Genomic DNA, 288,358 nt, shown 5'->3' on the forward strand with positions numbered 1-288,358 from the left:
TTTTAAGGATTTTTGCGTGGGAGGTTGAGTCCGCGGTGAAGTAATTATTGCCATATTTTTCTGCTCCGTGTACCTTTTTCATATCGCACGGTCGTTGTGAAATCGTGTTACCGGACGGCAACGGCCAACAAATGTGAAATTAATCCCATTTTGGACCACACAAAAGACCCATTTAACACCGGTCAGTACATTTATTAACATATATTTAAAATTACGTCTCCGCTTCTCTTCGCGGAGATCCGTTATTCTGGCGACTGAAGTCATTACACGAGGCTTTTGTGCTCCTAGATATTTTTCATTTATCTTCTCCGAGGTTTAATCTATGACTCTACGCGCTCTCGACTCTAACCCAGCCATCGACGCCATCGTTTCACCCTTTTACCGGCACCCGGCGCCTTTTGGGCAAATCCGCCAAATTGATTTTGAGCCAAAGGCCGCTGCGCTGGCGGCCGCGCTGTCTGCAGTGCAGCGTTGGTTGATCACGCGCAGTTCCCGGCTTGCCAGGGTACAGTGGCAGAACAGCCAGTGGGTTATTTTCCATCGGTACGGGGAATGAGTGTTCTCCACCCCCCACCACCCCACCTACCCCCCACCACCCCCCACCATCCCCCACCCCTTTGTGTGCGTGGGTTTTCTCCGAGCACTCCGGTTTTCTCCAACGTGTGTAGACATTCATTAATGAAGTTGGCCAAACATACCAATATAGGACCACAGAGCTCGGGCGATTGTTGGTGCCGGTTCTGGCTGCCCACCCGCTCGTTGTCTGTGGCTTCCCGCGCCGTCGTGCGCGCGAAAACTATGAATTTTGCTAATTTTGCAATGCTTACAGATGAAATTTGAGATGAAATTCGAGATGAAATCTGCACGAATGACGCCATGTAAAGCAACATTTTACAAATTATGAATACTGACGCCACAAGTGTAGAGAATATTGGTGACGTGTGGCCCCGCTATGCCACAGATGCACATTGCAGAGACTGCACGCGAGTAAACAGCTGTAACGGGCACCTGGGAAATCCCAGTTCCACAATATGCGTTTCGAGGATTTATTTGAGAAAGGGTTAAAGGTACGTTCCCTTCTTGGGGCCCATGCAATCATTTCGCAAGACATCCTGCTGGATTGCTTCGAAAAGTAACTTGTGTTATTTCCTAAGAAATGGAGTCAATCAAGAATGCACTGGTCAAGTTTTACAATTGCACGGTAAATTGAAGACTACAAATGATAAAACATATATATTGTCATATGCACACAAACTACACCTCTGAACAAACATGTATGGTGAACAAGAGACAATTACAATTACGGTCAATCCACTGCTGGATGAAGGCCTGCCCATGCTATGGTAGGACTGGGAGTTGTTAGGCTCTACTTCACCACGCTGGTTGGTGCGAATTGATGAATTGGAGGGGACCCAAGTCCGGTTCAGATATCGTTCACTGTATGCATGCTGAACTTCTTTCGCACCGTACGTAGCCACCTGTGCTAATCGGAGGTGCGGGGGGGGGGACAACAAGTCGCGGCTGATGTTAGCTGTGGCTGAAAAAACTAATTCAGGCTGCTGGATTAACAGTGCAGTGCGCTAACGACTGCACCACCGTTCCACCGACAGGGCAAACGCCGTAGCTGTAATCACGGATTTATAGTTTTCAAATTCACGAACAATTATCATCGCAACTACTGATCAACTATTTTCCAACCGAAAAACGAGAGTGGGCATACTTATCACTCTCGCGCGAATCTCTTCCCCCGAAACTCTTCCCGAAAGCGTCGGGAGTCAATGTCACGAACGCGCCGCTCGTTCACGAAAGCGTGCCCGCGTCTTCACCTTCAAGTCCGTGGGTCAAGGTCTACCTACGTGACTTTACCGAAAAAACCTAAGAGTATGAATGCTTGCAGTCACGAAAGCTTCAAATCTAGAATTAATACCCTCTACGGGAAGGAATTTCACCTATCTGTTAGAGTTGTTAGCAGACAACGAGACAAGAAGTCACAGCTTCTCGAGACGCTGGCACTTAATACAGTCAATTCAGCTGTGACGGTCCCACCTGATGACGGAGACTTGTGTTGCCTCCGAAACGTCGTGATTTATTATTTTATTTCTATTATTATTTCTATCTTTTTTTTACCTACGTGACTTTACCGACAAAACCTAAGAGTATAAGGTATAAAGTGTATCGTCGCCGTGCATTTCTCTAAACACGCCCACCATCCCCCTCTCTCTTGGAACATTTAATCAATCTGTGAATAGAAAAATAAGAATAAACCCAGGGCTGGCTCAGCACCGCACAAACTTTGCCCGGGGATTGCTTTTCTGGACGGCAATGTCAGGCGCCCAATGTCACGCGACTCGGGGAAATGGCAGAGGGCGATGGGGGTCAGTGGACCAGAGGGGGATCTCGGCAACCTCTCGCTCCGTGTTAAGTGGACTAACAAAGGGGTTAGAGCAGCGGCTCGCAACCTTTTCTGGCATGGGGGACACTCCCCTCGATCAAGACCACTGGTGCACACGCCCTTCCCCCCCCCGGTCACGAAGGCCACAATGCAGACAGAGATCACAAGTCGACGTCTCGAGTCAATGCTGTGTTTAGTAAGGAACTTGTTTCATGTCGCGTACGACTGTGTTTTGTCGCTGCAACGTGGCTGTGAAGTTTCCCCCCCCCCCACCCCCACACAATACAAATTTTACCTGCACGGTATCCATGCCGCAACCTGCACTTCCCCGCACCCCCCTCTCGCGGTTGACAACTACTTGGTTGAAGTTTATTTATTGCATGCTCTTGTACAGTTTCGTCACACGGCTACGATAATAACCTGGACGCTGCCACGGCAGTTGAAACGACGGTGCGAGTTTCTAAAATCCTCCCCTCCATCACCTGTGTGCACCCAGCAGCAGGAGCAGTTCGTCGATCGGTAGGTCGAGTGTGGTGGGGTAGAGTGTGGCTCTGCAACGTGCATCTGTGTCGTAGCGGGGCCGCACGTCTCCGATATTCCCTCCACTCGTGGCGCCAGTATTCATAACTCGGAATATTGAGCTTTTTACATGGCGTCGTTCGTGCAAATTTCATCGAAAATGTCATCTCTACCACACTCTATCCCCAAACTCCAAATATACACCTGTATATTTGGAGTTTTCACGCTCTTCCCGTGGTCGCATGGACTTTTCTCTGGGTCATCCAGTTTTCCCCTCCACATTGATGTATAATGCGTTTAGAGAATTTGGCTGTTATTAATTTCACGGTGATAAGCCACTTCGTTGAGCATTCATTTGTGGCCAGGTGGCTTCTGAAAAAGAGCTACATAGCTCAGTGGGCCTCACCTGCTAAAGTAACACAAAATTGTTCATACTTCGTACCAAGATTGCAACCCTTCCGGCCGGCTGGGGCTCAAGCAGCAGAGCGGGTGGCTCTGAACCAAAGGGCGGTGAGTTCAAATCCTGGCTGGGGGTTACTCGGCTCATCAACCCTTCTGCGGGTCGATAAAATAAGTATCGCTTTGTGTGCGGGGTAATCAACAGCAGTTGTCCTATGGGCAGACCTTGCCCCTCACCATAGAAACGTGGAATTTCCACAACTGGCTGGGGTCGATAAAATAGACACCACTTTGTGTGGGGGGTAGTCAACAGCGGTTGTCTTATGGATAGACCTTGCCCCCCCACCCCGCCATAGGAATGTGGAATGTCCACCACTGGCACAGGGCTGTTAACGGGAGATGATCAGTTGATCAAACTGGTTTTGACTGGGAGCCCTGCAATGGTTCGTCTTGATTTGACTCCGGCGCCTGCCGTATCATTAACTCTGTGTGCTGATTTGCCCTGCTCCCCCGCAATACAATTATAATCAATATCTTCATTAAGGGAGCCCTTTGGCTTGCTTTGAACCTTTATTGTTCGATGTATTTTAATTTTATTCGCGTAATACGATTTGCGTGCACATTTGCGGCACAAAACAACTCTGGCCGCGTGATTTACACCTCATAAAACATTGTAGATACCCCTCAAATATGCCTATTCATGTAGTTAGCATATTTTTTTTAATATTTTTGCATTTGTTTGACGATTTCTGGGATTATCCATTTCCTTTGTTCAAAATTGCTTGTCCGGAAAGCACATTTTGTTTGAAACCACGATCGCTGAGCTCAGTCCAAAATGACCAAAGCGCAAAGCGACCAGCAACCAGCAGCGCTATTAAACGGTTGTAACAAATCATCGCTTAGCATGGCCATTGCGTAGCTGGGCCCATTGCATTATTCTGCCGCAGCGAACGGAATTATATCGCCGTACAGTAAGGGACCGGGGGCATTTAAAATTCCATTAAAACAAAATATGCGACTAACAGCCTCCAATCGCAGCACAAAAAACGCGAGAACATTCACACGATGCCAGCCGGCCTCCCGTGAGAGCTTGCGTGCTACCTCTCCGCGTAGCGCGCTGAAACCGTGGCAGGCGTTTCAGGTGCGTGCGTGTGTGTATGTGTGTATGTGTATGTGCGTGTGTGTATGTATGTATGTGTGTACAGTAGGGGGCACAGGTGGTGCATCAGCCAGTCATCTCGGTCATCTCGGTCAGTCGACCCGTGGCACCTGCTGGGTCTGCCCCGTGACCTCCTGCCAGCGGGCGTTTGACACTTCACGTGGCCTCAAGGTGCACTTGGCCTGGCACAAGCGTCGTGGTGACGTCACCGCCACTTAGTGGCGAATGGCGGTTGTTGTTGTTATGTGTGTATGTGCGTGTGTGTATGTATGGGGAGCGGTAGAATAGCGGTTAGCACGCTGCGCACCGAACCTGGCTACCCGGGTTCGATTCCCGCTCACGGCCAACACCAGTGACGCATTTTCTGAACCGGTCCTGGGCCTCCCCTAGGTCGACCCAGCCTCAAATGAGTACCTGGTGCGAGACAAAGGCGGCCGGGAGTGGTGTTGGCCACCCACCCACTCGTGTGCCGTGCCGGCCTTCATAAGTGCTCACTAACAGCACTTGCCCCTACAGTCTGTCAAGGCTATACGGGGGATTTTTTATCTTTGTGTGCGTGTGCGGCTCAGTGACTTCCCGCATCGTGCTTGCACAGCACTCATTGGCAGACGTGTCTTTTAACTGAAAACAAACAAGTCGGGGTTGTTCGTGTACTTATTATTACCTGCAAACCGCGGTGGAGATTTTGCAGTTTAACGAGCGCAGGTGCGGATTTGGGCACGAGTGAAGATCTGGGAGCAGGGGACGGATTCACCGCGCGGTGCCACCGAGGATCCTCTGCGTGAGGTCAGGCCTGCAACCTGACCTCACGCAGAGGGGAGGGGGAGGGGGGGACAGGGGGGCCCTCTATCATGGCGAGGGGGCCACCTCCAGTACCGGTCCCGCGCGAATTAAAACGACACTGCCTCCCCCCCACCCAGATCAACCTGGTGCCCCACCCCACCCCCCCCGAGCCTCACGGATTAATTTACCGCCAACAAGAATTTGCACGCAAAGACGTGGAGAGTCAGACGCAACCACCCGATGTTTCGTTTAATAGCATCGAAACAAATCTAGTCGCATAGATGCACACGCACGCATCGGCCGCATTATAAGATGCGCACCAAACTTTTGCTTTAAATTAGAGAGAGGAAAAAGTGTCTGTAATCTGGAGAATACAGTTAAAAGCCGGGGGAAAAGAGGCCTTCAAGTGGCGGTGGACTGACGAAGGGCTGTAAATGAAGATTATGCGTGCGCGCAATGACGATGACGGGCGCGCCGCTCCGATGAGACGCGCGTGACAGCGTAACTGCCAACACGGGTGCCTCGGGCGCTCCGCCACTCCCCAAACCCTGTAATTCCCGCACAATAACCGAGGCTCAATTCCGCTCGCTGACATCTCCGCCAATTTCGATTGGCCTCCGTAGGCGACCCGGCACGCGGGTCGGCTCGGCCCCGAAAATGAGCACCTGGCGCTGTGGCGGCGATGCCGGGCAATAAGAAGACGGGAGGCGGCCGGGCACGGCGCTGGCAACCGGCCCGCTTCGTGCGCCGGGTCGGCGAGCAGGGCGCTGGCTCAGCACTTTGGCGGGGCGATGTTTTTGAAGGGAACGCCTTCGATGATGGCCCCGCGTGGCCTTGTTGGCGGCGGCGGAGCGTGCGGACAATCAGGTGGCTTCGGCGCTCCGGGCGTTCCCGTTCGCGGGCGTGGGGGCGCACAGATCGACGTCCTGGGGGTGGGAAAAATGTGTCCACTCTGGGACAAAGTCGTTCCGTTCGGGGAACAAAATGCATTGCGCGTGAATAATAAATAAAAATTCCAGCCACGCTCAATCCACCAGTGGATGAAGGCCTCCCACGCGCCCTGTCGATCATCGGGGAGTTTGAACCGTGCCGCACTACGCCGCTGGTGAGTGTGAGCTCGTGAAGGGGGCAGGAAAGCAGAACCGGTTTTGATATCATCACTCGCCACTGATGTTAGCGGTGGCTTGAAATATGTGAACCGGGTTAAAAAGCACCGTTCTGCCGTTTGTGTAACATTAAACGTACCTAAAATGAAATGTACATCAATAGGTATTTATTCACTTCCAATATATACAACTAGAAAAACATCAAATATTTCGGGGGGGGGGTGGGGTGGGTGGGGGTTAACTGTCTTATCCCCCCCCCCACCTCCAGTCCACCTCTGGCTGTACATGTACCGGTACGAGGCCGTGCGTCCGGACTTGACGTGTCGCACAGACGGCAAAATTCGCCTCTCCCTTTCACGTCGCCCGTGCGGGCAGAGAGAGGAGTCGGGCGGCGACGCGACGGGACATCGAGAAATCCTCGCGAGCGAAAGCGGCGGTAATTGTTCTCTCGCAACCAGCGTGAGATGCAGCGCCACTATTTTCATTTGCCGAGCAAAGTAACACCACACAGGGTGCCGCCAAAGGAGAGATCGAAATTGCCTCCAAACGCGATGGACGAGTGATGTTTCGCTCGTGCCTACAAAGCCTCGCGTTTGTTTTGTTGTCATTTGCGCTCCGTTAACGAGCTGCGTCTGTGGATCTCGACGGGAATGGGGCCACCGTGGCCGCTTCTCGACAATCAGGGGCGCTCATTTGTTTCCATTCCTGCTCAGAGACCGCTTCAATAGGGACTCCCCTGCTCGCGAGCGTCTTCGCGCGAGAGCCGAAGCGACGTTCGCCTCGAGTTCGCGATTTGCGGTCTCGCGGCGGGATGGGATGTGGGGGCGCCGGCTCTCGCCGGTGCTGCCGAAGAGCCGTCGTCGTCGTTGACGAATGAGGCCACCCGTTTCCCACCCGGCGCTGACGCTCTGGAATTGTAGCGCGCTTCCATCGGCCGCAAATCACACAAAGCGACGGAAGTCGTTTGGGGCACAAATCCTGCCGCGGCCGACGGTAGGATTGGTTGCTCCGTGATGTAGCGAGCAAATCTCCAACGAATGTTGCTGAGTAGCTAAAACATAACTCCCGCTGGCTACACTCGTGTGTCAGAGACCAAGACAAACTAATCTCAGTCGATTCCCCTCGACCGCTCTGTCTGTCATGACGAAGGTTGCCACCTCTGAGGCACAAAAAACGAACACATCATGGGAAGGAGAGAGAACTTTCACCGGATGAGGGGGGGAACTCCACGCAAATGCATTGCCTATAGAGTGGCATGTGATTGCGCAACTGACAAAGAACACAACTATTCAGGGAGCAGGAAGACTCACATGTTTTCCAGGATAGCAGCCGCCTCAAAAAGAGGACAGGAGAGGTGGCAACGCCACATTCTCGACGACGTCGAGTTGCGCCGTAACCCCGCGTGGGTGCCGTGAGTCCGAGGCGTGCCGACACTCGCGGCAAATTTGCCACTAATTTACGCAAAATCGTGCCACTGCAGGGGTGCCAACCGATGCCACGGTTGGTCAGCAGGGCGCGCAGACTCGTGTTTGACATTCCAGCACAAGGCCATGATTTTCCCTCTCCGTTTCTAATCCACCCAAAATGGGCACCGTGATAGAGACATTTCCCAAATGTCATGATTGTGCAGCAAATGGCACTTTAGGATATTGCATTTCCTTGCAGTGCTCTGGACAACCTTTACTTATCTGGAATTCTGTCATGTACACAAAGAAATGTCAAGACTGGAGTAATTGACTTCCTGCTGTAGCTTTTTGAATTATAGAAGCACCAGTTTGAGATAAACAAGGCAGCAGAGTGCTGCCTTGTTGGGATATCTTGGTGTGATGTTTAAGACGATTCTGTATTCATCAGAAGCAAGTGAGCAAAATAACACGTTTTACCATTGTTTTCTCTTAATCAAATTAAATGTTATTAATGACCTATAAATTCAGCCACGCGAGTTTGTTTCCTGGCTAAAATGAATAACAGACGAGAGTGACATTTGCACGGGTCCCTCTTTCAACAGCCTGGACTGACCAGCTTGGTGAAGTATGGTCAAACGACTGTCAGAACTAACATGGCATGGTGAGGTCTTTATCCAACGGTGGATTTCAAAGGGTTGTAAATGTATACTTATAATTTTTATTGACTTTTGGGGTTAGGTCACGCAATGATCTGGCCAAATATGTGTCGTAACACCCTCCGCCACCCAACACCGCCAAACAAATTAAATTGTCGCCGGTAAAAGTGTTTAACACACCAAATATTATTGGTCCAGGAAAAGCCAGAATAACGTCCAGGAAGTTGTATCTGATTTAGGTCGTTGTGACTTTGTAATGACATTGCAATCATAATATCGGCTGTGGAAACCTACGTGTTAGGTATATATATATTATTGCATATTTTTACAAAAAGGGCATGTCATTTTTTTAAAATTATTAAACAGATTTTATGGTAAAAGCTCAACAACAATGTGCACGTTAAACACCTTCACTTTGCCATTCCAGATACGTTTTTATGTAAACGTGAATATACCTTTAAAAATATATATATATATCGTTTCCAGGACAAACTCTTGAGTTTTTGTTTGATCGGGTGACAATCGACATGCGGCAGTTGATTAGTCTCTCGTCAGAGACAATTGGCGATGAATAGAATAGCAGACGGCGGTTTGTGAAAAAGATTGTAATTGTGACATCGGCTCGTGTGGACGTCACTCAAGTCTTACAAGCAGAGCTCTTCACAAGCGCCCAGCGAATGGATTACTGTCCGCTGATGCATGCATCGTAATTGCAAACAAATCCACATATCTCCCTGTAAATGCTTGCAAGCACGCTATAATTATGCAGTTGCAACTTGCCATTACACATGTGTTGTGATAGCCTTCCAAGGTTGCACTTACGCTATTAAGACGTCAAATTTGACGCTTGAGTTGTTTGGCTGCGCGAATGGTTACCAATGTTATGACATTCAGAATTCAAGCAATTACGTGTTGACAACATAAAATGCTCCGCATTATCTGTGCCACAATCTAAACACGTCATTACACTTAGCTTTGTGAGCAAATGCAACGGGCATCCTGTATCAGCAACACAGCATACGTGCACACACGGCGATTAAACGCCTCCCGTACAGCCTTTTTTACTGTTGGGGCAAGTGCTGTTGGCGAGCATCTGTGAAGGCCGGCACATCACACGAGGGTGTGGCCAGGGCCATGCCCAGCCGCCTTTGTCTCCCTTGTGGTAATGTTTACACACCGCACCAGGGTACTACATTTCAGGCCGAATCAACCTAACAGAGGCTCAAGACCACTTCAGATATTCGCTACAGTTATTGGTCGTGAGCGGGAATCGAGCTTGGATCGCTGGGTTTTCGTAGCAAATTGCGCTAAGGGGCCGTTCATAAATGACGTCACGCGATTTTGGACGATTTTGACCCCCCCCCTCTCGTCACACGGCGTCACAAAAAGTCAGACCCCCCCTCAAATATGACGTCACGAAGCTCTGCCCCCCCCCCCCAAAATAAAACATGCTTCAAATCGCTTTAAACTATTGTCATTGTAGTGCGTATTTAATGTGCCGCTGCACTCTGATATTGTAGGAGAAAACATTTAGTAAAAAGTATATTTAATTAAGTAGAACGTGTTGTCTATATTTATTTAAAGTTGCGCATTTTGATTTGACGTCATATTTCTCAACCCCCCCCCCCCTTGTCAGACATCGTCACAAATGTCGGACCCCCCCCGCCCTAGGTGCGTGACGTCAGTTATGGACGGCCCCTAACCACTACATTACCGCCCTGCACACGTGTACACAAACACGTACGTACACGCATTGCGAAACATTGACAATGTACCCTCATCAGGCCCTATGCATTGTTGGAGGTCAAGCGCTGTTGGCGAGCGCCTTTTTAAGACCGCGTTGGTGCACGGGGAGTGGTGATGCCAAGTCCGCCGCACCCAATCGCCTTAGCCTCTTCTGGAACTAATTTAAGGCTGAGTAAACCTAGGGAAAGGCTCAGCACTCGGTTGCCACCTCTGAGGTACTTAAAATGAGGACATACCCGAGGAAGGAGGGTACAACAACAACATCAGCAGGGCAACCAAGGGGTGCCTTTCAAGACAAGGGGCTCTCAAAGCCCTCATGTAATATTCAACAATTGTATAACATACGGTGCAAGTCTTCATCTACATAATTGATATCCGTTTCGATTGCAGCATTGACCTACTGCGTAGAAACTATACCACAATTTTAAACGTAGACGCGGTGTATTCGATTACCGTATTACAACAAACCATTTAACAAAAAGATAATCTCATCCACCAGGGATATATCTGTATTCAATAATGCCGAGGTCTCGTTTCCACGACAGTCATCGTGGGCAGAAATATTCATAGAAAATCTCCTGCGGTTCTGCGCCGGAGTGGCATTGCTTGCTCTGAAGTGAAAGCTGTGAAGCTTGGTCCAACACCAATGGAGACTAGGCTCTAAGAAAAGCTGTCTCGGGTGTGGACCAATCAACTTCAAGGACAGTGCATATCATTATCATCATCAGAGTTGTTTCTTTTTGTTTGCATTTTGACTGCTTGTGTTGTGGTTATCGCAAACATGATGCCTTGTAAAAAGGTGTCAGTTTTTGTACCAGTTGAAAGGGTAAAAAGCTATTACTAGCTGTGAAGCTGTAACGCTGAAAAGCTGTAAAGGTATTGCGACATCCTGGCGGGGCACGAGGCAATGGGCACATCAGAGCAACATCTCGGGGCCCGAAGCAGCTAAAGGTTGCCCCGGAAAAAAAAGCGAAATCGACAAACAAAAGTCCAATGAGATGTTTGCCGAGTAGATGTACAGGGTGGCCCAAAATCCAGGACACAGTGATTATTTATTTATTAACGATTTACATCGGTCATGGGACCTCCTTTGCCAGTACCAAAATATGAGAATACGTTTTCCTCTTTTTTCTGGCAAGAAAACAGGTGTTAAGATGTTAAAACACCAAACTGAAACCGTTTTACAAGGAATCATGTCTGCATTAACCACAATACTTGTGGTCAGAATGCAAACAAAAACATACTCTGATAATATATGCATTGTCTTTGAAACTGATTGATGCTGGCATGAAATCTCTCTTGAAATGTATTTAGGACTTTTTTTTTACAGATTACAAGCTGCTTTCTTGAGCATACATACAAAGTTTTTCTTTCCAATTTTAAATGTCATCTGACAAGTAAGAAAAATATATATTAATAATGATAAAAAAAGAATTCACTTAAATAGTAAACTATTTAAACTTTGTAATGCCAGTCATAAAATAAATGACATAACCCTCATGTGTCCTGCTGTATATTCATGTTAGCTCACTCTTGTCTACTACTAACGCTCTTACACCTCTCATCTCACGACATCTCTATGCTGTCAGCATCGCTCTTCCCTCATCCACGCATCCAGGTTTTTTTGCCCACAACTCCCACACCTCTATATTTCCACCACAGATGTCTTCTCTGCATCTCTTTATTTCTCATCGACATCTCTTCTCAAAGCTCGGTACTATGACTCTGTTGTCCACATCTCTTCTGTCGAATCGTTATCTCTCTCTACGCACTTTCCGTCAACTCACTATGTGAGTCGTACCCATGGTGAACTTCTTTCGCACCATACGTAGCCAACCATGATAATCGCAGGTGCGATACACAACCAGTGTATTCACGTGAAGGAGGGACCTCAAACAAAATAGTTGTTTAGGGCACCCGATGGGCTAACACCTATGCTATAATCACAATAACAACAAGAAAATTTACGTTTTGCTTGCAGGAAAGCCGAGCACGAAGAATATATTTTTTCAGCAGGGTCCCATTACATTGGGAGGGTTGGCCAGAGCCAATCGCATTGGGTGTCCTTAGCACTGCTGCGCTGCACTTGCGAAACCTGCGCATTTTCATCCCAACTTATATCAACACAGCGCTTGAATTCCTGACCACATTTTCATCGGAGCTTTGTCATGCGGAAGGGGGATGGGTGGGACGGGCTGCGGAGGTGGGGGCTAATGGGGGGCTTGGTAGTTGAGGGGGGGGGGAGGTATCCGCACGGGGCTGATCGTGATGTCCTACGAGAAAGGGCAAGAGGGCAGCCGCCTTCACTTCGTGACACACATTCACGGGGGGGGGGGGGGGACTGCACACGCGCCAGGGAGCCCACGTGGGCCTGCCAGGCCTAAATTTGTGCGCGTGGGCACAGAGGGGGGACATCCCATTGTTGTGATTCACCGTTTCTGACGGGAATATTTTATATGGAACGAGAATTCCCACAGGAAGATGACTGATTTATGGCCAAACTGCTGGGATTCTGGTGCGAAATTCCTAGCAGCAGTGTTCAATTTCCCCCCCTCCCCCCCATTCATTTATTCCCTTTATTGAGGACCAGCTCAGAGCCGGTTGTTTAGACCATATGTCTCTTGTTCAAGGGAGACCTGGATAAAACTAAACGCATCACAACCGCCGAGGTTCCAGTGCAGGCAAAGCTCAGAAATAATACAGCTAAGTCCAACACGGGAGCTCACATCCAGATCAGCCAAAGGTTGTGAGTGCACGCGCACGTCCAGCCCGTTTGTCAATCCAGTGCCGGGCGGGGGCCTATCACGCCGCGCGGGTCACGGTGGTTAACATGACCATGCTTCACCAAGCTGGTCCGCGTGAACTGGCGAGCACAGGGAGAGAAAAGCCATGCGAGCATTGAAGCACAAAACAGCAACGCATTGTGCTGCGCTTGGATCGGCTGACGACGTTGCCCCGCAGTCGGCTACGAGACCCATGTGATGCACTTGAAGATCAGGGAAACGACTAGCTTGAGCCTCCCCCCCCCCCATGCTCCAATTCCATCCCCCCTCCCCCACGTTAATGGATAGTGGTTATCCATCTAAGAATTGTCCAGACTCAACTCTACTTAGGTTCGGATGAGATCGGGAGCATTCAGGGTGATTTTGGCAGAGGAAAGGCTCTCAAGTGCAACAAAAATGAAACACAGCATTAGACATCATAACAGCAAACGGTTGTGGAGAGCTATAATTTAAATCCTTCTTGCCGAGGCATAATGATGCTTGAGCATCTCGCACGGCACACATGTTTAACAATTTGCATGCTTTACCAAGAAACAACCGACAATCATTTGTCCTCGACTCACCCGACTCATCTCGCTGCCTTACACACTGCTCGTCTTTAAAACAGAAACATTGAGTGCGTATTCTACAAACATGAAAACAAGTGTTCAACGTGGGGATCAGCTCATCCCTGAAATAGCGCTGGAAGTTCCACTTGACTATGTCAGGGGATGAAACGATCCACCCTTCAACCGCTGTGGAAGCGAGAGTCACACAAAGGTTGTGACAGTCCCTTCCCACGGGCATCGAGGTGCCACACGCTGCCTGGCTCTCCAGGAGAAGGCAGTCGACGCAATGTGGACTCTACCCAACCGCAGGAGGGATGATGGGCCAAGCTGACCTCTGGCCAGGATTTCTGATTGCGAGCCGCACGCTCGAACGGCTGCGCCACCCAGCTGGAATTACGTATGGGGCCATTCCATAATAGATGGTAGAAGACTAAATCACCTACCGATTCTTTAACATCCCGTTACTCGGAATATTTCGTCCGCCGCTGGTATTCAGCTCCGGTGGCCAAGTCCAGCCCACAATTGCCGAGGGTTGCCTCTCGGCATTTTGGAAAAGCGGTGGCCGCACGGCAAAAATTATTGAGAACCATGAGCCCAACGTTACACTGATGAATCGCTTGCCAGGGAAAATGATGCATAATGCGACAATAAACCGTCACGGGCTAACGCAACCACTGAGACGCGGAGCGTGGCATTGATCCCCCCCCCCACTCGGTGTTGTGTGTGTTGGCGTGTGTGTGTTGGCGTGTGTGTGTTGGCGTGTGTGTGTGTTGGCTTGTGTGTGTTGGCGTGTGTGTGTTGGGGTGTGTGTGTGTTGGGGTGTGTGTGTGTGTTGGGGTGTGTGTGTGTTGGGGTGTGTGTGTGTGTTGGGGTGTGTGTGTGTTGGGGTGTGTGTGTGTTGGCGTGTGTGTGTGTTGGGGTGTGTGTGTTGGCGTGTGTTGGCGTGTGTGTGTGTTGGGGTGTGTGTGTGTTGGGGTATGTGTGTGTTGGCGTGTGTGTGTGTTGGGGTGTTCGTGTCGGGGTGTGTGTGTTGGGGAGCGGTGGTGTAGCGGTTAGCTTGTTGCGCTACGAACCTGGCCAACCGGGTTCGATTCCCGCTCACGGCCAACACCAGTGGTCTCCCCTAGGTCGACTCAGTCTCAAATGAGTACCTGGTGCCATGTGTAAACATCGCCACTAGGGAGACAAAGGCGGCCAGGCGTGGTGTTGGCCACCCACCCCCTCGTGTTTCGTGCCTCGTTCAAAGGTACTCGCTAACAGCACTTTCCCCAACAGTCTGTTTAGGCTATATAGGGGATATTTGTCTTTGTTTTGATTGTGTTGGGGTGTGTGTGTGTTGGTTTGTGAGTGTTGAGGTTTGTGTGTTGGGGTACGAGTCTTGGGATGTAAGTGTTCGGCAGTGTGTGTTGGGCAATTGGTGTGTTGTGTTGGGGTGTGTGTGTGTTGGCGTGTGTTGGCAATGTGCTCATGACCGGCTCCGGTTTAACACCAGAGGTCTCACTGCGAATCAGTCGAGCGGCATTATCTTTTCATCGGTTGTGTAACGCTGTGTGGAAGCTACCTGGTCTGTCGCTCCGCATGAAGCTTCGGGTCTTCTCGGCAACGGTCATTCCCTCCCTTCTCTACGCTTGCGAAACGTGGACCCCCCTAATGGAACATTTCCGCCGGTTAGAAACATTTAGGCAAGCCTGCCTACGATCAATCCTAGGTTTAACCAGGCTGGATTGTGTGAGCTCACAAATCCTTGAAAGATCTGGACAAAGTTCCATCGGTGACTGGGTCATGTAGCCCGCATGCCCAGCCACCGCATGCCTAAACAGCTTTTGTTCGGCCGGATCTAGGGGGCTAAACGGGCGCGGCACGGGCTAGAGAAGAGATGGAGTGATGTGGTACAGGAGGATGTGGAGCTGAGTGGACTTGCCGATGACTGGTACCAGCGGTGTCAAGATCGGCCTCTGTGGAGGAATCTCGTGAAGGACACTACTGGGCAGTTGGAGGCAGTCGCCTTCCAACAACAACGGAGGGCGGAGGAGTGACACTCGCAACAACGAGCGGAGCGCCGGGTGGCTAAAGCACAGCAAGTTGACACAGTAGGGGGCACAGGTGGTGCATCAGCCAGTCATCTCGGTCATCTCAGTCAGTCGACCCGTGACACCTGGGTCTGCCCCGTGACCTCCTGCCAGCGGGCATTCGACACTTCAAGTGGCCTCAAGGTGCACATGGCCTGGCACAAGCGTCGTGGTGACGTCACCGCCACTTAGTGGCGAATGGCGGTTGTTGTTGGTGTGTGAGTGTTGGGCAGTGTGTGTGTTGGGCTGTGAGTGTCGGCAACGCTGTGGTGAGCAGTGCCGTGGGGGGAGGGCCAATTTAGATTGGCCCTTCCCTTCATGGCGTTTGTAACCACCACTGCGGCCAAATGGGGACTCTGGACGGGTGCGAGGGGCTGGTAACCCCTCCACCTGCAATTAACTACCACAAAACTACGATGTAAAAAACGCAGTGGCGGCTCCTGCAAAATCTCTCAGGGGGGGCAAATGTCTGGATGATTGATAAGGATAAGGTCCACCCATGCAATGGATAAATTAACAGCTTAAGCATGTAAAGGCAACTTCACTTCTTTAATATTAATGAAAAATAAAGTGACTCTTACAATACATCTTGTTTGTTTCTATACTCACTATTAATATACAATCCACTCAAGTTTCTTTTATTAAAGATTCCACTAGGTGTGACAAATTATATTGTTGGATGAAACGTGCTTACGTATGATGACGTAAGCACGTTAGGGCGAGCCCTCCCGGAAGCCATAAAGAATGCATTGCAGCGCCCCCGTTCGAAAAAAAACATCTTTGAATGTGAGTCTATGGGGCCACTCGGGGCGATTCTCAGCCGGAGTGAAATCGCCCAAAAAGAGGCGGTACTCCACAGAACGTGACATGATGCTGATTGGACTATATCCAGAGGCTGACAGTGACGGCTAGCGTGACTCTGTGGTTGAATGACATTGGTGGTGCGTCGCCCAATCGCCCTAATGAAGAAACCGCCCCTGAAAAAACGTATTAAGCTTGTGCCGGAGGCCCCGGGGGGACAGGCGTCTATGATGTCTCCTGGCCAAACCCCATTTAGTGGAGCCAGGAGACTGAATCCTTACCCTCGGGGCTCCTCCAGAAACAACAAAAAGCCACTTCGGAAGGCCACGTGGAATGTTAGAACACTCACTGCGGAGGAGAGGCAGCTCCTCCTCTGTCGGAAGCTGGACCGGTACCACCTAGATCTCTGTGGTATTCAGGAGGTCTGGTGGACCGGCTCTGGCTCCTGCCACATTGAGGGGTGGACAGTCCTCTACTCGGGGCAGGAGACTGCCAAACAGGGAGTGGCTCTTCTTCTGAACAAAAGAATGAAGGGGGCATGGGAGCGTGTTGGGGTGTGTGTTGGGGTGTGAGTGTTGGGGCGTGTGTGTTGGGTGTGAGTTTTGAGGTGTGTATGTTGGGGTGTGTGTGTTGGGGTGTATGTGTTGGGGTGTGTGTGTTGGGGTGTATGTGTTGGGGTGTGTGTGTTGGGGTGTGTATTGGGGTGTGAGTCTTGGGGTGTGTGTGTTGGGGTGTGTGTGTGTAGTGGGGAGCGATAGTGTAGCGGTTAGTGCGCAGTGCTCTGAACCCAGCGACACGGGTTCGATTCCCACTCACGGCCAACACCAGTGACGATTATCTGAACCGGTCCTGGGCCTCCCATAGGTCGACTCAGCCTCAAATTAGTACCTGGTGCGGTGTGTAAACATCGCCACTGGGGAGACAAAGGAGGTCGGGCGTGGTGTTGGCCACTCACCCCCTCGTGTACCGTTCCGGCTAACAGCACTTGTCCCTACAGTCTGTTAAGGCTATATGGGGGTCTTTTTTGTGTATTGGGGTGTGAGTATTGAGGGTGTGTGGGGAGCGGTAGTGTAGTGCTTAGCGCACTTCGCCAGGCACCTGAGTTCAATGACAGTGGCGAATATTTGAATCTGTCTTGAGTATTCCCTAGGTTGGCTCAGCCTTAAATGGGTACCTACGGTGTTGTGGAAATATCATCACTGTCAGACAAAGGCGGCCGGGCTTGGTGCGAGCCACCCACCCCCTCGTGTGCCATGCCGGCCTTCATAAGTGCTACTTGCTCACAGCATTTCCCCCAACAGTCTGCTAAAATGCTATTACGGGGGGGGTTTGTCTTTGTGCGTTGGTGTGTGTGTGTTGAGGGGGGGGGGGCAGGGAACTGGGGTGATTGCAATTCAGGCTGGGAGCCCCGGTTTAATCAGCTGCCGGTTGAGTCCTTGGCTTGGTCACTGCCCGACAGTTGCTGCTGCAGTGGGTAATCATTTAAATTGCTCGTTAGGGCAACGTAAAGTCAGCAAGAATATTTTATGGCAGTTTGTTAAACAATCACAAGTTGAATTAAACGCGCACCCTGGGAGGCCGGTGCACATGCCGTCCCCGGGATGGGCATCACTCACGAACCCAGCGCACAACGCGCGCGTGCCCGTGTGGTCACGTGTGGGAACGCGCGTGCGCGTGTGGTCACGTGTGGGAACGCGCGTGCCCGTGTGGTCACGTGTGGGAACGCGCGTGCGGACAAAGCCACGAATCGACGCGCGCGCGCTGCAGACCGTGGATGTGCGACGCCAACCATCGCCAAACGTCCGTCGCGTGGGCCCATGACAACATCTCCGCGTCGAAGTGGGTGAGGGGGTCTCCACACCAACCTGGCCCACGGTCACACTCTGCACGCCAAACCGAGCCGAGGTCACGTTTTTGGCATTTAAAATAGGTATGAAAAATACAGCAACAACAACAACAACAACAAATAACCCAAGCCTGAAATCATTTGCTTACACATTTTGTTTGCTTGTCAGAAATATATAGCAACGCTGTGTGGGATATATCACCAGCCTGTACTGACCAGCTTGGTGAAGCATGGTCAAACAAAAAAATATCTGGATGATGTGGGGGAGGCCCTCACTCAGCACCGGAGGCATAAAGAGCTGGAATGCGATGGGACAACTGTAATTATGTTCGTCTTCTAAAAATAACTTGCTGTGAATACTTAAACCAATCATCTGGTGCTGCTGCTGAGTTGGCAGTGGTGCACAAGCACAATTAACAACAACAATTCAACACGCTCGTCAACAACACCGCGTGGCCGCACAGGACAAAAAAATATAATCGGCAACACTTTGGGCGGTTGGCCCTTCATTGGTGCATGAAGAAGTCCCATTGCACGAAACGTCACCGGTTATAGATTTGAAAACAATATTTTTCATCCAGATATTTTTTGAAAGCAGTGTTGTTGACGGGTGAGCTGTGTTTGTGTTGCTGTACACAGGTTTGAGAGCAATTCTATGTTGATGTATTATTCTCCCATGAGAATAATGGAATGAGGGTGCATATGATTGCTTTGGCTTTATGTTGCTATACATAATTGAGGATACATTGGTGACGATTGCCCTTCATGTCTGAACTTTCAATGAGAAAAAACTGTACCAAAATTCCATGCGTTGTGCATGTGTAAACCTACAAAGATAAAGATAACCTCCCCCCGTATAGCCTTTCACAGACTGTTGGGGCAAGTGCTGCTAGTGAGAGCATTTAAAGGCTGAGACGGCACACGAGGGGGTGAGCGGCCAACACCACACCCGACCGCCTTTGTCTCCCCAGTGTCGATGTTTACACACCGCAACAGGTACTCACTTCAGGTTGAGTTCACCTATGGGAGGGCCAGGACCTGGTTCAGATAATCGTCACAGATGTGGGGTCATGGACAGGAATCATATAGATGTGCATACAGACACACACGTACATGAAGGCAATGGAGACCGCCTGCTTGCCGGCCTTGAAGCTTTTTTCCGGCTGATTGCTCCGTTGATCCAGCAAGTGCCGTTAGCGAGCAATTGATTGAGGGGTCTGTTTGGCACGATGGGGGGAATGGTTTACCAACAGCTCACCGGGGAACAAGCAAACACCACAGAGCACCACTCCACCCAGAGGTCCACTGGGACCGGCCACACGCCACCCTCGGGTTGCTCACGTGTGCGGGGCATGAATGGAACAAAATCACCCCCCCACCCCCACTGATTTTCATTTATAGAAAATGCCACTCGTTCATTTTGCTAATTTTCGCCGCCGCCTTCGCAAGGCAGACGCAGCGTCCTTGCAAAAGTGGGTGGCCACGTGGTGAGGGCCCCGGGTACGCAATCCGCGAGCTATGAACTCCGGACATGGCGTGGATGACACACGCAGCAGTTGTCTAAAATTATACAAATGCACTGCAGCCATTCTCTATCCACCGATGGATGAAGCCCTCCTCGTGCTGATTAAAACACCCCCCTCCCCGCCGCGTCTGTCCACCGCGCTGCACCAATGAATGGTTCACGCCTCGGACAAGTCGATCGGAAATGTGGTTAGGGGCCGTCCATAAATGACTTCACGCACCTAGGGGGGGTGGGGGGTGGAGTCAGACATTTGTGACGATGTGTGACGAGGGGGGGGGGGGGTGTTGAGAAATGTGACGTCACATCAAAATGCGCAACTTTAAATAAATATAGACAACACGTTCTACTTAATTAAATAGACTTTTCAATAAATGTTTTCTCCTACAACATCAGAGTGCAGCGCCACATTAAATACGCACTACGATGACAATAGTTTAAAGCGATTTGAAGCATGTATTATTTTCAAAATGGAAATATGGTTTTGGGGGGGGGGGGGGGTAAGGGCAGAGCTTTGTGACGTCATATTTTAGGGGGGGTCTGACTTTTTGTGACGCCGTGTGACGAGGGGGGGGGGGATAAAAAAAATCGTCCATAATCTCTTGACGTCATTTTTGGACGGCCCCTTGGGTGTTCATATGCGAGTACTCCCACCACCTTCAACATTTCTATCCCGGCGAGGAGGAGTAGGCCAAGACACCACGTGGAGGGGTTCTCCGAGCCCTGGCTCTCGTGGTGCGCCGTCCGCTCAGCGGTGGAGCGAGCGAGCGAGCGAGGGATCCGCACGGCTGCGCCGCTGTCAACTCGGCGGCGCTCACGGAGCGGCTCCTCGTCCGCTCGGAGCCAGCAGCAGCGCCCGGCCCTCGCGCCCCGGCTGGGACTGCCCGTGGGGACGTCGACACGTCGCCTACAATCGCCTTCGCGTCCAACCGTCCCACTCAAATAATAATAATAATAATAATCTTCTTGGTTCTTTCGGTAAAGTCACGTAGAATGGAAATAATACATATAAAACATAATAATAATAAAACATAATAAAATAATAATTATTTTATTACGTTTTAATTGTATTATTTTATTATTTCCATTCTACGTGACTTTACCGAAAGAACCAAGAAGATGAATCCCTGCAGTCACGAAAGCTTTAAATCGGAATAATAATAATGATCATGAGAAAGAAATATAAAAAAAATGTAAAATACCCAACGTAAAATGCCCGTTCATTTTATTTTAGAAAATGACCGTTTTCAATGTTTCATTTGCGACGGACACGGCCACTGTGGCCTGGCTGCAGATCGAACAGGTGAGGCGCGGGGCAGCGAGTGTGGTGTTGGGCGTGGGGGGAATGGGGGGCACCCGGGCATGCGGGTTGGGATCCTCCATGGGGAGGGGGAGGAGAGGGGGGGGGGCGCTCGGTTACTAAAGCAAAGATTTAAGGTAATTTTTCAGCAAAGCCCCTTTTGACAAGAAAATCAATCCCCAATCTCCCCAGGCTGTTTGCTCTTGGTCCTGATAAAAGGAATGAATTTGCAACCTCTTACCAAATAAGCCTGTCAAGATCCCCGGCTCCACCGTCTCACTGGAGAACCGCCATGCAGAATGACATCTCCCTCCTCCTCCTCCTGCTGCTGCTGCTGCTCTCATTCGGGAAGAACTTTCCCAGCTCGTGGTGTTAAAGCGGTTCCTAGAACTGTTCCACACTTGCTCGGCGGTGGGGGCATTTTGCTTAAACAATAAAATACAATTCTAACAATATAAATCTTGTTACGAAAGAACCGAGAGTATCGCTTTAAACTTAAAAATGGATAATGGCGAGTCTTGTCGAGTGCATTTCAAGTTCAGTTTTGAATATTCCGTTTATTATTACAAAGGATCCTCGATCTGACAGTCCAATCTAATGGCACGTTTGAAACTGAAGAATATAAGAGGGAGTGTATAATCGCTGCCACAATCTCGGTGACGACTGCCGACTCCAGATTCGAGGTTATTATCTGGACAGGTTGGAGTCAATTTATGGGAAGTGTAAGGTTGATGAATGTAATTACGAGAGCCCACTCCGTCACGTGCCAAACGCATCCGTGCCGTTCTAACATCGCTCGCTCTCTCGTCACCAATTCTTTATCTGCGACTTTGCATCTCTAGGTGGTCAACACCGCACATCGCATAGCGGCCTGTCCTCTTGCTCCCGTAATATGCTCGTTAGAAGTCTAATTAAAAGTAATAGTTTACGTGCATAAAGAAAAAACTGTCTTGCTTTTCTGGTGAGCTGTCCGGTAAAATGATGCAGAACATGCACACATGCACGCACACACGCACGCGCACGCATGCGCGCACACACACGCGTGTTAATCATAATTATGTTCCAATGCCAACAGCAATCACTACTGGAGCTTTATCTGAAATAGAACTCAATGTTAAATGACCTCAACTACGTATATACTCTACTTTCTAATGGTAATAATGAATTCCATTGAAACATACCCCCAACAAAATAGCCCTCTTCAAAAAAACAATTACTGGCCAATGGATTTGTTCGGTTTGCATTTTACCGAGCGTCCTAACGCCGACCCATTGCAAACTTTGGAGAATCGAGGCGGCCCTTCTAGGACGGTGTCGTCATTATTCCAGCGACGTTCGCGAGCTCTGGTTGCGATCTCAACTCGGCACACCGATGCGTCTCGTGTGCCAGGAGGTCACCGCCAAACCCTCGGGCTGGCACGCCGAGCCCGGTCAGGGTCGCCAGATCCGACAGATGACGGTTCCGCGCACCATCGTCACAGATTTATTGACGCGGTTCGGGATCGTCACGCGCACCGTTTGATGGAATTCTCCCGGGGGCCCAGGGCGCGATATGCGCTTGAGTTTGTGGCCACACGGAAACACACACCTTGCTCCTGTGTTGTGTGTCATTTAACGGAGTAAAAAAAACAACAACTCGGCACATTCGTCAATGAGACTTTGGCCTTAAAAGGAACAATGTTTCATAGGTGACGTTTGGGGCAATGGTCCGTCGACATGGCACATACAAGTGTTACGTGTTCTTGTGCACCACCACCAACCACCACTGCTGGCATAAAAACACATCCATGACTCAAAGAAAAGCACCGTTTTCAAACCCACGCCTCCGACGGGATGCTGCAGCAACGGAAACATTCCTTCCGCGCGCGTGTATGTGCCCAATTTAATGCGCATACAGCGAATGGCAAACAATTCCACAATTGACCTCTCTTTCCAGGGAAAGAGGGGGGTTGTTGCAATTCATCGTTCGGAGGGGGTGGTGTCCTTGGGCCCACAGAGGAGTGACCACGCTCCCATTGTTCGTGCGATCAATGCCAGGGTCACGTGCGCGCGCGCGCGTGCACGGCGAGCGCGCGACAACGGACTTGGCGAGACTTTTTTTGCCGAAGTTGCCTGCCCATCAATCAGGGCCACTTTTGAGATTTTGACAGTCGCTTGACATGGTAATACTCAAATTACAGCCATTTCAAATAAATTGATTTGCCCCAAAAGGACACTGAATCTATTTCAAAGGCAAAACAAAAAAAAGGGCTTCATTTGTTTTGGAGAGATGATTTATGGGGCATTTAGTGCCTGTTGATCTTTCAAGGCAGCCCCGGCGCTCTGCACCCAGCTCTGCTCGTCATTTCATCCGAGGCTGCATTTCAGCGTCTCCCCCCTGGGGGAACCACCACCCCCCCCCCTTCCTTTTATCAGACCTAATGTGTAAATGAACTTTGTGAGGCTGTGTTCCGGCTGGTGTGCAATGTGGTCCCATCAGTCATGTGAAAACGGCATTGGTTTGTGCCGCAAGGTGCTAATGAACCTCTCTGGGGGCTACACACAGCGGCAGGCAGGCGGCAGGCAGCGGGGGGCGCGGGGGAGGAGCGCAGCTCCGAACAAAATTGAATTCAATTTATTTACAGAGAGCGCCTTTGGTGTAACTATTAGAGATCCGATTCTGAAGGATTACACCTAATGCCGCGTGAGGGATAATTTCTCGGCACCGTGTGTAAACACGCACGGGGCGCGGCGATGTTTTACGCTCGCAATAAAAGAGCGAGATACTAAAATAATATCCTAAAATTGGAAATCATGGCATTACTCTAAAAAAAAAATACAACAGAGCAAGAAACTCGAATTTGTCATAGAGACGGTGGCGCAGCTGCAAAGGTCGAGCGACTGGTAAATATTTGAGTGATAATATTCGTAGCCGTAATCATAATAACAATAATTAATGAGGGTGGCACGGTGCAGGATTAACAATGCACAAAGATGCCCGTTGTATGCACCAAAGCTTTGCTGTATTAATCTTTCTGTCGTGATGGGTTCTCTCTCATGATTTACAGATTTGAATGACAGTGGTAAGTGCTATGAACCCGGCGAACAAAGTTCGATTCCGGTACGTGGCTCACATCAATGGCGAGTGAATTCTGAATCGGACCTGGCCATCTTCCCTCGCCAACCCTCGCTTGTCCAGAGTGGTGAAGTATGGTTAAACAACCCCCTCTGACCGAAACCGTGAGGAGGAGTCCTTCGCTTCACTCCGCACTGGATTTAATAACGGACTGCTTAGTTATTCTTGCTATTTAGGTTGTCGAACATGAATTCACAGCGATGCAGTTGAGAAGAACGCGGGACGCTACACGCGGCGCTGACGCGTACTTCAATCTCTGGCCTTGAGACGCAACTTTTTTGAACTCACAGCTCGGGCGAAGGAGGTGCTAGATAATTACCCCGGCCACCTGGGCGGGTGAAAATTCCGTTAGAAAAAAAAACCCAGCCGAGTGACACCGTCGCTAAATCACGTTTGCACGATGTACGACCACGATCGCACTTTTGCGCGCGCCGAGGCAGACGGCCAACGGCTCCGCTTTTTTCGGCCGCGCGGGTTCCGGCCCCGCGTGCCCGCCCCAACACCTATTACGTCTCCCAGTGGGGCCTCGCCACATCAAGGGGCAGGCCGCTCCTTCCCGGCGTCGCAATCTGCCGCGGACGCTGCGCCCCGCATTTGCAATCCCGCCTTCGCGAGGAGTGGGAAATGGGGTTTAGAAGATCGCCGTGGGGCCTGGCGGTGTGGTTTTGCTTCGATGGGGTACCCACTTTAAAACGAACGTGTTTACTTCTTCGCCGTATTTACCCAAACGAACGTATTTACACGGGGAGAGTCGTTTGCGACGCCGGTCACGGGGGTTTCGCAGCTGGAATATCGCGCCCCTTAGCCGTGGGTAGGAGGCAACAGCGCGCGGGGGACGCGACGCCACTCGCCCTCCTTGGCGAAGACACACGGGGGCCCTGAGCACGAGGGAGTGAGCGTATGGGGAGGCCGCCGTCACCACGAAGGCCTCAGCCACCCACTAGAGACACCACGGCCAGTGACCCGGCTCCAAACTGGCGGTTCGTTGGCACGGAGCAGGGAATGCTCCACCAACGGGCCGTCGAGTTTGCGTTGCCAAAATGTTTTCGTAAAATACATTTCCCCTTTAATCGCCGCTGTTTTTGTTGTTGTTGTTGCTGTTGTTGCTGTTGTAGTGGTTTCACCATTTTTTGTCGCAATTGTGTGACAGATGTCATTGGGTGCGGAAATATCCGTTCAGAACTTTACGAGAGCAGTGCATCACCCCACGATGCGGCAGACGAAAGGCTTCCGGAAGGAGATATTACAGAGCTGCTTCTGAGATCTCTTGACCTCGTCTCATCCGCACTCGGGCCACGGAACTTTCCCACGTGGAGATTTCCGTTGCATTGCGTTAAAACTGAACCGTTTTAATGCTCACGCGTCCAAGTGAAAAACTCAATGTAATTAAATTTTATTTTTTATTTTATGTCTTATTTTATTATGTTTTATTTTTATGATTTTATTATTTCCCTTCTACGTGACTTTACCGAAAGAACCAAGATTATAATTTGATGTTGTTCGTGCAGTCATTGGCGGCTGGGCTGAGGCCATCAACTCACGCTGCTTGAGAACGATGGAAACTCTGACTCGAACCCAGGATTCTCAGTGGTGCGGATGCAGCGCTCTGGCACCGGAGCCACACGAGCGACGTGCTCTTTGACAACTCTTGATGTTCTTCAGATAGGAAAAGGACCCTGCTCTATTCCAAACCACTCAGCCTCTATCCACCGATTCCCAGGCAGTTGCTGAATATGAATGAAGTCCGTTTCCATCTTCTGCACTGTGGAGTCCGTGTTGTTGCAGGGTTAAGAGGCTGCTGTGAGTACAATGCCACCAAAGGCTGCGATCCCCTTGCACGCGAGAACACGGGAAAAGGCACAGAGGCTACCGCGCGATTTATTAAAAACCGCCACCTCGTAAATAACTTAGCAGATCGACAGCTCGGAGTGCGGCAGAGCGCGGCGCTAAACCGCAGAGAAGGCGTGGGGCATCGGCACTTCGCTTTAAACGGACGCACGGCAACGTCTATGAAGGAGGCAAGGGCGAGCCAGCGATATCTGCGCAGAGATAATCTTTGCTGGGGGTCAGCGGGCCGCCCGTTCAATGCCCCCCAGAATCAGGGGCGCAGGGCGGATTCGCGGCGCTTGGCAACGCTCACGCCGCCAGCACCGGGGGCGCCGTCGCGCGAGTCACGGCGATTATCGTTCGATGGTCTCCCCCCCCCCAACCGGCCCGCCATCCTCGCTGCGATTATTTAATTTGTTAGCGTATTTATTATATATACAAGAGCGAGCGCATTGTTCTGTTTCCTGCTCCTAGCGGCTGCTGTCGTGCGAAGCCGGGAGTCTGTGGGAGGGGAACTGATCCAGCGTCGTAACAACAACATACACAAGGGTGCGTTGCTCACACGCATCAGGACGGCACCACCGTGCCCATGTGACCCACCACAACGCAAATTGTCCTCAGCCTTGTCCAGACCACCGGCTCAAGAGAGCTGAACATGCGCTCGTATTATTGTTCCGACCGCCACCGCGGGGCTGAGAGCGGAGCGCGTTCGCTGTGGCGGCCGCACGCCATGCGCACGAGGCGGGCGGATGGGAGCCGTGACCTCCTGCCCTTTCCCCGTGAACAGCGAACGGTGGCCCGACTTTGGTCCAACTTTTCCAACCAGATGTCAACATTGGCCCAACGCTGCGTGTTGACTGGGTTGTGAGCGGCACACCTTTGCGTGTTGTTCTATCTCGAAGTGTCCAGCCCGCAGATTTCCCCTATTGTGATGATGGTGGTGGGTTTTTTCGTCACTTACAGTGCCGGGTTTGACGCCGAGCGTCATGTGCTGAGGGGTGGGGGGCACTTCCCTGGGCGCCACGGAGAACGTCGTCCTCTCTGTTGCGACTCGTTGCTTACCGATAAAACCCAAAACAATAAACGTATGCAATTTTAAGCAGCGTCTCCCCACTATGAGGACAGGTCTTCTTCGAATGGTGTGTGGTGTGTTTACTGCAGCTCATTTACAAAGTCAAGTGAAAAAGTTCAAGTTCCATATTTGCAGCGAGCTGTGCAGATTTCCCTGAAATTCGGGACGCCACAGATGAGTGGGAAGCCTGCCAGAACCGGCGCTACCAATAATTGCCCAAGCTCTTTTGCCCTACATTTGGGATGCCTGACCAACTCCGTGAATGAGTGGCTATACATGTGGGAGAAAGCTGGATCACCCGGAAAGAGACCTCACATCTAGTAACCACTGCCGGATTATCCTAGTAGCTACGTGCCCCGCACTTTCAAGGGCTCCACGCTAAATGCTTCCAAGCTATAAATTCCGGTTCAGTGATTCTGCACTCGCTCTATTACTATAGTACTATACCGCCTTCAACTTTTATGAACTGGGTGTTTAAGGTTATCGATTTATCGTATTATCTGGCTGTATACTAAATGAAAAAATATAATTACTCTACTATGCAAGTAAAACATTTGTGTTTTAATATTTACTTTTTTTTTCAATTTAAGGCCCCTTTATAACAACATATGATACAGGCCCCGCCACTAGCTTCATCCGGCAATGCTAGTAAGCAGAAGAGATTAGGCAGGACAGGCCCTGCATGTTTTCGATTTCATTTCCACTCTCTTTCTGAGTATTTGACTGACAACCGCACTATACTCCTACTGCACATACCGAGCGGGCGGCACAGATGCTGATCTACGCGCCGCTGTGCGCCCGGTGAGTGATGGCGATCTGCCACACGAGACGCCAGATGTTAGCCAATGGGTGAAGCCGTGAGCGGGCCCCTTTCGCGACCGGCACTCGCTCCACGGTATCACCATCATCGCTGCCACCACCACCACCGCCACAACTGTGACCGCCACTCCTCAATCACCACCACTACTTATCGCTATGACCACCACCTCCTCCACCACTGTCACCGCCACTGCACTTCCGATTAGCACGGTTGGCAACGTACGGCGCGAAAGAAGTTCAACACATCGCCGCCGCCACCATCATCATCACCATCATTGCCCACCACCGTTGCGATCACCACCGCATCCGCCACCACCGCTCAACTGCTACCCCTAGCGCATTGTCGCCCACGACCTCGGCTAGTCGTTCACCGTGCTGTGTGGCGTCGTGACGTGCAGCCGTCGCGGGTGAGATGCTCGCAACGAGGCTTCTGTTCCTCTACTTGGGCTTCGTACAAACCGAGCCATGTGGCCACCGCAGGTTCATCGCCCGCAGCCGCCACCCCCCCCCCCCCCCCGTGGCTCCTGAGTTGGGGACGTCACGGAGAGAGTGAAGCCGAGGGACGACGCCACTCCGTTTCACTCCGTGCTGGCAGCAGCCACACACACCAAAAAAAACCAACCCCCACAAGTCTATTAAGGTACTAACATAAATATGGAATGTTAAAGAAAAGTTATAGCAGCAAATAGCATGTCAGACTTGAAAAGCTGTTGTAATTGCTCTCAATTAAACCGACCCTCCCCCATAACCTGTGATGTACGGCAGAGTGCTCAATATCACCTTTCGCAATGCACAGTTGTTATTACAGAGCTCCCTTACCGCTACACGGGAGCAGATGACATAAAAGCCAGTAAAGCCCACGATACCATATATATGATGAGGTATAAACCATTGCAAAAGTGTTATCAGGATCATTTGCAGGTAATGAGCCTTTCAGCCGTGATTTAATAGCCAGGCTCTGTAATGTCTCCGCGGGAGTTCTAAAAGTGTGAAGGAGATTTAGCTGTGCTGTCAAGCGACGTAAAACCATCACGGTTCTCATTAATGTGGGCCCTACAGTCGGTGCAATATCGCGCGCGTCCCACACGCGTGGACGCAATCCACTCGCGCGAAGGACCGAGGTTCTTCCAGCGCAGGATTACAACATTGTGTGGCGCAAACCCCCCCCCCCCCAAAAAAAAAAAATACAACAGTTGAAAATGTTCGTATAGCGAGGGTGCGAATAAATGAAAATAGAATTAGAATTCTTCATTGTCGTCATCATCATCATCAGCCACGATCAATACACTCATGGATTGGAGGCTTCTGAGAACCACATTCTCTCCACAGTCGTGCGTTGAATCAATCCGTCTCGCGCCTGCACACAAGCCAATTTCATTGCTCCATCTCCACGGCGGGACGCACTCTTGGGAGTGTTTCCTACTTCAGGTGTTATTCTGCCAAAAGTCTTTTACCACCGGCCATCATCCATCTTAGCGATGTGTCCTGACCAAGCGTGCTTACTTTTTAGAAACGGTCAATATGATGCGTCTAACTCGTGTATGTCCTCTAATCCACGTGCCCTCTTCCTCTCTCGGTCTATATGTGTTCCATTTTTTGTGTTCCATGTCTGTGTGCGTGTGATTCATGTCCGTGTGTGTGTGATCCATGTATGTGCTGTGTGTGATCCATGTATGTGCTGTGTGTGTGGTGTGATCCATGTCTGGGTGTGTGTGTGATTCACTGATTGAAATTGCTCTTCTTTGGGCACAAGAGCAAATTCTGTTTCTCATTACTGAGCTCTGCACCAAGAGGGGTGATGACAGTGCGGAAAGGCCTTCATCCAGAAGTGGATTAACCATGGCTACTGCTGATGATGATTATTATTATTCAGAATAGTAGTAGCAGTGGTGGGGGATTTTTTTTTGTTCCGTTAAAATATTTAGAAAATGTACATTATTTCGGCATAATTAGACTACATCTCGGACAGGTCCCATCACGGGCAACAGCACATCCACTCTCGCCTATTTTCAGCTAATGGGTCCCACGCGACTCTACAAAAAAAAAAAAACCCCCACCCCAAAAAAATGATTGCGTTTGGGCTCCATCGTCGGCATTGATGGCCCAGCGATTGGTGGGGGGGGGGGGGGGGCAACTGTGACCCCTAAAGCACAGCCCTGGGTCCACCAAGGTTTACCGCAGGGACAGCGGGGCGAACGATCGAGAGGAGGGCCCTAGCGGCCCCGGGGCCGATGGGGCCGCGCGGTAACGATGCGCGCGAGAGTCGGGGGTCGAGCGCCTGCATCTGCATAAACATGACTGCCGAATGCCGAAAATGAGCAACGGTGAATTAAAAGATAATTAATTACAATTTGAGCGGGGGAATGAGCACCACAGTTCACTACCCCGATCCGTGCATATATGGAAATTGATTTCACACTTACATATTCCTCATACAGTTTTAATATTTGCTAATTTCTATGCAGTGCATTTTTAGTTCAATGACCTGTATCAATAGTGCATGCCCATCGAGGGCCCGGGCCTTCTATTCAACTGCCCGTATAATAAAATAATAATAAAAATGTTACGACGGGGCTCGCTCAGCGCCGGGTACACTCTCCACTTATTTCTGGTTTAATTATCTGCAGATTCAGGTAGGCGTTAGGTGTGCTTTCAGAAGGTCACAGCGATTTCATTTTTTTGCAATTCCATTCTTTCTGAATATTACCCGCCTGGCAGACAGTGCCCCGTGGCTCACGCTGATCTATCCATCAGGTTTGTCAATAGCTGCCAAAAAACACATGGGTATTTAATGCACAGTCTTTCTGCAGGCGGTATCATAAATAAATAACTGCTGACCACCCCCCTCCCTCGCAAAGTTATATATAAATCTCTGCTCTAGTGCTACATAAAAATAGTGTGTTTTTGTCCTGCCTAAAATACATTCACATGAGGATCTGCGTCAAGATGTTGCATGCTCAGAAACATTTAATTGGAAATGTTTAACAATGAATGCCTGCTGTACAAACTGCAAAACAGTATTTAGTATATTATATACAACACCAGGATCCCCACTACTGTGTACACCATTATCATTATTACCATGACGTAATAATCATCAAAACTATTACGACATCATCATCATTACGAAGTGATCACGATCATTACCACTAACACAACCACCATCATCATCATTATCATCATCAACATGGATAACATCATCACAATCATTATACATATCAGGGGATTATCACCATCACCACAACCACCACCACATAACACTCATTATGACATCACCATCATAATAACCACCACATAATTATCACGACCTCCTCCATCAGCACCACTATCATCACCACCACCCCAACATCATTACGACCACCACCACAGTCACCCTGAGCCCATCATGGCTGCCTCTCTCGCGCGTGGGGAATCAGCGCGACCCCAGGGTCCGTGCGTACACAGAGGGCTCTGGCAGTGAGGCCTCCAGTGGCAGACTGCCTCCTCACCAGGTATTTAAATGAGAAGATGGATCGGGGTGGCCGACCTGCCACAATTATGGCTCACGTGAGATCCTACTTGTTGTTCCAGGCATGCTGGGCGGAGCAGTGGGGGGGGGGGCTGGGTGGGTGGGAGGGGGGCGAGACATGGGGGAGCCACTCACCGGGTGTGATTAATGGGGCCTAATTAATGGGGCCAGATGGTGCGGAGGTGATTACATTAATTCGCTTTGCTGTAATGGGCGGCATCAGACAGGCGCCGGCATTAGCTGTGCACGCGAGGGTGCAAATATCGTCACCGTAGATGATAACCCTGTCAAATGCTGATTAGATGGATGTTACCGGAGTCAAAACATTTTTCCATGTAAGCCATCTGTTCACCGTGTGCTAAACGGATAATTGTCGCCTCACTCGCGCACCGCCACACATAATGAAATCACGGTGGCCGCTAACTGTGACATCACTTTTCTTTCACAGGCAGAGAAAAAAAATTGGGAGTCTGCTGACAGGTTCAAGTTTTGGTGAGATTTATGAAACAGATGTTGTAATTTTGAGATGTACGTTTACCGTTTGCGTGGATTGAAACTGTTTAATACGCACGTGGATACAAAAACATATCGCACGCAATGCAATTACGACCGCTTACGAGCCATTACGTAAAAGCAAATAAGTGCTGGTGATGTTCTCACCTCATGATACGGCCCCGTAGTCACCTGTAACCTATGAACTCCCTGCTGACAGGTATCTAATGATCTGATGATGAAGTAATATGTTTCTTAAATTTTTTTTTTCCAAAACCGCACAGGAGATTGCTTTTCATTTGAAACGCCGAGTCCATGAAAAAAAAAGGAATAACCCTGACCTATCGCAAAAAAATCAAAGGGCCTTAAATGGCATCCAATTTTCACCCCTCCATAATCCCTCTGTAGTCAGCAGTCTTTCGAACCGGGGCGAAATTTAAATTCGCCCGGCCGAGCGCCCATTACCACGAATATCTGAAAGCTGTCGGGTGCGTTTTGGAGGCTGATGTGTGAGTGACAGGCCTTTTTGGCGCGCGCAGCCTCGTTCACCTGTTGTGCGAGGGTGTCTCTGACCTCGCCAGCCGACGCAGGAGAAATAATACGTTTCGGCGAGACACTTTTTTTTTTAAAGAAAAATTCATCTAATGATGAAAAGGAAAAATAAATTCCATGTTTGGAATTTTGCTGTCCGTTCCACTTTTTTGACTAGTAAGTCTCTCCGATAGTTTTTGTTTTTAGCTTCATCACCTTTGGGTTTTTTTTTTTAATCAGAAAGCACAGGCACTGTAGCACGCCAAGCCTGTGCTACCACGGCAGGTGACACGCCACAAATGCGTCGAGATCGTATAAAAAACAACACTTGTTTGCTGACATTTAGCATTTTTGGCAGTTTAAATAAAATCACTCGTCCAATAAAATAGAAAAATATTATATTGACAGTTTATAATGTAATATAAACCCACATTCAGTGCACATTAGAAGATTGATTGTGATATGTTTTTGTAATAGCCCTTTGTCAACGCACTGCTTGAAGAAGGCTTCTGAATGCTGTGTCGGTTGTCGGGGTTTGTTTGACCATACCTCACCATGCTAGTCAGTGAGCGTTGGTGGGGGGGGGGGTAGTGAACCCAGGACCAGTTCAGGTATCACTTACCACTGACTTTAGCCGTGGCCTGGCTATCGTTTGAAAACGGTATCACATGACCACGGCAGAGTTCAGCGCTGTTCATTACATAACGCGGTACGGCAGATACATTAACTTCAGTGCGCAACATATCCCATGCTAAACATTTACAGTGAACAACTATCACTCAACTTCTTGGTTCTTTCGGTAAAGTCACGTAGAAGGGAAATAATAAAATAATAACAATAAAACATAATAAAATACAATTCTCACGACGTTTCGGCCACAACGCAAGCAGCCGTTGTGTTGTGGCCGAATCGTCGTGAGAATTGTATTTTATTATGTTTTATTTTTATTATTTTATTACTTCCCTTCTACGTGACTTCACCGAAAGAACCAAGAAGATGAATCCCTGCAGTCACGAAAGCTTTAAATCGAAAAAACTATCACTCAAGACGCGGTGTGTTACGAGTACAAATAGTACATTTGAGAGAGCGTCGCCTTCCACCGCCTCTCGGGCAGTCGTGCTCAGAAGTGCTTCCTTGATGGCCGAGGCAAAAAGAACGGGTTTATTTGTCACTGCTGCACAATAACCTTTAGGGCGGAGCAAAAAAATACATAGATTTGACGAACCAAAGCAGAAGAGCGGCCCAGCGCAGAGTCTTTTATCTGCCAGGAGGGCAATGGTCCCCAAAACCCGCTTCGCTCCCTCGTCTCGCTAATAGCTAAAGCTTCATTAATTTTAATTACGGCGAGGGTAATAACATCATCTCCAAACACGCGCACTTTCGCAATTAGAGAAGGAGAGAGAAAAAAAACCCAAGGTGTGCCAAGCTTACGCTACACACTTTTGGTTTTAATAACTCCGCCAAAGTATGCTTCATTAGGAGCAATCAATTAACGATCATTTATTTTTTAAACTACTCCCCCCCTTCCTCCCATCTAGAAAAGTATTTTTTTTATTATTAATCGTAACAGAAATGCTACGCATTTTTTTTTATCCTCCAATGAACATCCCAATTCATCTGTTTGCAAATATTGCATTGCAACATCACAACACTGATTTTTAAAATACATCAGGTATGCTTAATAGTTTTGAGCCCAATACCATCTCAATGTGGGATGAAGTCATCCCCACATCATGTCAGACATGAGGCTTCTTTTGTCCATACTTCACTACGCTGGTCCAAGTGGGTTGGTGAAGTCAGGGCCCAGAAAATATAAAACTCGCAACGGATGTTAACCGTGGCCTGTCTATCGACTTTGGTTTTCGTAGCGCGATGCGCTAACCACAATGCCGCCTCTCCCGTTATAAGGGCATTGCAATGTGGTTTGTATTAATGAGTGTTCATGTTTCTAAGATCCTCATTATAGATGTGTCCATGTAAGTGGAACCACTGGGAGGGACGCAGAGACGATATGCCGCCATATTTCTTATTAAGCGAGTACTTTTATATGCGGTGTAAAAAAAACATCAATTAACGGATTCATGCCGCACAAGAACAAAGTTAATGTTGTCTAATGTGAGAAACGAGCTCTGACGATGGAAAAAAATCCCCCTTTTTTATTTTTCGCGTAGAGCAGGAGGAGAGGGCCCCCAACCTTTCTGGCCCTGCAGATCACGATCGTCCCTCACCGCTTTGTTGCAAACCATCGTGAACTTAATAACGGTTTTCAAAATGTGCGAGGCCAGTGCCCACCGATGCCAACAAACCAGCAGATTGAGTCGACGAGCCAGCCGTGTTGATGACTCATGAATAGCAGCGAAATAATTCGCGTAATGCGCGTTCAAAATATTGGCTCCGCAATAGATTCCGCGAGCCACTTCCCAACAAAGCCTCAGGGCTATCAGAGAACCACTGGCGTAGAGAATATTCATAGAAGCGAAAAAAAATCCACTGTTTATTAAACGTTACTTTTTTTTTTTCAATTAAACGCGTTTTGAGATTTAATGCTAAACTGAAAACAACTTCAACGAACCGCAGAGCGTGTTGCAAGGAAATTGGAAAAACTTCCAACGCCTACCACACCAGCATGCATCCACTGCAATCAATAACCATTGATATTATTACGGAAGTAATGTAAATAAATACAACTGCATTGTGTCGGTCGAGTGTGCATGGTGGGCACGGTTGCCAAAACACCATTAGTCTCTATAATGCGCTCACTTTCTTGGATTGTTCGATCTAAAACCGCGGCACAGAAAGCATTTGAGTCAGGTCCGTTGAGCAGGCGCATGCGCAGGCAGATGAGCGTTTCATTGGAGTGCTGCTGAGCAAACGCTATCGCACTGCACATGTCTAGAATTTTATACCGCCACACTACAAAAACATAAAAATAAACTCAAACACACGCGACTTATGAATTACAGAAAGTGCGCAAACATTGAAGCTGGGCGGATCCTGGCCCCGTTTGGACCATGGGACCGTGAGCTCGCTCACCCTTTCCAAGGTTCTTGATCTTCATGGAGCCAAGGTCCCAATGATTCTGGCAGCTCACGGCCCCACGCCGTGGTCCCAGGCTCACGGGGTAGAGAGAGAGAAATAACTCTACGAGCTCGGAGCCCTGGGGACCGTGGCCCAGACCGTCGGGTAGAGCTTTGCGCGAGTGACTCTGAGAGCCCTCGTTCGATTTCAAGAAGGCAAGGTCCATCCACCTACTGACCCTGTTACGCGTTTGGAGTTAGGCGTTTAGTCAGGGGGGCATGAGAGCGTATTTTGATGAGTGTTTCAAGCAGTTATCACTTCTTAATTTTAGAGTTTATTTGGACGCCATCTTCTATTGTCGACTTTGTGGGGTAGGAAGTCTAGAGGTTGTGGGCTTAGACGTTTATAGGGGACAGCTCGGGGAACACACAATGGTAGTGGGGGGGACGCAGACTACGTGGGGTGTCTCGGGGTGTCTCCAGTGACTTTTTTATTGTTGGGCCTAGCGGTCCCCAATGGCGAGCGGTCCTCGGTTAGCTAGATCACCAAAGTCACGTAGGTAAAAAATAAAATTAAAAGTTAATAAAAGTAATAATGGAAATAATTAATTATTTTATTTTATTTTATTTCCATTATTACTTTTATTAACTTTTAATTTTATTTTTTACCCACGTGACTTTACCGAAATAACCTAAGAGTATGAATCCTTGCAGTCACGAAAGCTTCAAATCTAGAGCTAGATCACCAATCTGGCCAATTCCCGGCTACGTACGACGAACTCCTTTCGCACCGTACGTAGCCAACCGTGCTACTTGGGGGGTGCGATTAGCACCGTTGGTGAGTTTAGTCAAGTACTTTGTAAGCCACCTCGTTAAGTTCCTCGGGCGCTACCTCATCAGGTATCGTGGACCTTACTTTGAATACCTGGTGACCTCTGCCTCGTCAGTGACTGGCGACACATGGAGTGGCCTGCAGAGTGTCACCACTTCCGAGTCACGTGATGGTCGGAGAATCACAAAGCGTGCCAAATGGTCAGTGTCCCCGTGATGCCTGCAACTTACCTGTGAGCGCTGCAGTGGACAGTGCCTGATGGCACCTGGAGCTTACCTGGACAATGTTATCGTGTCGGGCCGTGGAGATACCTGCTGTAACCTGGGACAGAGATCGCTTTGTCAGTATCCGAACAAACCTGCAACCTCATCGACCACGCTTTGATCACCGAGATCAAAATTACGGAAATGATACTCGTTGGTTTTTTCGGTAAAGTCACGTCGGTAAAAAATAAAACAAAATAAATGAAAACAACTTAATTAAATCACGACGTTTCGGAAGCAACACACTACAGTGGTTTTGCTGTGGCGTGTTCCACCTGAAGACGGAGGCTTGTGTTGCTTCCGAAACGTCGTGATTTAATTTAGTTGGTTTAATTTATTTAATTAAAAAATTTACCTACGTGACTTTAACGAAAAAACCAAAGATTATGAATCCTTGCAGTCACGAAAGCTTCAAATCTACGGAAATGATTTGATTATGTATGTATGTTGAACTTCTTTCACACCGTACGTAGCCAACCGTGCTAATCGGCGGTGCGACATCACAATCACTGCTCCACTTTGTTTAATTGGATTCTCCCTTACCATGCTCTATTAGTACACAATGATGGACCTCCAAATTAATGCTAACAACGTCTGTATGGATTATTTTCATCGCCTAATTCTCAAAGAACATTGACCCTTTCACTTATTTTATTATTTAATCTGCTTTGATTTCCATAATGCCCTAATTTGACATTGTCACAATTCTGGTTTAATGATCATTTGGTTAAATGGCTTGACCAGTTAGCAATACCCATTAGTGTACTTCTGTTAGTCGTGGCAATGCACATAAAAGAGACACTTTTTATGCAGCAGAGGAGCTGAAAGACATCAAGGGAAGTGGTAGTTTTGCATCATCTTGTTAAATGCGGGATTCTAAACAAACAATGTTAATCTAATCCATATGTATCATCACCATCAGCAATGATCTATTGACTGGCAATGAAGGCTTCCCCAAAGCCATCACCTATCTCCCGCCGTTGGTCCTGCAACGTTCACAATCCATCGAGCGCCTCCAACACGAACCGTGGCGGACGTGCGTCCTCTCGTGCGCGTGTCCCTCCTTTGGCTTCCACTCCATCTTCAGCCTCGACCACCGTCCGTCACCCTGCCCAGCACCACCGGGCTCTCCACATTCCCTGCAGTGTGTGTGGGCTGCGTATTGCCACGACAAGGCCCTGTGGTGATGTCAGCAGAGCCACATTTAATAAGTAATAATAATGAAAAAGACTTTTTTTAAATCACGCTTTAATTATATGTACCGTACTAGTAATGTAAGAACTCCAGGAAGTGGCCCCGAAGCTTTCCATAACGTAAGGGACCGTGGTCAATTACAGCCAACGTCAGTTGACCGTGGACAATAACACCCGAGCCAAAACATATCATATAAAAAACAATTTTTCAAAATATATGCTTTTTGTTTTTATGATAGAATATAGTATTGCCATCAGTGTGACATAAGTATACCACGTTTTCAGCTGATACCACATTGGGAAGTGGGTATAAACTGAGTTACAAGATTTGAGGATACAACAGACACAGTGAGTTAAATAAAAAGCGTGTAACAATAATAATGAGGCTCGTTTCTTGGTCGTGCTGTGCGCTCTGAACTCTTGGTACCTTACACAAAGTCAAATGTTTGGGCTCTTCTCATTCACTTACTCAAACCATTCATATTCCATAAAACATGAATATTCCATGAACTAAATCGTTACGTTGCCTCTGCGCATGTATAGAGTGTACACGTGGTGGTGGTGGTGGTGGTGCCGGTGGTGTGTATACGTTGTATATGTGTTTCTCAATGCAGGGCTTCTGCATCGGTTGCTGGTAGCGACGTGATCCTCCTCCTCCTCCGTCACGCTCCTCGGCTCGATGAGAAATTGCCAAAGCGGTGGAACCGCCGACTTTGGTAATTAGCCATTTCTCTCACGTACGGGAGTCAATAAGGGAGCAGTGGGAGGAACATATATTAATCTCCATGAAAAATAATTTTACATATTCCTTTTTTCCCCCACCCACCCCTTTCCTTTGAACACTGAGTGTTTTCAATTTACTGGTTTTTTTTTTGTTCTACCCTGGGCTCGGACGGAGCCCGCGAGGCCCACAGAGCAAGGAGAGAGCAGCCACATTAATCTGAGGCCTAAAATATCGTCAGGGGCTGTAGGGGGTGGGGAGAGATGGAGGGGGGGGGGGAAGGTTTACGGAAATCTCTAAAAAGTCTTGCACAATGTCACACGGGTCAATGTCGACTAGAGATTCCCAACATACCTGATGTCCCCGTTATTTCCGAGGGACGAATGAAAAAAAACCCCGCAAGAGCAGAGAACGAGAGAAGGAAGAAGCGGAGGAAGAGGTGGCGGTGAGAGGGAGAGTTTGGAAGAGGTGGTGGTGGTGAGAGTTGGGAAGAGGTGCCGGTGAGAGGGAGACTTTGGATGCCACACTGGCCATGACCAACGAGGGGAGGGAAAGAATGGAAGACAACAAATGCCTTTGCCTTGGGTGGGAAGTTACAGACTAACAACAACAACAACAACAAACAACAACAACGTTCTATTTAGAAAAAAAATCTCCTAATGGGTGGCCTCCAAAATGTGGCAGGTGTGGTGAAGAGATGCCACTGCTCAAGGTGGAGTGGCCACCATTATTGATCTTCAGCACCCGGTGTTCTGCTAACAAAAGGGGCTTTGTGTTTCTTGTGGAAACAAACTTTAAAAATGTTTTTTAAAGGCTAAGTGCAATGAAACATTTTTTTTCACATCTGTTTTGTGTGCACTGTGTCCTGACATAATAACTATTTATGCGTACCTTCATACGATAAATTCACTTTTAATTGTACTTTTCTTTGCCTTAATGATTTCCTTCGATTAATATTTTGACTGTTTGCTTCAGTCAAGGTTTTAATGTGTGGACGCAAGCTCGTGAATTATACCTCACGTGTCCGCTGTGGGGTTTCCTCCCACAAGTAAACACGCAATTGGCCGAAAACGCCTTAATACACAGAGGACTGCAGAGCTTGGGCAACTGCTGGCACCGGCTCGCGAACTGGCTGCCTGTCCCGCTTGTCTCTGGTTGGTCGCGCCTCTGAATCACTGTTTCTCTGAAATCGCGTGAGCTAAGACGGCGCATGCCACAAGTTGAGATAATAATTCTCTATTTAACCAGGAGATTAAATAAACCCATTCAGACACATAAAACACAATTTTCTCTTTTTCAAGGGCGACCTGGATATCCTCAAGACATTATAAGTACACGGAATATTTAACAACAACAAAAAACTATTTAAGATGAAAACCCATTCTTAGGCAACTCAATTCAAATGTGAGTTATGTCTCGTGTTGCGTTTCAGGGTTAGGGTTAAGGTTACAGGCAGGCTGACGCATCGATTGGTCAAGAGCGTGGACCTCCCACCGGTGATTAGTTGATGGTCAAGACCACCCGCTCGTTAGAGAAGATGATCCAGGGAAGCGTCACCTGCGGTGGGATGCATGGCAGCCTCGCGACCTTGCCCAGGGGGTGAAAGCGAGGACTTTTAGGGCTTGCCAAAACGTTCCATTCCAGCAGCCGCCAGACACGTGTAAATTATAAAGATATATTCGCCGTAACTATTGCTGAAATAGCAGCCATCGAAATGAAAACACGATTTTCTGTTTGCACTTTCGGCACTGGAGGGATGGTTTTGGCAGGAAACCTTTAATTTAGGGACAATAACACTGTACACACATCCACAATCTCGCCTCGAGAATAACATTTTACATCTCAAAGTGGTAGGGTGGGCGGTGGGTTGCAATTTCTCCCTCCCCCCCCCCCCAGCAATTTAACTTTGTTTGCACTCTGCCCAGAGAACTCGTGGCACTTTTGAGTTTTCTCCTCTGTCAGGTAAAGTGCCAACGGGACAAAGCACACACTCCTTTAATACACTGAAAAATGCTTCAAAACTTCCATACACAGACGCGTAAAGCCAACAATTCCTCTCGTGTAGTCTACATAGGCTGCCGGCGTAAGCGCTGTTAGCGAGCACCTATGTTGGCTGGTAAGGCGCTCATGGGGGGTGATGTGGCCAGAACCACTCCCAGCCACCTTTGTCTCCCCAGTGCTGATATTTACAAACCAGCTCCAATAATACCCCGATTTACGTCTCCCCCTTATACGTCGTTTCGCCAATACGTCGGCACTTTATTGATACCACTCCACGATTTTCGTCGCTTCAACCCACACTGACGTCGCTGACGGCACCGTACGTCCTTTCTCGTATCCGTCGCCTCTCAGCCTTCGCCGCCACCTTCCCTGGACATCGCTTTGATTTTACGTCGTTTCGATATTCGTCGTCGCGCCTATCAGGAGCGAATCCCCGACGTAAGCTGGACTATTGCTGTACAGTACTTGTTTACGGCTGAGTAAACCTAGGGGAGACCCAGGACCAGTGCAGATATTCGTCACCGATGTTGGCCATGAGTGGGGATTGAACTCGAGTCGCCGGGGTTGTAGTGCAGTGCACTGACCACTGCACTACCGCTCTCCTCACACGCACAAAGACAAAGATCCCCCGTGTAGCCTTTAACAGACAACCGGGGCAAGTGCTGTTAGCGAGCGCCTATGAAGGCCGGCACGGCACACGAGGGGATGGGTGGTCAGCACCACGTGTGCACACACGCAGACACAAGTGAAATCGATCAGCCGTTGCAGTCTTAAGGAAAATAATTACCGGTTCATGTGGGATAAAAGGGTTTCCTTAAAAGGGTCATTAATTTGCAAAAAGTCTAAATGAAAGTCTCCGGGCTGATATTTGCGGCGGCGATGTTCTGCGTTGCAAGCACGCGGACATCGCTCGAGGAGATTGGAAATTATTCTGTCATGGGACCTTCATTGAGACCAAACCTGCCTCACACCCGCAGCCCCACTTTGCCTTGCCCTTAAACTACTATTATTAACTGGCTTGGAGTAAAACACACTTTAATGAAATGCATTTTTCACTGAAGTAAGCTGTGAAATTGCTATGTTGGGTATCAAATAGATTTTCCCGTCAACACTACACGGCGCTTAAGAAAAGATATAAACCCGGGGCTATTTTTAATAAATAGCGAACCCCCCACCCCCACCCCTCCACACCGCTCCACCCTTTTCAGCAGAGAGCAATGCAACAGAACAGTGCACTGGCCCTTACGCTGAAACGGCCTTCATTGAAACTCTCCGGTAAATAACGGCGCAGCAGCGAGCACCGCTGCCATGCAATGCGCGGCCACGAGAAACGCTCATTCGCACGTAATGGAACGGATTGAATATTTACGGGCGAATGCTCACACCCGTCCGCCTACATTTAACCGACACCCTTACAACCCGCAGTGTCGCACACTCGCCAGCATTTAGCAAAACGTTTTGCAATTTCCACGCAGTCGACAAGAACCGGCAGCGACAAAGCGCCGAGCGCGTTTTTCGCGAAATCTCAAAACAAACGAAAAAGCCGGCCGTGTCCGCGATCCCCCCCCCCCCCTCGCCAAGATGAGACGCGGCAATGCCGGCTGCCAGAGATGCGACGCTGCAACGCGTCCCCGAGTGCGTCCACGCAACGCCGCAGCCGCAGCAGCCGCAGCAGCAGCGCGTTTGCGCTCGAGCTCTGCAATCGCCAAGTGTAGTGAAAACCCCCCCCCCCACATCTCTCTCTCCCAGACGGACTCGGCTAAGCCAGGAGTAGTCCGGTTAATCCGGAAAAGGCCACTTTATTAAATATATATATTACATACGAAATAAACCAAACCACACCCACTCGCACGCTTCTTAGCCGGAGCGTGGTAGGGCGTGGCGTGCGTTTGTGCACCAGCAACTCTGGGACTATTATACACGTGTAATGTAGTAACTCCACGGGAGACGACTTCACGGGTAACACACTCTTTATTTTATCAAACTTGGTTACAGGTGACTAACACCTACTTTGTATCTCGGGTGACAAACACCCACTTCGCTACTTGGCGACTAACGCCCACTGAGTTACTCGGATGACCAACATCCACTTAGTACTCGGGTGACAAACACCCACTTAGCTACTTGGCGACTAACGCCCACTGAGTTACTCGGATGACCAACATCCACTTAGTACTCGGGTGACAAACACCCACTTAGCTACTTGGCGACTAACGCCCACTGAGCTACTCGGATGACCAACATCCTCTTAGCTACTTGGCGACTAACGCCACTGAGCTACTCGGATGACCAACATCCACTTAGTACTCGGGTGACAAACACCCACTTAGCTACTTGGCGACTAACGCCCACTGAGCTACTCGGATGACCAACATCCACTTAGCTACTCGGCGACTAACGCCACTGAGCTACTCGGATGACCAACATCCACTTAGCTACTCGGCGACTAACGCCACTGAGCTACTCGGCTTCACTAGGTCTTCAGCTCCGTCTTCGGGTCTTCCACTGGGTAACTCTCCCCGAGTGCTCTCGCGCGTCCCCCTTTATACCCCACCTGCGGACGTCGCTGCGAGCACCCACTTATTCGACCAATCGCCGGGTGCTGGCTACGATCCTCTTTTCCCACATCTCATCGTGCCTCACCACTCACTCCGCGCCGCCTCGTCATCTGTCACTCCCGGCGCGCGCGTCCACACCACGCCCATAACGCGTGCCCAACCCCGCACCCCGCGCCGCCCCGTGATCCATCACTGTCACAGTCGGCGCACGTCAATACCACCACTACATCACCCCCTACCACATAGCTCGCAGCCGCCCCGGCTGCTACAAAAATTACAAACCCTCCCTGTGTGCCCCGTAACACAACACAACAACAAGAACAACAACTAAGCTAACCACACAACACGACGCGAACACCACCATCCGCAACCCTCAACCAATGCCACCGCGACAACAGAACAATATATACAAACCGGCGAGTGACAATAGCAATGTGTATACAAAAAAAATAAATGGAAATTTTTTTTTTTTTCTTTCGACTCGTGCAGTGTCCCCTTTTCTTCCGAGCGTCCCTACAACGGGACATTATCCCGGCAGAGGGGAACACCGGGCGAGCTCGGTGTAGAGCACAAAAAAAAAAACCCGTCCTCATGAAAATTGTTGAGACCTAGCCCGAGTCCGCCTTGCCGGTCCGTCGTACGGCACCAGACGCTGTTGAACGTCCGGTGGTGCCGGCGGTTCAGGAAGACATCGGCCAGGCATCGAGGACTCGTGCGTGCCCCGGGGTTCAGGCTCTCGATGGTCAGCAGCCGTCAAGCCCGAGGCACCTGGGGGTGGGTCAGGTGGAGACACGTGAGGATCAGCCTGCGACACCTCCCTCCCCGAGTCGACGGTCACATCACACGCCCGGTCGTCACGGCACAGAACGGGGTCACACGGTGCCGCATAGGGCTTCAGTCGGGAGGGGTGCACGTACCAACGGCGTTTCCCCCATTTAATCTGTATACTCTGGGGCCGTGCAACCCGCACAATTTCCACCGGTCCCCTCCAAGGTCTCAACAACTTGGGGGACGTAGCCAACGGTGCATGTGGACAATGCAGCCAGGCCTTATCGCCTGGTTTCCAATCATGCGTATGCACCCTCCGCTCATGCAATTTCTCGTTTGCAATTTGCCGCGACCGCGAATTCAACCTTGCCCCCTCCCGCGCTTCAGTCAATTTGGCGATATTAAATTTGATGTGGTCTGCCAATTTAGATTTTGCACGTGGCTGGGAAATCCCCAGTTGGACGTCCATGGCCGGATCGGCCTCCCGCCCATACATAAGAAAAAATGGGGAAAACCCTGTCGCCGCATGAGGGGCCATTCGATAGGCCGCGAGTACCCCCGGCACCTGTAAGTCCCAATCAACCTGATCGTCGCAGACCTGTTGGCACAACATAGACGTAATCGTTCTGTTCAGACGCTCAACCATCCCGTCAGTCTGCGGGTGGTAGGGGGAAGTACGCACTTTCTTTGTACCCAACAGGTCGCACACCTCGCGCAACAAAACGCTCGAAAAATTCTTCCCTTGATCCGTCAGCAAGCGTTCGGGGGCGCCCTTGTCCAACACATAACCCTGGACAAAGGCGTCCGCCACCGCCGCAGCCGACTGGTTGGCGAGCGGCCATGCCATAGGCCATCGGGTGAAGTATTCCACGCCAACCAGCAGGAACCTATTTCCCCTTGGTGTAACCGGAAAGGGCCCCAAGATGTCCAACGCTACCAATTCGTTTATACGCGAAACCTGAATGGATTGCAGCGGTGGATTAGCCGCCAATGGTGGCGGTTTCCTTTTGGCGCACTCTACGCATCCCTTAAGAATATTCGCCACGTCGTTACCCATCCCCGGCCAATAATAGTCTCGCTGGATTAGGGCGAGCGTTTTGTGAAAACCCAGATGCATGAGCCGTTCATGAGCTGCCAGAACAATCCTACCCCGCATAGCAACAGGCACCACGAGCACGTGACGCCGGGACATGTTGTCCCACCTCATCAACAGGCCCTGTCTGCACACCCAGGAACCGACCCGCGCCTCCCCTTGTTCGGGAGCGCCAACTTTCCGACGCAGCGTAAGTAGGGAGCTGTCGGACATCTGGAGGCGGCCCCACTCAATGAGGGGCAACGACAACAGCGAATCCCTCCCCGTGGGGGCGTCCTCTCCCGGGGTGTCAGTGGCGGCGAGCGCAACTCCCGGGGCGCCGGCGACCGGGGGTTTGCACCGCGCTGATCCCAACAAACATGTGCAGTCCGTGCACGGCGGCAACCGCGACAAGGCGTCCGCGTTTGAGTGCCGCAACCCTTTTCGGTAAATCGTCGTGAATTGGTAGTCTTGAAGGACCTCCAACCATCGGGACAATTGGCCCGATGGCTGCGCCACGCGCATAGCGTATTGTAGAGCCGCATGGTCCGTCCGGACCGTAAAATGACGGCCGTAAAGATACGGCCTGAATTGCTGTGTAAAAAACACAATGGCTAACAATTCACGACGAGTTACGCAATAGCGTTGTTCTGCGGGGGAAAGAACCCTACTACCGTAGGCGACCACCCGTTCAACCCCCCCGACCAACTGTGAGAGCACCTCCCCGATACCCGTATTGCTGGCGTCCGTGTCAAGCAAAAACGGTTGTGTGAAATCGGGGTAACACAAGGGGGGAGCCTGCACCAAAGCGTCACGGAGGGAGCAGAACGCATCCTCCTCCTCTGCCCCCCAGTGAAACCTCACACCCTTAGCCGTCAAAGCGTGCAGGGGCTTGGCTATGGTGGCAAATTGCTTGACAAAACGACGGTAATAGGAGGCAAAACCAATGAAACTACGAACCTCCGTGACCGAGGTTGGCGTTGGCCATGAGCTGACGCAATGCGTCTTAGCAGGGTCCGTCGAGATCCCTGAACGACTCACGATATGGCCCAAATACCTGACAGATTCCCGAAGCAGAAAACATTTAGCCGGTTTAAATTTTAGCTTAGCGGAACGCATCCTGAGGAACACCGCTCTCAGTCGCTGGAGGTGTTCCTCGAAAGTCCGACTAAAGACGATAATATCGTCAAGATAAATCAAACAGGTATCCCATTGGAGGCCTGACAAAACCAATTCCATGAGTCTCTGGAACGTGGCGGGGGCGGAATGTAAGCCCATGGGCAAACGGTTGAATTCAAAAAGGCCCCCAGGTGTGCGGAAAGCAGTTTTAGGTTTAGACTCGTTATCGAGTGGCAATTGCCAAAATCCAGAAAGCAGATCGAGTGTGGAAAAAAACTGCGCTCCCGCCAAGGCATCCAGCGACTCATCCATCCTGGGGAGCGGATACGCATCCGCCATCGAGATTTTGTTTAAGCGGCGGAAATCGACACAAAACCGCAAGGACCCGTCCTGTTTCTTTACTAGGACAATAGGAGCACCCCACGGACTAGAAGAGGGCGAAATGATATCGGCCGCCAACATATCATTAACCGCCGATTGCACATGTTCCTTCTCGACCGGGCTGAGCCGGAAAGGATTCTGACGAATAGGGGCCGCGTCCCCTGTAGCTATGTGGTGGCGCAACAGGTCAGTGCAGCCGATATCGTACTTATGTTTGCTGAACACGTCAGCAAACTCGATGAGCAAACCCCTCAATGCTCCCAATTGCACCCCGGACAAGTTAGCAGAACCCGCACACAGCGAGTCCAACCACTCAGTCCCCTCATCACTTTGAGGATGCGACTCGACAGTAAAATCTGCTTGAGCCACGAGCCGTTCCTCAACGGGCAGCGGCGCGGCGTGAGCCAGCACCGTTCCCTGCGCAATTACGGCCGGCCGCGACCCCGTATTCAGGACCATTACGAACGGCTCACTGTCCCCTCTCACCATGGTTTGAGCAACCGCTAAGTCGAGGCCCTTACTGGCTCTGTTTGACGGCCCCAACAGCACCCCCTGTGCCTCCGCACCCACCTCGAGTGGCTTCCTGAACCGAAGGGGTACTAACATTTGCGATCCCGGGGGTACCCGTACAGTGTGAGTCGCCAGCGCCTGCACCGTCGCACAAACCGTGCGCACTTTGATAGGGCTCGACAAGAAGGCAACCCGCCGACCTGACGGAAGCTCTATGCAGGCCTGATCAATAAGAATTTTGATGGGCATTTTTGACAAAAAGTCCGTACCTAGCAAACAGGGAACGGCCAGCGATGATGATACAAAAATAGGGCCCGCTAATTTAATGTCCCCAATGCAAATAGTCGCCCGAATCTGGCCGATGATCCCCAGGGATCCCCCATTCGCCGCATAAAATGGCACGTCTACCGGCAGAAGGGGTCTACTTTGTACGGGAAGGATGTTATAAATAAGGTCCGAGATGATGGTGGCCGACGCACCCGTGTCAACAAGCACCCGGACCTCAACCCCGTCAATGAACCCCGTTACCACGGACGACCCGGCTGACGCAGCCACGATCCTGTGGGCCAATTCGGACCACTCGACTGCTTGCGGGCCGCGTACGGACCCCCCCCGCCGAATTGAACCCCCGGCACCCAGCCGCGAACCCCCCACCGCGAAGCGGCGACCCGAATGTGCCGTGTTTGTGGACCGAACGTGTGAGGTGCCGCGACTTGCCGGGTTTTGTTGGGATGACTTGTGGCCCTGGTCGTCGTCCCGACGTGGTCCTGCGGTGCGCGGACGCGGGGCCCGGCACCCGGCTGCGACGTGACCCCGAAGGCTGCAGTTGTAGCAGACGACGGACGTCGTAGGTTTCGGTTGCTCCAGCTTGCGGGGCGAACGTGTGGGCGAACGACCTCCCGTTCTCCACTCCCCCGGACACGGTGCAGCGAAGGCCCGCTCCTGCACCGCAGCTGGCTGAGGTTCGGCGATCGTGGCGGCCAGTGCCGCATTCCCCGGCCATTTGCAGACGACCCCCGGCTTGCGTTTGAGGACCTCGTACGCGTGAATGCTCGTGGCGATCGCCAGGGAGCAGATCTCCATCTCGTCTGCCACGTTGATGGGGACCCCCAACTCGTGGGCCAACACCAGCAGCTGCTCCGTCACCATGGCGTCCTTCCCCTCCTTATCCATGCGGGGAAAAGCCGCGTCCGCCAAGGCGAGCAGTGCCGTGCGGTAGGCTAGCGTCGTTTCCCCAGCCACCTTCCGCCGATCGTAGAACTGGTGGCGGCACGTGGAGGGCGGCCCGAACACCTTCGCCATCAGGTGTAGTGCGGCCTGGAGCGTAGAGCGGGACGACCTTGCAGCAGATGTGAAGGCTGCAAGCGCGTCGTCGTCAAGCATCGCTGGCAACGCACGCAGGGCAGTGGTGTCGGACCACCCCGACATCTCCTGATGAGCGAGGAACCTTCGTTGGAAGGCTCCCCAGTCGCCCCCATCCGCCTTGAACGCCGACAGCGCGGGCAATCTTTGCTGGAGGACCCGATCGTCGTCGACGTCGGAGAGATTTTCCCGCGCTCCGCTGGAGTTGTGTAAAATGTCGGCTCGGTTGTCAGGCGCAAAATGGAGGGCTCCGGCGCGCGCCGATGACGTGGGCTGCGCTGCGCGGAGGTGTCCGGCCACGTGGGGTCCGTCTTTCCCGCCAATCGGTGGCGGCCCCCCAAAAACGGCGGCAACTTCCAGGCTTTTGGCGCGAAGCGCCCTTTGGCGGGAATCCTCCACCGTCGCTTCCTCCACGACCCCCGCAGCCGTTTTTCCGCTCGCCGGAACGGAGATGTCGGCCAAGACAGCGGCGGCGGCGAGTAGCAACTCCGCCAAGCGGGCGTGCGCGTCCTGGAGGCCGGTGTCGGAGGCAAGCGGAGCGTCGGCCATCACCGCGAAGTGCTGCATCGGCGGCAACTCCTCGTCCTCTACTCCCGAGGTCGGTGTCCCCGGTACGCCGTCGTCATCCCGACCTCGCTCGTGGGTACGGGTAGTCTTCCTTGTGTCCATACTTCTTGAAGACAGGTTTACTTCTGACGCCAGTTGTAATGTAGTAACTCCACGGGAGACGACTTCACGGGTAACACACTCTTTATTTTATCAAACTTGGTTACAGGTGACTAACACCTACTTTGTATCTCGGGTGACAAACACCCACTTCGCTACTTGGCGACTAACGCCCACTGAGTTACTCGGATGACCAACATCCACTTAGTACTCGGGTGACAAACACCCACTTAGCTACTTGGCGACTAACGCCCACTGAGTTACTCGGATGACCAACATCCACTTAGTACTCGGGTGACAAACACCCACTTAGCTACTTGGCGACTAACGCCCACTGAGCTACTCGGATGACCAACATCCTCTTAGCTACTTGGCGACTAACGCCACTGAGCTACTCGGATGACCAACATCCACTTAGTACTCGGGTGACAAACACCCACTTAGCTACTTGGCGACTAACGCCCACTGAGCTACTCGGATGACCAACATCCACTTAGCTACTCGGCGACTAACGCCACTGAGCTACTCGGATGACCAACATCCACTTAGCTACTCGGCGACTAACGCCACTGAGCTACTCGGCTTCACTAGGTCTTCAGCTCCGTCTTCGGGTCTTCCACTGGGTAACTCTCCCCGAGTGCTCTCGCGCGTCCCCCTTTATACCCCACCTGCGGACGTCGCTGCGAGCACCCACTTATTCGACCAATCGCCGGGTGCTGGCTACGATCCTCTTTTCCCACATCTCATCGTGCCTCACCACTCACTCCGCGCCGCCTCGTCATCTGTCACTCCCGGCGCGCGCGTCCACACCACGCCCATAACGCGTGCCCAACCCCGCACCCCGCGCCGCCCCGTGATCCATCACTGTCACAGTCGGCGCACGTCAATACCACCACTACACACGTACGCCACGTCCTCGCCTAACGCGCGTTTCACACAACGCGTTTTCCCTACAACGCGGTTCTCCCGTAAGGAGACACTTTTCGCGCAAAGCGCAACGCGCTCCGCTATAAGGCGGTTTCTGAGCGGTCGACGGCAAACTACTTTATTGATGCTGCGTGGCTGAGCGGTACATCGATACAGTAACGCGTGTTCGTACATTGTGTGCGTCCAAAGTATCTCCCCATAATTATATCGTTAACATCATCTATGGGGGGGGGGATTGTTTTTGCGCTTAACGTGTTTATTTGCTTGACGCAGCACCTTTTCAGGAACGTATCTGCCGCGTAAAACGAGGGCTTGCTTCTTGTACTGTGCCCTTGGTCGCTAGCGCCCATCCCCGCGCTTTGCCGGGGGCTCAGTAAGCGTGTCGGAGTGGCGTAGCTGTTGAGAGTACAGGCGGTGCAACTGCACTGGGGCCCACGGAGCGGAGGGGCCCCAGGCTCCGGGCGACAGAGAGGTGGGGGAGTTGACAGAGAAAGGGCTCCATTTCATTTTTCGTGCCAGGACCCACCACCAACAATGCAACGTCACTTGCTGGTGCTCGTGAAAAATGATCAACCCATGTTATCGGTGTCTCACCTTGGCCTTTACCGCCCTTTAGGTCAATATATCAATGTGAACTGGACACAGTGCAACCTCTCCCATTCATCATGTGACATCGGTCACATTGGTGTTCGAAGCATCATAGTTTTAACTATTTTATTTTAGTCTCCTCCGCCCCCCCCCCCCAATTGTATTCCAGCTGCGCTATCAGCATCGAGTAAATGATGATGATGATGCCGTCTCCATTCCGAACTCGCGAAGAGCAGCACATCACGCCGCGCTGGGTCGCGAGGCTCCGTGAGACTTCTCTGGGTAAACGAGCGTAACGATAGGAGTCACGATTAAATGATGAAATGATGAAATGGAAAGGCCCACAGAAGTATAGAGCGCAGAACTGATTTGCAGATTGCTTCAAGTTACCTCATCCACACAGTAGGCGTATTGCACTTTCCCACTCGCCGTATGGCAGTCAAACCAATATATATATTTGTTTTATTCTCAAAGCGGAATTGAGGCAATTAAGTGAAAAAACAAACAAATTTGTGTTCCCAATAGTAATATCGCACGTGACATCGCTGCTGGCAGGAAGAGCGTGGAAGTGACGCCGTGAGAGGGATGTCCCTGCCCGTGCCACGTCGTCGGATCAATCCGAAACAAAACATGTTCTGGTTCATCCTACATTCCCATCTCGGGGCCAGTTTTCGGATTTTTTCACATTAGGAAAATCAGGAGCACAACTCTCTACTGTATATATATACTATGTATAGTTGAAATGGACAAAGCCGTTATTCGTTCAGCAGTCACAAATCATCTTAAGTGGTCAGTGTCACGGAACACGCATCGCCATCCATCAGGAGTGCCGAAAGCGTCCAAGGTCCTTGTTAATTACCGGTAATTTGTCAGAAAAAAAAAATACTTCTCAACTAAACAACAAAGTTTTTATATATATATTTTATAACAGCTGCCTCGAAGATGTTATTATTATTATTTGCGTTCGTAGGAAATGGCCCAACGCGTGCGGTTATGTTGCCCGCACGCGCGGCATCCAAGCGCATCTATGTTGTCATTTCCGAGATGAAGTTGTCGAAGTTGACTAAATTAATGCCGTGCAGGGAGGTGGCGGGGGGGGGTCATACGATGAGAAGGGGCATTCGACACCAAGACCCCGGGATGCCGCATCAGGTCAAAGCCTCGGTATTTCGACTACAACCCACGAGACCGTCCCTTTAAATTCATCCTTAGTGCCGCAAACATTCCGCGTTCGTTCGTAAAAAAATATTACGGCACCGATTTTTTGTGTGTGTGTGTGTGCAATATAACATCTCCAGCGCACTTCTGATGAAAGTTCTGCATGACTTCTTCTCCGCGTCTGCACCCCGGCGTAATGGATGTCTCCCATTTGCCGATAATGATTTCCCAAATGAATCATATTAATCAGCAATGCGTGCGCGTGTTTTGAAGTGTTATGAAAATTAATGCTGCACCCATTGCGCTCACTGAAGGACGCTGCTCACCGCTGATGGATGTGGCCCAACTCTCGTCAGAATTTGCCGAACTCCATTAGCAACCATCAGGAAACGGTTTCCCTTCGCCATTAGCGGCGAATGATTTGTGGATCTGCAGGCCTTCGTGCACGGGCCACCGATAAACCAGCCGTGCGGCGTAATTCTCGCGTAGGGACTGCTTGCACTGCAACTGTAACAGCGCCGGGCAATGAGACCCTACGAGCGACCGGGCGGAGAAGAGGAGGTGCTCTCGCTGCTTGGTGGACGCGTTTTTCAATGCGCGGAGCCGTACGTCGTTTTAGAAGAGTGGGGACAATTCTCATGTGTCATTGTCATTAGCCACGATCGATCCACTGCTGGATGCAAGGTTTTACTCCCAACATGCCGTCATCTCCCGCAAATCCAGCGACGTCGTAATGATCCACCTAAGGCCAAGCCCAGTTCGTTTTCTCCATCGTTTGGATGACGTCATTTGGATGATGTCTCCAATTCCGGACCGGTCTCACAATAAACCGGCCCTGGGAGTCAGCGGCTGGCAGACACAGAGGCCGCGTCAGCCCAAGTGGAAACTTTTTAAAATTGCATATTTGAGTAATCTGCAGATAATGCGAACAGATTTTAATTCGTGCACGGCGCATTAATCGCCATCTTCACTGATCTGGCTTTCCATCAGCTTGCTCGGCTGTGAAAAAAAAAACCCACTTCTATTGTATTTTAAAATCATTCCGGGCGCATGTGATATAACAGCGTCGGTTAACCTTGGACGCGAACTGCAAATACCGCCGTGACCAATGCATCGCCCGAAATACGTCTGCAGCCACGGAAAGTCAGTTTGTGTTGGCAACGCAACCAAAACGAGAATCGTCGATCGCGCCGGGCTGGACCGTGCTTCCAGGCCTCCGAACGGCCCTGAGGCAGAAGCCGCGCGCTCGGAATGACGCCGCCGCGCGTCCGGAAGAGCATCGCGCGGATGAGAGAACGCGCTCAAGGTCGACCTATCGACTGCGAAGACCAGCACGGGCTCGGGACAGGACGCGCCACGTCTGGGAGGGACGAGGGCCCGATGGTCGAGACTAATGACGGAGCGGCGGGCCAACGGTGGTGAAACGCGCCAGAGAGGAAGTGGAACAGTGGAGATGGAGCGATGAAATGAATTCTTGTGCTGGAGCGAGATAGATTTTCGGAATTGCAGGACTGTGACAGATGGTGACCGGTTTGAGGAGGCTTTCATCCAGCAGTGGATAGATCATAGTTGGTGGAGATGACGATGGGACATCTGTGCAATGAAGAGCTGACATGTGCTGGCTTTGCGGAGCTGGCGGCTGAGTTTAAAACATCTTACTTGCGGGAAATTAGTTTGAGTTGAAAAACCTCTTGCGACTGCAATTTATTGATGCCGTTATTCATCACAAGTACGCAAAATATATAAGTTAGAGCTTTAACTGCACCGCAAGTTAAAGGTCAACACACTCGCAATCAATCTTATGAAAAGTTAAGCAAAAACCACATCACCTGATTTGAGCCGCAACATCACCCCTCCGCCCCAGAGATATGACGAGGACGAAGGTGCAGCACTGCAATTTCTCACGCCACTGCTGGCGGAAGCGACTCCACGAGAGGGAGCTTCTAGAGGGTAATTCGGCCTACTCTTCCATACTTCTTCTTGGTTCTTTCGGTAAAGTCACGTAGAAGGGAAATAATAAAATAATAAAAATAAAACATTATAAAATAATTCTCTCTGGCCGAAACGTCGTGAGAATTGTATTTTATTATGTTTTATTTTTATTATTTTATTATTTCCTTTCTACGTGACTTTACCGAAAGAACCAAGAAGATGAATCCCTGCAGTCACGAAAGCTTTAAATCGAAATATTCCATACTTATCAGCCGTGTTAAAAATGTATGCATCATCGGGCCAGATCAAGGCGTGGGGGCTTTAGAGGCTGCAGCCCAGAGGTCTCCGCCAGCTGGAGAGGGGCCTCCAGAGATGAAGTGAAACGTTATTTAATTTGTGAATGCCGAATTTTATTTGTCGTTAGCCTTGTAAAAAATTATTATGTTTTTTTTTACTTTGTTTTCCTTTTGAAAATATCACTGGGGGCCTCACAGTTCCTGTAGCCCAGGGGACCTACAAAATGTTAATCCGGCCCTGTGCATACCCACACTTTACCCCACTGCACGCGACATGCCTTAGATCTACCGTGGCATGCCCATTTGTACTGCCGCTCCGGGAGATGGAATCGCACTGCAGCCATCTGCGATTCAAAGTCTCGTGATCGGCTCACCATTATTAACAGTGGAAAGCAGCCCTCTTCATCGCAAAATTGCACCGGCTATCACCATCCTTGTCCAAAGGTGAGAAATCAGTGGATCCCGCGCGTTTCTTGCAAAAAATAACAACTACCACCACCCCATCCCCCCCTCGCCTCCCCGCCTCCCGCCCCAGCAGCCGGCAACGTGGCCGTGTGTGATTAATGGGAGGTTTGTAACCCTGCTCAAAAGCACCTTGTCCGAGTCAATTCTTGGCCCAAGTCTTGACAGCCTTCTGGGAGTACGATCTGCTGTTTCTCATCCTTCCGATATGGCTTATTATCCCAAACCGAGCGCATGAAACCCTGTTAATTGTAATCCGGCCGATACCAGCTTTTTCAAAATCCCTACTGGGGATAATAATACAGACGTGCCCCTCGTGGCTACGCTGTGCTAACGTTTAGCACCGGTGCCTCATGCAGGACTGATCCGAGCAACTGCGGATGTTGTTTTGCCATACCTTGCATTGGCTCGGTACCAATACAAAGACAACGCCACGCATCCCCAATGGGGGTCAACATTGGTTGGCTACTTACCAGCAAGTTTATTGGGGTAGGGGGTGAAAATTGATATCTGATTGTCAGAAGAAGCGGGAGTTTTATTCGACCTGATTCGCGTTATCGGCAGAGCTCACTGTAGCGTTTGAAACTATTTTATATATATATACAAAACGCAGAACTAGCAAGAAAAAAGTGACAAATATAAATAAATGCCATCTGGGCCGCAAAACTGACTTTGTGTATCCAGAAACAAAAGATGTCGCGTCGAACTCATCACGCATTCGATCCGTCCAGTGGCAATCCAGCGCAACACACTCGTGGCTCTCGCTCCCTCTTCTCCACTGGCTCCACATTGTCGCACGGTTCACGATTCCGATGGAACCTCGTTGCCGCGGTCGACTTGAAGCGATGTTGTTGTTCCATTGGAACCTCATTTGCCAGTAAAAATATGATAATTGTTTTTTTACCCTTCTATCTGGCAACAAAACGGGCACCTTTTTTACAAGGAGTCATGTTTGCATAGACCACAATACCTGCAGTCATAATGCAAACAAAAAACATAACTCTGATAATGTGCACTGTCCTTGAAGTTGATTGGTCCACACCCGAGACAGCTTTCCTTAGAGCCTAGTCTCACATGGGTTGGACCAGATGACGCCAAAAGGCGCACATTATCAGAGTTATGTTTTTTGTTTGCATTACGACCGCAGGTATTGTGGTCTATGCAAACATGACTCCTTGTAAAAAAAGGTGTCAGTTTTGTTGCCAGATAGAAGGGTAAAAAAACAATTATCGTTGTTGTTGTTGTCGCGTTACTCATCACGTGGCACCCTGATGGGGACGCGGGGGTTGGGGGGTTCACCCCAAGAGAACGGCTCCACTCCAGAGGCTCCCAGGCCAGAGGCCACCTCAAGCCGACGGTAAAATCCGTGGCCGTAGGGCGTCTGCCAGATGGTGGCACAGGGCCACATTGTCGCAGCTGAAAGGTGCCAAGAGAGGTCCCATCACTTGGCTTGTGCTAAATGAAATGCCACCAATACCCCAGGGTGATGTCTGCTCATTCACCACACCCGGTGTAGATGAGGACTAAAAGCACATCGGATCACGAATACCCCTTACAAGCTTGCACAGGCGGATACTACTGTAGTGGTGATACGCGCTGGGGTAAGGATCGTGTGCCAGCGCGTAGTGATTGGCTGTGTGTGTTGGTGACGCGCGCTGACGGTGAAGGATCATGGGTCAGCGCGGGGTCATGGGTTATGAGGCGGTGATTGGCTGGGTATCGGTGACGCGCGCTGACAGCGAGGGGATCGCGTGGCAGCGCGTGGGGATTGGTCAACTAAGGGGGTGCTCACGTCGCGGTCCGCATACGCTCCGTCTCCTGGGAGCGGAGGCTATATAAGGCGGTGCGCACAGGCGCACGGGGAGTTGGTGACCAGTGAAGACAGAAGACGGAGGAGGAAGAGATAGGGCCCTGAGGCACCTAGTCCCGCTGTCCTTGTGAGGACTGGGGCCCTGTGTGGCTCAGAGGCGGGACCTTGGGACCCGGGGCCGAACGTCCGTGTGAGGGCCGGCCCGCGGGACCCAGAGGTCGTGACCCACGCCCAAGCTGGGGTGGGTCTGTAGGCTCCACGGACGCTACGGGGCTGGAGTGCCCGTGAGCGTGCACCGTGAGCGTGTAGCGTGAGCGAGTAGCGTGAGCCGTAGTGACCACACGTGTCAAGTGGAATGTGCAGCGTGAGTTGTAGCGACCACACATGTCAAGTGGAGTGTGTAGTGTGAGAAATAGTGACCACACGTGTTATTGTTGAAAGACAAGATTTAATAAAGTGTGCTACCTGTCAAGTGGTTTCCTGCCGTCATTCCGAATACTTCACTACTATTGCCGGTCAGGTGTAGCCCTGCTTGTGATGGGGTTTCCGGATCAGGACCGGCTAGATTATGAAGCTGAATGTCTGGTTTTGGAACTCTTTGTGTTACGTTCACCCCACACAATCGTTCTGTACAATTTTCCCCGAAATTACGTGTAGCTGATATTTGCTTCAATTAGGTGTGCCCTCTTCCGCTTAAAAAAAGGCGCACAAAGCGAAACCGCACGAGACATATCAGTGAATTCAAACCGCATACAGCGAATTTTGTGTAAAAATAGCTTCGCCGCATATACGTTGAAACGCACGAACGGAACCTGCATAAAGCGAGGCAAACATTTTGCTGGCTGCATTCATACATACGTGTTATACACAAGAAACAACGTTATTCGCCAATAATTCAATATTATATTCCCATAAACAGACAGACATATGTTCGTTTATCTGCAAAAAATAGTTTTAGTTCATCATCTTCTTGGCTTCCCGGACCAATATTTCCCTGCAGAATTCGTTCAAACAAGCAAACTCTACACCGGCCATGACCGATTGGGTCTCATCAGCGGAGTGAGGTGTGTGGAGAAATGAAGTGATGCTTATTTATTTATTTACCTATACGGTTCTAACAACAACAACAAGAACAACACAATGCATTTTTAATGTTCCCAGATTTCCAGTTTTATGTTTGTCCTTTGCCTCAAGATAAACCGCTCATGCTTCCACGTGTCCAAAACAAACACAACGCCATGTTCTCTGCATTGTAAGTAAGACTCGGCCCCAACATTCGCTTTGTAACACAGGGGAAAAGTTGCACGCATTATAATCCAGAGAATACGGTCCAGTGTATATATGTAATGGGTGCAGTGAGTTTGCACGTTCTCTCCCTGTTCTGCGGGCATTTTCCTCCAAGGTTCTATGGTTACCTTACGTAGAAATTTTTTTTAAACGGTGTTGGTCAAACATCCCAAATGCTGAAAATTACCTGTAAGTACCCAATTGGGATATCGCACAGCAGCTACGTGGGTCTGGCTGCAAACACTTGGCAGGACCCTCCTGATAAAGTGTCTTGAGGCTCAATGATGCTTTTCTGCGGAAACAACCATAAATAAATAAAAATATGTCTGATTCAGTCAGAGGAAATTGTGAGTGGCGGTGGATGGTGGATGAGAGAAAATTGCAAACACAGGTGCTTGCTACTGGCTGCTCTGGCCTTGGTACCAACAAATGGTGAATTTGTTTGAACAGCAAAGGGCCTCTTGAGGCTGAAAGTGGCTGCAGCAGCGCTCGTTGAAGGCCGATCCTTCCCGCGTGTGCTGCTTCGATGTGAGCGCTCTTGAATTGCACGAGTAGATTGTGTGCGTTGGGCCGCTGTATGCACGGCAATAATAGGGCTGCACTGCCTGGTATTTCACGCCTGTGTATTTTATCTAAGCTGCCCTTAGGCACTTGGGTTAATGTCCCCACTAGCAGTAGCATTTGCAAGGCCATCAATGGGCCGTTTGGAATGTTCCTCCAGATGTCGCCAAGATCCGTAGTCCCCTAACCGCGTCATTGTCGAACACGACGATCCGTGAGCTCCAGGTCAGCCCACGTAGGATCGGGTTTCGATCCGGGATCTGATCTTGGAGCCTCACCGGGCAGGGCGAGGTTGAGCCACATCGCCTGCTTACAGACGAGCCGCGTGGCCCGAATAAGCCCAGACGGCAGTGTCGGATGAGGAGGCTCTCCTCCATGTGGGCGAGACCAGCGCGGGACGTCACGGTGACATTTGTGATGAAGTCAGACCACGTGATCCCAAGGATGTGCCATTGACAGTGCACATTAGACGCTTTGCCCACCGTGCCCCAGGTCTCTTGAGCAATGAAGCGCAAACTAGTAGGAGCCGAGAGCTGAGTCTGCCCTTTTGGATCCTTGTGTCGCGTCGACGTGGGGCAGCCGCACCGCCGCTGCCGAGGTGAGCGTGTCGACTCCGTTCACGGCCGGCTCCTCCTCGTGTCTGCGCGTGGTGGCTGTCGCACCCACTGACACGTTCTGCAACTTCGTCTTGGCCCTACTCATGCTTGCCGCTCAATGATAGCGTCACGACAAAGTTCAGTGGGGGGGGGGGGGGTGGGGGGACTTACTTATCGGTGACCGTGCTTTGATCGCAGGCTCTTAGAACAGACGCATACCCAGCCACAAGCCTTTGGAGCCATTGTGACGAATGCGTCTTCTTTGCGAGGCGCGGCATATGGCAGCGTTTTCCAGCGCTAACTGTTATTTATCTGAAAGTTAGCAAAAAAACAACGCGACATTGCCCATAAACGGACAACTTTTTAATGTGCACGGCGCATTATAAATGACCGCGCTGTGTCTTGAGGCGTACGGTTTGAGAGGCGGCGCGGAGATGGAGAGATGGCGGAGTGCGTCGCTCAAACGCCAAGGTTCGCTGAGAGCAGCCCCAGCCAGCCGATGACAATTACCAATCGCGCTGATGAACCCATTAAATTAAAATTAGTATAAATAGAGGAAATATGCTCATTTTGCCTCCGCTTTCTCAGCAAATACGCATTATGTATTGCACAATTAAAATGAGATTCGAATTTTACCTGCAGCGTCGGGGAAATTACTCTGAAAAAAAGTTTCCCAGTCTGTTGTATCATTAAATTGACATTTCGGAAACCTTAAAATTCATTTCAACATCAAGGCAGCTCATTTTTGAAGCTAATTAAAAGTTTTTTTTTTTGGGGGGGGGGGGGGGGGGGGGAGGTTGCACATGTGGTCGGGAAGGGATCAAGCACACAGCGCGGATGCTCCCTGGCTTTCCCCAGCTAACCTACGCCTAATTCATCCACACACGGCTCATTAGACAGCTTAATTAAGGCACATTCAGGTGTGCCCAATTGCAGGCGAGAAAATAATTAGCATAATTACATGTAATAAACAAAAGCTGCGAGGGTAATTACCCAAAATTTATATATTAAACCGCTGTTTACTTAAAAGTCAAAACACACGAGCGGCAAATAATCGGGAGTAAAATCGGTTTCTGAAAATCACCGTTCAGCATTTCAGACACGGTTCCAAGGTGCGCGTGATTGGAGCCTAAAGCAGCAGCAGCAGCAGCAGCTCGGCATCTGATGCACGAAATCGTGCCAAGTGGCTTTGAGGTCATTCACTCTCGCGGCTCTAACAAATTTGACCCTCTTACAGCGGTGATTGTAATCACCTGCTAGCCAGTCCATCACAAACCGTAGGCGCGGTTAAATTACCCGAATTAAAGGCGATCGTGTGCAGCAGCTGTGATGTGGAAATAACGGGCGGCATTAAAGCGGAATAATACTCCGTTTTGTTATCGCAGCGGCAGGGGATGAATTCGTGAAGCAAACTATGAAGTCGTGAGCGTCACTATTTGCTACTCACCTGCAAAGTTGTTCTTGATTTTTTTTTACAATCCGTTGCACGTAATTTTTTCTTTTTAAATAAATCATCGTGGATGTATCGCGTATGTGAAACGGAAATGAAAATGTAAAAGTATTTTTTTTGGGGCGTTTGTGCAAATGTGCCACGTGATTGAAGGGTTTCAAGTACAAAGTCATGCTTGACTTACACTCACCTTGGTAATGTGAAAGTTTGGCTAAGGAGCTTTGGCAAGGATTGGGGTTACGGTCAGATTTGTCTCCACGTCATCGTGAATGATTGTGTAAATCAGTCACTGGCAGGAGGAGGATGGGGAGGAGGCATGCAACGTACAGAAGGCATCGTCAGGCAGTGGAATGGATACGCGGCCAGCCTGTTGCCCGTGATCATCGCCAAACAAAATACCCGTGGGTTGAACCGTACTTCGGGAACGCTTTGGTCAGATACCCCGTGGCCTTTTGGGTTTGGCTCACTTTCAATCGACGTCCACCTCCTGGTCACCATGCAGTGGTTTTGTCCTCGCGCGCTAATGATCTCAAGCCCTGGCAATAATTGGGCAATTCTTCTCACGGTTTAACCTCTCGTCTTTCGTCCGACGCGCCACGGCCCTGAAAGTACAGCACGCGCAAGCCAAGAGTGGACACGGTTTGCAGTCTGTACAATATTTTATTTCTCATTTTTTGCTGACATGCGGAACACAGACTCCATACATGCACTTAAAAATAACTTCACATTTTTTTTAGTTTTTCGTCGTTGTTTTTTAAAATACTGATCGCCAGCAGACAGACCCATACAAAGACAATTACGAAAATGTTACCTCAATTAGTTAAATTTAAGTGTGCTTACAAAAACCAGAAACATGTATAAATGTACATCTTTTGTTCCCCCTCTAACAAGCTGAATGAATATTAGCCTCAGTTTGACTGAGTAAGATTTGTACATTGTGTGTAGACGTGGCACCTTCTTAAAACAAAGCAGTGCGACTGGACCAACCACTTATGTACAATTGTAACACCACAACGAGGTCATTTATAAATTAATAAACGTTACCAGCTACCACATCTTTCAAACAATAAACAATTACGGTACATCAAGTCATCACCCTTTAAAAGCAAATGAAAAACTCAAATCACCCCTTGTTCAAACGCCTTCGTATCTGTAAAATTAAGTATGCTTGCGGAAAACTTAACGGATCGTAAAGTGTGAACAAAGAGGCGTGAAGAGCTTTTTGTCCTCTTCAGATCGAGACTAGACCCATCAGCGGAACGAAGCAGCCACTCGCTGTTCGGCGCGATGGTCGTTCGCGGTGGCCTGCAATGATGAATCTTTCAGCACTCTACAAAGGAGACCTCCAGCGTTGATTTGACACGAATGAGATCACATTTCCCGTTGCGGCGAAAGGCCCTTCTTTAGCGCGTTGAAAATGTACAAGTGTGAAATGTTGGGCCTTGTTTGAAATTGGCCTTGTGTGCGTGCGCGACTTTCCCAATACGAGTAGCATTTAATTTTCACAAGTAGAAATGTGTTTGCTTGTTGCGAAAGGAAAATACGTGAACACCATCTGGCAAGCTGATTGTCAAACCCTTCTCTGTCACCAACGGGACGGTTCCTTCTGCAGATGAAGAAAACTAACGCTCTCATTATAATCGTGGACGCCTTCACGTGTAACATCCCCCCTCTGATATACTTTTTTTATTGTCTCACCACCCCTTCATTCTCCCCGTGCCCACTCTGGGTTTTTATTTCCACAACTTTCTGGAGGAACCCTTAAAGATAATGCTTTGCCGTGTGCGTCGCGTGCGCATTGCCCCGCCACCTTGGTCGTCTGCACAATCTTACTTCTGAAGGAACGGTGGTCGTCAACAAAGTACACGGTACTCTTTAACAACACCAGAAACTCGACCTCGGGAAGGACAAAACCAGACACAGATCTCTACCGCAAGATTCAAATCTCTACCGCGAGATTTCGTGTACACGCACACAGACTCGACGCAGCAACGGCTCTCGTAACAAAACCACCGGCAATTAACTAAAGGATGAGATGACGGCTATAAGCGGACAGCACGGACATGGTAAACACCGTAAGGGTACGCAGGTGACACGAGACACGGGCACACGTCGGCGGTGCGCGACGCGACGTTCAATAAAAAGAGTGGGCACACACAAATATTCAAACGGCAATAAGCTAACACGACAGACTTGTGCTAGATCCCGCGACTCCGTAACACGGCACACACATTGCACATGGGCGTATTAGTCACAGTGGCTGCAGAGGTGTTCCGAGAAAGAGTTTTTTGTTGTTCTTGTTGTTTAGTTTTTGTCAAGCCGCCGTGGCAAGAAAGGGCTTCGCGAAAAGCCAGTCCGTCGTGCGTCATCGGGAGGGCGAATACCCCCGGATATTTTCGGGATTTGGGATCAGTCTCTTGGCAGGCTTGAGCTCACAGCACATCCCTCCTGCCGAGCTGGGAGGAGAGAATACGGTAGCGAGACCAAACACTGTTCAACCCCCCCCCCCCCCACGCCGCTCCCAGCTTGAAATGCAATGCGGCAATCGCAGAGCTTGGTTTATATGTGCCCTATGAGCAGCATTCTATTTGCTTGTGATGCAGAGCGTCTGGACTAACAAACGCAGAACTGCGGCCGTGCCTGTCAGGCTGACGTGTTGGTGTTCGTGTGCAAAGAGCATTAACTCGGGTGCAGCCGTCGAACGCTATTTGATTCTGTCAATGTGCAACGCTGCAACTGGTCCAACGTGAGAACCAGAGCCAGGTAGGACTTCCTGAACACAGAGAATGTGTAAGGCCTCTGACACAGTGAGGACAAATATGATAACGAGTTTGTAATTAGGTAATTTGACCTGTGGGAATATAAGTGCCATTTTGAACACAAATACTATATATATAGAGTTGAATTTCCTTTAAAAATTGCCACCGGCATTTAAAACAGCATAAAACTCATCTCATATCGAAAATATACTGGCCATCTAAACGTTTCACATGTTAATGGACCTATGCAATAACCAGGAAAGTTTGACTTAATTTTCTCTGCCATGTAACACATCATTTAGAGTAAAATATATTTGCTTCGACTGTATTCAGCATACGGGCCCCTCTCATAACAAAAGCTTGTAAACACTCCCGCCACGTGTACGCCGCTCCGCGCCCACCCCTCCCCTAGTCCTCCTCGTCGTCCAGCGCATTCGACTGCTGCGCGCCGCCACTGCTGAACAGCTGCAGCGGGATGTTCGCCAGGTAACCGTCTGATGTCACGAACACGGCCGGCAGGTGCTGCTGCCCGCCGCCTCCGGGCGACACAGACGGGAAGGAGGTAGGCACTCCGATCTGCTGCATGCGCTGGTACAGGATCTCCATCGACGCCTTGGCCTCGAAGCCGCCGTAGTTGGCATCGCCGATGTCGGGCAGCCGGTCGCCCGTCGGCCCGTCGCTCTGCGAGTCCGAGTCCTCGCCCTCCTCGACGGCGCCCAGCGTCGGGTCGGCCGGCGCGTACCGGATGGTGCCGCCGGCGTACGCGCCCCGCGACGGTGCGCCGGGGCCCTCGGCGGCCGCCGCAGCCGCGATGCCGGCGGCGGCGGCGGCGGTGGAGGAGGCGTCCTGGGGGAGCTCGAGGCTCTCCATGTCGTACGTGGCGGCGGGGCTGACGTTGGACGGCGCCGGCCCCGGCTTGCCCTCCCTCGGGGAGGCCGAGAGCGGTGGGGAGAGCGGGTCGGAGCCGGCCAGCATCACGGAGGCGGCGCCGGGCTGCGGCGACGCCACAAAGGCGGAGCGCTGGCTGGTGGCGCTGTCCGGGCCGGGCGGCGTGAGCACCGAGTCTGGGATGGCCACGTGGAGGCTCGTCTGCGCCGACAGGAAGTGCTGCTGGGCGTCGGGCGAGGGGCTCACGATGCAGTACGGAAGGTCGTTCCTCGCCATGTCTCGGTTCAGAGGGCTGTCCCAAACGCTGCCGTCGATGAAATGTACGTGCTCCGGCTTCTCGGTCTTTATCTGCCCGTGTGGGGAAGAGAGGCCGGGGGACGACGCGTAAGCGACCGACTCGGCCGGGCTGCACTGCATCTGCTGCAGCAGGCGCTTGCTCTTGCGCCGTTTGGGTTTCCTCTGCTTGAGCGGTTTTGTGGAAGACTGCTCTGGGTGGCTCCGGTCGTTTCCGTTCAGGCGACCTGAGCACATCTTGTCATGGAGGCCTCTTGTGGGCCCGCCGGCCGAGCACTTCATGCTGAGCTGCTCCACTTTGATGCTGGAGGAGCTCAGGCCCAACGCGTATCCGTCCGCATGACCGTTCTCCAACTCGTGGTCCGAGCCGTCCAAAGTTCTCCCGTTCTTCTCGTCATCGTCGTCCTCTTCGTTGTCCTCTCCCTGGCTACTGGCGCCGCTGCTCTCGCCCTGGGTCATGATGGGGTCCACCAGGCACCGGCTGCGGCACAGGGGGCTCGTCCACTCCTCGTCCTCCTCCCTCTGTCTTCTCTGCCGCTTGTGCGGATGCATGGATTCATGCTCGTCTGAAAGAAAACAGCAACACATTTATAACGCGAAAGAAATTATAATTGGTATTTTATCCCCCTGAATTGATTACAATGTTTTGCTACAGGCATCGTGCGGTGCAAAGAAGAATCCTTGTGTTGGAAATCTCGCAGAGCCGTGTGTCCCATGTGTCAGAGAATGGCTGCAGAATGGATTTTTTTCCCCAGGACTGAAATATCCTTCACTCTGCTATGGGATTGTTGATCGTATGAGAGTAAAATGGATATTTTGAATTCTCAGAGCGGGCTTTTATCCAAAGTAAGCGCAAAAACTAACCTTACATGATTTCTCATTTCTCTCGTCATGGACAACTGGGCTGAGACCATCAAATCAAAATATTTGAAGACCTGGTTTATGAAAATACGCGGTTGCTAGGAGTCTAACCCAGGGATTCAGCTGGTTTCGTCCTCTGACCTCTGAGCCATCTGGCCATCTCCACCACAACAGCACCTAAAATACAATAAAATGTGGATTTACCGAGCAGCGTCTTGAACGGGAGCGCATCTCAAGCCGCCGAGCACAAACAGTGGGCAGATTTATTTTTACAGAAAGGAAGCAGCACTGCGAGTCGTTGGCAGAAAACAAAGGGACCGACAGCGGCCTTCGAGCCTGGACAGCTCCCCTCCGGCCGAGGCACGCGTATCCATCCCGACTCTCACACCTTGCCCGACGTCGATCGATACCTGAGTTGTCTTTGGAGTCGGAGTCGGACTCGGAAGGCTCTGCCGATTCGGACGGCTGCCGCGCGTGGTGCGGCAGCTGCTGCAGGTCCATCAGCAGGTCCTTGTCCTCCGTGTTACTATTGACGAGAGAAGCGCGCGGGTAAACCAAAACCGTGAATATCCCAATTCGCCCGTCGATTCCTCCACCTAGGGCACGCTCTATTGCCCGGCGGCTGCTCCGTTATTGTTCCGGGTCGGGAGTAACGTTTACGAGCATGCGGACGTCATAAAAGGCCACGCACCTGAGGATGTAGCTGATCCAGATGACGGTCTTCTCGTTGGCGTTCTTGGTGTTGATGTTGACGGTGGCGCTCGACTGCACCCACACGTAGCCGCCGCCCTTCTGCAGCCAGCGTACGTAGCGCGTCACGCACTGGCCCTTGTTGAGCACTGCGGGGCACAACACGAGCGCCGCTGATGAGCGCCGCCGCTCAGCGCCGCGCGAGACCCCCCCCGGCACGCGCCCCGCGTCGTTGTCGGTGCTGCAGGGCCGCGGTGGCACGGGGGGCAATGCAGGCGCCCGAGGCCAACGATGGACGAGGGGACTTCAGGCTTCTTCTTCAACTGGCGGCCCCGTGGGCCCCGTAAGGCCCATGAAGGAGCTTAAGAGTGGCCCCGCTGAGCTAGGGGCCCACCGATGTGTAGAGATAGAGATTGGTGAGGTGACAGGGAGATCGAAATGAGAGATAGACATGAGAAAGTTGGGGGAAAGGGGTAGAGATTCGCCGCCACGTCTACAGGCATTATGATGTCACGACGCCATGGGACGACGTGACGTGTCACATGGCCAATTTTATTGTGGCCCACTGGAAAATATAGTTGAAGAACTATGCACTAGATAAGCTTTAGGGTAATCATTGCTGGTAATCGCCACTTGCAACGGTTGCCGCAACATTTGTTATTGCAATTTTTGCAATAAAGACTAACAAAAATTACTCGTAAAATGTGCTTCGCTGATCCCCTTGGGCAACTACGAGAATAACTTCCAATCCGCTAACAGGCAGAGGTCACATGACTACCCGAGGTCGTATGCGCTGTAGGCCAATCACTGTTTATAACACACACTTTCAACAAACTCCGTTTTCATTGGCTAGGCAGACTTCTTGTTACCCTATGCGATTGGGCGGTACGAACAAAACGTCCGCCTTGGATTAGGCGGTAAGTTTGGCTTTACCTAACGGTTGACAATGCTGACTACGAACAAAACAAGAGTCAAAGTTGCCTGGAACATTACATTTCAATATAAAAAAAACTGTTTATATGCTACATGTATATGTTCTACTTCTTCCTAAGTAGAAACAGAGTTATCAAGCTGCTCAGCAATATGGCTGGCCTGTAATTGATTTCACACGAAAAAGAGTAATCACATGTAACAATTTGTGTTGGAAGAGAGAGAGGGGGGGAGGGGCGGTGGAGAAAATAGAGTTTTTCCTCTACTCCAATTTTTTTCCGTCTCTTTGAAACCCACACACAAACTCAGCACTGCTATCACCATGGCTTCTATTAGCTGCTCTGGCAGGGCAATGGCAAGCGGAGTAATTAAACTGTCACATCATTTAGTGGCGATTGCTTTACAGAAAACCAGCCAGTCGCTCGTGCCCATGGGGAGATGCACCAAGTCCTTGGGTTATTCGGAGAAAATTCTCACCGCTTCTTTGCAATTAATATTAAATCTTACAGCGTTCAGGCTCAAGGTAATTTGAAAATATTTTCTTCCTGCTTTTAAGTTCTGTTGAGCAAAAACTTGCTTCTATTCCTTCGCCCCAGAATAGAAATAAACGGTGTTCTGCATTATTTATTGCCTAATATGTTGTGCGGAGAAAATATGCAGTGCAAACTTTGGAAGTAATTTATCCCCAAAAAGATTGCATCCCGTGTTACAAACGCCCTGAAAACAGCGCCATCGTAGGCGCAGTCACGAGTAATGTCTGCTTTGGGAGCGGCTCCCTGACCTGTAACGTCGCCCTGGTCAAGGACCATCCGTTAATAGAATGCAAATTGGACACCCCGTTTTGAAAGCCCCATTGCAACACATTTCTGCATAAACCGAAAAACCAATTTGAGCAATTTATTGTAATCAGTGAGAAGTGATTGGCCATTGTATCACGCTAATAGGAAACAAACGGCGGAGTCCTGTGTAAACAACATTTTCACCGAGGAGAAAAAAAAAAACAGATTGAGCCGCACTGAAAATTCAGATGGCAGACGCCTACATGGAAAATTGAATACTTATGAAAATGTAGTAATTTTCTAAATTGAGAATACTTATACGAAGCCTACTGCTGCCCGTCAAAAACAGTCACCACATTTATTTTGATGAAAAAACTAGTTAGTGCGAAACAACTGGGTTATAGCGAAACAACTAGTTAGGGCGAAACAACCAGTTAATGTGAAAAAAACTCCGATACCCAGCATCATCGCCGCCACCTGCGTATTTACTGCGAGACCGTGCGACAGCGCAGGGAATTCTGGGACTGAAACTGCGCGAGAGCCGACGGGCGAAAGTGGCCAAGCCCTGCTCGTTGCCAGTGCTCGGCGGAGATGTTTGCAGCGCGTGGCGCGGTTCCTAACAGCTCTGCGACGTCGGGCACGCAGAGTCGTTCGGCTCTCCGGTGACCCTCGCATCTCCGGAGTCCCCGAGGGGCATCTTCTACCAGCGGTCGGTCCCTCCACCCCCCCCCCCAACCGACCTCAGGGTAACAAGATTCTCAAAATTTTAATGACTTTGAAATTCCCGACGTGAATCCCACCGCCGCAACTCCTGTGGCACAGATAAATAAATAACTCGCCGCAAATCCTTGTCTGATGGTTGGATGATAAACCAAAAGTGCATTTTACCACTGCCAAAATGAAGGGATTTCTGAGAACGCTGCAGTGTATGCGGGGCGCGTGTCGATGTCTCGGATGCCCACGTCGCAATTGCAATTCGCCGGAGTGTTGGGCATTTTGGCAAGAATTCTGGGTCCGTAAGCCCGAATGCATCATGAATTTACAGCGCCCAAACCCACACCCACAGAGACCCCGACCGTGGTCAAATGTTCGCTCGTGCTCCGACTGCCAAATTCACAGCGATGCCACCACTGCCAGCGGCCGATGGTCAAATAAAATAAACGGTCACGCTCAGAAATTATCCAACGATCCTTGCTTTGACAGAAAATCTATTTTCATGAAGCTTGTGTTTAAGCGTTTGCTCGTCTGCGGCACTACAAACGATCTTGTTTTCATTGCGGCTTAGATGTGGCATGAGTACGTTTTGGCAACAGTAGCGGCACATGGTGCCCTACTTTAGAAGGAGGCATCGTGGAGAGATTAACGTCTGCAAGGAAGCAGATGGGGCAGGAAGGTGCAAAGCTCTTCCTAGGGATGCCCTGAAAATTGGAATATGTGGACTGACGATAGAAAACGGGGAGATCAAACCAAAGTCACTTCTATCAGAGCCATGCACACTTTCACCAGATCGCCGCAACACTTACTGCTGTGTACAGATTACTACCACGAAACCGCTCAGTGCTGCTGCTAGACTGCTTCAACTGCAATCTCTGTATCCAGGAAAGCCAAATGATTCTCGAGACTCTCTATCGGCAAGGCCCTGCATTGGGCTGTTTGGGCAATACCTTGTTAGGGAGTCAACAGAGATAACCAATGCACTTAATAATAACCACCATCATCACCATGATCAAGCACAATCAATCACCATAATTCCCATAATCATCATTGCCATCTTTATCTCCTTCATCAATCTCCTTCTGATGAAGTAGTAAACAATTGCTTTTAAATCCAAGTGCAGCTTTCCAGGGTAGGTCACGTGTTGAACGTTTCTGCTCTCAACTGTCTTGCCACGCGTAGATGCCTGCAGCCCAACCCAGCTAGGCAGCCGCACTTGGACTTCAGGCAGCCGCGAGAACTTGACAAGTGGTTAAATTGACAGTGGAGTGCGCAGGCCGACGCGGCACTCCCGGCGAACGACGACCTCGCGCGACTCTCATGGGCGACGTAGAGATGAGGGCGAGCGGGTGAGCGAGTGAGCGGGCGGGCGGGCGGGCGAGTTCACGCAGGAGGGACGGTGGGCGGATGCACTCACAGTCGAGGTGGCTCAGCCGAATGCCCTCCACGTCCCCCGGGTGAATGAAGTGGTAGCAGCTCTTCCCCACCAGGTCCTCCGCGGCGAAGTCTAGATAGTCGCTCACTCTGCATGGGGCAGCATGCAAGGCACATCATCTAGAGTGATCACACGCAACGGCCAACGAATCAACGTAGGACAGAGGTGGACATCGTCTAGAGCAGTGTTTCTAAACCGCGCGCTGCTGGTGCCCCCCGCAAGGCCGTGGGTAGGTTCTCTGTGGAACTGTCGCAGAAACTGACACTTTTTTTTCTTCTTTTTCACGATATGCCATATATTTACTGGCCATTGCGCAACTGTTTTATTTTATTTGAGCCAATGAAAAGAAAGTTGTTTTTTAAGGCTAATTAACATTTTACTACACTTTTAGAGTAGTTAAAATTTAGAAGTATATGTTACGAGCACTGCCTCTGCATTTGCGTGGGATAAAACTTAAGTTAATTGCAAGCTTATGGATTTCTTAGGATTCGTTTAACAACGACACTCGCTGGCTGACCTACTTTCAATCGCAACATCAACAACAACAACAACCATAATACGACATATCACTAACATCCACAGCATTAACAACAATTATATAACACATCAACACTGTTGCACAATGGTCCGCAAAAACACAATTAACTGTTGACAGCGATCGGTGGGCTCAGGCAGGGTTCTCAAACTCCAGTCCTCACGCCCCACCACAGTGCACCAATTGATCAATTTACCTCCGTTCACATATAAGTGAAGCAGTTACCAGCCGCACATGCCTGATGATTGCCAAAATGTTTTCTGCGCGGCATAGTGAGATTCAAATGACGAAATATATTCTGTGTGCATCACGCGTAACATACGGATGGCTCATTTGTATTCCAATAAGAGATCTTGTTTTTTGAATGTCCCATCAATTTACAGGATGAAAAAAAGAAATCACTCAACACAACTGTGTTTTATGCGAGCGGTCACAGAGACAAAGTGAAAAGAAAATTCTTGGCAGTTGGGGAACATTGCAAACAAACAGAGGGCAGAGCCAGCCAGCTGATCAGATCCCAGCCCTGACACTCACCCTAACAAATGAGCTACCCAGCACCGAACACACTGAGCCTTATCCATGACCCAAGCCCCATCTCTGGTTTTGTACGTGAACCCTAATCATACTCGTGATGAGTTCCACAGCCATTCGTAGGAGTTGGGTGGCCTGTTTCCCGAACAGGGAAAGTGGGCCCAGCCCGAATCCTCACGGCAGCTAGGCGGCTCCGACGAGGACATTGTAGCCTGCCTTGGCAAGGGAGCTACACGCTTTTAGTCGATCACCCTCGGGAACAGTCGTTACGTCATTACGTAACGTGGAAACAGGATACGTCGCCAATGGCATCCCAGCCGAAAAGTTAAAAAGGCAAGATTTTAACTTTGAATAATGTAAGCGAACCCAAGCATGCATTCAACCGTGTCTGACAAAAAAATCTGAATTTTGTTCATGTGCTTGTGATACTGCTTTGGCAGTGGTGCACAAACAAAGATAACGATAACTCGACACTTTTGTCAATAAAACTACCACGAATGGAAAACTTAAATATATGAAATAGGTGAATTTTGGTCCCACAAGGCAAGCAGGGAGTGAAGGGGGCGATGGGAGGGAAGGGTCAAAGGTCACGAAGCCTTGACACGACAATCGTGCCGTGCTGGCCCGTTCCTGGCACAGCTTTAGTCGGATTTCCATCGCCTGTGGCAACGGCAGCGCAGGGACTCGGGCGCCGTGGTGGCGAGATGTTAACTCCCTCGCCTGGTATGCAGGAGGTTGTGAGTTCAATCGCGACCCTCAACGCCTGAGTTTGCATGTTTTTCTCCCTGTGGTCGTGTCGATTTTTCTCCGTGCCTTCCGGTTTTTCCCTCCACATTTAGAATCAGCACGCATTTAGAGTATTTGGCTCCTGATATAAATTTCCACATGATTAGCCATTTTGTTGAGCTATAATTAGTGGCCAGGTTGCTCCTGAAAAATATCTGTATTGCTCAGTGGGCCCTTATCTGGTTAAATAAGTAATATTTAAAAAAACTTTTAAAAAAACACGCTTTAATGAAATGTACTAGTAATGGAAGAACTCCACGACTCCAGGATGTGGCTCCGAAGCTTACCATAACGTAAGGGACCGTGGCCAATTACAGCCAACGTCAGTTGACCGTGGACAATTAGACCCAAGCCGAAACATAACATATAAAAAAGAATGTTTAAAAACATATGTTTTATATATTTTTATGATAGAATATAGTATTGTCATCAGTATGACATAAATACACCAAGTTTGCAGTCGATACCACATTGGGAAGTGGGTTAAAATTGAGTTACAAGATTTGAGGATACAACAACGACAACCACAACAAGAAAAACAACAGACAGAGTGAGTTAAATAAAATAACGTAAAAAACGTTGCATAGTTTTTCACGTCGCCTCCGCTCCCCCACCTGTTCTCGCAGTAGAGGATGCGCAGGTCGAGGGAGACCCGCGTCACGAACATGTGGCAGTCGATGCGAATCTCGCTCAGGGTGGGAGGCGGCAGCGCGTGCGCCAGGGCCACCAGGCCCAGGAGCTGGACCGAGGCGCCGCCGCCGCCGCCATCGTCCCCCGCCGGCCCCAACGAGGTCCCGCCGGCCGAGGAGGAGGCCGCTCGAACCCTCAGCCGCCCCACCACGTGGATCACCTGGGCGCGCACGCGACAAACGCTCGCCTCGTCACCGACCCGTTCGTTCCGAATCGTGCTCGCGTACTTTCAGCGAGTGGGGAGTGTGTCGGCTGTCAACGGCTTTACTCATTCCCCAACCCCAACAGCACTCCTCAATGCCTCGATGGCGCATATCTATCCGGTGTATGGATTTGAAACGGGCACTTGCTCCGTGCATGGAGCTATTTCAAATCGTACAGTGGATAGGCAGCACCAGAATGGATTTGCCGATTCATTAACATGTCAAAGCTCAGTTATTTTGGCTGCTTCGTGATATCGACCTCGATCAAAAAGCAAGCAAACATAAACACACACACGCTCGTGCAGGTGATGCATTCCCTGTCTACAAAGTACACGCGAGTTTTTTGTCGGCAGAGGCAGATAATTGGGCGCTATTTTGGCATAGTCACTGGTGGGCCAGCAGTTGGCAAAAAGGAAAAAAATGCAGAGAAATTGAAAGTAGTGCCGAGAGGGCAGAATAAAAGTTGAACAACTTTTTGGCCGATGGACTTTCCGCAGGATTTAATGTTCCAGAATCGCGCTGGCCAATCGTTTGTGCGGCTCATCTGGGACCCACGGGCAGAGCTGAGCCACTTGGCAGGTAAGGGCCTCTTGGCCGCTATCCACACGCTGACTGCCGTCGACCCTCTACGCTGAGTGCATTCACGCGTGGCAACGCAAACTCCGATTGTTACCCAATTCCACGGATTATTGACAGCCGCGGAATGTAAGACCCACCCCCGAGCCTGTGCCTGGTGTCAATAAAGTTACACTGATCTGGTCTCACACACAAAAACACACACTGGGTTATAAGATATAACCCGAAACTTTTACTTTCTCACCTGGTTAAATTAAATAAATAACTGTAAAACATGGGAGGTGAAGTGCATGTTATTATCCTGAGAACAGGGCAGTAGCAAACCTCACGTTAAAAATAAGCCCAAGTTTCAAGCCCAGGGCCCAAGTTTAGCTTGAGCTGTCGAGGGCTGAGCTCTGGAAAATAGTTCATTGCTGCCACCCCCCCCCCCCCCCTTGCTGTTGAGGGTGGAGAAATCATGCCCTGCCCAAGCCTTGTGAGGAACTATGCCGCTGTAATCACCCGGCAATTTATGCCGCGCTTGAGTCTGCGTCAGGATGAATGACCCACAAAATACGAGTAGACGGAACGGCTGGGAAGTGGAAGGATTTTGAACAACAAAGGTTATTCGGAAAACAATGATGAGTAAACGACAGCTAAGGCACAGGGGAAACATTGCAATCGAGCGCAAATGGATAAAACGTCCGGGCAAATAAGTGAAAAAAGTGAAAATGTTGAAAGATAATAATTCCAAACTCAACTAATGCAGCAGGCAGTATTGAAGAACGAACTATTCAAAGCAAAAACAATGTGACAAAGCAGAGAGGGCTGAATGGTAGACAAAGTTATAATGATCGTGCCGTCTGCCATCACAACCGCTGGGTGAAGGGAACGCCAAGCCCTTACTTCTGAGAGCCGCTGACTACTGCCACCAACCCACCCACCAAAACTCAACCACCAAAACCCAACCACCCAAACCCACCCGTCCACCCAGCAGCTATTACAAACGTATCAATACAGATAAAGCCGTGCTTTGCATTCAACTTTCAGCAGAACGGTGTGTGTGTGTGTCGTGAAAGCTCCGTATGGAAGACATTCCCGGCAAAGTGACCGAGGACCGAGGAAGGGCGGCCTCTGCCATGCTGGGCATATGCGAGGTCACGCCCGAGTCTGACAGGTCGCCAGTGTGCGGCCGCACGTGCCTCCAGAGCCGCACAAAAAAGTACAATTCGCTTAAGAAGCGTAATTGAATAGCGTCGAGAGAAAATGCAGCGTTACGCCGAATTAAATTACATTTCAACGACTGAATAAGTTGCTCCAACATGGCTCATTAAGCAATCGCCTCACCATCCACTCTGCGTAGTGTCAAGCAGCAGAGTGGCAATTATTAAGGCTATTTCAAATTAAGCGACGCCACCAGTACACGGCGCGGTAACTAATTCCGCAGGGTAGGGTTGGAAGTGAGAAGGAGCTGAGAACTCGCTGAGAAGTTCCTTCAGCGGGGAGCAGCGGAGCGTGGCCGGCACGGGCCCTGGTCAAGATTCAAGGTCGCTACGACATCGTCATGGCCAAAGCATTCGATGCCACCAACCCTCGCCACGCTCGCTGCCCTCCTCCGGTTCCCGCAGCTGCTGCAGAGTAGAGATGCCACCACCAAGATCTAACCCTAACCGCATCCCACCGTCAGCTCTTAGTTCTTCCACCTTGGTCACGAAACTCTCCAGAAACTGTATTCCACTGCCGGTCTCCTCGATCCTGCATAAGTGTCCCACCCAGCAGAATCAATTTTGCCAAATCCCATCCACAACACTCATCTGCCACGTTCTCTTCCAGACCTTCTGCATTGTGAATTATTTTTTGCCACAAAGTTCTCTCTCTCTCAGACGCCTGTGCTCGAATGAAATAGACCCCCACCAGTCCAAGTTCTACCTCTTCTTCGTAGGCCACTGCCTGGACCCATAAGGCCCACGGGCCCCGGTGCAGTTACGCTGCCTGCACTCTCGGCGCGCGATTCCGACACTGACCTTGTAGCCAGACGACTTGACGTGCAGGCCGCGCTTCGTGAGCGTGGATTTCATGCGGATGAAGAAGGAGCGATCCAACCCTTCGCTCACATTGATCAGAGGCGGACTGCTCAGTTCTGTTGGGGCAAGAGGCGTACACCTATTAGTTTGTCTTGCAGCAGAAAAAAAACACGTGTATTCTTTGAGCCACTTTGCAAGAACTGCGGTACTTTGGTAACATTTTCCAATGGATTCCTTCCCATGCTGCATTCACAGAGTCCGTGACGGATTTTTTTTTATTTGTGTATTTGTTTGGTTTCTCGTCATCAAGCCGAGGTGGCATCCAATCAGAGGAGGTCACTTAGGCGTACACACGGCACACCGATGATGAGGCATGCGCTACCTCGCGTGGACGTTTATTTATTTATTCGTGATGAAATTGCGACGCAGACAAAGTGCAACTTCCTAAAGTTGCAATGTAACACAATCTACATTTAAATAGCGTCTAAGTGCAACTCTCATCTCCAGATGCACGTGAACACAAATGGGGTCTCAAGTACTGACTTGAATAAGGACAGCAACAGAGTTTCAACCGCACCAATTTCAAGCGGAATTCCAGACCCCAGGAGCAGCAGTCGAGATGGAGAGACCTCCCATAAAATGTTGCAAATTAAAATAAAAAAGCAGCATGTTGAAAAATAACATTTTCATCAACTCTTGTACGTATTAATAAAAAAACAACATCCACATGCCAACAAATGAAATTCTTGTTCGATTCAGATACCCTCGTTTGTAAAAATGACTAAAGTGACGATATTGCAAACATTGTTTTTATTTCCATGCACATCCTGGAAAAGGCCCTCCAACAAAGAAAAGACCTTCGAATGTTTCTCTTCTGCGTGTCGGTTTACTTCCAGCGCGCTTCCGTGACGATCAAAATGTTGATGGCGCAATGAGCGCCGAGTAATGACATTTCCGCGGCAGGGATTGCGGGTGGAAAGGTTGAACCCTCGGGCACTGGTGCACACGGTCACGGGATTTTCCGTAAACAAAATCCCGTTCGAATTAAAACGACACGGAAAAATACTCGGCATTTTGCCGGGGCGGCGTGTTCATTTCATTATCTTGCTCTTCTAATTTTGGGGGGGCGAATGCCAACGCGAGAACCATTACCGCGGTGCGTCGCGCGTCGCTCCCAAGTCGGAACGTTATTGAAATGGGTGAGACCGTAATAAACTAATCCCAACTTTTAATGCCGATTAAGCCATTTGAATGCGCCGTCTTAGCACGGGATCCAAACGGCAAGCACGCTCGCCCGCGATTGTTAACGGTCACCTGCATTTTAACGTAATTGCCTAAATTAATGCCAGGATTATATGCAGACACGTTCTAATTGGGAGAAGGGGGGAGAAAAAAAAAGGCCGATTAATTTATATGCAAATGAAACCGATAAAACGGTAAGGCGGACTAGTTATATCTTAAAATACTGCCCCTGAGCCTCGTAATCAGAGAAACCTTGGCTTGGCTGACCTTCATAAGCTGGCACCTTTTGCTAAATTGGAAAAGAACGATCAGCTCTGACAGCCGGCAGTCGCTGGACGGTGGAGAAACGGTGGGTGGGTTTGTCTGCCAAGGAGCCACGGCGATTATCAAATTTGACTTCGTTACCTGCCCACGGCAGGCGGGCAGCATCGCGAGCCCTCGCTGATCGTGACGCCGCCGTCCTTACGAACGGAGCGAGCGATGACCGGAACAAAAGGTCAATTTCCGGCGATTTCCATGGAAGCTTTTCACGTAGACGTGTGCCATACTAATGTGGATTTTTTTTTACAAATAGCCTTGCGATGTGGTTTGCTTTCAAGTAACAGCTAGTTGTTGGGATATGCAGCGGACGTGTAGCCTTGATGCGTTTTCATAGATGTCTCGCCATCATTTTGAGAACGGCGTTCCAAAATAGCAGCTTGCGGTCTCTGTACGTACGGTCTTGACAAAAACGTTTTAAAACTGCCAAGGTAAGGTGTTTGTTTTGTAAATAACATCGCTTTAAGTAGAATGGTCAGCAAAAAAAAGTCAAGCGACTGAGCCAGGTGATGGAAGGACAGCTGCTCGCCCCTGAATGTCGAGGTTCGCAGTTCGCAAACCCAACGATTTCCTGATTTGTCATTTAATGAGCGAATTTAACCAAGTATTTATTTACGGCACTGATTGGCGTCTTTGCTGGGTTTTTTTTTTGCGCAGCCACATGTTTGCATGTGTATAGGTGGAACTTCCGTTCGAACCGTAGACAGCACTTCGCGTTAACTGGATTGCTATTCATTTATAAGCGCTGCATGTCTCGTTTGCCCACGGCACAAGCGAGCCATGAAGCACAACCGCCATATGCTGTCCGGTGCGAGTTTGGGTTGCGACGCGCGTCGTTTCTGCCCTATGTCCGACGTTTTGCTCCACGTGCTGGGAGCTTCTGCAGGAACTAAGCCAATTTCCATTCAACTTTAGTTCCTGAAAAAAAAAAACCTTCCAGTAAAATGTTGAACATCGCGAACGGAAGTCGAAGATTTCAGCTCGCGGACGAAGCTCCCGGCACTTGGGAGAGAAAAGTCGGACATCGTGCCGAACGACAAGCGGCATGACCCAAAAAAGAAAACCATCGGAGAACTGTACGGCAGCGTGACCGGTACATCCTGAGCGGCAGTGCAAGCCCGGTTCGTTTCATTTTCCCATCCTGCTCCTTCTAAACGCAGCGGTGTGTCTTGGTGCCGGCATGCAAGGTGTGCTAGAGGGCCCCCCTTGAGCTGCTGCTGCTGCTGCTGCTGCTGTTGCTGCTGCGATGAGAGGCTCCCCACCTGGGTCCAGGCCGTCGGCCTGCGAGGAGGAGGAGGCCGTGCTGGCCGCGTCCTCCGCGGCCCCCAGGGCGCTCTGCGAGGGGGTGCCGGGCCCAGACGGCAGCTTCATGCCCAGCTGCTCCGCCAGCTCCCCGCGGTCCGCGGGGTGCACGTACTCAAACGCGCTGCTGCCAGCCATCTCCACCTATGCACGCACGCATGCACACAAGACAAAGATCCAGCATGTAGCATTTAACGGAGTGTTGGGGCAAGTGCTGTCAGCCAGAATCACCTACGAAGGCCGGCACGGCACACGATGAGGTGAGCAGTCAATACCACATGCGGCCACCTTTGCCTCCCTAATACTGATGTTTACACACCACATCAGGTAGTAATTTAAAGCTGGGTCTACTGAGGACTAGTCAGATATTCATCACCGATGTGGCAACCGAGATTGGGTGGCCGGGCTCATAAAGCGCAGTGTGTTAACCACTACTCCACTGCTCCCCACCTACAAAGACAAAGATATCCACCACCACAGGCGTACACGCGTAGTGCCACACGCTAACCACCATGCACAGCATATGCGATTTGAGCGAATCGCATTGCCGGTGAAAGAGCAGCAGGCAGGCTTGAGCCGAACGAGTCGCTTGACGGCGCGATGGCCTCGGCGGTCGAGACTCACGACGGAGTGGCAGCCAAAGGAGGTAGCGTGCCCAAGGAGGCATTCAGCGCAAGACGGGGTGATAAGATTGGCTCGGTGCACAGGAGTCAGACGGATTGTACTCGTGGGAATGTGATAGGAGTGGATAAGATCATGGCTGATCATGATAATGAACAGGTTAATGAAAAATGGAAATGAACCCATTTGTCATTGCGTCAATTGACCGAAGGGGCAACGTTTCGGGAATTGAACTCAGGTCACCGGGTTCGTGGTGCGGTGCGCTAACGACCGCGCCGCCGCAGCCTATCACGAAGTGAAATACACAATAACAAATACACATGTACAGCTCCCCCCGCACTCGTCGGTTAAATTACGTGTAATTTATTAAGCAAGTTCAGAGCCCGCTGAGATTAATTTTCTAGTTGGCAAAGGGTTTATTAAAAATCTGCGGTTTAATTACGGGCAATTTTAATGTGCCAGGCACGGGGCTATGACGCGCGGACACATTGGCCTGCTCGGGGGTCGCGGGGTGAAGCGGCGCGTTTCAATAACACGAACCGCGGCTTCAACAATGCAATCACCATCCAGTTTATGTCAGATCAGGGGGACACCCTTCTCATTGGAAAATAGACTAATACACTATTAATAAAACCGCTCAATGTTGCGCTGATTAGATTAGTTTCCACTTTAGAATAGACGAGAGTGTGCCCCGTAGCGATCTCAAGCGCTAAGTGCCGAGGGTCCCTCCGGTGGTGCCGTGCTCGACGGCCCCCCGCACCGCTGCGCCTGCCGCGCTCCGTCTCCGCGCCGCCCTTGCCGCGGTGGACCTGCCGCGCGGGCGCTCTCTCGGCGGGACGATGCCGACCTGATGTGCCCATGGTGGTGGCACGGCGTCAGTGGACGTCCCGCACGGAGCGCTGGGAGTGTAGGCAAGGCTTTGCTTGCCACTGGTGGTAGTGGCAGTGGCGGTGGTGGCGGTGGTGGCGGTGGTAGCAGTGGCGGTGGTGCTGGGAGTGGTGGTGGCAGTGATGGCGATGGTGGCAGTGGTCATGCTGGTGGCAGTGTTGGCGGTGGTGGCGGTGGTGGTGGTGGTGGCGGTGGTAGCAGTGACGGTGGTGCTGGCAGCGGTGGTGGCAGTGATGGCGATGGTGGCAGTGGTCATGCTGGTAGCAGTGCTGGCGGTGGTGGCGGTGGTGGCGGTGGTGATGGCAAAGAGTATTCCCATGGAATGTCACCTCGTGCGATAATTGACAGACTCTGCTTTATTAGTGCGGCGATCATGATCGATCATGATCGCCACACCAATAATTAGTGAGCGATAATCATCGCTCACTAATTAACCGCTCGATTACAATTACAGTATACACACACACATTAAGAAACGTGTCAGAGTGACTCCTTGATTAAAAGGCATCGTGGTCAATGCCACTCGCAACCCTTAACCAGCAGTGGAAAATGCAACATTCCTATGACAAAAGCCAGCCTAGGCACGGCAAACGTTGATAAGCACCGTAGCGTTGCTACCTGCGTGCTTTTTTAAAAGACCATTTAGAGTCCACTTGGTGCGTCTTTTGAGAATGGATGTTTTTATTCGCCTGTCCTTCACAGTGGGCTAATGGATGATGTAAAGTCACACTTATCACGACAGAGGCACTACAGGCGCTGCTGGGTACACATTTGCGTAACTCCGTGCTGGTGGCCATTCCAAGAAAATGAATGTGGATGTAAACAATATCATTCTTCTTAATCATATTTGTGTTGTTCCCCCCCCGCCCCCCCCCCCCACTAATATTACCATGTTTCATTAACAGACACACATCAGCAAGCGCACACACACACGCACGCACAAATATGCATTCCCAACATCTGCTTTATAAATGCGTGGCCACCACAAACGAATATAGTGGCTGACTCATACATACGATTCACACGGCTAATCGCTACATCGTATGCAGAAGGGACGGCTGTTCATTCTGGTTTGTTTTAGCAAAGACAAAGATCCCCCCTCCAGCCTTTAACAGACTGTTAGGGGCAAGTGCTAATTATGCGAGCACCTATTAAGGCTGGAATGGTACACGGAACTATATAAATATTTTTATTTTAAGAGGTGAGGCCCACTGAGTTAGTTATTTTTCAGAAGTGACTTGGCCACAAATGATAGCTCAACGAAGTAGCTTCTCACGTGGAAATGTATAGCAGACAAATACTCTAAATGCAAGTTTCTAAACACGAGGGGGTGGGTGGGCAGCACCACGCCCGACCGCCTTTGTCTCCCCTGTAGCAATGTTTACATACTGCACCAGGTACTCATTTGAGACTGAGTCGACCAAGGGGAGGCCCAGGGCCTATTCAGATAATCGTTACTGGTGTTGGCCATGAGCGGAAATCAAATATGGGTATCCAGCAGAGGTGGGACAAAGTCATTGTTATGCAAGTCCAAGTCGAGTCGCAAGTCATCAAATTCATGACTCGAGTCTGACTCGAGTCCAAGTCACATGACTCGAGTCCACATCTCATAGGTGGGACAAAGTCATTGTTATGCAAGTCCAAGTCGAGTCGCAAGTCATCAAATTCATGACTCGAGTCTGACTCGAGTCCAAGTCACATGACTCGAGTCCACATCTCATAGGTGGGACAAAGTCATTGTTATGCAAGTTCAAGTCGAGTCGCAAGTCATCAAATTCATGACTCGAGTCTGACTCGAGTCCAAGTCACATGACTCGAGTCCACATCTCATAGGTGGGACAAAGTCATTGTTATGCAAGTCCAAGTCGAGTCGCAAGTCATCAAATTCATGACTCGAGTCTGACTCGAGTCCAAGTCACATGACTGGAGTCCACATCTCATAGGTGGGACAAAGTCATTGTTATGCAAGTCCAAGTCGAGTCGCAAGTCATCAAATTCATGACTCGAGTCTGACTCGAGTCCAAGTCACATTACTCGAGTCCACATCTCATAGGTGGGACAAAGTCATTGTTATGCAAGTCCAAGTCGAGTCGCAAGTCATCAAATTCATGACTCGAGTCTGACTCGAGTCCAAGTCACATGACTCGAGTCCACATCTCATAGGTGGGACAAAGTCATTGTTATGCAAGTCCAAGTCGAGTCGCAAGTCATCAAATTCATGACTCGAGTCTGACTCGAGTCCAAGTCACATGACTCGAGTCCACACCTCTGGTATCCAGGTTCGTAGTGCAGCACGCTATCCGCTACTACACTATCGCTCCCCATGTCCACGCGCATACAAGTCCAAACACGCGCACATATGTATCCACATGCATGTGTAAATGTGTACGTGTATACGCATACACGTACACAAGCTAATATATTTGCAGGCACACACACATTGTACGTGTTTGGCTCGGACCTGAGAGCACAGACATGCGCGGGTCGATCTGTTGAATCTCATCAGCACGCACGCACATCACGCACCACACACTCACAATTTTTTCCACGTTAGGTGAAACTAAAATGCAATTGCAGAGTGCGGCAATGCTTACATGGGTGTTCGTCTTTGAGAGCCAATTTCAATAGTAATGTGAAAAGGCCAAGGTTTAATTATATCCACAGGAATATGATTTTTCTGGCAATCAAGTCTGGACTCTGGAAACACTGCCGATCGCATTATCACATGTCACATAAACAGGGCCCTGTAATGTTACCGCATAAATAAAATTACGTTCATATATTTTTACATGTGTATGCAGAAAAGCACAATCCTGCATTAAAACATTAATACTGCAGCAGCATGCTATTACTTTTCCCTTTTTGTTAATGCCGTATTTTTATAGTGTGGCTATGATCCATCACACAATGGCAGTGGAATGGCAATGATATAATTACAATTTATAGAGGCATTTTCATTGCACCAACCTAGGCGCTGAAAATTTTACCTGTAAACATTTTTAAAAATAAAAGTGTTTTTACAATATGCAATATGTTTACAAAATATGACCAATTAATTGCACTGAAATAAACAATACATCATCATATACAACTGTAAATAACATATATGGAGTGCTGCATTCCGAACTGTTATTGCATGTTTATCAAACCCATGCCTGCCGTGTCAGGCTACAAACCAGGCGCACAAGAGGATTCTTCAGAAACTAAGGTTCAAGCCTGGTTAGTACATTTACAGGCTTGCTTGGCATTGCAGGTGTGGGGCTGTTATCTGACCAGCACTCCTAAACTATGACATTTAGATGATTCAGAGTGACATTTAGATCATTGCACCGCACAGGAAGCATGCATTTATTAAAAAGTCTGAAGTTTTCCAAATACTCAAATGGTGTGGCCTCTACGAGTGAGTGAAGCTACTAGTTCAAGCAAGGGGGTTTTCATGTTAGCACGTGTACACGCGTGTTCGTGTCTGCATCCTCTTTGGCTGGATAGAGCTATGCAGGCTGGGATTGGCGCAGGTTACAGAACAGATGGGCCGATGTGAACCAGGAGAAGGCGAGTGGATTTCCAGATGACTGGTACCGACGGTGACGAGGTCTGCCTCTCTGTGGAGGAGGCCAATTCAAAGATGCTGCTGGATAACTGTCAGTGATGGGAACTGGAGGAGCGATGCGCACAACAACGATCGGAGCGTCGGGCGACTGAAACACAGCGAGGCGGTGATGCTGTGGGGAGTGTGAGTAATCCCGGTTAACTCGTAACATCTGTGTCTGCCACGTGACCTTCTGCCAGTGAGCATTCGCCACTTCACGTGGTCTCCAAATTCGGCACAAGGGTGGCCGTGACATCAGGGCCACTTTGCGTTTAAAGGCTGTCGCTGTCATCATCATCATCGAGTGAGTGAGTGAGTGCATGTGTTGTGTCTTGTTTTATCACAATGGGTATTATTTTAAACGTACAATGATAAAACTCCACAATTGTTCATTCGAGTGCTTTCAGGAGCCTAAAATCAAATACTCGTTATTATGGCTTTAATCAATACAAGCAGCCAGTGTTATCACTGTGTTTTCAGGTAAATCTAAGAGCACATTAATTTTACTTACATGCAATTACAATTTTGGCCGTGAAACTGCAGTTAAAAAAATATCCCGTGTTGTTTTATTAGGTGCACGTTATTTACAGATATTGTGTTGCATTAATGAATCATTTATAACGTAGCCTCCTTCAGCTCCTATATTAAAGTCATTTAATTTGTTGTAATAAATCTGGCTTCAAACATTTCCACCAAATGGAAGGAAAGGCGCATCATATTTATGACATATTCTTAAAACGATGATACATTTTGCCCGTATGATTATTTCTGGGTCTGCTGATGATGGACGAGTCTCAAGCACTGATTGGTCACTGGCTCTCGATGCACACGTCACATTTTTCGTGTAGCAACCGAACCTTTATGGAACATATTTTTTTTGCCAACCCACGTGCCAATAGAGGCCGCTACTACATTCACTGAAATAGAGAAAAGAAAAAAAAATAGTTAATTGAATCAATTTGCTGCCCCGATTCGTGACAACTCATTGAATCGCAAAGGCGCGAGTCGTTAGAGCCCCCGTAGCAAGCATCTGTTGCCCAATCGCATTAGGGAGGGTCTGATCGGCTCCCAGTGAAGCGTGGAAACTGCACTGCAGTGTCCATGGAACGGACAAAAAAGCTCAAACACATTCCATCAGTAATACCGTGGCCCTAAAAAAAAGACATAATAGGCGATGTTTCGGGCAACGGGCCTTCTGCATAGCACAAGGCCAGAGAGATAACAGTGCGAGACTGCACTTTACACTGCGGGGGCCCCGATGGCAAGAAATGAAACCTTCAGGGATGTTTCCAGGCGAATAGTCTCAAATTGGGGTACGAATTGCTTCCCGTGAACAGACATCGAGCTGCAGACGAATGCCCTCCGAAAATCTCAAATGTACGCGTGAACTGATTTGTATTCAAAGTGAAATCGTGAAAAGTTGCCGAACGCATAAAACGCCGGGGCAAGCGCGGCTGCCGTTTCGCTCCTCGCTGGAAGCGCCCAGCGCCTCCTGTCCCGTTTGTTGTTGTTAATTCCTGCACCGCCGAGCCCACTCGATTGCATTCACGCTTTGATTTTTTGGGAGGCGGCGGCGGGGGGCGGGCGGCGGGGGAGATATTTATTTTTTAAATATAAAAAAAAACACGGAATCTATTTTACAGCCTCGTAGCTTGCTGCATTGAAGATCCCGTTGTGCGGAATTGCCGCGGTCAAATTAACCATCCGCACCACAAAGAATATTCCCCAGTACTTACAAGAGCGCTCTTAAAATTAATGTTCTACTGCGCTAACGATCGCGCCGGTAAAACAAAAAACCGTGCACGTATGAAGGGCCAAATGTTTCTCATGCGTCTCACAGAGCCGTGGGTTTAACCGCTCACTTTCTCGGGCCCCACTGCGCTCCCGCCAACCACAACCCCCACCCGCCGCTTCTGCCTGCTCCCGCACCTTCCGCACGCTCCTCCCGCGTGCGATTCCCCTCCTGCAACCGCGGACTTCTGTCGGAGCCCCCCCAGGGTCAGCTTTTGCTCAGCGGGAGGTCGATTCTTCTCATCTACCGCCCTTGGGGTTTGGATCTCCATGCCCTCAGCCATCTGTGCTGTTGACTCCCCATCCCTATTCAAGTCCAGGCCTAAGACCCGCTGCCTCTTTTCCTCTGCATATGGCCAACAAACAAATGTAATAAATAAGCCTCCTCTCTCCGCGACGCTCATGTCCCACTGCTCTCGGCATTGCTCTGGGTAGCGTCGTGAGGTGTGGTTGCAGCGAGATGGCGTGTACGTTGTGCTCGGATTGTGGTGGTTGTGCTTAAAGCAGGTGAGAGCCAGCGAAGAGAACGTCTACATTGCAGGGGAAACTTGGAGAAAAGTCTTGAGAGAAATACCTGGTGCCAGAGTAAATCATAAAATATGCATTGCTGGCATCTCCTATCGGTGTCATACCTGCACCGTTTCATCTCAAGGTTCCATGTGTCAAGTGCCAGACAGACTGACTTCGTGAGTCGATGCTCGCAAGATTGTGACTCCATTGTTTTTCGTGTGTGTAACAACACTATTGTTAACGATGCTCCTTGTGATAGACCCACAATGTGTGCAAGGCTGCTGGGAGCGCTTTGCATGCTATACTCTTCTCAGCCATTCTGTCAATCCACTGCTGGATGGAGTCCTCCCATGCCGCGTCAGTCGTGCGGTTTTTTGTTGTTGTTGTTGTTGTTCTTGAACTTACTGCACCACGCTTGTTGGTGAATGGAAGGCCCTTGCCACTGACGTCAGTCCGCACTCACCAGCATAGTGAAGTATGGCGAGACAACCCTCACGACCGACGTGGTGTGGGCAGGCACTTCGTCAAGCAGTGGAGTGACTGGTGCTTTGCCATTTTACTTTTCTTAAATCTATTTTATAATGGCACTGTCGTGATTATTCTCCAAAAGATATCATTCGTATGTGAGGTGGTCAGCAGACGGCAATGCAGCAATGTATTCTTGAATCTCTCTGTGCGGAGCTTCGAGTGCGAACACCTTGCTAATTGTGTGTTTTCTGCAGGTTCTACAATTTCCTCCTACAAACCAAACACTTAATGATGGAATTGGCCATACTTCCCGCATGCAGGAGCCTCCCGCATGGAATATTGTAATGGTTGTTTTTTAATTATCATTATTAGTATAATAAGAAAGAAAAACAACTCAAAACATTCGTAAATAACACGCTTGCGCCTTAAAATAAAAACAATTAATGAAAAAAAAACAGGTGACATTTTCAGGCAACTGACCTCCGTCATAGCCCGTCGAGAGGCCAGAAGACAGACAGTGGACGCCATGGGGCCTGATGAGAATTACATTTAATATGTTTTTTTTTCCTCATCAGTTTTAAAGAGGCACGTGAACATTTAAATCACAGTAGCTTTTGGGTAACAGACAAACACTGCAGTAATCTAAAAGTATTGCTCCTAAACTAAATACTTAAAAAAATAAGCACAATTATAAAAGTCATTGTGGGAATATTTGTTCTTGGCACAATCCACTTTGCAATATACATTGAAACAGGACCTCAGTTATCGCATTGTATCTCCTTGGATTTGCCCCACGCGAAGCTTGCGAGCGAAGTTGCAAGGGCAGGATGAGTCCCAGCAGTTAGTTCTGACTTTGTGATAGGCAGTGACGCACAGAAGAGAATAGCAGCAATGATCTAGTTGCCCTTGTCACGGAGCTTCACTGAGCGAGGGGCAGTCCACGATAAGTAAAAATATACTGGACGTGTGACCCTGAAAGTGTGACAATTAATTGTGGCCCACGTTGATACGCCGGTCGCTGCCACACTGTGGTTGGACATAGACCTCCATCTACACTGCTATCGGTAGGAGTTCAATGCTTAAAGATGCAATTAATCAAATCCCAACGTTACCATAATCTGCAAATATAAATAATGATTAAATAATCTATAGCCTTCTGTCAATCCACTGCTGGATGAAGGCCTCTCCACACCACATCGAGCGTCAGAATCACCGCACAATTTACACCGCTACCATTCCCACAAACCGCGTCCTTGAGGCCCGAGGAGGACGAAGGGGGGCGGGGGGGGGCAGGAGGCAAGACCGAGAGCGAGTTCACGGACCAAAGAAAAGCCCTCCAAGATATACGGACATTTCCATATTCCAGGGGCAATTTAAAACGCAAAATTAAAATAGCGCGGCCATGCCGGAGATACGCTTGCAGCAGGACGCGGCGTAATAAAGCGGTGGGGCAGATAGGCATCGCGGAGAGAGGGGGGGGGGAAACACGTGAATATGGGTGAGAACACACACGTGGGGGGGGGGGGGCACCGCCGATTGGTCGTGGCGGAATGGAAGTGGGAATAAGAAGAAGCGACGGCGGCTGCGGCGTTCGCCACTGAGCGCCGGCCGGGTTCGCACGGCACGGAGAGCGAATCGAGGCGTGTCGATACGCTCACCGGGGAGGACGTGAAACACCGAGGTGGCGAGCGCGCGCCCAGCATCGGTCGCTTTTCGCGGAGAGATTTTGTCGAACTGATGAAACTGAAATCGCGTGCAAAAAAGTTAATGTGCCCGTTAATACAGCAACATAAGCTGTGAGTTTGTTCCAGGCTGCTGCACAGCTCCACTCTCAAGGTCGACGCATGACTAATGTGAAGTACTAATCTATAATTGCATCTGATGTGCAGTTAATTGATTTTATGAGGTATTTTATCAATTACCTTAATTTCATTATTTATAAGTCATTATCATGCCACAAAAAATGTATTTGTCACCAGCTAAAAAAGAAACCCATGATGGTCACTTCCAAGTTGCATTTTAATATATTGACATTACCCCCCCCCCCTCCCCCCCCTCTAAACTGCACATTGGTTGCACCCTTTACTGCTCCCTCTCTTTAGATCAGTGGCCTTAAATCTACATCGCCTCGTATATATACAGAATATGAATTCATACAGAGCCAGAGTTCCAGACGCCACATATCACAGGCCGCTATAACTGTATAACCGGTGTCACATTCACTATAAGGAGTAATCCGCACGGGATCTTTGGGTGCGAGGGCAACAGCTGGCTCGAGAGGGCTTCTTTTCAGCGCAAATTTAAATCGACCATCGGTCAAGGAGGATTTCATCAACCATTCATCGAAATGTTTCATCGTCAGTCATGGCCAATCCACTGCTGGATGAAGGCATCCCCAAGTCAGAGCCACCCCTCACGAAACTGCAATGTATTACTCCACCCCGCACCTGCACACAAACCCACTTCACCGCTCCGTCTCTTTGGCAGAGGGCTTCTCAGATCCGTTCCATTCCCTCGCTGCCACTCTGTTATTTTTCTCGGTCCCCCATCGTCCATCGTCCATTCGAGCAACGTGTCCTGCTCAAGACCACTTCTGTTAATTATGTCCTTTAAATCCACAAGGTCCTCTTTCTGTCTCTAAACGTGTTCAACGTTTAAATCCTTTTGATTAATATTTTTAAAACCACGTCCTTTCCACAGAACACCCAAACAACAGCAGACATCGTATTTTAAACTCTGATGAATTGTATTTCAGTGTCACTTACCTGCTATAAAGCAAGGGTCAGAAACAAGGACATTGAAAAAGAACATTTAATAAATATGTTAAAAGCACAAAGAAGCGCAAGGCGCTCTATGCTTGGAACACGTGGTGGATTAGAGAACTTATGCAAAATTTAATGACATTAAAGACATATTGAGGAAAGAAGGGTAATTGGCTTTGGGAAGGTCGCGTTTCTAGAAGGAACAATGGCCGCCGGTGGGCAAAACTAATGACAGAGCGGCAGCCAAAGGAGGGAAATGCGGCCGAGAGGAGATGGAGCAACGCAATCGGCTCTTGCGTAGGGGCCGGCTGGATCATTGCATCGCGAGACCATGAGAGATAACGATGGCTTGTTGGAGGCCTTCGTCCAGAAGTTGATAGATCATGGCCGACGACGCTCTGAAGAGGGTGCCCGCCTTTCATGACTGTGTGGTTCGCCACGTGTTGGCTACGCAATGTCGCACGTGTGTGTGTCTTGTGTGCACAAAAAACAGTAGCACTGGTACTTGCCTGAGATAGGCCCAGGTAGATGGAGACGGTCTCAGATATGTACAGAAACCTCCCGTCAAAGTTGAGCGTGAAAACAAATCCGTCCAATGACTGTAAACAAAAACAGATGACATCACCTTCATGAGTCCACGAATTAAGAATGCGATAAACAATAATTCTAATCTTGACTTAAAGCTTTCGTGACTGCAGGAATTAATATACCGGCATTCCTGAAGATTTTCGGTGAAGTCACGTAGATAGGTTCAAAGAAAATATGAACGACATTTATTTATTTACCGAGGAAACTTGAGCGTCAAGGCTCTTTTTCAAGATTATTTTCAGTGAATGGGTGACGAGTGACCTCACGTGACAGCAAACCGGAGAAACCCAGTGGCAAGCCAGCACGCATGGCGTGAATGTCACAGCCTCACACGTACACCACCCGGTGTTCCCATGCAGTCTCCCCTCCAGGTACTAACCAGACTCAAAATCCTGCTGACCGTCGGGCACATTTACGGCGATTTGGTCGGAGGTATTACCGCGTGTGAACCACGGCAAACAAAAAAAACAATAATGGAATTGTGCTGCGTACATAGAGGGCCTCAAATATTAACAGAGATTACGAAAAGTTTAAGCTTGTGAGTAACTAAAATTCAAGATGACATTTCTGAACAAGACGAGTGCTTCTCTACCCCCTTTCTCGACAAGGCCCTTTGGGATTTTCTGCCTAAATATGGAGAGGCTGATCAGCCTTGAGGCAGCATTGACATTCCGCTGAACAAGGTGATAATTGGAGCCACTGGCCCCAGCGATTCGAACCCAGTTAACCCTTGTAAACACACGCAAGCCGAAACCCCGGGCGCTGCACGAGCCACCTCTCCAGCCGTCGCTGGCATTTAGGCTGCCAGAGCATTACCATATAAAACACTTGCATTGATTAATGCGAGCTGCAAAAAAAAAAACGAGTCCCGTGAAGCACCAGACTCCACTGCTTCTAAACAACCCGAGGGTGTGCGTCTGAAGATGAAGCCCCGTGTCCCACCCCCACATGCCGTATGAGCTCACCTGCAGTATCTGGCTGCCCAGGTGCTCCTCAAACACCTCCGTCGCAAGCTCTTTTGGGATTTGTCCACACTGATTGCCCATGCCTGTAATATATATATGTACACACGCACAAGCACGTATTAATAAACGGCACAGATAGATCAGGCGTTTAGCCTCGTGGACCAATTCAAATCTGACACCTCGAAACGATGAGTGAATCCATCACAACGGCAAGACGTCTGCAGGTCGGCAACAGAGTAAATTCAACAGCACACAACCACGCGCACGCAAGGCATGATGGGAGCCGTGCGCTGTAAATTCTAGCCTTCAAGGGCTAAAGTGCCATTAGCGAGCACCTATCAAGGCCGGAGCGATGCAACGAGGGGGTTGTGTGGTCAGCACCGTGCCCAGCTACTAATGTCTGCCCAGGTGGTCACAGATAGCCGGGGTGAATTGCATCGAATGCTAAGCTATGCTGGGTCAAATTAGTCTCGTGCGTGTTTGTCTTGGCCTATCTCTACCACCTGCCATGGAGGTTTCTATTTTACCTACAAGGATTATTTCTCGCTACAGAGGAGGGGTTTCAGCCAGGGTCTATAACGTTGCCTTTCATAATCAACGTTTTTGGGTTTAGATCGCGTTATTTATAAATGTGTCGTAACCTTCCACCACCCGACACGGCCAATCAGTAAAAATGTGTCACGTTGACAAAAGACAAATAGTTCACTGCTTTAGCCCACCGCTGTGTTGAAGCCACAACATTTACAATTTGAGTACGACGTTTCGCTGGTAATTGCATCCAGCATCATCGGGCAATTCGCCAGGGTTACGACACATTTATAAATAACGCGATCTAAATCCAAAAACGTTGATTATGAATAACATTGGTCGCGAAAGCCTACGTGTTAAACGTTGCCTTTCTAGGGCGACAGGGACGCGCAGTGGTAGCACTCGTACGTGATAGCAACATTCCAGACTCGAGTGCCCTTCTGGGTGTATGTTCTTCCCTTGTTCTTCATGGGTTTTCTCCGGGTTCTCCGACTTACTCTCATAGCTAAGAACATACGTCACTGGTGTTGGCCAAACATCCCAATGCAGGACCCTCCTGTGAAAGAGTCTTCAAACTCAGCATGGCCTCCCTTTATAAAAGAAGTAATCGTTATTATTGTAAGTAAGAATTATTATCTTCTTGGTTCTTTCGGTAAAGTCACGCAGAAGGGAAGGAATAAAATAATAAAAATAAAACTTAATAAAATAAGAATTATTATACAAGAAATTGGTACCCTGCTCCATCAAGACCCGACCATTTTATGTACACGTTGCCCTGCCTCATATTTTAATGTTTGATTCCTAAAAAAAAATGCAATTTGCACAATATTTCACTATGCTTAACTGAACAGGGGATATGCGGCCAAATTGGATATGATAATCGCGTGTTTAATTATAATGGTGGCAATACAGAAATATGCGGATGACAATTATGAAAAAGGAAAGAGTTTTTAATGAGGAATTTTTCTAAATAAATTTAAGGGCAGGACCGTTTCAGTGTGCACACAATGGCAATGCCACGTGTAATCACGCCGGCACAATTCAACCGTTTGATTGGAAGGACATTGTTGTAATACCTGGACGTTCGGCTCCTGTTCTGTAATCCATCACTGCTAATTTATCACGTAATTAACTTTGAAATGTGAACGCAACATGCGGAGCAGGTGTAAGTCACACAGCTGTACAAGATTTTTTTTAATTTACAACTGCTCAGCGAAACCTCGGAAAAAATATAATCCAATTTGTTTTCATCAAGCAATACATTTCTTCACGGTTATTTTGAGATGGCTTAATGGTTCAGCTAACTTTTAACGGCGTGGGCATGCAGAGAGCAAGGCAAACGAATATTCCACTTGTGTTTTTGTATCTTTCACACATTGTTCCAAATAAGTGCATTATTGACTTTAGCCGAGCGGAGCTGTTTGCACACTTTGAGTCATTTTTGAAAATTGATTTTGCATTTTATGCTGAAGGACGACGCGGTGTTCCCTCAATTGTTTTCAGATCGGACGAGCTGTCACAATTTATGGCTCTTTAGCAGGTTATTGATGTCATAAACAAACGCCCCAGACGACACAAATGGAGCGGTTAGGGCATTTAAAGCCAGTACATTGCCCCCTCCCCAGCACTCTAGCGCTGGCAATAATTTTCAGCGGTGATCAAGGCCTTTGAAGGGCGCTCGGACGAAATAACGATGCTCTTTCCCTCTCACAGTGAAGCACTATGTTGTGCAGGGGAAGAGAGTAATTTCTAATCAGCCCTTGGCAGTGTTGCTGTGTTTTGTATCTCATTATTGTTTCATTGTCGACTGTCGCAAACTTTTAAAATGTGACATGAGTGACCAAGCCTGGCATTTTTGAGCACATGTGTGTACGTGCAAGTGGCACGCGATGTAATTGGCAAATGTGGCTTGTTTTTTTTTAATTAACCCTGCCTCCGGGACATCAGATTGGCAATGATTTAAATAAATAATAATATTTTATGCATAACGAGCGAGTGTATTAAGCAGCACTGGGGGAAAAAGTACAATTTACATTCAGACGCAAACCTGTCTGGCCAAAGCGGCGAGGAAATCTGCCGCAAGCCAGCGTGCGGGAAGATCGCCGGGGAGAGGTGCGGACTTGCGCGCATCCATCACAATGCACGTTAGCGATGAACCCAAAAGGGGGTAAAGCGTAATACCGTGTACACAAACCTTGAAATCCGTCATTAATCACGGGAGGCGCTACGCCATTCCTCGCCGGCGCGCAGGCACGCGCGGACACTCGCCGCACACACAGCGGCGCCTTTGCGCACGTGTCTGCTGTTTTACGATGGGCTGAGGCCAGCCCCGGCTGCTCTAAATTGGCTGAGGGATTGCGCATGTGTGGTCGATGCTGGGGGTTTGATTTAAACATAACCCAGGGCAGCCTCCGGGCACTACAGTAAGCCTTCTCTCCCTGCGGTTGGAACAGGTTGAGGAGACGGAGCAGCTTCCTTCCAAGTGCATAAAGCTGAATCGCAATTAAACAGATATCCCAGGATATGTGGCGGGCTGAGCCAAGGTGCTTGAGCCAGCAAAGCCCTCCATGATGGAACCTCATTAGCTACAAACAGATTCTGAAATTGGCGTTTATGGGCATCATGAAAGCTGTGGCGTGTGTACTCGGAATGCATCTTGCCAACAAATCCACGGAGGCATTCAGAAATTGAAAATATGAAGCTAACACCTGCTTTCATTTTTAATATTGTTTTGGTACCATTGAATTCAATTCAGGGGCAATTGATTTTTTTAAATCCGAGATAAAGATTAGTGTGGAAATTGGGAAAATTCGGAATTGGAAAATGTGATTTAATAGTGTGCATAAGTTGATGTGGGAATATTTATGGAGGGGAAAAAATCACTCATAAGCTATGCTAATGTTTGATCGGATCATTTTTTTTTTTTACAAAAAACATACGGTAAACATCAAATTCAAGCGATTGAGTGAGCTGCAGTTCATCTCAACAGACTAAACGCGGACCACTCCTCTCACAGTACAATTATACAATGTGGCAGAAAGACGATGCACAGAAACGGTGGCATAGTTTAGCTTGCCCTCAACTCCATTGTTCGGTACTCACCATTCTGCATTGGGCACAATGGAAAAATGTTTTTCCTCAATTATTTATTTTCCCGTCCGTGTAACATGGTGCTTGGGAAGGGAGCCATTCTAAGTCCTGGCAATGCTCCCATCCAGTTTGTAGGAATCAAAAGCACATTGTGGCACCTTAATAGCGCATCCCTAATCCTAGAGGGATGACATTCCATTATCACTCTTTGTCCCGGCAAGAAACACCCTGCGGACCGCACGGTGGCTTCTGCTCTGCAGAGAGACTATCCCGAAAGGATGCCACGTGCCTGGCAGAGATATCCGACACTCGCGGGATTTCATTTTGAGAAATTTCATTTTCTGCTTCATTCTTCAGGATCCCGGGTCTGGCCGATATGCACACAGAGAACCCCCCGGACCAAGCGGCGATGCAACGCTTCTCGCCCGGCTGCCAAAGAAGGTGCGGGGATTTCCTCTTGCTATGTGGAAGGGATACTGTATACACACGTCATCATAATTATTCGCCATGGTCAATCCGCTGCTGGATGAAGGCCCCCCTCACAAGCCACCACCAGGTCACCTCTCACAATCCTGCACTGTAATAATCCACTTTCAAAGCGATGTAATCACTCCATGTCTTCACATGTGGCGTCTCAGACGTATTCCATTCCACGTGTACATGTGTGTGTTTGGGCTTATTTGGCATGGAAATTGAAGCACTCGGATCCATGCAGGAATATTTGCTGGCAGTATAGTTAGAGTTTACAAACGTGTCATTTTTTTGCTCAGAAAATACATTTTGAAAGCACTAAAGTTAAGCAACCGACCGACTGAATATGAACCACAACAACAAGAGTGTTAATCAATACGGGAACACAAAAACCATTTACAACCAGGTGGGTACCCATTCATGTATTGTGTACCTCTCACTGTCGTCATCAACGCCAGGATCACCACCACCATGATTATCATTACTGTGATGATCACTGTCACCATCGCCCTCATCATCATCAGTCCTCACTCTGCTGGGTTAAACCTTCTTGATCTTGGTGCCGGAATAATGAATAATAAATAACGCATAATTAATACAAAATTTTGTATATATATAAAAAAAAACATTGTAATGTTAATAAGTATAACGTGTCATTTACCCTACATTAATGTTTCTTGTCATTTACTAAGGAGGCGGCTGTAAAAGCCATTAATTTCAAAGAGGGCTTTTTTTTGCCGCTGAAGAATGGCACGAGGCTGATAGCTTTCATGAGCTGAACATATTTAGAAGATACACTGCTTAGGTCATGGAGGTCACATTAATCAGCCATCCATTGTTTTGCTTTCGGAGGCTCAGGCATAATTGTTTAGCAGTAAAAAAGGTCATGTGACTAGACCAATTAATGTTTCCATGGTAACGATAATTATAAAGCCAATGTGGGATACTTGCCAGGGATGTCAAAATGATGGTTTACATTTTTATTCCCAAAGGACCTACAAATTTCCTTTTGTATTTACCTCTGATTATGGTCTAAGCTCAACATTCTTGGCGATATAAAGGTGGACTGTGTTTGATTAAAGAGTGGATTGTAGGAGGTGGGAACATAGCGGGTGGCCAGCTGAAGCGATTTGATGACCTGTCACGGTGCGTGGTCGTGAGTCGGTAAAAAAATATATATATATTTCCGCATTTTTTTCCTCTCTCGTTTCACTTGTTCTCGCCACGCTTAATACAGTCGCGTGTACTGCAATAGATTAAATGTAACGTGAGCATATCGTTTGCTTAAACCGCACATACCTGAGGCTTTACACGAACAATCAAATTGTGTGCATCGTGATAGCAACAATTCATGAAAAAAAAAAGAATAGGTTTTACCCTTTCTGGCAATAAAACAGGTGTTTAGATGTTCACACACCAAATAGATTCTTTTTACAAGGAATCTAATCTGCATTAACCACACACACTTGGTGTGAACATGCAAACAAACATTCTCTGATAATATATGCATTATCTTTGAAACTGATTGGCCTACACCAGAGACAGCCTTTTTATTTTTCATATTTTGATGCTGGCAAAAAAGGTCCCATGCGATAGCAACAATTTAGTTTAACGCCGAGTAGGCTTACGCGACCAATATCATCCATAATACAGATATTTTTTTTTGGGTTAGAAAGCATAAATATATAAATGTGTTGTTAAACCCGCCAACACCCGACACAACCAATTAGTAATGGGGTTTGTCACGTAAACAGAACGTGCCAATTCATCACTAATACAGCACATCGGTGTGTTGGAAAGCAAAGCCACAACATTTAAAACTGAGCACGACATTTCGCCAGTAATTACAACTGGCATCATCAGGTGGCAGTAATTACAACCGGAATCATCAGGCCGGTTGGAATTATTGGGAAAACGTCGTACTTAGATTGTAAATGTTGTGGCTTTGCTCTCCAACACACTGGTGGTGCTGTACTAGTAACGAATTGGCATGTTATGTTTACGTGACAAACCTTACTAATTGGCTGTGTCAGGTGGTGGCGGGTTTTTACGACACATGTATATGTTTACGCAATCTAACCCAAAAAACCCTGTATTATGAGCAACGATTCAATTGACAAAACGATGCAACATCGTTACGCGCATGCCATTTGCTCGGTCAAAAGCTTATGCACGTCTCACATGGCCCATCCATCCTGTCCTGCAGATTTTGTTTACAGCTGCTGAGCACAGGCACGAAGGCACGAAACGTCAAGCGACCGGCAACAAACAGCGCTGTCAAAGTTGTAATAGATAGCTTACACGTTTACTTGAATTGAGCAAGGTTATTAATGTAAGAGCATGGAAAAATAGACAATGTTCGGAGGGAATTCCAAAGGAGAGCATTGCAAGGGAAGTGGGAGAAATAGAGCTCCAGTGTGGAGTAGAATTCACGGGGAAGAGTAATCACAGTATTAGCAACATAAGACTGATAAGCAGGCGGACTGGTCGTCGACAAGCAAGTGACTGGAGTGAATTAGCGAGCATTGGATTATCAGTCACCTCAACTGTCCTATGTTGAATTCCACCAATGTTGCCCAATAGGCAATCGCGTATGCGCTGGTACAATCGTGTATATTCACCGGTACAATCACGTATTCGACGGTACAATCGCGTATTCGCTGGTAGGCGCTCCCGCTACACGGACACACACCGCTCACTCAATAGCTTCTTATACAGGCGGTGCGGCTGATCTTCCTGGAGGGGGGGGGGCGAATCGGCAGGGGGGCGCATTAAACGTCCGAGTTGCGGAGGTTGGCGGCACGCCATGAATCGAAGCGTCTTAGATGCGATTTTGGGGCCCATAAAGCTCGCGCGACTATGCCAAATAACCCTTAATGGCCCTGTTCCCGCAGTAATCCCATGTAATCGGGCCCCAACAAGGTGTTGCTTCTTAGTGGAACAGGGGAAAAAAAACCCCACAACACACAAACAGCTGTCCAAACGCTGGCCAGCTCTTACAGGCGCGACGCCGCCGTCCCGGGCACGTGACATTCGCAGGGAGGTCGACAGCAAGGGAAGGAGATTTCCCTTTTAAAGGAGCCACTGCAGAGGGAGATGGCTATTTTTTTTTTGTTGCTGGGCAGTAAAGAAGTGGGTGGCGGGCGGGGGGGGGGCCCAGGTTTTTACTCGGTAATAAATCGTGCAACCATGAAGCCACCCCTTCCCCTACGGTCCCCTATCCACCCACTCTCAACCTCCCCCCCCACCCCCCATTCCATAATCCCCACCACTACCACACCAGACACGTCGAGTCTCAAGGATCACCTTTGAGACTCATGGTTATTTCGCAATTTCCAGTGTCTCACGGCCGTGCAATGGATTCTCACTGGGTTTTTTTTGGTTCGGGTTTGAACATCATTCACTCAGCCCTATTTTAACTGCGGCGGCACCGGCAGCTGCCGATGGTGTAGGTCTTTTGTAATGCTCAGCTCCAGAAGTTTTGTCTTTACAATGACACCCTTTCTGTGAGAAACAAGTGGGGAAATAATAACTATTCAAGGTTGTTATTTCATTTACTATGGGGGAGGGGGTGTTCATTAAGTGGAACCTACTGCTGCTATGCAAACTCATTTACTAACCCCAACCCCTCTCTTTATAATCAGAATCTTTATTTATCCCGGGTAAATCCGATGAGCTATGAAGCTCTTTCCTCCAAGAGTGAACTCGCCCTTGCATTCGTGACCGTTCAATGCTTCTGCGCCTCGGTTTCTTGGTTTACCTTACATTTCTTGGGACGTCTGTCTCAGTATGTTGGGGTTTTTAAAAATCAGTTTCTAAGTCTAATAGGAAACATAAAGGGGCAGTCAGTGCCTTCTAAACACAAAAACCAAAGCACGCGCAAGACGCGTCACGAGCTAGGAGGGGCGGAGCCTCAATGAAAGAGGGTGGAGCCAAAGCAGTAAGGGGCGGGGTCTATAAACAGAGAATTGGCTGCGTCGGGTGGTGGCGGGTTTGACAACACAATTATATTTCCGAGATCTAACCCAAAAAAAGACACTTTACTACAGATAATATTGGTCGCGTAAAGCTTGCGTGTTAAACTAAACAGAAAGAGGTGGGACCTGAAGAGGAAGGAGCAGGACCTGAATATGAAACCCGAATAAGCGACCTCCAATCCACAACAGGAAGACCAGAAATCCGAAATCCCCGCGACTCTCAAAAAAACGTAGAGCAGCCATTACAACACAAAACCCCATTCTGCATTCACAGTACACGAACTTCCCTGTTGATTTCATGAAAGGAAAGCACGGAATGAAATAAGTAAGTGAAGCAGGCAGTCAAAATTAAATTCTTGCCGGTGTGGCCATAGGTCAACTAGTTGCACCTAATATCTGCAAGCGGGAAAACGGTCAAGTGGTGGGACGGAAGGAATGTATATTAAACTTCATTCGTACCGTACGTAGCCAACCGTGCCAATCGGGAGGTTCGAAATGGAATGGAGAATTGAGAGACCTCTTTTTTTTTAAAGAGCGAACAGCTTCTTGCTCTACGCACGGTCACGCACGATCGGGCACCGCGCGGGCGATTCAGCTGTGAAGCAAGAGTTTGGAATGGCGATGCCACGCACTTAAGACGAACCCCCGTCGCCCTCCCCACTCTCCATCGTTACGCTGGCTCCCGGCGATGCCATGGCGCGGGGATGCGGCGCGCCCAGCTGTGCCGAGCCAAGCAGGCGAAGCGGGTTTTTTTTGGCCAATTGTGAGATTGCGCCAGAGTTTACCAGATGGTCGCAACGTGCTCCGCATCAAGACCGCTCGTGCCCCAAGCTATCCACCTTCCTCCACACCAGCTGAGCAGGTGGCACAGCAGTCTCGTTGCAAAACTTTGCACGCAGAGAGAGTCGAGGAGGAGCAGGACTTAGGCCGAGGCAAGCGCAAGCAGCTTGCTCAGGTGCAGTGCATTACGGAGATGGCTTTGTCTCCCGTTCGGTTTCGTCTGTGCAAGCTATAATGGTTTGGTTTTGATGCGATATAAGAGAAATGATTAATATACAGTCAAGAAGTGAATATAACTTTAACCACGGTGACCCACGGGGGCATGGAGCCAGATTCCCACTGTGAAAAGCATGCATTTCAGCCTCATTTCTAATAGCAATGCTACTTTATTTTTATAGCAGTTGTACCCAAAAAGAGTGCCAAAGATCTGCGAAGTGGCATATACGTGGGATAAGCATCTCATTTCCATGTACAGGGAATTCAGGACACATTCCCCGACAGTACAAACCCAACCGTGAACAGTGGCACCTTTGGTTACATATTCACTGCTGAACGAAGGCCTTCCCACACCGTGTCAGTTATTGGGGATGTTTGACCATATTTGACCATGCTGGTCAGTGTGGATTTGCCACTAAAGTTAGCCATGGCCAGGAATCGAATTAAAGTCACCGGGTTCATAACACCACTGCTGTACCTGTCTCAAATGATCTCCGTGAATTTGGGTTGACCTCGGAGGGACCCTGGACTGGTTCAGATATCACTTGCGACCAAAGTTAGTCATGAGCAGGAATAAAACTCAGGTCACCGGGTGCATATGGCAGTGTGCAAACCACCGTGCCCTCCCACCCCCCAACTAAACGATAAACTGCATTCAGGATATTCACACACATGCACATAGTGGACCAGAGCAGCAACATCATTATATTGCCTGGCTCTTAAATGAATAGGTTTATTGATCTACTGGCTGAGTGGCGGAAGGGTGCATTTGAATGACCACATATAAGCCGGTGCAGTGGTTCACGTGGTGTGCTATGAACCTGGTGGAGTGGCGATGCAGTCATTCGCGTGCTGTGCTTTGAACCCAGTGACCCGACTTTAATTCCCGGCCTTGGCTAACATGAGTAGTGAGTGATATCTGAACCGGCCCTGCCTCCTTCCCTTTCTGTAACCCGCACTGAGCAGTGTGGTGAATTATGGTCAAACAACCCCCATGTCTGATACGTCATGGGGGAGGCCTTCATCCAGCTGTGGATTGAGAAAGCACTGTAAATTATTACGATTGAAGCTGATGGCCAAGAAGGAGCGACGTAGTGGCGGTCAAAGGATGAAGAAGATTACGTTCGCCAAAAAATAAGACGGGAGCGATGAAATCAATCTGTGAGCCGGTGTTAGGTGGAGTGCCACGTCGCAAGAACGTGAAAAATGGCCACGGCATGTGGAGGCCTTCAGCAGCGTTATTGATCGCGGCCGATCATGACGACGACGACGATGATGCCGGCGCGCGCACCCTCACCTTTAGCGGTGGTGCCGGGGTGTGAGCACTCGCGGCTCGGCTCCCAGGGGGGGTCCCCGTGCGCCGCGAAGTCGCGCATGCGGAGGTGGCTGATGGTGAGGCGCACGAGCGACGCTTTGTCCAGCTGGCCCGTGATGGCGCCCGGGAGCGGCAGCATCTTCCCCAGCTCGTAGAACTCCAGGTTCTCCTTGCCGCGGCGCGAGCGAGCCGCATCGCGAGACTTCTCTTTGCGCAGCGCCTGCAGCCTGGCCCCGCACATCGAGGGCTCCAGTTCAACTCCACTCTCCGCAGCGGTGCAGGAGCACGCCGCTGGGGTACCGGCAAAAACCCGCCGGGGCCTTATACAGGGTTCAAGCTGCGGCCTGACTCATGGGTAGAATTTTTAAAAAAAGTATTTTAGCTGGGTAATCCTTTGAGATGGAACATCTCATTTGCATGACCGTCAAGGGTAGCCTGGAAACTGGCTTTCCACCTTGGTGGATAAAATCCCCAAAAGGGTAGAAAAAAATTGGCAGAAATGTTGGTCAATTTTTGCAACCAATTTTTAATAGTACCAAAATTGGCCTTTTATTTCTAAGCATATAAAATCATGCAGATATTGTGACAATATCCCAGAAAGTCTGTAGATCTCCTCGTGGAAAAGAGGGTGAGCTGGCAAACCAGGACATTAAGGGAGACTCCATTTATAAGGGGATTTGACTATGCAAGATATGTATTGCACGGATACAAGCAAACACATAAGTGGATGGGCGGGTTTGTGTCCTTACAATAAAAAAAGTGTTAATCATAATATGCAGAGTAACAGCTTTTTTGTTGTTAATTTGTAAACCTTTTTAAAAAGCATTTCATTGCGAATTTTTCTCAAGTACTGTCCTGATCTACTGCGTGAAGAGTGTTTTTGGCATGTGAAGTAGGGATTTTGTAGTTTTTGATAGAACGTGTCAAGTATCCTTGGATGGACAGGTGGATACGTGGAGAGACACAACATTTCTTGGCCAAAGCAAAGAGGCAGGGAATCAGGTGCCATGCAAAACTTAACATTTAATCAGTACAGCATTGGAATGGATTTAGTTATTTCAATTCCTTATTGTCGTATGCCATCATTAAACCGTACAACATATATCTGTACACCTAAAACCTGTTCATAAAAAAATAACCTGCTCACTAATGTTACATTCTAAGCCTTACTCTCGTCTGTTTGAGCAGAGAATAACAAGACTTTAATATCGCAGCCACGGTGTAAGGCATTGTAAAGATACGGACGGACATTGCAAATGCTCGTTGCGGAATTGGCATTTATAAATAAACATAACAACTACGCTTGGACTGGCATCCATCCATCCCGTCGCACGAGGCAGCCTCCGCGTGCGTGCGCATACAGTAAATATCTATACAATTTACCTAGCACGGAGCAAAACTACAGCGATGTGTGTGGAGGGCTCAGTGTTTTGCTTGTGCTTAACAGAATAGAACAAATAAAAATGGAAAAGACTTGTGATTCGTAACACACCATTAAGCCTTCCAACACAGAGGCATAATCTTCTCTCCCCAGCAAAAAAAAAACCCCCACCACATCCAAGGCATTGCATCCGCACCTCCTCCTCTGCCTTTTATAAACCGCATCAATGTTTGCAATACATGCATAAAAATGCCGTGCTGCCAATGAGGGGCACCACATATTAATGGCGTGTTAAAAATTTCTCATTATTTTGTAGTTAGGGTTTTCATTTACTCGTGATAACGGTTTTTCTAAAAGCAGCCATGCCTCAGTGAATGCTTGCAAGTTTTCCCCCAATAAGTTTGCATTTAAATTGAGGCTTAAATGTCATCATATTAATATATTTTTTTAGCAAGGAATGGGCTTTTATTTATTTATAATACAGTAATGTATGCATTTTTTTAGACCGTTTTCAATCGCAAATTCAAATATCTCATGGCAACGGAAATGTTCTCCGATGCGAATGCCACGCCTTTGTTCAATCAACTGAATCAAAATAAATATTTCTCGAGAGCATCAAAGTCATATTTTTTTTTGGTTACACCAGATATATTTTTCTTGATGTATTGTCATAATAATGTCTGTAGGTCAAAATAAAATTAATCGCTGGTGTCGGGCAAAATAATTTTTTTTGTTAAAGATTATGAAATTTCGCACATTTTTCTTTGTAGCCATAAACGAGAAAAGGGCATGACATTTTAAGCTCTGATTGGCCCGGGGCTGGTGACTAGGCAATGGATTCAAAGTCTCTGTAAGGTGAATGTGAATTCCCAGCCGTAAGCAAGAAGGCCAAGCTCTTGACCTGTAATTGCTTTGCACCTTCATTCAACTTGGTTTATAGTGGTAATTGTGCCTCTCATTTATCATGTGCGGCCTGAACCTCCATGATACGACTGTCACAGCCTTAACCCCTTTCGCCGAGGACGGACCATTTGCGCGACGCAGCATTTCAAAGTTGCACGTCGCCATTGATTTACTGGCAGCCGCGCGCTCATTTAGGAATACTGGGGCACACCCTCCGGCGGAGATAGGGCACCGTAGGCTGCTGCCCCACGATGGCAACCTGCCGGTTATGTTGATAAAGCCGAGCATTAATTAAAACACTTGCGAAGGCGCGGGCACACCACACGCCCCCACACGTGCAACACCCACACACACGTGCGCATGCACACACCCTAAATGTCACCCGTTGGGGCTTTTGTTTTTTCCTCCCTATAATAATATCACACGCCAGGCTTCTCTGGAAAAGCTCGCTGCACAATGGGCTAATGCAGAACGCGAAACGTCCGGCATTTTTCGCGAAGGTTCCTTTGTTGGTCTGTTCGCACACGAAGCAAGACGCACACTGGCCATGCCTCGAGTGAATATGTGACACGTTGGGAATTTTCCCCGATACGTGTGTCACACGTCAAGACTTTCCCTCTTCACGTGCAATGTCAGACGCCACCATACCCACGTGCCACATGAATCGCCATGTGCAGTTAACTCTCAGTGGCCGGCGCATGAGAGAGCGGGTCCTGTTCCTGGTAAAGGTGCGACATTTGACCAACGTTGGCATTTGGTTGGAACCCATTGGACCAACGTTCGACCAACATTGGGCCTTAACGTAGATAAGCAAGTAATGATCAATGTTATATTATGAATATTAACATTTGCGTTATGTCTTGCTTGTCCTGTTTATGAAGCTTCGCTCACTCCATCAACCTAAATGGCATACAATTTGCATTAACTGTAAAGGAAATGTAATTCTCACATGCGCAATGCGATGCCTGCATCGTGATTGCAAAAACACATTCAAACGGTTTGCTCCATGCATCGTCACTTGCCTCATCAATGGGATCCCATGTGGAACCTGCCTGGAAATAAACGGGCAGGGATGGCCGGTGTGGTGGTGCTTCAAACACCCACAGCGCACGCTGGACACTGGCAGGGGGTGAGACCAGAGAAGTCAGCTGGACACAAGCTGGGGGTGACCAGGGACGTCAGCTTGACACTGGCAGGGGGTGAGACCAGGGAAGTCAGCTGGACACAAGCTGGGGGTGACCAGGGACGTCAGCTTGACACTGGCAGGGGGTGAGACCAGGGAAGTCAGCTGAACACTGGCTGGAGGTGACCAGGGACGTCAGCTGAACACAAGCTGGAGGTGACCAGGGACGTCAGCTGGACACTGGCTGAGGGTGACCAGGGACGCCAGCTGGACACTGATTGAGGGTGACCAGGGACGTCAGCTGGACACAAGCTGGGGGTGACCAGGGAAGTCAGCTGGACACTGACTGAGGGTGACCAGGGACGTCAGCTGGACACAAGCTGGGGGTGACCAGGGACGTCAGCTGGACACTGGCTGAGGGTGACCAGGGACGTCAGCTGGACACTGACTGAGGGTGACCAGGGATGTCAGCTGGACACAAGCTGGGGGTGACCAGGGAAGTCAGCTGGACACTGACTGAGGGGGACCAGGGTACCATCAGAAGCAAGAGGTGCTCCACACCCGAGCCTCCATCAGGGTGGGATCCCTCAAACTGACACAACGTTTTTCATGACCGATGGGAGGTAGCCGTCAATTGGGCCTGGATTTTCACGGGATAGCCTTATTGTGCCAAGTCGGCAGCAACCAGGCCGCTTGGCTCACTTTAACCGTGTCGTGGTGGCTGCGAGCGGCATCTCTAACGTCGGGTCAACTTTAGGTCTGTGTTCTTGTAAAGATGTTGATAAAAATACACAAAATACTAGATTTTAAGGTAGGAAAGTTAAACCCTGTGATAATAGGTTTTCCCCTTTTTTCTGGCAACAAAACAGGTGTTAAGATGTTAAAACACCAAACTGAATCCTTTTACAAGGAATCATGTCTGCAATAACCACAATACTTGTGGTCAGAATGCAAACAAAAAACACACTGATAATATATGCATTGTCCTCGAAACTGATTGGTCCACACAAGAGACAGCTTTCTTTTGAGACTCGTCTCAAACGGTGTTAGACGAGAGGACGCCAAAAGGCGTTAAACCCTGTTAAAAACCTTGATTTGAAGCTTTTGTGACTGCAGGAATCCATACTCTTTGGTTCTGTCGCTAAAGTCACGTAAGTAGAAAAATAATAAATCACGACGTTTCGATCGCCACACAAGCAATCGTCGCACCTGATAACGATTGCTTGTGTTGCGATCGAAACGTCGTGATCTATTATTTTTCTAGCTACGTGACTTTTTCCGAAAGAACCAAAGAGTACATGTTAAAAACGTTAAACCTTGTTAAAAACAGACAATCCCTGATCCTCTGTCTGTGGAGGAGCGAAGGGAGTGCAGGCAGGGTGGACCGGGTGTGACGGGCTGTGTGGCTCTTTAAGCGTGACAAACCGAGATAGGAGCCGTGCCTGGCTGGGTCCACGGACCGGCCCACGTAGGCCCAGCAGCCAGTGGCATTAAACTACCTAAGCGCAAACTCCATTAGCCCACGTTCAAATCTGTGGCAATTAAGGGAGATTTTCGCTTCAGGGGTTTTATGCGACTGATCCCCAGTCGGTGAACCTCCCCATGCCCCCGGCGTGGCCCACCGGTGCCCGCAGGCCTCCCAATGCCCCCGGCGTGGCCCACCGGTGGGACCGGTGCCCGCAGACCTTCGGCGGCCCCTAACGCGGCACCTCGATAGGCGACTGCCCAGAGGAGGCATCTCAAACCGACATCGTCGCCGCTTAATAATTATTTGTAGGCTTAACCCCACGCCGGGCACATGGCGAGCGCTCAGCTCCAGTATTGTAGTAAAAGTCTTGGCGATGTGATTTATCGTATTATGTCTACACGCCCCACCAGCACGCTCTGCCGGAGCAGCGCTTATTTTTAGACGGGGAGCGCAAAAAAAAAACCCACCTTTCCTTTGTCGCATCTCGCGTGAGTCATCGATTCTCGTTAAAGCTTCATCTATCCCACCTTCCATTATAATTAGCATTTAATGAGATGATAATAATAATAATAATAAGCGGTATTGTTGTTTCGGAGAGAATCGGCCTAATAATGAGCAGGAGAGCTGACGGTTTCACAGGACCGCTCAGTGGACGTGAGAATTGCGGAGCGGAGTGATGTGACCTGACAGCAGAGTGCAGCCTCATCGCACCCCCGATATCATCTAAATGTGTTACCACAGCAATTTAACCCGGTGGCCGGAGCGACGCTGTAACTCCGCAAATTATCGTAAACCTATAAGCACAGATATGGTGGTGCTATATATGAGGGAAAACCTATAAGCACGTATATGATGGTGCTATGAGGGAAAACCGAAAGCATGTATTAGATGGTACTATATATGAGGAAAAACCTATACGCACGTATATGGTCGTGCTATGTGAGAGGCAAAACCTATAACCACGGATACAGTGGTACTATACACGAGGGAAAACCTATGAGCACATATATGATGGTGCTATGTATGAGGGAAAACCTATAAGCACGTATATGATGGTGCTATGTTTGAGGCAAAACCTATAACCACAGATACGGTGGTACTATATATGAGGGAAAACCTATAAGCACGTATATGATGGTACTATGAGGGAAAACCTATAAGCACGTATATGATGGTGCTATATGAGAGGCAAAACCTATTACCACGGATAACGGTGGTACTATACTGTATATGAGGGAAAACACATGAGCACGTATATGATGCTGCTATATACGAGGGAAAATCTATAAGCACGTATACGGTGGTACTATGAGGGAAACCCGAAAGCATGTATTAGATGGTGCTATATACGAGGGCAAACCTATAAGTACGTATACAGTGGTACTATATATGAGGGAAAACCTATAACCACGGATACGGTGGTACTATATATGAGGGAAAACCTATAAGCACATATATGATGTTGCTATATACGAGGGAAAACCTATAAGCACGTATACGATGGTGATATGAGGGAAAACCGAAAGCATGTATTAGACGGTGCTTTCTATGAGGGAAAACCTATAAGCACGACTACGGTAGTGCTATATATGAAGGGTGGTAAGAAATGCTCGCAGAATGACGTATTTGGCAAAAAAACCAAGATCCGCACAAAGATGATGCCAAGTTTATTCTGCAGCTCATTCCCAACGCACGCCACTTTACGGAACACTCAAGAGTATCCGCGATAATTGGTAAAGTCACAGAGGGCATCATAGATTTCCTCATCACACTATTTTACTCTTCTCTTATACGCATGCATTTTGTGAATATGACGTAGCCTGGTGAAGTGAATGGTGGTTTAACAGTCACACAGAAGAAACAACAGACAGCTCTTTGGTGTGGATTCATGCAGTGGGAGAGACTCGTATGTACAAACGACAAGGAGGGAGGTTATGATGTGTGGCGTTCGTTGGTGTTGGTGGTATTGCCGCTCTTCGTGGTGGTGATGTTAATGGTGGTGGTAATGATCGAGTTGGTATTGACGGTGGTGATGTTGGTGGGATTGATCTTGGTGTTGATGGTGATGGTATTGATGATGGTGGTGGTGGCAGTGGTGATGATGGTTGATATTGATGGTGGTGATCGTACATTGAATGTACCCACACACCTTTGCCATCCCATGGCACCAAAAAGCATCTTTCCCACAAAAAATATAATTTTGCATCAGAAATGGAGCTTCTCTTTAGTAGACACTGGGGAGTCTCTGGTCACGCATATTGTGGGGGGGGGAAGGGGGAGTGTCACAGAGCGTAGTCACAGTTGCACTTTAACAAGCTGCCCACAAATTCGCGACGGCACCGATGAGTGGGTGGCGCACCTCCCACAGTCTTCTGCTACCACGGCAGCAGCAGCAGCATCGGCCAATTATTCACAGCCGCGTACCGTGGAGTCATACACCGGGCACCTGTTAGCACACTCATCCCTTTTAATGCCGCATTGACTCATCCTCGTCTTCAGATTGGCGACGACGCGGCTCCGCGGGGGGGAGAAAAAAAAGTTTTCTACCTCAACCCTCCCCTTGCTCTAAACGAGTGATTAAAGAGCGAGCGGGCGCATTGCGCGAGTTGATGCGACGAGCGGCCATCGTTAGCCGGAGCCGGAGGCCGAATCGGAACTGCGGGGAAAAAGCTACAGAGGCGAAGGCGGGAAGGCCCAGGAGTCGCTCGCTCGCTCGGGTGTTTGATGAGCAGATGGCGGCACCTGCGGTGCGATGCGCTACCTAATTACCCTGTCACGTTATGGCAGCTTACACGGGCGACTTGCGCCGGGGGCCGCCAAGCGAGCGCGTGGAGCGCCCGCTAAAACCGCGTGACAAACAGCGTGTTTCGCGTCGTGTAACAGGACGCGTGTTTCGCTTGTCGCGTAACAGTTGCTGGCTGCCTCGTGGTCACCCTCCGGTCGCACGCGTCCACGCGTTGCATTCCTCGATGTCGATTAAGAACGGGCACCATCGGCAGACTGATTTATAAAAGAAAAAAAATCATACAAGATCTGATGGCAAACTCTTCAACCTTGGCCGTCTCAGATCCAAAACCAAAGTCCGAAAAGTCCTCATCAGAGAACTCCTATTTGCTGATGATGCCGCGCTGACAGCTCACACAGAACAAGGTCTGCAGACACTCATCGACCACCTTGCCAATGCCTACAACAACTTTGCCCTGATAATCAGTCTGAAAAAGACCAATGTCATGGGCCAGGATGTCAGCGACACCCCTTCCATAAACATTGGCAGCTACACCCTGGAAGCCGTTCAGGACTTCACCTACTTGGGTTTCACCATCACCTGCAATTTGTCCCTTGTCACAGAGATTGACAAGCACATTGGGAAAGCGTCTGCAGCTATGTTCAGGTTGACCAAAAGAGTGTGGGAGAACAAATCTATAACGCTCAACACTAAATTGCTAGTGTACCAGGCCTGCGTCTTTAGCACCCTCCTCTATGGGTCTCAGTCCTGGACAACATACGCCCATTAAGAACATCGACTAAACACATTCCATCTCCGATGTCTCAGGCGCATCCTCGGTAGCAGATGGCAATATCGCATTCCCAACACCTCAGTCTTCAACTTGGCCAACATTCCCAGCATGTACTCTCGACTCAGTCATAGGCGCCTGAGATGGCTTGGACACGTGCGCCGCATGCAGGATGGCAGAACACCCAAGGAAGTCTTGTACGGCGAGCTGGCATTAGGCACACGGGTCACCGGTCGCCCGGTCCTGCGCTTCAAAGATGTCTGTAAAGAGATGCGACATCAACCCAAATGACTGGGAGAAAACTGCCGGCGACCGACTCAGCTGGCAGCAGGCTGTGAAAACAGGCCTCAGGAGAGGCGAGGAGAAAAGACACACTGCGTGGCAGATCAAGAGGGAGCGACGTAAAGAACTTGCAACAAACACCTCTAGAGCTGCCACCGCATTCACTTGCAATTGCTGTGGCAAGGATTGTCACTCAAGGATCGGCCTACTAAGTCATTCTAGGAGCTGAAAACCCTACAGCTGACCTCGTAAGGCGCAAAAGAATTGTCTCTCGAGACACAAAGGTCTATGACATGGGTCTACCGGTAGTGCATTTGTCGCTTGTTACATAGGTTTGCAGTGCATATCCAGCAGGCCATCCTGGGTAATTCTGTGGGCTATTAACCGTAACACATTCACAGTTTCCCTCACAGTGGTCGTTCAATTTTCCCAATTTTTCGAAAAGATTATATTCAAATGGAATACCACCTAGCAAGCATCGTCCCCTACTGGCAAACTATTGCTCACTTGCAGGCCACTGCTGAGTCACCGTCACATGATTGCTATGAGTTTTGATGCAAGGTGCTCCGAGTTACTGAAGCATTAAGCTGCCTCTAAATACAAAGTTTATCGTTGTTAAAGGCAACGATCTGGGCCAGGTTGGCTCAGCAGTCGAGCGAGCGGCTCGCAATCAAAAGGTCGCGAGTTCAACTCCTGGCTGTGGGTTGATTCAGCCCACCAGCGCTGTGCGATTGTCGGGAAGCCAACATTGGTTGTCTTATAGAGAGGCTGATCACCGTCATAGGAATGTAGAACTTTAACCGGTGGCTCAGGGAGCAGGAAAGCACTTTGACTTCATCATTATTAAAGTTATAAAGCATACGCACGTGTGCAAGACGGAGAGAAGAGAGCGCTGCGTGCGGAGTTATTTACTATGCACAAAGCCTACTTGCCATTCCGACGGCACCTTCGGTTTAGAACTGCAATGATGTATGTCCAACGGATGCAGGGTGCAATATATGCACGCCACAAAATACTTCTGGCGTTGCATCAGAGTGCGGTTTTAAAAACTCCGACAGTATCGCCGCCATGCAGCGCTCCTGCTATTTATTGTCTGGCCGAACGCCATTGCTCCAGATTTACTCACGGCTATTTGCTTCCTAAACAGAGTTACTCTATCATTGTCCAACGAGGCCATTCTCCGCGCAGCTTCCTTCCTCCAGATCCAGCTCCGGGGCTCGTGCAGCCACACAGTCGATAGCGATGCTGTGCATCATCTAGCCCTCCAGGCATCCTTCCGCACACACTACACACACCGCACGCACACCGCACACGTGCCCTCCTGCAGAGTTCCTCTCTGCCGCACGGTGCAAATTAGACCCCCGCAGGAGCGCGGCGTCAACGTCTTTAAAAAAGGGTGGTGGTTGGGGGGTGGTTACGAAAACTCAAGAGGGCGCAACGACACAGTCGACGTTCAACTAAAAATGTAAAACGAACGTTGAATGCTGAACGGAATGAGTCACGATACGATCGGCTCAAATTGCCTGTCGTGCATTCTGCCTGAGCTGTCTCCCCCCCCCCCGCCCCCCCCCGGTGCTAGACATTGTACCAACATATTTTTGACTCCACCATGATAATTTTGAAGAAGGGGGTTGAGTCTTGAGCAGTGGGGGACGGGGGGGGGAGAAGGGATCCGGCCTCCTTCAGCCGACCACGTGCGAAGGAGCTGCCGCACGGTACACAGAGTGTCTATGACGGGATCGTCGGTAATTAACGACTTGTTAATCGGACATGAGGTGGAGCTGAGTTGGTAAAACCACGAAGACAAACACCCCCCGGATAGCCTTAACGTACTTCTAGGGAGAGCGCTGGTAAGCAAGCACCTGAGAGACAGTTCGACACACGAGAGGGTGAGGACCAACAACCACGTCGGAACGCCTTTGTCTCCCCAGTGCTAATGTTTACACAATGCACCAGGTACTCATTTAAAGCCGAGGCAACCTAGGAGAGGCCAGGACCATACACGACATACGTCGGCAATGTTGGCTGTGAGCGGGACTCGAATTCGGATCGCCAGGTTCGTAGCGCAATGCGGCCAACCGCTGCACTACCGCCACGCAAACACACCCGCGGACACGTGAAGACTTTATCGCGTGGGCCTCATCCCTGTAAACATCCGCGCGTCTTCCGGGGCAACACAGAGATCATAATGAGATCTGAGAGAGTCCCAGGTGTGCACCAACAGCATCTCAGGTGTCACTGTTTTGCTCTGCGCCATTTTAAATCACTCAAGCGTGTCGGCCTCCTGGCTCGCGCTTCGTCAACACTGATGTCTAATTGCGGTTATTTAATAACAGACGACGCCTTTATGGACACCCGGTATATGGCTCGCTGGGTAAAATGCTGCCAACAATCCCGAGTAATGCGTTTAAAATCCTTGGCCTGCGTTGACTCGGCCCATCATCCTTCTAGGGTGGTCTAAAATGAGTACCGCCGAGTGAGTGTGCACCACTCAGTTTGGATGAGAGGGGCCGTCCATAAATGACGTCACGCGATTTTGGACGATTTTTGACCCCCCCCCCCTTCGTCACACGGCGTCACAAAAAGTCAGATCCCCCCCTCAAATATGACGTCACAAAGCTATGCCCCCCAAAAAAATATATAAAACATGCTTCAAATCGCTTTAAACTATTGCCATTGTAGTGCGTATGTAATGTAGCGATGCACTCTGATGTTGTAGGAGAAAACATTTATTAAAAAGTATATTTAATTAAGTAGAACGTGTTGTCTATATTTATTTAAAGTTGCGCATTTTGATGTGACGTCACATTTCTCAACCTCTTAATTCTATATTTGAAGTTTTCGTAACTGCATGGATCCATACTCTTTGTTTTTTTCGGTAAAGTCACGTAGGTTAAAAATAAAATAAATTAAATTTACCCCCCCGAGGTGCGTGACATCTTTTATCGACGGCCCTAGAGGCCTACGGTGGCCGTGCTAAAGCTGGACTCGGTCCCCTCCATATGAATGTGTAGTTTCCACCTCTGCGTTAAAGGTTTTTTTAAAGTGATGATTGAGGCGCAGTCCGAGTGTGAGCGTGAGAACACTGTGGCCCTACAGAGAATGTGATAGAGACCTCGTGAAAACAGGACACTCTGTTTGGCCCCGTCCCTCGGTCGTTTCCACCTCGGTCACCTCCGCAGCAGCTGTAGGCTTTGGGGGTTACTGTCGGCACGGATATCTACGTTTCGTATCACAACTCTCCGCTTTGTTTTATTACACAGAGGTAATATGGCTGATGCTAATGATTATGATGATGAGGAAATATGAGGGGGCGAGAGGGAGACGCGGCAGTGATTTTCATCGCGCGTGTGCCGTCAAACGCGCCAATAAAAAACTGCTTTGAGCGTCCTCTCTCTGTCTCTCTGTGTCTCTGGTCTGCGAGATCGCGGGGCATTGTTTTAATAAGTCCCCGAGTCAGACGGCGGCGGTAGCGGCGGCTCATCGTAGCGGCGGGTCGTGACGACTGATGATGCTTGACTCGCGTGCCTTGGCCTCATTACCGGCCGCGATAGTAATCAGAATTACCTGCCAAGGAGGGAACTTCTATTACGGGCACGGAAGATAAAATAAAAATAATAAAAAGGATTTTAATGTTTCCCTTCGCACTTTTGCGGCTACAACTCAACTGGAAGAAACCGGTTTCTTTCAAATGCTCAGCGGAGAGGACAGCAGCTTGTATCGATTGAGCACACAATTTTCATTCCACGTTATCTCCACGGCACAGGGTTCCGTGCGGTGGTGCCGATCGTAAGCTTATCAGTAAGGGCATCCCCTGGGGGTGTCCACAACCTACAGAGAGATCAAGCGAACGCGGACACGGGGAGACAATGCGGACAGTGACGGTAAGCTGCTCGGTAATCGTCATTATCGTCAATCATCATTATCACAGTAATTATCATCATCATCGCAAACAAAACCATCGCATTCTTCATCAATCACCAATTATCATCAATCATCACATACTCATCATAAGCACCAACAGCATCATTAGAACCATAAGTATCACCATTCATATCACAACCACCACAACCCGATATAATGATCATTTCCATCACCAGATCAACAATAATAATCACAATCAAAACCACCACCATCATAACTATCATCACATAACCCACAACCATCATCATCATAACCAGCAGGACAAAAACATTTGTACGTGTAGCGCAGTGTAAATTCAGAACGCTCCCTCTTCATGATGACATTGACTTTCTCGCGCCTCATATCTACACACAAACACGCATCGTCTTATTTAATTTATATTCCTTGAGCAGAATTGCTCTCCTCCCACAGGACCCACTGGCGGTCCCTGCACGAGCCGAGAAAGTGGGGACACAGGATCCCTGCAGACAATGGGCCAAAGCACAACTCCGCCAACCAACAACAGCGGTAGCCGCAAAACATCAGGAAACACGAGGCGTTTCGTTGTCTGCACGTGTTAAATCAATAATCCATCAACACGGCACTATTGCTTTATTACTGTGTCAGCCGGCACAAGTGTTCTGTCGTCTCCGCTTACGAAACCACCACCTCAGGTATCCCCTCACTCGACAACAACAAATACAACGCAAGTCGCTTCTGCCATTTTCAAAAACTTAAGGTGCACGGGAAACAAAAAAAAATCAAACGCGGCACGAGCTCTGATATGTGTTCGTCCGTTCCCGTCTGTGGAAATAAAATTATGGAATGCAAGCATTGAAAACAAAATTCTACAACTACCAGAAATGTGTCCGAGTCATGTGGTTTGGGGTTCGATTATCGTGCGCTCGTGTTTGCCCCAGGAGCCAGGCGACGGCCGCTTCCTCAGCAGCGAGAGAGAGGGCCCAGAGACCGCCCATCTCAGAGTGCCGTCAGGGCCCCACACGTGGACAGTGTCCATCGCTGACCATGGCCACGAGGAGCGTCGTGGCAACGTTGAGCCCCGGGTGTGGAGGGGGGTCAGCTGAATTTTATGATTGGGGATAATAATGTCGCGCCGGACGGAAGTAGTGGGTGCGTGGAAACGCAGGGACCTGCGTTTGATTCCCGGAAACCAACTTCATCACACCACACTGATCAGAATGGTAAAATATGGTTGAACAGCCCCCAAGATTGACACGGCCTTTGTCCACCAGTGACCCAGTAAACATCGAACGTTTACTGGCGGATTGAAAAAGGGACTTAAATTATTGTGGTCACACTGAAGTTGTCAGAAAAAAAAATGGTTGACTTTTTTTAAAATGAAGACAGCAACAATTTCACGATTGTCCACGGGCCTCGCAATATTATATCCGTGCTCCGTTGTGGGGAATACTTTAGCAAAAGACGTCCTCAGCAGTCCAGGGAATCAGAAAAAGGCAGCCACAGCGCCGCTTGGGGCTGTTGGTGTGCTTTATGCGGCGCATTTATATCAATCATTTTATTTATACCGCCACGGCGGATGTCGGTAAGCAAAACAGAAAACATGCAGTACTTCCAGCGCGCTACTTCTGCGAGCATGCCGACATCAGCGGTTTTGGAAATGACCCAGCAATCGTTGCATTAATATTTTAGCGCTGGGTGTCAGACACGTGGCGAGCTGGCGTGTGTCATTTCAAACAGACATGTGCCAGGACTTATAAGATGAGCTGGAAGCCGGTTCACCGTGCACACCTTCTCATAACTTCAGCTCTCCGTGCGTGTTCATTTCAATCGTTAAAGCCACACACACACACGATGTTGTTGAAAATCGCAAATAAATGTTATAAATAGCACTTAAAGTAACCGTCGCAATGATAATGTTTTTCGCTCAGGCCGGATGTTTTAATCCCTCGAGCGACGGCAATCAAGCACAAATGTTCAAAACAATTGTTATGGAAACGTCCCATCTCTCCGGCAACCGAAATTAAGTGGCGAAATATCCGTGAGACCTTCGCATTCTCCGCTCTCACAATTCCTGCACGAGCCGTCGCAGCAGAGTGCGCTGTGATGTTTCTCCACGGGGCCTTATTTCAAATTCAGGAAAATTCAAATAGGCCAGCATGCTGACCTAACATGGGACTTGAGCTCACCATGGCAGCCAGCGTGTGATCTTAAAATAATAAAGATGGGGCTGACCACCTGCTCGCGTAGCTGATTCATCATCCGGACAGACAACCCGGTTCAAGGTTTTTGAACTCGAGGCAGCAACAACACTCCAGATGATTCCGCGAAATGATCCATCACCGATCTCAATTGTACAATTACACATTCTAAGGGTGCGGCGAGAACAGAATGCGATGGCGGTTGTATTTCTCGAGATTTTCTGGTACGATTCCGTTGGACGCAATTGACGCGCAGGGTATTAACGCACACGCGCGCACGCACAGACGTGCACGCGTTTGTCTCCCTTCTCATCTGCATTATCGACCTGGCCTTGCGTGAACCAGTTAGGCGCGGCACTAACAGAAGCATCGTGAGATGGACCCCCCCCTCCCCATCAGAGATGGAACGCTCCGGCACAGTGCCCTGCACCTACACGTGCTGCTACGATAGAGCCTCACTGCCGTCCGTGCAGGTGTGGCACATTACGTGGAGTGTGCCACTTCAAAGAGAATAAATGCTCTCTCACCCCTCCTTACACACACACATCACAAACGACAATGGCAAATACAATGCACTCGTTTCTAAGTGCTCGTGGGTATTTTTTCGCTTGTCATGTCCTTCCTGCGGAGTTCTTTCTCTCCGTGTGCAGCGAACAGCCCGGTGCCAATTCTCATTCTGATTGTGGAGCGGTGGTGCAGTGTTCAGCTCGCCGTGCTGTGAATCTGGTGGACCGAGTTCGATTGCCGGCCACGGCTAACGTGAGTAGCGAGTGACATCTCAGCAAGTATACGGACCCCCCCGTTACCAGAGACTTTAATTAACCCCAATTAATGAAGTATGGCTAAACAACCGCCCCATCCGGAAGAGGATTATTATTATATAACGTCTATTCAAAAACCTTAAAGTAATCATATTCGTAAGTTACACCATATAATCTCCAAATTCCATTGTACGATTGGCTGTAGAGTCTAATGTATACGCTGAATGAAAAGCGCATTTTTGTCTATAAAAATGTAACAGTAACGCAATAAACAGTGGAATGAATCACAAAAAAGCCTTTCATGTTGGCAATTTTCGTTTTAATTGAAAGCTATTGACACGTTGTAATACAATTCTCCACTGCATTCCTCCTTACTTAAAAGAGGGGCTAATTATCATGGCTGTAAATAATTTATGAAGCCTGCCCGCTTGCAGCTAATCCATAATGTATGCTAAAAACCGTGATTGCCCATAACAACCTGCGTTTTAAAAGATCGTAGTGGCGGATATGCAAATAGGGGGGGGGGTGGCCGTTTCAAGCGGAGTGCAGCCGGGGGGAAACGTCACGCACACAGCGAGCAAACACCAACCTCGGCCGAAACGGACAGAGACGGAGAGAGGAACGCACGGTGATGCGGATAAAAGGGGCGATTTCCTCAACAACAAAAAAATAAAGAGCGCGAGGAATGCCCTAGACCCCATAGCCAGAACCTTGCCCTTCAGAAATGCACCCCACTGCGTTTCCATCAGCTTCCCATCTGCCCTCCCCGTGCAAAACACTCCGCTCTGAAGATTATCTTTCTTTTCACATACCGTATACGTGATTTCCTATTGCAGGCACTCCACATATAAAAGAGTATTTAGGGTGCGCCAAAACCCTGAACGATTTCAACCGCATTTTAGATCAATAAAGAGAATGCGGTGCAGCGAATGTGTCTCTCTTTGCCGTCACAAAGACGTCCCGCTTGGCTTTATTTCAATATACGGAGACACGAATCACGAGCAGTTGCAGCAGCCGCAACAACACCTTAACGTTAAGTGGTCACGGATTGGGCTGCCACCTTCTTAGGTATAAAACACCGGCATACATCATCATCATCATCATCGTAGGAGGAGGATATCTAAAAACGAGCAGAAGGGGTGAGCACGGTTCAGGAATTATTGAAGGGGAAACAAATTTTTTTAATTTAATTTCAGTATTTTTTGTTTGTTATATTTCTGATTATAGCAATGTCGGGTACAATAATATGATCTTGATTTGAGGCTTTCGTGACTGCAGGAATCCATACTCTTTGGTTCTTTCGGTAAAGTCACGTAGGTAGAAAATAATAGATCACGACGTTTCGATCGCAACACAAGCAACCGTCATCAGGTGAGACAACCACAGCGAGAACAATCTGCTGAAGTCGGCGTGGTTCATGTAGTTGTCTCACCTGATGACGATTGCTTGTGTTGCGATCGAAACGTCGTGATCTATTATTTTCTACCGACGTGACTACAATAATATGAGTTTATCATGAATACGCGTATATCGTGGTAGAACCTAATGCCGATAGACCCTACTCCAAGCCGGCTTAGCAGTGTTCTGGAAAATATCGAGTGAATAATTAAACCCCGAATGCAATGTGAACGCACCTGTCTCAAGCGGCGTATCTTTAAACAACTGACAAAAACCGGGAGTGTTGGCGCCACCAAGGACTTCCAGGATGACAGCTACCCACTCAAAAAGAGGACGACGCTGGGAAAAACCAGACAGACGTCGTTGATGCGGCGACCAACTTTTGAGTGGATTAATGTAAAATACAAACAACTCGCCGCCATCTCTGCACCCTCAGCTCTTAGTTTTTGTTTTACACCAAACCAGGACACTCTGCATCTCTGTTGGCCAAAGCCGCACAAACACTGCAGGTTATTTGCCCGATGAAAAATAAAAACTATTTGCCTCTTGAAGGAAGATGACCTTCGGTGGAATCACATTCTCCAGGAGGCATTCGCAAAGGAAGAAAAGCAAAAGAGCGGGGAAAAGAGCAATCTGCTCGACGTTGGGCCACCCGAGTCGCGGGGAAGAGCGACGGGAGCCGACGGTAGCCGACGGGAGCCAGCGCTCCGGCGCCTGGCGCGACCCGATCCTGCATGCTAACGAGCAGCAGCGCGGACGCGTAATTTACTCCCATCTGTTGGAAGCGGGGAAATGGCAGCGGTGATTGCAGCAGGGGGGGCCTTGTAACATCTGCATAGACTTGACAGCAGCTGTAAATATAAAACAAACACCCCTGGGGGTGGATTTACGATCTAATTTGTCTGCGCAATGGAAGTTATGATAACCTGAAGTGGGAAGCCGCGTGCCGAACGGCTCGTACCGTGGTCGGAGGTCTCGCCCGACGGGACGTCTCGAAAAGATCGTTTTAAAGAAATGGGACGGAGAACGAGCGGCGAGCAGAGCGTGCGTATCATCCGAAACGCGGGCTGAAATAAGACAACAGAGTCTCATTGTGTCGTGGTGGCCACTGGGGTTGTTGACCAAACGTCACCACGGGAAAGGTGGAGCACAAAGCCCCGGTTCAGATGCCGCTCACCCACGATGTTAGCCGTGGCCAGGGATCGAACTCGAATGTCCAGGCTCAGAGCACAATGCGCCAACTGCAAAGCCACCACTGCCACCCACTTACGAACACTGATTAGCGTACGGACACGCAGGGACGATCTTGTGAAAACAACGAGAAGAAGTGAACACACACGGTGCCCGCGGGTCATGGTTCGGATTGAGAGACCGTCAGTGTAGAAATTGTACTAATTGTCATTTATATTTTTTGTCGCCACTTTAATTACCCCGCATGCACGCTGACGTTTTAAGAAGCAGATAACATAAGCAATGTATTCAGGGACATTCGAATGAAGCCAATGTGAGGGTGGGAGGGTGGAAGGTGTGGGAGAGAGAAACAGTTTAAAAAGGGATGTTTCATTTCAAGTGGTGACCACTGCATTTCTCCCTTCACAGCAAAATATTTTAATCGGCCTGTTTCGCTAAAACAGAAATTGTTGATGCAGCAACCAACTTTTTAGAGGATTAATGTAAATACGAACATGCGCCGCCATTTCTGCAACCTCAGCTTATTTTTTTACAACAAACCGAGACACTCCACATCTCTGCCGGCCGAAGCCGCAAACACTGCAGGTCAATGCCCATTGAAAAACTATTTGGTTCTTGAAGGAAGCTGACCTTTCGTGGAATCAGATTCACCAGGGGGAGACATTAGCAAAGGTGGGAAAAACAATCGCAGGGAAAAGAGCATTTTGTTCAATTTCAAAAAGGGTAGCGCCGCCTTGGCCCTTTCCCACGGATGTCTGCGAGCACATTACAGTATTGATTACCGTCCTTTCCGGACTCAACCACCGCTGCGGCCAGTCCTACAGAGCCGGACGTAGCCTGAGCCGAGACGGCATGCAAATGGCGAACGTTATTCCGTAACTGGCAACGGCTGGCGTCGCGGCCAACGCACACAAAGCATCTCACCGCCGCCACCGCTACCGCTGCCGCTGCCGCTGCCGCCGCCGCAACGGCTGCGGTGCTGTGAAAATCCTCGCACTCAAAATCGAAAACGAAGAGGCAAATTCTACGGGCAACGACTGACGCTGCCGTCACTTTCTCTGACGGGCTCTTCCCATGGACACGTCAGTGTCGTGGAAAACGGAGACATTAATGGATGGGCCCGGCCGATGGTCTGGCAGACGGCCCGGTGGGCGGCCTAGCGGACGGGCCACATGGAGAGACGCCGGGCAGCGCTGAGTGGCTCGGTAACATCGGCAGCTGTTAATTTCCAAAAGTGGCATCCATTAAAAATCACTGGTCGTACAAAAACCCCAAATGTACACGAGTGGCCCTTTCATCAATCCACCGCCGCATGAACTCGGGGCCTCGCCGCATCGTGCCAGTCGTAGATGTGATTTGACCGCACTTTACCACTCTGGTCTGTGTGGGTTGGTGAAGGTGGGGAGAAAGGACGTTGGAGCATAGAAGCGCAGTACAACAATGGATTGTGCTGCACTGTCCTCGACCCCAGCAGCCACCGATGACAACCCGGCATGCAAAGGTAGCCACCCATCGAAGCACTCTCCAGGCCCCAAAAGCCTGCTCAGCTTCCCAGATCTGACAAGAACGAGTGCATTGCGTATAATTTGTCCTGAAAAGTTGTCGCCCGTCAACTCAGAGATTCTCTATCAGAACCAAAATAGGAGCCCGCAATCACAATGTCTCTGCTGCAAGGAAGAGCAGCACCGCGAGACAGTGAGCGGTGGTAATAACGCTGGCCGGAAAACACCGCACACACGCCCACGGTGATGCGTCGTGCAAAGCGAAGGTACACATGCGCAGATCCGCACGTGACGCAAGAACCACGTCGCATGCAGCGCCAGTGGGATCCATTTTTGGAATAAATGAAAAAATTCCGCCTCCGCAGCGCCGTCGAACGCGACCGCCGGGTTCGTCGCCCCGTCAACGGGTGCGGCCGGCACCCTCTCGCTCAGTTAGGTAGGGGACCGTACCCTTTGTGTGGGCAAGGCTGGGCCTTGATCTACCGCGAAGAAGAACCGCTGTGGGCGAGCGTAAGCATTTCCGTCGTTACGTAACCCGCGTAAGTTCAGCAGTTAGGTGTGGAACCTGACCCGACATCTATAGGATCAGAGCCGGCTTAACGAGCCTCAATTTAAAATGGATTTATTGGCGTGCATATTTGCATGACTTGAATGTGCATTAATGTCCAATGATGCAGTGTGAAGCACAAATTATGGGTAATGGTAATTGAACATTTTGTGTGACTCATTTAGCCATTTTAATGAGTAAACACACCATTCTTTAATTGCAAAACAACAACAAGGCTGCATGTCTAGGCAACCAAATTCACTGGCCATGGAATTATGTTCAAAGCTATTTAAAAATATTTATATAAAATACTGTGCAAAAAAATCGTTTAGAATTTACATATGTTTATGCATTCGATGCTTCATGTGCATTCCCTCCCCAAAGACAGAGCGTGGCTACGCGCAGAACAGCAGCAGCAGCGAAGACGCCGAACAGCTGAACAGCATTACCTCGATTGTGGCAAGTTTTGTGTGACCTTCCCATCTGTGAAATACCACGAGATAATCATACGGAGGAGGAGGAGAGGAGGGCCTGATAGATTAAACAGATATGCACATGCTAAGCCGCATTTAATATCCTGTGAGAAATGCGGTCTCTCGACAAATAACCACCCTGCCATCTGACAAGCCACACTTCATTTCCAGGCTGCGAGCGTCTCCGCCGGGCATTAGTCACTGGGGGGGGGGGGGGGCCACGAGAGACCGCCGGAGGAGACGAACGGAAAGTTGCCGGCAAATAGGAACGTCAAACAATAAGCGAGACTTTTTGCGCCGTTACGCGACCTTAATTTTGCGTGCCGCGCTGTCCGTGATGTAAGGTTGGTATGGATAGGTGCACCGTGTACTCCGGTGATAGTGCCTTACGTCGAGGGATGCTTTTTGTTTGGAAATCTGACAGCGTTGCTCAAAGCTGACAAATGTATGAATGCTGAGTGGGACACACGGTCAGTAGCTCTCCATAAGAATAATTTATAGCCCGTCGTTAATACACTGCTGGTTGAAACCCAAGCCATGCCATGTCTATCATGGGGTTGTTTGGCCATACTTCACCACACAGGACCGTCGTTTCAGATATCACTCACCACCAGGGCTTAAACGTCTCGCCCAATAATTTCTGGAACACTGCTAGGCGGGCTTGGAGGAGGGATTATTATCGTTGTCATGCATTGCCACAAGGTAAACCTATCCATAACACTCCTATACTATTGCACCAAATATTCTTAAAACATTTTAAACAGGTTTACGAAGCATCTGAATGGCTCCAATGTGAACTGTGGGAACTGCTTGCCGAGTCCATGCAACCGCCTTATTTTGCCGAGACAGACGCGGCGTGCCGTGATAATAGCCCGGCAACAGCGTTCCGGACCGTTCCGGCTGAACGGAAGCACAAGCTCGCCACTGATGACAGCCGCGGCTGGGAATTGAACTCGTGCGGCTGGGTGTCACGGCACAGCGTGCTTAACCGTTGCGCCACCACTCCACGGCATGCGCGTCTTTACCGGAGGATTAACAGTCGCAGCAGGCTCCTGCTGCCCCTGGGAGGCCGAGCCGAGGATTCAAACCTCTGACCTCAGAGAAACAAAGACAGCTGCACTAACCACAAGGTGATTTGGCTTTCCGGTGCACAATGACATACATCAACACAGCAGTAACCGTGTTTTGTATGTGTACCCTCCATTCATTTAGCCTCGGGAGCATCAGCTGTGCAGTAAATGACAAATGCTGCGCTACACGTGATGAATTGTATTGAAAAGAAGCCCTGCAGGTGAATAAAATTAAACATCGCTGCAAGATAAAGGACTGGGGCAGCCTTGCAGGGTGCGTTTGGTGCAGCAGCAACAACAACAAAAATAAGGAAAAAGCCTGAGAGCGATGTAACCATCGACCCAGAGAGTGGAGCAGATGGATATTGATCTCAGACGTTGACTGCGCTTGGCTCGGCTGAGGGACGGGGCAGAGAGAGGCAAGGCCCCCACCACCACCGCCGCCGCCGCCGGCGGACGGAGGAGACCGCCTCCAGGCGGCGCGTCGCCAGGCATGCCGGCGTAACACCCCCAGCGCGACCCGGTGAAATTTCAATCCATGACGGATCGTTGTTATCACAGGAACAACTTTTTAATGACCTAAAACACAGATCAAAACACTGACAAAAACAACAAACCTCCTCTTAGCGACGGAGCGCGCCGTGCCATCTCGCCGCACCACGACCCCGGACACGGGGAGCCCTGCCACGAGGCAGATACCGATTGCTGGAATAATTACGTCGAGGGCAAATTGTCGCAAATTGTCTCACGCCGCCGAGCGTGTGGGAACGCGGGTGCCGCCCACCGCAACCGGGAGCAGAATTAAGAAGCTCGTGACATCATCGCAGGAAAGAGAGAGAGAGTGGAGGGGGCTGGGGGCGACCTTTATTTATTTAGCAAATGCTTTTACACAGTTAAGAGCACCAATAATGCACGAGAAAATAGTGAATTACGTATGTAATTCAGTCCACGTCGCCACAGAGCCATGTGACAGCCTACCTCCTCCGAGTGCTCGCTTTGTGGCGAACATTTTGCCAACATTTGAAAATGACCCGGCAATTATTATAAATTTGGACGCATACGATAGGCTCACTCTGTGGGGACTAGGACGGCTTTGAAGAACGAGACCCAAAGAATAGATGACGACGCCGCGCGTGCAACGACGCGTCCGGCAGCGTCTTCCATTCAGAAATCGCACCCCTTTCTCAGTTCGTCAACGGCAAAATATATTTGGAGCTTATTCTCAATAATTTTGCCAATTTCAAAAATAAAAAATGCCCAAAGGGGCCTTCCAAATGACGTCACGCGATTTTGGACGATTTTTGACCCCCCCCCCTTGTCACACGGCGTCACAAAAAGTCAGACCCCCCCCCTCAAATATGACATCACAAAGCTCTGCCCCCCCCCCCCCAAAAAAACATTCTTCAAATCGCTTTAAACAATTGTCATTGTAGTGCGTATTTAATGTGGCGCTGCACTCTGATGTTGTAGGAGAAAACATTTCTTAAAAAGTATATTTTATTAAGTAGAGCGTGTTTATATTCATTTAAAGTTGCGCATTTTGATGTGACGTCACATTTCTCAACCTCCCCCCCTCGTCACACATCGTCACAAATGTCTGACCCCCCCCACCCCCCCTAAGTCCGTGACGTCATATATGGACGGCCCCAAAGTGGCCAACTGCGTTAAACACCGCCCATGCTTGCTGTGCGAGTACAGTGCGGTCTATTTTATCTCGCGGCTGAACAAACTCTCCCGGCCGCTTCGATATCACCGCAAACATTTTGCACCTCCGTCAACTCTTCTCCGGCGCACCACTACCACCCACCCATCCGAGCAATTTGACCTCATCCCTTTGTCTAACACCGGCTGCGCGCCGCCGAAGGAGGTGTCAGAGGCTGCGTGGCGCTAAGGAGTGTGGAAGCATGCATAGAGGCAATCAACACACCACCCCAGCGCCCTCAATTTCTTTCGATCCATCAAAAGCCTCTGACCCTGCCCCTGAGCAATGCTTCCGAGCCAAATATGTACGGGAATGCGAGCACCCACTCCTGGTTAACCTTCGGCCTCTGTGAACAAGCCCACGGTGTAGTTATCTGTGCAACTTCCTACGATAAAGCGCACGCTGTGTGTCGCGGGGGGGGGGGTCCCCCGGGGGCTCCGGGGAAGGGGGGGGGTCGCTTCTGTTCTTATCTCTCCGAGGATGACGTCGGCGCAAGCCCTGCCCCCCCCTCCCACAACTCTTTCCGCAGATTCCATCAAACTTCCCAAATTATCCCAAGGACAACTTCGTTTATTTTCTGGGGTGTGATGCAAGTTGAAACCAGTTTGTCTGACAAACGAACTGCATGCTGCTCATCGCCCGTGTGATGGCTGCACATGCAAACAGACGCAGATTCCTATCTCTTGCCCTCCCCAGATCGGTCTCCTATTCAGCCGCCTCCCTCGCAAAGGTCGTCCAACCGCATGAGAACTGCGACGCGACACCCTCCGTGGGGCCGTTGCACAGGCACACGGCTCGCACGCGAATCGCTACCACTCGCATCGTGTCCCGTTTTCCGCCTCGGCCAGCGATCTTCACATGGGGCGCTACGGTGGAGAGATGTTAACCACCTCGCCCGGTGGGTTCGAACCAAACCCTGACGCCTGTATAGTTTGCGTGTCTCTCTCCCCGTGGTCGCGTGGATTTTTCTCCTGGTTCTCTGTTTTTTCCCTCCACATTTAGAATCAACATCACGCGTTTAGAGTATTTGGCTGATATACATTTCCAGCTATCATCTGTGACCATGTTGCTTTTGAAACAGAGCTATCTCAGTGGGCCTTACCTGGTAAAACAAAAGTTGGATTTTTTTGTTTTTAATAATCAAGTAACAATTTCCGGTCGCTGGTGATGTTGCCACCCAGGACCAGTTCAGATATCACTCCCCACTGATGTTAGCCCCGGCCGCGAATCAAACCCAGTTATTCTGGTTCAGATCGCAGTGGCCAATCTCCTGCGCCACCGCCGCCAAAGCCCTTCTACTCATTAGTCCCTTACGAAGAATATTCCGTACAAATTATCACGATGGGCACGTCTTCACACGTGTACAGAGTGTTGAGACGCGGTCTCTTTTTTATCGCATATCCGTGCGAAGAACAAAACAAGGGCGACGATTTCGGTGGCAAGTGACGTCTGCTCCGTGTTGATGGTGAAGGTGCCAGGCAGGGCCTCCACTGCAAAGCGTTCTGGAGAACCTTTGCAGATAGAGTCAACTCCGACTGACGAAGCAAGGAATGCATCGTTGCTCCTCCAGGGTCCGGTCACCACACGTTGTTTGCATGGCACTGCGTTGGCAGCAGTGGTAATCGTCTTCTTCTTTCATATGTATTAATAACAGCAGATTAAAGATGTAATTTTAGATTTGTTATCCAATCAATTGTCTGTTCAGAAGCAGAGTGGGTCTCGTCCATTCCTCCTTGAAAGGAATGAAGAGAGCAGCAGCGGCGGAGTGTTTACAGTGTGGGTCGATGGTTTGGGATTTGTGGCCATACTGGGAGGCCGCCGAATCTTTGATGCGCCATTTGTGGCGTCAGGTGGCCGCATCGGCCACGTGGCCCGGTCCCGAGTCGGTTGATGGTCGACCATGGGCGGCGTGGAAGGATGAAACCGGGAGGTTCGATGATAGGGCTCCTGGATGCGATGTTTATTTTTTACGTCGGCGCGGTCCAGACTCGCATCCACCTCTCGCCTTCATTTGTATTTGTGGCGTGGAGTGTGGCTGCCGTGAGCCAAAAGGGTTGGCGTGATTTTAGGCGAACAGGCGGCGCTGGGTTTATGTCCCGATGCATCGGAAGGTGTCGGTTGCCGACAATAGTGGCGGTGCACAAAGCACAAATAACACATTCTCGACGCATTCGCCAATAACGCTTCGGGCAATGGCCGGTCTTTATAGCAGTGTCCAGTGATCTTCCTGACTGAGGAGAATGTCAAAATTAAAATAATTTACGTATAATGGGTGACGTTTCAGGCAATGGCGACCACATTATTGACGGACGTGTTGAGTATTTTTTTAAATTAATTGTGCCTGGGCACCACTGCCGACGACAACAGCAGCAGCTTTACCCAATAGCGTCGGCAGGAGAGTTTTAGTAACACTGCTGATCTTGTAAAGTGTCCAGTGACCCTTTCTGATGCACGAGAGCATGTCCAGTGACCTCTGTGACCTCTGAGACCTCGGAGAGGCTGGTTCCAGCGATGATGGTTCCTGACGTAGTGTGATGAGCTCAGTGGAGGGAAAGCTTGGCTTGAGCGCTGCGGGTCCCCGAAGAGCGAGGGATGGCCACGCTTTCTAAATGTTTAAAAGCCCTCGTGTGACATACCACGAGTAATAGCTGATGTGCAAATGTAGCCGGTAAGCAGCCCCCGTTTCACACCGCACAGTCACAGTATATACCGCCGTTCTTTTAATGGCGTGTTCGTGTTTACAGGAACTCATTATTTCGTTTTCTAATGCATCTTCAATGAGCGTAATAATAAGCTCCACCACATATTATCGTCGTCATCATCATCATCAAACATGTTCTATCCACAGTTGGACGAAGGCTTCCCCAGGTCATCACCGTTTCCCATGGTACCCCACAATGCCGCAATCCATCTCACTCCCACGCGTGAGCTAATCTCATCACTCCATCTCCGCGCTAGACGTCCTCCTGGGTGCAATCCCCTCTCCTGGCTGCGACTTTGTTACCAACCTCTCCATTGGCCATCATCTCTGCTAGCAACGGGTCCTGCCCAGACCCACTGTCTTTTCATCACAGTCCACTCCGTTCTGCTTTGTGAATTTCTCAGCTTGTGTTCAATTTTATCTGGCCTATGAAGAAGGGCCATTTGACCAAAATGTCACCGATATTATACATTTGCTTTTAAGGCCGCAGTGTTATTGATTTATTTGTTATGAGTTATTTGTTATCAATCTGTAGGACTCATTTTGGCCTCTCTCAAGTGTCTGCTGATAAAACTGTGTGCAGGCTGGGGGTGTGTTCCCGATTTTCGGATTAATTCGATAAATCAGGCCTCTGTAAGAACTTAAGTTTGAATAAAACAAACCCGTTTCGTTTGGTTTTGGATTAATCCGAGAGTATGACATTTCAGGAGATGACATTATTTGCATCGCATCACTTCCGTACAATTTATGCCAAAAGTGGCTTCACGCGGCATCAGGTGCCATCACTTCTGTTAGCACGAAGACCACGGGAAATCATCACGAAATACAAACGATCCGAAAGTATGAAAGAAAAAAAATCCAAAATAGGAAAATCCTAACATTTGTAAATGCAAAACTCATCCCGAGTGGACGGTATCATCTGTATCATTGCCCTGATCCTTGACCTACGTTGAATCAGACTGGTCCAGCTTTTAAAATGTGTTCCTAATTGTTGTTGTTGTTGTTGGGCGGTGGTGGGAATGGGTCGTTTGCAAGGTTTGCATCCAATTTTGGGCCGGCACGCCTTGCATTTGTAACGCCAGGTCTCACTTTCAGAAAGGGACGTGTCGCCGTAATGGATTCTCGCCTGATGTAAATAGAGAGAGGCAACGGTTGGACTGGGACTTTGTTGCTCTCCGCATTGTGCCTGAACATTATCGCGTCCAAAATTACCCACCGGCGGACCGCAGTAACCCTGGCAACACTCTATTAGGATTTGTCGCCTAATAATTACAGAAACGCAAGAAAGCACGGGTGCATTGTGCGCCCGAGAATGCAGATCTGCCGGAGCGCACGGGCCGCGCGTGAGAGTGAGCGAGCGAGCGAGCGCTCCGAGGCCGATGTTGTGATTACCGCTCTCCCCCCACGCACAACACGCATTTCTGGGGCTAAGCGCCCAGGCTGTCACAGCCCACCTGCACTTAATCACTTACGGCTTTATTTGACAACACGACATAGTACGGCTCGCCCCAATAACGCGAGCAACTTAGAAAAGCAACACTATTCAACGTCGCCAGGAAATAGCGTACCGGAGAGCGGCGTGCCACAAAGCAGGCTTAGCTTATCGATATTTTTCCTCCTCCCAGCCGTGATATCATTCTAAATGAGAACGCACGAGCGCCGTCTTTTCAATGCTGATACGCGGCGAGCGAGAGAACATGGTAATTCCGCCGCACCTGCAGCAAATATTTTTCACGTGAATTAAATGTTAATCCTCGATGTAAGACGTTTAAATATTTTAAGTGTGAGCACATTCTCCAACACGCGTGGGGAATGTGCATACATCTAGAAATGGAAACAACTGGAACAGGCAATTCATTTTTCCTTCCACATTTACGTAGAAAACCCTATTATTTATTTGATATCTCTAATAATCTGCAGCAGCATATCCCACAGATGAAGTGAAGCTGACTGTGAAACAATACGCCATGATGGATGTGCATCCCTTGCCCCAATTCCCCTAACCTGCATCGTCGTAATTGAAGACTTTATTTGCTTATAGAACGCGCTGTCTCACAAGCACACAAAATGACAAAGATCCCCCTCCCCCTTGCCTCACCCCCCATTTAACCTTCAAGTGAATTCTGGGGAAAGCGCTGTTAGCAAGCCCCTATTAACGCCAGCAACGCACGCTCAGGGATGGTGTGTTCAGCATAAAGCCCAACCACCTTTGTCTCACCAGTGCTGATGTTTACATGCAGTGCCAAGGACTCAACTGAAAGCGGAGTTGACCTAAGGAAGGCCCAGGACCGCTTCAAATATCATTTGTAACTGATGTTGGCTGTCACTGGGAATCGAGCTCAGGTCGCGGTGGATTTTAGCACCACAGGAACCACTTTTGCCACTGCCCCCCACTCATAAGCATATCTTAAGCGGCGAGTGAACACGATGTACCACACACAGTTGGTCTTACGCACCGGCGGCTCACTCTCATTGTACAATAATCCCTGTCGGCCGTGTACAATCCACTGCTGGATGAAGGCCTCCTCAAGCACATGCTTCTGCGATGTAATACTCCACCGAGCGCCTGCACACAAGCTGATTTCATCGCTCCATATAATACCGCTCGACAACCACACAAGCCAACGTAGACACGTAGGGCCACAAGGCACATCGCATGACCCCGCTGGTAGGGAGTAAAGGGAAAATAAAGACAAGACAAATATTCCCCTTACAGCCTTAACGTACTTTTGGGGCGAGTGCTGTTAGCGAGCACCTCTGAATGCCGGCATGGGGCTTGAGTGGGAGGGTGGCCAGCACCACGCCCAGCCGCTTTTGTCTTCCCAGTGCAAATGTTTAGACACCGCACCAGAAACTAATTTAAGGCTGCGTAGATCTAGGCAAGGGCCATTACCAATTCAAACATTTGAACACTGTTATTGTATTGCCGTGAGTGGGAATTGAACTCGGGTTACTGGGTTCATAGTGCAGCCTTCATTCATAAGCACACACAAACACAAACAACAGTAAATAAGACCTCATTTTAATATTTTATGAGCTTAGAAAGCAACGACACTGTATTCTATTCATATCCATTTATTGTTTGTACAGTATCTCTAAAAAAACGCAATCACACTGTCAGAGTATGCTTCGTAATATCTGCATAAATTATTAAAATGTATACAGAAATATAAGCCACATTGGTGGAGCGCGGTGGCTGAAATTTTCACGTTGCTGCAGATTATAATTCCGGCGCGCTTGGATATTTGCTTTGGAGAAAACTCCATCTGCATGAATATAATCCCAGGAGAGCAGAATGCGGTCTACTTAAAGCTGAGCAGAATCTGGCGATGAGTTCAATTAACGTAGATTAATCTCGGGCTAACCGTGCAGCCGCGAGCTGCGGCCCTTCCCAGCCCAGGGACTATTTACCCCGCGCCTTACGCCGCTCGCCCGCCAAGACTTCCACCCAGACCCACATCGAAAGCCTCACAATAAACAACCTGCAAGCCCAACTCAAGGAGCCACTCAGGAGAATAGCGCTTCCTAGTCAATTACAGCCACACTCTCTCCGGAGGATAAATTGCTTTATTAACGAGCACTCTCTCCAGGAGTTGGCTAAATAATAATGCTGCATTTCACGGAAGCACAATAACTCTGATGGGTTCCTTTAGATACTTTCATTCAATCATTTCGAGGCTGCGGACATTGGCTCAAACATCCGAATTGCAATTGGGGAATCGTGAGCGCTCGGTGTCCCCGCGCTCTGGGTGCTTCGCGTGGGAAGGGAGCCGACCTCGCGTGACGGTGGCGGTGCGGCCGCGCGTCTGCTGCACACGCGCGCTTCCACCCTGCCTCTCCGCTTGCGGGTGAAGCAGTCGGGGGGAGAGGGGGGGAGCTCACGGAGAGTGGATGCACCCGCCACGAATCCCTCCAACATATTCAAATACTAAGTGAGCAAGTGTGGCCAGAATACAATGTTCATCTCCATCAGGAACGAAGAAGACGTGGGAAGTCACGGCCCGTTGTCGATCCACTGCTGGATGACGGCCTCTCAATGCCGCGTGGGTCACGGGGGGGGGGGGGGTTGCTTAACCATACTTTTATCACGCTGGTCAGCGCGGATTCAGTGAGCGGGAGACCCAGGACAAGCACGGATATTGCTCGCCGCTAATGTTAGCCGGGGTCAGGAATTGAACTCGCGCGGTCGGGTTCATAGCACAGAGGCACTAACCCCTGCACCGCCGCTATCACATTACATATTCAATGCTCTTGGGTATTACGTGGCCACACAGACGAACAACACACTTGTGGTGGAGGCTGCCGACAGTGGATATTCTCTGTAAGACGGCAAGACATGGCTGGTGCCAGGAAGGAGGGAAACAATCATTTGCAGGGACACAGTCGAGCACAGCAGTGACGTCACGGGTGCACGGCAGACCTGAGCACACAGACAACACAAACCCGGCCATGCATTTTATTTATAGAATTCAGCACTTACTCGTGTGCAGGAAGCATCCACATCCCTCTGGGAGCGGGAGTGCATTCCACACAACAGCATTGTGACATCCAAAGGCTGTCAAAAGGTGGTGCTATCATAATCCAAACATTGCACAGCCACCAATATTAACGATAATAACAGTAATAATGCCTTTTATTTACCCAGGAACGCCTCATTTGAGTGTCAGGCCTCTCTTTCAGGAGAGGTCCTGGATTGGGATGGATTTTTTTTCAATTCCACTCACGTGTGCTCACATGTCGGCAGGAAACCAGAGTGCCCGGAGAAAATCCACCACACATACGAGGGGATAACACTCAAATTTCCGCACAGATGGATTCTAGAATACACTTCTGTACTGCTCTCTCATGGCCACCTCGCAGGCCAAGCCCACAATATCTGGCACTGGTTTACCGTCTCCCATCCAATCACTTAACCAGGATACCCACTGCTTAGCTTCGTCGATTTTGGAAAACTAAGCATTTGGTTGTAAGCCAAAATTGTTGCTTGGCAATTTAAATTCCTGCGTTGTATTCTGTGTTCAATAGACTCAGGAGTGCTTTTAGGGCTTTTGAATCCACTGATGAGATTCCCAGCCACTGCAAACATTTGATGCATCAGCAGCTCTCATAAATCAATACGTGTAAACAAGAGGTAAAGTAACCAATTTAAACCACCTGAACAATAGAGACGAGAAATAAAATATCATCCAAGTGATGGGCAATTAAAGGCCCCCCCCCCCATCCCGTCAAAGCCCCCAGCCAACCTTTGCTTAGTGGGAGGTCACCCTCTGTCCTCTGCTGCCACCACAGTCTGGGACTCCTGCCCCCCAGCCATCTGTGCTGTTGACTCCCTGGCCCTGTCCAACTCCGTGCTCAAGACCTTCCCCTTCTCTCCCTGGGACTGACCGTCTCTTCACTCAAATGACACATGGTGCAGTGGTGAACACACGACACTACGAACCCTGCGGCCTGCGTTCGGTCTCCAGTCACGGCTAATGTCAGTGGCAAGTGATACCTCAACCGGTCCTTGGTACCCACCCCTTTACTAAACGGCATGGCGAAGTATAGTCAAACAACTCCCATCACCAACATGGCATAGGGCAAACCTTCACTCAGAAGCAGATTGACAAAAGGCTGCATTTTTAAAAGTCTAAGCCTCCTGTTCCGCCGGTGATGCACGTCCCCACTAGTTTTTACAGCGTCTTGACATAAGGTGACTTTAGACACTCCATAAACACAACCTGAAACTGCCAAAAAGTGGTAAATTCATCATTAATTAATCTCCGAGTCGCTCAAGCGGCTCCTCGTATCCCCAGGTCCCAGCGTTGCCTCGGGCTCAGCCGACGTGGGAAGGCGGCCAAGCATGAGGTGTCATACGGTCAGGCCTTCGTTTCTCACTCGACGTTTTCCGGGTCACTCGCTGGTCGACTGAAGTAGATGGCACGTGACCAGTATAGCCACAGACACAACTCGAGAAGTACGATGTACGCGGTGTGCTGGGCTCAGAAATATGTTCCACACTTGGATGAAATTAAGCTCTGGTTTTGTCTCTCAGGTAAGGCCTGATATCCAAGCCTCATAACCAGGCCTCAGGGCCAAAGGGTGCCACCATATGCCAGGAGGGTTGCCACCTTTGCTCTGGTTTTCCCAGGATCATCCTGTTGAGGCAGTTGTCCTGGGTAATATTTTAAGGACATAAAAAAATTGCATGTTATTTTACCAGTTGCACAATAATAATACACCAATCAAGACAGATATTCCTATGGCAGTTTTCCCTTGTTCCAGTATTGTGAGATATCCTTCCCATGCTACGTTCCGGTTGCTGTAGCTCAGTGGTGGCAACCCAACGGTATACGGCATGCCGACTACTGTTCTGCATCGCCGAAATGCTTTTCCTCGCGACTTCTTATTTTCCTCCTCAAGAAAAATAATGAACACCAGCCGATGTCTCTGTTTGAGGAGGGGCAAAATGTTTTTTTAATCGACTGGAAAGACATTGATTCTTGTTGAGCCACGAGGGTGCATCCGTGTGATGCGAAGCTTTTGTAATTCCCCAACATTCAATTAAACTGCCGAAACAATCAGGGTGTTGCTACACGGGCTTCTTGTAATTACCACTCGCTTCCCTGTGGAATTTATCTGCAATGAAAAAAAGACTCACTATTACGGCTCTGTGTTAAATCACCATCCACTTCAGGGCCCCCTCTGCGTCCCTCCATTCTTTATATCAACACTGTGATTGAGGCACGCGCAGGATTACTTTTTCCTTTTTTTAAACGTGCCTTCACTGAACACCGCAAGCTACATCCTGGAGCCGCCGGCTTCCGACAGCGCAACAACGCAAGGCGCTCGATCATAACACCACCAACCGGCCCTCACATCTTAACAACCCGGAGTATTATAATAAGTTCTAGATTTGAAGCTTTCGTGACTGCAAGGATTCATATTCTTAGGTTTTTTCGGTAAAGTCACGTAGGTAAAAAATTAAAATTAATAAAAGTAAAATAAAAATAAAATAAAAATCACGACGTTTCGGAGGCAACACAAGCTTCCGTCTTCAGGTGGAACCGTCACAGCACGATAGCTGTATCAAGTGAGAGAAATTCCAAGACGGAAGCTTGTATTGCCTCTGAAACGTCGTGATTTTTATTTCATTTTTATTTTACTTTTATTAATTTTCATTTTTTACCTACGTGACTTTACCGAAAAAACCTAAGAATATATTATAATAAGACAAATGCAACTACTTGCATTCAGAGAGAGAGAGAGCGTCTTAATATAAGTGAATCTCAAATACACTGTGGGAAGCGGTGGGATGCGTGCATCACGGTCAGGGAGGGATGTTCTTTTGTTAAAGAGAGAGACAGAGGGCAGCAATAGGCAGATAATAGAAGTACTCGAATTAGTAATGCAGCACATGTAATAGCATTAAACATGCCATACATTTGCTGCCGCAATGTAACCGTCAGCGCTCTGGACTTGCAATTCCGGAGGTTGCCGGTTCGATTCGATCTCCCTGCGTGGCAGTTGAAACAACGGTGCGAGTTTATTGAACTCCCAGCTTCTGTCTACTCAGCAGCACGAGTGAGTACCCTGGAGTTAGTCGATTGACAGATCGCACGTGGTGGGATACATTTTGTGCACTCCCACCTCTTCCAAGGCATCTGGCCAGTGAGGTAGAGGCGGTTGGTGGCGAGTACCACGCTCGACTACCTTTGTCTCCAGACCAGGTACTCATTTAAGCCCGAGTTGAACTCGAGGAGGGCCCAAGATGGGTTAAGATATTCGTCACTGCTGTTGGCCATGCGCGGGGAGTTTAACTCGGGTCGCTGGGTTCACAAAACCGCGTGCCAACCGCTATGCTCACGTTCCGCACACACTCACGCAGACGCCAGGAAAGCCTGGCATCTGTGTGTGTGTGCTCTTCAGATATGTACATTCTCTGAGAGTCCTCCTCTGTTACCTCACTTTATTTTTATTATTGCTTTTTCTATCTACGAGACTTTACCGAAAGAACCAAAGAATATGAATTCCTGCAGTCACGAAAGTTTTTAGTCAGAATTTCTTGGCGAAGATTAAAAGTTGTGAAATACATTTTCGTTTGTGGTCCTGTTTTTTACACCCTTTTCATCATGTGGAAGTCTTTATCTCTTACGCAGAGCCACGTGCGAGCCTCGCTTTCTCATTACGAAGCAACTTCATAATGAGAAAAGGTGCCGACTCTCTTTGTGTCGTCAGAACGAAACAATTCATAGTCCTCCCCCGTGAGCTCTGGCAACCGGCAGCGATTCGATAAATCGTCGCGATTCAAGGTCGCGCTTTTATTCAGGAACAACAAAATAAGCCGAAGTGATTTCCTGCTCACACGAGCATTAAACGCAATGCTCGTCTCCCGTTTACTGCCCTCAGCCAGTGGTGGAAATTCCGCATTACTATGGCGGGATTGAGTATATTCATAGGACAAGCACTGTTGGCCTTTACAGCGCAACACAGCTCATGAAGCTGATTACATAACCTCCCGTCCCGTGGCACAAGTCGGAAAAGAGGTGATATTTTTTTATCTCCCAATTAGTTTCGTTCAATCCGATTGGTCAAACCAATGATCGGTAGCCTAACCGATCATTTAGATAACCAGAGGGCCGGGCCTCTAACCTGAAGCCATGTTTAGCCGAACTTGATTTCAGGCATCCTTTTTTGGCAAAACTTAACATTTTAAAAGACAGAGAGGTGTCTATGTAAATATAGCCAGCGCTGGAAGCAGAGCTGCTCACGAAAGTTACGCCAGGAATACATGATCGTTATTGTTACGGCACATGGGCTCCTCTGAACAATCACCAGGAGGGTGATCACCCAGATCTTCTGGATGTCCCCGGTGAAAGCCACAATTTCTGCGAGTCCAACGTACGAAGTGACCGTGCCCCCTACGCTACCGCAGCGTTCAATTGCCACACAGCTGGCCGTGGGCGAGAGCGCGCACGTTTGTAATCGACACACGAGGAGGAGCAATTTTAAAATTGAGACAACCTTGCTCACGGCTTGCTCGCGGCTTGCTCGCAATTCGCGATACTCTCGCGACCCGCTCGGTTGACTAAATTTCGGAGCGGCAGGCAAGATGCACACAGACGCCGTGTGTTTTTTTTTTTGCGTTAGAAACTCTCACCAAAGTTTTCTCCCGTGCATAATTTGCTGTTGAGGCATTAGAGGAAAAAATGCTTGGGAAAATCCTTTAAAGCGGAAGCCTCGCGGGCCATCTCGGTGTTAAGCCGCCCACAGTTATATCCCACCCGCTTAATTGGCCGGTAGATAGCACTGCAGATGCGCCGGCTTTAATTTAAATTTTAAGCAGGAAGGTTCAAACGTTTTTTGTGGGGGCGTCGCTGAAATAACTCATTAAGGGGAGCCCCAACTGGTACCCCAACCTACGCCTTTGGAATAATCTCTACATATGTTTCTGTACGCAAATATCTGATGCCACTTACACACCTAATGAAAGAGAGAGAGAGAGAGTGAGAGAGACAGAGACACCGGGACAGAGTGAAAGAGACTTTCAGAACCTCGAATAGAGAGAATAAACAAACATGGCTGTGCCTACGACGGTTCAACGGCGACCTCACCGTCGCCATTAGCACCATCGCCAGAGGCTGAAATAATAATGAGCAGGGCCTTGTATTTTTTGAGGCTGGTGGCTTCCTTTTATTGTTGTCTTACTTTCAAACCGGCATCACCAACAATCCGCGGTTGCAATTCGCGCTCTTGTGGAGGTGATGCAGAACCAGGGCGGTTCGCAATCGGGCGGGTGCGAGTTCAACTCCTGGTTAAGGGCCTGTGCCGACTCAGCCTCTCGTCTCTCTGGGATTGATAACATGAGTACCACTTCAAGGGGAAGTTAACCAGCGGCGGCCGTCCCGTGTATAGACTCGGCCCCCGCCGTTGGAATGTGGAATTCCACCCCTGGCTTAGGGGCTGCAAACAGGATGCGAGCACCACCTAAATGCTAACTTGAGCAGAAAATCCCTTTGACTTTTGACTACAGGCACAAATACGGCAACAATAAAAAAGCAACACATTCGTCAAAAAAACACTTCCCTGGAAGGAACAAATATATATACTGTGCGTAACGTTTCAGAACCAGCACACATTTTATATATTTTTTTAAATCCTTTTGTGGCAGCGTTTATAATCAGTCCCTCCAGAAAAACGCGATTATGCGATCGCAAGATTTCACGCAAAATCAGCCAAAGTCCGCATATTTATGCGGGGGGCGCGTTTTTTCAAATACGCCGCACTTTCGCCGCATAAATTACAGATTTCCGCGCGCAAAATATGCGGGCTTGCATGATTTCATAATCCCCGCATTTTCGTTGCAAAAAGTCACATATATCTTAGCAGAAAGTTGAAAAATGTTGCGTTTACTTCACACAAGCGCAGCCATTTCCCCTGTTGCCATGGGAACGTTATGAAGTGACGTCACTCATTACGCGACATCATTGAAAAGCTGCAAACCCCGCGATGCCAATGAAACCATGATGAAGCCCGCAAATCTTTCTCATTTGCCAACAAACATAAGCGCAAAAGACCGCGCAAAGCAGTTCCCCAGTGTGTTACATGACAGTGGGGGCAAATTATTTTGCATAGCTACCTCTGTAAAACAGGAAGCACACATTTTATTTTTTAATATTTTATTTATTCATTTTTACAGAAGTTGTAGCATATTCATTTTGTAAAGCTACAGAACTTGTTCGACTCAATGTTTTGTAAGTTTGAGCCATCTGTTTGTTAATGTCTGAAATAAAACAAGATGAGAACTTAAATATTCCCAGCACTTTCTGTGATGTAGTATGCTTGCTTATCATAGGAAGTAATAAGAAATGACTCTTTACATTAAAGTAGTAGCCTAGTGAATAGGGTGTTGGGGGTATCACTTTTTTTTCTCTTTTTCATCAAACCGCAGTTTTTGCAAGTTCCCGCAATTTTTGCAAGTTCCCGCAATTTTTGCAAGTTCCCGCAATTTAATCGCATAAAATTGCATAAATATCCCGCATATTCCATCGCATTTTTTAAGAAAACGTGCCGCATAATCAACGATTTTTGCCCGCAACAATCACCAAAAAACTCCGCGTTTTTCTGGAGGGACTGTATAATACCCGCCTGTGACGCCCCACACAGTGTTGACTCACTCTCTACGAGACAGAGACCAACCTCCGGCACACCAGGAGGAACGCCAGACGAGCGGAGAAGGCAGCAGCAAACTGGCGGCGAGCCGGTGGCTACATTTTCCCAAGCCCTGCCAGCCCTCTTTGCGTTGAGTGCGTAGACACGTGGGAGGAAACCGAAGCACCTGGAGAAACCCCCCCAACGTGTGCTTGGAAGGCAACACTCTGTTCCACGCAGACAGAACTAATAGCGGATATGAGTCTGCCTTCCTGCTGTACTGCCCTCTCCAGTCTATGGCACTTCAAACCTCGCCGCCGCAGTGCTGGATCACAGGCGTGCGCCACCACCGCCCGGCAAATGCTGTCGGCGAATGAAATGAGTTTTGTTATCGGAGCTGTAATAGATAAGGATTTGCATTGTGTGGCACTTAAATGCCATAACATCTCAATCCCACCTTAATACAATAAAAAAAAAACATACAAAACGTCCGAGGATGAAACTACATAGCGATTAAAATGTATTCCTATGCGTAGGAAAAATTCATCATAATTGATTGCGTGAGAAGGGATGGTTTTATATTTGTAAATGTTGTGCGCAATTGGTTCACGTGACCACCGATCGCCTCTCAAATGTCCGCGCGATTTCCTGCCCAGTGCTGAGGCGGCGCTTTTCCATCGCTCTGCCGGACCGCACCGATTCCCAATGTTGCGCAGCAGCGCCTCGGGCTCAGGGAGGTGGCGAACCACGACAGACGAGACACACTTTCTCGCGTCCGCAAAAAAACACACGGCGCCGGGCCGGCGGACGAGTCGTTCACCCCCGGGGGAAGCCGGCCGGAAGGGCGGTGCGCATGTGCCAGGCGCGGTGCCAGGCACGGTGCACCCACGGTGCGCTGTGGGGATTGCAGAGCATGCGCGCGCCTGGGCTACGGGGGGGTGGAAACGGACGGCGCCGACATCGCGAGCGGCTCGGAGGTTTTCATTTTTCTATTCCGCTCTGAAAATAGCACACTTGTTCGGTGTTTGCGTAGACGACGCCGAGCGTATACGAGTGGGGTGAAGCGGGTCAAAAGGTTTTGTGAAAGGGTTATTAGAAGCATGCGCACAGGCACAGTTATTATTTTTTCTATACAGTTATATCTAACATCGGTGCGTTTCGCCACGTAGTGTAATCACAGCACGGGGAGAGGAGAGACTTTGAAAATAAGCCCAAAAGAGATTTTATGTTGGCAGGCTATTGTGCTCGTACATTCTAACGCACACAAAAGTTTTGGCCGCTCTGTGGAACCAAACATGAAACTGACAATAATATCATGATAACGTGGTGTGATTTTTTTTTGCACCTCTGATGAGCACAGTTGGCTGCGTACGGTGCGAAAGAAGTTCAACGTGCACACGTGATCACAAAAATAAGAATTCTAGTGTGTTCATGTTGTAAGGTATCCATAACGCGTTGTTACATCCGCTCTCTACGAAAACTAACAAGACAGCAGCCGAATCTACGTTCTCCACGTGTGAGACCACCGCAGTCAAATGCCCTCCCTCGATGTCATTTCATTAGAAAGTTCATATCAATAAACAATTACAGTTATTAATGCTAGCCTAATTTGTAATCATTAAAATCGTTCTGTACATGATTTCCATCGATCGGAGTAAACCGCACATATTAACGTCCTTTCAAGATCTGAAGCTTCAAGAAAATAATTAATAACCCAAAAGCGTGCTCCACATAGAATCATTGATTGTTATCCAATCATTAGCGAAATGATAAGAATAGTTATAACAATATTTTACAGCCCATTGTCAATCTTCCACTGCTGTAAGAAGGCCTTTGTTGGTTAAAGAGGTTGTTTGACCATACTTCACCATACTGGTCATTGCGGGTTGGTTAAGCGAGGAAGGGGGGGGGGCTCAATTAAAATATCACTCGAGGCTCAACTAGAAACTAAACAATTTATTTTGCCAGGTAAGGTTCAATGAGCTATATGGCTCTTTTTCAGAAGCGACCTGGCCACAAATGAAAGCCCAATGTGTTGGCTTATTACGTGGAAATGTATAGCAGCCATATACTTTAAACGCGGGAGGACCCAGAGGAAAATCCACACGACCACGGGGAGAATGCAAATTCCAAATATACAGCAGCAGGCGTCAGGGTCGGGATCGAACCCACGAGCTCCTGCATACCAGGCGAGGTAGTTAACATCTCCTAGTCACCGTGACGCCCAATTCTTGGCCGGGAAACAAACTCAGTTTGCAGGATTCCGAGTGCAGCGCACTGACCACTGAACCACCAGTCCAGTCAATCGTCAGTGTCGCCTGCTTTCAATCGGCTTCGTGTTTAGTGTTTCAAACACCTCACACAATTAATATTTACATAGGGCATAGTGTCACTGCGCAACGCTTGGTGGCATTTGAGAGGAAGGCGATGCGCGATGCTTGTGGGTGTGTTCGTCTGCTCGCTACGATACGAGGGTAATATACGGGTATGTCATCGTGTCACGCTTTAAATTACCACGGGCGGTGATAACCGTAACGAACAACCATGATAACCACGATAATCATAACACAAATATGCACCCTCACACACGCGTGCATGCGCACACGTCTTCACATAAACACGCGCGCGGCCACACTTGAACACGCGCGCGCACTCTCGCAGCAGCAGCAACAACAACAAACCACCCACGCCCCGTATCGCCACGCAGAAAGCACGCGCGCAAATGCGCACGAGCATCTTCTCGTGCACACACATGCACCTCGACACATATGCCCAAATCAATGTTTGTGGCCCCGTCGCTTATGCAAACACGCGAGGACGTGCGCGCGCAGGCACTAGCCCCTTTGTCGAGCGCGGTGACTCACTCGCACAAGCCGCAAACGCACGGGCGGCAAACATCACTGCCCCCCCCCACGCAACTTACCTAGAAACCGTAGTTCCCCATACGCGAAATTCTGCCTTGCGACCGGGGCTAGCGTCGGCGCGGTTACACGGGAGCGCGAGAATGCGACCAACGCGAGCATCTGTACACAGCACTCGTCTCGGAGGCAGCAGATGGGGCGGCTCGCGATCGGAAGGTCACAGGTTCAAATCTTGGTTAGGGGGGTTGACTCATCAGCCAAATCGTCATCCCTACGGGGGTGTAAAAAAAATAAGTAGCATTTTTCGGAGAAGTCAATAGCGATGTTCCGATAGGTAAACTCCTCCCCCACCACAGCAATGTGGAATTTCCACCACTTTCCACAGGGCTCCATACTCAGATCTAGATTTCTCAGGCCTCTAAATATGAGATGATCACCGATGCCTCGGTGCTCACTTCAGCCTGAAATCACTTTGGCTTTGACATTGGCTCTTGAGGGCAGCTACCAACAACAACAAAACACTCTCGGCTGCTCCTCGCTCACACGCACAAACTTGGTATTCCGATCCTCAGGTTGCATCGCTGCTAGACATTACATGGTATCGTTAAAAAGCTGTAATTTGCGGTGTGCAAAATGTTCAATTTGCTTGTTAAACGTCTGCTTAATAATGATATAATTGCCGGGTTTACGTTGGATTTGTGTCAAACGCGAAAAAAACAACGTTTGGTCGGAATGAAAAGACGGCTCCTCATGAGCTGTATACTAATAGACATTATGCGGCAGAAATTACAGTGTAGTGTTATATACAATAAGGTAATTGGTATGCAGGTTATTGTGTCATGTCAAGAATAATAATTACCTGCTGTGTGCATTTCTTCTGCTAAAAAAAATCTAATATTGTGAAGCGACAGGGAGCTCTGTGTTTTATTAAAAAGCATTTCTTCTTTTATTCAATTCCACTCTCACCCCCCACCCCGTGATGAAGAATTCCTCTGCCGCCAGTACCTAAACAGATAAGTATTCAGATCACCCCCCCCCCCCTTTTAAAAATTGAAAAGCAATTAAAGCTATCTGCATGAGCAAACATCATTGCTGACTTACATCACACACACGAGTGGGTTTGGGAACATCCCGTCACTCATCGTGAGGTCTTAGTCACTTGAAAGGCATGGATACCAACTCAAAAAACATTTTAAGCAGAATACTTTTCCAAAGAAAAATATCTGACAGTTACTCGCGAATCCTATCACAATACCGAGCTAAATCTGAACTTTTGAAACACTCCGGGACCATCCATTCATCAGCGCAGACATCAATCCTGCTTGCAGTGAGAGCCCTGCCTGATATTTCTGGAAAGGCAAAGGTGAATTATATACTGAAATAGTTTCAGATAAGCAACGGTATGCATTGCCTACCAAGATTTATCGTTTTACTACCCCGTTATCCCAAAAAGTCACGGCACAGGATCACCACGGTCATTTCATTCATCCTCCTAAAATATCCAACACCACCGGTACATCCACCGCTCAAGCAAATACCCTTCAATGGATGACTCATGGACAATCAAGATTGAGAATACGATAGGAAAAGGTGGAGCTATGGAGATAAATATGAAAGGCCATCACCCAAAATGGAGGCTTTTGTTATTTCTTACACACATAAAGGCAGCGGAACTTACACAAAACCCCACTGTTCTATTAGTCACACTTGAAGTCCGAGAGTGTGCTACAGTTTTGGTGCAGCTAAGGACATCTTAATGTGGATCACGCTATATTTCCCAGAACATCTTTCACAGGCACCCTGGAGAGAATAGGCATGGGCAGAGGAAGAGCGGCCGCATTGTCAGGATGTACACCACGATAAATAAATGTAATCATTTGTAACTTACAGTCACGGTCGTGATTTGACCATACTTCACCGTGCGGTTCGAATTGGACTGGCTCGGATAAGACTCACCCGCCGATATTATCCATGGACAGGAGTTGAACTCAGGATGCCAGCTTCATATTGCAGTGCCTTAAACACTACAACCGCTGCTCCCACACCTGCGCAATGAAGTCGCACTGCACTCATTTAAGAAGCGATACGTACTTGTGCCAAGCAACACACGCGTTTTTCCTACTGTTAGCAGGTGAGTACTTGCACTCAGTCTCATAAGACCATTTTACAACAGGCCCAAGACTTACGGCATCCAATGTCATTTCAACTGTGTTCAAAGCACCAAACGCCATTTGTGTGATGACAATTCGCGTTCATATTTAACAGATTTCTTCACCAACTTTAAAGCGTACGGCTTATTGACTTTTTTTTTAGTACGAGCCTTAATCCGCAATCAATTCGTTCCACCCTCGCTCTTCCACAGCACGCGATGCACCGAGCGGGTGTGGGGGTTTCCCTTCGTCCCCGATGCGCCGTTCCTGTCAATGGCCACGGCCTCATCGGCCTGCGGACTCGCGGGTCGACCCCCGAGTCGGATCGGCGCGGCCGAGCCAGATTTTGTTTAAGTCACAAAGCGAGGATTAGGATCGATACGGGGGCGGCTCGAGCACCGCGCCGAATGTGGCTACGCTGGCTGATCGTTTTTGAAAACAGGATAATACTTCGGAGGCGTTTGAGATGAACGCTCTCGAGTGTGCTTCAGAGCTGTCACTCTCCCGCAATCTCAGTGGCTCCCATGGGCACAGGGCTGGATGCCGCAGAGGCACGACACCATGATCTGGTTTTGGATATTCAAATTATCCACACCGTGTGTCGCAAATACGATTTAATTGAGGAGGCTCCTCGGTTATTGTAGTGGATGCTTTGATATGATTACGGTTGAATATGCGTTTAGTATTCGTCCATCCAGCACGGGCCATGTAGGTCACAGATCGTCTGCCAAAACTGCAGAAGTATACACACCACCCCATAACCCAAGCTGTTTTGAAAATATTTTGTATGGCCTTCATTTACAATTCATATTAGTAGCCAGCCAGGTGGCTCTGTGGTCGAATGAGTGGCTAGCAGTTAGAAGAGTTAAGGGTTCAATTTCTGGTTTGGAGCTGACTCAGCTCATCATCCCTTGCAGGCTCAATAAAATAAGTACTGCTTTGTGGGGAAGTCATCAGTGGTTGTCCTATGGAGAGACTCATCTCTACCATAGGAATGTGGAATTTTCACCACTGGCACAGGGCTGTAAACCAGGAGGATGGGTTCTGCCTCAGTGCTTACTTGAGCAGGAAATCACTTTGGCTTTTGAATTTGATCGACCAGTAACTGTGCCGATCCAAGTTACCATGCAGATGCGTTGTATTTTTACATAGAAAAAAAAAATTAACATTCACCAAGTTTTCTCCCTCGCTATTATGCAAATCACACTTTGTTTTGGTTCATCTCTTCTCACAAAACAGCAATCTAAATTCTGTAAGCATTTGGATTAAAGTAGCCTCTAAGCCACTACACGGTTCACGCTTTAAAGGTGCAACAATCGTAATGGAATAGACCACCTGCGAGAGGTATGGTGATCTGAAATTGACGCGCTTGTTTTGGAGTAACACACGTCTTCAGATAAAGTACGCGATCTCTATAAAATACAATGTGCAAGCAGAGCATTTCAAGTAAATGTAATCAGCCGGGTGTCACACATTCCGAGGGCGGCCCGAGACCCCACCGGGTGATTGCACGGAGGTTTATGGAGGGGGCAGCGGCGATATGAAATTGAGGTCGCAACAGGCCGGGAAGTCTTGCAAAAGCAGCACTTATTATACCACGAGAATATCCCAGATTAAAACAACCGCGGAGCACAAAACGCGCTTTATCCACGTTTCCACTCCAACATTTCAAATGTCAACACTGTACTAAGTTAATTTGTGAAAGGGGTCACGGCCAAAATAAACAAATAAAAAAATGTTGCTGCAGTCGTATGAACGAAAAATCGTGTAGAATCAAAGTTTTAATTTCAGCATGCTCGAGGTCAAAGGACACAGTGTCCCCGTTATTCAATAATTGAACGAACAACTCAATTGTTCACACAGAAGAAAAAGTTCAGAGCAACTGACCCAGGAAAAAAATTAACTTGGTGGGGAAAAAAATAATCAACTCAGCATTTTTCATGATACAGCATTTCCAAGGAATGCTACATTTTTATTTTGGACGTTGGGTTTGACTGCTCGACGGTGACACTCGTGTCAAGGACAACTCTGCATCGACATCAAGACCGCTTGGGCTGTCGGTTGGCAACGTGGAGCGTGTTGACTGCTAAGCACATCGACGTATAAACAACTCATCTCAACCACTCCCACACGCACGGTCTTCACCCGCTCCCACATGTTCCACCATAGCTCCTGACAAAACACACATGCACGCAGACACACACCCACTCCGCAGCCGCCATCAGTAATTCTGTTTAAAAACTCAAACACATTCATCAATAACACTACCTTAAAAGTATTCCAATACGCAAGAGGCAATGCTTTGGGCAATGGTTCTTCTTTCTCAGCATTAAAGACGGGCCACTGACATGAAGACTGAAAGGTCATTGTCCTGAACGCTGCCCATTATGTTGCTCCTATGGACCATGGCTGATGATCATGATGCTGGAGACGAGTCACTTTGATTTGTTTGTTGAGCTGAAGATGTAGCACAATAAAGATTACTGGGCCAGATGGAACTTTCAGGCAGTGCATTTGTGTGTGCCTGGTAATTTGTCTACCTTGTGCTTTGCTTTGGCCCAGTGCGAAATATTCAACCAAACACGAAGCAAATCACGATCAAGGTCAAGAGGTCAGAACAGCCAATGCCTCCGATGCCACTGCACCTTGCAATTCTTTCCTTCCATCTGCTCCATCCTTCAGCAGTTGTAGTCAACGTGTTGACATGTTGCAATCGACATGTCGCTACCCGACCTCCAAGGTGAACAATTATATTAATATTCATTTGGGGGCGAAATGGAGGTACAGTGGTTAGTGCAGCACGTCACAAACCACGTGGCCCAAGTTCGTTTCTCGTCCACGGCCAACATCAGTGGCAAGCGGGCATCCCCTTAACCAACCCACACTCTCCAGCCCTCATGATCAACGCGCCACGTGGAGGCCTCCATCTAGCAGTGGATTGACAAAGGGCTTTACATTTGCATCAGTGTTTCTTAAATTCAGGTCTGATCGTTCATAAACACTTTTAAGTTTATAGGAAACAGCGAATGGCAGCATGAGTGACGTAACATCGCCTGTATAACTGGAAGAATCACTGACCCTTAACTCATTGCTTGCACATCTGCTGCTTCTGTGAAAATACTTACGCATGTACAAAGCATAGCCAATGCCTATGATGTACAACGGGAATTGGTCTTTATTAAGGGGCAGCGAGAATTTCCATCCTTTGATGTTGCTGCTGCTGCTCCTAAACGTAATGACATAGTGTGGTGTTCATTGGCGGTATTGGCTTGAGGCAGATGTCCCACTTATGTGCCTCAGTGAATACATGCGGTGTACATGTACAATAAGTTTACATGTAATTTACACACAAACTTGATGTTTGATTTGATGATGTATTTATTTTACATGATGTCTGCACATAGTTAGATGCTACGAATTTTGCTGCAAGCCAAATCATACAAGTACTATAGACATCAACTCTTCTTCACATTAGATAAAAACCAAAATAAGAAAATGTAAACATATCTATAACAGAAATATTTATTTCGTAGCCGATTATATTATCAATCGATTGCTGGATGAAGCCCTCCCAATACTATGCCAGGTCAGTTATGGGGGTTTATTGTTCATACTTCACCACGCTTTGTCTTTGCGTATTGACGATGGTGGAGGCGGGGGGGGGGGCAGGAGCGCTTCCATTATCGCTCTTCGCTGATATTTAACCGTAGCCAGGAATCTAACTCAGATCACCTGGGTCGGAGTGCAGCACGCTACCCACCGTGCCACCGCTCTGCTCCACCGTGCGCACGTAGACTGCATAGAAATAAATCGTTTGGTCACAGACGGTGTCGGCGGAGGGATTCTTTTGACTGTAACGCCCGGCTGCTGTGCGGACGAATCCCTGCAGGCACCGTTAGATTTAAATGATATTTAGGAGAAAGCGGTGGGAACCCAATGTACATCTTAAGACAGAGCCGAAGCACCATTCCTCATAAATGGAACTTCAGAAGCTGCTTAAAATATGCAAATGTTCTACTTTTCATGAAATATTAATACAAATTTTAATATGCAACACATAGGGCCTACGAAACTTATTTCGCTATATTATTTTCTATAATATGTATGAATATTATTATTTATGAAATGTGTGCCGACCACCTACAGCATTGTTTAAATTGCATCTCAAATAATAAATAAATATGTATTTTACTTAGGCCGAATTCCTTTAAAATATCTGTGCCATGATCTATATGCAGATGAATTGGCTGCTATCCCTAAAATTATAAATGCTCCAGTGTACACAGCTTGAAGACACACAGGGCAGAGGGGGAATCTTCCACGTCGCGATAAATCACGTGAAAAGACTCGCAATTTGTCGATTCAAGAATATAAATCGACACGCTATGAGCGGTGGCGCAGTGGTGAGCACGCAGATGACTGGCCGCAGCTGACAGCAGTGGCCGGTCCCACGTGCCCCCTCGCAACTGACCAGCGCGTCGAAGAGCGATCAAACCATCCCCACGGCCGACACAGTGGGGGGGGGGAGGGGGGGGAGTCTTCATCCAGCAGCGGATTGACATAAGGAATGTAATAAATAATTCACATTATTCCTGACGATGAGTGAACACAGGACCACGTGCAATATTGACGTTACGCGTTCACGAAAAGGTAAGAAGGCATCGAGCATTACCTGAACCGCGATTGTTTCAAACCACGCCTGTGATTGTCCCGAACCTACCGCGAGCAAGCGCAGAGACACGGGCTCATAATACGAGGACGTGCATATTCACCTGCTCGCACAATTCAATATTAATTTAGCGGGTCGCCTTTGCCTGCCCCGGACAGATGGCCAGCCGACTGCCCAGCCAAGCTTAACATTCATTATCGCTGAATATAATTACGGATTTTAATTGATTTATTTTAACACTGATTACAGACAGCAAGACTAAATACGATAAATGCAGCAGTTAATCGCGTCCATGGTTGATTACTGGGTGGAGAAACGATGCATCGTAAACTGTGTGATAATTACTAAAATATTAACATTTAACTTTGTATTTGGCTATCACAGAATAAATAATAGGTGTGGACAGAAAAAACAAGTGGTGGCTCAGTGGTTAACAGACGGAGGTGTGAACCTGGATACCTGGATACCAGGGTTCGATTCCCAGCCACAGCCAACACGAGCACTATCTGAACCCATATCGCGACTCACACTCATCCAGCACAGGATTGTCAAAGGGTCCGTGCGCGTATGAATAGATCTGCTTGTTAGGGCTTCGTTAGGGCACTGTCAGTGCTCTGGCTATTATTGCGGCAGTAAACTTCTGGCCACATTAAGCCACTGGCGTGTTGGTTAGCACCGTGAGACTGTGTTGTGTGCTGCATTCATTAGCATTGCAGAATTCTCTACAATTTGTTTTGTCACTCCGCACCGCACCGCTAATTATTAATATTCTATCGTTATTGCACTCTGCTTGCAACGGTGGTGCTAATGCGTGTACCCAGGGCCTAATTTCTCACCCGATATTTTCTCGGCCAACCAGTGCACTGGAATAGGCACATGAGTAGCATCCACAGCTATTGTGAGAGCAATACTGTGCGTACGTTGACCTTTCGCACCGTACGGAGGCAACCGCGCTAATCGGAGGTGCGGGAGAAGGACAAACAATCACAAGCAGCAGTTCTAAAGAAATACGTTTTCAATCTAGACAAAAAAAAATGTGCATAGCTCCAGTGGCTTCCTAATATTGGAAGGAAGAGAGTTCCAGACGGACGCAGATGTGCAAAATACAGGATGTGGTATGCCGGGCCTTATTTTACGGGTCGTCAACCAGGACAGATCCGGCTGAAATGAAGTCGTGCATTTGCCACGCATTTATGTCAACACCGAGTCTTCGATTCACCCGATTTGTTATGCTTAAGCCTTGGGTGTTCAGTAACGGTGCAAACATTTTGAGAATGCCATATTAAACACGTGCAAACACTCAAAACTATTTGTTGACTACTTTCTCACCCCTGTCAACATACACACTGTGATGCCGTGTGTTCAAGGGAGGCTTCTCAAAAACCTACCTCTAAAAAAAAACCCGATATGACTTTTTAGTATCTCACCGTCAACACGTTCCAAACACCTTTCACATTCAAGGCAATTCAGCGCATGATACATTCATATAAATATCCAATGGCTGTGATGACCTCTTTTTTTTACAGCCCTTCGTAAATCCACTGCTGGTTCAAGGCATCCTCACACCCCGTTGTTGTTAATGGGGGGGGGGGGGGTGGTTTGAACGTACTTCACCACCCTGGTCAATGTGAGTCGGTGAAGGGATGCCACAGACGTCGGCTGCGGGCCGAGACTAACTGGGGTCAGTGGGTTCATCGCGCTGACAAACTGCGCTGCTGCTGCTACCCCGAGCTGCCCCGGCCTAAAGAGACACTTTACACTCAACTGTCTGGTTTGTTGGGTACTCCGTATTTCTTGCCGATAATTTCAAGGCAAAAGCTCCCGCAAAGAGGTTGGTATGGCACGCGTAATGCTCCCCCACCGTGGACACCGCCGACTAACAAGAATTTCGATCCAAAGATCTACGTTTTCAGGAGCAAAGCATTGCTTTGCAGCGCCTGCTGGGCCACTCATGAGTCTAATATCGCTTAGTGCCCGGCTACATCCCCCACCCCTCCTCCCCCCTTCTTAAGACCACACATATCAATCCACGGTGAGTTAACGCAATCCAACTGAACAAAACAGATTCTTTACTTAGCGTCCTTGCATATTGGATGGAATCGTCCCCGGGGTAAATATCTAATTGGGGGAGCAATATCGCTGTGCTGCGCCCCGCTAAAAAAAAAACATCTCATCTTTCACGTACCTTCCACAACATCAAAATCGAGCTCCGCTTTGCTCGATGCAGTCGTGGCAGCATCAAACAACGAGCAATTATGAGCACGGACGGCGGAAAACACACAGCGAAACTCACGCGCAAACTCACGGCCGACGTAGCACCGTCCGCTGTTAACACCCCGAGGTGTTTTTTTTAAACGAAGTCAATCATTTTTCTCATTTCCACGGATTGGAATGCCATTTAAACGCTGAACGCAGCGAACTAATATCAAGCTGAATTGAACGCAAAGACGCGTTTTACGATGCCATTGCGAGCGGACCACGGTGGTCTATGGGCTGATTAGAATGCAGAACCGTGGCCATAAAGGGAACGACTCTCTCTCTCTCCGGCAAATGTAATTCGCAGCAGCTAATTGCCAACACCTGTGACATCTCGTGTGCGAACAGGTGTAGGCGATGATAGCATGGGCGGTGGTGGGTTCATGAGACGCACCGGGAGGGGACGTACATCAAATTGTATCCTCGCCGTTGTCATCTCAACGACGGCGCTGTCCGTTCCAACAAATGACACCACATCGTGTGTGTGTGTATATCTTTCACTTGAAAAAAACGCGGATTTCATGCGATGTACAGTCGGGTTCCAGAAGAATTGTGACACTGGATTGACCGAGCAAGGTGTGACTCGCGAAGCCTCAATCGCCACGTTCTCCTGCAGCCAATGAATTGGTCGTCACTGCATTTCGCATCACCAAGCGCAGCGAGCGACAGGATGGGAGATGGGGGCATGGGCCGAGCGGTTAAGGCCAATCGCTAATTTAGTCACTATTTTCCGACTTAGTAATTGTTATTGCAGAGTGTGACAGATGAAGGTGATGCAACATGAACTTGCACGCCGCTCACTTAAATCAACTACTCTTATCGTTAAGGTTATTGTGACGATGATTATTATTATTATTATTATTTGACCGTGCCTGCGAATTGTAAAAGGGAATCTTGCTGTCGTGGCCACCCCACACATCGCCTGCATGTGTCGCCCACACGCGCAAAAAAAACACATCGAGCGACACTGGAAGGACACACGCGATGCAGGCACCTGCCGCACGCGGTGGGTCACGCAATGTCCCCACGAAGCATCGTGGGTAATAATTCCCCATCATATACACAATGTCCAAATGTTCCACCCCAGTATGTTTAATGAAGATTATACACCGCTATGCAAAGGGTAAGGTGAGCGATGGCGCACTAACGAGATGGTAAACCACCGACCAAGCAATGCAATGGGCTGTGTCGTGAAGCCCAGCTGTGTTTGTAATTCTGTTACTGAGCATTAACAATATTCACTGCCACCAGGGCACACTGCTGGGACATCGGCGTGCCACGCTCGAGGGCCTGACGTGCTCTCAAAATATATTGACAAATCCCTCGTCTGCTACAGCAGCAGCAGTTGTGTCGGAATCATGAACACATCAACGCCGCGCCGCAATTGAATCGCGTGCTAAATAGACACGCCACTCAGGATGGATCTTAAACGCGCACCACCATTTCTCGACATTCAAAGGAAACACGGGATGTCCTTCAACAACAAATACACCACACAACAGGGCCATAGAGCTGAATGCTTGTACATAGTCTAGAAGCGGTGCGCCGGCTATGTTAGGGACACTGCTCATGGAAGTAAAGTGAACTTGTGGTGTCGTTGCAGAGTCTAAGAGCCACGTCATGAGCAGGGATAATATATCCCGTGTGAATTGCAACATCCATCCGGTGCATAACATAAATTGTGTGTAGTTGCGTGCACTTTGTAATGTTGCCTATTCAGTATACATTAAAATGACGGCATGGGTGGTGTTAGGTGCTGGCAGACCAAATCTGGGGTTCACTACATTACTACAATAGTCCAGGTAGTTGCACTGCACGTGTTCTTTTGTCAATATTAAAGCAAATACGTTAAGATCACCTCCGTGTTTATGACAATTAAAAGCAAACTTTATTCAAGTGAAGTCACAAGTCACATTTCATACCAACTTTTTAGCGGCTTGCGCGTCACACTCCACATGCAGGCGAATTACTCTGTCCACCGATTATGGGAATCACATTAGTGTGTTTAGCGCGAGACTCGGGAGAAACGTGCAACTTCGGGATGAACCGTTGCGCCCCCCCCCCCGCCCGCCAATGAGTGACAACCAATAGTCAAAGCGCACGGATATATTTCTGAGGTCCACATTTAAAATAAAAATTCAAGGATACCGCCAGCCGTAAAGAATCGACTACCGCGAAATGTGAGCGCCACGTGTCCGCCTCCATGGCGTTTCGAGTAACGCCCAGGGCACGTCCGCGTGCATTGGGTGAGTTGGTATAATAATTACGCGTGTACATTGCCAATATTGTACAAGGGGGAAGGGTCACAACAGATTGCCGTCATCTCTTCGTCTTTCCCAGTGTGCGTAAGTGCGCGCGTGTGCGTGTGTGTGTGCGTGTGACTCCAGCAGAGTTACTGCCCCAGTGAACTTACACAATGACTCACAAGTTAATTTAAAAGAAAACACAATACCAGGCTGGTCTTAATAATTGCAACTGAGAGGGAATAAAAAGGTCGACATTCCGGTCAACTGTCCAACTTACATACGTGTATGGTTACGTGTGTGTGTGTCTGTGATTGTAAGACCACACACGTGTATGTCTACGTGTGCCTGTGATTGTGTGTAAGACAACACACGTGTATGTCTACGTGTGATTGTGTGCGAGACGCATGACTGCTACGTGTAACTATACGCCTGACTAATACACACACGCGTGTGTGTGTGTGTGGCTTTGTGCGACTTTGTTGGGGAGCGGTGGTGCTGTGGTTAGCGCACTACGCTACGAACCCGGCGACCCGATGTCGATTCCCTCTCACGGCCAACATCAGTGACGAATATCTGAACCGGTCCTGGGCTTCTCCTACATACACTCAGCCTTAAATGAGTACCTTGGTGCGGTGGGTAAACATTCAGCATTGGGGAGACAAAGGCGGCCACGACGGCATTCATATGTGCTGGCTCACAGCACTCGCCCTTAAAAGTATACACAGGCTATACGGGTGATCTTTGCCTTTTGTTTGTGTAACTATGTGTGTGTGACTGTGTGTGTAACTGTGTGTGTGTGTGTGACTGTGTGTGACTGTGTGACTGTGTGTGTGACTATGTGCGTGTGACTATGTGTGCGTGTGTGCGTGTGTGTGACAGTGTGCGTGTGTGTGACTGTGTGTGTGTGACTCTATGTGACTGTGTGTGTGTGACTGTGTGTGCGTGTGTGCGTGTGTGTGACTGTGTGTGTGTGACTCTGTGTGACTGTGTGTGTGTGACTGTGTGTGTGTGAATGTGTGTGTGTGTGACTGTGTGTGTGACTCTGTGTGACTGTGTGTGTGTGACTGTGTGTGCGTGTGTGTGACTGTGTGTGTGTGACTCTGTGTGACTGTGTGTGTGTGAATGTGTGTGTGAATGTGTGTGTGTGACTGTGTGTGTGAATGTGTGTGTGAATGTGTGTGTGTGACTGTGTGTGACTGCGTGTGCGTGTGACTGCACGCGTAACGACAGTACAACTCCCGTGCCAGTGAAATCACAGCTGCAGCACGCACGGCCGTGACTGCACACACGGAGCGCTGGCACCTCGACCACGCAGCAACACCGCTGGCGTTGATGATGGTGTGACGACGACGATGGTGTCTACCGATGAAGACGTGTGATGACGATAACGATGATTACGACGACGATGCTGTAATGTCGCAGGACCCACCGCTGCTGGTAGGAGGGCAACCCCGAGGAGGCTCCCCCTGGCCCCACCACCACGGCTCCTCCGGGCTCGACTCTCACGCCCTGAGAGGGGGACCCCTCCGCCGCCGTTGTCCGCCGTGGCGCGGCGTCGTCCGGGCCCTCCTCCTCCTGCTGCTGCCGCTCTCCTGCCGGGCTGCGCAAGCCGTGCTCCGGGAATATCCTGAGCATCCCTGCACAGCGCAGCAGCAGCGCCGGCGCGGACAGCGGCAACGGCGGAGGTAGCGAGCCTCGCCCGGGCTGCCGCACGCCGCTGCCGCACGCTGCCGCTGCTGCTGCTGCGACGAGGTGAGGATGAGCTACAGAACGAGGAGGACGACGATGATGATGATGATGATTTAGGTGGAGTAGGAGGATGGTGATGGTGGGCTGGATGAACGCACGGGCGAGGAGTGTGTAAGGGATGAGGATGCTGATGTTGACGAGGTGATGGGATGGAAGGATGAGGAGGATGGGGAGATGTTGGGACGGGCTGACGACGACGATGATGACGTTGAGGAGGAGCTTGAGGAAGGGACGGGCGAGTAGGATGATGATGATGATGATGACGATGACGAGCTGCTGGGACGTCTGGAGGAGGAAAGAGGGGGTGGAAGGGAATCAGCCGAGGAGTTGCTGGAGGAGCGGGCGACGAGGATGAGGAAGGAGCAGACGGATGCCAATGAGCAGGACCGAGCAGAAGAGGAGGAGGAGCGGCTGAGGAAGCGGGCGAGCGAAGAGGACGCGGGGCGGGCAGCAGCGATGAAGTTGGATGAGCGGCCGGGAGAGAATGAAGAGGGTGCGAGGTGGACGAGGAGGAGGCGGTGGAGGAGGAGGAGCGGCTGTAAAGTAAGTTTGTGGAGGCGGACCGGGACGTGGGAGATCGGCTCTCGGGTTCGCATTAAGCGCGGAGCCGAGGGGAGCCCGCAGCGGCAGCAGCTGATGCAGATTGCAGCGGAGGCGCGAGCAGGAGGAGGTGGAAGAGATGTAGATGGTGGTGGTGGTGGTGCAAGTGGTGGTGCTGCAAGTGGAGGTGGTTGTGGTGGTGGTGGTGGTGGCGGCTCGGGGCTGAGACAATCATCGCACGAGGAGGGGGCCACACGGGGAGCGATTCGGGCTGACAAATGTGGCTCTCGATCTCCACCTCTCCGCTTTCACTGCCTTAATTCGGACCTCTCGGTCATCCGGTCGCCTGTTTGAATTGAAAAGAGTGGGAGGAGGGAGGAGAGAGGAGGAGGAGATGGGGGCGGGGGACGGGGCTATGTCCGATCGCGCTCGCGTCTGCTGCTGATACTTATGCTGCTGCTGCTCCTGAGTGTGCTGATGATGCTGCTGCTGCATGGTTGATGTTAGCGGTGGTGCCAAGTCTGCAGATGCGGCTGTTACCGTTGCTGGTAGTTGTGTTGGTGGTGGTGGTTGCTGTGCTGAGGTTGCGGTGGTACTGGTGGGGTTGATGGTTTTGCTTGTGCTGCTGGTGTCACTGATGCTGCTGGACGTGTTGGTGGTGGTGGTAGTTGTGCTGATGTTGCCCACTCTGTTGATGATGCTACTGACGCTGCTGGCGATGGGATTATTGCTGCCATCCATGTTGTTGCTGGTAGTTGTGTGTGTGGGAGGTAGCTGTGATGGTGTTGCTGCTGCTGCTGCTCTTATCAACGGTGGGACTGCTACTGCTGGAGATGGCGGTTGTGTTGTTGGCGGTCGTCAGTTGTGCCGCTGCCGCTGATCCGTCTGCTTGGTGTGCTGATGTGGATGCTGCCACTGCTGGTGACGTGCCTTATGCGAATGAAGCTAATGACAATTAGTATTATTATTACGCGTGCTTGCGCAGGAGAGACTCACTGATCCTCGTGACTCGATTTCAGGAGGGTCCTGCCAAGTTGTCGCTGAAAGGCGCAATGGTCGCTGTCTGTGCGTGTGTGTGTTTCAGTTGAGTGATTTGCGGGTAATTGTTCAAATTTGGACCACGACGCCAGCGCAGCAATAAACCTCCTCTTGCAAACGACGCCACGGGACCTTTAACGTTAATTGTGAACTGACGGGCGCGTAATTATGGTTGAAACACTCGCAGTGTTAACGAGGGCGGCCGCTGGGATACGAACCGTGATCCTCTGAAATAAGCAGCAAACGCACTTCTGTAACTGCTGCTGATAGTGGTGGTTATACCGCTGCTGCTGCTGATGATGATGTTTCTGAATGACCACTGCGGATGATGCTGATGTGGTAGACTTGCTGCTGTTGTTTGCAATGGGTCGTTCTGCTCCTTCTGATGCGATTCCAACCAAGTGCCAATGCTACTATGGCTCGTTCATGTTGTCTCTCATATTAATGATCCACAACGACGCAAATTATTTTTTGAGTTGCGTTAAATATACATATGCATTGAACTGAGACGCTGTATGTCGTAACCGGTTCAGTGTGTTTGCCCATCTTGACTCAAAGCTGCTGAAATTATGCTCTCCCAGAAGGTTGTGAGGCTGATGGGCTATGTTAGAAATGATGTTAAAATTACGTGGAGAGATGAATACGTGAAGAATACATGTCGCCTTTATTTTGCTACTTTTAAGGGCTGTTTAATATGTTTTTGCATTACCAGTAACCGAATGGAAAAAAGTGGTGGTTTGTGAGTGCATTGTTTAGATTTATAACATTGCACTGGAAACAGTTACTGGTTTTTGAATTTTGGAACCAGTTATCAACTCTGAAAAGGTTACCGGTTTTGACTTCCAGAACCGTTTACTAATCTGAAAAACGGTTACCGTTTTTTTTTACTTTCAGAACCGGTTATCAACTCAGAAAAAGCGGTGACCGGTCTACCGACTTGTCGTTACAAAAACCCGAGCTACTGCTTCGCACCGCTGGTGCTGACGATGGTGGCGATGCCAATGGGCGACGGTGCAGTTTGATGATGGAACGAGCAGGGGCTGGCGAGATGAAGGGGAGGAGAGCGACAGTGGAGTGGCCGCACTGCGCACCCGTGTCTGTGTGTGCACCACGGGAGAGACAAAGGCAAGCCCGGGCGTGGTGCTAGCCACACCATCACCACTAACATCACTTTCCCCAACTGTCTGTTAACGGCTACGCAGGGGATCTGTGCATGAGCTGCCTATCTCTGTGTACGTATTTGCGCATGGTTGCATGATTGTGTGTGTGTTTGTATCTATATACATGTGTGGGTGAAAGCCTTGGCTTCTCGGGGAACATCTCGGGCGGTTGTAGTGGGGGGGGGCTAAGGGAGAGAGAAAGAGAGAGGGGGGGCGCAGGATGCGACGCCCGCTCACATTCCGTCACACGCAGCGGCTCTGCGGACGTGAGCCGCATGCGGGAAGGATTGGGGACATCACAAGTCGCCCCATCACGGGCAAGGGCGGATGCTCACGCCACCGCCACCCCCCCTGCCCCACCGTGCAGGCAGCTACAATAACTAACAACAATAACAGCAACAACATGGCAGAGTGTACGACAAACACGGTGGGCCTCGCGGTTGAGACGAGCGTGTCCGCAGTAGAGACGCTTTCTGGGGTTTGACCTGGCGATCAAAACGATAATTCACCCTCCCCGCCAACTCTCACTTGCACGTTGTTGCAATGGCGTCGTTCCAAGACATTTACAAAACAGCACGACACTAGCCTCCCGTTAAAAGTTTGAAAATGTACAAAGATGTGTATTTTTATAAAACTGTCATCGTACATTGACTATTATTGATGACGAGCAACTTTGTTACCCGCGTCACGCCGCCTGCACGGGAATGGGAGTCGGCGATGTCGCGCGTGGGAACGTGCAAGGGAAGAGAGAAGTGGGGGCACGGGAAGAGGACAACGATGGGTGGGAATGGACGGAGTAGCAGGAGCACTGGGCCACGAGAGATGATGAGGCCTTGACGCTGCTGCAAGCCGGAGCGGCGTCTGTTTTCACAGCAGGCGGAGGGAAGGGACTCTGAGTGGGAGAGGCTTGAGCAGATTTAAATATGTATCAAAGTATGTTACTCAACAGCTACTATTCGTTTACGGTTCATATGCCAATTTTAAAACTCTGCTCATCACAGCACATATATATATTTTAAGTATTCCACATAGCATAAAGTGCAGTCTCCCACGCTTATTATTATTTTAAACTCTCTCGCTTCTCTTAAGTACTAAGAAAGGAGGGCCATCATCCAAAACGTCACGTATAATATATGTTTCATTTCAGGCCACAGTGCTATTGACAAACGTTTGTTTGTTTTGTTGTTAATGATATGGCTCGTTTCAATATTTGGTAATTTCGGTCAGTCTGAGTTCATACTGGAAATCAAAACATCAGGATCAAAATACTGCAGACTTAAAAATGTTCTAAATCGGCGCAATAAAATATCAGTGGTGTGTCCATCCTGTGTATTTATTGCTGCATTGGGAAATATGTTGTCTTTATTTGGCAGCATGAGATGATAGATATTCACACGCACAACACTGAATTTAGTTACACTTTTAATGAACGTGGATTTGAATTATAATTATGGCAAAAGTTAATTAAGTCTAACCTTAATACCGTATATCTGAGTTATTCTCATCTGAATACATTAAACATTGTATTAGATGCAGCTCACAGCCACTTCTCAGGCACATAATATATTCATGGGTTTGCCAATGAGGAAAAGTCAACATGGCATTAATATTTACAAGTTAATTGGCTAATGTGACTGCCTAATCTGCGCATTAGTTCAATTTAGCCAGGGGACCAGAAAGAAGAAAACTATTTATTAAAATGTCTTCATTATAATCACACTCAGCCTTGGACGGGATTGTATGCGGCGCTCAGTGGCAACGTGTGCGGTTTTTCGCTTATTTCATTATTTATCAAATTACTCACAATGCTAAATGAATGCATCCAATTGTTACATGCAGCGATGTCCTCAACAAGGTTAAACGCTCCCGCGTCTCTTTGTATTCGGGGAAGACATCCATAGAGAGAGAGGTCACATTCGGGAGAGTGGGAGGTCGGCATTCGAATACGGAGCGTGTGTCCAATACGGTGCACAGATGATGATAAGCCATCTACTGCCCTGCGCAATCCACTGCTGGATGAAGGCCTCCTCGTGTCGCATTGGTCGAGAGGATACTTCAATTTGTTTTAACCATACTGGTCACCGTTGGTTGGTGAAAGGATGGGCTGTTTGAGCGGGACTGGTTAAGAGGGGAGGTGGGGGGGGGAATTACCGGTTCAGATGTGACTCGCCACTGATGTTAGTCGTGAACGAGAACGAAATCCAGGTTGCTGATTTCCCCCCAAAGAGTCTGGTTTTATAGATATTCTAGGGGGTTTTCAGGGGCGCCCCTCACAACCATTAATGGCCTTCGGCCAGGAAAGTCACGAAAAAAATTGCACACGAACGATGCATTCACGCAAGCACCTGATGCTCCGTTTTGAAGTTTTTAAATGAAACTTCTTTGAATTGTATTGTGTTTTGAATTAGAAAATTGTATTTCTTCATTAAAAGCTTACATCATTTTACATCTGGAAGACTTCATTGCAAACGACATTTTGTGTGAATTTTCTCTCGTCGTTAAGTAGATGGCCTTGCTGGGGGTTCGGTTCGATGCGACTTTCACCTGTTTGGGATTGCGGGATCGAGATAAGGCGACACGGAGTTGGCCGTGCGAGAAGACAGCCGTCTGCAGGTCGATTACAACGTAATCGAACGTCTGTCCCTGCACCTCCGTCGTTCATGCAGGGGGCGCGTAAGTTTGCAGCGCTCCCTGCATGAAAACGATGAAGAGTGCAGCGTTCATCTATATATAAGGGTAATTTGTGAATATGTGTGTCTGTTCGAAATGTTTAGCATACTCCCCGACGTGCAACAAATTTGAAATTTGGCATGTGGGTAGCTTCCAGACTGTACACAATGCAAAAAGTATAAAAATAGACTTTTGTATTGCGGGGGGGGGGGGGGCGCAATAATGGATATATTTTGCACGGCAAGTGAGCAGTGACGTCACATCTGTGATGTCACCCGCATGCGGCAGCGTCACGCAGTGTGCCTGCTGACGTCACGCATCCCCCCCACCCTCCGCCTAGGCCGTCTATTAATCCAAGACAAGAATCCAAATCTCTGGCGATACCGGGTCGTAAAGCTAGTCACAGATAAAGGTGTGCGCTTATCTCAGAGTATTGCTATGTAAACACGATCGTACCATTTATTTGGTGAAACTGCATTGGCAGTGATACTGCCAACGTAAAAAACTCAACACATCCTCAGTAACACTGTGGCCTGAAAAGTAAATCCCCATCATCATCATACTATAATGGAGCAAACATTAATATTCAATTAAAGTATTGATTTTTTAATGTATTTATAAATGTAAGTACAAAAAACCGTTGATTTAAAGTTAGGGGAACATTGCATACAGTTTACGACATCCAGATTTGCAGCGCACATTTACGACGTCTATACAAGGCCAAGGGCTTCACTTACGATCCATCCTCCAACACAACTCTGAACACATTTGGACGGTGATTGTGTCTATTGTGCAATGCAGTAGAAAGTAAGCGAGTTTCATGTTTGAAAATGTCAAGTCGCTTACGCAGAGGAAGGAGGAGACGTCGTAAGACGCAATTATTTCTATGAAAAAAAAATTGCTTTGTCAATTTTGGTAAAAATGTTATGGTCAGTAGTGTACTGCAAACTCACCACTCTTGGCCTATCGATTTCTAAGCACGAGGGGATTGGTGAATACGTTGTTTTTTAAATAACTAAAATCCTTCATGTTAGTGTCTTAATTTATTACGAAGAGAATTACTCGAATTACGGGTTAGAATTGAAGACCCGAAGGCCCTCCACAGGACCTAGGATATTTGTAGTTCTACATCTACATGCGCCATACCAAAGAATAAGTGCCCGAAATATTTAAGTACTGTGTATAGGTGAACAGGAAACGTTTCGAGCAATGGCCCTTCACAGCAGATACAACCAATGCATTTAAAATCAACTATGTGCTATGAATCGCCATTACCAAAAATGTCGCCTATCATATATTTCATACTTTCCCTTATAAGGCCACGGTGTTATTGACGGACCCGTTGAGTATTTCTTTTTTTATTGCCAATACGTACTGCACATTGATTAATGCACCGATGTATAAACTCACCTTTCACTCTGCATTATGCTTCTAGGGAAACTGGCACAGGTAACCGACGATGCCCCAAGGTTGTTTGTGAGTCATGGATTAAATACAGTGCACCATCGCAAACCCTGTTTATGCATGCCGCTTTCCGAGACCTTTCTGAAAATATATTCAGCTGCTTAGAATTTCCACAGCCTTTCATAATCCCTTCCTGTTGAGGTATTTCATCGGATCGAATTTACATAAGAATGAGCAAATTAACTGCTCAACGTTTCATTTTCATATTGTGCACAAATCAATGGCACCAACAACAACCACTTTAATGTTAAATTACATCAGATAGCCTATTGCTTTACGCACCTCTTAATGTAACCCAGAAAGTTCTCTCTTAAAATTTGTAATATTTTACCAATGTTCCATATCTTAGGTGTAGTAATGCTGTAATGGATAACCCACTTAAAATTCAAATCTACCACTTTTGTAAAAGAAAGATGTGGCCTTTTGAAGTGAATCTGGAACGATAATTTTTCATGCATCAAATCTGCGTGGAACACCACAGCCAGATTCGTTTTCTGCACTGTGTGTTAAGAAGTTTTCCACGGACTGATATTTTATTGTATTAAAGCAAAGCGTAGAGATCATTTGGAAGATTTCACATCAATTGGAAGGATATTGAAAAATTCCATTCCCATTCTCAGGCCAGCCTTGTGTCCATGACCGTCACAACTGTCGAGACCATGAACGGTTTTTATAGAAATCCATTTCCTATTTGAATTTACAAAACCGTTGCCTAAGCGTCACAAGGTCGGGAGCCATTGCGGCACTTCTGTCAAAAATGGAGCACAACAAATATTTACTTTGAAACTCTCTCGCAGTTTTGGTAAAGTGGAGTGGAGCGGTGGTGCAGTGGTTCGCGCCCTGCGCTACGAACCCAGCAGTCTGAGTTTGATTAATGGCCAAGGTGAACATTGGTGGGGAGTGATTTCCAAACTGGTCCTGACCCCTCCTGCCTCCAGCCATTTACCAACCCGCACTGATCAGCACGGTGAAGTATGGTCAAAACTACAACAACTGACGTTCAGAGGTCGCAAACGGGTTTTGATTCCTTACCCGTACCCGGCCGCACCAGGGTCGCAAACGGGTACCCGTACCCGTACCTGGCCGGGTACGGGTAGCCGGGTATCGGGTAGGGTACGGGTATCGGGTACCCGGTTGCGACCTCTGCTGACGTTGCATTGGGAGGCCGTCGACCTGCGGTGGGTTGACAAATGTCTGCATTATTTTTCTGGTAAAATCCATAACATTTTTACAATCAATGTGCAAAAGAGTTGTGCTACTTGTAGGTTGTGGCAGAGATAAGACGCCCGTGTTGCACGAGCGCGAAACTCTTGCAAGGCAAGACAATATTTACATTAATTCTAGATTTGAAGATTTCGTGACTGCAAGGATTCATACTCTTAGTTCTTTCGGTAAAGTCACGTAGATAAAAAATGAAATAAAAATTAATAAAAATAAAACAATAAAAAACAAAAAATCACGACGTTTCAGAGGCAACACAAGTCTCCGTCATCAGGTGGGACCGTCACAGCCAGATTTGCTGCATCAAGTGACGCAAGGATTCAAGATGTAAGCCCTAAAATGCAAGTTGAGGGGGAGGAGAGAGGGGGGGCTTATCAGAATGTGATAGCCAATGAATGGAACGATACGTGCCTCCGAAACGTCGTGATTTATTGTTTTATTTTTATTAATTTTAATTTCATTTTTTACTTACGTGACTTTACCGAAATAACTAAGAGTATGAATATTTACATTAGTTAGAGCTTGAACGATTAGCCCATCACGTTAATTAATCAACCTATAATTCGAATTGACTACATTTCTGTGGATGATGATGATGTGGGCCCATTTTCAGAAACGGCAGTTGTCCGGATAACCATCTCGAGGACTGATTTTCGGATTGTTGGTATGGATCTAAAAAGGTGGGAACACATCCCTTGTATATACACTTCAAGTAAGAGATGTATATTGCTATGCTACTTTTAAGTCTAGATTGAATATAGTTTAAATATAGACTGAAAACATTTCTTTAGAACTGCTTTTCGTGTTTAGTTTGTTGTCCTTCCCGCGCACCTCGGATTAGCACGGTCGGTTACGTGTGAAAGAAGTTCAACATACATATTGGGAACTGGACTGATGACAATGGCATTCAACTCAACAAACAGAAACTATCGTTTTGGCTGTAATAAAAGGCAATTGCCACCGTTTTTCTTCAGCATAGCAATCCTGATGTATCCAGCGCCGAATTGACATTTGAAGGCGATGAAAGTGGAAAGATCACACCCGATCTGCCGGTGGCCAGCGCACACGACAACGAATCACCGAGACAACAGCTTTAAGACTGAGAGGTTGCACGTTGCTAGATTCGAAAATGTTTCCTTTTGCAAAATCATCGCACGATAGATGGCAACGTGACTTAGCGCCATGGAAAAACGACTTTCACAGCAGTCGGCTCGCAGCAAAATCAAAGTCGAAGCGATTTTCTGCTCGAATGAACATTGCAGCGCTGTGCTCATCTTCCCGTTCACGGGCCTGAGCCAGTTGTGGAAATTCCACATTCATATGCCGGTGGGCAAGTATCTGCATAGAACAACGACTGTCTACTTCCCCTGTAAAGCGGTACTCGTGTTTTTATCGACCCCGGAGGGATGATGGCCGGAACCGCCAGTCAGGATTTTGAAATCACACCGTTCCCGTTTGCGAGCCGCCGCGGAGCCACCTGGCCGGTGAATCATTATCCGACTATCTATCGCGCGGTAATTCCCGTGTTGGTGACGCGTGATTTACAGCGATTGTTGGGCCTGGCTGTTGACGAGATGCCCAGCTGCGTGCTGGCCGTGTGCGCGTTGGGTTATGCTGCGTTTGGGACCGCGCGCCTCGGAACAGGCACAAGCTCCCGCGTTGCCTATTTGCAGGTTTAACTGTTCGGATGCAGCAGCGGATAATAACGAGCATAAAATAATAATCCAGATGTGTTCCATTATTCACCGCAGGACGGGTCATTTATACATGAGGCTACCTTGCTGATGCCTCCTGGATTTTTGTGAACATGGTTGTGTTGTTTTGTTCCGTGTGCCTGGACACACGAGGTAAATGAGAGGCGATCATTAATACCATACATCATTATTTACCAGGAATGTCTCAGCGCCATGTCCCCACACCGACATCACCGTGCGTGTACAAACACACACACACACAAACACGCAGTTTTTCCATCAGACATCACCGGTGAATCATTTTCTCACTCAGACACTGTATTAATAAAAATAAATGTGTGTCAGATTCCCGAGGGGTATTCCGTAGCAAATAAAATTATTCCTTTGCCAATCAACTGCTGGATGAAATGCTCCCCACACCACGTCGTATCATGGAGGTTATGTTAGACCATACTTCACCAATCTGGCCAGTGTCCGTGTGCGTTGATGAAGGGGCTTGGAGAAGAGGGTTACCACCCACAACTGGTTCAGATATAGCTCACCACCGATGCCAGCCTCGGCTGGGAATTGAACTCAGTGTTTTTTTTTACCGGGTTCATGTGTCTTGTTTATGTTTTGCGACCTCGCACTGCCCCGGAGCAGACCCCGACGCGAACGAGCCACGCGACGCCCTGCTACGTCGGCCCCACCATGAACCAGCGAAGAGGCGACGGGGGCTTTGTTTCCAGGAGTGGCTCTTGTGCGGAAAGCATCCACGCTCCCCGGCAGCGCAATCTGTCAGCAGGTACCGCGCTTCGACCGCCTCGTTCAAGACGAAGCGCGGTTGTCAGCCACGCTGGGCTCCAGAAGGATGTGTGTGTTCATGGCGGCCGGTGATTGCGGGCTCTTCTCGTTGAGAGCCCCCCTCCCCGGGGCAGTCTGGCCGGCATCTCTCTTAACCACGGGGGGACTAGCTCGACGTGGCAGATTCAGAGTACGTCGTCATCTATTTTTTCTTTTCCACTTTGCCAACCGCGGCGAGCCCCTTCTTACCGAGTTGGTACTGTGGCCTCGTGGCCATTGCAGGAATAAATCGCGGGGTTCCTTAGCAACCATTATCGTGTGTACTCGCGCTCCGTGACTGCACATACGCGAGTGCGATATTAGCCGAGCCACCTTGGGGTGAATTCCCAATATAGTTCCTCGTAAACATGTGCCGTTCTCATCTTGACGGAGCGAGGGAGGGAGACATTCATATGCAACATGTTCTCCCTATTTACATTTTCAGTTTTAACATTTAATTTTCACTTTTGTCCCCACACAACGTTGGCCTAGATTGCACCTTTGCGACGGCGTGGACGGTGATTTGAACAAGTCCCGATACACCCGACACGAATGTCAAGTTCAGAGGTCATATTGTCGCACGTGTACATACGTACGTGTAAATTGTGAGTGGGCTTCATCTGCTTTCTAATGTACGTGAAAAAGAGTTGATAAAAAAAAATCCAAATTTATATTCAGCACCATGAGAACCTCCCAGGTATACATTTTCATAGGTCAAGGTGCGTGGGTCAAACATTTTCTCACCCAATCTTGGCGTTACCTAAAATAAAAATACGGGTTTCAGATTGTTTTCAAACAAGCATAGGCTCAAATATATGTATGTTAAATTTGAGCTAACCCTTCTAGAACATCATGAAAATGTATAGCACCAACTCATGCCCGTCTGTATATTACACGTATCGCACTGCAATGCAAAACATTGTCACGAACACTGTTGTAGAATGCAATGTGACTCGGATTTGCGTATCTAAATGCCACCGCCTCCCTACATATTTAGATGCTGTACAGAAACAGTGGGCCTCTTTATTTTACAGAGGGAGGCCGTCGGTTATAGGCGGTAGAGGAAAGCCTTGAGAGCATGGACTTGAAAACAAGGGCAGGGAGTCTGATAGCGCGAACGGCGAGGTGGGATGGGTGGATGGGAATTTCAGACTGTGGGAGCAACAGAGGAGAATCAGTGACCGCCAACTGCAACAACCGTGCTCCACGATTATGGAAATTCACACCAATTTCCCGGCCATTTGGCGTTGCAAAAAGACCCACGTGGCAGTCGCCAACCCGCGACCTTTGGCAAAAGGAGAATCCGCCATTCAACGCGAAATCAGTGAGCCCACCGACTAGAATTCGAGCCTCAGGCTCGTGAAGAAATGGAAACAAAGCGCGAAGACGACGCAGAGGGGAGCGCTGGTTGTGCTTGGAGCCAGCGCCCGCGTCTCGCTTACTTTCGCGCTCGCATATCTCCGCGCGAGATGCCGGAGCGTCGTTTGGGAAGAGATCGCGGGAGAGTCGTAGTCGCTGTCGCGGCATGAGAGCGAGAGAGAGAGCGAGAGAGGCTGGGACGATCAGAGCGGAGCTCGCGGGTCACCCTTTGCGACACATCACACGCGCCCCCGTGCTGCCAGCGTGGCTGACATTACCTCGCGTGTTTTTGATCCGGTGGGCTTTGATTCCTAAATGGATGTTTGATTAAACGTATCACGAGCCGTCCGGGGTTGTGTGGTTGGGTTTTTTTTATATATATATTTTTTCGGGGATTGTGGATGTTTTATTTGGCTCGGTTTTTGTGTGTGTGTGTGACATGGAAGGGTTGAGCAACGTGTAACGCAACATTCTGTGGCACGTTCAACTAGTGGCATCATTTGTCGTGATGATGTTGCAAGTTAGTCGTGCGTAATTCTGTACACATCAAATCCCAAGCCACCTCAGAAAAATACATCACACATACAAATATGGCTGATAACACACACGTCATAAAAAAGACAAGTATTAGTTTGAACCCAATTATGTTGGTTATATTAAAATTTAGTTTAGACTAAATGTTTTAGTCTGAAATAGCAACAATCTGAGGGAGCTAGTAAAGAACACCGAGATTTATTTGTATTTATTTTTAGACCAGGTGAGAATTCAAGAGACCAGGATTAGTCTCATTTGCAAGTGACCTGGGACCACCAAACCTACGGCGCTGTACTACAATTAAGCAAACAGAAATCAGGGCAAAAACTACCATGTTTACAAGAGACCCCCGCAAACAGCTAAATATTCACGACTAATTTGCATTCTTTGCCGAGGGTTTATATCGTGTGCCTGCATTAACAAGTGTTTCTCCTGCCTTGCCAAAACGGATTATTTTGCTCTCTGTGGCTAATCCAGCCAATCGCAGCAGGCTCCATGGCTTCCCGTTGCCCTGGTGACATGTAAATCTGGTGCTGGCCTTCAGAGGAGAGAGGTAATTAAATAATTCAGTGTTGTGTTTTAAAATGTTTATAGCCTTTTTGGCTGTCAAAATATTAATTGCATTAACACAACCGTTCATTCTCAAAATAAAATATGCAATGAAATGTTGTGAATCGACACCTCACAATGCTAATTGTGTCACATTTGTACACGGACTTCACAGTTTTTGTTTATGAATATTAAATTTGCAAGAATCGGTGAGAGATTGACCAAACATTGTGCGGAAAACAAGTCGACAATATGAACAGACATACGGAAATACATTCCGGATTGTTATTTTTTTTATAGCGTAGGTTTTATTGTTCTCATATCACAGCATCGTAATGATTTGAATTATACACAAGTGGGGTTATTCATCCACGCTATGAATGACCGTTTTAAATGCAGACACGGTACAAAGAGAATATTTGTTTAAATATTTTTTTATTCTCTACAACATTCTCCACAACGACGCTGAATGATTATATATTTCTTTGCATAGTTATGGGTTGAACTAAGACCCATACCCATATCTAAGACATGGCACTTGTCCATAAACATCAGGCATTTCAGCAGCATTGGTTCAAGCGAGCCCAACTGCTGTTGAGACGCAGAAGTGCTTCTGTGGCCGTCTGGAATGCTCTTCCTTCCGACATTAAGAAACAACAGGAACTATGCACTTTTAAATCATCTAGATAGAAAACTAATTTAATGAGAACTGCTTTGTGTTTAGTTGTCTTTCCCCCGCACCTTGGATTACCGCGGTTGGCTACGTATGGTGCGAAAGAAGCTCAAAATACATACAAAACCAGTCCAGGGTTGTTTGCCTGTATTGAACAGATGCTGCTGATGAGATGCACGCCAAGAAGGCCATGCGGCAGATGCTTTGTGATAAAACACTTAGAAAGAGGCATTTAAAAAAAAATCCAACACGATCTGGAAGCATTGTGAATGCTAAAACAAGAGGAAATATAAAAGCAACTGGCCTGGCATAGTACTCGAGTGATGGCACCGCGCTGACCATAAACGCCCCGGCCGCATGGGTTCACGACCTCGGAGAGGATCACCGCAAGACCGGCGAGGTCGCTCTTCTGGGTGTGGACACTCCACCGTGCCCCGGGGTGGCCATGCAGCACGGCCTTTAGCCATATTTTTGCCTTGTATTTACGCAATCATACACTTTAACTCGTATTCATGGAGGGTTTTCAGGTTCTCTATCACGAAATACGGCCCAATAAAATGTGTATTATTAAAATTTATGACGCACAAGTTGTTATTGCGGTGTCCGATGCGGGCGCGTGTTCTTTTACGAGCGCGTGGAGAGAAGTTGGGAGGATGAAAAGCATATTCACACCACCGTGCACACAGCCTGCCACAGATGTTCATTGGCTGTGGCATTTCATTATACATCGCGGTATTATTTTAGTCAAAGCTTTCTATTATACAACCTCTTCCTAACTCCATTTTTTGAAAATGAAAAATGCAAGTCACTACTTCCCACGTTGGCTTTTTTTGCGGCAATAATAAAACAGTAATAATTTACGAGCCCTTTTGCCAGTGCCCTACTGAATGAAGGCCTTTCGCCACACCGCGTAGAGTCATGGTGGTCCTCTTGACCATGCTGGTCAGTGCGCGTTGGCGAGGTGGGCGGCAGAGCAGGGGCAGGCCCGGTTCAAATGCCACTTCGCCACCCGATGTTACCCTTGGCTTGGAATTGAACCAAGTTAATCGGTTTCAGAGCGCAGTGCGCCAAAGACCCCTGCCACCACTCCCCCTTGGTAACAATACACCAAACTTGTGGAGCCTTAGAAATAATAACCAGAATTTATTCATTCCAATAATAATAATAATACGTTGCATAGATCAACAGACATAGTGTCTACCACTCGCTTTAGTTCTCTGCCCAGCGAAAAGTCTCTTGGCCAAACTTCCATCCTGTCCAATCTCGAGCTTTCTTCTTCATCTCACGGGCCGGTCCCGCTCTCACTTCAAGTCGCCAAGCAGCATCTTTCTCTTTGCCTCTTGGCCTTCCCCCAACATCCTCAACCTTTCCACAATTTCCTTCCGTGAAGCTTTCATCTCTGACGACGTGATCGCCAAACCACACATCTGGATTGTTAGACTTCCCTGCCGAACCTACCCCCAGAGCATCCTCATTTATCTTTCTCTCCATACATTCACTTGCTTCCGTTCGATGTCAAACCCCCATCTCCAGACCTCCCAGTGTTCTGCGCACGACTACTTTCGTCGAATGTCAACATAACTCATTGGAGTTTTTGTGTCGTGGAAATTTTGTACAGTATTTATGCTGTGATATTTTTCGGCACACTCAAAAACAACACCAATTCTAAACATTTTCATGTTTTTCTCACTCAAAGTACATCCATGGAGAGCGTACTATTTTTAGTTTTGCCATTTCTCATTTGTTAACGCTTTATTGAAAATCACTTTTCACGACCGTGATTCATAACAATGGTATTATCGTTGCTTTTACACCACGCGTAAAGTGTGATTCACGGATGGCTCCTGACAGTCTGGATACCCTGCGACAAAGCCCACGAGGGGGGGCTTCTTCATGAGCAAGGGCTCTCCGATCAAACGCCGTTAGGTTCTCCACGATATTCATCTAGAAGAATCTGACTACGAATATCAGTGAATGAGAACATCGCAAAACTTGTATATTTTTTAAGCACAACTGTTCGCTGGTGTAACGCATGCAGCAGCAGTCTATGCTTTGTTGTTTTGTTCAAGCTCACATGGAAGGTTGCGGTTATCACTTCTATTTGACTTTTTTGAAGAATCTCTGCGCCAAAACTTTTCCCTTTCAACCATACTGGCGGTGGGAGGTTAGCCATCAGGCAATTGTCCCGGTTGTGGGACATTTTAGCATTCCAGTTCTGACGTTACTATTATCATCAGATCAAGTACATTCACCGTGACGTTCACCTGCCCGCAATTACTTCCATCAGCCTATCTAAGAGCAACACTGTATGTCCCCTGCTTGGTGTCAGAAGATCTAGCATCAGAATTCTGACATTGTTATCGTCATCATTGTCATCATATCCATCAGCAGAAATCATGTACATTTACTTTACATTGTATCTGTCCATGATTGTGTACCTGCTCCCGTCTGCTAACAGCACAAGCTGTCAGCTTGCTAACGGAAGTGGTATCATCACCATCACCAGAACTCCTACACTTCACGATTAGCCGACCGTGATTGTGCGCCTGTTCCCGTACGTCGAGCAGCAGGGCACGTGGTGGGGCTACACGGGGGTCGGCCCGTTGCTGTACATGAGTACGGGGCCCCAGGAGGAGGAAAAGCGCGAGTGGCTGCAATCTCGCGGCACCAGCCACAGCGGCAGCAGCAGGGCCAGCAGCAGCAGCCCGAGCAGGCAGCCCCAGAGCAGGACGCCCGCGCGCCACACGCGCCCGCCAAACGAGCGCCGTCGCGCCGGCGCCGCCGAAGAGCCGTGCTTCGGCGAGACATCAGCCTCCGCCGGGGCGCTGTTGTTCTCACCCGCCGGATACCCGGGAGGCTCATGACGGGCACCGGGATCGTGAGCAACGTCCGTGCCGGCGGCGTAAAATTCGTATTCCTCATCGCCGCCACCGCGACGAAGAATACGAGTCTCGGGTGGCGACGGGCAAAAGGTGCGGTTCCCAATCACAGCGACGCCAGAGGCGGCGGCGTCTGTGCTTTCTCGAGCAAAGAAGTTACATTTGCCTACCTCCGCTGCCCCGTGCCAATTAGGGGATACGAGGGATTCAGACGAATGGCACGCCGTGAGACGAGATGAAGCCGCGGGAAGTCGGAGGCTTCGAGATCTCTGCTGTGTCCCGGCGCGGTGGTGGCGAGAGTGAACGTGTGTGGATGCCAGGTCTGTGATTGGTAGCTCGAGCGCCATGCTGCCTGGAGGTGTGCGATCGCCCTGCCAGTTCACCGACCCTGGCAGCCGAACACTGGGCAGGAAGAGAAGAAAAAACTAATTTCTTAGGAGGAAATTAGAATAAAATCTATTTTTTTCAAGGACTTAAATTGTTATATTTGAATTTAATTGGTTTTTAACATAATTTTTCTTTGCACAAATGTAATTTTTTTCTGTTAAAATATTAAGTCACCGGATAATAATTTCTTTAAAATAAAAACTAAATCTAAAACTAAATCATCAAACATATATATTACAATACCCACGAGCACCGACGATTAAATGCAGCGGCAGTGATAAAATATTCTGCTGCCTGTAAGTAGTAACATTTTTATTAAATTGATTGTTTTTTGAATCAATTTGCGTGTTATTACACTGCTATTGTTTAATTCATGCGGTGATTGATGTCACTCCTAAATAAGTTATGAGACGTATTTAGCGGAGATTGCACCGGGGCGAAGATTGCACACATCTCCGCAGACAGAGGAGTGACTTCGTGATTTGTGATTCTCGCAAGAGACATTTCACATAAATCATTTCTCTTCCCTTTTCCATACAGGCTGATTCAGCAGCGATGTCACACGCATCCTCGGGGCGTACCAGGTCATCAATCACACCTTCCTATCAATACAGAACATCAATAAATCATGCCTCGACCCGCACACAGGCTGCCACGCCAGAGAGCCCGGTGCAGCTGCCACCAAGCACGCGATGCAGTGTGGAACCAAAAAGTCTCAAAGTTAAATATTGATTCAAGCATTTCCATTTTTTTTTTTAGACGAAAAGTAAAATATATGTACGGTTTATCAAGCCTTTGGGAGGACATCTCAATTTGAACAATGTATATTTAATAACGCTTGTGTCATTAAATTCGCATTATTAGTGTTCCATATTTAATGTGAGTTCTATTACTCTTGCCTTTCATGTTCATGCGGATGTTATTAATATTACTCTTTACCTTTCCGTATGTGGTTGCATTGGCACCATATTCTGTTCATACAAGGAAAACAAAACACAAGTGGTGGGAAAAAAAATCAAAACCGGATGTAGACAATGGTAACACACACAACAATAATGCAACAGAATTACTCAACGCAAAAAAAAGAACAAAAGGCAAAAATATTCCGAAGAGCCTTACCAAACCATAAACACAAGTGCTGTGAGCGAGCACCCATGTAGGCTGACACAGTGCACAACGGGGTGGGTGTGACCAGAACTACGGCCATGCACCGTTGTCTCCACAGTGTTGTTTACACATCGCACAAAGTATTCATTTGAGCTCAAGTGTACCCAGGAGAGGCTGACATGGCCAGGTATCGAACTCAGGTCGCAGGGTTTGTAGCTCGGTGTGCTGCTCCACCCAATAAAATAGAAATGTCACGCATGCCCACACACTCACACACAGCCTTTAATTTTGGTGGTGCCCTGCACACATCACGGGTGTTCATCATGACTGTGTTTGTTTTGCCTGCTTTCTGTCGTCGGTGTTGTTGTTGTTGTTTTGTACCGCGTGTTGTTGGACGGCACTAATGGCTGCCAGCTCCGGGGACGTTGTCTGCCACGTCTCCTCCTCACCACGAGCTGCCGCCGAGTGCCACCGCGACGCTCTCGCACTCCCGCACAGCTCGGCCTCCTCATTACTCGCATCCCCATCCCGCTCGGACGTGCGGCAGTCTCCACGGCTCAAGTGCGCGTTCGCCACTCTCTCCCCGGTTTCCACGAAGCAGCTCCTCACTTGGCATTTCTGCGCCGCGATATTTTCGCGCGCCACGTGACCTTTCATCGCGCTCGAGCGCGAATCTTCAGTTTGAATGGACCCACAGCCGGGCGATATTCCGCAATTAATTTTTTCACCGTCGCCATCAGTTGCGAGTTCAGAGGGGTTAAGGACCCTCCTTGTCAATGTGTCCTTTTCCACATTATGCGTTTCTCGGAAGCCGCGAGCGCCGCCGGAAGTTTCACACACGGCACTCGGGTCGTAACGATCTGCATCTCTGCCGTCTTTGGAAGACAGCGATGCTTCCTTGTCGCCATGCAGCGGCCCGTGCTCCCACTGGTCGTCATCCTCCTCTTCCCAGGCACCGAAGTGCAGGTCACCAACCTCATCCAGGGCCCCGTGGGCGCAGCACGCGGCCGCCGTCCGGCCGCCGTCCCCGCGCGTCGTGCTCGCTCTTCCACCGGTGCCGTGGCAAGGCATCCGATAGTCGGGCAGCGGTGGCGAAGGGCACCTCTCATCCTCGCAGCTGCCCAGCTCCCCGCAGTCGCTGTCGTGCGAGGAGAGCGACAGGTATGAGTAGAAGTCGCCCTTGCGGAGTCTCAGCGGCCTCTGCGAGTGCTCCAGTATCTTTTCGCGGATGAGGGCGGCGGACCCTGGCCCCGTCGGGCCCTCCCTGTCCTGACTCTCCACGTTGCGCAGAGCCGCCGAGGCCATGTCGATGATCTCCATCACGAAGTCGTGCACCAATTTATCTTCAACCTTGTGTGAGGCTGCATCACATTGATCCCCTGCCTCGTGGATCTCAGAGCTGCTGCTGCTGCTGATGAGATGCGAATCTTCCCTGGCACAATTTAAGTTGGGAATGTCGACGGCGGTCGGGTGACTTAATTGACCTGTTGACATTTGCCTAGGGTTGCCCTTGTTACGTTCCGAGTGGTGCATGGTGGCAAGGGGCACGCCACTGCGGCCTGACCTCGGGGCCGTTGACGAGGGGGCGCCGTCACCGGCACCGACTCCTTCATCCGTGAACAAGTTAAATGCTCCGGCGGCGCGAGAGTCAGCTGCTCCATCACTGCCTCGCGATTCAACGGTTGAGAAGGGCGATAGTGCTCCGTCTGTTTTGTTACAAGTCAAATCAAATAAACGATGAGCCGCTGAATTAGAATCGGCTTGGGGAGACGTGCGGCCGCTTGCTTCACGGCTCTGTTCACCAAACCCCGAGCCGCCAGCGCGCCCAGCCACGTCGTTACCGCGCTCATCCTCGCCCATTTGTCTGTCGGGTGCCGCGCGATTGCGGTTCATCTTTTCACTTTCTGTTGATGAATTCCCTTGCTTTCTTTTCCTCCTCAAGAGAGGGCCTGCAGAGAGCCTTCCTTTTGTGTTATAGTGGCAGCTCGATGAGTTACCCTTTCTATTTTCGTCAAAACTCTGGATTTGTGGATCGTGCCGATAACGATCGCCCTCAACACTCGGCTGAGCGTCGTCACGTTTATGTGCCATTATCTCCATCTTGTTTGTTGCTTCCTCGCCTTCTTCAAAGCGCACAGGAGCCACGTCCTCCGATGCCGAATGCGCTGCCGAGACACTGCCGTTATTGCAGCTCGAGTTGATGCCACCGCACACCAGACTGGGTTTGTCCGGAGGGAGGGTGTTTGCCCCCAGAGACGTGCAATGCTCTTCGGGTAAGGGAGACCGATCCTTATTAATTTCCACAGAATACGCGAGTGCTGTTAGGGGACTGGTCTGACCGCCATTTGAATCAATTGTCCTCTCGGTGGTTATTTCTGGACAAACGACGCCACTGTCAGCATCATTAGCGATCATTTCACTCAATCGCTGGCCACGGTGACCTCCTCCGCTGTCTGACCACCGCTGGTGCACTGGGTGGCCATCCGAGAAAGACAAAACAACGCTATCAATAACTGGAGCAGCAGACGTCTCTTTTCTCGCAGCGCATAATGGGCTCTGAATCTCCTGCAGTTTCTGAATCAGGCTCAGCGTCGTCAAACTCAACACCGCGTTCTGCTGCTGCTGCTGCTGCTCAGGAGGAGTGGACACAAAAACGTCTCCGTTACCTCCAGCGACGGCCTGACATTCGTCTTGTGTGGCGTGACGGCAGCCATTCGTGTCAGAAACCTCCGGCCCGGTCGATGCGCTCGCCCCAACATGTCTTTCTTGTGCCGATACGCCAGTCGTCGTGAGCACGGCTCCGTCTGAATCTTCACAAGAGGCAGCAGGCGGGTCAAGTGGGCCCTCCTCCCGTGAAGCCGAGACTCCGCTCTCGCGCGCACTTTCATCGCCGGCGAGGAACCGGGCCGGGTTAGGGCCGCCATCGCCCCCCAAGCGCCGTGGTGCCTCGACCAGGGCCGATGTTTTATTAATGCGCGGGGGGGCAAACCGCCGCACACATGAATTGTGGACTTCATCACTTATCGATATGGACCGCGTTCCACGGGGGCCTCTCTGTCCATCGGCGTATTCACGACCCTGGAGGATTGCATTAGCATCCTCCGCGAGCGCACTCCGCGTAGGTTTAGGCGAACGCTGCAAACTGCTGATGGATTCATTTTCGCTCTTTGCAGTGCACACCACGTCGGCCGTAAATCCGCAGTCATCCCATTTCGCCGTTTCCCCGGTGCTCGCACGAGGAGAAACATCGCGGCCGTCAGACGTATCCGATTGAGAGTTTGCGTGATTATTATTTGTATTATTACTGGTGGAGTTGTGGCTGTGTGTAGGCAGCTGGCAGCACGATCCACCAACCCCTTCTCCCGCGAGCTGAGCAAGCAGCTCTAAATGATTCATCGCGACACGGCGCGGGCCGTCGGTCGCCGCGCCGTTCCCATGTTCGCCGCGCGGGTCTCCGTCTGGTGGCGCGGTGTCCTGGGGCGGCGAGTGAAGGATCCGGGGACCCAGTCCCTCGCTGCCCGATCCGCGACACTCCGAGCGACGTTCGGTTTCCGCTCCTTTTACCCCAGCGCTCGAACGTGCTGAATTTGCTGATATGGGGACTGGCTGCGTTCCAGTTCGGAGCCGCTCCTGTATCCCGCCGCCATGATGAATGAGGTCATTGGGCGCGTCGGTGACATCCCAGTCCATGACCTGATCTGGGATTAGCAGCGTTTCCACACTCATCGAGTCCATGTCACCGACATCAACCTGCAACAAGGACGGAAAAGGCCGAGGCACTGCTGTTAGATTTTTTTAATTAAATAAGGCTTAATGCATTTGGGAAAACAAAATTAAACACGTGTATAGTGCTGCATTTTCATTTGCAGAATATATGTAATATTAATCAGAGTTGTTTCGTCGAAATTTGTTAGCACATAAATAACAATGAGAAAGCGCACACAATTAATTAAAATGCAGATGTGGAACGTGTCATTAATAATGTTTTGCATCTTCCACACTGCACGCAATTATAAATGTTTCTGTTTGGCGCACGCCTGCCACCAGCAAATTGATAACGTTTTCCATCCGAGCCAAATTATTCTAAAAGCTCTCACGCCACATTAAAGAGAAGTCAAAACAGAGCACAGCGCAGAGCTCGGAGTTCACGCTCGGCATGCGTGCGGCCGCGGTGCCCGCCTCTGTGTCTGCCGTGCGGGGGGGGGGGGTTGGGGGGTTGGGGAGATGCGAACACCAAAAGTAAAAGCATCACGCCAAGTACGAGAGCGCGGGACCACACGGAGAGAGAGAGAGGAGGCACGACACTCATCATCAACCAGACTTCGGCCCTAACCCTGTCCACACCCAGTAGCAGGGCTGGGTCTTTTGGGACTGGTGGTGGGGGCCCTGGCACCACAGAAAAAATTTAAACTGGGAAAAACACAATGGCTACTTGCACACGTTCTAACTTCATGAGCAGCACATGATGGTGTTTTAAAAACTACAGCGCTCTTCGCCTCGGTCAGCGCCACATCGATGCGTGTTTAAGCTCTTTATGCTAAGTTTATATCTATTAACATTTATATCTGTGAAACCACCGGTCGCCACTGCTCCTACCTCCCCTTGACAACCAACTGACGAACAGGCCCCTACCCTAATGCCACCCCAACTGTACCCCTCCCAAGCATTATCCCGCCCCCACCCCTGGCACATAACCCGGCCGCTGCTTCACGTGTGATATATATCCTTGTTTTCCCTTCTGCCGCTCCCGATAGAAATCGACGGCCTCGCACACGGGCGGCAAGGCACGGGGCATCATTACAACCGCCATCATCCACCCACATTGCGGACTCGGTCTCGCAGACAGCGACCGTGTCGTCTCATCCACCACCACACTGCAGATTACAACAACACACCCACCCATTCGCTCACCCACCCACTCATCCATTCACTCACCAACTCATCCACTCACCCACTCATCCATTCACTCACCAACTCATCCACTCACCCACTCATCCATTCACTCAACAACCGCCATTCGCCACCAATTAGCGGTGACATCACCACGCCGCTTGTGCCAGGCTATGTGCACTTTAAGGCCACACCCACTTATTCTCTCATCACTGGCACTGCTCCACTCTGGAATTCCCTACGACGTCATCTCTCCTCCCAAGCTCTTAAAAACTGGCTCAATTCAAGAATACGCATCAACTCTTGGCTACTCTCCCCTCAATAGTGCCGTTTGTTGCTGGCGGCTTAGCATTGTCTTTAAACTCTTGCTCAAGATGACTTGATAAGAGATAACACATCTCACTCACCGCACAAACCACGAGCTGGCGCCGCCACTGCTGCGCTTGGCTCACGATCGCGTCCCAGCGGCGGCTCAGGTTGACGGCGGCCGCCTGCAGGCCCTGCCGCTCGTCCGGGGACAGGGCCGGGCCCTGGCCGCTCAGGGCGGTGCGGCAACGCCCCAGCGCTGCCACCACTGCCGCCCTCCGCTGCCCGACCTCCTGGCACAACGCCTGGAAAGGGGCACGCACCAATCGTTTGTTTCAATTGTTGCTCGTTTGAGTATTTATTGGTTGATGGGGGAAAAAAAAACTGTGGCGAGGGGGTCAGCCTGCCCGAGAGATGCGAAACCTCGTTTGACATCCCATCTTGGAAATCGAGTACGGTCTGGCGCGAGTAGAACGCGTGCCGAGGAGGCTCCACACGACTGGCAAACGGTCGCGTGGAACGTTGCGCAATAAAACATTCAAATGGAGCAGATGTGAAGCAATTTTATGAATTATCATTACACGTGGACAGATCCACGCTTCTAGATTTGAAGTTTTCGTGACTGCAAGGATTCATACTCTTAGGTTTTTTCGGCAAAGTCACGTAGGTAAAAAAGAAAAAAGAAATAATAAAAAATAATAGAATAAATAATGCTGCATCAGCAATTGTGCTGTGACGGTTGCACCTGAAGACGGAAGCTTGTGTTGCCTCCGAAACGTCGTGATTTATTATTTTATTTCTATTATTTCTTCTATTATTATGTATTTATTATTATAATTTTTTTTACCTACGTGACTTTACCGAAAAAACCTAAGAGTATAGATCCATGCTTCATACGCAGCACGACTGATGTTGGGGTTGGGGGGGGGGGCTGCTCACTTGATTTCGCGTCACAGTAAGGTTTAAATATTTAAAACTGATGCACACCGCTCCAAGTGAAACGCGCGCGCGCATGCACAGAGACCTTCCTCCCCACTCCGCCTGGTCCGGCGACAGGTGTGCGCCGATAAGGTGTTTAATTTCACCGTATCACACAGCGGAAACAAGTCCGAGTGCAAAAGCTTAGGTTAACATTAATTCCCCAAGGGAGGTGACTGAGCTCTGCGGGGAGCTGCGCTAAGTGGTCTGCAAATATACATACAGCCTCCGCAAAAAAATATACTTAACTGTTTCCACAGCAACTCCCCATCGCCTATTTTAAACGCCGAGTTGTGTTTGGCGTTCAAGAAAACGCGGGTGCCGTCCCGCTTTGCGCGCGTAGCCAAAACCACGTTGCCCCCCACCCCCCTGAGTCACCTGGCCTGGCAAGGGCCACGAGCACCGGGGATTTAAACCCAAACCCGGTGGCCGCGCGCACGCCGGGCCGCCGTCGATGCGACGTTCCGCCGGCGTGAATTGAAATCGATTTAGCCCGGCGCATCGCGCGCCTACGAGTCTCGTTAGCATTCCGTGCGGTTTTTCGGCAGAAGTTATCTCCTGCGCGCGGCACCGCTGTATCTGCGAGGCCCGACACGGGAGCTTTGCCACCGCCAGCTCCTTGGCGCCGGAGGCTTCTTCCGTGGGTCATGCCAGACATCGGCGCCGTGACGTCACCCCTCCCGAGTGAACCTTAACCCTCGTGGGTCGGTGGCAGGCCTCGGATATTCCATGTCGTGGATTGGCCGCAGCGGCGGGCAAGGCGAGGTTTTAGTTGCATTTTTTTCCCCTCCACCGAAAAAGCAGAAATATTAATTGAGAAATGTTATTTTTTTTATGGGACAAGGTAAACTGTTAAAAATTAATTTCCTTGCTCTACCAAAAATGTCATTGGATTTGCGCACATTCCTCATGTGTGCGCATGAATAATGGGAAACTAAAAATATTTCTTAAATATGCACAATTTCACACTTAACTAAGCAAAACTATTCCAATGACTTATTATGCAATTACACAGATTAATTTATTTCTAACACATGCAAACCATTGCCAATCTATTATATTACTTCTTGCATTTAAATTATTAGTTAAACAGACTTCACCAGTGAAGGGCCCTTAAGGTTACATCCGCTGTTCCCGGTACCACAACATGTTGAACAAATACTAATGTGATTTTTTTTTCAATTAGTTATTGCAGCTTTCGTTCCGTTAAATATTTTACGTTAACAGTCGTTCCGAGCAACCTCTCACAACCGGCTCGGCCATCAAAACCCGCGCGACCCATTCACGGTTAAAATAACGATCCATCTCACTCCGTCGGCGAGGCACGCACGCAGGCACGCACCAAGCCACTTAATCTTTTGAACCTGTGCCAATATTTTATCTAATTAACCAACAAAAGGGAAATAATTACAAGGCAGTATTTGCATGATCACCTTATATGGGGCTCAAAATGGCCAATTGTGTGAGCTCGCGCTCACAGCCGCAGCCTAATGAACTACTGCGCGCTAATGAAGTTCGGGGTATCCGCGCTCATCGCCACGGCCGCTAACGAGCTGCACCCTCGCGGGGAAACGATGACCACGCCGCAAACGCCTCGCTCGAAGCCCAGCTCCACGCCCACGGACGTTTGCTGCTCATGCGGGCATCGAGGCAGTAGGTGCTCACCTCGGGTTGACGGTTCTCGTGTCGAGTATGCACGTTCATTAAAATGAATTCGTAAATTGTGTGCCGCCCGCGCGTTATTTTTATTTTTTGTCCGAGGTAAGTAAAAGTACAAATAAAAAAAACAATAAAATAAAATGTAACTGAAGCCCAGTCAGCCGAAACGTCAAATTCTCCCATCGCCTTTCATTAAAAATAGAACATTCTTCCCAATTGCTTTTTGATTAACTTATGTACGGTCGCTGGAGCAGCAACAGTGCATTATACGCACACACGCGGTGCACACGTCTGCGTGTGCGCCTATATTTTTGAACGGGCGTGTGTATTTGCGTACGCGTGGCTCCCTATGGACCTTTATACAAGCCGCCCCCCCGCCACATACACAACGGCACGTGTTGTTTTTTTGCGAAGAATAACGCCACGAACGCTGCATCTCATTTGCGGCGGTGCGGCCGAGGTGGTGGCGGAGGTGGCGGCGAGGGGTCGCGGGCCATTACAGTGGGGGCGTAAGCACACTCGTTCAAACCGCGTTACATAAAAATGACATAACAGTCGCAAACAGCGAGGGAGGAGGACTACTTGACCGTCGCATCAAAGTCATACGCGAGAAGCGCCGTGTCTCCTAAATGAAAACAACAGCCGCTTGAGCGACGGTGAATGCATTACTGCATTGCGTGAACCGACAATGGCTAACCCCTTCAGCGTCCCCCGCGCAAGCCGCAACAGACCCGTTGATGGGAGTCAGCGTGAAGCAAGTCCGGGTGACTGACGATCCAACGCTCACCAATTCACCGCAGCCGCTCGCTCACCGGCGGCCGGTCGCCTCCCTTTTTATCGCTCCTTTATCGCGATTACCATGGCTACTTTTTTGCTGTGAAACTCACTCGTTGATTCCTCCACCTGAGTCGAGGACTCTGTCCATCAGACCCGACTGTTTCGTCTCACCCACACTTACGGTCGACAACACAACCACCCACGCACGCACGCACGCACACACGCACGTACACGCACGCACGCACACACGCACACACTCACCACACTGCAGCCCCCCCCTCACCTCTCTTTCTGCTTCTTCTCTTGCACTGCTCCCCCCCACCCTTCCCTTTGGCAATTCCCTCCCAACGTCTCTTTTCCCAAGTTGATAGAAAATAAAACCTTGCTCAATTCAAGAAAAACGTATTCGCTCTCACATCTATGGCAGCATTGATAGCAGTGCCGTTTTTTTGCTGTCCGCTTGGCGTTCTGGGGGCCTTTGGGTTGTGTTAATAACCCGGTGATCCGAGTTCAACCCAACCAAGGACAAGCAATGGGGACTCGTCAAGCACCATGAAATTCATGGCTGAGTGAACTAAGGAATTGTATTTCCTTTGCATTTGTTTCGTCTCGTTTGTACTTTTTTACATTTGTTGCCCACAACCCCCCCTCCCCCGCTCCTCCATGCTCCGTCAGCCTAAGCGTAAGATTAGGACAGCTCCAATATTTTTGACGCACATTTCACATTTAAGACGTGTTCACGGATGTGGGTCATTGTCCGTATGATATCATGAAGTGGCATTTTTTTTGTTTACCCTGGCAGACTGTCGACCAATTAGGACTGTAATTCAGATGGAAATCACTCGTCTACTTTTCTTGCCAAAGGAGAAAGGCTCGTAAAATACCGTGGCGGCTGTCGTACTCGGGCGGAATTACATTTTCTGTCCACGCTGGGATGGTGAATTAATTTGAGTGTGCGTGCGTGTCAAACACGTAGCTGTGCTACACAGTAGGGGGCACAGGTGGCACAGTAGGGGGCACAGGTGGCACAGTCGGGGGCACAGGTGGTGCATCGGCCAAGCAATGGCACCTAGGTCTGTCCCGTGACCTCCCGCCAGCGGGCGTTCGACACTTAACGTGGCCTGATCATTCACGCAGTCTGGCACAAGCGCCATGGTGAATGACGGTTGTTGTTGTGTTAATAACCCGGTGATCCGAGTTCGACTCTCGCTCAGGGCCATAAGTCGACTTGGTCGGAAATGTGTACCTGGTGCGGTGTGTAAACATCGTCACTGGGAGACAAAGGCAGTCAGGCGTGGTGCTGGCCACCCACCTCCTCGTGTACCGTGCCAGCCTTCATAGGCCCTCGCTAACAGCCCTTGCCCCAACAGTCTGTTCAGGCTACAAAGGAAATCTCAAAATTATTTTGAAATTTTCGTCATGAAGTCACCCAAATCGTAGAACTTTCCATGAGCATATAATTTACATAACATTCTCATGAAAAATAAACCAGCCGTTCTCAGAAACGCCTCCACCCGACACAGACAATTAGTATGGTTTGTCACAAGAACAAAGCGTGCCAATTTGTGACGACATCAGCACAACGGTTGCGTTATAGAACAAACCCACAGCATTCACAAGTGAGTTTGCCACTTTGCTGGTGATTACAACCAGAATTAATAGGCGATTGCCAGCACTGTGAAGATGTCTTTCCATTTTCTGGTCTTAAATGGAGTAAGGTTAGCACGGTTGGCCATGTACGTATGGTGCGAAATAAGTTCAACACGCATATATACCTACAAGGTGATTTCATCACTTTGTACCTGCAAGTGAGTAAGACCCAGGGGGATGGGGTGGGGGGGCGGTCCATGTTTTCAACCTAACCAAAATAAATATCAGTTGCAAAAGCAACGAATGTGCGTGTATCGTCGATGAATCGCGACAGCCCTGCCGCCCAGCCTCGTTCCACGTCAAGCGTAGCCGGACCGCGGCTCCAACATCGTACGTGCAGGAAGGTTCGCATGCTACCGAGGCTTGTCCTGTAATTCCAAATTTCTCTACGAACCACAACATTTAATAATCTGCCAAGTCAATAGGAGCGACCTTGCAAACCAAGCCTGCAGGCACAGCCCTAATGAAACATTGAGGAACAGAAAGCCGTGGAAGGGGAAGAGAGGGGGGGCCCCATTTAGCTCATAAATCTCAACAGCAACGTGGATCAAAAAAGCTACGGCACTGTGCTTTGTGCCGGCAACATGGATTATTGAGATGCCCGCAAGAGGACATCTGGCGGTGGTGTCGAGAGCGACGGCCTTCCATCGCCGGCCCGGAAAGCATTCTGCATGTGCACACGTACGCGGCACATACGCGCCTGTAAGAAGAAACAAGGTCGAGACTGCTTTAATGCACAGCAAGGCTCGGTGAAAATAGATCTCATCTGCAGGTGGAATCCCGTTCCCACCGGAGATAAATCACAGTGGTGAGACAGGAATGCATTAAAACAATCCTGCGCACCGATATTCCGTATACAGTTATGGCAATAATAATTCCAGAAAACCAGAGAACCTGAAGAAAAACCCATGCAGAACAGTGGGAGAGTATACAGACTCTACACAGACGCCAGAGTCAGGAATGGAACCCAGGTGCTTCTCGCTGTGAGGCACTGTACCATCCTGGTCGTGCTACAGTTTTCAGAGACACCACCGTGATACCACCCCGCTGCTGCACGGCTCTCCGGCGAGTTCGACTCGCGCTGTGTGTCGTTTGGCATGATGTCCGACGTTTTGCTCCAGCATCTGGGAGCTTCTGAAGCAAACTGAAATTTCAGATTCTTTAAACGGTGTACGAACAGCTCGTGGAGCGAAACGTCGTGCAAAACAACACGCGGTGCGCGGCCTAAAACACGCCGGCGATGTTCGCAAAGACGTCACGTGACGCTCGATGTCAGTGCAGCTGGGTGCAGTTCGGCCCGGGTCACAAGGTCACACACGAGATCGAACCGTGAGGAGCGCGATGCCCCAAAGCAGCACGTGCGAGATGAGCTCGCCCACGCCTATAGCATGTATCTAATTTACAGTGACATGAGAAAAATGTGGCGTTGTATCTCAAATTCCCTCTGGCCGCACATGGAGTTTGATTGAATTTTTTCTTCTTCTGCCGGACTCATGTTATGTAGCATACCCAGCAAAACACACACACTCGGAGCGCTGAACTTAATACGCGCAATTGACATTTTATGGGCTCAAGGGTGCGAGCAGTTAGTAACATTTAATTGAACCGAGTTCATAAATTGTCCCAACGTGGCAGCAATTAGCCCCGTGTCCTCTCCATCCCAAAAAAAAATCCTAACGAAGCACCCGGAGCCAAAGGCAATAGATGGTGCGCAATGACAAGCAACGATTGTTGTAATCATTAAAGCTATTTTAAAAAATAAATGACAAACTCCCATCCTCGGCGCCATTACGTGCTGCGCAGCGGCGGTGTTTGTTCACTCGCACGGCCACGGCAATGCGGCACGTGACATTGCCACGCAAGCGAGCGACGAAGACGACAACGGCGGTGTTTCGGATGACGCGGCAGGCAGGCCAAGACGTCGCCACACGCTCCCAATATCCAGCGCACCACCAGCCGTGCCGTCGTACCTTGAAGGCATCGAGTCGTTTCGTCGGGAGGTCTCGGCTCGCCGGGGCCTGCAGGAGGCACGAGTTAAAGATGAAGAGCTCCGTCTCCCGGAGCCAGGCCCTCAGCTCCCGGATCTCGTCCTGCAGCGGCGGAGGAGGAGGCGGCGGCGGTGCGGGCCGAGGCCCCGGGGGGACTCCGCCCCCCTCGCCCTCTGCTGCTCCGCGTCGCCCCAGCCATGCCTGGGAGACAGACAAGCCGACTTTATCCGTCAGCGGAGAGGCTCCCCGAGGAAGCTTTCATTGACCCCTCTTGTAGTACCGAGACGTGAGCGGCCTGAGCGATCTCTTTCCCTTTTTTTTCTTTACTTACCAGGGCCAACAAATTCATATTTCGTGTTACTCATGTTACACGCGACTTGAAAAAAAAAAAAATCACTCGATTTTATTCACCGTGATTTGTATATCCAAGATCAAATGCCCCGCAAAGTTTTTCAAATGTACAATTTTTTTTCCAAGATACAAAAAAAAAAAAGAGGTAATGTAGTCACCACCGGAAAAATATCATCCTCAAAATTACCCTTTGAAATTAATATCACTCCAAATGCCGCGGTTAATACCAAGCACAATTACATTCCACTCCAGTTTGACTTTTAATCACGCTTGGCGTGCCAGCATTGGTGAATGAGCTCGGTGCCCAAACTATTCCGCTGGACCTTTGTTCGTGGCTGGGAGTGTGTGGACGCTTGTGCCCGGAGAAGGGTTGATTTTTCAATTTGTGCATGGCGAGAACCACCGGGCACAGAGGGAATAAAATGTCACGGGCTATTCGATTTGCCCGCATCTTATCCAGCACAGCAGCTACCGCTGTGAAAATACTGCATTTGGCTGTCAGCGCTGCAGATTGCCCGATCCCGGGGAAAACAAAGCTCCCCCTCGCAAGGTGCAGATCTCAGCCCGAAAAGCTGCCGAGAAGTCGGCGGTAATTGAATTCGCTGCCTCAAAGGCGATTCCTGTCCCCGACACAAAAAACGCACAACCCTTTTATTAAGGACCTGTCTGTACAAATATTGCTGCAACAAAGAGGAGCGCGGTTCTTATTGTGAACACGATCGGTCGACTCCTCGCCGCTCTGAGTTTCTTAATCAAAGAGCGCGCAGGCAGGATTCCCGCACCCGGTATCAGATCTCCGGGGCCGAGGCATTCCCGCGGTACCGTGCCTGGCGGGCCACGCTGAGCTACGGCGCACTGTATCCCGGGCCTGCAACTACGGCCGCAAATCACGACGGTCGGCACGCGTGAGACGAATAGCCAAGGGTGGGATTTTCAAATGTCGACCGCTCATTTTTTTTGCACGCAGACGCCGAGGCTCTTCTGTTGTAGCCGTCCTTGCCGCCGCTGTGTTATTCAATGTTGTGTCCGGGATGAGTCATATTTCCATCCCCCAAAGGCCGCTGGGTTTGGCTGATCAGCTGAACATTGCCATTAACCCTTGGCCACCTGCCTTGCGGACTTGCATGGGGGTGTAATCCCAGAGAAGGGGTGTGAGCGGCGCTGGGATTACGATGGCTCCCTGCCGCTGGGCTTCTCTCGTCGTTTTTTTGTGTCGACGCCGTGTAATGTGGGGCCCTGCGATGACCGTGCGGCAGCGATTAACATCAAACCCGTCGTCGTCTCCGTGTCCAGAGATCTCTCAGTTTCCTCGCCGCAGCCACCAACATTCTCAAGGCCCCTCTTTGTTGCGCACGTTTAATAGATTGCTCGGAAATAAACGCAGCCGCGTTCGAGCAAATGTTCTCTACGTGTCAGCAATATCAAGCCGACAGGTATGATTCACGCTCAGATCACCTGTAGAAAAATATATCTCCGAATTGATTCCATGACGCGCAATTGTGGCGCCGTGTGCGTGTATACGTGCGCTTAGATCCGCGTGAAAAATGACCGAGGCTCAGATTTAATTTTCCAGAGTCACATACGGGATCTCACCGCAAAACGCCCGCTGCTCCGGAAACGCAGCAGAGGTCCATTATAACGACGTTATGATGAACTCCGCATAGATGTGTCACAGTGCCTTGTTTATAATACAATTAAAGCTCCTAATTAATTGCCTCCAATTTGAAATTCAAAATAATTCATTTAACGGGAACCGTGCTCAGGGTTAGTCGAAACGGGGCCACGCAGCGTGGTGACGACGGACGGCAGAGTGCAAGCCCTCCCCGGGCGCCGTCGGCTCGACGCCGGGCGCCGTCGCAGGGAACAAAAAGGGCGCGAGGCCGAGAGCAAAGGGGGGCGACCCGGCACGGGGGGACGCGGCACACGAACGCGCATCGCTGATGAGCGCCGGAAAAAAAAAAGAAAAACCCCACCAACAACGGGCGGCAGCCTGGTCGTTATATAAATAAATAACATCTCACTCCCTCGGTCCGAGCCGCTGGCGCACGGGCGGAATGCTGGGATCGTTAGTGCGCCCGCTCGCCAGCTCCCAGGTGAGCGGGCACCGTCACCGCATTCGGCACGAATTATGTTTGCGCGGTGTTCTGGTAGGGTGGGGGGGGGGGAGGGGAGCCCAGATTGTGTACGAAATTCCTTTTTGACAGCTTAATTTGGCGCACGCCCATTGTAATTTAAATTCCTTCTGCCAACGCGCGCGTGGAGGACCGTTAGAAACCTGCATTATGAGATTATGCCATAAGTGGAATGAGAGCCCAAGTAAATGAATTTGAAAAATTCAATTCCGCCCGTATCTGCAAACAGCGCCGGCGCACGTGTGCACTAGCGGCGTGCGTGGAAGTTTTACCTGGACAGAGTTTCTTCTTCTCCCCCCCCCACCCACCTATCCGCGCGTGCGCGCCGAAGACGCGACGCGGCAAATCCCCAGCTCGCAGCGAAAATCACGAGCTGCGCCTGGAACATCTGCTCCCCATGTAAATGTGCAGAGGAGCACCTTCATTCAAGGATTCAGCCGATCACATGCGGTGGGGAGTGGGGGTGGTGGAGTCAGCTGGTGCACCGAGATATGAACCCATCGACCCAACTTCGATTCTCCGTCACGGCTCACACGAGTGGCAAGGAATATCGAAACCAGTCCTGGCTCACTCACCCTTTCTTAACCAACCTGCAATGTCCAGCTTGGTGAAGTATGATCAAACAATCCCATGGCAGTTATGGAATCGGGAGGCCTACTTTCATCAGTGGATTTATAAAAAGGGCAGTGAATAGTCATTATTATTATTATTATTAATTGACCACTTTTCCACTGGCACATCCGAGCCAAACCAGTGCCGGGGCCCTCCCCCTAGTATGGGTGGTTTTCCGTGACCTCAAACGATGTCCGAATCTGGTTCGGGGCCACGCAGGGCCAGGGCTGACGACGCATCCATGATGCGTGACAACAGCGGAACGCCGCGAGGGCACAGAGTCACCGTGCCATCTACGGCGCGGCTCGTTGCGCGTGACTTCAGTGCCAAGGTTTGGCTCCTGCGGTGGAAAAACGAATTCCGCCGCCTCGCGAGAAGTGCCACGCCGGCCCGGCGCGGCTCGGCCGTACGGTGGAAAAAGCAATCGTCGGCCCAGAAACGTAGCGCCGGCCACGACAGCCTCGTTAGCGTTGGCGCACCTCCAGCCAGTCCCACTCCCCGGCCAGCACCAGCAGCCTCGCCTCCACGAGCGGCCCCAGCGACGGCAGCCGCTGCAGCAGTGCGGCCGCCCGCTCCGACAGCTCGCGCCTCCCGCGCTGCCACAGCCTCATCTCTCGCGAACATTTCTACGGGGGCAGTGGGCGGCGGAGGGGGGGGGGACAGCGGCATCGGGGGGGATCAGCGTCGCCTTCACCTCTCCTTGTGCGCGCCCCCGCACCCCCGTTGTTTCTATCGCGGTGCCGGCATTGTTGACCGCCCGGCCGCTCCAGGTCGATGAATGCATCGTGCATCTCTCCGCCCGCCCGGCACGAGTCCACCCACGAGGGTATTGACGCGCACGTCGCACACGATCCGGTGAGTGATGGGAATACGCTTTGTACCGATGTCGTATGATTACGGAGCGGGGGTTAAAAAAAATGTTAAGCATTTCATTGACAGTTCTGGATCAATGCCAATATGAATGCATTATGTAAGGAAATAGATTCTCGGCAAAGCATTGACATTACGGCATGCCACTTTCATGACCTATGGGAGAGCCACGTGTCCGTGCATGATGAATCGGTGACATTTCTTGCACAACGCCAGATGCATTTTTTGGATGCTTTGTGGTTGCATTTGGATAAATAAAGATGCTGTGCTTTTTCCCCCCCTTCTGTCAATAAACATCACAAAGTGTGGGGGGGGGGGAGAAATCCGTCTGTTTTTATCGTACGTGTTATTTTTTTTCACACTCGCTCACCTCCCAATTTGTAAGTAAGTGAAAGCTCCACTATTTATCATGCATTTTATTTGCACGGACGGTGGGGGGGGGTTGCATTAGCATATTTCATGGCTCGTGCCAGTAAGAGAAATTATTCACAATAACAATGAAAATTCAAATGAAATGCCGAGGGAAGGTGGTGGCGTGGGGCATTCAAATTGATACAAATTGCGCCAGGTGCATCGCACCATGACTGTGGCTGTGATAATTGGGGAGGCGGCCTCGAGCCGGATAGCGGACGCCGTGCCAGCGCTGGAGGGAGGGAGGGCTTCATAAGGAGGATGGGGGGGGTTATGAGGTCACCGTGCGGTGGGGAGGGTTCGGTGGCGGTAATCAGATTCCAGGTCCTGCCACGTGGCCACGCGTCGCTCCGAGTCGCCGGCGTTGGGGATGGGGGGGGGGGCTCCCGGCACGTACCCGAGAATCCCGCCCAAGTGGCGGAGGTCCCGTCGATGACAGATGGATGCAGGTTTGCTTTTATTGCAGGATATAGAGCACGTGAGCAGGTATTTCATTAGTTTTGTGAAATGTGTTTGTTCAGCGTGAAACTTTACTGGCGCGGCAGGGCCGACCGCGTCCCCGAGTCTCCGCCACAGACGCTCCGCTCGAGCATTGCGGCACCAAGCAAGGGCTCGGACAAATTGCACGTGGCTGGATGTCAAAGGTCAAGGTGCAGCCCTGCGATTACTCGCTCACGCCCCTGCAGGTGCAGCAAGGGCATCCACTCCACAGCCGTCACTCTCCCAGATGGGCTTCGACCTCCATCCCCTTCGGCTGTCCTTCCATCACCAGTCTCGTCCACTGGCCTTAGCCGTCGGCCAGCACGTGAGAAATGCCACTTCCTTCCCTTTCGTAGCCATGAAGCCGTGACAACAATTTAATGGACTCATCTCTCCATCACGCTTGGGCGAGTGGGTAAACGTGAATTCTCGTAAGCCAGTTAGGATCTAACCTGGATCGTGCTTGGATGGGCAACTGCCATGAATAGCAGGTGCAGGGCTGAGTTAAGGGCAAGAGCGTACAGTTCAGTAAACTCCTTGGCTGTACTGAACATCTATGCTTCCTGCCTTTACCGACAAGCACTTACCGGCGTGAAGTATGGTCAAATTACTGCCGCAGCCCGTACGGCATGGAAAGGCACTCAAAAGGGCTGTGCATGTACAAATCCATAAATATACACGCACATACGCACGCACGTACGCACGCTCTGTGTATGGCACTGCCTCTCTTTCATCTCTCATAAGGCCTCCCAAGGGTCTAGCATCACCGGTAGATATCCATTTTACATATTACATTTGACGAAAATCGCTTTCTCAATAATTATTGCTTTTAACATCGATATTAATATTGACATCCGTTAATGACACGTTAGCTATTACAGGAAAAAAAAAATGCTACTCCCCTGCCAACGCCGGACATAATTCGGTAATAAATTACATGATGCAATTCCAGCAGCTGTGCATTGAATGCGAGTTTAATTTGAGAGGGGGGGAAAAAATCTATATTCATAAACCAAAAAAATGAGAAGGTAAATACTACACTGCCTGCACCTTAAAATGACTTCCACAATAGAAATAACAGCGGGTAATGTTCTCCGAGTACTTCGTAACCTTGCGACCGTCGGGGCGTCGTTAGCAGCGGCGGTGCCAGCTGTCTCAGAGGTGGAGCCTCTGCACCAGCGGCACGGGGGGGGGGGGGGGGGGCACGGGAGACGTGGCCACAGCAACAACAGCAGCAGGGCAGCAGCAGGGCAGCAGCAGCAGGGCAGCAGCAGCAGGGCAGCAGCAGCAGGGCAGCAGCAGGGCAGCAGCAGCAGGGCTGAAGGATCACGGCAGGGCAGGCACGTTGAAGCACACGCAGGGGATGGCAGTGGTAAGCGGTCACAGGAGAAAGAGGGGGTTGCAAGGTGGAGAGATGGGGGCGGGGGGGGGCAAGGTAGGAGATCGGCGCAGAGCAGAGCACGGCTCCGCGGGGGGCGATGGCCTGATGGAGTCTCGACCCTGATAGAGTCCCAACCCTGATGAAGTCCGTGGGAGGGGGGTGGGGGAGGCAGGCAATGTGATGACGCCGGGGGCTTCCGTGATGGGATCTGGTTCGTGTTTACTCGACGGCTCCTGTGCTTGTTTGTGAGAAATTTAAGGATAATTAAAATTCCTACAAGGGTAGGTTTTCTGTTTTTTGTAGACAAATGCGGTAATATACTGCCGACTAGGGCAACATATGATCACGCGATATTCTGTTTCCGTATGTCAAAATGCAATTAATGTATTTATAAAACGTCTACGGTATTGCTGATGTATTCAAAGTGCTTAATTTAAATTGCAATTATTATTCGACGATGGAGTAGAGCGACGGTGCAGTGGTAAGAGCACTGCTCTAGAAACCTGGCATTGGTTGTTCAATGCCTGCCCATGGTTAACATGAGTGGCGAGTGATACCCAAACCGGTATGAAGGTGAAACCAACTACAATGAAAGACACGTCATGGGAAGGCCTTAATCTAGCAGTAGATCGACAAAGTAAAAGTGGCTTCTGCTCAAATGAAAATTTCGGCAGTGCCCATCTCCCATTTATAGCCACGAGGCAGTGTTGGAAATTTCACATTTAAAAAGGAAAATGCGATTACACAATCGGAAATCATGGTTTTAACGCTCGGCCCTCAGAGCCGACAGGGCGCCAAACAAAGGGAATCCGAACCATGCTGCTCCGCTCCCGTCTCACCGAGCGCAGTAGACTTATTAAATCCCCTTTATTGAACGCGACTGCATCAGCATAGCGTGGAGCCGCACGACACCCCGCAGGTGTAAGCAATGGACCCGGGGTGGAATCGCGTTCCCTGGGCGTGCACATCAATCGGCGGGCGCTAAGCAAGCGTGGCGGGGCCCGTGATGGAGCAGCTGTCAGGCCCTCCCCCTGATTAGGACCGCAAGTGCTGCTTGCCCGAGTCTTTAAGCCGCCCGTGTCAAGGTCAAGACGGAGCCACGCGGGCCAACGGGGGAGAGTGGAAGCGCCGCGGCGTAATTGGCCGGCGGCGCGCGATCCGCCGTCGTCGTTACGAGACGAGGGAAACCGGGCGCCTCTCGCCACCAAGGGGAGCCGCCGCCACCTCTTCCCTTTCCCGCGCCGACTCGCCGGTGACGGCGGTGGCGCGACGATGACGGGGGGGGGGGGGGGGGGGGGCCCGCCGTCACGCCGGAGGTGTCGGTTCCCGCGGCGTGCCCGTGCCAGCGCGCGCGGTTTATATTTTCATTTGGGTGCCCTTGTTCTGGAAGACTGCACCAATTTCGGTGCCAGATTGACCGCTTTCAAAGGTCTGCCACCTCGCGTTAGCCAGCCAAGCGCACCAGCGGGCAAGACGGATCGCAATCTCTGGCGGTCACAGCCATCGGCGGCTGGCCACGGTGTCTTCCGCCTACAGTCACGTGCCTTTGCTTTTCTTTGCTTGCCAAAAATGGGCGTCGGACATTGACATGCTGGAGATGTACAAGCAGATGCTGGTTGCCTTTAAATCTGACAACTTCTAATTGTCAATCTTCATCAGACAGCATCGAGCTCAAGGGGTTTTTCGCGGCGCAGCGTCATGACCCCCACCCCACCAATTGGACAATAAACCACGCGGGCGCCCCTATATGCCGGGCACCGGCGGTTCGGTTGGTTTCAAAATTTGAAGAGTGAACAGAGAGGAGGTGGGGGGGTGAGTCAAGGGCCCGGTCAGGTGGGCGAGCGGCTTCCTGGGCAGGATGCGAGCCTCCGCCACTCCAATCGGGAGTCCATGAGCCCCACTCGAGGCCGGCTTTCCTCCTCTCCGGCAAAGACTTAGTGGATGTGACGGAAGATTTAGTACTCGGCTCTTCAGGGTGATCGACTCTGGCAGCTGTGCTGTACGTTGTCATGGAGCGCGGCCGCTTCGCGCTCTGCTCGCCTGCTCCGTCAAGTTGACGGCGCCGCGGCACGAGGAGGAGACCAACGGAGCCCTCGACCGCCCCGCAGCACAAAAAAAGCAGCGACCTTCATCCAACGGGCGTCACGATTTACGCGGAGCGTCGACCACGGAGCAACAACCCCCCCCCCCCCCCCCCCCCGGTGGTATTTTTAAATCGTGGCAAGCACGAAGCACGGCTAGCCCCAAGATCCGCTTTTACAGTCTCATCGAAGAGCCGGGAAACAAGAAGAGGCTCCTGGTGTTGCTTACATCAGCTGCACTATTGACGGGCGAAACATGACTGTTCGACAGACGATGGAAGAACAAAAAAAATCCAATCCCCTGGGAAGTAAATTTACGCAATCAAACAGAAATTAGTTGTGAGGTGTAAGGCGCGAGGGACCACCCACCCCCCTCCCCTCCTCCACCCCCCTCCCCTCCTCCACCCCCCCCCCCGCCTCCCCCCCGCCCCCGGGAGGCCTGTAGACAGTTTCTCTCCCTATGTGTCAAAACATTAGGGGGTTGGTGATAATTTGCCAAGTGAAATCGTGCGCGCCAACCACCCACCCACCCACCCACTCGTCCGCTCGCCCGCCCGCCCGCCGCGACGAGAGTCTCTCTGGCCATCGGCGGAGGCGCGTTGAATCGACGTTGCCGATAATGAGCAGAACGCTTCAAGCCGGGAGCAGCGCAAACGATCGGCGCAGGATGCGGGCTGCGCTGCCTCCGCCGAACCCACACTCGCTCGCTCGCCTAGCGCGCCGCGGCGACCCCACCTCGGCTTGCCGCCCAAGCTGCCGGCAGCGGCCCACACCAAGAACTTCGCTGGAAATTCGACCACTCGGCCTCTCCGTTGTTTGTGGCACCCAGAGACACGTGGGCGAGGGACGGAGGGCTCAATTCGTTTTCTGGATCGGAAGGCAGGAGTTGTGTTCATGCCGTTACCGGATGACGCACTGCACTTCTCGGCCAGGGGTGGCCAGTTTGATGCCATCTCCAGGTGATTTAGGAACCTTCCAATGTTGGAAGGTTCTTAAATCCCTCCAATCACCCCCGTGCCCTCCCCCCCACTCCCATCCACCCAACAGCAGCATAAATAGGTTCACCGCGGTCGGTCAATCGTCGGTTCGTGCATGGTGGGATCAAGTGTGGGCAACTCCAACCTATTCCAAGACGTCCGGCTAGCATGGAAGAGGAGGCCAAAACGATCCCCTAGAGGGGCCCCCTCTCGAGCTCCTTCCAGTGGGGGCCTTTCTGTCGGCAGTGGCGTGAGTGAGCAATTCCAGGGGCTGCGCCGTGGCATCCTTTATGCCTGCCAGTTGTATAAATTCTGCTCGAAAAATGCCAGCAAAGCGGCCTTGTCGTATGTTTATTTAATCTCTGCTCAGGGAGCTGCCGGTGAAACGGGGAAGTGAGGCGATTGAAATAACCGCGCAGAGAGATGGACACTTCCACAAAACAAAATATTAAATGCTCAGCCCCGGAGAAAACACCGGCCTGCCGACAACCACCACCACCACCACCACCCACCAAAGCCGCTACACAGCAGAAGACCCGGAGGTGTTTTTTTTTAAATATTGCTTGTTGTGCATGACTACACCGCTAAAAGCATTTTATTAACTTTATACATTGCTGTATTGTTCTTTCTGCTGTAAATAACATGACATCTTAGGAAAACTGCATGCAAATTGTGTTGCTAGACCTCACAATAAAATTATAGAAAAAACATGAAAGTTGAATTTTTTTTTACAAAAGCACTTATCGGCAAAATAAAAACACGGACGAATGTCTGCGAAGCCTGGCAGGGTGGCGCGCGTAGGCACCGTTATTGCGCCGTGTGTTTTTAAAGACTATTTATATTTGTCTTGGGGAAATGGGGGATTGAGGGCGACGGTGAAAGCAATAACGCCAAATTAATTGAATTCTTTGACTTTTGGAGTCAAACAAGGGAATTTAGTGCACTCGGAGCTCGGGGAGGTGAGGTAGAGGCCTCGTTTGTCAGGTACGAGCAACGCCGGTGCCGCCCCCCCCCCCCCCCCCGCTGCCCCCCTCCCCACCACGGAGCAAGGTGAACCCTGGTGCCGACTCGCGACCATCTCCCACAAACAGAGAATCCATCTTATCTCAATACCCCGCGTGCATCTCCGAGGGAATTTTTTTTTGTTCCACGCGCTATACCTTTAATTACCTGCCTGACTGGCTGTAATGTTAGTAGCGGCCTTGATGTACGATTCAATCTCGTTCTGACACCGAATCACAGCATGACCCCACCAATAAATGAGATGACAAGAGTCATTTTTCCCCCCCCCCACAGCAATTTATATGCATGAACGACTTCAGTTATTATACTTTTCTGTCTTAATCAGTACGGTCTCGCCAGTCATTACGCGCGTTACCCGTTTGAACGTCCACTCCCAATCGGTTTTGTTTTCGGCCCCGGACGGCTCGCGCCCAGAGTTCAGCGTCACACGCCATCGCTCCAGACTTTGCGCCGTATTTGTTCGCCGCCTCGGCGTGGAACATAACGCACGCATGCACGCACGAACGCATGCACGCATGCACGCACGAACACACGAACACACGCACACACGAACACACGCACGCGTCTTCCCGGAGTTGTCGCCGCATCCGTGGCACTTCGCTCCCCTCTTGGGCCGGCGCTGAGCGACGCTTTGATTGTGCCCACCCGCTCACAAAGGCTCAGGGGGCGGCAGTCGCGTCTCGGTGCCGTGAGCGGACGAGGGAGACCGCTCGCCGCCGCAGCCTCGTTAAAATAGTCAAGGTTCCGGGAAAAGTCCGGAAGGTGGCAGGTTCGTTCAGACGGCCAGGTCGGCGATGTGAGGGGGGGGGGGCGCGCGGTGGCGCAGTGGTGCGCACGCCGCAAAATAGAGCCGCCGACTCGAGTTTTTTTATTCCAGCGACGGCTAAGATCAGTGGCGAGTGATATCCGACCTGGTCTTGCGCATCCCCTCTCAATCCCCCCCCCCCCCTTCAAAAACCCGCGCTGATCCAACGTGGTGAAGCATGGTCAAACCACCCCCATGACAGACATGGTATTGGAGGAGCCTATATCTAGCAGTGGATAGACAAAGGGCTGGTGAAGACCAAAAGATTTAGAAAGAAATCTCATAAACCATCTAAATTCCATTTGTAAGAGGCATTTATCTCATTGTAATTGGATTTTAGTTTGGTTCATTTTCCCAGGGTTGTGCGTTCAGTCAATTCCCATTCCTCAAAAACTTTAACAACGCTCCTCAGAAGATTCCATCGCACGCAAGAAGCTAAATGACAGGCCTACCAATTAAACAACGTGCCCCGGGCCATTTCTCAAACTTAACCAACAAATATTGAGTGTCGGTGCACGAGCCGACACTCAATATTCAGCAGTCGCCCGCTTCTGAGCATTCCCGGCCATGTTTACCACCCCACCCACACCACCCTACCCACACCACCCCACCCACACCACCCCACCCACACCACCCCACCCACACCACCCCACCCACACCACCCCAGCCACACCACCCCAGCCACACCACCCCAGCCACACCACCCACACCAACCCACCCCACCCACACCACCCCAGCCACACCACCCACACCAACCCACCCCACCCACACCACCCCAGCCACACCACCCCACCCACACCACCCCACCCACACCACCCCACCCCACCCACACCAACCCACCTACACCACCCCACCCACACCAACCACACCACCCACACCAACCCACCTACACCACCCCACCCACACTAACCCAAACCACGCCACCTCACCCCCACCTACACCACCCCACCCACACCACCCCACCCAAACCAACCCAAACCACGCCACCCCACCCACACCACCCCACCTACACCACCCCACCCACAATAACCCAAACCACGCCACCCACCCACACCACCCCACCCCACCCCACCCACACCAACCCAAACCACGCCACCCATATCTACCACGCCACCCACACCGCGGGGAGGAGCCGGGGGTAAAATCAACTATACTGATTGCATTGGCACGCGTCCACACTGTGACACGGCTCGCTGGCAGTGGCACGAGCCGGCGGGGAGGGGAGAGGCCGTCAAAGTCCCCTCGAGGCGACAATTTCGAGGCGCTGCTCGAACGGCCGCGTCGCGACGGTGTCCAGGAAAAACCCCAGGGGCTACCTGGGGGGGGGGGGGGGGCGCTCATTCAAAGCTACCGTCACAGAACACAGTGCTTTACATTCACAAGATGAACCCTGTTGTGCGGGGAACCCCGCTCAGACTGACCGCTTAAATTTGTATTCTGTTCAATTTATATTCTCGTTTAATTTTGACGATTTTTACGAGTTTTGTAAAATGTTTTGTCCTGCGCGTAATGAAACGGCAAAGTGATTATGTGCGACACCAAGTGCCAAGTGTGTCTCGACGCTTCTTGATAAGACGTAAAAAAAAACTCGCAGCAGCCGCCACCGTGTGCGCTTAAATATTTCAGCAGTGATCACCACGTCACCGCGCTGGATTTTATGATATCCACATTCCCGGGCTATGGGTCACAAAGGTGTGGGGGAACAGGATAAAAAGTTACACCATCCGAATGTTCGGCTTGTTAAATTAAACAGAAAACGAGCAGAATTAATGCAAAACTCATAAAAAAAAAATGCCACCAACAATGGGGGGAAATAAAACAAACAAACGCTGCGCGGTCATTGCGAATGCCCTTACACGTGCGACGATGGCGCTACGCACGAGCTTTAATGTCGCGGGCATCTGCAATGGAAATCCAATTGACAAGCGCCAGCTAGCGCGTAGCTGCCGTTTAATGCTCCATAATCAACGCGCTCTCCGACCGCCGGCGCTCGTAGACAAGGCCAACGACAAGCCCCCACGCGACGAGTGAACATCCGCTCGGATGGACCCGATCGTGCAGAAGTGACAACCCCGCCGCGATGCGTGGACGCCGCCTTGCTCGAGGTCGTAGCATTTCGCGCACCAAACGCCGCAGAGCGAGCCGCCTCGCTTCTCCTAAAGGAACCCCCCACGCATCGTTGGCGCAACAAATTGAAGATGTGCAGCCCCAAAAGCCATAAAACACACGGACAGTTTTGCACGAATATTCGAGCTGCCAGCTCTCCCAGCTGGATCTCATTATCCGAGATATTTCTGGAGAGATCAGCTCCAGCCAGAGGCTGCTATCTAAACCCAGCAGTTCAGCCACGAGAGAGAGAGAAAAAAAATCACTTTCAAAATGAAAGGAAGGAAGGGGAGAATGGCAAGAAGGGACCGGCGGAAGAAACAAGGGGAGGGAAAAGAAAATAAAAAAGAGAGAAAGACAGAAAGGAGGGCAGTGGAATTGCCTCTCTGATGTAATCTGGGGCTTGAAGGAAGCAGGTTGCCTGGGAGATGCAGGCATACAGGAACGAGCAGAAATCAATCGCGCACAGCCCCCGGCGCCGGCTGCCCCTGGGGGGAGGAGGGAGCGCGGGCGTGAGTGTGCACACAGCAGCAGCAGCAGCGCCGCGCCTTTGTTAACGCGCAGAAATACCGGGGAATTAGCGCAGCCGCGGCGAGGCGAGGCGTGCCACCACCAATCCGGGGGTTGGTTTTGGGGCCTCGCTCGATGCGAGCTAAACAGTTGCAATGGAGCCATGCATGAGGAGAAAACGTGATGGATAGGGTCAGGGTTCAGGATATGGTAAGAGGCTCCTCCAATTGGCTACAGCAATGTGCCTCACGGCAGCAGCAGCGGCATTTTGCGCTACACAGCGCCCAGAACACCACAAGTTGCTCGGTGTTTCAGCCGAGTGGTCAATCGCTTCGACGAATTCCTGTCCATCTACAGGGGGTTGTTGGGCCGTAATTCGCCACACTAGACAGTGCGGGTTGGCGAAGGTGTGGTGCGAAGATATGGAAGCGTAGAAGTACAGCACAATAGATTTTTGCCGCACTGCCCCCCCCCCCTCTGCAGCCAATGACGTTATTCCACTTCTAGGAAAATACAAGCAGCCGAGTGCTTCGTCTGGGCAATCAATTACTTGCATTGACTAATAAATTTGTAAATAAATAAATGTATTAGCTGCACACAAATTGAAATCTTGCAGGCAGGCTGCACGCTACTTGTTCTTTTCAAGATGCTCGCAGACACAGGAAAACAATTTTGAGCCAAATTAAATTAAAACCTTAATGGTATCTCTCTTGATGGTGATGATCGGTGAAGTGAGGCTTCGCCTCTCCACTCGGCCACCGGTTGAGAGATTTCTCACGCGTGCCGCCCGCCTGCCCACCCCGCGCCGCTCCATGCCGGTCCGGGCTGGGCATGAGAGCAAGATGGATCGGTCTTGCCTGGCCACAATGCCAAGCTTCCCCCATCGCATCATGCCTCACTGTCAGCCGTGAAGAGAACGGTGGTCAAAGAGGCAGACTCCCCACCCGGACTCGTGACCCGACCTTGAAACGAGAACACGGTGTTCCGCCCTCGAGGACAGTCAAACACCACCGGCAAAAATCGGCGAAGCAGCGGAGGGTCCGTACAGCGTCGGGCCTGCAAGAGCATCATGGGGGGGAGGGGAAGCCTCTCGACCTCTGACTCACAGCCTCCTGCAATATGTAAAGTACACAAACTCCATATTTGCCACTTAAATATTCTGAAGTTCAGAAGGTTCAAAAGTTGATTTCCCGACGAAAGTCAAATTGAGCTGTACAGCTCTTCCTACTCGGGAAACCAAGAATTTCCACAATTATCTATATTCACCCTTGATACATTCCGATGTCAACTGGGCCTGTGTTTAAGGGAGTACGGAGAGTGGAGGTCTCTCCTCTGACCCCAGACTCGAGACCCTCCCACACGAGCCGAGAGGCAATGACATTTATAGTTAAAGGTGCAGCCCTGCAAATATACCGCTCATCACACCGCTTATGGTGGAAGGGCCTTCACCACAAGTGTGTATTTTGGCCTACTCTTCCACAATGGGCCAGACATTTTTTGGAAGAGTGGGAAGTACCCACACTTTACGCCGCCGCACACAACCGGTCAAATTACTTACTGCGGTGGACTCATTCACAACGTTGCGTCACTCGAACACTTTTGAGCGAGAGCAGAGCAGCAATCCGCAGCGGGCTGCGTCCGTGGGCTGGGAAATGTTGCAAAAATAAAACTCCCGGCTCGGCGGCTCCGTGTTTGCCGATTCAATCACCGAAGCCGTTCGGGTTGGCGTGCCCCAGGCTAACGATCAAAGGAGGAGGGGGCAATGCGCCTCCTCTCCCGCGGACGTCAGACGTCGCGCCACAGCCTCTCTCCGGCAGAGGAGCGGCGCACGCAGCGCCACGGGCCGGCGCTCGAAATATTACGAGACAGAGATGCGACGAACGTGGGCTCAGGCACACGGTCGTTATACGAGTAGGCCCCACGACCCACACCGTCGATGCACCTGCATGACGGTTCGCGGAGTGTTCGGTAACGCCAGGTTTCAACATCAGCCTCATGGCTAGCTGGATTGGAATTTGATTTTGAATTTCAAAACACCCCCGTCTGGCTTTTGTTCTGAGCTCGTGCTGGCAAACGTTTAGTGCGGTCGAGATATGATCGTGATGATACTGGTGTATTTCAGCAGCCATGTGTCACTCCGCTGCTGGATGAAGGCCTCCCAATGCCATGTTAGTCTTGAGGGTTGTTTGATCGTACTTCACCACGCCAGTCAGAGAATTATTTTGGTGAACAGAGGGCAAGCCAGGAGCGATTCAGATGCCACTTGCCGTTGGTGCCAGGAATCAAACTCTGGTCGCCAGATTCAGAGCGCAGTGTGCAAACCACTGTGCCTGTGCACAAGGCCCTTCACGTGTGCGTGTGTACGTGCGTGTGTACGTGCGTGTGCGTGTGTACGTACGTGCGCGAGATCGTTAGTGTTTGCGAGTAGGTCTGGAAACAGAAGTGTGTGGGGATAAATGCCGTTAGAAACCCGAGAAGTGCCGGTCCCTGTCTGAGCAGATCCTGATGTATTACGGTCCGTCGCCACGGCAACACACATGCCCAGGTACATACGTACCTACAGTCTTCATTTATTCATGAGCATATTTATATCGGCTATGTAAGCAGCTAATCTGTATGTATGTATTTGTGTTTGTCCTACATGGCCGCCCCATCAATTTCAAAGGAGATGTCAGTTGAAAGTTCGTGACATGTAGTGTATGTGAATTAGGTCCACATTATGAATGCATTTGACCTCTGACTCCATAAATCAGCCTTTTGGTCTCGGCAGCTGTTATTCCACATTGCCATTTACAATAGCCCCGTGTGTAAGGTGACCGATGTCTCAAAACCATACCATGGCTAGGCTATTGACTCTCAATGGGCTTCACCCACGTATAACAACAACACTATAACTGCCTTTCACCAACTCCACACTGACCAGCGTGGCGAAGTATGGTCAAACAACCCCCATGGCAGCCGGCAATGGGGAGGCCTTCCAAAAGCAGATTAACAAAAGGCTAACGTCTCGTATATATACACACACACACTGTATGTTCCGATTTCACGTACAAATGCGTAGGGACCAACTCGTTAAATAATGTATAGTCGGGAAACACAGCCAGTGCATTACACGAGCGAGCGTCTCTGCATTAGCATATACAAAGTCAATAACGGCGTGGAATTGGGATTTGTTAATCCGCGGGTCGGCCATGCGAGAAGCTTGGAAATGAATTGCAAACAAAACCCACGGTAGTCACTCCACAATAGCTACCACCCCGCAATAGTTGCCCCGCAGCCCAAGCCCGGCAGTGAGAACTGTCAAGTACCGCTCTCCCCTACTTGACCAAAACGACGCTATTTATATTTCACTCCGGCGCGAGCCTCGATTCCTTATCTGCGTGTTACGGCACAGCCGCACGTTCTGTTCTCCCCACAATTACAATCTTAAATTACCGAAGCTCGGGCTGCTCCTCGTCTTGCGTTCATTTAAATTTTAAAACGTCTTAAATTGTGTGTTAAATCAAAGATTCAGCGTGTAATAATGACGGCCCTCATGCATAAAATATTGGCGAGAGGAAAAAAATTGCAATAAAAATAAATGCCATCAGACGATCCAACATTTTTTTCGTATTAAAGTTAAACTTTTAAAATATACGGTCATAAAAAAAAAATCCCACGTGGTACTAACAACATTTCACTTCTTCTGCATGAAACATTTAGCCTGCGTTTATTAGATTTCAGATGCGATGGTGGTGGAGGGGCAGCGCGCGTGGGCACTCTGGATCGATTACGCCATTACTACCGCACAATCCCCGACACAAAATTGACCTTTTGGATATTTACCGTGGCCAGGCCAGGTGTCAAACGGTGTCAGAGATCGCCCGTAAATGATGAGGCAAGGGTTGCACAACTCACTCGGTGGCAAGACGCGCGATGGACGCCGTGAGACACGCAACTCACGCGGTCGAACAAAACCAAAATCTTAACCTCCTGGGCCAAGGATACTCTCCCAGCCATCGATCATCATCATCGTACGTCGTCGTCATCAGTCACGTTCAATCGACTGCTGGATAACGCCTCCCCAAATCTGCCGGCCATCTCTCACGATGCTGCAAACTAACAATCAACCCTGTGTCCGCAAGCGAGCTGATTCCGTAGCTCCATCTCCTCGGTGTACGGAAAACCGGACGCGTTCCGTTCCGTGGCTGCCGCTCCGTCAAGATTCTTGACCATCGGCCCTCATCCCTTCTTGTAGACGTGTCCTGCCCAAGGCCACATCTACATGGTCCGAGCGCCGTCACCAACCTGAGTACGGTCTATAATCCAGCGGAATTCAAAGTGTCTTTCTACATGTTTCTCTGCACAATTTAAAATTTTTGTTGCGTACTTTCCGTGAACGGCTATGTTTCTGAACCATGCGATAGTGGGCAGTGAGCACCGATTTATTTTTACCACAGCTGGTGAGCAGATACCCACTCAGGCCAAAACGCCAAGCGGCCAGCAACAAAAAGCATCGGGAAACATTTTTATGTCGAGCCTTTGAGGAATCGTCCACATGTTTTGTCGCAATTAAGGATGACAGGATTTTGTCTTCCAATTCCATGAGCAGCAGTGGCACTGCGGTCACCACCCCCCACCCCATCTTCCCCCTCCCACCGGCGGTGCCGTTTTGACGGACGCGGCGCGGTGAACACGGGTTCCCCAGCGTCGGCGCACGGAAGGGGGCCATTGAAATATTCAGGAAGGTCGTTTGTTCGCGCGATGTCGGGCGAACGCCGCCGCCGCTCGCGCCCGCACATTTCCCTTCTGGAGGAGGCGCGCCGCGCGATCACCAAGCGCACAAACCGATCAGGAACGCCGCTCCCCACCCAACCGCGCTGCTTCACGAATTGAGGGCACGGTTTCAATGAGCGTGCACGTGCGGTTTCATTCCACCACGAGGATTCGGGAAAATTACTATGGAGCGTTATTGTGTCGGCAATGGACGAAGGCCTCCCCCACCCCCCCTCTCCCCCCTTAGGTGATTTCAGTCATGGGCAATGGTGGAGCCAAGATTTTCAGGAAGGGGGGGCAACCCCTCCAGCAATGAAAAATGATAGGAGTTGTTAGCAAGTAAGGACTTGTCCCTTGCTTTTTATTCGACGCGAGCGCGGCGATGGCGCAGCCATCGATCGAAGGTCGAATTCGAACCGCGTCGTGTGATCGGCATCACGCTCGCTGAAGGTGTTTGCCTTCAGGGAAGTCGTGTCCTGTATACGCAACTGCGCACAATTCTGAGTCACTTATAACTTCTTTGCCATTACTTATTGCCAATTATGGACTTAAACTATTGTCCTATCATCTCATAGAGTCCCTGGCACGTAATAATATGCTACACAGTGGCAGTGGGGGTCGCAAAATGCCAATTTATTACTAATAAACCCCAATGATACAATAGCATTTAGGGATCTCGATCGGATCATTGGGGAGGGCACGTGCCCCCCCACCCCCCACCCAACTGGCTCCGCCAGTGGTCACGGGGATTTCATTTCGCCGTACTTCACCACGTCGGTCAGCACGGCTTCGTGAAGGGGAGAAGGAAGGACCACTTCTGATGTCACTCGCCACCAATGCGATTCAAGTTGTGGCCAGGGATCAAACTCGGGTCGCCCAGTTCATAGCGCTGTGCACTAACCACGCTGCCACCGCTCCACCACATGTACAGTGCTACCTTAAACCTGCTTAAGATAATGTTATATTTAAAACCATAATAATGACTGCTCGAGGGTCTTTTAAAACGTTAATATGCTCTAATTTTAAATGAAACAGTTACACGTGCACCATATTTGCAATCGTTTTTCATGAGCAGACACTTCGACGACGAGGATTCATAAACCACATTATCAAGGGAGATCTAATGTGATATTGCAGCTATTTATAATGTGAACATTACCACAGGTATCTCAAAAGTATAGCGGTATTAACCCTATAAATACAGCTGTATATTTAGAGCTATATCCATGCCCAGAAGACAGGCAGATTACGATACCAGCATTTTTATATTCAACAAAGACTGCAACTGAAATAAATTTTACCTCTTAAATAAATGAACTGCAATTTTGTTGTTAATACCTGTGTTCTTGTGAGATTTTGTTCCCGGCAAATTAACGATGCCAACAAATAATGTGGAATCACTATGAGAATATTAATCACGGTGTAAGCACTGTTTGTTTGACCGTATCAGATCCTATTCCACTAACATGTTTTTTTTTATCTCGCAAATAAAAATAAAAATCTACAGCCCTGTTTCTGCAAAAAGTAAAATGCATTCATTTCGGGAAGCTCAACAAAAAATAAATCTCTGGCAATTAGCAGTTAGATGTAATTTAGAGGCTGGCAGGGTCATTGAAGAGGCACAACCACTAACAAACGCTGGTACCACGGCCTTTAAAAAATAAATATTCTTGAAGTCCATTCACTTTCCATCGCACAAGTCACAGAGGGCCAAGCGCCGTGCACATGCACGGCCGTGCGTGCGTGCAAATGGCTGTGCGTGCGTGCGACCGCGGCTCCACACACTTCTCAAACTAAGAGCGCTCCAATTCCGGAGCAAGCCGGAGTGCCCCGCTTAGTTCCCGTGTGCCCGCTGCCGGTTGGCATCGCAGTGTCTCTTTCAATTTCCATTTTGACCACATTCGTTCTTAACACAATCCCATTTCCCGATGCAAAACCGTATATATATTTTTTTTTTCAGAAAATGCATTTTTGAAAGAAAAAAAATGGAATTCATTAAAGGAAGTCAACGATAACTTGCCTTGTGTGCGTAGGGACGATTTGCGGTCAATCCTGACGGTGTCACTTGTAGTTTTATACGTGGATATTAACCTTTCTGATGATATTTTCTATTTGGAATCACAAGTGAACGCCCCCTTTTAATGTAAAAGCCTTTGTTAGAGTAGCGTTCAAAAAATAAAAATAAACCCGCTCACAGAACGTTCCATAATGAGTGACAAACGTCCTCGAGCGCGCTCGTTACACGACGCTGCTCAGGACGGGGTACGCTTGCCGCTTCAGCGCCAGGAGAGGGGGTGTGGGCTGGGTGGCGGTCGGAAACCCCCGCGACGCAACGCCACAATAAACACACGCGCGCAAGTCGCGCAATACGTGCACGGCAGATGGGAAATAAATGATCGTCTACGACCGTGCCCGCGCATCTGCCACAGGCAGCGTTGCGAGCGTCGCGAACGCTATGAAGTCATCACGGCGCCGCCGCCGCCGCCGCCGCTCACCTGACGTGTAAACGCGCTTCTTGCTGCGGCGCACCTCTCGGGGCCTTTTTAAATCAGCTTTCCGATTCGGCCGCTACGTTTCCACTGTTCAGCCACGCGGCTTCTCCATCGGGCGTTCAGGGTGCTGATTTCTCACCGCGTGCCGATTTCTCGCCGCGCAAACTGATGAATCGTTCATAACCCAGGGTGGCGATTGGCGCCCTGGCAAATGCCGGACGAATGGGGCAGCAGCCCCAGGCACCCGTGCGGTGGTGGCTATGCTGCACGTGGCTGCGTGCAATTCAGCGCTGCGAACGCAGCGAGGGCTCGCCGTGAAAATCCATTCCGGGCGGGCGTCGAAGTGCCATACTCTGGCTTGCCAGGTGATGGCGGCACAGCAAAGTGGACTAATTCCCATCCGTTTCGATCTGTACGGGGGAGAGTGTCGCCCCCTCGTGTGCCTAGGTTTTCTCCGGTCGCTCCGATTTCCTCCCACGTCCATAATAAAAACTCATCAATAATTGGCGAAAAACATCGGAAAATAAAAACCCAATGCAGCAATCAGGAAATGAAGCAAGCAGTGGTGGCTCGAATGTTTGGTGGGGCAGGGACTGGCGCTGGGGTTCGGAGGGCTCACAAAGATGGCACCTTGACCCGACCGTCGCAATGTCCAAGTACAGCGCTTCCATTCAAGAATATAGAATTGTTCTTTACCTTGCTGTGGTGAATGGTAGCGCCTCCAGTGGCTGCAGGGGTTTATTTAAATAATCCATAATACAGGTTCTTTTGTGTTATATCGCGTAAATATGTGTCGTTAAACCAGCCACCACCCGACACAGCCAATTACAACATTTACAAACTGAGTATGACGTTTCGCCAGTAACGTCGTACTCAAGATTGTAAATGTTGTGGCTTTGCTCTCCAGCACACCGGTGTGCTGTACTAGTAAGGAATTGGCGTGTTACGTTTACGTGACAAACCTTACTAATTGGCTGTGTCGGGTGGTGGCGGGTTTAATGACACATTTATATATTTACGCGATCTAACACAAAAAACCCTGTATTATGGATGATATTGGTCGCGAAAGCCTACGTGTTATTTTAATCAATTTGCATACAACATCCACAAGGGGATACACATCGACTCTCGAACGCTTAAAGGTTTTTTGTTACGAGGTCACACTACCCTTGCTGCACTCGGGGTCTGTACATTACACCACCTTTGTACAGCCTCTGTCAATCCACTGCTGGATGACTGCCTCCCCACGCCTTTGTGGGCTGCTCAGAAATATTTGACGGTACTTCCCCACTCTGGCCAGTGCGGGTTGGCAATGCTGAAGTCTTCAACCTTTTAAAGTATGTGTTTTAATACAATGTGGCGCTTAAAGGAAAAGCAAAGGAACAAAAAACAATGACGAAAAATGTAGCATTCTCTGTTACATTTAGGCGATGGTAAAAACCAAATGGGATCAATGTCCAACCAGAGCTGTCCGGAGCTGAGCGCCATCAAATATTTCCCCTCTCCCACAACCCGGGTGGCTGGGGGAAGGTAGGCCTGGAGAATACTGCATGATATGGTAAGTCATGGCTAAAAAAAAAACACGAATGATATTCATTGAGAAAACAAGACTGCCATATCTTGGCGAGACGACACAGCAGCAGGTATTGATATGAACGTATATATATAAGAAGAGATGTGCAATTGTGCAACATAAACCTTGCCCTACAGTTTTCCTCCCCGGTAATTGAGGCAATATTGCGCACAAATGAGATTGTCACTGGACTGGCGCTCCCCGGGAGAGGTTTGGGAATTTATCTGCATTTATGTACCGGGGCCCCTTCTAAAACGATCCGAGCAGAAAATAAAAAAAAAACACCTTTCATTAAGAACTGCATTGTTTTTTGCTCTCTAATCACCCTTCATAAAGCTCACAAATATTTAAATTGCTATTTTTTTTTTCCTTGAACCCGCCCTCGGTGGAGGTCTCGTCTTCTGCCGCGTGAGTCGGTGGCTTTGAACCGTTGTGTGCACGTTAGGCTGGCGTTCATTTTTTGGGGAGGGCGTGGCGGGCGGGGGGGTGGGGCACGTTACGCTGCGACGCAGCACAGAGACGCGACCTCCATCGGATTTGGCTGTCGGCGCCACCGACCCCAACACGTACCTCCAGCCGCCCGGCCACCGGCTGCCCGTTCGTCTCCACTGCCCGGCTCCTGCTCATGGCAGCGCGCAGATCCTGTGCCCAGTCCCGCATTTCCTGGTAGTTCTCCTCAAACGCCACGAGGCTGCGGTTGGCAGCGAAGAGAAGGAGCGGGGGCGAGGGGATCAGGAGTTGAGCCGAGATGCAGGAGAGAGAGAGAGCGGAGTTTTCTCTCGGCTCAGTGGGATGGAGAGTAACCACCTCGATAATTGAAGATGCACAACGCAATACAACAAAGCTAATTAGCAAGCTCTTGCATTCAGTATATTTCACGCGCTCTCAAGACACTCCATCGCAGCCTTTTAATCTTGCCGGGCTGTTTGGATTTAGATCAGGAGAATGTTCCAACCTTTTGAGGCATTTCCACACACACACACAGTCGCTCTGCACCACGCCGAAAATTGAGTCGCGAAAAGCAATAAAATACAGGGGGAACACTAATGGGGAATTCACTCACAGCGGAGAGGATTCGGCGAGCAGACTTTAACCGCGCCGCGCAGTCTTGCTTTCATAACTAAAAATAATTTTGGCACTCGAAATTAAACATGTGTACGGCGTATAAAACACACTTTAATTAACCGCTGAAAACCCTTAATCTCGGCAGATGAGAAGCAAAAGCAATCGGAGAGTTTGTGTGCGGTTTTTTTCTCTTCTTCTCATAATGATTTACCCAATGGTCTGAAGAAATTAAGCGTGCTTTGGCCGGAGGTTACATTGCCTTGTTAGTGACGATTGCACGCGTCCTGATTGCAGTGGGAATCTCACCTCTCATGCTCCATTCCTGGGGCCTCATTACGCTCGGCGGCATCACTTTGTTGTGTCGCGGGGCTCGCAGACTCATTTCGCCGCTCGGTTATTAGCTGCTCATCCAAGCCGCATGTCCCACTGACTATGGCCTGAAACAAAAATATGAAATACACTTTAACAATCCACTCGCAGGCAGCATTTTTTGTGTGCGTTTTCTTTTTTACTACACACAACAACGATTCGTTTGGGATTTTGTGGAATAAAAAGCGAGAGGCCAATTCGAGTGCTTTCTTTGCTCGGGTGCTCGAGGGCTTTTAAGCAGAGCATTGGTTGTCAGGGGAAGGGGTCAGAGGGCACCCAATTGAAGATGGAGATGGCTGGCCAGGATTGTAAAGAATGGAAACCCCCCTCAGCAGATTTAACGCGAAACTTCGGCAAGGGGGCAGGAATCCCTGGGGCCACAGTCTGGTCGGCGCTGGCAGACAAACACAACGAACGCTCTGGAGTTGTCAGGATGAGAGATCACCGCCGCAAACGTTTGAGAGCCCGCTAGGACGACATTCATTTTAACGGTCGAGAGAAAAAGTGGCGCCTGCCGTCTCGCGTCGCGGCTACGACAAAATGAGACCGGAGGAAAAAAAAAAATAACCCAGCACTTGGCGTGGATCAACATACCCATCCCGATTCATTAAGATGGGCTGCTCTGCAGTGCCGCGTACACACAGCTCATTTACCGCTCTCTCACGCATGGTAAATTAAGTACACACAGTTCAATGGCCGTGTGATTTATGCACACCTTCATTTCGGAAAATTGGCTTGCTTAGCAATATTGAAAGTGGGGGGTTAACAAAGCCGATTCCATAAATCCACTTTCGATTTTTTTTTTTTTAGAAAACTCACGCAAATTTTCTTTCCTCCCCCCCCCCCCCATCGCAGAGCTCAGGTGAGGATTTCGGCGATTGCACGCAAATTATGCTCCAGGAAGATCGCGCGCTTCCCTTTGTGCGACGGACTTCCACGCGGGTGGTGTGTCGCCCGCTCAGATTCCTATCAACTCCTCCCCCCCCGCGGAAGTATCCACGTTGTGTTTTTGTGGCTTCCGCCCAGGCGACGGACCGTTTCCACCGTTGTGAACCACGACACCGACACTTGAAAAGCCCCCCCCACCACCCCCCGCTGCTTCCCGCACCGGTGCTCGGTCAATGGCCGATGCATCCACGGTAATGTCCCCGAACCCCATGCCAAAACTACGTTCACGCCCTGCCCCCTGCTGCTGCGTGCTGGAAGCGGCAGCAGCCGCAACAGAAGCAGCAGCAGCATTGCAACGAACAGCAGCAGTCGCAGCTGCAATGATTTAGCCAACTCGCTGCTAAGCAAGGTACAATACACAGCACGAGATAGCTACTGAATATTTAAAAGATTGAACACGGGCGCAATAACATAAAATGGGAGTCATCGCACGGGACAGCCCGTGTTTACACGGGAACGCATTTCAACGAAACGGTGACGTTTCTAAGGTGTGCACCACGACCAGAAACGTTAGGGCGATGCGGTGAAGGTGTAAACGTGATGTATAATTTAGCTCCTGGAGTTCTTCATTTGGAACAAAAAAGAATAGACACACGTTTATATAAATATATAAAAACCTCCGCAAGTGCCAGCGGACTCGAGCAATCTTCTTTCAGGCTCGCAGGAGCCTCGTGGCTATGGTCCAAGATCAAATGGACTGTGAAATGAGCTCAGCCTTACACAAGTCGAGAGAGAGAAAAAAAAATCATCATTTCGCGTAATTACGCCACACACACTGTATTAAAATTATCAGCGTACAGTGGGGGTGTTAGCCGCCCGCGCTAAAACATTTTCAAGGAGGCGGACGGGGTGGGGGGGGGAAATCTTAAATTAATTTTGTTTAGGTGTAAATTTACGAGATCAAAGTTTTATACAGCTGTGGAACTCCCCGATCATATCTAATTTAGTTTGCTTTTTTTTTAAATCTAGGAGGCATGAATAATCCAGATGTTCTTTCATTAACGATAAAATTCCACAAAACTCTTCGATCGGCGTGGGACGTGGCGGTTTTTGAAAGCGAGCGAGCGAGCGTCGACCGCGGCGCTACTCGCCGTCACATCAAACAGCGGCGGGCGTTCGTCGCGCCGAGAGAGACGCCAACATCCAGTCCGGAAGTTGTGTCCACGTCCTCCTGGCCGTGAGATTTAAAACATTTGCTGGAATTTCTTTTTTATTCTACCAGGTAAAGCCCAAGCGACCAGGCTATCACAAATGACTGTAGCTCATCGTGCCGTTGAAATGTATAGCAGTCAAAAACTCCGACGTTGATTCTAAATGTGCGACGGAAAAACTGCAGGACCCGGACAAAAATCCACGCGATCACAGGGAGAACATGCAAACTCCAAATAAACAGCAGGCGTCAGGGTCAGGATTGAACCCACGACTTACTGTATACCAAGCGAGGTAGTTAACACCTCGCCACCGTGACACTGCGGCGCAACATACATCGCCAGCCACGACAGCTGGCCAATTTCCTCAGTGATAGAGCGAGTCGGCTTGCAATCGGAAGGTTTGCGAGTTCAAATCCTGGTTAGGGAGGTTGACTCAGCCCATCATTCCTCCCGAGTGGTTAAAACGAGTACCACGCTTTGTGGGGGAAATCAACAGCGATTGTCATACCCTGTCATAGAAATGTGGAATGTCGGCTAGTGGCTCAGCAGGGTTGTAAACATGGGATGGACACCACTGCGTAGATGCTCACTTGGGCAGGGGGGGGGGCGAGAATGTCTTGATGAGTGACGTTGAACAGCTTTGCAGTTAACTTGTAACTCTGGGACGGGTCGATGCGTTAGAGTCCACATACCGCGTGGCGGCGGGAATCCGTGACGAGAATCGATAAGGGGAACGGATTCACTCGTGGCGCCCTGGATGCGCCAACCGACCATTGATTTGTCATCGGCGCCTTCTGCATTCGAATCCGAGAACGTCGCGATGGTGGTCGCACGAACGAGCCAACGGAGACACCGAGCACCACCGACTTAGTCTGAGATGAACACTGCACTGCAGTGGCTGCCGGAACGTGGCGGCGCGGTGGTTCGCACGACGACCTCGGTGGCCCGAGTTCGACACCCGCTCGCGACCAATGCCATAGGCGAACGATGTCCGAACCCGTCCTGGGCCAACCCTCTCCCCCCCCTTCACCGACAGCCCAGGAGGCGTGCCCGACGTTCGACCACCGTCGCGCACGTGGCTGGAACCAACGTTGGCACCAACGTTGGTTCCGATGTTCCACAAATTCCTGAGAGGCACTGCCCAGCGTGACGCAGTATGGTCAAACACACTCGCCATAACGAAAACAAGGCGTGGGGTGGGGTGGGGTGGAGGAGGCCTCTATCCAGCGGTGGATTGATCAAGCACAGTCTATTGTTGTCGCTGTACTCTGCGAGGAATCGTAATTGACGATTACCTGTCCCACACGGAGCTACTGCCGCGACGATGAGCAGCGACGGCGCTGCTTTGTCGTGCGTCGTCGGCGCTGCAAGCGCTCAAAGCCATCGCGGATCATTTGTCTCTTGCTCGTGGCGAGCGCATTCATTCGCGTGTTCGGGATGCGCTCTCCTTTGCGTGTCTGCGAGAGGATTTTTTCTCCCTCTTTCTCAAAGTTGCAATCAAATAACCAAGGGAGCTAACCCAGTTTTGGAAATATTTCATAAATGAAAGATTAAAAGAAGAATAAAATACCACACAGCACCCTTTTAGGATCAGTGACAAAACCACGTGGGCGTGAGTTTCCTCGGTGCGTTTTATGCGCAGAGCGGTAGTCGGTGTGATTAAACTGTAATCAAGTCAACGAGATTGCTCAAGGCGGCCTCGGCGCACGCTTTCATTAATTTTCACAATTTCCTCCCACAATAAGCCTTAATTAAAAATGTGCAAATTAAATTGTTTACAAATGGAATCCTGCAGAGATGTGTGTGTGTGTGCGCGCGCGCGTGGCGTCCCAGGAGCGCCGACAGTAAACAGGCCTCGAGACACGAGTGACAAGTGAATGACAAACACAACGTACAATATTCAACTCCGAGATTTTAAACACTCGCCTCCCGCAGAAGTTTGAGGCGGTGATTAGAACGCGTCTCCGTTGCTCATTTCGCGAGAGTTGCCCGCGTGCGCAGCGTCCCACAGAGGAAGGGGACGCGGCAGAGCAAGGATGCGGAGGGGGTAACGAGGGTGCCGAGTGTACGGGACCGAGTGCGCTTCTCTTGCGCGTAACACCGCGAGGGCAAGGGCGCGCCCCCCGCCGTCTTGAGGTCCAAAGTAGATGGGGGCTGTGGCAGCTCTTCCCAGATGCTCGATGCATTTCCCACCTCGCGTCCACGTTTGACGCAGCACGACACGATGCGGATTTACATAGCGTCTCGATGTGACCGGGTATACAGGCGTCGTACAGAAATGAGTGGGGCGAGTCTCTCCTATACAAAGAGAGGGGCAGAGGGCCACAAGCTGAGTAAACAAGAAAGGTCTTGGAAAGGAGTAGAAAAATATGGGAGCAACAGAGGAGAATGAGCGACCTCACACCGAGCGAAGGTCGACTGGGAGTTTCCACAGAAGGCCTTGGTTGCTGGAGCAGAGTGTCTGGAAGGGAGTCGAGCGAAATGAGACGGGAGAGGTAGGAGAGTGCACGGAGGGGAGATGGGGGAGAGGAGTGGGGAGAGGCATGGGGGACCGCGAGGACAGAGAGCGTCGCCGTTGCGCCCACACAGAAAAGGAAGAGGCGCCGTTGTGGGGAAGTTCGGGAGCGAGGCCTCGCAAGGCGATGGCGTTTTATACGCGAGTCTGGAACCGGCCACTTCCCACGCACAATGATCCAGGATCGGATTGGGAGCCAGTGAAGGGACGGGAGTATTGATACGACGAGGAGTCTCTGTCAGTGGGAGTTTGGAGACGAGCGATTCTGGGAGTTGCGAGAGCGGTGTCGAGATGGAAGGCGGAGATCGCGGGTGCTGAAGCGGTTGCGCTGATGGAGGCACGGGGCCCTGCATAAGTCGACGCTTGGGAGGAGAACGAGGACTCAGGATTGACGAGAACTCGGGACAAACCAACCGTGAGGGAGGCCTTCACCCAACCAGTGGGTTGATCGTGGCTCGTCATATTTGGGCAGCAGGGTGGTGGCGCAGTGGGAACGCTCGTACCTCGCGGCAATAAGGCCTGGGTTCGATTCTCAACTATGGCGCATCTCCGTATCGTGTTTGTATGTCGTTATAATATTTGTATGTTGTTTCTCCGCCTGTTCTGCATGGGTTTGCTCCAGGTTCTCCGGTTTCCTCCTGAAGCTAAAACAACACACAGTGCGAGTGGTGTTGGCCAAACATACCACTGCTAGAATCTGACCTGCAAACGACGCAATTGGGATTACACACAGAGCAGCAGCAGCGTCGCCCCTACGGCAAAAACTTGGCAGGACCCTCCTGAAACAGGAGTCGTGAGACTCAGCGAGGCTCTCCTGGGTAATCAAGCGGATCAATAACAATATTAATAAACGATGATCCATACGATCATGCCGAGGGCATCGCGCTCACCGCCAGGGTGCGGAGGTCGCGGGGGTCGTCTTCGTCGTTGTCCATGAGAGGGTGGGACCTCACGGTGGACAGCGAGCGCACAATCCATCTGTGCTGGCGCGTGATCTGCCTCTGCAGCTCACGCCACTGGCTCTCCACGAGGCCCAGGGTCTGCTCCAGGCCTGGCGAAACATCCACACGGACGGCGTCTCTCAACGGTCGACAACGCTCGCCGCACATTTGAACCCAAGGCGTACTCAGCATATGCAGGGTGCTTCAAAAATGTTTTAACACTTATATGGGACTATCGTTTTTAATGGAAAAACAGATAAATCACTGTAACATGATAACAAATGTATGGTAATAGCTTAAAAAAAAAAGAGCCTCCACTTGTTCGCCATCATTGTCAACGCGTGCCTGGAATCTTCTTCAGGTGGTCTCCAGAGCCCGGAGGCACATTTCTTGTGGTGTTGTTACAAATTCTCAGAAGTGTTAAAACATTTTTGAAGCACTCTCTATATTTTTTCAGTTTTTCAATCGCGGTTCGCCAAACGCAGGGCCCAAAAGGATCATAATGCCGAGCGGCGTGCAACAAACAGCACTCTTGAAAGTGCGCAACAGATGAAAAGAAAAAAAAACATTTAATTGAACAAAACGATAAGAAAAGAGACGATGACAGACCGAATTCAAAAGTGGAGCGGTGCGAGAGGGAAGAAGCAGAATGAGCGGCGTTGCGAGCTGCTGCAGTGTGGCGGTTGGACGGCGCGACGGAGAAATCAACGGAGCCGGCGTCCGGTGGACCGAGCCCTCGACGTGGGCAGAGGAATCAATGAGTGAAGTTCACGGGAACAGTAACCATGGCAATAGCGACAGGAATAGTTCTTAACCCCGGGGTAACATCGCTGCATGCGAGTTGTTCTCCGCAGCGAGTTTGTTATTCACCGTACGCGCTTGCGAAGCCGTCTTGCAAATGGTTTGTCATTCTAAATTTGTGTGCGTTGCCTCCGTGCAGCGCTCTGCTCAACTGGCGCTACGGGGCTTGCCGTTTCCTTGAGAGAGCAAGCTTCTTACCCCCCGCTCCCCACCCACCGGTACGAGCGAGCGCACCACAGTCGGCCTAACTGCAAGCCGCGTGCGGTGCAGAAAAGGATCGCACGTGGTTCCAGCCGCCCATGGCGCGCCACGCTGCTGCTGCTGCTGCTCGTGATGGGAGGGGAACTCAACTCGGCTTCTGGGAGATCAACAGCTCCATGAGGCTCCTCCCCTCCGTCACCACGGCGTCTTTGAGGGCACGGCGACTGTCCACGGCCACCTTGAAGTTCTGGAAAGGGACACAAACGGAGAGGTGAACTACAAACGACACCCTTCGTTTTGCCCAGAGGAAAAGCCTCGCTCGCCGGATCTCAAGATTCTGTTGATCAGGAGGGTCCCTGCTACATTGGGATTGGTTGGCCAATTCCGCAGAGGAGCGTTCGGGCTCCATGTTGGAGGAATCGCTCGGCACCGCCGTCTCCTGGACGTGCCTCGCAGCGCTCCCCGCCCACGGCACTGGCCGGGAAGCCCTGGCGTTCGCCCCTCTCCAGGCGCTGACCAGAACTCAAAATCCCGCTTCGCTTCCAAGACCAGACAAGATCTGGCACGTTCGGTGGCGAATTCATCGTGCGGCCAGCGAGCGGCGTGCGAGTCGCGTCACGGATGACCGCAGCTCACGGCTGCTCCGCCATGACGTCGGTCACCGCAAATCACGACGCGACGGTCGACATGCTCAAATCGGGGACGAGACTCGGTGAGAAGACAAACGGCGAGACGGCTTGCGTTTCTGAACGGCGTGCGACGTACGAGGTGCGTCTCCAAGTAAACGCCGAGGCTGCCAACGTCCGCGCCGGGTAGGGTCCAGTTCTCCGTCTTCTCCATGGCAACGGCGAGCCACGCGATGAGCTCGTCCAGCTTTCTCACAAACGCCTGTCGGGGAGGGAGGCACGGTGAGGAGGGGGAGGCACACGAAGGGTTGCACACTGCCCTGCGACACAAAACTGAAAGCACAGAAAAAAAGTCATATTTTGAAGAATGCGAACCCATCATGGCACAGACCTCCGTCTTCTCCCATATGGCATCGTTGTCCGCCTGCTGTTTAACGTCGCACTGCGGTCGCCTGTCGTTGGCGAGGCGACGCCGCTCGTCCTCTGGCTCACACGAGGCCGCCCTGGCCCGGCGCTCGCGTCCCCCGTCCGGGGAGCCACACGCAGTGGAACGCGACGCTCTTCCCGAGACGGGAAGGTCGCTGAGCGGGCCCGTGTCCAGCGTGTCCAGCGTGTCCAGCGTGTCCAGCGTGTCCAGCGTGCCCGCCGGGCCGGCGCGAGCATCGGGTGTAATTCGGCCGGGCCCGTCCGCGTCACTCGTCCCGTCGCGGGCCCCTCCGGCCTCCATCGGCCCCCCAAGAGGCAAAGCAGCATCCCCGGGAGAGAACTGCGGCGGCTCGCTGCCCGCCGTCGCGGTCCGGAGGCTCGTTTTTTCCGTCACTTTGTCGACGAAATGGGGAGCGTCGGTATTCGCTCGGCAAGCCGACTTCTGCGACGGCTTCTTCTCGAGAAGCGTCGACAAGTCGTCCAGCTTGAGGGCGATGATCTCCGCGTCCTTTAGCTGCGACGGCAGGGCCATGTACTCCTCCCAGCCGAACCAAGCGCCATCGCCTGACCCCTCACGCGACCCCGGCGATTTGTTGCCGGCGGCCGGTCGACCCGCGTGGTGGGAGCTGGCACGGGCTGCGTCGAGCGTCTCTCCGGTGCCGTCTTGGCGACGCCGAGCGGGCGCCGCGGGGACGCGTCTGGCCGCAGGATCCTCGGGGCTCTCTCGCCGGCTCCCGAGTCGCTCGAGGAGTTCGCCAAACTCGTCGCGCGAGCCGCCGCCGGCCGCTTCTCTCGAGGGGTACTCGGCGGCATCCAGCGCGTTGCCGTACTCCCAGTCCAGGAAGGCCTGCTCCCACGAGCCGGCCACCCTCCCGGAGGCCACCGCCGTTCGAGCTCTCGTACCATTTTCCTTCTTCTTCAATTTACTTTGCCAAGGTTCCGCCGAGCCGGCCACGAAGGGCGACTCGGCAACGGCACGCTCGCCGGCCGACGCTCTGCAACCCCGCGCGTCGACCCCTTCCGGCTCCGACGGGAGCTCTTGGCGACACCGCGGCCTCGTCGACAAACGATCGCCGGGCGGCCCACCTCCGGGCGCCGGGGTTACCTCCGGCGGAGATTCGAGCACAGCGAGCATCCCGTGCATTGGCGACGAGGTCGGCGAGCCGCCGTAGGAGCGGGAGGGGACGAGGCACCCGAACGCGCCGCCGTCGTCACCTTCGGAGTTGTCGTCATCGGACGCGGCTCCCGAGAAGGGGATCCTCCTCGAGATGCCCGCGACGCCGTCGTGGTGCCGCGACAGCGTTGCGGCGCTCGCATCCGACCGCCACGCACACTCCACCCCCGTCGGTGCCGAGCCTTCCGCAATGGCCGGGACGAGCGGATTCCATCGCGGATCGAGCGCCATCCACGGGGAGAGGAAGCCGTCGCCGTTGCCGCGAAATTCATCCAAGGACCACGGATCCGCGTCGGCAACTTCCTCGGCGCGGGACCCACCCGGCGCTCGCGACGAAGTCTCGTCCGCGCCGCCGAGCGCACGGCGGCCGCGATCGGCAGCGACGACTCCCGGCACGCCCCACGGGTCCGCACCGCGCCCCGGGTAGCCGGCGATCTCCTCGGTCAGCTCCATGTAGCTCCAGCGGCCAAACGTCTTGGGCGCGGACGCTCCGGCCGGCTCGGACGACGGCCGGCTCTCGCGAGGGCTCGAGAGGGCGGGCTCGACGGGAGACTCGGTTTGTGCCGAGGACGCGGGCCGGGACCGACGCGTCGACTTGGTGCCGGAGGGGAGCTCGGCGCGTGCGGAGACGTCGCCGTCCACGGAGAGGTAGTAGGGGGAGCGGGGAGCGGGGACGTCTCCCGCTCCGTGCGCTTCGGCGACGGGCTCCGCGGAGCTCTGCGGGGCAAACGCAAATGACGATCGGTTTGGATATCCTCGTGCTCGCCGACGGTCGCCGTTCCCGACTCCGTGTCGCGTCGCGGTCATCGCAATAATAAAGGGGCGCGCGTGTATCAGTTCACGAGCAGCGGTGTGTCTATGAAGCTGAGATGGCTGGGTGTGGCCATCGCAGCTTCATAAATAAAGAAGGGGAGAAAAGGGGGCTCGGGGACTTTGGGCTGGAAGATGGAAGCATGCACGCGGGCCGCTCCGTTCCGTGAGAAATCACAACGAATGCCGTCATTAACATGGCGAGCGCCGAACACCAATCAGTGGTCTTCTGGTCTCCAGAGCAACAATTCAAACTGAAACTCCATACATGGAGCCAAGGGTTAGGGTGGAGGAGTCTGGATAGGGCCAGCACTCGGGCCGAGGTGGACAATTAGGGATAGAATTTGATTGGCAGGTGTGGTCAGGGTTATGGAAATAATTTCAGCACACGCACCACATGCACCGCTCGCACCGCACTCACCAGCCCCGCAGCAGCAGCGTCGATCTCCTGCAGGATGTCAACGACGTTGTCGCTGTGGGACGGCGACGACGGCAATGACGACGGGGGGGAGGAAGATGCGGGCCCCAGCAGCACGCGCTCCCGCAGCACGAGTGCGGCCACGCGAAGCGAGTACCACGCCTGCTCCGCCGCTCCCTCGCCGCCCCCCTTCGGTGCCCCTGCCCCGGCCTCCCGCAGGGCCTGCGCGGCCTCCACGCGGCAGTCGATCTCCTCAAACACGTCCTGCCACATGGGGAGACTGTGAGCGCTGCGCGCGGACAACAGCTGGCACCGGGCGACCGCCCGCAATGCGGGACGGGCGGCTTGGGGTGGGGCGCACTCGTCTGGCCGATGCCAGCTGCCTGACCTCTAACCCTTGACCACTAGCCAACCAGCCACTCGTACCAACTCGACCTCGAACCCGAAACGAAACCGATGAGAAACTCATCCATGCCGACATTGCTTCCCGAATCCACTCGTGCAACGCTCTGCTCTACGGCTTCTCCAAATCCCTCGCCTCCCCACATTCCTCAAGCCCACACTCCACACGATCCAAAACTCCATCGCCAAGCTCCTCACACTCTGCAAACGAGAGAGACCACGTCGCCCCAATTCTCCAACCCAGTGGCGGCTCCTGCAAAATCTCTCAGGGGGGGCAAATGTCTGGATGATTGATAAGGATAAGGTCCACCCATGCAATGAATAAATTAACAGCTTAAGCATGTAAAGGCAACTTCACTTCTTTAATATTAATGAAAAATAAAGTGACTCTTACAATACATCTTGTTTGTTTATATACTCACTATTAAAACAAACCACTCAAGTTTATTTTATTAAAGATTCCACTAGGTGGCGATAAATTATATTGTTGGATGAAATGTGCTTACGTATGATGACGTTAGCACGTATGATGACGTAAGGACGTTAGGGCGAGCCCTCCCGGAAGCCATAGAGAATGCATTGCAGCGCCCCCGTTCCAAAAAAAACATCTTTGAATGTAAGTCTATGGGGCCACTCGGGGCGATTCTCAGCCGTAGTGAAATCGCCCAAAAAGAGGCGGTACTCCACAGAACGTGACATGACGCTGATTGGACTATATCCAGAGGCTGACAGTGACGGCTAGCGTGACTCTGTGGTTGAATGACATTGGTGGTGCGTCGCCCAATCGTCCTAATGAAGAAACCGCCCCTGCTCCAACCTCTTCACTGGCTTCCAATCCAATATCGTATCTAGTTCAACATCACACTCCATTAACATCTTCCTGCCTACCGCTCCCCTCTCTACTCTCCTCCACGCACTCTCCGCTCGAGCATCCAATGCTTTTTGCCGAAGTCCCCAGTCGGCCTTCTCTCATCTGCTGCCCCTGTAGTCTGTAACGTTCTTCCCCCCAGACATCCGTGCTGTTGACTCACTATCCCTTATTGAAGTCCAGGCTCACATGTTTAGATTTTCCTCTGCCCATGACCGACTGACCCCCTGTCTCTGTATAAAATAGAGATGCCCATTATCTCGAGTTGTCATCAAATGTAGACACCTAATATAAATCAAAATATTGTGATATTGTAGAACTCGATTCTCCAAGCAGCCAATCGTACTGGCCCTCTAAGCAGCCCCCCAATCTACCCAGAATGCCCCTCCCTGCAGTGAATATCCAGGCGCCTCGTTCCCTCTTGACGATCAGTGCCAGGTGGAAAGGAGGAGCTCCCACGCTGAAGGAACACGCACGTGAAGTCGCGCCTGTGCCCAGGTGCCTTACGCGGCAATGTTTACACTTTAAATTATTTTAATCGTCAATTAGCAACTTCTGTCAGTAAAGAGAGAACACTTTCAAGTGAGCAAAAACGAATTCTAGGTTTGTTCTACGGCAATGAATAAATGTTTAATCTACCCAATTAGTTTAATCAGGTTTCCCTTTTTCAGAATGTAAAACGTGGAAAACATCAAACCTTGAAGATGAAAATGGAGGCTGCTTTCCGCCGTTGCTGCTTCGCCGAGGCACCGCCAACTCCTGTTAGCAACAACTCACAAGCGGGCGTCTCTCCTGCAAACCGTTTCCTTTCTTCAAATGTTCAATTCACTTCTCCTCCCAAGATGCCAGTGTCACTTACAGTGTGGCCGTGTCCAGGGCGTCGTGTGGCAAATGGAGTTGGAGAGTGTGGCCGTCTCTTAAAATAGAGCGGCGCGTAGCCGAGACACGAGAATAGCACCCGGGACTTTATTAAGTGCCCGGCGCCGTTTGCTAAGTGCGCCGAGCTGCAAAGCCGTAACCTGGATGACCCTAATCTGGAGCAATGTTGCATTTAGAAATAAGGTAATCGAGTACGAGCCGTTGCAATAAAAGCCACGCAGATCGTGAAGACAACCGTCGAGCGCAAACATTTCCGAATCGATACATTCGCAGTTATTGTATTTGTCGGTGCGACGACGGCAAACGGACGAGCGCTGGCAGCAGACCCCCCCCACCCATCGCGTGCGTCGCAAAGAGCCCCCACCCCCACCCCGAGGTGGGCACGGTGCGCGCGTTCACCAAGGTCGCCGGACGAGCCGCGCGCCTGCCCGGCCACACGGAGCCTGGAGCCTCACCGCAGCTGTTCCCCCGCTCCATCCCACGCTGCCCGAAACGCGCACTCACAGCCCCGTCCCATCGGTTGAATCGTCACGCATGTTCCGACAGTGGGCTACTGGGGGGGGGGGGGGGGTTGCAGCGCCGACGTACCTTCTCGCTCGGACAGCCCAGAGACCGGAGCGGAGCGGGCCCGGCACCTCCAAGTTCACAGCGAACCGCTATGTCACGCCACTTCGCGCCGGCCGGCCGGCCGTTCTCGCCCTCCCGACAAATGACGGCCGGGGTCTATTTTTGAGGCGTCGATGGCAGCGTCGCTTTGGCCGAGCCGGCCCCCTCCACCCCTGCCCGCCCCCCCAGCTGTCCAGAAACGCGATCCCACAGCGGCCGGGCCACACCAGACACGTGCCCCCCTCCCACCCCCCACCCACACCCCCTTCACATTCCACGAGCATCGCGGCGTGCCGTGGCGATGATGGCACGTGCCACTCGTGCGACAGTGGAGTGGTGTTTGTTGATGCTGCGCGGGGTAGGAGACGCACGGCTGGACAGGATGCATCGTGATGGGGGCTAAGGTTGAGTGTTGTTATCAGGACGGTGTTTAAAGTTAGATTTGCGGTTTGGGGTTTGGAGTTAGGGGTGAGGCTGCAAGTTATGGATAGGCTGAGGGGTTTGTTTAGGGTTGGGGTTAATATGACAGCTTGGAGGTTAGGGTCAAAGTTGAGTTTCGTGATTGAATTTTGGGTGAGGTTATATTGAGGTTAGAGTTGAGCTCAACGTTGCGTATGATTGCCCATGTGTCATCAACACACATTCTGACACTTTCTAAGCGACAGTTAACATAATCGTGATAGATATTTAAACTCGTCCTGACATCCATCTCTCCCCCCTCATCAACCTGCAATGACTAGAGCAGTGAAGTATGGTCTAACAACCGCTTGTGAGAACACAACATGGGGAGGCCGATATCCAGCGTTGGAATGATCATAACATCCATACCGTTGCAGGTCCCACGTGACATAGAGCCAGCCAAGCAGCTCATTGGGCCCAAAAGCTGAAATCTAAAAATCTCAGGTGTAAACTATTATCATTTTTAATAAAAAAAATATTTTTTTATCACCTGCTTTGACGTTTCAGGCAATGACGTCCCCGTTAACGTTTTGCCACTTTGATCAACAAGCTAAGTGCAAATTCCACTGAAGTTGTTTCTTGTCGGCCACTGGCCACATGGGCACTGGGGGCCGTGGGCTCAGCGGCAGCAACAGCTGCTGGCTGGAATTGGAAGTCCTGAGCCACGAGACCCCCCCAGCTCCCTCCGCTCCCGGGGGACGTCGGCGAGGGCTCGTCCACAACTTCCAGCGACTCTTGTCAACTAAGCACTTTGCACTTCCATTTTGTCACCGAACGTTTTACCTTACCTCACTTACGACGACGAGTATAATCGCGGCCGAAATATTAGTTCAGCAATCGCTGTCACCATCGGGCCACCGTTTAGTTTTTTGTATGTCAATTTACGTTTCAACAGACGTACAGAACGCACTGAAGCAGGGCACACAATTGCAAGCAGTTTAAAACGTAGGCTTTCACGACAAAAAACATCCATAATACAGGTTTTTATTAGATTAGATCGCGTAAATATATAAAATATATGATTCCAAGCAACCAGCATAAAATAATCATTATTATAACGCTTGACTCTCTATATGGATGTTGAAATTATTTAGCACCGTACGTAACCAACCGTGCTAATCGTTTGGTATAAAGCCAGGGAAGCCTGAGTCTCAAGACCCGTGTTCATGAGGGTCCTGCCAACTGTTCTGCAGTCGGGGGACAATGCTGTAATCCTAATTGAGTACATTTTCAGGTAATTTCTCAGGATAGGGATATGTTTCTGGTCAATACCAGTTACCATATATATGGAGGAAACTAATTCAGAACAGCGGTAGAACACGCAAACTCCACACGTGTCTTGGACAGCTCCCGATTGACCTCGAGCTATGGAGGACAATTGTCTCAAAGCATGATGCGGGCAGTTCTCGACTTACAAACGCCAGACTTACGAACGCCCGTACTTACGAACCAGCTTGCATGAAGTATAATTTAAAAAAAACATGGACTTTAAACACGAACTCGCAATTGCAAATTGAACCGGGGAACTATTTTGCTCAGAGGAGCGATCTCCATTACGTGTAAGGAGTCGGCCTCACGCTGGGAGTGAGCATTTGCGTGTGTGTGCGTGCACGGATGTGTGTGTGTGTGAAAGTAAGTGTGTGGGGAGCTGTAGTGTAGCGGTTAGCAAGCTGCGCTATGAAAGCGGCAACCCGAGTTCAATTCTTGCTCGAGGCCAACACTAGTGTCTGGCGTGGTGTGTAAATGTAATAAACGACTGGACCACGATGTCTGGCTCAGTGTCCTTTATTCGGTTCGTGCTGTACACCCACACGGCTGTCTTTACTCTGTAGCTTCTCCACGGTGCTGACTCCAATGTCGGCCCGATCCACAACAGCAGCCCCGCTGCTGTTTCTCTCACACAGCCCCCCTTGGCTGTACTCGCTGCAACTCCTCTCTCTCCACAGCTCTGACAGCCTCGTGCTGTCTCCCTCTCTCCCTCCGCAGCTCTGACAGCCTCGTGCTGTCTCTCTCTCTCTCCGCAGCTCCTCCTGGCAGCCACACCGCTGCCTCTAACCCGCAGCCCTTCTGGCTGTCTCCTCTGCAGCTGCACACCACTCCGCAGCTTCCTCTTGTCTTCGGGGTTGGCTCCCGATGGCCGTCGGTGCCCCCCCCTCTTCTCACTCGCCCGCGTGGCCTCACTCTTTTCCGCTCACACCCCGACTGACTTCCCCTTCCGGTTTACCCGCTTAAGGACCCGAACCTTCCACCCACGTCACATGACTCCACCCCCCGTGACGTCACATCCGGAAGGTCGCTTACGCCCGCATTACACCACCCTCCCCCGTAGAAAAATCCCAGCCGACCTCGGCTGACCAATAGCAAATCGTAATGCGGCGAACCGAGCTTCCCCCCCTAAAGGACACTAAGCATACAATGTAACAGCAAGAACAACAACAACGCAATTAACATCAACGAACGTACAAAAAGCATGCAATAAATACAACTGTAAGAAAAAAAATAACAAGACAGCAACAATCAACGAAACGTAAGCGATTTGGAACGTGTGCGGGTCGCCGGCCCGTCCCGGACGGTCGGCGGCCCACTCGCAGAACGGGAACGCGATGAAAGTCGAGGAATGACAGGGGGTAATCCCCCTGTCGCAGCTGGAAGTCCACCGACGTCCCGTGTCCCTAAAGAGTTAGTCTTGGGCTTGTCCTGTGACCGTGCCCGCAGCTGGGTCGGAAGGGCTGCAGGGCTCGAAGGTCCCGCAGACCTGGCAGGCGTCCTCCGAGCAGGGCCCCTCGTCCCCCGCAATGTCACGGCCGGCCTGTCTGGAACAGGTACGACAGGCGCTCTAGCAAGATCAATGGACGCAGGCAGGGGAGAGTCAGCAGCAACAGACCCCGGCAAGGCAACATTGGGGGATGACGCATCATGTAAGGGAGCAACATATGGTTTCAAGCGCGACGTATGCACAACCCAGCGACGAGACCCAATCTGGACGCGTGCTGACTGTGGGTTGGGAACCGCAATGAGGCGTACGGGACCATGCCAGGGTTTGTGCAATTTCGGCGAGGTCCCCGGACGTACCTGTGGACAATGAAGCCAGGCTAGGTCCCCAACCTTCCAAGGGCACTCCCCCTCAGACCGTCGCGCATATCGCTCGTTCCGGGCCTGGGCTTTGGCCGTAGCCACGCGGGCATTCTCCCGCGCCTCCGTGACTCGGCGAACCGTGTCCTGAATGTATTCAGGAAGTGGTTTACGAGGTCCCTTCACCCCAGTTCCCAATTGCACATCCACCGGCGGCACGTTTTCCCGACCATACATAAGGTAAAACGGCGAATATCCTGTAGCCGCATGAGGCGTCATCCTGTACGCCGAAAGCACCCCGGGGATGTGCAGATCCCAATCTGATTGTTGTTCACTCACGGTATGGCAAAGCATGGCAGACAATGTCCTGTTCAGCCGTTCAACCATACCATCCGTCTGCGGATGGTATGGGGATGTCCGTACTTTCTTAGTCCCAAGGCCCGCGCACACTTCCGCCAATAATTTAGAAGAGAAATTCCTGCCCTGGTCCGTGAGGAGTCTCTCAGGCGCCCCCTTATCCATAATATACCCAAACAAAAAGGCGTCGGTAATGGCCGCGGCCGACTGATCGGGCAACGGCCAGGCCATCGGCCAACGGGAGAGGTACTCAACCCCTACCAGCAAATATTTATTACCCCTCGCCGATGGTGGAAAAGGTCCCAATATGTCCAGTGCCACCAATTCATTGACTCGAGACACCTGAATCGACTGGAGAGGCGGCACGTAAGGATGTTTCGGCGGCTTACGTCGTGCACACGCAGGGCACGCGCGCACGTGCCCTACGACATCTGTCGCCATGCCGTGCCAAAAATAATGACGTTGCAACGTCAACAAGGTCTTCTGCACCCCTAAATGTAAGAGAGTGTCACAATGGAGGGTTCTAATAAACTCGAATCGCAAGGACGTTGGTACCACCAGGCGCCAACGTTCCTGGAACCCCTCCCGCCACATAAGCAGACCATCTCGGAGAGCGGTTTGCGGCCCCATAGCCGTACTCGGACTCCCATTGTCCCTAGCAGACCGCTTCCGCAAGGACACCAATGACTCATCCATCATCTGTTCCCGGATCCAGACAGACCGCGGCAGATTCAAAACCCCGTCAGCCGGTCCCGGTTCCATCGGAGTGTCCGACTTCTCGACGGCCAACGTAAGCGGCTGAGGGGGGTTTGGAATCGGCGAACACCTATGCGTCCCCGACTCACATTTACAAGGGGCGCGCCGCGGTAATCTGGAAAGTGCGTCAGCGTTCGCATGGCGCACTCCCTTCCGATGTTGAATTTGGAAGGAAAATTCCTGTAGCGTGTCCAACCAACGTGCCAACTGTCCGGATGGCTGGTCAATTTTAAGGGCATATTGCAAGGCCGCATGATCCGTACGCACAATAAAAGAACGACCGTAGAGGTATGGTCGAAATTGCCGTAGGAAAAAAACAACCGCCAATAGTTCTCTGCGAGTGACACAGTAGCGGGTTTCCGCAGGAGACAAGACTCGGCTACCATACGCCACGACACGCTCTACACCCCCTTTAGACTGTGATAACACCGCCCCAATACCTGTGTCACTCGCGTCCGTATCAAGAATGAATGGGTGATCGAAATCGGGATAATCCAATGTTGGGGCCGTGGCCAATAGATCACGCAGACTCCGAAAGGCCGCCTCCTCCGGCTGTCCCCAAACAAACTTCCGTCCTTTACCCGTAAGGAGATGCAAGGGCCTCGCAATCGTCGCAAAACCCGGCACAAATCTTCGGTAATACGAGGCAAATCCCAAAAACCGCCGAACATCCCCCACGGTGGCCGGAGTCGGCCAATCCCGGACGCACGCCGTCTTTTCCGGATCCGTGGACACTCCTTCAGCACTCACAATGTGCCCCAAATAGCGGACGGACCGTTGCAGTAGGTGACATTTCTTTGGTTTGAATTTCAATTTGGCAGAACGCATCCTCGTGAACACTGTCTCCAGCCGCGTCAAATGTTCATCAAATGTGCGGCTGAAGACAATAATATCGTCCAAATATATAAGACACGTCTCCCACTGCAACCCCGTCAAAACGAGCTCCATCAATCTTTGAAATGTAGCAGGGGCCGCATTCAATCCCATCGGGAGACAGTTGAATTGAAATAACCCCTGCGGCGTACGGAATGCGGTTTTCTCCCGTGAGGACTCGTCAAGGGGAAGCTGCCAAAATCCCGAAGAGAGGTCCAGTGTGGAAAAGAACTTAGCCCCCGACAATGCGTCGAGGGAGTCATCCATACGCGGCAGGGGGTACGCATCTGCCACCGATATCTTATTCAATTTGCGGAAATCAACACAAAATCGCAATTTGCCATCCTTCTTCTTAACCAAGACGACTGGAGCGCCCCATGGGCTGTTAGATGGCGATATAATGTCCGCAGCCAACATGTCTTCCACTGCCCCCCGTACGTGTTCTCGCTCCGCAGGACTCATCCGATGCGAATTTAATCGAATAGGGGCAGCATCGCCCGTCTCAATGTGATGGTAAAGCAACGAAGTGCGGCCCAAATCCAAATCATCGGAGCTGAACACATCGGAATATGTCAACAACAATTTACGCAGCGCACCACGTTGCTCCATGGACAGGGAAGAATTTCCGTCACATAAATGAGCAACCCAACGATCATCCGAACTCCTTGGCTCGGAAACCCCAGCAACAACTCCCCGGCTATGTGGACAATCATGGGTCGCAAACGCCGTAGTGGCATGTGCCACAACCGTACCGGCCGGGACACGGACGTTTTCTCCCCCCGCATTAAGCACCTGTAAAAACGGTAATTGATCCGGCCGGACGATGGTCTGTTCCCCCACTAACGCCAACCCGGTTGTTATCGTGGCCGACGGTGACAACAAGACCCCTACTGCTCCTAGCCGATCAGGCAGGGGCTTCCGATACCGCAAGGGTATAAGCATCTGTGTACCAGGTGGGATGTCCACAGATGCGACGGACAGCGCCTGCACTTGTACGGCCGAAGCAGGTCGCCCCCAGGGCGACGGCAGAAACGAGATTTGACGGCCCCCCGGCAGTTCAATACAATTCTCATTGATTTTGATCAAAATGGGCATCTTAGCCAAAAAATCGGTGCCTAACAAACAAGGAACCGCCAAAGATCTCGATATCAACACAACACCCGAGGCCGACACATCCCCAATAGATATCTTAGCATCCACCTGACCCACGATACCCATGCTACCCCCGTTCGCAGCGACGCACGACCCATAACCCGGACGCACAGCCCCCGGCGGGATGCCCAACAGATGGAAAATGACATCCGAAATAATAGTCGCAGACGCGCCGGAGTCGACCAAAATGCGTACGTCCACCCCTTGTATAGACCCCGGTACAGTGGACGAGCCCGTAGCGGCCGCGACGACTCTCCGTGCCAACTTGCGCCACTGCGTGACCGAGCGACAAGGCCCCGTCGAAGGGCATGCTTTAACCACAACGTTAGGATGGCGCAACGACGGTGATGGGTGAGGTGTAAAGCCTTGCCGAGTGTCTGGTGCGTGCCGACATGCCTGTTTCGGAGGATCTTTAGCCGACTTGACCGGTGCCGAGGCCTCCTGCTGCGGCGGAGCCGGGAAGCGGGCCCAGCAGTCTCTGGCGTAGTGGCCCCTACGCCCGCAGCGGAAACATTCGGCCTCGTTGCGCCGAAGCGCAGGCCTCGCCTCCTGACGGCCCCGTTCTGGTAGCGCCGCGCGCGGTCTCGGCCCGCCGCGTCCCGTCCATGGAGCGGAGGCGGCCGTCAGTTGTTGAGGGCCCCGGTCATCCGGAACATAGACAGCCTGCGCAGGGTTCCACCCCAGCGCATCCCCTTCTTTGACGGGCCCCTCCGTCCACGCCGTCACTTGTTTCCAGCGACGGAGGTTGAATTGCGCATCGAGACACTTAGCAGCCGTCCGGGAAGTTAGCTTCTCATGCCCACACACAGGCATGGGGATCCCTAGATCCCGAGACAGCTCCAACATTTTCCCTAATATGAGAGGCTCGAGCAGGTCCTGTGGCGTCTCAGGATAAGCTGCCATGGCCAGCTCCAGCACCGCACCCCTGAACGCCACGGGCGACTCCTCTGGTGCTCGTTGTCGTTGAGCGAATCGCCGATGCGCATCATCTGGTGGCTCATAAGCATCGGCCATTTCTTGAAAAACACCACATAAAGTTGCCTTCTTATCGGTCGTTATGGAACGGAAGAATCGGACAGATTCGTCGTCCAGGAGAGTCGGCAACACCTCCAAAGCCTCCGCATCGGTCCATCTTGCTGTGCGTACCGCCGCCAAGAAGCGGCAGGCGAACGCGCTCCAGTCCCCACCGACGGAAAATTCTTTAACCGTTGTAAGGTGGCGACTCCGACTCCTCTTCCCGCCGTCTTCCAATGGTGGTGGTTGTGATGGCAAATTCAAAATGGCGTCGGCCCGCGGCGTGGCCAAGATGGCGGTTTGGCGCCACGGAGCGCGCAAAATGGCGGCCTCTTGCCGCGTGGGCAATGGCGGCGGCAGGACAGGCAACGTGGCGGCCCGCGGAGCACCAATTGCATCATCCATCGTCCCTGGCGCGACGAGATGGCATAGATGCGCCAGGACGTCCTTAAGTGCCTCCAGTTGTACCGCCATCGCTTGCCATCGTTGATCCGCGTCTGATGATGTCGACGGACCCGCCACCGCGCCAACATCCTCCACTCCCGTTCCCGTGGTCGCCTCAGCCGGGCTCTCCTCCACCACCCCAACAGGATCCGTGGTTGGAGGGAGTTCGTCGTCGTCGGACGAAGAAGCCGATGCAGGCGCCGGATTAACTTTCTTCCTCACTTGTTTCGACATGCCGTTGCACTTCCGACACCAGTGCAATAAACGACTGGACCACGATGTCTGGCTCAGTGTCCTTTATTCGGTTCGTGCTGTACACCCACACGGCTGTCTTTCAGAGGTGTGGACTCGAGTCATGTGACTTGGACTCGAGTCAGACTCGAGTCATGAATTTGATGACTTGCGACTCGACTTGGACTTGCATAACAATGACTTTGTCCCACCTATGAGATGTGGACTCGAGTCATGTGACTTGGACTCGAGTCAGACTCGAGTCATGAATTTGATGACTTGCGACTCGACTTGGACTTGCATAACAATGACTTTGTCCCACCTCTGCTGTCTTTACTCTGTAGCTTCTCCACGGTGCTGACTCCAATGTCGGCCCGATCCACAACAGCAGCCCCGCTGCTGTTTCTCTCACACAGCCCCCCTTGGCTGTACTCGCTGCAACTCCTCTCTCTCCACAGCTCTGACAGCCTCGTGCTGTCTCCCTCTCTCCCTCCGCAGCTCTGACAGCCTCGTGCTGTCTCTCTCTCTCTCCGCAGCTCCTCCTGGCAGCCACACCGCTGCCTCTAACCCGCAGCCCTTCTGGCTGTCTCCTCTGCAGCTGCACACCACTCCGCAGCTTCCTCTTGTCTTCGGGGTTGGCTCCCGATGGCCGTCGGTGCCCCCCCCTCTTCTCACTCGCCCGCGTGGCCTCACTCTTTTTCGCTCACACCCCGACTGACTTCCCCTTCCGGTTTACCCGCTTAAGGACCCGAACCTTCCACCCACGTCACATGACTCCACCCCCCGTGACGTCACATCCGGAAGGTCGCTTACGCCCGCATTACATAAACATCACCACTTGCGCCGTACCGGCCTCCCCAAGTGTTACTTGCCAACAGCACTTGCTACTCCAGTCTGCTTTGGCTATAGGGGAGTCTTTGTGTGCGCCGCGCTGTACAAACAACCTGGCGGCCGAAATTCAATTCCTGCTCACGATCAACACCAGTGACGATTGTCTGAATGGGATCTGGATCTCCTCTAGGTCGACTCAGCCTCAAACGAGTACCTGGTGCAGTGTGTAAACATTAGCACTGGGGAGACAAAGGCGCTGGCCACTCACCCCGTCGTGTGTCGTGCCGGCTTTCATCAGCGCTGCTTGCTAACAGCACTTGCCCCAACAGCCTGTTAAGGTTATACGGGAGATCTTTGTCTTTGTCTGTGTGCGCATGCCCCCTGCGTGTGTGTGTGCAATTGTGTTGGCTCATTGTCCACCTAACTACAAGCTAACATCAGGGCTCAAGGTAAGTGAAAATAAAACTCTTTTAACGTTACTTTATTTTCTGTTTTGCTTACTACACAGAATTTGTTTTAGTGTTACATGCAAGTGTATAATATTTCTTCTTATTTATGAGTTTCACAATGCTTCCCTTTGTGTTGAACCGTAACACATTTCATAACACTGACCGTATGGACACTTAAATACTGGACATTGCTGTGTTCCGACTTACGAACCGTCCGACTTACGAACAACTCTCGGGAACGAATTAGGCATTTCATTCAATTAGTGTGGTGATGGTTTCTTGTAGCAATGTAATGCGGGCGAAAGCGACCTTCCGGATGTGACGTCACGAGGAGGCGGAGCCAGGTGACGTGGGTGAAAGGTAGGGGGTCCTTAAGCGGGTAAACCGGAAGGAGAAGGCAGTCGGGGTGTGAATGGAAAGGTGTGGGGCCACGCGGGCGTACGAGCCGAGGGGGCACCGTCAGAAGCGGGAGCCAACCCTGGGAACAGTAGGGAGCTACTGGGAGGTGTAAGCTGCAGATAGAGATAGGCAGTAAGGCGGCGTGTGGGGAGCAGCGGGGTGGCTGCCAGGAGTCGCAGGAGCGACGAGAAGGCGAGACAGCACGAGGCCGTCAGAGCTGCAGCAGGAACAGCCAAGGGAGCTGTGTGAGAGTACAGCAGCGGAGCTGCTGTGGGGCTGCAAGAGCGACAAGAACAGCAGCGGGGCTGCTGATGTAGACTGGAGTGACATCGGAACCAGCACAGAGAGAATAAGAGAGACAGCCGTGTGGGGACGCAGTACGGACCGAATAAAGGACACTGAGCCAGATATCGTGGTCAAGTCTTTTATTACACTGGGGTCAGAAGTGAAACGGCATGTCTAAGCAAGTAAGGAAGAAAATTCCCCCGGCGCCAGCATCGGCTTCTTCGTCCGACGACGACGAATTCCCTCCGACCACGGATTTTGCTGGGGTGGTGGAGGAGAGCCCTGCTGAGGCGAGCACGGGGACGGGTGTGGAAGATGTCGGCGCGATGGCGGGTCCGTCAACAACATCGGACGCTGAGCAAAGATGGCAACAGGTGGCAGAACAACTGGAGACACTCAAGGACGTCCTGGCGCATCTGTGTCACCTCGTTACGCCAAGGACGACGATGGAACGAGAAGGTGCTCCACGGGCCGCCACGTTGCCTGCCCTGCCGCCGCCATTGGCCACGCGGCAAGAAGACGCCATCTTGTGCGCTCCGCGGCGCCAAACCGCCATCTTGGCCACGCCGCGGGCCGACGCCATTTTGAATTTACCTCCACAACAACCATCATTGGAAGACGGCGTGAAGAGGAGTCGGAGTCGCCACCTTACTACAGTTAAGGAATTCTCTATCGGGGGCGATTGGAGCGCTTTCGCCTGCCGATTTTTGGCGGCGGTTCGTTCAGCAAGATGGACCGATGCGGAGGCCTTGGAAGTGTTGCCGACTCTACTGGACGACGAATCTGTGCGATTTTTCCGTTCCATAACGGCCGATAAGAAGAAGACTTTATGTGGAGTTTTTGAGGAAATGGCCGACGCCTATGAGCCACCTGACGACGCGCATCGGCGATTCGCTCAACGACAACGAGCACCCGAAGAATCGCCCGTGGCGTTCAGGGGTGCGGTGTTGGAGCTGGCCATGGCAGCATATCCTGACATGCCACAGGATCTGCTCGAGCCCCTCATATTGGGAAAAATGCTGGAGCTGTCTCGGGATCTGGGGATCCACATGCCTGTGTGTGGGCATGAGAAGCTCACGTCCCGGGCGGCAGCAAAGTGTCTGGACGCGCAGTTTAATCTCCGTCGCTGGAAGCAAGTGGCGGCATGGACGGGTGGGCCCGTCAAGGAAGGAGGCGCGATGGGGTGGGACCCCACAAGGGCGATCTATGTGCCGGATGAGCGGGGTCCACAGGAGCTGACGGCTGCCTCCTCTCCATGGCCGGGACGCGGAAGGCCGGGGCCGCGCGCTACGCCATCGGGACGGGGCCGCCGGGATGCAGGACCTGCGCTTCGGCGCAACGAGGCCGATTGCTTCCGCTGCGGCCGTAGGGGCCATTACGCCAAAGATTGCTGGGCCCGCTTCCCGGGTCCGCCGCAGCAGGAGCCCACAACACCGGACAAGCCGACCAAGGAACCTCCGAAACAGGCATGTCGGCACGCACCAGACACTCGGCAAGGCTTTACACCTCACCCACCACCTGTGTTGCGCGATCCTATTGTTGTTGTTAAAGAAAGGCCATCGACGTGGCCTTGTCATTCAGTTACGCAGTGGCGCAAATTGGCACGGAGAGTTGTCGCGGCCGCTACGGGTTCGTCCACTGTACCGGGGTCCATACAAGGTGTGGACGTGCGCATTTTGGTCGACTCGGGAGCGTCTGCGACTATTATATCGGATGTCATTTTCCATCTGTTGGCCATTCCGCCGGGGGCTGTGCGTCCGGTTTATGGGTCTTGCGTCGCTGCAAACGGGGGTAGTATGGGGATTGTGGGCCAGGTGGATGCTAAGATATCTATAGGGGATGTGTCGGCTTCGGGCGTTGTGTTAATATCGAGATCTTTGGCGGTTCCTTGCTTACTAGGCACGGATTTTTTGGCTAAGATGCCCATTTTGATTAAAATCAATGAGAATTGTATTGAATTGCCGGGGGGCCGTCGAATCTCGTTTCTGCCGTCGCCCTGGGGGCGACCTGCTTCGGCCGTACAGGTGCAGGCGCTGTCCGTCGCATCTGTGGACATCCCACCTGGTTCACAGATGCTTATACCCTTGCGGTATCGGAAGCCCCTGCCCAATCGGCTAGGAGCATTAGGGGTCTTGTTGTCACCATCCGCCACGATAACAACGGGATTGGCGTTAGTTGGGGCACAGACCATCGTCCGGCCGGATCAATTACCGGTTTTACAGGTGCTTAATGCGGGGGTGGAAAACATCCGTGTTCCGGCCGGTACGGTTGTGGCACATGCCACTACGGCGTTTGCGACGCACGATTGTCCGCATCGCCGAGGAGTGGTCTCTGGTGTTTCCGAGCCAAGGGGTTCGGATAATCGTTGGATCGCTACCTTATGTGACGAAAATTCTTCCCTGTCCGTGGGGCAACGTGATGCGCTGCGTAAATTGTTGCTGACGTATTCGGATGTATTCAGCTCCGACGATTTGGATTTGGGACGCACATCGTTGCTTTCCCATCACATTGAGACGGGCGACGCTGCCCCTATTCGGTTAAATTCGCATCGGATGAGTCCAGCGGAGCGAGAACACGTTCGGGGGGCGGTGGAAGACATGTTGGCTGCGGACATTATATCGCCATCTAACAGCCCATGGGGCGCTCCTGTGGTCTTGGTTAAGAAAAAGGATGGCAACTTGAGATTTTGTGTCGATTTCCGGAAATTGAATAAGATATCGGTGGCAGATGCGTACCCCCTGCCGCGTATGGACGACTCCCTTGACGCATTGTCGGGGGCTAAGTTCTTTTCCACACTGGACCTCTCTTCGGGATTTTGGCAGCTTCCCCTTGACGAGTCCTCACGGGAGAAAACCGCATTCCGTACGCCGCAGGGGTTATTTCAATTCAACTGCCTCCCGATGGGATTGAATGCGGCCCCTGCTACGTTTCAAAGATTGATGGAGCTCGTTTTGACGGGGTTGCAGTGGGAGACGTGTCTTATATATTTGGACGATATTATTGTGTTCAGCCGCACATTTGAGGAACATTTAACGCGGCTGGAGACAGTGTTCACGAGGATGCGCTCTGCCAATTTGAAATTCAAACCAAAGAAATGCCACCTACTGCAACGGTCCGTCCGTTATTTGGGGCACATTGTGAGTGCCGAGGGGGTGTCCACGGATCCGGAAAAGACGGCGTGTGTCCGGGATTGGCCGACTCCGGCCTCTGTGGGGGATGTTCGACGGTTTTTGGGATTTGCCTCGTATTACCGAAGATTTGTGCCGGGGTTTGCGACGATTGCGAGGCCCTTGCATCTCCTTACGGGTAAAGGACGGAAATTTGTTTGGGGAGAGCCGGAAGAGGCGGCCTTTCGGAGTCTGCGTGATCTATTGGCTACGGCCCCGACATTGGATTATCCCGATTTTGATCGCCCTTTCATTCTCGATACGGACGCGAGTGACACAGGTATTGGGGCGGTATTATCACAGTCTAAAGGGGGCGTAGAGCGCGTCGTGGCGTATGGTAGCCGAGTCTTGTCGCCTGCGGAAACACGCTACTGTGTCACTCGTAGAGAACTTTTGGCAGTTGTTTTTTTCCTACGGCAATTTCGACCGTACCTTTACGGTCGTTCTTTTATTGTGCGTACGGATCATGCGGCCTTGCAATATGCACTTAAAATGGACCAGCCATCGGGACAGTGGGCACGTTGGTTGGACACGCTGCAGGAGTTTTCCTTCCAAATTCAACATCGGAAGGGAGTGCGCCATGCGAACGCTGACGCACTTTCCAGATTACCAGGGCGCGCCCCTTGTAAATGTGCGTCGGGGACGCATAGGTGTTCGCCGATTCTCAACCCCCCTCAGCCGCTCACGTTGGCCGTCGGGAAGTCGGATACTCCGATGGAACCGGGACCGACTGATGGGGTTTTGAATCTGCCGCGGTCTGTCTGGATTCGGGAACAGATGATGGACGAGTCGTTGTTGTCCATGCGGAAGCGGTCTATGAGGGACAAGGGGAGTCCGAGTTCGGCTGTGGGGCCGCGAACCGCTCTCCGAGATGGTCTGCTTATGTGGCAAGAAAGGTTCCAGGAAAGCTGGCGTGTGGTGGTACCAACGTCCTTGCGATTTGAGTTGATTAGAACCCTCCATTGTGACACACTATTGCATTTAGGGGTGCAGAAGACCTTGTTGACGTTACAACGTCATTATTTTTGGCACGGCATGGCGACAGATGTCGTAGGGCACGTGCGCGCGTGCCCTGAATGCGCCCGGCGTAAGCCGCCTAAACATCCTTACGTGCCGCCTCTCCAGTCGATTCAGGTGTCTCGAGTCAATGAATTGGTGGCACTGGACATATTGGGACCCTTCCCACCATCGGCGAGGGGAAATAAGTATTTGCTGGTAGGGGTCGAGTATCTCTCCCGTTGGCCGATGGCCTGGCCGTTGCCCGATCAGTCGGCCGCGGCCATCACCGACGCCTTTTTGTTTGGGTACATTATGGACAAGGGGGCGCCGGAGAGACTCCTCACGGACCAGGGCCGAAATTTCTCTTCTAAATTATTGGCTGAAGTGTGCGCAGGCCTTGGGACCAAGAAGATACGGACATCTCCATACCATCCGCAGACGGATGGTATGGTTGAGCGGCTGAACAGGACATTGTCTGCCATGCTTTGCCATACTGTGAGTGAACAGCAATCGGATTGGGATCTGCACATCCCCGGAGTGCTTTCGGCGTACAGGATGACGCCCCATGCGGCTACAGGGTATTCGCCGTTTTACCTTATGTATGGTCGGGAAAACGTGCCTCCGGTGGATGTGCAATTGGGTACTGGGGTGAAGGGACCTCGTAAACCACTCCCTGAATACATTCAGGACACGGTTCGCCGGGTTACGGAGGCGCGGGAAAACGCCCGCGTGGCTACGGCCAAAGCCCAGGCCCGGAACGAGCGGTATGCTCGGCGGTCTGAGGGGGAGTGCCCCTGGAAGGTGGGAGACCTGGCCTGGCTCCATTGCCCGCAGGTGCGGCCGGGGACCTCTCCTAAATTGCACAAACCTTGGCATGGTCCTGTGCGCCTCATTGAGGTTCCCAATCCACAGTCGGCGCGCGTTCAGTTTGGTTCTCGCCGTTGGTTTGTCCATACGTCGCGGTTGAAACCGTATGTTGCTCCCCTACGTGATGCGTCATCTCCCAATGTTGCCTTGCCGGGGTCTGTTGCTGCTGACTCTGACTCTTCCCCGCCTGCGTCCATTGATCTTGCTAGAGCGCCTGTCGTGCCTGTTCCAGACAGGCCGACCATGACACCGCGGGGGAGGAGTGGGCCTGCTCGGAGGGCGCCTGCCAAGGCTGCGGGACCTTCAAGCCTGGCGACCCTTCCGACCCCGCTGCAGGCGCATTCGCCGAATATGACCAAGACTGATTCGTCAGGGACACGAGATGTCGCTGGACTTCCAATCGCAGCAGGGGAATTACCCCCTGTCATTTCTCGTGTTCCATCGCGTCCCCGTTCTACAAGTGGGCCGCCGACCGTCCGGGACGGGCCGGCGACCCGCACTCGTTCCAAATCGCTTACGTTTCGTTGATTGTATGTTGTTATTGTTCTTGTTCTTGCCGTCGTATTTATCGCATGCTTTCGTACGTCCGTCGATGTTACTTGTGTGTTGTTCTTGTTGTTATATTGCATGCTTAGTGTCCTTTAAGGGGGAAGGTCGGTTCACCGCATTACGCTTTGGTGTTGTTCAGCCGAGGTCGGCTGGGTTTTTTCTATGGGGGAGGGTGGTGTAATGCGGGCGAAAGCGACCTTCCGGATGTGACGTCACGAGGAGGCGGAGCCAGGTGACGTGGGTGAAAGGTAGGGGGTCCTTAAGCGGGTAAACCGGAAGGAGAAGGCAGTCGGGGTGTGAATGGAAAGGTGTGGGGCCACGCGGGCGTACGAGCCGAGGGGGCACCGTCAGAAGCGGGAGCCAACCCTGGGAACAGTAGGGAGCTACTGGGAGGTGTAAGCTGCAGATAGAGATAGGCAGTAAGGCGGCGTGTGGGGAGCAGCGGGGTGGCTGCCAGGAGTCGCAGGAGCGACGAGAAGGCGAGACAGCACGAGGCCGTCAGAGCTGCAGCAGGAACAGCCAAGGGAGCTGTGTGAGAGTACAGCAGCGGAGCTGCTGTGGGGCTGCAAGAGCGACAAGAACAGCAGCGGGGCTGCTGATGTGGACTGGAGTGACATCGGAACCAGCACAGAGAGAATAAGAGAGACAGCCGTGTGGGGACGCAGTACGGACCGAATAAAGGACACTGAGCCAGATATCGTGGTCAAGTCTTTTATTACAGCAATATACCCGACCAGCCCCGTGGTTCAGCGCCAAAGCAGAAGGGTTGCGAGTTCAAATCCTGGTTGGGGGCTGATTCAGCTCACCATCCCTTTGGGATCGATAAAATACGTCCCAGCACAGGGAATGTGGAATTTCCACCACTGGCTCAGGGCTGTAAGCAGGAGTTGTTGAGCACTGTCTCAATGCTAATTTTGGCGGACAATCACTGATTTACAAACGGTGTCGATTTACAAATGATGGTGGTTGTTAGTTTTTGAGCGGGAATTGTAAGCGCAGCACGTCAGAATGTGCTTTTTTCGCTGCTTACACAGACAGGACGGAATTTGCCAATAAGCTGAACATTAAACATTGCACAATTGTGAAGTTGTCTCTGGAGCTGTCGCGCTCCAGAGCTGAACAAGCCGTCCGGGTTGGCTTGGGTGGCAGTATTTTCAGAAACACCGTCACGATTATTATTTTATTCCAATGATATCCACTCCGTTTCTAAAGCCAAGAAAAGCCTAACCGAGTCTCAAGACGATGGTGATGTTCCATGAGGGTCATGCCAAGTCGGTCTCAGTAGGGGGGTGGTGGTGGAGGGGGGGGCGATTTTTCACCATTGGGGATGTTTGGCCAAGACAAGTTACACAATCTGCACACCCATCACATCAACCCCCCATAAGTGCCTCCTTATTACAGAACAATTCAGACATTAGTGGTCACCCCGTGCCCTTATGAATCTCAAAGTTCACCTTACAAAGTCCTATCACGAGGGAGAAACATCAACAAATCGACAAAGTTTTTTTTTTGCCCGTATTGAAACGGCTGTACACCGTACGGACCTTAAAACTAAATTGCCCTGTACAAGAATACGGGGTAAACCGTATGGGTTGACAGCTATGGGTGTGTGTGGGGGTTATCTTTGGCTATGGCAGGAAACCCCAGAGGCAAACCCATGCTGAACAGTGATATGCAGTCGATTAATCATCGATTATCCGGCTGCTTCGGGAGGGGAGGGTGTGCCGGGTTTTCAAAAATGCCAAATAATCGCATCATTATTTTTGCACGTTCTTGTATAACAATATGTTTTTAGGTGTTGAGTATATGGTTTTTTAGTTAGTGATTTAAGTGTGTTTACTATGGTAAATTGGGCATGAACGTACAAATAGACAAAATTAACCTACTTTAAAGACTATTTACTGTACCGTACTTAGCCACTCCACTCTCGAAGATTCTGCACGATGTGGCGATTTATATGCACATGCAGTATTTTCATTAAGTTGCATGTAGTGTATCGAGTACCGTAGACAGGATTTAACACTGACATCACGCGTAGACACTTTTGTTTCGTCACCTCAAGTGGTGTCGAGCGTAATTATCGACGATCAACTCTAATTAGCATTATCACTGTGTAACAACAAAAATATGTATTTTTTTTTTCCTGGGTAGCAAGTGTTATTTTCCTAATATCTTATGCTTTAAAAGTACAGAAAATGGCTATTATTCCCCACAAACTTTGCGTTTGTGACCAGGACAGTGATATTTTGAATTTACCTATTTTCAATGAGAAAACGTGTGCATTTGTGTCATTCCTTCACATAACGTTCTGGTCACAAAAGCAAAGTTTGTGGGTAATAATAGCCATTTTCTGTACTTTTGAGGCATAAGCGATTAGAAAATAACACTTACTACCCAGGAACAAAAATCGTGTTACATATATTTCTATAAAAGGGAAATTTGTGAATGTGTGTCTGTTCAAAATGTTTAGCATACTTCCCGACATGCAACAAACTTGAAATTTGCCATGTAGGTACTTTCCAGACTGTACACCATGCGCAAATGATAAAAATAGACTTTTGTATTTTTCTGGGGGGGGGGGGGGGGCGCAATAATGCATATATTTTGCAGGGCAAGCGAGCTGTGACGTCACATCTGTGATGTCACCCGCATGCGGAAGCGTCACGCAGTGTGCCTGCTGATGTCACGCGTATCCCCCGCCAAACCCTCCGCGAGTAAAGTGAATTACAAATGTGTTGCAGGTCTAAGGCGTTCTTCGCGCAGCATTGCTGCTTTATTATTTGAGTCGTTTACTGCCGTACGCACCCTGAAAGTTGTGTGTGTCTGCAGCAAGCTGCAAGCGTGTGTATGTGTACCTATGGACGCGCGCACGTGTGTGGGGGGGGGCGGTAGTGCAGTGGTTAGTGCGGTGTGCTACGAACCCGGCGACCCGAATTCGATTCCCGCACACGGCCACCATCGGTGACGATTATTTGAACCGTTCTTGGGCCTCCCCTAGGTCGACTCAGCCTCAAACGAGTAACTGGTGTGGTGTGTGAACATCGCCACTGGGGAGACAAAGGCGGCCGGGCATAGAATCAAACCCAGACGCTGCTTGCCGTGAAGAACGAGGGGAGTCTGACCACCCAGTTTGATTCCTCGCCACGGCTAACGCCTCCCCCCCCCCCCCTTAGCCCCCGCAAACTTCAGTGACCAGCGTGGTGAAGTATGGTCATAACCGAGCAACGTGTAGATGACAAATGTTTTACCGGGAATGCGGCCACAATCTCTGCAGCTCGTGGAAGCCAAGCTGGCTTGAGTCTGGATTATTGCCAGGATGGGGCCACACCCAACGTGTGTTAAACAGGTGCTATAGGCTGCGGTGGCGGCGGCGGCGGGGGTGACACGTTGCTGCGTTCACCAATATCCTGCACCCCGCGGTGAAGTATGGTCATTTAACCCAGGGGTCCCCGTGCCGCACAGGAGATGAGAGCGGTGAGTCCCCGACCATGATTTTATTATTGACCACTTCCATCCGCGCAGTTTTGGTAAGCCCACAAGCTCGAACCCCGAGCCACAATGAGTAAAAAACAAACGACGCTGGAGGGCTTCTTTGGAAAGGGGGAAAGACCCAATGATGAAGCCCCCTCCTCCCCCCACCTGGTCCGTGAAAAAATTGTCTTCCACGAAACCGGTCCCTGGTGCCAAAAATGTTGGGGACCGCTGAATGTTTAACCCACACGCGGCACCGCGCTCCGTTTGTTTCGCCGGAAAGTAAGAGGCACGTCGGGTGTTAATCAAGATGTACTAAATAAAAACACTCACCGCGTACATAAAGCCTTAACAGACTGTTGGGGCAAGTTCTGTTAGCGCGCACCTATTAAGGCCCGACTGCTTTCGTCTCCCGAGTGGCGATGTTTACGCACCGCACAGCAGGCGCTCATTTGAGGCCGAGTCGACCTAGGGGAGGCACGGGACCAGGTTCAGATAATCGCCACCGGTGTTGGCCGTGATGCGGAAAATCGAACTCGGATCGTCGGGTTCATAGCGCAGCGTAGCGCTAACCGCTTCACTACCGCTCCCCACAAGAAATCTAATCCCACACACACACACAACCTTTACCGAGACATCTTCTTCTTTCATATGGCTGATGTACAAGGCAGAGCAACAACCCGAACATATGACGCACACAATATATTTATACAAACCTGACCACACAAGCACGGTTTAAGGAATAGGGAACGCCCCCCCCAACACCCAACGTTGTGTTCCGACCACAGACTACGGACGGTAACGTCCTAGCACCTTCGTCTTCGATTGGCATTGTCGGCTACGTACGACGCGAAAGAAGTTCAACATGCATACATAATGAAACGCGTGGCATCCGGTCTCGGATGCGAACCCAAGTTACCTTGAGCTGTTGGAGGTGCGCGTCCCTGCGCGTCCATCCCAGGTCCCTCTGCACAGACGCCTCCAGCTGCCTCAGTCGCGCCGACGCCACGCGAAGCCACGCGGCCAGGTTCGCACCCTCACTGGGGTCTCCCTCTTGGCTCGGCATGGTTGAGAGGTTCGGTGGGTGGACCCGGAGAGATTGAGAGAGACAAGGAGGGAGGGAGAAGGCGCTCCCCCCCAAACCCCCACCACTAAGCAAGAGCTTAGCTCCCCAAACGCAGGGGCTAGAGCACATGGGCCCCGATGTGAATGCACTTCGTGGGTCTCACGTGCCGGAGGACACGTGGCTTCAACAACAGAGAGAGGTGCGCCACACCCATCCACCTGGAGCAGAGCGGGGCCCGCCCTCACCTGTATTTCTAGACACAGTTACTGTATATATACACACACAAACCATACGTACACTTAAATACATACATTAGTCAAGCAAACGCACAGGAGAAAGGACAGGACGTTCAAAAGAAGACACGAAACATTACCGGAAGCCACAACGTGCCAACACGTGTCAGCGCGTGGACAAAGATCCCCCGTATAGCCTTAACAGACTTTTGGGACAAGTGCGCTTAGCGATCCACCTGTGAAGGCCGGTACGACACACGATGGGGTGGACGGCCAACACCACGCTCGGTGGCCTTTGTTTCCCCAGTGGCGATGTTTACACGGGGCATTGGGTCCTCATTGGAGGCCGAGTTGACTTAGGGGAGCACCAGGACTGGTTCAGATAATATAATCGTCCACTGGTGTCGGCCGTGAGTAGGAATCGAACTCTGATGGCCGGGTTCGTAGCGCAGGGCGTTAACCACGACGTTTCGGAGGCAACACAAGCTTCCGTCTTCAGGTGGAACCGTCACAGCACGATTGCTGTATCAAAAAAAATCGTGCTGGGACGGTTCCACCTGAAGACGGAAGCTTGTGTTGCCTCCGAAACGTCGTGATTATTTTTTTTATTTCTATCATTTCTTCTATTATTTTTATTATTTATCTTTTATTACTAATTTATTTTTCTCCCTAGTTGCCTCCTGCACGAAGCTAAATATTCATTGCATTGGCCAAACATTCCAATGTAGCATCATCCTGAAAAACAAGTTTGAGATTTAGCCATGCTTTTTTTTTGGGGGGGGGGATACGATTGTGATTACTGCATTACAAGTTCCCAACATCACGTCGACCCAAAACCCACTTAGCTTCTGGTGGGTAGGGGAAGCAATGGAACGCGTTCGAGAGGGCATCGGTTCGTGGAGGTGGATTCTCGCAGGATTCTGGATTGGCGGTGGCTTTGAAAGGCCTTCATGCAGCAGTGCATTAATCATGGCTGGCGATGATGAATGAGGGGAACAGGTTGCACATGTGCGTACATTTTAATTACCATCCTGACCAAAGGCCCAGATTGCGGGTCTGCCTTTCCAAAGTTCAGCATTGACATTGCAGCCTGCTTGTCTTGATTTGCATACATTGTCGCGTGCGAAACTGTACGCGACAGAATGTGTTGGCGTCTCGATAAACGTTGCATTTATTAACCATCACCAGAAGTTTGTAATGTGAGATCTGGCTGTGCTTGTCAGTGATGCTGCTGGTGGAATGAGCATACAAAAACACATTCCGGGGCAAGCCGCGACAGAAAACCCTCTTGTGTGATGAAGACAAGTTTTCCGACTAAAGCCACGTTTGTGCTGACCTGTGGCCACAGCTGCCCACAGCGGTAGAGGCTGTTGGTAAAGAAGGAAATTTGCCCCGGGCATCACACAAATGAGGGCCCCATAACGTGCCTGTTTTTTTGTCACTAATGAATAAGGAGCCTCCAGTCCCCAGGCCTCCAGGCAGTTCAGGGCAGAACTGCCCGTGGCGACTAAAACAAAAACCTCTCTTATCTCTGGAAAATCTGGTTCACCAAAAACGCCCACTTAAATTAATGGTTCAATTATTGTGCTAATTGATTAAATGAAAAAGTTTTGCTTTTTATCTGGGCAACCTGAGTAATGCTTTTAAGATTCCAAGCGTACTTTTAGATAAAATAAATACATTTCTCATCATGTGACTTATTTAATAGCTACGGTTTAATAAAATAACGTCCCACGTGTAAAATATAGCTCTCTTTGAACTCAGCCCTTCATTTTTAATACGTGCAGATAAACCTTAACAAAGTAGCTAGAAAATAACGTTTCTGGAATTTTAATAACAGTTGAAGGTGGAGGGTGATAGAAATTTCACCAAGTGAAAGGGCAGGCAACTCGGAAGTTCAGAATTAAGAAAATAGCGATTAAATGTTGTGGTTGTAATTATGAAGGGGCTGAGATTGTGAGGCATGTGTGCACCGTTACAGGATGGAGTAAATGGGAAGCTGCATGGTAGTTCGAAACTGAACGTGTCAAGAAGGCATTGTAAATGTAATCTGGGAAAGAGGAGGTTATGATCGGTGCAGCAGGTAATAGGTTGGAGGAGGGCATGTAATAGCGACTGGCATTGGAATAACGCCTCGAGACCAGCAACCATTGGAGTGGCACCTAGAAGTTGGCGATCAAGGGGAACACCTAAAGCTAGGTAGTGATGATAATTTTTTAAATGGGGCATTGGAGGTCAGTTGCCGACTAATGCAGGATCTGCCAAAAGGAGGGATGTGAGTGAGGTGTGTTGACATGAAAGTGAGTGCCGTTTTAACATGTTGATCTTGAACACAGTAAAAATAACATTCGTCAAATTGAGACCACGCAATAGGCATATTTAGCAAAATTTATTGTACAGCAAGCAGGGTTTTAACTACAGCTGTACGCAAGTGTATACATCAGGCCATTATAGGGCATGCTCATTTATTGCCGGAAATCGTTAGTTACCTTTTTTTTCTCCAAACCTTTCAACGTACTTTCATTACAATGTATACCTGACCCTGTCAAACGCTAATACTGTCCATAACATATACAAGGGCCTATTTATTACTCAGCAAATCCATACTAAAAATACTGCAATTCACAAATCCACTGGTACATATTCCTACATCTCTACAGAGCTGGCCTCATTAATTGATAAAATATAAATATAATTGTGTGATCGAAGAGCTATATATATAGCGATCCGGATGATTAATACGAAATCGTGTCACAAAGCACACGCACATTGGCTTTTACACGCGCTAGTTATTGTAAACTCAACGTGGAGATTCAACCGTAAACGGACATTCAGACATGTTACGTGTTAAAATAAGCGTAAACAGCATAGACCTTTACGAACGGATATTTCAAGTAGCTTTATAAGGTGGCTCAACGCATTTTGATGCAGTATGCCCATCGGTTGTATTTTGTACCTTCTGTTCAGAACCACTGAATAACAATTCACCGCCAAGCTATATAACGTGATCACAGAACGCTTCTGCAGCAGGAACACTGCACCCTGGAACACACAGGGTGCTCCACGCACTTGCCAATTAGTCAACAAATTAACTGTTGTACGATTAGTCTGTCGGTGCGAATGTCCTGAACAAGCACGCTTCCTCTTTTTGCAGGAAATTATCCCACATTTAAGAGGTAACCCCCGTTGTTGAAATTCTTTACTCATAACTTCCATCACAATACAACGCAGTTTTGGATTCATAGAGTGTCTGAGTGTAGCTGCACCTCTTAACTACATGTCTCCATGAGCAAACTTTCCCCCTTCATAAAAATGTAGAATTTACACCACTTTCTCCAGCCCACCAAAGGGAATGAGTGCCAACCACAAGGCTTGTTTAAGCACGGGGACAGTTTTGCTATGAAACTCGTTCCTTTCATCAAGCACAAAACACGCAGGGCTTTATTGATATGTGATATCATAGAGGGTATAGGTGATATCACAAAACCAATGAATTTCCAAGTAGAGTCGGATTAACTTTGAGGAGGGCCCGGGGTTGTTGTAGTTGTGGGAGGTCCCTCATTGTAAATTCAATTCCTTCTCTCTTACTATTTTAGCAGCACCCTCGCCCAACACTTAACTATAATTAGTTATTTTAGTTTTAAACTACTGCATATACGAATTGTTAAAACGAAAACTATTTAAATGGTGGCACGTCACTAGTAATACACACGCGCAATGTTATGTATTGAATTATGAAATCGCTATAGCATGTATAATAGTATTGCATCTCAACCATTATCAAACTGTATACAGTTGGGGGGCCAACCTAAAAAAATCCCAGGCCCCGTGGCTGCTGCAACCCCTAAAGCCCCCCCCCCCCCCATGCGTTAATTCGGCCCTTCCACCGAGATCTCTTCACGTCTCGCGTGCGCCACCTGGTGGATACACGCAGCGCCGTCGATTTGGCACGGAGAGCAAATTTGGCACCAAGGTGAGAAGTGGTGGTGTGGTGTGCCCTCTTCCCTCATCGCTTCACCTTCACAAACCTACGGAAACTCACCACGACATTTCACAACCGGTCTCCAAATGCGATGTTGGCACGGCCCTGCGAGAATAGCACATCCATCAAAACCCGGCACGCTTCAGCGCTCAGCACCCAACAACCTGCATTTCTTTCTTAAATATAAAAAACAACTTACCTCTGGCATAGCACCGTGTATATGTGCGAGCGCAAATTGTGGCAATTCTTCTGTATGTTCTATATTTTTGTAGTTACTATTGGCCAACATATCAGTCGCTGTAATTAGCACGGTTGGTTACGTACGGTGCGAAAACAATTCAACATACAATGATATCGGCTTATGCATCTTTTATGTAAATGGGCCTTGGTAACAGATGACCAAATAATATGCAACGACAACAACCAAATAGCTCGTTCTATTGTGAAAAATAAGATAATCGTATTTATTTTTTATTTTTCAGGATGGTCCAGCACTCATGTTTGGAGAATTCATATTTTAGGAGTTTTTTTGTGTACATGAAAAACACACATGCATACGAGAAGATAACACTCAAAACTCCATAAATTTGGATTCCCCCAAAACATTGCTGTGCTACCATCTCTTGCTGCCTTTGCAGGTTAGCAGGCTTGGGAATTTAACAAATCTCTAAATGATCCACCAACTCTTACCAACTAAGTGCAAGCATACACCACCTCCAAGTATATGTTACCTAGGCTTTTCATCCTGGGCTGTCAGCACACGCGTGTTCAACTTTGTCGATGGGAATTACAAAGCATGTAAAGGCTACAAACGAATTTACTTTGTCTGTAAGGTGGGTTCACACTAAACGACATGACACAGCGTAACAACATGAAGCTTCGCGTGACTCATCGGGAAAGCCTGATCTTTACACACACATACCAAACTGCCAAATCACTTAATTAAAAAAAATCATGTCACCATGGCAATCCCTTGAGATGGAATATCTCATTTGCAAGGGTGTCCAGTATCGACGTGCCCAAATCATATTCATCAGTTTTATTTGTTCATTATGTCGTGTAAGCGATGTCTGTAAATTTCCATCCAAATTTCCAGCGGAAAGGGCCTTGGTAATAAGATATGACGCTGTGGGATGTGAATGTTTTTATTCGCTGAGTTTCCAATTATACGTATGCAAAATTACTTCACGAATTCTAATGTAAATATATTTCTCATTCTACTCAAATTGTGTACAGGGTCTTGGGATGTAGCGTCTGGAGATAAGGAAATAAATCAGGACTTGTAATTATTTTCCCCGGTCTTGACAAGGACATTTACAGTGCTTTAAAAGGTATCTTTTTTTTATTAAGTCTATCCATTTTAAAAAGTCTTACTCTCGCAAAACAAATATATATATATAATTGTAGACCCCATGATTAGGAGCCTTGTGACATGGTATATAAATTTAAGCTATAGTCCATAGGTGTGGTTTAATCATTATATCACAATTTTATTGCCCAAATTTAAGTACAATGGTCAATATTCTCACCGGGGGTCGTCCAGCGCTCGCTTTGAAGGTGTGTACAGGCCTGGCTGCAGGGCTGGGTACCCAGAGTGCAAAGCGGCGAGGAGCATTAGAAATTGAATGCGTTGCATTTAATGATTTTTTTCAATAAAATTTTGCATCATAACGCGTCAATGTAATGGATAGCAGTTATACACCTATCCCACAATATTAAACATCCTAATAAACAGACAGGGTTGATTACTACAGGATTACTTTCAAGATAATTTCAATGCTTTGTTCAGCCAAGGTGCTGTGAAGTTCGTAGAAACCAGCAAAATGCAAGTAATGGTTGCTCACGTCACGCCATGTTTTGCCGAATCTGAGAATTGTTTCACTCAGTTTGAAAGCTGGGCGATGTAAAACAAACACAGCCAGGCAAATTTAAATCTGCGCTCTGGAAAAATCCACTTTACCCACGTTTCACAGGCGTTCTAACAACGTCCCAAGCAAATTTTGTTGTACATCAGGGGTGAACATTTTATTCTTAAAACAAACTCGCTTCTCAGAAATTATTCCTGTCCTGTATTTTTACTTTTACCACACTAATAAATTACTAACTTTCAATTAAAGATTCAATTATATTTCTTGTGGATTACACTGTTACAAAATACACATTTACTGGGGTTCAACAAATACTGTAATGTTAATTACATTTCCAGCATATAACATATAGACCATCAATTCATTACTTTGTGTTGTAGGGGTGTAAATAATGCATCGATTCGTCATTTAATATCAAATCTTCTGGTTCACGACACTCGCATGGAATCACGCAAACAATCCATTATTTCCGATTCATTCGTGTAATATGAACTGCGTGTACGTGCCTCCTCCAGCCACCAGAGGCCACTACATTCACCAAAATATATATTTTTTAAGTGAAATCGCAACAATTCACGGAACCGTGATCGTGATCAGGGGGGGGGGGGAGGGACTGTCGCACTCCTAAGTGCCTTGAGCTGCACGTGGGCAGCTCGCCTCCCGGGAAGTGTGAAGGGCAGTAGAGGTGTGTTTACTTTGATGTTGTTACCATCACAGGTGCTGCCCCAGCACATGGAAAACAAGTGCGGCTAGGGTTATGATCAAGCTCCAAATGCGCACGCTGGCTCAAAATCCTCCTACTCGCCTTTCTGTAAGAGTTGTGGCTTCATGATTTGCATCTAATAGGGTATGTTACGCAATCCGTTACAAACCTATGACAATCACTGCCAAATTGTACTGTATTTCATGTGTATTATGTTACCGAATGCAGATCAACATTATGCAAGATAGGGTTTCCCAAAGGCCAGTCGTCGCGACCCACCACTGCGTGACTTTGTCCGTATAGCAAATTACCTCCATTCAAATACAAATCGTCGTTGCACACTGCACGTGCCTGATGATTGAAAAACACGTGATAATATACACAGATCTTTACTTGAAGTTGAATCAACACCTGGAGTAGCATGGGACGTGCTTAGCAATCACCAGACGTGTGAATGATATAACGACTTAATCTGTGTTTGAAATTGAGATTGTTGGTGAATGTGAAAGGGGCATAGCGTGGTGCGTCGTCAAGACTGCTGTTTGGGAAAGACGGATCAGGGTCGGGAAAGTCCCTTAAAATGTACAGAATGGTCTAAACATCTGCACCAATTTAATTCGCATAAGCTGTGCGGTTTCAAACTTACCTGCCTATTTACAAAAGCCGTTTGAGGCATATGTCAAAGAAGAGAGATTTACATGAACACCATTAAAAGAACAATACGCGATCAAACATGTTAATACTAAAGCAAGGATGTGTGGTTTGATCCAACACACAATTCTTGACAAATGTCGCCTTCCATGTACCACAGACTGCACAAATGCTGCATCGATATTGATCATCTCAACACACAATGATGCTAAAGCCAGTCTCCTCTCTTCTTGTGAGAGAAACAGCAATGCGTGCTACTGAAGGCAAACAAATCTACAAGGCAACACACGTCTCAACTTTGTGAATGCTGTCAGTGCAAACTGAACAAAAAAAATAAACATAACTCAGATTCTTTTAACACATTTATGAAGCATCAAATAATTACACGTCTGTAAAACAACAAAGTGTCATTGCAGCACATGGGAGTGGACACGTGGGAGTGGAACGATATGATGCAGGAGACTGGGCGACCTCCACTATTCGTACGGCAGTTAGTCAACGATCGAACGTCCTGCCGAGCTAGCGATAAAGAATTACCACAAGGTGGCGCAGTAACACAAGCGGCAAGAGGAATTCTGGTTACACCATTCAATGTGTTAAGCTGTCACACCAGTATAAACAAACAATGCACTAATCTTCTCAAAATTAATATAGTTTTTTGAAAACATGTCGGTGATAAATAATAACTTCATTAATAAAACGTCAAAATAAGTTACTCAACGTCCGCCCGTGATTACGCTTGCAACCTCGATCTAATAACAAGAGCGACGATAGTGGAACAGGCTCGTGTTATCATAGTAAACAAAGTCTTGACTGGTTGCTGCTCACTGCATTTAGTAAATGAAGACACCACCAACCAAGTAGGTTTAAAATGCAGCAGTTTAAGCCTAACCCTAAATCAAATGTAGCAGGCCCCACTTCACACAATTTCAAAAGGCCAGGCATGGAACATCGTTGTAAAACCTCTCCTGTAACACCGAGGCTTTCTGTTCCTCACCGGTTTTATTCATTGAAACTTAAGCATTTATATCATGATGAAAGGTATATATATATAAATGTACACTGATTAGTTTTGCAAGATGAATGGACCAGGCAGTGAATGACCACACTCATTTTCAGTCTGGTGCAGATGTTTCCAGAGAAAAAGTGATAAAAACCACACGGCTCATAAATAAAATATGGCAATATTTTTTTTTTACATTTTGCTAAAAACAAACACTGAAATGTTCTACAGCAGTTGCAGCAGCCATGCTGCCAGGACATGCTGCAAGTGCAAAGAAAGCACGACTACCCTTCAATCATTTATCAACACTGTATTTACACTCGCACTGAGCTCAGTGGAAGCTGGTTTGAAATGCCAGAAAAAACTGAAGAAATAAAAGCACACAATACCCTGACCACACAACCGTGTGGACTAGTTGAAGCCTTCCAATTAAAAGGACGACGATCTGCTGAGTCGTCCAACACTATTGTAAACATCGTCCGTGTCTATCAATCGATGTTACCATATGGCTGATGGATGACGAATCAACACCACTGTTCGCGGTATGTGGACGTACGCAAAAACATGGTCTCAAGAGCAGAAAATACGAATTTTCCAGAAATGCAGTTGACCTCTTAATGGTGAAGGGCAGACTTGAAGCCACACCAAGAATGGTATGGAATCGTGTGAATTGAATGATTACATCCATCAACGTTTATTTTCCTCTCCTGGAAGGTGCTTCTGTTTTAAAAGTTTTTCTTTCTTTGAAGGGCACGGATCCCTTTTCAAGGATGACTTCTCATGAACAGCATTTCGCAAAAAAGTGCACAAAGTGACGGAAACCACTTCAGTTGGCATTTAAGAAAAAAAAATACAACGGCAGCTGTAATTTTTTCTTTTCTGAAGATGAAACACTGCGTCATTTTAGTAGTACCGCAATTCCCACGGCGGAAGGGCACTTTTGAAGTCTGATGTTCCGCGAACCATACACAGACTTCAGTGAAAATCCAAAAGGTCACAGATTGCCGGGCTCTGCCTCAATATCGATGAGCTTCCCCTCGGCTGGCTGGAGGAAGGAGTTCGGCTCCAAGCGGCTCCTGAAGATGGTGGGACAGTGGAGGATGAAGGGCTGGATGGGCGTGCGGCTCACCAGGGTGGCTGTGATGGACGCCATGTCCGTGAAGTTGGGCTTCATGAGCGTGGGCCAGAAACAGATGGAGAGGTTCTCGCTCGTCATCTTGTTGTTCTGGTTGTGCTGGTACACACTGTGGGGAAAAACACACACACATCAATACATTGCTGAGCCACCACCATGTTAAGTACATTTTTTGTTTTTATAAATCTGCGGCACCCTTTTGGCATAGATATGCCATGCAAGGCGCCGTGTCTCAAGGCCCTTCTATTTAACAATCCATCTAGCTCCTTGCACATGAGCTGATTTAATCACTATCTCTGTGGTGAACATCTTCTCAGGTGTGTTCCCTCCAAAGGCTGCCACTCTTTCATTCGTCTCGCCCACAGGCCAACTCACAATGTGTTTTTTCCCCCAAGTCCACTTGCTTTTCGTAGGAGTCAATGACATGTCACAGTAAAGTATTGAAATACAATATGTTGGCTGTGGCAGCTGATGTCTGTAATATTATTTCCATTTTTATTGTCAACAAAATAGAACTAGACTGCAACAGTTGATTAGATGTTGAAAACGTAGCAGATAAGACAGTGTATTATCAGGATTAAACTATTTGTAATGGTGAGATTAGCACAAAGTTAAGTCTCAAAATAAATTCATGGCATTTCATGGTGGGCAGTAATTAGGGTCCTTATAAACTCCTGTGACAAGTTTTACGCAGTAATTAGTATTTATGGCTTGCCGTTCACATTATAAACCACTTTACCAAACCATAAGTTGCCACTAAAGTAAGCCATGGGCCTGAAACTGAACTGAAGTCACGGGTTCATAATGTAGCCTCCTAGCTACTAAGCCACAACTCCCCCTCCAGCCCTTACCGACTGAGATAATACAAATCCATTTGTACAATCATTTTGATAAAAATGTAAAGAAAAAACTGCCTCCTTTAGTTGGGTTATAATTTTCAATGTTTTAGGAAATCGTTTTTTTATAACCTGATTGAAGACATGCATGAACCAGTTTATTTTATTTCACATAAAAAGGACTTGTGGTGAAACAAATTGACACTCGACAGCCTATCCCTTGAAAATGCTGTCGAGAAGTTATTCATCTCACATCTGAACACTGCAGACACAGGTGTTAGCACAGGGTGGCACCTGCAATACATCATCATCATGAGCCAAGCTGGCCAAATCTGGTGACACTGTAGAACATGCTGCTGTCAGGGAACATGTTTCCTCCCTCAATATTTGCTCCCCCAGGAAAGACTATTCTGCGCCGAGGAAGCAGGGTATGGGAATATTAGTTTTCTTGATACAGTCATATTTCTTTGCATATACGCCTATATACGTACATTTTCATCCAAAGCCTTAACTTTAAGACAAATTCCAAAAGTTTGCTTTAAATATAATTTCATATTTGATACCATCTGTTTGGTCCTAACTTTTTTCCTCACCAATGTAGTATATAACCCCAGACCATAACATGGGGGTAACAAATAAGTACAGGTTAACTAGCATTTGCTGGAAATAATTATATTTCGCATTTAAATTTGCTCCAATGAATATCGCTCATACTAGGCCGGTCGCTATCCATTTCACTTTATCCATTTGCTTCCAAATGAATTCTGAAGGATGTCGTGACCCAAGCTGTTAAGAGCAGTTAATGACCAAGCAATGACATGTATTGCTGCAATTCAACCACCGTGTCAAGTCTTTGGCTGTGAAAACTGCACAGCACAACAATAAAGCGCAGTTGGCACAAATGAAGAGATGGGATACCAGTGGCATGATGGAGAGCCTCTCCCCCATGCTGGCGAATGCAGAACTTGCACTAATTCGAGCCTGGACACGAGCCAAGGGAAGCCAGCTTTATTAAACTGTTGATGGTGTTGGTGGATATCGAGGGCTCAATCCGGGAAAAAAAGTGTGCGAGTTAATTTAAGTTAATTGCTCCGAGTACACAAAGTTATGATTGTATTATTTATGGTGTTAAAATAAAACTGAGGCCACCAAATAATGTGAAAATGTATGACGGAAGCATCTTTTGTACTAGATTTGAAGCTTTCGTGACTGCAAGGATTCATACTCTTAGGTTTTTTCAGTAAAGTCACGTAGGTAAAAATATAAATAAATATTACAAATAATAGAAATAAAATGATTTATTATTTTTAAATGATTTATTATTTTATTTCTATTATTTCTATATTTTTTTACCTACGTGACTTTACCGAAACAACCTAAGAGTATATTTTGTGCTGCCTTTCAGGACAAGTGTGTTGGAACAAAAACGCTGTACGTAAAACGAAAAGAGTATTCATATTTTTCAGTAAACAACACACAATATGAAAGTATGAACCCTAGATAAGCGCTTTAGAATTTTCCAAGTTTTTTTGGCGGTTGTAAAAATAAGTTGGCTGTGCACACGCATGGCTAGTAGGGAGGAGGCTCCCTGGCTCTCGAAGGCTAAGAACAGCCTAAAGACTCGCATGCTTCACCACACAATAATTCCTTCTTGTAAATCCCGCCTGAGCACTTTGCAACACTACGTTACACGATTTTGCTTACAACGAGCAATTTAACGCGGTCGGGCTACTGCGGCGGCCGGGTGTTCCACTTTTGAAAAGCATGACGGAGGAAGAAAAATCTTCGAGTGGGACTGTTTTACACATGCACACACTGAAAGACCAGTAAGCAGCACAAAAGGCTTTGTAAAGAACATGCCTCGGACCCTCCCAGACAGCACACTGGGTTGCTATGTAACGTCCCTAATACTCGCTGGTTGAGTCACACTGAGGCAGTATATTTAATACTTCAGGTCCATGCCGCTGACTTCCTGCCCATCTACAATGCACCCGGGACTGGAGGAGTAAAGTTGGCGGACAGAACCAGGTAAATGCATACAAAATTGTACGAATTTGGATTCAATTGCATCTCACGACGCTGAACAGAATCAGTAGGCATGCTTATCTTAAAGAGAGAGGCAGTGAGTCAGAGACGAGCAGAGGAAGGTCTTTAGAACCCAGTTTAATCAAGGGTGGTGGCTTATACGTGAATTGAAACTCATGATTTCCGTAGGAATGGCTCATCTCTTTTACTTGGCCGAAATTATCCGTATTAACAAATCAGTGTCTTTCGAAAAGTGCTCCAACCTTTACACATCTGCCTCTTATTTTATAATTTTGATCTCGGTCCATCTTCCATAACTACCCTTAATATACATACACAGTGGTTGCCAATGGAGGGAATATGCCCGAGAGGATGAAGGGACAAAATCAGCTCATTTGGAGGTGCTAGGTGGATTGTTAAATCGCAGGACCGTGAGAGGTGGTACGGCCTTGGAAAGGCCTTCACCCAAGAGTAGATTGATCATGGCTGATGATAATGATGTAAATTGTATATATTTATCCACCACGTGCACATACGTAATTAAGTCGTGCCCCCCGGTGAGTGACGGCCAAGCCATATGCGCACACTGATGGGATGATGAGAGGCGTGGTGCCGACTTGTGGTTTCCAGGCATGGCAATAGTTTGTACGTCATGCGTGAGAGAGTCACTGCGTCTGGTCTCGCCCAACTCCCCACCCCCCCCACCCATCCCGTTTGCACAGCTGGCCCACGTCATGTCCATCTGCTCCACCAAAGCCCGGGGAGTCAACGGAATACCAAACTCATAAATTAAATGCCCAGGGAATTATACAAGTGGAAAACGACACATTTAAACTCTAGACTGCCGCCATTGTAAGAGGCATATGACAGTTTATTAGGATGTAAATGCAGTTAAATGTCTACACTTGACAATTCTAACAGGTGGATCGCTTGGCCTTAAAGTCAATAACACCGCATAGATTACATCTTCATTTTCAGGCTCCATTACATGTAAAAAAAATGCTTCTGCATGTAATAAAGCCTATTCATATATTATATGATGGATATTTATACAATATCTACAATGTGAGCCCATTGGTGAACCACTGCTGGATGAAGGCCTCCCAACACACTTTTGGTTCTGGAGTTTTTGTTTTGTTGACCATACTTCACTCCACTGGTCAGTGTAGCTTGAAAAGTGGGAGATTTACCAATTAAAATTTTAGTGCAGAAGGATGGATGCCCAATTGCAATAGTGAGTGCACATATTTAGCCCATAATAGTTCGAGAGCATGTTAAGAGGCCCTTACCGCATGCCATTAACACCACTGTGAGACAAACCATGATCCCCACGATCTGTTGGAGCACAAGGTAACTTATACTACACGACTGGACATTTGTGTTTGCCGAAGGTTAGTGTGTAAGCGAACCAATTGAAAAAAAATCTAAATTTGGGACTAACTTGTTTGTGACTGTCAAGGACTGAACTGAGACTGGTAGCTTTGGTGTACTTGATAACCCTTCAAGACCAAGAATGTAATGTTCATTTTTCATTTGTCTGCCCAGGGTCCCGGATATATGACCCCAGAGCTGCAGCATCGGCAGTTGCCTCCATACTCAAAACGACTAATTTGTGTGTTTTTTAGTTCATTCATAATCATAAATAGCTTCCGTACAATGTATTTTCTTCATTATAAAGCTCACGAGTAACATAACATGATGTGCATTATTAGTTTGCATGCAATTACCGCACGTTATAAAAAAAAAGCATAAAAATAAAGCACTAGGAATATGTTTTTCAGTTGGGATGGAATTACCACTTTTAAATAGAAACTAACAAAACTGACAATGCTGAAACTAAAACGAATCACCACAGTTTTGCACGTGCCGTATTTAAACGTAGAAAATAGTTTACAAACAAAGTGGAGCTCTTGGGAGGTCAAATTTCACAGGAAACAAATGACTGGCAATGCATGCCCTGCCTGGGCTTCATGGGCACTTTGAGACTGTCAATCACAGCCGACAATGAACCTGTGTTTGAAGTTGAAATAGGAGCCATTCCAGCACCAGAAGTCCAAGGCAATTTTGCTAACGTGACTGCTTTAGATCAGCGCTGCAATCCTATCGGACCCTGTCAAAAACTCACCTCAAAGAGCATTCTGATACGGCCGTATCATGCAAGAGTAAATGTCTGAGAGGAAACGTCACGTAAGTGGGAGAGCTGCGTGGAGCTAAGTGCTCCTGTAACAAATACTTATTTTAGCTACTTCAATGTCCCATTTTTAGTTTGTGCGAAGTCCAATGAAAGGATGTGACGTTGATTTCGGAAACGGCAAAGACCCCTCTCTCTATGACGCTGGCTGAAAATAAGTACCGGTGTAAGTGGGTGATGATGAACTTGAAGACATCGTAGTGGATTTGAGGAAGTTTCTTTACGACGTCCTGCAAAGCTGTGATCATATCCTTTTCGTTTTCAATACCTGTGGATAGATATACAATGCATTCATGAATATTTACATTTATCCAAACCTTTAGATTCAAGCAGATAGTCTACTCAGATATCTCTTATAAATTGTATACATGTGCATTACAAAAATACAGTTATTTACAATATGCAATTAACATGCTGAAAAAAATCCTATCTAGCATCACAGATGCCATGCAGTAGCCAACAAAGTGTTCTAAAGTGGAATATGCACACCTAGCTTGTTGCCATGGTATTTAAAGGTGACCTAATTATTGTGATGGATGTGCTGTGGAAGAGACACAGTGGCTGCATGATGGGAGTGAACAGAAGCATTAACCATGTCTCTGCTCAGAATCGACGACGTGAAACAAAAGCGTCCACTCCACAACTGCACGTCTTTGGTTTACAATGCCATTGAATGGACCACAGCTGAATCATCAAAACTGATGTGATACCGGCACTAAAACGAAAAGCCCACACAATGCTCTCTACCTAGCGAAGCAAAAGTTGTGCGCAAACGGCGCATCGTTCTGTTGACTAAGATGAATTAAGAATCGCATGCCTGCAGTGTTGGAAATACATTTCGGCTGACAAGCTTGTTGGGAGAAAATTTTGAGTGGAGGGGGTCCAATACCGCAACACCACACTCTCCCTCCCCCCCAAAGCGCGGTACGTTCCGCAACTAATCATAAGCACGTGCCTGCCTTGATATAGGCCTCTGTAACGGAGCCCTGAGGGAGCGCTGATTACAGCGCTGCAGGAAGGTACCATCTCTTATAGGGGTTCGACATGAATCTCACATTGTCTTCATGTTTAAGCATTTGGAAAATGTGAAACATGCTTACGTAAAAAGATGGATGATACACATTAGAAATATTACAATTGCTCATTGGCTGGCTGGGACATATCCTGTTTACTGAGCAAGGGGAGTGCAGTTGTGGTTATTAAGCCAGTTGCCCAAAGATAGAAACAGTCACTTGCAAACAAGCTCAGAAAGTATTTCAGAGTTCCGCATTTACAATGCACATGTGTATACTATGACATCAACACTAAAACCTATTTGAATTGACGATGAAAATTGCACTTCAATCGAGCATTGCCCACATGTAAGTCATGAAACACTGTGGGTAGAGTTTAAGCACCAGTTTATAAGACATTTCCGAAATACCATTCGATATACAAGTCCATACTTCAGCACATGGAAGGTATTACTCATAACAACATAAATAAACCACTGCAATAAATACATTCAGATAACAATACTTCTCCAAAGTCAAAAATGAATTAAAAACATGACCTTATTTCAGTAATTCAAGTGAAAACAAAAATGACACACATGATATGGTATGATACTCTACAGACATTAAATCAGTCTGAACGAGAAGAGGGGAAACGCCCACATTTCTTTTCCATGTGAAACTGAAACCAAACGCAATGCTTTGAGACCTAAGACTTCTCCCAACTCAACCCAGGATGACTGGACCCACCTCCCACTTAAATTCCTCAACGAATATTCAGCTGTCAGCCACTTGATTCATTGTGTGGGATGCCCCTAACACCACCACAGAGCACCATGAGAAAGAGACCTCTGTTGCTTAAAAAAAATAACCAATGCATGTATCGGTAAGAATCAGATAATAATTTCCCAGAAAATGTATCATTCAAAGTCTATTTAACATTTTTGTTCATGTCAGCACTACGACTCATCTGGCACAAAAAAAGGCTTTCTCTTGGCAATCTGCCAAACTATAACTCAACAAGTGGTTGTGAACCAATGATACGGATCACGTACGGGAATGGTGTCAATAAATACAATAGGGCTGTATTACGTGACGAAGCCAGCCACAATATTCTTGCAGAAGTTACACAAATAAAAAAATTAATTCTAGTCACAGTGTATTAAACACCGAAAAGTAAAAATTCTGCTAACTTCCACAATTCTGGAGCCCCGTTGGAACAAAACTTGCATCTGCTAATGAAAGTGGCAGCCAAAGAAACACCCCGAGGAAGGCTACCTCCATATAATGGCAGGGTCTGTCAGTAGCATTGCAATATTAAATTACTAAACTTAACCCCCCCCCCCCCCCATTGCACAATTAAGTTGTGTGGCCGGGTATGCATATATTGCCTCTTTTCCAAAATGCTATTTTGGGTTTAAGAATGATAGTAATTATAATACATATATTTGCAGCCATTTGTCATTCCACTGGTGAATTAACCACCCTCCCCCCACATTATGTCAGCCATGCAAGTTATTTGAACATACTTCAGTAAGCTTGTCAGTGTGGCTTGGTGAATACGGGGGGAAGAGGCAGAACCGGTTCGTATATCATTCCTTGCTGATGTCAGCTGCAGTTTAAAATCAAACTCAAGTCTCTGAGTTCATAACACGGTGACACTAACCACCGCTCCACCCCAATAATAATATACATGTAAATGCTCATATTGGATTAATAGTCAATTTCAGCCCTTGTCAATCTACTGCTGGATGAAGATTTCCCCATGCCGTCAGTCTTAGAGGTTGTGATTTGACCTTACTTCACCATATCGGTTAGTGTGGGTTGGTGTAAGGGACTAAAAAAGATGTAAATTCATTACTTGATCGTACCCTCAAGCCAGAAAAAAGGTTTCAGAAATGTTTGTTTTAATTAACACCATCTATCTGGCAACAAAAAAGCTCTCAGTTGGGCAAATAAATATTGTGCATATATTATTACTGCTGTTGTCATTATCACAACCGTTGTTGCTTTAAGTCATTGTACAGATGGAATGTGACCCTGAGGCAATATCATAATTCTGCATCTGAACCCTCACTCCCTCTGGAGTACAAGCCATTGGTAATGCAATCCTCCTTAAGACAATTAAAATCCTACAGCTGGCTATTACATTTCCCGAGCCTGTGCGCAAAGCAGCAATTCACTTGCTCCCAGCTAGAGCAGAATAATTATATATCCACAACAAAGGATAAGCTTTTTTGGCATGTGTATTAACAATTATGCACAGACTTGTTTATGCCGCAAACTATGAAAGCAATCATCAACATAACCAGCTTGAATCTAACACTTTGGATTCTCAAAGTCATATTTGGCAAATTAATTCTTCAGGCCTATAGGATCTTTTATCGTTTGCCCAAGCACTCCCACGTACATGTCAACTTGCACTAACATTCTACACATTCTACCACAGTTAAATGCTTTGCAGGAATTCCAAGTAAAGGTAAACTCAAAAAAACCTACAGCCATTCACTCCAGTACAGATATGAAAATGTGCGCCAACTTCAGCGCAGGCCCTGGATTTGATTTTCTTGCCCCATTTTTGTAGCCATTGGAGCTTGTGGGCTTATCCAGAAAGACCTCGCAAAAGCACCAAAAGCTGATACGAGTGGCTGGAAAGCCCCTCCAATCCTTCAGCTGGATGGATGTCTATTCACTTGAGCCCAGTATTGTGCAAGATTTTACTTTGACCAAAACATCTTTGTAGTTTGTAACCTCTTAAATACTTAAAAAGCACAACGCAAATTAAGTTATGTTCTAGCTGCACACATGCATTGGCTTACACATGCATAGGCTTATACAAAATTTTATTAAACTGTTTTATTCAGGAAATGTGGGACTCCAGCACCCAATTATAGAATATAAGCTAATATGGTAACAATCAGATGCAAGTCAATGCAGCTGCCTGGATGGTGACGCCACTGGCAACGTAATTGAGAGCTAATGTTACACACTAGCCGTCACCACTAACACTATATAACCACCGACACCTCACATCTCCATCACACGTAACCTTGCCTCAGCAGACCGAGGCACTTCATAAAACAGATCCCATAGCAGGGAAACAAATGTATCACGAGAAACAACATTCTTAGTAGTTTTGACTTTAAAATAATTTAGAAAGATATTGCATGACATTGAATTCAGCATACATCACAGAGCATTTCTAATGTATATTACATTCCAAATACATTTATTAATTTATGTTTTAATGTTTACCAAATCAATATTGGTTTGAAAATTAGCAGGGAATTGCATCACTTAGAACCTCATGTAATACTGTCTTGTCACACACAAGGGATGCACTACATGAGCATGAGTTTGGCCATTGTCTCTGAAGGAAGGCCCCAACTCAGCTGTCTTGCAATGCTGCAATCCTTCTCCTGCACAGAACATCTCATCCCATCACTCCATCTCAAGAGGTAACCACCATCCTTACATTTTCACCTTTGGCAACCGTTCTGGTAATATTATTTTCCAACAACAAATATTTGTTTGGTCGTTACAAATTCCCACATCTGTTAATAAGACACTTTGATGAGCTATCTTGTGTGGTCAGGTCACCTCTAAAAAACTGAGTGGGCTTTAAACTGGTAAATGATTTAGTTTAGTTGATACAGAACATCCTCAAGGATGCTGTATTCAGCTTATTTTACACAGCATTCCCCAAGCATATTTATATGCATCATTAAGTTCTGTGCCAATCACCATCTTGGGCACATTCTCTCCTTTGGCTGCCAATTCATCAATCGTCTTGTCAATTAGCCTTCATCCCTTCAAACCATGTGTCCTGCCTAAAAATGCAACATTTTTATCAACAGTCAATGTAAGAGTTAGGTTTGCAAAATATCCCCCTCGACTGAATTACAGCTCCAAAGAAGTAGCCATCTGAGATTATGCATGCGATGGGCTGGCTTCACTTACCCACGGCGTCCGCCAGACTCTTTTGCTGTTCATATGGAATGAGCGGCTCCGGCAGGGCAGTGAAGAAGGACTTCAAGGCCCCGGTAACAGAGTGCACCGAGATTCCCAAACTCCGGAAGTCTACGGTGTGATCTGTCAGGCACACGGGGCATGCACATGCTGAGCAAGCATCCACAAGGAATTCAGTCACATTCAAAACTGCATTACCCCATTTTCACAACGGCCATGAGACAAGAGAGAGGGGGGGTGGGGAGCAAAAGGAGTGACAACATTCCAAATGCATGCAAATCCATGCTGCTTGCAAATGAAATACCCTGCCATCAATTTGGCAGGCCTGATGGCAGGAAAAACCAATCGGTTCTGTGGACATTCAGCTGGAATAACAGAACCCATGTTTGGATATCCGGCAAGAGATTGCGATGTGTGTCCCAATGCAATATCTGCATGAGACTCAGCACACATACACACAAGCAGGAGTGGAGGGCGACGGAGGCTTGTAGTAGAAGCTGCGGCCATCAGCCTCTGATAATGTCTGTCACTTATACTCCATTTTATACGAGTCCTGCAGCAAGCCTGCAAAAGCATTGAATGTAAACTAATGTACTGTTTTGGATTTATGATCCTTTTGCAAAATGGATGTTGTATTTCAATGAGGTATTATCTAGTAATAAGATAACCTATATCATCCCTTTATACTGAATGCTAAAATACAGAAATATAGTCTGCAATAATATATTTATTTTGTTTCATGGGACAGTGAATTGGCATGGATTCTGGAAGGACCATCATTATTGCCTTTGATGTTGCCTTGCCAAGCCATTAGCTTAAAATCTTTACAACACATTCTCAAAACTTGCAAGTGCCAATAAGATTTTGTTAGCTGTGTTTGTTGATGATATTGGAAACGTCGTAGGAGCGGGCAATATATATATAAAAAAAAGAAAAACCGTGGAGCTTTTCCACATTGTGAGATGGATTCAGAACAACACACATGATAATGCGTTTCACACTTGTGCATTTGCCTACGTAGAATGCCTCCGACCTATCACTCTCCACCGACTGAAGATGTACGCAAAACCCTGAACATTATATTAAAAAGTCGCCTTTTAAGTTATACAAATAGTATTTCCGAGATGACAGACATTTTCATGGTCACCAATATTGCTTTCCAATCCAGTATAGGTCAAGTGAAAATCCAACATTTAAATTATGTGGGAGAAATATGATAAAATAATATTTCCCCCACACAGAAAACAGATTCAAAGAAAATCTGTCAGCCTCCATGGACATGGAACACTTGTTTTAATAGCACATTGTTACATTTGGCCAGTTTTATGACATTACAGGGGGCGTTTTCATTTTCCTAAACAGGCGATGATGCTCATGTAATCTGAATTGCTCTGTGTCATGCACCCATTGGTGACTCCCTAAATGAGCCAAAAGTGCGTGGCTAATCTCGGAATCTGCAATTGAGGCAGGTCTGCTGTGCTGACTTTCAAAGCACAATTAACACGTAAAAAAATCTATGATAACATTGAAGTCCACAAAAAGCTATTTGTCATGTAAATGGAGCACAAAGACTAAATATAGTTTTGATATGAGTCTGAATGTGTCTTAATATCATCATTAATTATTCATAACATGCATTACATATTAAAGGTCACGTCTCTAATGACAGACTTAATATATGCAGGAATGCATATTTTCCAACTTTCCATAATTTGTAGATGTAATGAAAAAAGTAATTAGGTCAATTTGGATGGAAGCATTTCCTGTTATAAGTGTTCATTTTTGGATGTACGTCTCACTTAGTTCCACATTCTGTTTAACCTGAGATAACACAATGCAGGAAAGTGGAATGAGACAAACACCATTACACCCATTGCAACAGCCAGGTTTGGCAAAGGGACTTCACTCAAATATGGGTGAAAAACAATAACTGAATTATCTTTATTAGACACACCCAACACAGGCAATGGAAAGAACAGACTGACTCATTCCCGACACAAGGTGTTTGGACAGAACTATGTATCATGCAAATTTAATGTTGGTAAGGGCGATTCATCACCTTCATTTAGCAGGAATACAAAACACCTAAGGCAAAACAACTTCAAACCTCTCTCTCAACAAAAGCATATGGCTTGCTGTAGCCCAAAGGTTTTCACCAAATAGCACATGGTCCTTTAGCTGCACTGTTCCTTTATCAAACACCTGCCAAACACAGGCCTCAGTGCATCATGAGCTCTTTATCAAAGAACACAAACACAGGAATTCCACTGTACCTTTATCAAACAGCAGTTGGATGTTCTCCTGGTCGGCTTTGTTGCCGCTAACGCGATAGAGGCCCTCTGTGTCTAAACCTAAAACACACGACGCAAAAAAGAAGAGCCTGTTAAAGCAGCCGCATGCGACATACATGGAAGCAGAATAATCGTGCGTCTGCGCGCAAAACTGACAGGCATAATAGTTGTTGAAGTATGTGCTGTTTTGTCTGGAAATGCTCCAACACAACATATTTCTGCACACAGTAAATCCCAGCCACCAGCAACACATAATGGGCTACAACAGACTGGGTACCTTCCAAAGAAAAAGAACCACCAACACATAAAGCCCCCCCCCCCATCCATGTCCAAGATTCCTACAAATGAACAGTGCGCAGTTGTTGAATCCCAGGGCAAATGCCTGCGTGGATCCTACGGATGGAAACAGTCCTGCTGCTAAGAAAGTGAAACTTATTTGAACATTTAACTGGATAAAACATGTGACTCACAGGAACATACATAGCACACATACACCACATGTGCACATTGTTAAACGCCATTTTAAATTGTTACATGTACTTTCGTTACATATGATTTCTGCTAAATGCTAAGACTATTGTTACATTATTTCCCATAGTACATATTGAGTTAAACTAATATCCCAGTTTAGCATTTGCATATGCTTATGTTAATTTATAGACATCATCATTCTCAAACATTATCAATCCACCGCTGGATGAAGGCCTTGCCCAAACGTTGCCATCCTACATGGTCACATAGTCCCACAATCCATCTCATTCCTGCACATGAGCTACTCTCATTCTTATTTCTCCGTGGTGATCATCCTCTCGGGTATGTTTCCTCTTTCGGTTGCCATTCCGTCACCCAGACAAATACACAAGCTGCCATCCCTTCTAGCGACATGCCCTGCCCAAGCATACTTAGTTTCCTTAACAGTCAGTATGTCCATAATTTGTGTTTGTTCCCTGAACCATACGTTTCTCTTTCGGCCTTTCAGTATAGTTCCAAGCATGCATCTCCCCATGCTTCTTTCTGTACTTGTGAGCTTTTGTTTAATGTTCTTTGTTAGTGTCCATGTTTCTGATCCATGTCACAAAGGGTAATATGCACTGACTGAAAACATTCTTCCTCAGGCAATTCTGCATGATGCTTTTCATTTTCAAAAATTCTAAAATAACTCCATCTCTCTTTATCTCATTATTTTGATCCTGATCTGCTTTCAATAGACTCTGATGCCCTTAGCAAAGCAAGATAGCACAAGAACACAATGGACACCACATTTTATGGAGTGCAATGATAAAAAAATATATAAGGTAAAGTGTGGTTATGTCAATCCTAGTATATAATTGTTATCATGGCAGTGTAACAATGTATAATTCAAATCTAGATAGCAATTATTATTTATTATTAAACTCATGATACTTTCGTAGAATCGCACATTTAAAAATCAGCATTGTTAAATATGTGTATGTTGTATGCCATGGGTTAACGTGACCTCTTCAGCTAATAGTGGCCACTACATTCATCACATAATCATCAACAATGGTCAATCTGCTGCTGGATGAAGGTCTCCCCAAATTGTTGCCATTTTGCATGATCCTGCGATGTCACAATCCACTTAGCACGTACACACAGCACGGCAGTGCATTGATGTGACGAATAATCTTGAGAGCCCTCAAGACCTAAGGAGCCATAGTGGATGGGGGACCCATACCAGTCAGATACCTAGCGAGAGGGCGAGACCAATTGTGTGTTCCCTTTACCAAACTGCACTGACCAGCATGGTGAAGTATAGACTGGGCCACTGGACATGCAGAATTTTGCTCTTTAATCTGCTACTTAAAATGGGCCATGACAAATTCAAAACAAATTAAATTATTCACCACCTAAATGATGCTGATATTCAAGTTGGCCCAAGCATGTGATGACCCAATTTCAGGACAAGCTAACCATGCAAATAGCCAGTTACCCATTGGCTCAGTCAACCCTGTTTAGAGGCCACCCAACCACACAAGAAAGCTGGGTTTAGGATTAGATTCTTTACCATCGACCACCTAAAATCAATCATAATATGGAAAACACGAATAAATAGCAATACTCAAATACTATTATTCCAAGCCTTTGTAAACTATGAGAAGGCAAATTAAATGTATGCAGTCTTCCAAGCTCTCCAAAATCAAGACTCAGTAATGGGTTATACAACCACAGAAATTACAGGCATTACTGATTTCATATACTGTACCTCAGTAACTTGTTTTACATTTTTTTAATCTATACGAGAGCCATGCATACTGACACCACCAATACTTTGAAGTAGTGTAATTCATTTGAAAAATGCTATGGGACCAGATGGCAACCCGCCTTCCCGTGTGAAGGAGGCCCTTGTGGAATTTTTCAGCTCACCGTGAAACGCCTAAATGCCGTCTTCCACCACTTACGAAGCTGCATTATTTACATATTCCTGGGTCTTGTCATAAATCATTACAAAACAGGCGGAAATACAAGCCCTGACAGGATAATTATTTTCAAATAATACAGCCCGCCGAATGTTAACTGTACGAAAATAAAATTACACTTATGTGAAGCCTACTATACAAAATAGATATGTCATAAGAAGAAAAAACACAAAAGATTGTCTGGACAAGGAAGTATTCATGATGTACCACACATAGTTGTGTTTACAAGTGGACAGTCCAGTGAGGCAAAATATATTGTTCAAATGTGTTCATCCTGTTGTTATTCCCACTGATTAGTCCCATCATGCAAAATACCTACGTACAGAAAAGCACGACCTCAATCTCAACCCAGCAAGCGAAGAGAATTGACCGGTCATCTGTGCTGCATCATCGCGGCACACATCATCCCCTCATTTGCCTCATGTAAGGTTCTCTTTCTATATTTATTTACTTTGCTCTCGAGCACAACTCCATAAGTTGAAACAGGACCCACGGAATGCAAAGCACAACAGACCTTGGCAATTACAATATCTGTTACAATAAACTCAAAAAACAATACTGCCTATGTTTAGGCAAGCTAAAAGAACATGTCTACATCGTAATCCCAGTGTTGCGTTGCAAAAAAAAGACAAAGCGCAAGAAAGACAAAGACACAAGTCTAAGACTTATTACCATGCGTACATTTTAAATCATTCCCACGGGATAAAAATCAGATTTTCATCACCGTCAGCGCCATCAATATCATTTAATGTAAACGCAACTAAATCCTAAAATCAATACGACGGCGAAAAACGCACGAAGAGGGAGGCTCTCTGTGGCAGGGGTCTGACTGAGCCGTGGTGCAATATGGAGCGGTGGCTAATGTCTCCCTACAGGGGTAAACCCGTTGTCCTCTTGCAATGGCGTTAAAATCCTTGCCTCCTGTCTGGGTCCCCCACATTAACCGAATGTCACCACTCGCATGAACGCCAGGTTATTAATCAGCCTGTGAACCATGTAATATGATTGGTGTGTAACGACGCATTGACTCATCAATTAAAATTGATTCTTAAGTTCAATATACACGCATCGAATTGCGGGTATGAGAATTGATTATTTTAGATTCACATGTAATGGGTCCACATGACCTCTGCAACCATAAAATTAACCACAATGGGAAACAAAAAAACGAATTTTCTGCATCAAATCACAAGGCAGGCAAATTGCCATAAGACTAATTATGATTAATATTCATTGAGTGCATTTACATATTTGCCCATCATCATATTCATGTAACACACTGTTTCCTGGGAAAAAAAATAGTCTGATACAGGAGTCGATTCCTTGGTATATAACAAAATATGAAAAGCACCATGAAAAGAAAGCTGGATGAACACCACTGCAACCAAAACAAAGCTGGAACACTATCCAACGCTGTAGTATTTGCTGCACATTATAGCAGTGAACTGGGAGTGCCTGGCGCAGTGTTGAATAAGCTAAGTCAGTTATTTTGTTTGCATGCTGTTCAATATTTGAACTATTGAAGAGTGATTATAAAAAAATAGTTTTACGGATCATGCCTACAAACACCGATGTGTCGGTCACAGTATATCCATCCACGTTATATCAAGGACACAATCACTGTACAATACAATTGTAATCTAAATGCATCCACATCACAAGCCACTGTACAGAAACAGTGCATATATGGGCGTTTTTTTTAGGGAGGCAGTTAATATCATTATTTTTTTGAGAGGCAGTCAGTCATATGCAGAGCAAAAAAGGAAGACCCTGACCCTCGACTGAAACAGGGGTAGGGAGTCAAAAGCATGGGCTGCTGGGGGAAAGCTGTTTCAGATTGTGGGGGCAGCAGAGGAAAATGAGCAAACGGGCAACCTGTGAATGGGTAAACATGGGCCATGGTGGCATTAGAGGACTTCTGTTTGGGAATGTACATGTTAGCTGGTCATGGGAGCAAGACAATAAAACCAACGCAACGCAGCAGTCAGGGGTGGATGCATTGCACGGTGCCACCGTTACTGCGGCGTTTGTGTCACTAAAATAAAAAGTCCATGACTAACCGCAAGTGCTGCATTGACGGCAGAAAAAAATTGGCACATGCTGGGTCAGAACAGTCGTTAAAATACAAAGCATAGATTACTCTGACCACCCCACACTGAGAATCTGCATTAATATCACTGTTTCACCACCTGCAGTGCTCTGCAAAGTCAAGGAGAGGCTGTAACATTAATAGTGGGGTCACGATTAACCTCCAATGAATAGTTATGATTTAGGGTTGTGAATCAATTCAAGATTCGCTTGTTTTGACCTTCCCATTGTTTCTGTCTCACTTGTAGTCTTTCAGGGTCCACTAACCAAAATGTAAAAACATAATTTCGTTTGCATATAATTTTCCACACGTTTAATATTGTCAATTATTACACACCCAATTCAATGCATAGATTGTGAGCCTGAAGAGTAAATTTTACCTGATGAAGGGGCTCCACTGTTCATCACCTACACGCTGCCATGCAAATACAGTGTCACCAATGTACACGGGTTGCAGCTGGCACTGCGACGCTACAGTATGTTGTAAGTAGGGTATAGCCAAGCCAAGGTGGCATCAGGGTTGAATGCACAAGGTTTATGCAATGCTTGCTGTTATGTTGCATGCTTGTCTTCAGCGCTGCTGCACACAGACACCGAGTTATCGCGACTCGAACACATTGCTTCCCCGGGAGGGGACCCAGAGGGCTTTCAGAGCTTTCCAGAGAAAGGTCACTGTTTCAGAGTCACAGGGTAATTGATTCCTTTTAGAGATTACCTTGGTGCACAAACAATAATGTTCACAGACATTATCATTAATTAATTGGTGGTTGCCTACATGACAAATGAGTGGAAAAACAGAACAGAAAATATTTTTAACATTGTGTAATTAAAACAGTAATTGGGGTTTTTATATCCCTACGAAGAAGCTAAGATGACAACATTAACTCTTGACTCAAGACAACAGCTCATTAGTCGTATTTTTTGTAAAATTTAAAATCCCTAATGACAAAGGATGAACCTAGGTCTCGAACTTGCAAGGGCTACCAAAACGCACGGGCATATGGCTTGATGTCCAACCAGCCAGCAAACCAATCAATTGCCATGATTTGGGGCCCCAATTCGATAAAAAAAATCTATTCATTTTAAATCTTGTTTTTCCCATCTTGTCATTGCTCGTCATTGTTCCCTGTCTTGTTAGTACAGTTGTATTTGAACCATTGTCAAAATGTGACATGAGCATATCATTTGCATATATCAAAACACCCCTATTTCAACATATTCTCAGCAATATGAGCATTAGGAACCTTAAAAACCGATATTGATCTTTGAATTAGTGCATTGTCACACCCATACTTACTCAAGCACACTCCTCTGTCAGAGCCCTGCTTCCACTATGAATGCCGCTGCCACCATGGCACTCTTATTAAAAATCACTCTTTTGTAAAAAAAATTGCCAATTATTAGTCGAGCCCTTCCCCTTAAAGTGGCAGGTAGCCCAACATGTGCAACCGAGCACACCATTTAAAGCAAATTGGGCACTACTTTCGAAGCCCGGCATCGTAGATGCCAAGGCAAATATTGTACAACTTCATGTTAAAAGCCATTACTTTTTCAACTATTCATTCCTCACGCGTGCTTAACTAGATGCCAGCACTGAATATTTGCAAACGCACTGGAAGCTCTGCTGACAGACATGCTTACAGGACACCTAGTATCCAGTCACAGCTAAAACAAACACTGACTTCTCAAACATATCGGCTGTATAACCTTATCAATTATATACTGAATAAAAATGTGTCCATTTTCTTCAATCCACTGCTCGATGAAAGCCACTCCATGGTGTCGGTTGTGGATTTTTTTTTACCCTATTTCACGACGCTGGTCAATACGGGTTGGTGAACACAGGGCCTAGGATCGGTTGAAATATCACTCGCCACTGATGTATGCTATGGCTGTGACTCAAACTCTGGCTCATGGCAAAGTGCATTCACTACGAAGCTACGACTCTCCCAAACTGTATAAGCTGGCAAAAATAGGTGCTCACTTACCACAATACAGCATCTGTAACAGTCTACAAGACTAAACAAAAGCCCTTTTGTGTTATGCAAGAGCATACCTAAAGCCACGTCAATAAAACTGGAGAACTGCTGGTAAAAAAAATACATGTTAAATGTAGCACATGTCTGGTTCTTATTCCATTGCAATAATACTGCACTACTTTCCATGGAAAGCGCATGCAAGTGTGACAAGCAGTATACCTCGGGTATTATTCCTACCCTTATGACAGTAAAACATGGATTGTCAATGTCCCTCCACTTATTTATCCCCCACAAATGGGTTAAACCAGTGTTTTTAATGAGCACAGTGAATAGTATAGATTGGCAGGGAGCCCTTATGAGCTCATCTCTTATTTTTATCAACAAAGCTCTCTTCACCTGCTGGCACAGAAACAGCCTGAAAAGTAATAAACCCTGAAAAGGGTATATTTAATCTTCCCGGGCACAATGTAACAGCGGGGCATACATATTCGAACATCAAATGGGTATGAAAAAAACATCTTTGTTGCTATGACAGCAGTTACATTGATGTATTTTCCCATACATTTAGACCACCACGAACGTTCTAAAAATGCAAGTTATTGGTAACACACGTAGGCGAGGCTTTAAATATAGGAACTGCAGTTACACTTTGGGCTCTGTGTGAAATCCTTTTTTAATAAATGAGGTCGTCTAAGTGTTCTCCCTCTGGATTATGACTCAACGTGCAATTACTGCAATTCCTTCCCCGCACTGACCTTGTGCAGGGCCACGCTCCAAACGTACACATTCAGTGAAAGCGGGCCTTTAAAACACACTCCAGGCAGACCTTCAACTCTAATGCGTCAGCGCCATTTGCTGAAGCTCAAAGGAATCACTGGCCTTGCGCGGTGGGAAGGTCGAACTTTTCCATTCAATTGAGAAGACCGTGTAAAAATATGCCGTCGAATTATATTTTGTGAAAAACAAATTTTCTAGCATGACAATGAGTCATTTCACCATTGAATATGTGACAAAGCCCAGTGCTGCTCATCTGATTATAAAATGGTGTTTATCTTTTGCCAATGAACATTGCGCGTGGTAACCTTGTATCATGAAGTGTAAAATATGAATGCTTTTATCTTGTGAATTGTAAAATGTTTAAACAAAAGGATTAACTACACAGGCCTTATGAACATCATTCAGTTTTACGCAGGGAAAAAGGAAACATACAAGGATATGAAGGTTAACTTGTAATGAATGCAGATAGCCTCACTGTATAACAGCTTCAACCTTTAATTTTTTTTCGTCCACTAAAAAAACTCACTTCTCGTTTGTAATTAACTGTGGGAAATTTGGTTTCCTACAGTATCCACTGACATTCGCCACAAAGACATGTTCTCTGCCGATAAGGAAAAAGGTGTTTCCTCCGATACGACTCCAAATTTAGAATTACACTTCAAGTGAAAGTTGTTACGGTGCGTATACTTGTAACATGTTATGTACTGAAAGAATAATCTTGTTTTTTTATCAGCCTAAAGACCTGTAAGGGAAAATTCCAAGTGGAAAATATCTTTGCATCGTACTTACCATTCATTTCTATGAAGTCCACACACTTGTCGATGAAGACGGGCACTGCTTTGGTTTGGGACAGGGGAAGATCCTTTAGTGGTAGCCCAAAGTAGCTAACCTTTGGGACACTCTTCGTCTTTGCCTTGGGTGGCTTTGGAGTCTTCAAACAAAAGAAAGCAAACTAATTAAAAAAAGACTAAGTACTGTAAATCTACACTGGAGATGCAACCGTCAACGTGAAGCAAATTATTTCATCCATAAAATGTACTGTACGCCATTTGCATTTCAAACGCAGCATTCGGAAAAAATGTATTTATTGTACATGGTTAAAAATGGCCTTCTTGTGTTAATCACTGTCAACTGGAGGATGATTAAAGGATGCACAAGCAGTCTGGCAGAGGGCTAAGCAAGAACAGTGTCCCAAGGAGCAAGGGGCACTACATATCATAATGAAGATAACTAAGACATACTGTGCAGCATAAAAATCAACACTTCACGGAACTGCAGAACTCCATAAGTCTGTCTTTAAAGAATAACATATGCAACATCACGAATGATGAGACTGTGTCATACATATGGAAGAGAGTGTATTAAGCACCTAACTGAACAGCTTAATAAAAAAAAATTTAAAATAAAAAAATATATAAATAACATTTCACGTACTTCCTGGAATTACTTTTAAATATACCCCAGTGCAATGCACTGCAAGCTTGCATGAGTCGTTCCTCGTGCTAATACACGGCATTGCTGCGATTAAATAAAACTGTCGTACATCTGACACCCATGCGAACATCACCACCAGGGCAATTACACGGTTTAGGACTTAAGTTTCAGACATTTAAAGATGTGGGTAATCATTCGTATAATCATTAAGTGATATTTTTTTTTAATCGGGCATAGTATAACAAAAAACTGGATAGCAATAATTTTCCCAAACGTTTTCATCCATTCTGAAATGGTGATGGTGCATTCATTTTCATTGAATCGGCAAATCATTTAATCAATTAATTATTAAACCACATTTACAAAAATATATATAGATGATTGCCTACGAAATGACACCCAGCATGAATTGAATCATTATCATTTTTAAATTGTCCAATTTGTGAAACTGCTCACCACAATACTGCCTTGCGTTTGCTGTAATTAGACAAGGCAATATTTTTTCGCAAATAAATACAATTTCATGGGTATGAGCCCTAAAACGTATGGCATGTGGTGGGATAAGAAAATCTCACAAGGGAAAAAAAATCACATCACTTACTTTGGCCTTGTCTTTCCTTTTGTTCTTTGCACCTTTCTTTTTTTTCGTTCCACTATTGCCGGATGTTTCAGCATCGAACTCCGCAGCGGGGTTGTCAAAGCCCAGATGGTCGCACTCCGAGGGCGACAAAAGTGGGTCAGAGTCACTGCCCTTCTTCTTGCGGCCCCTTCTAACCTCGCCGGCTAGACTGCCGCCCTGCTCCTCGTCGCTGGCATCAGAGAGCATGGCGTGCCGCCGGATTACGTCTGTGGGGTACACCTGCTTTCTCAGCAGAGTCCTGGACTTGAATCGGTACGAGTGGTTTCTCTTCACCTGCTGCCGTACTCTCAGCCTCTGCTCAAATGGGCTGTCGTCGTCACTGTCTCCATTTGGCCCCACCAGTTTGGCACGATTGAACAGCTTTGTCATCGACCATATCTTGCCATCTTGCAATGGCGGAAGCTCAGTTGACTCCGAATCTTCCGGTAATGTCACAGGAGCTTTCAGAGGACCCTGAAGTTTCACGGGTCCCTTGCTGATGCTGTCATTTATCTTCTCGAGAAGTTTGGGGTCCAATTTGTTTACCTGCGGCCTCTCCATAATGGGTTTAGGTTTCGGAGGAGGGAGTGACTTGCGTGTCCTCTCAATGTCTTGGCTCGTAATGTTGGTGCACGTGAGTGGATTCATATTCCCCTCCACATCCATGGATTTTACACGGGGTGTGGTGCTTGGAATAAGCTGAGCTTCATCGCTCGTTGGGCTGTACGGAGGCTGGCACTCATCGTCGTCACTCTCGGATGGCGACGTCAATGACGGCAATGATGCCTGGTGCAGCGTTTCATTGCTCGATTCCAAAGTACGGTCACTCTTGTAGTCATCTTCAACCACAGTCTTCTTCTCCAAAACTTCGGTGAAAAATGTCTTCAGATATTCCTTCTGTCGGTGAAAATGCGGCTGTGCAGATGCAGTAATGAACTTAGCTCCGATCTCATTCGCAATATGGTTGCCCTCAGTGAAAAGTTCTTTTGCCAGAGCATTTTCAAAAAACTCTGCAGAGCTGTCAGTGATGGCCACCAGCAGAACTGGAATGACATCTGTTACATCGGAGAGGAATGCACGAAGCATTGCAAAGGAAGCTTTTCTTTTGGCAGAATACACCAAAATGTAGCCATGGATGAGCTCTTCCCTCTTCAGCATTGCTGCGTGGTAAGAGATGACGGAAACCTTCATCTTTTTATTCTGCATTCCCACAGACATTTCTAAATTTATGCAGTCATTGTCAGTAGAATGCCCACTGCTGCAGAATTCCAGAAAGGGCATTAGGACCGTGTCAATGTTGAAAGGGTCTCCACACATTAGACACATGGTGATGTTCACATCGGGCACACCAGACTCTGGGCTGCTGAATGGGTCGGGCAGAAGAGTCGTGTTCTGGCAAGCATTTATGATCTGACTCAGGGCATGTTTGATCTGTGTTTCATGGAATTGTTTTGGAGATGACATCTCGGAAGGGCAATCAATAAAAGAGACTTGTAGCTTGTTGGCCGCTTGCTGGGCTTGCTGTCGTAGCAAAGGCAGCTTTCTGTTTGTAACGTCCTTCTGATTTGCCAGCATCAAAGTAACAGGAATGCAGCTCGAGAGGCCATCCTTCTTTATGAAAGATGCACAAGAATTCACTCTCCCTAGGCTGTCCATGATGTAATTTAATGATTCCAACGAGTTGAAAACACACAGACATCCGCTGGGCTGAAAAACGTTACTCTGCATGATGTTTGCAAAGCCTGTCACATCTCCATCCATTGCTTTCAGTTCCAACTCATAAACCTTCCCATTCACCGTGAACTCATTTCCGGTCGATTGCTGTTTGATTTCGCTGCCAAGTTTGCTTGCGAGGCCATCTCTACCGAATATTATAACATTAAATGTATCTGCATTGTTAAAATTGATTAAAGATTCCGAACTTTTGCTTATCAATTTGGGAATAGTATTTGAGAGAAGCAGTGGAATTTGCAGGTCAGTGCACTTGTCTTTGCTAAAGCAAGACTCCCTGGTTGGGTGATGAACAAAGAATATGTGTTTCAGGATCAGTGCATCTCTCTCAGCAGACACCCACTTGAGTGCTTTGTAGCGACTGTCATGTTCCAAGTCCTGATAAATCTCTGCAATCTTGTCATGGTTAAACGCTTCATTTCTGTCCACGTCAGCAAACGTTTCCGAGTGCTCGAGAAGCAGCTCCTGGTATTTGTCTTTTATTTTATCTATTATTTTGCCTTGACACTCTTGGTAGATTGAAATGCGCTCTTGCTCGCACAGCATCTGCGAGCACTCCTTGTCTATGAAAAATGCCTGTGCATCCTCCCATGGCCTTCCTGGCAACACCTCGCTTGAATTCTCCAACATGTTACAAAAAACTCCCTTCATTTCCTCCTTCTTCCTCAACACCTGCAATTTCTGCACATGGGCTTGGAAATGTGAAGGGCCAAACTCTCGCAAAAATTCAACAGGGATACGCCTGTCGGTGACAGCGTTGATATGACTGCTTTCGGTCCAAACCCCATCCGACAGCTCGACAAACCACAATCCAAACTCTGGTTTCTTCTGCAAGAGCAACAAAGCCTCATCCCAGCTAAGGAATTCAATGTCCGTGATGTCAGGGATCAATGAGTCAAAAGCGTTTGGCAGAGAGCTGATATATTGTGCTATTTTTCCTTCAATATGGGCAGCCTTTAAACGTTTAATGTGTTCTCGAAAGTAACTTTCAGCTCTGTTAGCACCCAGCAAGTCCACAAGCTGGACATACTCCGGGTAGTCATCCAGTTGCTTGCTGGTCACTTGCCAGGTTATGTGGTAGTCTCTGACAATTTTTGTCAACCGAGAATTATAATTCTTAATGGCACTTTGGTGGTGTTCCTTGACTTGCTTGGCAGCCTCCACAAATTGCACCAACTTTGGCTTTCCTTTCAGCTTGTCAATCATTTGTGCAAGGGTCAGAAATGCTGCCGACACATTGACATTGTCATTTGCTGATGTCTCAACTACTGGCAGGTTAACTTTTTTTCCAGAAGCAAAAGCTTGAAGTTCCTTAATGTACTGCTCATCCAACCTGTCACACTTTGTGGCAACCAACAAAATGGGTTTTTTTGATTTCACAAGTTGCGATACTAGCTTCTCCAGAAACCTCAACTGATCTTCCAGCATTCTCTGTGTGGAAACGCTGACATCGAAGCACACCAAAAAGCCATCAATGTGCAGCTTACCATCGGGCATTGGATGCTGGTCAAAATCTTGCTCAATTCCAAGTTGGTCAGTGCAAATGTACATGAGCTTTTCGGCTGAGGTGAGCTTGGTGGCTGCCGCACGTTTGATGTAATGCTGGGGGTTGGAGCTCCTGTGTGACTGGAAAGTGGCATCGTCAATAAATTCAGTTTGTTCGACAACATTGAAAATGTACTCTTGTCCCTCGTCAGTCGTCCGCGTTGTCCTGCCCCAGTAAAGGTAGTGATCATTATTTACAACCCGACCACTGAAATCAATTTGGCTCAATATCGAAGTGTGTTCAGTGTGATAGTCATCTGCTTTTGGCCTTAAAAATCTGTTGCTGAGGCATGACTTTCCTACTCCACAGCTTCCCTTCTCCTTCTCAGTTCCTGAAAGTCCAACAACACTTATATTGTAGGTTCGTGTTTCCTTGTTTTTTGACATCGCTGTGCTGCGTGTAACATCACACTACTATTACATGAGAACAAAAGCAATTATGTTTCCATATAATATGTCATTATAATAATTTTGGCTCTTTCTTGCACTTGCAAACAATATTTTCCATGTGACTAGCAGTAACAAAAAAAACTTTTAAAAAATGTTCGCCAACAATGAGGTCCTTTACATTTTTTCCAGATGAGCAATTGTTTCTGAAAGACAAACACACAGAGACATTTTAAATATTTCAAAATAACGTTCTGCTTGCATTGAGAGCTTAGTAATTTAACACAGTGAAATTAATGGAAAATTTACATGATTGTCACAATAATTATGTAACCGCAATGTTAAAACCCATCGATGGCAGAGGTGAGCCCAGGAAAATAAAACGTTGTTCTCAAAAAAGTACATGGAAGCTATGAGTATAGGCAGGGAGATATCTGATCGCCTCATATCAGCACCAATAAATTCCTAGTTGGACATCACAGTTGATATTCTGACAATAGACATCACCAGCCCGTGACTACATACGTCAAATAAACCTTGACACAAGCCTTTACCAGGATTAAAATGGTGTGTAATGTGGAAGGGAGACTCATACGTGAGATAAATCATACATCAGGCACTGGGATTTCACAGAACTTTTTAAAACATGTGCTAAGCCACATGACCTTCGGTGGGCAGGGCTGCCTGGGAAATTACCAATGTTATTGGGTGGTACAGCATAAACAAACACTCACAAAAATCACGAAAGAAAATAAACAAAAGGCCAAACATATTTAGAACAAACCCCCGTCTATCATCGTTTTCCTGAAAAAAACCCTGTGAATACATGTCTAAGTATCTTGCATTCTGCAAATCGGCACAAATGCTGGCTTTATGGAGCAGGCCTATCACTGTTTGTGGACTGACTTGCATATTGGTCTCTGCATTTTTGAGAAACAAGGCCCTTCCTCATGCATGGTCAAGTTAAAAATATAAAATCCATGTCTATGCAAAACATTTACTAGATTCCGAGCCAGAAAATGGTCTTGTCAAACCAAAACCACTGTAGAAAAATGGTCGTACGATCAACTTCCTCATTGAAAAATGAGTCAAATATATTACTTCCAAACAAGTGCACTATTCAAGTTTGTAAAAGTTGTCTTGGCAATTTATTTAATAATTAACTTGAGGAGGTGGGTGACTCAGAGTTCGGAGAGCTGAAATGGCACTGCTGAGAATATGGGATCAAATTGAGACATCCGCCTGTGATTAAATCGAGTTCTCAAGTCTAGCAAGTTGAAGGTCTCAGCCTGATCACCGATTACTGCACAAGAAACCATATTAATACATCTAGTTTTGCACTTAATTGGCCAAATTCCAGTTCTCAGAATTAAACATACTTTTTTTATTGTCAACTGACCAACATTATTTTGCTACTCCCTGGTTTAGTAAAACAAACATTAACTAATGGAGATAGTGCCTTTAGTATTCAACGTACAGTTGATTAATTTCAAGTGTGACCAGCTTTCATGTTTGAACCACTAACATGTTGCACAAACTCCTGGCACCTCTCCATGCCTGTTACGTTCCCAACTAAAAATTGCTCCACTATGTGAATCATATCCAAACCCTGTTATCGCACGCAACACATCCTTCACAAAATGCAGAAATTAAGCTTCACAATGTCAAAACGCTTATCTTCTGGGCACGACGACTGTGAATAACAATTACTTTTTTGTCCAGTAATCACCATTCAATCGCAAATTTTAAAGGAAGGAATCTCTCTCAATAACAAATATGGAGAAACCCAAGACTAGGTATATACATATAAACTACTGAATTGGCACATATAATTTTAGCCGACAGTTACAGTATTGACAAGGCGTTATTCGAAATCTTCCTCGCAATTCCAAGCTCCATTAGCAGTGTACTCGCTGGGGCTTTTAACATAAACATTATGTTTCAGTTGCCCCACATGCTGATGAGGCAGTTCAAACGGCCCGGCTCAAGATGTCTATGCTGTGGGGATTATCAGGGATCATCTCTGGATTGTCCGCAAGATAAAAACAACAAACACGTAAACAAACCACTTCCTTCCATTGCACATTTTAACAACACCAACCGATCAAGCTCCCCTCTCCCGCCACCCACCCAACAATTTCCACTCGAGTCTTCCAAATGAACTACGGTACACTAGAAAATCTAACTTTAATTTGTACCCCATGACAGTCAGACACCGTAAAGACTGCTCGGCGGCATGTGAGGTGATGTGATATACGGTCATATTTAATATACTGTACATCTCCAGTTCCCCAATGCCCCTATGTGTCTCCCATTTATATCACCCCGAATACTCCCACACAAGCGAAGACAAGCACAGAAATGGCAGTCGGGTGAGCAGAACCACAACTCTCAGTTGGGAGTGGAGGAAATCTGAATGTTTTTTTTCTTTCCCCCACCCACTAAACTCACATGGCCCTTGTAGATTCACGGCAGCCTTATCAGCAAGCCGGCTGCATGGCTGGGCCGGCGGGCTGCCTGGCTGGCCAGGAGGCTGGTTTGGCTATTTAATTGAGCAAACGACAAGCCAGCTCACGCATTCACTGGGAAGCCGTCTGGTAGACCATCGGCCTGACTGGCTGGATGAGTGACTGTATACTTGTTGGATGACTGACTGGGTGAGTACATGTCAAGCTGAATGTTTCAAGAGTAGAACCTAGCTGCCTGGGTATGTGGAAATCATTGTTGTGCGAGTCAGTGCCAAGCTGGATGTCTGACTGGTCGGCCAACTCGATGACTGTCTGGGTGAGCTACTGGGTAGATGATGTTACTGGCTGAATGTCTGGGTGGGTGACTGATAAGCAATATTGTTGAATGGCAGACCATCTATCCGGTATGCTGACCGACACCCAGTCTGGCTGGGTGTTGCAAGACGCCCACCTACTTACGAATCGCGCTGGCCGTCTAGGCAGCTAGCCTGACCCACTGCCCGACGACTTTCACAATTCGCGTGACCGAATGACCGACTCAACACCCGGCTGAGCGGGGCCCGTTATGATCGCAAGCACCACATCCACCACAGCCACTACAACCTCCAAACACATCCATCAGCAGCACAATCACTACCACCAACCACCAATATCCACCATCAACAACACCACCAACAACAACCACCACCACCACCGACGACGACATCCATCATCAACCACAACCATAAACCTTCACCGTGGCCTCCGCATCCTCGCCCAATAGCGCTTGGAGCGAGTGTGCGTGTGTGTGGGGAAATTACAAAAAAATATATAAAACAACACGATTCGCGCAACGGTGGCAAAGAGAAGGACAGGCCATGCGTCTAGAGAGAAACGTCGGCGAGAAAACGAGGGGGAAACTTACGGCGAAAGACGAGAAGCGGAGAGGCGGTGCGTGACGCTGCGAGCTCCCCTCAAGTCTCTGCGCGCCGCTGTCTCCCCTCAGTCTCTCGCGCGGGGGGCGGGGCACCCAAGGGGCGGGGCTCGACAGAGGGGGCGGGGCTCGACAAAGGAGGGGCGGGCCCATTGAGCGCGAGAGGCGGGGCATTGGTGGCGGCGGTGGCAGGGGGGGGGTCACGGTGGTTGGGGGACGAGGGCCCCCCCCACTCCCTCTAAGGGGTGGGGCTCGCTGGGGGGGGGGCAGTGAGCGCGAGAGGCGGGCACAAAAGGGCGGGGCTCCCGAACGCGGCTCGGGGAGGGGCGAGATTATTGCGGGAAGGGCCCGGGGGGTCACGGTGGTTGTGGGGGGGGGGGACTCGGCCCCCTCCCCCAAGGGGCGGGGCTCGCGGGGGAGTCGCCGGCCCTAGGCTGTGACGTCATTGCGTGGGCGGAGAGAACCCCGGCTCCGCCAATCGTGTAAGGCGAAGAGGAAGGTGACGTCACGAGGGGGCCCACGTGCAGCCGTGGACGTGGTGGATGTTGCGTTGATGTAAAATGCACCGGGCTGTTTAAATAGAGTCAATTGGACGGCTGTTAAGAAGTACTTTAGAGCTCGTGGGATTCCTCCAGTTTAAGTAAATATGCCGACGCTGACTTTGCTGTGCAGTCAACGTATGGAGTAATATACGCGCGGTAACGAATACATTACGAAAAGGTCGCACGCATTACACACAAAGTGCTTGCCACAGATCAACCGCAATTCCTCGCTGATGTCGTCAAGGAGCAATACATCATCGTGCGAACCCCGATCATCCGACTTTTTGGTTGGCCATCGAACGAAGACGATCACCGCATCTCGCGCTTTCAGATGCGCTTCTGCGGCCGTCTGGAACGCTCTTCCGATATTAGGAAGCCACTGGGGCTATGCACTTTCAAATCTAGATTAAAAACGAATTTCCCTAGAATAGTTTTTTTGTGTTTAGTTTGTTGTCCTTCCCCCGCACCTCCCAATTACTACGGTTGGCTATGTACGGTGCGAAAGAAGTTCAACATACGAAAGAATAGTACATTCGGGAATCCACGTGTTTACAGCTCAGTATTCATCAGAGGTGGGACAAAGTCATTGTTATGCAAGTCCAAGTCGAGTCGCAAGTCATCAAATTCATGACTCGAGTCTGACTCGAGTCCAAGTCACATGACTCGAGTCCACATCTCAGAGGTGGGACAAAGTCATTGTTATGCAAGTCCAAGTCGAGTCGCAAGTCATCAAATTCATGACTCGAGTCTGACTCGAGTCCAAGTCACATGACTCGAGTCCACACCTCTGGTATTCATACATGCAGCCTATATATGTACTCTCATTTACAGTGCAGTGTACAATGTAGTTAACTTATGTAGTCTATACATGCAATCTATAGTCGAAATGCAGTCTATTTTGTGTCATTGTGCAAATGTACGGTATTTGATAGATTTACTTTGGGACTGGATATTTTACTGGAATAGCAATATGCTGTAAGAACCATACACAATCACGTTTGTAATTGGGTTGACGTCAGCCGGGTCTGGCAGGGTCAGCCATCCGGAAAATATCTCACACCACATCCACGACTGCATAGCCCTCGATATGGCTGTGGCTACTAATCACGTGCCGCCAACTCCTGTAGACCCAGCGGAGCCGGAAACTATTCAACAAATATTCAACTCCTCGTGTAACCAGCACTGTATGTGCCAACAGCACTGCGCTCTTGACTGCAGGTTACCATTTCAGAATCTAAATATGTATTTATACCGGAGGAATCCGATGAGCTATTAAGCTCTTTTTCACAGATGTCCAGTAAAATCCGCGCGACCACGGGGAGTTCATCCAAACTCCAAATATATACAGGCGATAGTCAGGGTCGGGATCGAAGCTACGGCCTCCTGCATACCAGGCGAGGGAGTTAACATCTCACCACCGCAGTACCCTTGGCATCTGCGTGTATCATCACTATTACAGATCATGTACATCACCAGTGACGTCATGGGCTTTGCACCCTCTGTGAGCATTAAGCCGTGAGTCATTTGCTTTTTTTAGTTTTACTGAGATGCCAATATCACGTGTGAGGAATGCCTACGTCCAGTTAAGGGGGTCCCTGTAATTAAACCACGCACCGCACTCAAATTATAAACCCCATAACAGTACGGCGTGATCACACCCAGTTTTGTAGAACTCTCAAACCCCCTGGGTTCCAAGGTGGACAGAAGATTTTGCCAAGGCAGCTATGTTCATCAACCCGTCTGTAGGCACATTTGGGTGTTTTCTCCCCGTCTGTGTGGTGGGTTGCCTCCAGTTACTCTAGTTTCTGCCTACACGCTACCCTGGCCACTGACAAACGAGATGTTCTATCCCACGGCGTTATAAATAATAAAAATGCAAAAACTCCTTCAAAAGGTAAATAGCCCCAACACAGAACCCTCGTGAAAAAGTGCGTCTCAATGAGGCCTTCTTGTATAAAGAATCAAATTAAAGTGTCATTATTTACATACCATACTGTACGCGTGCCTGTTATATAAAAAACAATGGTTATTCTCTTTAATGTGCCATTCGGTTTGCATTTGAAAATTCGCCCACTACATCGGGAAACATCCACACGAGTGTATATTTCAATACATTTGATGAAAATCTCCTCTACGTGTGTGTATACAGTGATAGCCCGGTTTACGTCGGAGATGCGTCCCTGAAGGGCGTGACTGACATCGAAACGACGTAAATGAAAGCAATGTACAGGGTAGGTGGAGGCAAAGGCTGAGGCCAAGGATACTAGAAAGGACGAGGGCTGTCTGCAACGTAAGTGTGGCTTGAGCCGACGCAAACCAGCTAGTGGTGTTCATAAAGTGACGACGTAAAATTTCGATTTAAAGCTTTCGTGACTGCAGGGATTCATCTTCTTGGTTCTTTCGGTAAAGTCACGTAGAAGGGAAGTAATAAAATAATAAAAATAAAACATAATAAAATAATTCTCACGACGTTTCGGTCACAACGCAAGCAGCCGTCACCTGAGGACGGCTGCTTCACCTGAGGACGGCTGCTTGCGTTGTGGCCGAAACGTCGTGAGAATTATTTTATTATGTTTTATTTTTATTATTTTATTATTTCCCTTCTACGTGACTTTACCGAAAGAACCACGAAGAAGTGACGACGTATTTGAGAAACGACGTAGAAGTAGGAGACGTAAAGTGGAATATATATACTGTACAGTGCCCTTGGATCACAGCGTGCATGTGGATGCCTTCATCCAGCAGTGGATTGACAACGGGCGGTACGCGTGCATGAAAGACTTGCCTCTGGCATGTGCAGCCAGCGGCAAGTGCCGTGGCGGGTAGAGGGTCATAAAGGGCCTCCTGCGGAGAGGCCGATTGGCTTGCAGATGCGAAAGGTTATTTGACTTTTTCCCAGTAACAGTGCGCCACTGTCTACGGCTGTCACCACCAAATTAACTACCCACAGCCCTGCAGTGCATCATTCGCTTAACCGTCTTGTGGACAAGTGGTCACTTAAAATTAGCACTTTTCCGAATTACCAAGCACTCAATGACTTGGATTAGAACGTAATAAAGTGCGGAATGCCGTTCGCGGTTGTCTGAACTGCTCTACGCGTATAAATTATTACTGCAGCGGCCTATTATTCACACATCTGCCAGATGACTCGAGTACCCTTGGCAGATATACCCACATTTGGGGTCATGTAGGCTGATTAATTTCACAATTTGTATTGTTGGGGGAGGGGGGAGAGAGATACGGTTGGGCGCGCTGCCAACCGGACAGACTCTTTCGGAGCGTGGCTCGCTCCAGGGAGCCTCTTTGTGCGGGGAAGACAAAGACGAGAGAGCGGGAGCGGTCACGTGCACAAGGACAGCGCCTGGGCCCTCCAGGGGGCTCGCACAAAGACGCGACTGTGCGTCGCGACAGAGATACGCGGGGGACACGTGAGCAGTGGAGGGTGGGGGGGTAGAGGGGGGGTGGGGGCACCGAGCGAGGAGGACGAACACGCGTCGCGGCGGGAGCTAACGGGAAGTGTCGGGGTCATGGCGGGGGGGGGCAGAGGCTCTCAGAAGAGGATTGAATGGGGGTCTTCTCGAACCTTGACTGCGCCTTCCGCTGCAATCGCCCCTCGCTCGTTACCGTATAGGGGAATTACATTTGCGGTATTTCCTGACGTCGAAGCCGTCTGCGTGATGAGTCAAATTACGCAATCTACTTCTCTATCTGGACGGAAAAATAAATATATATTTCAGTCGTTCTGCCAATTGGACTTCCAGACTCATGTTAACCCGTTTGTATTTAAACACACAAACTCTGAACATGTTTGAGCCCTTCTGGGGGTCATCAGCAGAGTCGAGGATACCAAATACGTACCATGTGTTATTGGAAAGTGTCCTCTAGTCTACCCCGTGGGCTGGCAGTAGTCGGTGATATGTTTAAATAGAGCACCGATATGTTTCAAATTGAGCTTTGTGTTTGTACACCTTTATTTGCGTGTAAGTTCACGCAAAATTGAATTCACCAGAGCATAAGTCCTCCTGTGATGTCGTGAATGTGAAGAGTTTTCGAACGTTAAAACCATAAACCCACATTTTCCTCGCGCTTGTCCTCCCCGAAGTCCACGCACATCTCCCCACGGGCCCCCTCTCCTGCCCGCAGCAGCGCTGCCATGAGGGTGACCCGTGACGATAATGTGCCTCACGGAGAACTGCATCCGAGGTTTCAATTTAATAATGCACTCGGCGGTCGTAACCATGTCGGAGCAAAGGTAGCATCTCAATTAAAGTAACCACATTTTTTTTGTTAATGCGGCACGCGGCGGAAAAATGATGTTAAGTGGACCGACGCCGATATAAGTGGTCACCCGAAGCAATAGGCACATACGTTAGCGGCGATGAAAGTCCACAATGTGTTACATTTTCGCCACGCTCCAAGTTTAACGAGGAACACATCGAACACCCCCGTCGGTGGCGTGGAACGTACCAATGGTGGCCCATTAAATGAACCCCCTCTGACTCCAGCTCAGCGGGGGGGGGGGGAGAGCATCAGGCTGAAGTGCTGACGGCCTCACATCAGCGGCTTCGCTCCGCATGGCCGCGTGCGTGCGCGGCCTTGCTGACTGAGTGCCTGATTAATTGGTTGTCCATCGAATGCACCAGCTCAGCAGAGATGCCCATTGTTAGCCGTTCAAAGCCACCGCACATTCTCTGGGTCTAAAACATCGTGTTCATACTTACCGGTGACCTTCTGGCGGTGCGAGCATCCACCCTCAGCGTTGTTTTTGGTTTCATTGGTGGTACCCCCCGATCTTGGCACGGACGTCGTCCTTGCTGCCTTTGGGCCACTTGCAATAATTGGCTGTCGTCTCTCGCCTGTCACTCAATACAATGAGCGTGGAACCTGGCGGATAATTTGTATTTGCTCGGCTTCCAACCAAAGACCCCCCCCCCCATCCCTCTGTCTTACGTTGAGTGCATTGACCAGAAGACTGGAGGTAATATCCGGTGTGCTGTAATTAACAGCCCACTTGCATTTCAGCTTCTCTGAAGGAGGAACCGGAGATGGCAACGCGCTTAAGTTGTGTTTGCACACGAGCACTTCAATTCTGGGGGGTCTGCGATATGATATGCGGGACTGTTTTTTTTACTGCAATGGCAAACAGAGGTTTTGAAAAAAAGCTATTTTTGCCATTTTGTTGATTTGTCTACTCTCAATGTAGACCTCGTCTTCTCGTATGGGAGAGAAACACGTGGGGTGGGGGTAGGTGGGACAGTGCTAGTGCACAACGTTATGAACACGGTGACCTAACTTCAGTTTCCATCCACGGCTACCATTAGTGGCAAGCAGTGCCGGATTGTCCGAGTAGCAAAAGTAGCTACATATGCTACGAGCCCCGCACTTTCAAGGGCCCCGCGCGAAATGCTTTCAAGCTATCAATTCCGGTTCAGTGATTCTGCACTTGCTCTATTACTAGAGTACTATACCGCCTTAAACTTTTATGAAGGTTAGCGACTTGTATTATCTGGCTGTATAGCAAATGAAAACATACAATTACTTTACTATGCGAGTAAAACATTTCTGTTTTAATATTTATTTGTTTTCTAGTTTTATTTAGGGCGCTTTATAACATGTGCTACAGGCCCCGCACTAGCTTAATCCGGCACTGGTGGCAAGTGCCGTCTGAACTGGAACTGGGATCTCCCCCCCGCCGCCTCCTCATTCATCAACTCGCACTAACCAGTGTGGTGAAGTATGGCCAAGCATTACATGCGATGACAAGGCGTAGAGTGACATTAATACAGCAGTGAATTACTGAAATACTGATGATGGTTATGAAATATAACGTTGCAATTTCTCGTGTCGGTGTGAGTGACGTTCGGGATAAACGATGTTGGTATCGACTGCTAGAGGGCCTCTGTCATCAATCACTGCCACTCTGAGAACAGTTCATAAACTAACTGACACTGGCCAGATAATAAAGCCAGCTTTTTAACGAAATTAAAACCAGTTAAGTGATTACCGCACATGAAGCTGCATTTACATGTTTCAGTCGGACGCTGCCCGTTCATTTTATAATATATCTATGTGGTTATTTATGTATTCTCCGACTGACCAAAATGTCTTACCATGAACCTGTCGCGTGCACTGTTGTAGTATTGCAATGTGCCACTCCGTTTTTTTACCATTAGCGACTAATTGAAACCTGAACCTTCCGTAAACATGACTACATTGGGGCAGTTTCTAAATTCCCAACTGGAAAGATGAAACCGTGTTTTTACCCATTTAAAGAGTGTGTTTTGATAAATGATTATCAACTGCCCAACGACAAAAGCTGTGTAATGAGGCTGGTATGCGTGCATGTTTCGTGTCTGCCCTACTGTTATTGCTCGAGCCGGTGATGGGCAATTTTTTGTACAACTGATCCAGAATGAAAATAAAAATCTGTCCTTGGATTTCTTGCGAGATGAGAACCCACAATACTCATAAGGACCTTTGGCATCATGTTTCCGAAAAACTGTGGTCACGATACGTTTGGGCTATTTTACACCGCTGTAGATGCAATGTTCCATAATTTGCCACAACCACCGCATCTAAAGGGAGGACTTCTTTTTCGGGTCAAGATGTCAAATGTTGCAGGTCACTGTGGGTTTCGGGCTGTCATTAAGACGGCTTACAGGTGCAGCGTTGCAAAGGACGTGCTTAATCGTTTTTCGTAGCCTTCCCCACTGTCTGGACAACACACACCCACACACATACCGTTATTAGTAATATAAACGTTTTACCTTTTCAACTGTTTAAACGTCACGTTATTGATGCGTGGCTTTTATTAAATGGAATGTGTTATGATTTAGCACGCAGTATAATCTCAAGTTGTGCTCGTACACATGTTTAAGATTAAAATATTAGTTTTCATGTTCTGGCGTGAAATACATATGTATATATAGAGAGAGAGATTACATATTTTCTCTGTAAATAGAAGTGCGCTTGACGTGTCGGCCTGCTCTGTGTATCATCAATCTCGGAGGTTTCCAACGAAACGAACGACACATTCCGGGGGTGGGAGTGCATTCCCTGATTATGCTCCGCACCAAAAATAAACGATTTGTAATTGAGTGCAGATTTAAAAAAAAAGGGGGTGGCTTTTCGCGTGTTTTTTTTTTGTACCACTTTTATGACGGCCCATCCCTCACGCACCGATCCCCCAGCCCACGTGGACAACTTACGAGCCCCGTAGGTTTCTCAACTTCCGCTTAAATAAAGAAAAAAAACCCACAAAGAAGCGTTGCAACATTTGTCGGCTGCTTGTACAAAGTGAAGGCGATTTCCCGTTTCACTCCGACCTATGAACATCCACCACGCGTCTACCCCGCCCCCGCCCCCCCGTGTTTTATGGCAGCAGGCTTTGCCCTACGCAGACACCGCGCCTCCAACAGCTGTCCCTGCTTGGGATGATCTTGCTCCTCTCTCTCTTTACAAACGAGACCCGCGGGTGATTCATGGGCACAGTGGGGGGGGGGGGTGCGAGCCGCAATGGGGCCATCGGCAGACCCCCACGTCTCGCTGCAGAGTCGTGTGAGGAGCGGATGCCGTGGGCCGCGCTTTCAACGTTCATTGGTCAAAAAACCGCCCAAAAGTTATGTCCAGTGACTGCATCGCCGTGGCATGCCTGCTTGCAAGAAGGGGTCGCGCGGGTTAATTTCATGGGAAGCATATGGTCGTAGGTAGCGCAATTAAATATTTATTTTCTCGATGGACCCACGGGGTGGATAGCGTGCGAGCCGTACTATCTGGATGGCGACGACACGTGCGAGCTCGGCTTGCTCCGAGGTGTGCACGCACGCACGCACGACCGAGACGTGTTCGTTGGTGTGAAAATGTTGAACACATTCGTTGAAGTGTATATATACACTAAGCGACGTATCGAGCAATGGCCCTTCTTCATGGCACATACATGATAGGCTCAGTCAACCCCCAACCAGGATTTGAACTCGCAAGTTGCATATTTACGTGCTATGAAGAAGGGCCATTAAAAAATATATATTGGCTATATTATATTTAACTTTTTAAGGCCACAGTGTTATTAACAAATGTGCTGAGTTTTTGGTTCCTTGTTGGTGGAGCCTCCTTCTTGGAAGCATCCTTCGAGTGATTTCTCATCTCGCGTCATTGTCACGCTTACATTTTCACCGAATATTGTCATGGGCACTGCTAGTCTGGAATAGGTGACACGTGACCAGAAGTAGACGCAGCCATATCGAGATGTATACTGGACGTGGCGTGCCGGGTGTGGAAATATTTTCCTGGCCGCTGATGCGAACGAAATCGAAGCTGAAATTAAGTCATGGTCATTGTCCATTACACTTCCAGTTTGACAAAAAGAGAATAATCCCGCCGACTGCATTAATCATACGTTTTGCTGCTAGGGTGTCGCAACGATAGTCATCCTCGCGTATTTCTAATTCTCATCATTGGAATTTTGCCGAATTAAGCGCCAAGCTGAATGCAACGGATTGTTGTTTTTGTGTGTGCAGTCATTGGTAACGGGCTGTGGTCATCAACTCGCTACACTTGCGAACTCAATTTAATCACAATGTGAATTAAATCCATATTTGAACCCAAGTTCTCTGCGGTCCTGGGTCACTGCTCTGACCCCCGAGTGACTCAACTCAGCTCAACACTCAACACGCACATCGTTGTGCTTCTGAGCCAGCACGAGGCCTCGGGGGTCCCTCACTAACCACCGTCGGCCTTCGTCAGAGTTGTCCGGATGGTGTCCCATGGTCCTCCTGAGGTTGTGGCACTCAGGTTCGACGAGGGCAGCCCGCGGGGACGCGTTCGGTGACG

The 288,358-nt window shown here is 49.1% G+C and overlaps 3 protein-coding genes and 1 long non-coding RNA gene across 8 annotated transcripts; all 4 read right to left on the reverse strand.

Annotated features, from left to right (window-relative positions):
• Positions 1–63,095: 63,095 nt before the first annotated feature.
• LOC144943321 (neuronal PAS domain-containing protein 3-like) lies at positions 63,096–153,130 on the reverse strand. The gene is made up of 11 exons (XM_078870696.1): positions 152,865–153,130; positions 100,006–100,250; positions 89,647–89,729; positions 88,603–88,692; positions 77,425–77,608; positions 74,603–74,718; positions 71,745–71,980; positions 69,261–69,367; positions 65,422–65,569; positions 65,141–65,256; positions 63,096–64,435 (listed from the first exon to the last, which is right to left on the reverse strand). Exons 1-11 carry the CDS (start codon positions 153,068–153,070, stop codon positions 63,096–63,098), a joined length of 2,871 nt encoding a protein of 956 aa, XP_078726822.1. The 5' UTR covers positions 153,071–153,130.
• A 13,524-nt stretch (positions 153,131–166,654) lies between these two features.
• On the reverse strand, positions 166,655–207,577 carry LOC144943219 (uncharacterized). 4 transcript variants are annotated; one of them, XM_078870513.1, is made up of 8 exons: positions 207,460–207,576; positions 206,659–206,779; positions 187,104–187,250; positions 183,512–183,730; positions 176,579–176,782; positions 171,663–175,031; positions 171,114–171,145; positions 166,655–170,189 (listed from the first exon to the last, which is right to left on the reverse strand). In XM_078870513.1, exons 1-8 carry the CDS (start codon positions 207,471–207,473, stop codon positions 169,493–169,495), a joined length of 4,803 nt encoding a protein of 1,600 aa, XP_078726639.1. In that variant the 5' UTR covers positions 207,474–207,576; the 3' UTR covers positions 166,655–169,492. The 4 variants fall into 4 exon arrangements, with proteins under 4 accessions (XP_078726639.1, XP_078726641.1, XP_078726640.1 ...); XM_078870516.1 differs by lacking the exon at positions 166,655–170,189 and adding an exon at positions 170,736–170,776 and having other exon boundaries at positions 207,460–207,577; XM_078870514.1 differs by lacking the exon at positions 171,114–171,145 and having other exon boundaries at positions 169,897–170,189.
• Positions 207,578–213,083: 5,506 nt separating this feature from the next.
• LOC144943322 (uncharacterized) lies at positions 213,084–214,902 on the reverse strand. The gene is made up of 3 exons (XR_013639486.1): positions 214,845–214,902; positions 214,230–214,326; positions 213,084–213,187 (listed from the first exon to the last, which is right to left on the reverse strand). It is a non-coding gene; the product is annotated as an uncharacterized LOC144943322 (long non-coding RNA).
• Positions 214,903–243,336: 28,434 nt separating this feature from the next.
• On the reverse strand, positions 243,337–279,072 carry LOC144943221 (rho GTPase-activating protein 5-like). 2 transcript variants are annotated; one of them, XM_078870517.1, is made up of 7 exons: positions 278,979–279,072; positions 271,926–275,812; positions 270,680–270,821; positions 262,591–262,668; positions 260,309–260,440; positions 255,519–255,624; positions 243,337–250,413 (listed from the first exon to the last, which is right to left on the reverse strand). In XM_078870517.1, the coding sequence occupies exons 2-7, from the start codon at positions 275,604–275,606 to the stop codon at positions 250,164–250,166; spliced, it is 4,389 nt and encodes a 1,462-aa protein (XP_078726643.1). In that variant the 5' UTR covers positions 275,607–275,812; positions 278,979–279,072; the 3' UTR covers positions 243,337–250,163. The 2 variants fall into 2 exon arrangements, with proteins under 2 accessions (XP_078726643.1, XP_078726644.1); XM_078870518.1 differs by lacking the exons at positions 270,680–270,821; positions 271,926–275,812; positions 278,979–279,072 and adding an exon at positions 267,515–267,733.
• Positions 279,073–288,358: the final 9,286 nt, after the last annotated feature.

Source organism: Lampetra fluviatilis, chromosome 30 (genome assembly GCF_964198595.1).
Source record: "Lampetra fluviatilis chromosome 30, kcLamFluv1.1, whole genome shotgun sequence".
Classification (NCBI taxonomy): Eukaryota; Metazoa; Chordata; class Hyperoartia; order Petromyzontiformes; family Petromyzontidae; genus Lampetra; species Lampetra fluviatilis.

Bases quoted from the DNA above. Each gene is read 5' to 3' on its own strand.
- LOC144943321 (XM_078870696.1), bottom strand. From the start codon at position 153,070: ATGCTCAGGATATTCCCGGAGCACGGCTTGCGCAGCCCGGCAGGAGAG. The intron at 89,730-100,005 runs GTGAGGGTGCGC...TATATATTACAG, and splicing joins CCCCGGCACCACCGCTAAAG to GCATGGGCAATCAGTGTGGA. The intron at 74,719-77,424 runs GTGGGGAGCCTC...TTGCCCCAACAG, and splicing joins GGCCGACGGCCTGGACCCAG to AACTGAGCAGTCCGCCTCTG.
- LOC144943219 (XM_078870513.1), bottom strand. The intron at 187,251-206,658 runs GTACGTGTTGGG...CTGCCCCCGTAG, and splicing joins CGGTGGCCGGGCGGCTGGAG to AAATGTTCGCGAGAGATGAG. The intron at 170,190-171,113 runs GTAAAGAGTAAT...CTTCCTGCCCAG, and splicing joins ATGCAACCACATACGGAAAG to TGTTCGGCTGCCAGGGTCGG.
- LOC144943221 (XM_078870517.1), bottom strand. From the start codon at position 275,606: ATGTCAAAAAACAAGGAAACACGAACCTACAATATAAGTGTTGTTGGA. The intron at 262,669-270,679 runs GTAAGTACGATG...CGTGTGTTTTAG, and splicing joins GGACTTCATAGAAATGAATG to GTTTAGACACAGAGGGCCTC. The intron at 250,414-255,518 runs GTACTTATTTTC...TTTTCCCCACAG, and splicing joins ATCATCACCCACTTACACCG to TGTGTACCAGCACAACCAGA.